This window comes from Diadema antillarum, unplaced genomic scaffold (genome assembly GCF_040938485.1).
Source record: "Diadema antillarum isolate AM-2024a unplaced genomic scaffold, OU_Dant_1.0 scf00000090, whole genome shotgun sequence".
Classification (NCBI taxonomy): Eukaryota; Metazoa; Echinodermata; class Echinoidea; order Diadematoida; family Diadematidae; genus Diadema; species Diadema antillarum.
This window is the reverse complement of record NW_027270979.1, coordinates 1,133,646-1,422,003: the sequence shown is the minus strand read 5'-3', so window position 1 is coordinate 1,422,003 and position 288,358 is coordinate 1,133,646. Positions and strand designations below refer to the sequence as shown.

Here is a 288,358-nt window from a genome sequence, read left to right as displayed (position 1 = left end):
ATCGTTTCTGACTAACGGGATCTCTGGCAGAGATTAACTTTTATTCAATAAAGCGATAGACAGAAAAAAAAACAACATCAACAACCAACAACGCGGTGACCGAGAGAGGGATAGCAACTAGCAAAAGTGCAAGGAATTCATGAGATACGGGGACAGAGAGAAGATCCCGACGATGAGAATTACATCTAGTCTACTTCAAATTACGTAATGACGCATGACCGACATGTACCTCCTTTTGCTTAGCATTCGCGTTCTGTCTCTCTTTTGCTTCTTCTTTTTCTTTCCAGACTTCACCCATCTTTTTTATTTTTCAAGAGGGATAGTTAGCGTGTTGACGGGTGGTGTTTTTAGAAGGATGCAGGTTTGGGGAATCCATAACGACAAAACAAGTTTGCGAAACGGCTTACGGCCCAAGGGCCAATGGCCGGAGCAACGGGCGCAGAGAAGGTGCTCAAGTACCCCCTTTAACGGACACACTCAAGAGCTCAAGTGGCGAATAACAGTTTTATTTTTTCGCTACACGTGTTGAGATGGTATCAGCCGATCTGCAAGGGAAGTGGGACGAAGCAGGGAAGTTTGAGGAGGTGGTGGTGATGGGGGCGGGAAGGGGGGGGGGGGGGTGGGGGCAAAGAACACCAAACATCAAATGGCGCAACAGAAGCTTAAACATCTACCTTGGATCACAAGCATGGGATATACACAGTGCAATATGAGTAATGAAGATACATCGGATACATCTGACTCGCCGATATAATGGTTGTTACAGTTGGGCGTGTCGAAGAATTGTCAAGTTTACGCCTTGTATGGCCTGTCGACCACAGAGGAAAGGAATTTTGTGGACACTCAACTTACAAAGGCGATAGGAATGTAGATAAGTGTGTGTCTATAATGTAAGAAAGGTAACGAGGTGGCTACATCTACTATACGTGGTCAAGATATGGCGTGTGGAGAGGTGTAGTGGGTAGGAAGGTGGGACATGCCAGCTGGGGTACTTTGATGCTTGATAAAGTGACAATAAAACATTTGGTTGGAATTGTCATTATTGCTAGAATTAATGTTGTACTCGTAATGAGGCATTTTGCGTTGTAGCAGAGTCGTTTGCGTTCTCAGGGTAACGTTATTGTTCCTCTTTCATACTGGGGCAAGGCATTTGAGTTTAACATTTGCTGGAGCACGGGTTATATTTGTCTATAATCGTTTTGTCGCGGTTTCTAAGACAGTGATGAATCTATGGCAAATACGTTCCAAGTATAGCTATTCTATTCTTCTTCTAGCTGATATGACTATACCATGTCCCTACGACTCGTTTTAGAGCAATCGCAGAAATATATCCTTTTCAAAGATCATAAGTGTTTTCCGCTGAACCCGGCTTTCTGTCTATTTTACACCAGTATCCAGGCAACGTGAGATGAGAGAGAAGTAAGAATGCAAATACACACAGACAACCAAACAAGGGATACAGACTACAGTCCCCTCCTGTCTGCATGCTCTTCAACGAGTGAAAAGGAAACTGATCCCTACAGATTCTCAGGTCTAGCAATGGCGGGATATGCGCAAAACAAAAGGAAACACAATTAGTACGAATTCCACTAGGAGATAACTTATAGCTGCACTGTATACGCCCATACATGTGTTTCTTGAGTGTGTGTGTGTGTGTGTGTGTGTGGGGTGTGTGTGTGTGTGTGTGTTATGTGTGTGTGTGTGTTATGTGTGTGTGTTTTCGGGTTCTTAAATCAGGTAATAAGGATATAAGGAGGAGAAAGAGGAGGACTACAAAGAGAGAGAGAAAGGAAGAATTTGTCGCACAAGAAGAAATCTTGGGTGTTGGAGCATGGCGCCCCATGGCGTGAAGACGCTGCAATGCTTCCGCACACGCCACAGCTCCGACTTCGCCGCCACCCGCTTGCCCCGCAATGCGTCTTACTGGCGCGAAACGGCATTGGCGAACCCTGTATCGTCCGCCACTATCCCTACTTCAGAAAAGCTTTGCTCTCTCTTGAAGTTCCCGGATGATTATATACATTAAACCCGGAGAAGGCGCGTGTAATACTGTAGTTTGTAGTTGACAACATTCTGTGCATTTCATGAGTATGTATCACTTCGCACTTTTTGCCGTTTTTACATTCTTACTTTTAGTTCTGGAAAGTTCAGAATTCAGATCGTTTTCCTGGAAAAGTCGGCTTCAAAATGTCCGTTAGAAAAGAAAAAAAAATATGCGGATCACTCATGTCAAATACACTAAAGATCGTCAAATTTTCTACCAAATTGAACACCTTCAGTAAAGACAACAGTGGAATTTCGCGACCAATCGTAATCGCTACATCAAAACACTTATTCTCTTCTCTATAAATTTCAAGGGATGGAAACAGATTGTCCTATTATTTATTCTGTTGTCCAAAAAGTTAACATCTCTGATAAGATAAGAAACTGGAACTTCCACGGCCATCAATGATAATTATATCATCTACACAGCGCTTAAAATATAGCCATTAATGAAAAGACACCACGATAAATGGAGATGCTATGTAATACGTCAAGAACGAGATGTTATATGTCGCATTATGTTATGTCAAGATTATGGAGACGAAGAGACGTCGGAAGTCAACAGAAAGAGAAGAGTAGGGAAGGGGAGGGGAGGGGATGGGCAAAGGAGAGATCTACTAGCCGGAGGCCAGTCTCAACAGTAATGCTAAGCCGCTCATCAGTGATTAAGCATGTGTCCCGGATGCAGCAGACACGAGGCGGCCAGGGCTAGCTCCCTTCTCAGGGACAACTGTACTCTGGGACAGGTGCGAGGAGTCCTGTGTCGCCACCGTGTCTCTTCGCCGCCATACATTTTATCCCTTCTTTCCTTTTCACTAGAAGATTCAGAGGACAAATAATTAACCAACAAAAAGGACAAGTCTAGTTATGGTTTAAGGGGCGATTTGTAACATCCATATAATGATGTTGCTGTTGTTGTTTTTTTCTGCTTAATGAACAACTACGAAAGATCATTTTGGGCACCTCAAAGGGTACATACGATTAAACTTATAATTCGAATAGTTTTCATTTACGAAAAGAGTGGGCCACTCTTCTAAAGTACACAATTAAAAGTCATCACTATCTAATCACTCTCTATAATCCTTATAGGGGCTGTAGTAAGAGAAAAATGAGGTACTTGTATCATAATTTGACGGAAAATACGACTTGTGACTGGTAAACCAATATTAGCGGGAAAGGTGAGCCCTCTTGATGAGAAAATTATAAGAGAGAACGGGTTACTTTTAGAGTGCATCTTTACTGCTCACACGGGTTTGAGCAGGGAAGCGTTCTTAAAGAGGCGTCATTTCCTGGCGCTATTGTTTTCTTTGGCGCAGCGATGTCGTCTGCTCCATATTTACACTGTCTCGTGAAAGTCAAGGTTACGGCAGCATTTTCCCCGCTACACGCAGCGGACTCAAGAGGGTTGGAGGGGTTGAAGGGGTTGTCTGGTTCTTGTTGTTTCCCTTTCTCGTCCTCCTGTTGCCCTTTTCCTAATTCAAATGTCATGACTAACACCCCCTCGCTTGTCCTTACGCCTTTTCCCGCCCCAATCTCCTCGTCCGCGCTGGTCTGGATGGCGAGCTGTCTGCCTCAGATGTAACCGCCTGGTATTTTAATCAGCTTCGACCGGGCGGGCGGCCGCCGGATTCCCCTACCTGATTTGCAGCGCTGGACATTCCTCTCCTTTCAGCTATGATTTGGGACCTCCACATCTAATGAGGACCACCCGACCATGGAGAAGAAAGTTGGAACTGGGAAAGTTTTCGCATCGAATCACCGGGAAGTGAGGGAGGGCCTGTTACGACCAGCGAGACGCTTTTATTCCCTTCCCCTTCTACAGCAGAAAAATCGTCACCATCATCATTACCATCACTATCTCTATAAACAACAACAACAACAACGAGGACGACAGCACCACACGCACTCGCATATTAGTCCCTGCATTCTGTGCTAAATAGACATTGACAGCAAGCTCTAGAAACATGTTTGTAAAAGAGCGAAAAGTAATAGGGTATGTATCATACAGGCCGTCGGTCTGTATGTGTGACGATACTGACTGTTGCCATCGCGACGCCAATATCGCTATTGCTGCGGGCACATCGCCAATGTGTAGCGAGGCCGCGAGAGGGAGTTATCATATTATTCTGACACAAACTATTTTTTCTTTTTTATTCTTTTAAATGTATCATTATTGTTTCTAGGGGTTTTCCCTTTTAATGAAAGCCTGTTCGATTTGGCCGAACTGTGGAATAAATTTGGATGGAGCCTCAGCGAATGTTGGTGCTGGCGCTGCGAATTAGTCAACAAGTACACGGGATCTTTTCTGGCATAGTTAGCAACATTTGGCCCCTCTTCGTTTTGGCTCTTTCTGGGCCAGGACTCGTGTGCGTGGTTGTCGCTGAACAGGAATTCATTGATTATTTCGGAACGGTTCGAGGACAAATTTTTTGGCAAACTTTGTTGGCCGTGTCAAAAGACAAATACAGGAGGGTTTGCACATTATCCCTGCTCTAAAAATATGTGTACTCGGGTTACCAACTTTGCTATAAAATTTCGAATACTGTCAGATCTTAACAAATGGCGGAATGCATCAGCTTTTTTCTTTTTCGAAGCAATGTAAACTCTGTCGCTTCGTTTGTCGAGCAGAAATGTGCTTCGTTCCTCAAAGATCACACACAGTATTCGGACATACGTGCAAAATGTGTTGCGTTTTTTTAATCCCCTTTACACCATGTATGCAACTCTTTATTAGATTTGTCTGAACGCTTTCCTATTACACACACACACACACACACACACACACACACACACACACACACACACACACACACACATACTTTTACATCTCCTCTTTTGCCATCCATGATTAAAATGAGAGAAAAGAAAAAAAAAGCCTTGGGCTCAAATCAGGAAACGATGAGTTGAAGTTGGTTATTAGATCAGTGGCTACATGATGAGCAAACGAGTCTACCAATTGCACTGCCTTCGATCCATACGCACTTACTAGTACACACACGCAAATACGCAAACAGAGAGAGAGAGGGGGGGGGGGAGAGAAAGAGATATAGATATTATTGGAGCAATAATTCAAGCAGGACGTAATTTGCCGTTGAACTCCTTCGAGTTTATCTAACCCCGCGTCCAATTTGTCCGCAATTATTCCCGCGCTGGGAAGGGGCGAGAGCGCGCACGCAGTCGGAGCGACAGGCAAAAAAGCATTCTACGGGTAGGAGGAGAGAGAGAGAGAGCAAGGGAGGCGTGGAGGGGGGGGGGGGGGGGGACCACAACTTTTTGTCTTTTTGTCTTTATCAAAGGAAACAATCTGACAAAATATACTAACAATACCAACAAAGATTTTGACGTTCAAATGCATCATCGGTACATCGAGTGAAATACCACACGCATAATTATGCGGAATAGGAGAATTAATGTTGTCACAAGGACGCATACATTCATGCAACGCACAAAAGACGCACGTATCATACAAGATAAAAGTCAAGATAAGGCGCCATGTTTATTGCTGAAGCTGGGCTGAAGTAATCATACGTTTTATGTTTATGAATTCTGTAAGTATGTTTGTAAATATGCATCTATGCATAGACTTAGTGACTTGCTATCTGTCAATCTAATCTACTTCTTGTATTACTCCATCTCATCACGCTATATCTTGATAAGTATTCGCGCAAGTGTGTACAGAGAGATACAGATGCAAAGATATAGATGTCACAGCGAGACATCTGAAAAAAAAAGCAACAACCTGAACTCAAGCCAGGTCCAAGTAGGATATGTCGTACAAGTATATGACAGCACGCTCGTCTCTCGACCGACCCCTACACCTCCTAAGTTTGCCATCGCTTCACATAAATCTCTCGTGCAGGCGTCGATCGCGGGCTGCCATGGTCCGCGACGCCGCTGCGCGCTGCGACTCGGCAGTAGAAGGCAGCGCTCACATCCACCACAGGGCTATAGTCAGTGTGACCCCTCTTTGCTCCCCAGACTCAGGCCCGATTTATCACCGGCCCACACAAACAAATAAAGAACGTGTATCTCTGAACCTCGCTCTTTAAACTTTATATATATCATGACAAACCACTTACCATACACGGCATACGCACACACACACACACACACACACACACACACACACACACACACACACACACACACACGCACACAATATACACACACATAGTTTAGAGAGGAGAGAGAGAGAGGGAGAGAGAGAGGGGGGTAGAAGAGCAACATTTCAAGAGGACCCTGGATAGAAAGATAAAAGGTGGGTGGGGGCTCTTAGACAACCATTCACACAGAAGACGTGTCGTAACATTACGAGACATTTGTTTCTTTGCGTCAGTTTGAATGAAAGGGATTGATCTATTCCATGAGAGATGTTGCTAAAGTTAGTCTTGTCTCAATGACCTCTCCCAGCTTTTCTCTTGAAGAAGGATGGACTTTGCATCCTGGGTTTGCTGATCTCGAAGACTGGCTCCTAGTAAAATTCACTCATTCAAATTTTGGCACTGGGTGTTGACGAAAGTACTTGAATACTTCAGCAAGGAGAAAAGCATGAAGCTGAAATATAGTTTATTTTCAGCAAGGAGTAGAGCTTTTTTTTCAGATGAAATAAGACATACATACAGACGTGTTAACTTCTTGATGGGATATCACTTTCTGCCATGGCAAATGTCTGATAACGAATATGTTTCTCTTACGAAAACGCAAATGACAAGTTTAACTTTCCTCGGTGGCAGGCGTCGATATGACAAGTTACGATCATGGCTGCGTCGTACAGCGGCGAGTAAAATGCCAATGGCGTCGGGGTTTAGTTGCTGCTGGAAATCGAAATATGTGATGTAGCGTGCTGTGTGACGCCGACCATCGGTTTCCAATAGGTTTTCTTTTTTTTTTTTTTTTGGTTTTTTTTTGGCATGTGAGAACATGACCTAAGTAGCTTATGTATAGACTGTACTAAGTAATTAGCAAGACATCGGGGTGGATCTCCAGCAATCTTGAACCCACGGCAGCATGATATGTGAATCTCAAGAGATAAGTTCATTACGACGCTCGCTCTAAGATCATGGTGTAACAGTTACTTCAAGATTAAACATGTTTTTATATGACAAGCCGTTTTGATGATACTGCAGACAGTCATATTGCTTGCTCGAAAGTTGAAAGGATCCGTTTGTTCTTGATTGCCTAATTTAATAGATTTCAAAGACAAAAATCTGATTGAAAGCGACAAATCGCCTTCGATAGAGGATGAAGAGTTTGTGAGTTGTAGGGCTCACAATAGAGGGTAACATCTTTAAAGGTGTTGTCATTTCAAATCATTACCTACAGGATGAATACACCTGTTACCTGTCAAAGACAAAACAAGTTGTGCATTCCACATTTTCTACTACACCTCGCCACAAGTTAAATGTTTTTTCTTTTCTTTTCTTTCAATCCTGAGCGCGACTGGGATACAATTCTCCAAGTAATCTGGGCTATCGTAACCGAGCATATCCTCCCTCGTTAACTGAAAACATATAATAACAACCGACAATCTGCTTCTTGCATTTGCAGTTACACAATGTTTCATCTTCAGCTGATTTGATCATTACAGAAAAAGAAGGTCTTTCCGGAAAACTTTGTTCTGCCCTTTAAAGGTCATGGAAAATGGTAAAGTGAAAGGCAAGAAATCTCGTGAAATTAATCACTGCCAGTTTCATTTCACTCGGAAGAAAGACCCTACCAGACTTTCTCACAGTGACGTCAGCAAACGACCTGGTATTCAAAACTTTCTCTTGATGACATGCAAAAGGAGACTTTACGTGTTATTGTGTATCATACGTCACACTCAACACGTCACCTAAGACGTAAGAGCGAATGTAATTTATGATTTGAATGACAGATACATTGTGTATGTAGGCCTACATGGACTGCATCCAATGACGGTAAGTCGAATACCTTGGAACCGGAATTGATGGTTCAGTTTATACGAGGCAGTACGTGTTTCTGTTTTTGTTTGATTGCGCATTCTATAGCAAAGACACAGACTCGCGTTGCATTGTGGGTTTTGACAAGCGTAGGGACCACTACTCGGTAATGTGGTGTATACATTGACAGACGTGGACAGGTTCAAGACGTTACATTGCGACGTTGTTACCTCTCATCTCGACCTCATGTCGTAACAAGTCGTGACTTAACTAGTCGCCTTATTGGCTGGGATACCATCAACCTGGAATCGATGTGTTTAAGACACGTCACATCAAACAAAGTCTGTTGGGAAAGACATCAGTTCGAACACCCACGCACACCTTGGAATAAAAACTCGTCGAAATTCCACCGACTCCAGGCCGAGCATTGAGTGGCACTACACTTGTCTTCCAGAGAGAATAAAGAGGTAACAACCTCCATGGCAACAACGATATAACGTGGGAGGAGAGGAGGACAGCTTCCTTTGTTTTCTCACCTCTCATTTCGGAAGTAATTAAAGCAGAGAACTGGCGACTTGATGTCTAGCTTATTGTTTGCTCATCGACATCTTGCCGCATTTATCGCGCGTGCGTCACAGTTTACCAAACGGCTAAGCGAACACCCCGTACTGATGATTAACCTCCCTCCATCAACTGGACTCATCTCTCCCTGGTTGTGAAGACGTTTGATACAGCACCACACCCCCAGCTCTTCATACCTAACTCCCAACTCAATTCTGTGACGTGTATCCCTGCCTTTGATTCATACCGCCATCGTAACGGTTTCGTTTGCTATTATGCATGGCGTCACAGCTCTGCGCTAAACAATCTTTACACATGAAGAAGGCGGGACTCCAACTCAGAAACGATGCCGGAGAGCCGGTCTAATCCATTACTGTCATAGGAACGGGTCCCGTTAGCTTTTCGAGTGCAAAGCAAACCAGATTGACCGCAAAAGAACACACACACAAAAACCCGTTAGATGACAAAGAGCGCGACTCGTTTAATTAATCACTCTCTAAATAGGTGGGTAATTGAACGGTATCGTTTGCTGAGGTCGATTGTATCTGACGGAATCAACGCTAAATGTGGCAACTAATTGATCTTTAAATACGACCATTACAGAATTCTTTGATATCATTTGCGGCAGACGCTATGCGGTGTAACAAAGTCCCAAACAAATGATAGATTAAACCTCTGTAGGTTTTTCGCTTTGGCGACGCAAAGCAAGATGTAAACAAATCGGCACGTATGTCCTGTGACCGTTGTTCTGAGCTACAAAGTAGAATCCTGCCAATGTTATATAGCTTCAAATAAGAATCAGTGACAATCTGTGTTAATGACTAAACAAACACTGACACGAGCACACGAACGCACGGACAAAAGCTGACACATTTGTAGGGGTGTTTATTTTTTTCATACTCCAAGAAGTACCACTGATTTTTTTCCCCCAGCTATTCTAGATGTGGTCATTTCAAAACGTTATTGTATGAACTTTCACATCATGAATCATAAAAATTCTCTACTTCAATTCCTTGTTTCGCCAAAGTGTGTACGTGTGAGGTGTTTCAATATCAACATTAGATGAATGGTGACAGAGATGTTGGAAAAGTATGTATTACGTTTCTTCAGGAGACAAAGAAAAGATTTATCCACCGCATCTTACTTAATCAATACAGTGTTTTTGGCATCACACAAAGGGATATATAAAATTTCACCCCGTCATCAACACGATCAATACCGATATTACGAAATGGCACTGCAGGTATTGCACACTCTTGCTTAACACTCATCACGTGACAAGTATTGGTGTTCCAGCAAAAACTCTCGGATGGTGGGATTCAACCCATTCTCACGTGAAGGAGACTTTCAGGAGATTTTTTTCCTTTTTTAAAAGGAGAAGTGCCAAATTTGTCAAACATGCCAGTAATTCAAAGCTCCTTAAAACGTATAAAGGAAACGCCGTTGATTTTACGATACCATCAAGCCAACAATGGTGACGTTAAGAGAAAAAGAAAGAGAGAGAGAGAGGGAGGCATTACACGGTAGATTTGTTGTTTATCCAATGTGTAAAATTGGTGTTTTGCGATGGTAAATTTGTTGTCTAAATGGTTAAATTGTTGCTTTTTTGTTTGAAAAGGGTTAATTTGATGCTTCCATATTTGGCATGATGAGATGAACAACAATTCTACCCTTTTTTGTGGTAAAATTGATGTTTTCCTCATGAATATTGATGAGCACTGGAACTCATGATATGAATATAATGGCAGCTCAACTTATGAAAGAGACCGTCAGTGACTACGTTGCAACTGGACCTGTGCAAGCCTGCTTTAATTGTACAAAAATGAGGTAACTATATCATTTATACCCAGACTTAATGTTTCTGATTGTATCAATATGAAACTAGTAACACTCTAGGTTACTGAAGTTGATTATATGACTCTAAACTAATGGTTTAGTGCACTAATACCACTACCACTACACTAGGTCATACTATACTACTCACTATAGCTATGTACAGTGCACTTCTAGATTGTTAGTAGTCCCACAAATACAAGTAATGTTCAGTAGAATGTTTAGCGGTAACATTACATGTGTGATCAATGTAAAAGAACACATGACTACTGTCAGTCAGCTGCCAGATAAAGTACATGTACCTAGTAGTGTCTATACTGTAGATAACCTTTCATTGAAATCATCTGACATTTGATACTGGTATACATATGAACAGTGTTGTCAGTGATTTTTACTGAACATTCAATTTTGGCTGGAAAACCGGTACGGTAGAATTAGAACCACTGACACTCGCTGAACATGTGAATGTACTCTTTATGTGCCACATTATTCTGTGACAGCAATGTACATCCGAGTCATACGTTTTGGGAAAAGGTTCTGTTTTTCAAATCTATGTAACTGATGATTATAAAAGTTTGTTACACTGGATGTGTAATATAATGTCTCATGAGCAATGCTGCAGAGAAAATGACAAAGGTCTTTGCTTTGACTAATTGTCAGACATTGTATATTGTATGACTTTTGTACACAAAATGGTGACAGAGACTGAAAATGAACTTGCAAATCCAGTAGGGAGAACCATTAGATAGTCAATCATCAAATGGAATGCAAGCTACATGTGACTGGAGTGGTATTGCAACCCCCCCCCCCCCCCACTCACTAGGTGAAAAGGGGTATATTTAAGGGGCTCAATTTGTGGAAAAAACCTCTACATTTTCCTTGAAATAAGGGGTCTTTCATTATTTACCCAGATATATTCATAACTCGGGGAAATTTGCAAATCCTTCTCAAACTATCATGAAATAGGATCCCCCCCTCAAAAAAAAACAAACAAACAACAACAAATGTTAGTCTAAAACCCTGGACAAATTCCGGAGTGAGGGTGTTTTTGCTGCAGTGTTCTATAGGCTGTGCTTCTTTTTGCAGGGGCATTTTACGACATACCTTGCATGGAGGCACCATTCCTCATGCTGCTTGTATGAGCCTACATACACTAGTTAGCAGACAATGCTAGGTGCTGGTTTTGACTTTGAACCCATCTTTTATTACAAATGCTTTATTTTATTTTAGATATCTTGGCTATATCAACCGTCAATTTTCATCAAATAAACTTTGAATTCCTCATGGAATTGTATGCTCTCACATTTTATATAGGGGTTTTTAAGTATCTCACAAAAAGTTAAAGCTGAGTCCTCAATTTCACCTCCATGTGGAACAAGCATAGTGTGTATGGTTGACCATTGGGGGTTGTCACGAGAAATGCTTTCATTGTACTGTGACATCTGCCGATTAATCAGTTGATTTGACAGTTTGTAAATTTGAGTAGAAAATGCAAACGAGCATGCACTCAACTGAGTTGGGCAATGAATGTGGCACATAAATGGTTAACTTGTTCCCTGGTTGGTATAGGTCTATCACTTGATCTAGATCTACTGTGTAGTATCTAGTATAGATAAGTTCTCATGGTATCAACTCATCATGCCATCATGGTCATTATAGTCTCATGAAAACTACATATTTTTTGTATTTACATTTTCAAATGTAGTTGTGTGCTTGTTTTACTTTTAGATTAGAATAAAGACATACACATACGTAGAAATCAAGGCTGAGTTCGTATATTTGACTTTTGCTGATACCATTCTGTAGCCCTTGTAGTGTATAACAAAAGAGCCCAGGGTACACTACATCAATATCTTGCATCCAACTGATATTTTGCATTGTTTGATGAGGCATGCAGTTGACCAGAAAAGGGGAGTATATGTAGGCCCTAAACTGGTTTCATACAGGTAGATTACCAACCAGTCCATTCTTATTAAAATTCAAGAATGTCAATCAGTTGCAGTCCATTCTTGTCAGTGGCAAAATTAATCTTATTTGGAAGCATTAAGGGCTCTTGGAGCATTGCCGGAGGCAGTAAGGGATTCATAAACTCACTGCTTGTTTTTGCAGTTTCAAATAATCAAAACAATTGCATACCTGCCAACTGTTCAGTTTCACTGAAAGATGACACATTAATTTCAGTGTGTTCTGATCTTTTGGAAAATCTGTTAATAGTTAAGTACCGGTACATGAAATCTAAGAAAGTTCAGATTTTTTGAAAATATTTCTTTGTTTGTTTGGATTTAATAAGTCTCAGGGTTGGCAGGTATGCATTTTTTATCAAGAACCAGATGATTCTAAAGTAGAGAGTGATCATAAAGGGCTTACTTTATGTCAACCTGTGTTAGAGGGCATATATTTGAAACATAAGAAGACTTGTGATACAAATGTTTACCTCTTACCTTTAATTATTTACTTTGAAGATTCAGTTGTTTACTTATATCCACTTCAAGTTCTTGAGTGTACTCAAAACATGGTAGTATAATCTGTTACCCAGTAGGCCTACATATAAAAGTACCCATCTTCACAATGCTTTGAATTTTACATGTCCATTCTTCTCAAACCATGAAAGAAAGATGAGCACTTTCATCAAAATATATTTTGATGAACATAAGCCATTCTTTGAAAACACATCATTCGTGTATTAGTTCTGTTCATGTCTGTCTGCTGTCTGATTTGTGTGTGTGTGTGTGTGTGTATGTGTGTGTGTGTGTGTGTGTGTGTGTGTGTGATATGATTTGGAACAACTTTATCCACTTACCTATGTAAGTCACCAGCAATGTACTAGAATGTACAATTATTATGGTATGTGAATGCAGTGAAAAATAAACATCAATACATGTGTTACATCTATTTCTCTTTACAAATGAATTCCTTTTGACTTCATGGATACATAGACTTTATGAATCCAATTGTTCATAAATCGTTCTGAATCTTTGTTTCAGTCTACAAGCTGGACATATTCATCATGTGTGTGTAGGCTGTCTCAGATATGACTATTCACTATGACTGTATTTCCTGAAGACCTGACCATCTTTGACAGATCACAGTACATTGCAGGTTAGTTTTTGTTTGTATTTTGTTTTCTGTTATTCTTTTCTGATTACTTTCACATTGCCTCTACTATTTATTTTTTTTTATTTCATTATGGGAAAGGAATATATGATTGTGCTCTCATCTGGTTTTCAACAAATGCTGTCCCTCATTGATAGAAAAATGAGGTTTACGTCTGCACATCTCCACTGAACTTCCCAGGTTATCTCTGCTGAAAATGCATTGATTGCATATTCTAGTCATGCATATTGATGTCAGAGAGTGTATACATTAATGTATAATGATACACAAAGTTGTCACTACACCCCCATTCCACTAGATGACCAGATATATCTCTTCACCTCCAGCCAGTCAATGACCCCTATCAATACTCTCCACCTCCAGTGAGTCACCGACCTTCATCATCCCTGGAGTAACATCAAGTTATCCAACTAGCCCAATCAGCCCCATCAAATTTATGACCAGTCTGAGTCAAACCCAATTATCCTGCCCTTCCCTCATTGATTACTTAGAATTGTTGTTGAATCCAGACCCAAGAATACTACCTCCCATCTAGAAGTAGTCATGCCTTTGTTTCTATAACAACCAAAGTTTTGCCCAATAAAAACATCTCTTTAACATTAAGACTCCTCCCCCATTCACCCATTCATAGTATGTCAACAAAAGCGTATCAATCAACTTATGAAGAGAATTGTAACATTCAAGAAATGACTGGCAATCTGAAGCTCAACACTATACAGAGAAAATAGCAGGTGTAGACAAATCTAAAGCATAGTGGAGATGCAGCATGCTTGAATGTATAGCAATGGTAGAACATGCATGAGGCTGTAGAGGGGTCCCTTCGGTCTAATAAATTTTCACTATCATCAACAAGCTTTATTGTGTTCATCTGATGATTGAAGAAACAAGCACTTTTCATTGTTCTGTCATGCTGCCTGGAAAGTGTTAATTAACCTGTACCACATAGCTTATTTGCAGAAGCTGTTTAGGGAGAAAGATAGGGAAGAGCTACTTGGAAAGGCTATGTGGTGGGTCAAGAAAGAAAAAAAAAGGGATATTTTACTACCAGCTTTTAACAAGTTATTTTGGGTGTTAGTCTCAAAAGGGTTAGGTAAGTTTATGTAGATTAAGATGGGCATGCAAATGCAGGGAACCTTCTTCATTATAAGTGGAGAGTGGTCAACAGTAGTTTCATTGCTTCCCTGAATGTGCTGTGTGCTGGTCTCTGAAAGGATTTCTCTCTCAAGTTGTTTTGATCATAATCACAAGTACTAAGCATTTCATGGTGTTATGGTAAGTTCATCATCATCTTACTACTTGAAATTTCATCTTTATGTTTCTCTATCTCCATATAATGTAGAAAATATCCATTACATGTTGAATTTCTAGTTGAGGATTTTTCTCTGAGACTTTTAGCAGTAAACAATATGGGAAGTATATTAATAATTTTCATGGCCCACAAAAAAAGAGATTACTAAATCATACCAGTAATTCAAAAGCTGAAGTTTAAAATTATGCTTGAGAAAATATTTAAATGTCTTTTTTATGGTTTTCTCAACAATCTGATCTTCATAATTATATCCTCAGTTAATGTAAAAGATAAAGAAAGAAAATATGAGAGAACAAGTAAAGTATTTGTTTGTTTTGAATGTGTGTGTGTGTGGTGTTTTTTCTTCTTCTTTTTTGGTCTGAAGTTTAGTGTGTTATTGTTGCCTTCTAACCATGTCAGGGAATTTGTGAACACATTTTGTAGTAATGTGCATTACAACAGATTGAATATAACTGCATACCTTATTGTAAGCACCGCCTTCTGGAGCTTTTATATGGGCATCATTTGATTTTCTTTTACAATTTCGTTTATCCACAATATTTAATGGATCACTTTTTGACATATGGTCAGCTATCGGCATTATGCTTTAAAGGGTGTGTACAGTTCTGGTCGAGGTGTGGATTTAGCTTTTAACATTTTGCGAGATATTCAGAATCCACTCTATGAGATGTCAAAGAGCATGCAGTTCTAAGGGGTATCAAAAGTTTATTCGATGAAAATCGGTTTTGAAATGGCTGAGATATCCAAAAACAAGGTGAAACAAAGAGATCCTGATAAAGTTGGGGCATGTTGCCTTTTATTATTAGCACTTTTTTGGATATCTCATCCATTTGAAAACCAATTTTCATCAAATGTTGAATCCTTCTTAAAACTACATGCTCTTTCGTATTTCATAAGAGGCTTTTCATTATCTCACTTAGGAATGTTCAAAACATGAATCCCTACCACAACCAGTACTGTACAGTCCCTTTAAATCAGAGAACAAAGGCAATTTATTTAGTGGGCTGTCCTGTAGAGCTGCAAGCTGTGAAAAATAGGTATACACGAGACTTTCAACAACATCAAAACAACATTTTGGAAGAAAGTGCATACCATCTTACAGGGACACCATATCTAAGTAGCAGCTTTTACTCTCTTTCAGATGTAAGGGATTAATATTGCCCTTAACATAATGTCAGTAGCAAGTTGAAGAAATATGTACTTTATTCAAAAGTAAAGTTTTGTGAGATTCTCTTTTTATTATCCTTATATCCTACACATCTACACACTGTAGTAGTCTTCTCATCTAGCAGTCATTGTGCAGATTCTGTAAAAATTCATACAATTGTAACTTTTGAACTTACATGTATTTTCTTCAAACTTTCACTGATGTGTTCTACTAATAATGTTGCATTCACTCAGTCCACATGTACATGAGGGTGGACTTAATATGTTTTCTTATTTTGAAAAGGCTTCCCATTCTGTTTATCATACCTCCACACTCACATCATGTGTATGGGGGTATAGGAATCACTCTGAGGTTGGGCAGCCAGGTGGTCAGGCGATTGAACTACTCTATCAGTTTTAAAGGAACTCAGTTGAAATTCACCATTATGATCAGTATAATGTGTAGTTGTGCAAGACACCTTTTTATTGTGAGAAGAAATCTGTTGCCATGGTAACAGTAGTTTCCCTACCAATCTCATACAGAAAAAAAAATATGTGGATTGACCTAACTCCCTTAGATTTTAGTATTTGACTTGAATTTTGGCACACAACTGCTACAGTATGTAAATTTGCAAAACGTATCTTCTCTCATTGTTGAGCAGTGCATTGCCATGGTAACAGCATCTTTTCACCAAAGAGCTAGGCCTACAAAAATTATTGTGGATTCAGCTAGCTCCATCAGTCTTTGAGCATTTGGCTTGAAATTTGCCATAAAAAATGAGACTGCTATGGTATGTAGAGGTGCAAACTTAATCTTTTATAAATGTTGAACAATATGTTGCCATGGTAACAGCAAGTTTTTAATAAAAATCCTACAAAACTACTCTAGGTTCAGCTTACCCCATCAGTTTTTTAGCATCTGACTCAGAATTTGGCACATGCCATCACCATACCGTAAAAGTGGATATTTTGCGTGAGCAATTATCTTGCGTTCTACCAAGTAAGGTAAATTTTGCTTGTTTTTCAATTGTTTGGAATCAAAGCATTGCATAGGTGGTCCATAATGGAGCAAAAATATTTGCATGCTGTAATTTTCAAGCCTGTTTCTGGCAGCAGGAAATGTGTAAAAATTCCACACTGCAAAAATGATTGTCCAACAATGTGGTGCTATGGTAACATCATATTTTGAAGGAAAGTCAAACAAACATACTGTGGATTCAGTCAACTCCCTCACTTTTGGAACATTTGGCTTCAACTTTGGCACATGTAATACATGAATACTGAATATAGTAACAGTCGTAAATGTATTAACCATAAACATAGTAATAACAAAACTGTAAAACAATGATGAACATAGAATGACAATTGTAATGTATCTTGTTTGGGTGATTGTGCGGTAAAGGTAGCAGAATTAAATCCTATGTCACGTGAACCTAATTAACTTTGAGTAAAAAGAGGAAAAATAAGACTTTTTGTGATTTTTACCTGGGTAAGCAGCAAAAACCAAATCTGAGCAATGGCTGCTATTCTTAAAAGATGTACACTGGATGTGCCGCATACATGAAGTCAAGGGGGGTGTAAAGAAGAAGGAAACTTAGTAGTCAGTATTACTTGTACAATGAAAAACAATATTCAACACAAGTTTAAAACAGAAATAGGGAGACATGAGTTGCTGAAAACGCTAGGGGCCAGTCACAAAGAGGCAATTTGTATATGAGTGGATCAACTAGTGATATGAGAGCCAGATGATATTTGGCAATGACATATGTAAAGACATTATCTATTGTCTGTCATTTTTTCACATGGTGAAATCCAGGAAATTCCAGAGCCACTATAGAAAGGAGAGTTGGTTTTGTGTACAAACACAACAGGTAGTTTACACGTGGCGGATAGACGGTATATAGTGAGTTTAAAGATGGTTTGAATTTGATATCAAAAAGCTTCAATGTTAAAACTTAAATGTTGATGTAGGCCAACTGTACAGTGACACAGTTGTAATTATAACTCATTTACAGTGAGTCATTTTCTTTTTTTTTCACAAAATAATACATCAGTGTAGGATCTCGAAGAAACATTACAAATAATACTTTGTTTATTTGTATGTTTGTTTTACTTTGTGAAAGTACAATTTGATCTTAACACGATATTACATTTAGGGTTAACATATTACATTTAGCAATAGAATGTATTACATAAAGGGTTGTTATTACATTTAGGGTGGATATATCATTTAGAGTCCATATTACATTTAGGGTGGATATTACATTTAGGGTCCATATTACATTTAGGGTTGACATGTAATACATATACATGTAGGGTTGTTATTACGTTTTAGGTTGACATGTATTACATTTAGGGTTGTCTTCAGTCATCACATTTAGGGTTAAAATGTATTATATTTAGCATCCATTTAGGGTTGATATTATATTTAGCATTGTCATTACATTTCGGGGTGTGATACACCATGGTTACAGCATAATTCAAATGAAATATCACATAAACATATTGTGGATTCAATTGCTCAAAACCTAAGTTTTTGAGCATTTGGCTTAAAATTTGGCATATGTGATCACTAGAGGGTTACAGCTCATTATTCTGAAGGTTTTTTATCATTCTGAAGGTTTTTTTTTTTTATTCAGAAGGTTCTTTAGTCCGAAGGTTCGTTATTCCAAAGATATTACGTCATTCCGAACATTTGTTATAATCCGATGATGAAATAAGGTTCGTTAATCAGAAAATGAAACAAAGCTCTTTGTTCCGAAGGTTTGTTTACGGACCTTATGTCACTTTGAATCAAGGAACCTTCCGAATAACGGACCTTATTTCATTTTCAGATTAACGAACCTTCGGAATAACAAACCTTCGGAAAAATACCACAACTGTTCGGATTAACAAACCCTTTTTCATTTTCAGATTAACGAACCTCTAGGTATAGGGAATTTGTGTCCCAGCATCCCACTGAGTACCTACCTATGCAAATTTCATTTTAATGAAAATCATGCAGAAATACAATGTATTGTGGATTCAGCTAACTTCCTCAGCTCTGAAGCATTTAGCTTGAAATTTGGCACATGTGACTGAGTAGTAGAGTACATGTATGTTCATGTTTCAAACAGCATATGTTAATGAAAATCGTACAAATTGTAGATTTTGCTAAGTCCCTCAGTTTTCAGCAAGTTTTACTTGAAATTTGGCGCATATTACTGCTGCTACATAGAGATGTGCAAACTTTATCTTTTGTAATTACCAGAGAGTATGTTGCCATAGTAGCATAATTTTTAAATGAAAATCATGCATAATTGCAATAGATTTAGCCATGCAACTCACTTTTTTAAAATTTTACTTGGGATTTGATACATGTGACCAATATAGATATCAGATACAACAAAGTACATCTTCTATCAATATAAGTGTTAGTATGGTAACAGCATTATTTTTTTAGTATAAAGGATGCAAAAATATAGTGGGTTGAGCCAACTGCCTCATTTTTCTTCTTTGGCATTGGAGTTTTTGTACATGTAACTGAATACAAAATTGGGCAAACCGCATCTTTTACCATTGTCAAGTGATTTGTTGCCATGGTAACAGCATTTCAATGAAAATCATGCAAATTAGGGATTTTAGCACACTCTTACTTTATTCTTCAGCTTTTGACTTGTGAGATTTGGCCATCTGACCAACATAATGTTTGAATATATAGGCAAAACACATCTTACTATCAATGTTTAACCATGCATTGCCATTATAACAGCATAATTTTCAATGAAGAGGGTGTGCAAAAATGTTGTGGCTGGAGCTAACTTCCTCAGTTATAACGGGGGTGGGGGGGGGGGTTGGGTATTAATCACATTCAATGATAATTCTAGTTATCATTATAATCTTTGTTAATATCACCTTTTTCAGTACACTTTGTGCATTTGTTATTACCCTGCCTACACAAAGTGCATAACGGGGAATATAGGAATCAGCGTGTAGGCAGTCGGACAGTTTTGGTGTTTTTTTGCAAATCTTGCATCGCAAACTCCTACAATTTGGAAGCAATTTTGATGAAACTTGGGCTACATGATGACATTGAGGTGTCTCAGAGAAAGCGTTGCCATGGAAACCACAGTTTTCCCTAAATCTTGTGAAGTGAACTACTTCCACAATATTCAAACAATTTATTTCCATTTTGGTAAGTAGGCCTAGGCCTTTAATGATTTATAGGTGTAGTTATGCAAGACACTGTTTGTGTTTGTACCTGAAAAGTGTTGCCATGGTAACTGCATATTTTCTTGAAAAATCTTGTAGAGTGAAAGTCTTCCACAATTGTGTAGCAGTCAAACTCACAATGTACTCACAATACACGACACACATACACACACATGCACATAACCTTTTTATCAAACCCAGGTTCGATTCTTTTTCATATTAGGAATCTGCACTGCGGGAGCAGGGTATATATCACCTTTAGCGATACTTCTAGTTATTATTGCTAATTTGTAGTACTTATAAATGACACTGTTTGTTCTTAAACTTGTACCTGTAGTCACCATGTTTTTAATGATGTGTGTTTCATTTTCTACAGGAAGGGCAGAGTGTTATACAGCAGCTTTTACATCAACCGCAGTCTGTTGAAGGTTAGTGTACAGATGATTATCAAAACAATATGTCTCTCATTGTGCTTTAGAGTTTTTGATGCATTGAAAGAGGAACATGTAGGCCTACACTGCAAACAGACAAAGATTGGGATTCCTTTAGTATTCTTTCTTGTTTGACTTTCATACTGTGTTCACAGTGGCCATACGACTCTGCAGTGAGTCCGCTACTTGTCTGCTACTTTTGCAGCAACAACACCGCCTTTAAGAAAACTAATCGTCCTGCCCATCAGACTTGACAGCGGGGCTGATACGAGCTTGAGGGCTGCCACTTAGAAAATTCGCTACATTAGAGGTGCACAAAAATGTCCAGAGAGATTAACTTGGGACAATTTGCCAATTAAAAAAATAGAGTTACTTTTTTATCTCCATTACTATATATACCAATTGACCTAAACATTATTCATATTAGAATATACTAATTACATAACTAGCCAGCACATGCACTTGAGTAGCGATCCTTTGAATTGTTTTGGTGTAGTAAACCACGAGTTGTGTTTCCAAAGAATTCTGCTTTTGTTTGTTGTCAATGTTGTATGAAAGGTTGGAAGCAATTTCTGAAGGCTGTGTGAGCTCTCAAATTTGCAAAATAATCATAATTTTGTGTTAAACAATATCCAACATAAAACATGCTTGCTGCTTAAAAAAAAAAACCAATGTTCATTTGTGGACTATGGATGCTACCACATTTCAAATAGCATGTTCCACATGGAGTCAGGCAATGGAGCATGCACAGAATGAAGGCAACTCTTCTTATTCCTTTTGTGATTCGCCATGATTATGAATTGTTAGTAGTGTTTACTGGATTCGATATGAACATGCAAATACACTGTTTTTTGTGTGATCGTTGAGTTCACTGTGAACACAACTTAAAGGACAAGTTCACCTTCATAAACATAAGAATTGAGAAAATGCAACAATATTAGTAGAACACATCAGTGAAAGTTTGAGCAAAATCGGACAATCGATGCAAAAGTTATGAATTTTTTAAATTTTTGTGTTGGAACCGCTGGATGAGGAGACTACTACAGCTTGTGAGTCATATGCGTACAACAGTATAAAGAAAATGTAAAAGAAAATTCAACATATTTTCACTTTTTCGCATAATAAAAGAGCACTTGACTTGCCTCTTTCTAAAGGCAAGGGGAATAATATTACCCATAACATTTGTCGGTAACGAGTCAGGGGAATGTGTACTTTTTTCAAAAGATGGAATTTTATGAAATTCTCTTTATATTTTCCTTATATTGTTGTACGCATGTGGCATCTAAGTTATTCATACACTGCAGTAGTCTTCTCATCCAGCGGGTTCTGCACAAAAACTTCAAAAATTCATAACTTTTGAATGGATTGTCTGATTTTCCTCAAACTTTCAATGGTGTGTTCTACCAATATTGCTGCATTCTCTCAATCCTTATGTTTATGAAGGTGAACTTGTCCTTTAAGCCTTGACTGATGATAGACCAGTGCAGAACACTATTTTGTGTCACTCACGGCTTAGATCCAAGGGCCAATGTGAATATGGTACAACTGTTTTAAGATACATTGTTTTGATTGCAATAACAAATGAAAACAAACATGCAGTCAGAAATGTATTAAAAATTTCAAGTGTAATTCCTCACCATGATCAAACTGGTTTTGATCAACGAGATAGATTAAGTTGAATTGTTTGGCGGAGATTGCATTGAAAGCAGACCTTAAAAACAGGAGAGTTTTTATTTCTTTAAGATTTGCATATTTTCATGACATGAATGAGTAAGTTTAGTTGCATTCACAATTAATGTCATCAACTCATAAGCCTCCGGTTGTATTGTATGAAAAATCTCTAGCTAGATTCCACTTTTTTGTCATGAAATCAAGAGCACTAATCAATACTCACAGCATCATATTGATGTAGCCATTTATTCTCAAAGGAGATGTGTTGATTGTTACTGATTAAATAATGAAGGGGGGGGGGAGGGTTGGCAGGTTAGGGAGATTGGTTGTCTGTATTCAGATTGATGTAAGAATGACATTCACATGCCAATTTCACTGACAGTTTCTTCATCTCATGCCATGAATATAGACATTTTCTTTTTTCTGAAGACATTTTTTTCTACTCTTTCAGACTGGGTGGCTAGTGTCCATGCATCTCAAACGCCAGATGATGATAATACTGTTGCAGAAGAACAGAACAACCATTCATCAGGTGAGGAGCTAGAAGATAGTGAGAGTATTGAGGAGGGTCAAGAAAATGACAGTGATGATGTTCATATGGAAGAATGTGATGCTGAGAAAGATGACAAGGACAGTGACAATGATGAAACTGAAGAGGAGAAAGATGACAAGGACAGTGACAATGATGAAACTGAAGAGGAGGAAGAGGATGATGAAGATGATGGAGAACTGCTGGATAAGGAGGGACATGGATCAAGGATCGAGGATCAAGGAAGCAAAGAGGACTATGAGGAAATGTCAAAGGTGTCATCTGCTGATGATATCAATGCAGACAAAGAAGAGAAAAAAGTGGTAAGTTACACATTTGTTAACCTGTTAAATTGTTCTTTAATTCTTGTAGTATCATTTTGCCAATAATACATGGTAATGTCACACATCACTGTGGAAATGATTCAAGATGGAAACGACTCAGCACATTTCTTATACATGAAGAGCAATTGTACCATTGGCAACAAAGTTCCAAGAAGGTACAGTGCACATAGCAGTCAGTGGTGGCTGGTCAGTCTGGCATGCAAGCTTTTGGATGAAACTGCTTCTCCAGTCTTAAACAATAAAAAAAAAAATAGACTTGAGCTCATGCTTAATTAGCTCAAAGTCAGGTTGTGCCAAAGACACTTATACTATTCAGCAGTTGCAAAAGTGGTAGCAGTACATTATAGACCACAAATAACACTTGCAGGTCATACTAAAGTTTGTTGGCAATTCAAAGTTAAAAAACAATGTGTACTTGAAAAACAAGATAAGCAATGGTGCTAGCAACAACCCTCCCCTTCTTTTTTAGCATAATGATAAGTAAAATGCCTAGGCAACAGTGAACAATTGCCCAATAGGAAAATGAAAATCTTGCAATTTGAAGTTCTTTTTCAGTTTCTACAAACTACAGAATTAGGTGAACATAACATGACTGTGGTATGAATTTGTGCACAATGTACATTTAAGTGTAGTGGAATTCCATTGGCATTGTTAAAGTGACTTAAGGGGTACCTACATTCATTTAAAGGCATTGTGAATGGAACTTCACCAGTTTTTAGGTGATGCAAAGTTGAACATAACATATTTGTATGAGTTGAAGAAAGTGTATTGCGTTGGTTTCAAGAGTTTTATTACCCACCCAATCAAGAAAATGTGTCATACATTGAAATTATTTGCCATGCAAGAGATTCAGGAGAAATTTTGCACATGTGATAGTGTAGTGATGTAAAGTTTCTCAAGACATACAATGTATCTCTCAAGTGTACCAGAAGGTAATATATGTTGCCAAGGCAATACAGCCCAAACAAGGACGGAGCTGATGAAATTTATCCAGTTTTAAAGGGATCGTATAGTTTTAGTTGAGACCTAATTTCAGGTTTCTAACATTTTTTCGTGAGATCATGAGAAACCTCTTATGAAATATGAAAGAGCATGTAATTATATGAGGAATTCAGCGTTAATTTTTTTTTGATGAAAATTGGTTTTGAAATGGCTGAGATATCCAAAACATAGCAATTCTGATAAAGTGTCAGTGTGGGACCCAGCGTATGATCGCTTTGTTTTCCTTTGTTTTGGATATTTCAGTCATTCCAGCCTGATTTTCATCAAATAAATTTTGCATTGTTCCTAAAATGGTATGCTCTGCACTATTTCGTAAGTATTTTCTTGGTATCTCTCGAAAAGTTAAAAGCCCAATTCTCAACCCGCCAATACTGTATCATGCAAGTCAAAAGAAATTTGGCACACATGTGGCTCTTTAATTCATAGTAATGTAAAGTAACATTTACATGGGTTTTTCATCACCTACACCTAGTTATCTTCAGGCTAAGTAATTGACACACAAAAGGAACTCTGAGACTGCAGTTTCTTCAGTGTCAATACATCATAGTTCAAGATGAATAAGGTAGTTTGGCGGATTAATGTAAACTTTTTCTTATGAGGTCTATACATCAGAATATTATTTAAAAAAAAAGACTTGTATTTCTCGGTTCAAATCAGGAAGTAGGTACAATGCATTCCTTTTGAAATGTTTGAGTGCTCTGAGGGATGTGAGAAAATTCCCTGAGAAACTGATCTCTTTTGGCTTCTGCAAATGACTGATACCATGCTTTACTTGCTATGTGTGTGTGTGTGTGTTTTCTTTTTGAATTGCTTTCTGTTGTGTTAATGGAGGTCGAAATGCCTGTAGGAACCCTCTACTCTGTCCAATTGATACAGTGGCTCAACTGTGCAGTGTTTCTTTCAAAAAAACGATGTACACTGAGCTAATTGTCATTTCATACAGTGTACATGCGCATGCAACATCTATACTTGTATTCATGAGTTTTTTTTTTCCTGTTTAGGGCTTCAGAGCATCAAGAATATGCCCTATGTGCGGCAAGAAGCAGAGATATTTGTCTGCACATCTGCAGAGGGTGCACCATATTCGAGACGTGAAAGAAAGACGTCATATGCTGCACCAGGCTCGCAAGGAGTAAGTTTTTCACTGTGACTTTCTCTATTTTTTTTCTATTCCTCCACCAGGAAGTGTCACTGTAGACATTATATCTTCAAGTTTTCCATTTGTGCTTCCATCAACCCTATCACCTGTCCATCAATCAGTTTAAGGGGAACCTCAAGTTGAAAAATGTTTGCTATGGAGTCAACGGTCAGTTGACAATGATGAAATGTCACATTGTCTTCTATATTCTGAAAATAGCTCAAAAATTAAGAATTGTAGACCATGGGATCAAAGATAAAAGGTCAAAGATCAATTGGAAATAATCAGAATAATTTAGTTATCCAAATGAAATGTAGTTCAAGGTAAGTAAACCTTCACACATTTGGACAAACATGTCATTTCAATTTTTCCCAATTTTCTGTTTTTTATGTTTATTATGTTTTTTCAAGATACACCACCTGTATAAAAATTTATGCAGTAACTGAAGTTATATTTGTGAACTTATACCAATATCTAGTACCCCAATTACATGGAAAAGCACCATGGGCAAAAAGAAGAGGAAGAGGCATAATTGCACTCTCTGTGGTGCAAAAAACCTTCTGCGCCTAGACACCCACTTGTTCCAAGTGCATCAACAACCTAGGGGAGAAGGCATGCGGGCAGCGACTGCAGGGATGAAAGGAAAAACATCTGCAGAAGGTAACACTAGGTGAAATTCTAAATAAGAACAAACTCAAGTGTTCATATATAGGTGATAACATCGAAGTAAACCTCTTTCATCTTAAAGAGGAACTTTCATATGCATAAGTAATCATGTAGCCCATGAGATTTCAGTTTCTTCCATATCCATTTCTGAACTATCACCTGATTTCTTATTTTTATTTCAACTTTTTCAGCATTTAATGTAAGAAATAGTTACTTAGAGAGACTTCTGTTATTCACCGAAGCAAATGCTTCCACCGCCGTAGCCAGGATGTGATCTTGCAAGGGAGCAAAGCGACTGAACCGAAGCACCAGAGCGAGTGAGGCGGGAGGGGAGGGAAGGTGTGGGAGGGGGTGACCCGGCCCCTATATTTGAGAGAAACAGGGAGGTGTCAGAAAAGGAGAGACAACTCCTGCTCTCTTTTGAAGTCATTCGTGGCACCGCCGAGAAGTTATGCGCTTAACTACAGGTGGAAATCATGTGCTTTGACAAAAGAGAGCATCAATAAACAAGACTATGCTCTCACATCTAGAAATACTTGACCCTACTGCATTTTGCTCTCTCTCAATGTGATGGCAACAATGAATTTGTGTTCCTTGAGTTGGAGCAGAGAATCAAAATGCAGTGTAAAACTGACAATTTCAACAGCAAATACTTTAAAAGCAAGCTGGAGCACACTTTAGCGGAGTGCTTTATTTGAAAGATCAGTCCAACATCCCAGATTAAAGGATAGAAAACTAACATGCGGAAATGTGCACATCATATAGAAGTAATAGGTATTTAAGAGGGCCTAATTTTCATTTCATTTTGATTTGCGCATTATGAAGAAACTTCAAATACATCTTTATAATACCGGTATTGAATTCTTTCCTAAACTACTCTCAATCAATTCGAATATTTCAATTAAAATTTTACAGGTGAATAAAGCTTGTAATTCAACGAAAGGTGAAATGCGTTCTTCGTCTCCAAACTTCACCTTGCAACTACAGCGGTGCAGCGCTTGAATGCTAGCCATCCCATTGTAACGCTTTGAACCCAAATGTGTGTTTGCATGAATTGCGAAGAGTTGTCTCTCTTATTGTAACACCTCCCTCAAAGAAGTAAGGGAGCAGTTTTTTTTTATGTACAATTGTAGATTATTATTCAACAATTTGCCTATAAAAAGGGTATTATTAAAATACATTTCTTGTATTTGTTTTTTACAATGCATATCATGGACACCGTCTGTTAAGCAATCCAATAGAAAACAACAGCAACAAAAAAAAACCAACATGAACTTGAGGGTATAGCAGGGAGGTATTCCTCCTCGGATGTAACACAAGGATGATTTTGCATATTTAGACATGAAATTCAGCAATCTGGTGTGAACTTTGGGTGAAATACTTAATAGAATGTATTTATTCTGCATGTGCATCACTACTAGATCTAATGAGGTAGAGGGGAGGGTGTAGGAGGGGAGTACCCCCTCCCACCTAACTTGTGGAAAAAATGGAAATTGTCATTCCCAAAATTGTCATTCCCAAAATGTACTAAGATTTTAGATAGGGGACCAAGCTATGGAATGTTGGAAAAATACCCCTCCCACATTTTAAAACTTAAATTCAAGGATTTGGCACACACTATGTACATGTATCTGAAAAATGCCAATCAGACAAGCTTAGCAAGTCTGATGTGGGATGGGATATAAGCTCTATTCCCCTTCCTACAAAAGGGAGATTTTGTATTCTTATGTTTGCAGCTAAATAATTTGGTGCATACATTTTGTAGCATATTTGGAAAAGTGTTTTTCCAAATTTTCAAAGTGTAGCCATAGTCTATGCATGGGGTGGGGGCATGGAGAAAATATGAGTAAGGGCTTTCCCCATCTTCCCATATGAAGGAGATTTTGCATCTTGAATGTTGAAATTAAAATGTCTTGTATGAATACACATATCTTCTGGAGTATTTGGGAAATTCTCAAGAAATTATATTAAAACTAATAGGGAGGGGAACTGAATGAGGAAAGGGTTAATTAGAAAGGAAATTCCCCTTGTACATGAGGGAGAGTTTGCATTTTGAAAGTTGAAATTTGATGTCTTGTACATGCATATTTGATGGAACATTTGGGAAATTGACAAGCATTTGTATTAAATCTGATATGGGGCTAACTGTGTAATGATAGAATTAATTAAAAATGGGATAATTCCTTTGTACAGGAAGGAACTTATGAGTTTTTGGAATTGAAGTGAGAAGCACTCATAATTACTCACAATATTAAGTCAATCTGTAATCTGTAAATCTGTAATAGATAAAGGGGCAAAGATACAGGGAGGGTGACAGGATATCCCCTTCCAAGCATTTCCAAGAATTGAAATTCAGCAATCTGGCTCACAATTTGAGTAGAATATTTAGACAATATATATCATCACTTGAGAAAAAGTTTATATGGGGTAGCTTCACATGCATAAACATCCAACTTATTCTCTATGAGAGGGAGGGAGCACCGCCGGTCCCCCACCCTTGGCTATTCCATTGCACTATTCTACCCTTGTTCTTAACACTTTTACTTCATTGTGTACTGCATCCCAAAGTTTTCAAACAATATGATCTGCATTCAATTTGCATAGAGGTCATTCCTCGTTGATCAGTTACAACATGAACTTTTTTCATTGTGATCCAGGGAGTGATTTTACTGACGGCTTGTTTGATGACTTTCACACCCATCTCCTGTGTCTGGGCAAGGAACAAAAAACAGCCCATCAATACACAATGCAAATTAAGAAGATGGCGTCTTGGACCGGTACATTGCGGGGACTGTTTCAGTCAACAAAAAATCTGAACTTGTAAGTACAGATTCATGATGTGTTTATGTAAAATTGAAAGTGACAGAGAAAATAAGTATAAAATCAAATGCAGATGGATAAGGCAGTACAATGTACTGTGATAAATGATTAGAATGCCACAGTTACTAAGAAATTGGTCATTATTATTATTTTTTCAATATATCTGCATATTACATATCAAAATTACTGTAAGAATAACCTTGACAATTGTTTTGGCATATATATCTGTATTTTAACATATGCTAAGGTTAATTGGTCAACTAGTTTCTATCTTGACTTTGAAATCATTCAGCTTCCAATTTGTTACATCAATGATATGTAGGCTAAGTACTTAACTGTCTTCACCATTTATATTTGCAATTGAAATTGTCATCACCAGATATGTTTAGGCTAATCACATGAGTTTTTGCTACCTCCTGTTTTTCTAATTTTGTCTTGCATGGCTGAACATGAGAAAACTAATAATGATCTGTCAGACACATGATGTTCCTTGTAGATGAGGTTGTATGTTTTGTACCCATACCAAATGTTCTATCATGGTTCTTCTGTTTTCCATGAATTCTATCTGATATAAACTCATACTCTAAGTTACCCCATTGGGTGTCAATTTCTGTGCAGTTTATAAGCACTCAAGGGGACTGTCTGGTAATGGGAGACTTCGTATTTGTTTTTAACCCTTTATGTGCCAGTGTAAACTCTCTGTGTGCTATATCAGTCTGAGAATGCAACATTTGCATGCTATGATACAAGCACTCCATTTTTTTAAACTCTATTTGACTGTTGATAGATTATAGGTATAAATGTACACTGGACATAAACTGAGCAAAGTTGTAGAGAAAATTCCAAGAATTGCTTTGACATGGATTTTATCACAGGTCTTCCATTATTATGCTTTCAAATTAGCGCTAGCTGCACTAACTTTGAAGCATTACTATTGCACACAAAGCATTCACAGAAACTAAGAATTTACAAAAAAGAATTAGTCCAGGACACTGCTTAGCATTCAATCACTTCATTCAGTTGAAGACAGGTCATACGTCCCACTCGTTATAAGGCCACCAAGTTTGACAATCAGGGAACCTAGTGAACAAAGCCCACAAGATTGGCATCATAAAGTGAAATAGGCCCACAAGTGTATACAGACCACAAAGTGTACATGCAAACAAGTTTAACACTCGTAGGCAAAAATAAGGGGGAAGGGTCAAAGACAGTCTTTGTCCAGTGTGTCTGTACAGCCAATAAACCTGTTTACTACACTCATGCCTGTACACCTTTCACCTTTATTCACTTTAGTGAGAACAATAGGAACCTGTCTATAGATATTCCTTAATAGAGAGCAACACTTTTGAATTAGTTTCTTTCTTAAGGACATGAATCCCAAAGGCATAACCTTTTACTTGGAGGTTACGCATATTGAGCCATATCACAAAGGCTTCTGGATTTGTAATTATCCTCACCTAATGGTGACATTTTCACATTCAGTTGGAGTGATATGTGCTATTGTAACTTTGAATACACCATATGCTTCTAAAGATGTAGATATGTCATCCAAGTAAAAAAAAGAACTTCATGATTCAATGTGAATCCTAGAGTTTGTTTGTTTGTTTGTTTGTTCATTTCCATCTAAATTTTACATTTGAAAAAAAAAAAAAGACACCAGGAACATTTTGTCTAAACGTTTGGTGCTATTTATACCTTACAGGGTTTTCATGCAAGCAAAGCGTGATCTGCAGCCAAAGACTGTGCACAAGTACTTGACCTCCATACAGCTCTTCTGCTCGTGGTCCCTCATGGAGGACTATGTTATCAAAACCCTCAACACAACACGAAAGAAAATCAAGATCATTCGACAGAAGTCACTGGATTTTGCCAAAGGACTTGGGCCTCGAATCCAGGAAAGACAGGCCGAACTTGCTGACCAGATTGATGGTGAGATATAATTTGAAGTATGTTTTCCATTTGTGATGTGATCTGCAGCTATGGATATATATATATTTTTTTAGTGAACCCCATCAATGTGGATGTTTCCAATGAACAATTCTAAACATAGATTTGTAAAATTTAGTGTTAAAGAATTATTTCATGACATAAGTCACAAACGCAGCTTTGTAGTTGTTACGCATGTTCAGTACATACATGTATATTCATAAACATAGAAGATAAATTATGTACACTGATTGTATATACATGAAAAAAAGATGGCAAACATGGATGTTAAGTTGAAGAGCAGATTTTGAATGAGCAGCATTTAAAGACGCATAGACCCCGTAGTTGGGGGGCACTGTGGGATGATAGTGCTGATCATTAAATAGTATTGATACGAAGATTGCCAAATTGAGTTGTATATCAAGCATACAGCGCATAGGTGTTGCTATAAGTAATGTTGCCACCATGTCTTCTCTGTGCATCACAGAGTCTGTAGTGATGCCAAGGTGCATGATCATGTGTTTCTCATTATGATGTCCAAAAGAAGTCTGCTAAAGCTGTCATCTCCCTCAGCCGAATCATGAGCTAAATGTTATTGAACCACTGACTATTATACATTTGTATATGTCCAGTGGATTGGACTTTTTAGGACTCCTAAAAATGGGTTATAGGGTAAGCGCTAAAGATGAGTCCATAGGATAGGTTTCAGTAGGAAACTTGCGTCGTGCCCCAGTTTACGCATTCGACTAAACCACTGGGTATATATGTCCCTTTAAGTTTTAAAATGCTGTATGTATAACTCAATTCAAATTGAGTATCCTACCCTGTCCTTATATTAGAAAGAGAACACACACTCTGGATAGTGTGATCTGTAGTGAAAAAGAGGCTCTGAAGTACTGGGTCTGTAAATATATAAACGCTTTATCTCTACCAAGGCTGTTGGATGAATGCAACATAAAACAGGATGTTAACCACTGGAGCAACAACAATGAAGGGATTTTTGTGCATGCTTTATTAACACATTCTGTAAGTAATTAGTTCCAACTTTCAAAGCAGTAGCATCATCCTTTCCAAAGTTATTAGAGTTGAAACTGAAGAGTATGAATACGGTTTTTGATAAATGAACAGAGGATTATATTTAAAAAAAACCTCCAACTTGTATATTCTAACAAAAAGCATGAGGGAAAATCAGCCAAAAACACAACTTCGTGTTCATTTTATGATCCAAAACTTGATTATAATTAATGTAGAAGCAGACTTGCTCTTTCAGACAATATGAAAAAACTGAAGATCGGACGGGCTGGCCCATTGCACTTATTGTAATTCCATACACAAATTCAGTGTGAGTGACTTTTTGTTGGTTTTGTGATGCAGGCTCACATGTATAAGGCCCACAGTCACTATTTTTTTTCAGCTCACCTGAGCCAAAGGCTCAAGTGAGCTATTGCAATCACTCTTCGTCCAGCATTGGGTGGCTGGTATCTAGCATGTGTCCTCCATAATTTTTGTAAATGTCTTACTTATTCATATTCTTCTTGAAAAACACATATTACGGATTTTTAACAAATTGTCAGGTAGCATCCATAGAGGGATAGGATCTGAATTTTGGGGGTGGGGGGGGGGGGACTCCCCAAATTAAGGAATCTTTACAAAATCCTCTTCTCTAGAACCTAAAGTGATAGAGCTAAGTTAATATTATCATTATTAATTATTATAGTGTATTGCTGACTGTTATGCGAATCTGTGAGACTGTTGTGAGAATAAGAATCAGGGGTGCCCCCCATAGGACCCAGAAGAGGGGGTTTGGATTTGTCCACTTCTCTTGAATCAGAAGTGATACAGAGCTTTAAGTGTGTGTGTTTTTTTTTTCAAAACTGCATAGTCCAACTTTCTAAGTGCAATCATGGACTATCTACTACACATATGGACTATGAACGGAGGTCTTTCTTTGATCCCATCAACACCACCACCACCTGATTATGTGCATCTTCATGAGTATATTCAGATGTTTGGACAATGACGATATTGTAATTGTGCATTGTCACTGACAAAAGAACCGTTTCCCTCATTTTGGTCCTGTTTGGCTGTGGTGCCTTTTGAGACTCAACTGCCTTTGAATAAACACCAATGATGAGGAGCAGCAAACCTCAAACAAGGACAAATTTTGCATCACAAAACTGGTAATTACTGAAGCGGACACTTGCAGCGACGCATGTGATGTCCCTGAATAGTAACACAAGCATTTCGTCTACTGTTATACTGTCCATGTTAACTCTAAAACAATATGCGACAAATGGGGAAAAAATAGATTACAAAGCATGGTCAACCTGATTATTTGCTTTTACTTGTAAAGTACTTGAATTTCACCTCACCTCAAACTCACCTGATGGCCATGCAATGCTCAAGTATTCTTCTGCAATCCTTTATCATGCGAAATCCATTATTCATGCATTGTGTGTAAACTCTTTATGAAAAATTTCAAATAAAGGTAGAAAAAAGAAGAACATGTATATTTGATATGGAAATTGAAATGTTTTTATGATAAGATTCAAGTAGTATCTGTTGCAATTAGCACACACAGGTATATATTTAGGTTGCCCTCAAGGCTACTTCAAACAGTAGAATTTTTATCTCAGTCAAACTTTTGACAAGCGTAGCAGCTCCCCTGGTTTGCGGTGTTGCTCATAGGTAGTAGACTGCAAGAATGTGCAGAAAGTAGTGAACTTGTAGTGCTCAGGTGAGTATTTGACCCACTTTCTCTTCTTTTTTTATTATTCTCTCTCATTCAAAATGAAAATTCATTCTCCTGTATCAATTTTCCTGCTTTCATATGCAATCCTCTAGATGTTCTGCTGAGCAAAGAAGAGGTGAACCATATCCACAACTACATTGAGAGGAAAGCAGTGGCATCACTTGGTATGTACTATGAAACTTCACAGAACCAAACAGTAATATGAGCTATTGCAAAGAAACTATATCTTGGTTGCAGAATATTATTGGTGCAAAACTAACTCATAATAAACCGATAATAAACTCTTGATATACAGGGGTGGTATTCTTAACCACGTTTTATCTCTGTTGTAACTTCTCTTCATCAACATACTAGATTGATAGCCAATTACAATACCTTAGAATATAAAGCATCACTGTAAAGGTAAAGACTCTATGAAAAATATGAACTTTATAAGGTGTTTGCTTTCTTTTCTTTCTTTGGCTAAGGGTTGTATGTGTAATATACACACACACATACAAACATACAAATAAACCTCACCTCTGTGTTTAAAATAGTGTCAGAGTACATGAAAGCCTACGTGTGTGTGATTTATTTTATGTTCTACATAATTCATTCATAACACATGGAAAACATGTAATAAAAAAAAATGACTTCTCTAAAAGTATTCAAATAGTTCTATCTTCAGGCAGCTGCAGTGTTTGTTAAAGCTCCCAATAAGCTGTTTAATATTGAGGTCTGTTTGAGTTGTACTCTACTTATTTTGCTGTTTTATTGTATCATTACCTCCAATTCAGGCAAACTCAAGCGTGGAGAGAAAGTCGCATCAACAAAACTTACACAAGTACGAAACTACTTGATGCTCAAGATCCTCATGGGAAATGGCCACCGCCCAGCACCCATCTACAATATGACGGTGAAAAACTTCAGAGAGGCTGTGGAAAATCCGGATGGCACACGAACAGTGAAGGTAATTATAGCATATAGCTTGTGTTTGTGGTTGAGGAACAGTTAAAACAATTAGTTTCTCATAGCGCATGCACAAACTTTGCATTTAGAGATATGAATGGAGAATGCTATGCATGTGAACATTCCAAGAAAATTACAATTTGGCTCAAATCTAAATGTTGTGTTTATGCTAGAATCTTGGAAAGGACAAAAATGTAAGACCTTTGCTCATTACATACCAGTAAATGCAACAAGAGCAAAGAGAAAATTCATACGATGTCTGTGGTAATGAAAGCACTTCAGATGAATTGGGAAAAATTTGACTAAGGTTTTACAGATGTTATAAAATGGATCCTTAACCAAGAAGAACATCCATAGATTTCAAATATGTCAAAATAAATATTCTCGTTTGGTATTAACTGCAGATTATCGGACATCAACAGTTAGCTTACGAGATACACTTAAATTGCAATCAAATGAAAAGAGACTAGAATATCAGTATTGTATATTGGCCTATGAAATAGTTCATGATGCAGCCCCATTTTATCTTTGTGAGACTTCTATCCCAACATAACGTTATATATCCGACGAGACATGGCCTAACAAATCAGTTATATTTACCTAAGCCAGAAACAGACAATAACAAACGTTCCTTCTCATGCTCCGCTTGTAAAATGTTCAACTCACTACCAATTTCCGTTCAATCATTTCCTTCATTACCAATTTTTAAGAAAGCGTCCGGCTTCACCAGTCTATCTGTTGATTAAGTTATTACTGTATTTCGTATGACCACCACTTGTATTAATGTTGTATTATGTTTCCATATGTTTTCGTTGTGTTTTCTATTTGTATATAATATATGTTACTCGATATTATACGTAATCCGTATTTGATTTTGTAACCTTTGTATTTGATGCAGGGCTCCCTTGCAAAGCAGGCCATTGGGGCTCTGAACGGGACAACCCTGCTTTTATAGAAAACATGAATAAATGAATAAATAAATCTAAGGGTAGCAGAAGACATTCCACAGCTAAAACACACATTAAAAAATGCATTATAGCTACTGAAGAAGAGGATGAATTACTTTGAAGTGTGCAAATTGTGATACTTTTTTGAAGAAAACTTGGCATAGAATGCTACTTTACCATTGCTAAGCTTAGAAACCATCACTGGAAAGGATTTTAGAATTCAAAGGCCATCACATTTTAAAGTTTAAAAAGTGGTCTTTCAATGGTGAATATGAATGAACAGCAAACTACTTGGCATGGCAGTGTGGCTGAATGCATAACTCAAACAGTAGCAAGGCCAAGCAAATGATGACCATTACTTTTGCCAAAGTGTTTGGGGTGGACACGTGTCTGAAAGGCATGGAATTTTACCTTCTCTTTGAAAGATTGTCATCATTGTTGATGTTTTTAAAGCAGATCATTACAGTGACACAGAAAAGTATTAGATTCACTTTGCATTGGTATGGCATTTATCCTGATTAAATGCTGATAAAATGTTCACCAAGGAAAACAGTTACACCTTTGAATCTGTGATATTACAAATATCAGGTTGTTTGCCAAGTTTTGATAGGTTTTCGAGATGGAAAGGAGAATGATATTCTCCTCACTTTATGTTGCACTACTATTTTCCACGAGGTCAGGAATTGTAATGACTATAGGGCTGGCTTAAAGTCTGATTGAAATTTTATGAAATATTGTTGATGTTTAATACCTGGAATTACATGTAGCAATTTCAGCATTGTATGATTACTTTTTTTTTCATATATTTTCTTACGTAAATACTTAAAGTGAATACCCTCTAGGTCACTTGTAATATTTGACATTGGCACCCCCTACTCCCCCATTTCAAGCCTTGACTTCTTTTGGCAACTCTTCCATGTGTACAACATTTATTTTATTTATTAATATATCTGTTCCATACTTACAGGTTCTCAAGCACAAGACAAAGAGAACCTTCGGATGTGCCTCCATAGTTATGGAGAAACGGCAATGGAACATGATGAAGACGTACAAATTAATGGGACGACCTCAGACTGTTGGTTATGTGGCGATTAGCCATGAACAGCCCGACAGCCCCTTTTTCCTGGCCAGGGGGGGCAAAAGTGTGCAGAAGGTCGGGCAAGAGGTCCTGAGGAGTGCCCAAGGCCTAGATTTAGGCAAGAAAGTCCTCCCGACCAATGTTCGCAAGACAGTCATCTCCAAGGTTAGAAACTTGTATGTTGTACTATAGTCAGTGTTAGTATGTGTGGACAGCATAATCCTGCCAGCATTATTACATTTATGTGTATCAGGTTTACAAAAATGAAAAAGGTGTTCTTGAATGATTAAATAGATAGGCGGGATTTTTTTCTTTGTCATCTGTTTTTTGGGATAGTCATGTCTGAAATTTTCTGTGCATGTTGCATTTCTTTTTTTCTTGTATTTCTAAACCACTATTACTGTAATAATTTAAACATCTGTGTGCGGTCATTATTTGTGTTCATGCCTGCCGTACATGCACATACTATGTGGGCCATCATTACAATTTTTTGATGTCACTCGTTTTCAGAGAATCTAATGATCCTTCCTTAGACGTGATAGTTTTCTAAGTCTGTGTACATCTACATCAAGATTGTTGTGTAGACCCTTTAATTGGGATTATTGTGAATTAGAGCTAGGTCCGGTGGAGACATTGGGTTTGTGTACCACATTTGTGCTCATGTGGTATTGAAATTGAAGGAACATCAATATGATATCAATTGTGTGAAAGTCTCCCTGGTGATGTAGATATGAGGGGTTTTTTTCTTCTTTTTTCCTTTCCAATGGCACTGTGTGTATGCATTCCTTGAAGGGATCGTTGCTTAGCGGAAGAAAAGGATAGACAGAGGATTGCAGACGAGGGAAGTGACATATAGGAGTCCTTAGTTTGTCGTAATGCATACTGTCTTCTGCTGCTTTTGCTTGTATCCTTATTAATGTGTTTATGTATGTGGCATTCTGTAATGTTCCCATCATCTTGAATTGTCTGTATTTTTTTAGTTTGATTTTTGGGGGTCTTTGAATAGATTGAAGTTATTTATGTACCATGTACCTTTTTCCTGGGAAGGAAAAGAAAAGAAAAGGAAAGAGGAGTTGGAAAGTTAAATTGATGAAAACGTGCTTATGACCCTTAATCCAGTATGTTTTTCATGATATGTTGGTCTGGGAGGACACTAGATACTGTCCTTTTAGCCTGGGGATTCATGAAATCTGGTCTTGTAGATAGTGAACCAAGGGACCTATCACATCTATAAAGAGGTTATGGTTGCAGCAAATTTGTCTTGGAAGTGTACCGAGTGAGTTAATATGCAGATTATTCAACCACTATTATAGAAATTGTCGTAAAGACTCTAAATATAAAAGAAAGTTCAGAGGCATTTCCCATCTCCCCCTCTCCCACTCCCTTTTTTATCAATAATATGTGAATGTTGTGAATTAACCAAACATTGATTGATTGCTTCCAACCTCTGATATTGTACACCACTTGCAGGCATCTGAAGTTCTTGATCCCTTCGAACGGGAGAGATTGGCACGCTTTATGTGCCACTCTGTGGCCACGCAACAAAAGTATTATATGGCAAAGCAAAAGGATGTGCATAATGTTGCTGCTGCCAAAGACATATCACGGATGTTAAATCAGTTGGTAAGTTTTGGTGTTGTATGAACTCCAGATGTAATATTTCTTTGTTAAAGCATACATTGTCAGCCAATAATGATCAAGTCACTGTAAAGCTTGGGGTCATAATAATTTGCGGGTTGCAGCAAAGTGTAATATATTGTAGATACAGCATTGATTCATCGAAGTATGTTCTGTAACAGCATGTCACACACATGGCATCCATAATTTCATACATAATACACATTAATACATATTCATTGTATTCCTTCTAATAATTGGAAAATGCCCGTGTTGCAACATATGAACATTATTGACAGGAATGAATCTACATGCTTGCTCCATGGCTTCACTTGGGTCTCCATGGCTTCACTTGTTTAAAGCAAATTGGTGCTAGGTAGACAAGAAGGGTTGGTGGTATGATATACCAGAATATGTATTTTTTTACAGTTAATACAAATAATTCATTTGAAATCAGTTTCTTATTGCATCATGTTACCATTCAGAAATACCAAAAGGAAGAGTGAAGATCATACATTTAGTGGATGTATAAAGGTACAAATGGCTGAGTAACGTACTTTTGTTATATTGATGGCATTTCTACTAATGCATGTAATGTCTCATAATGCTAATTCAAGAAACGGTCAAGACTATGCAAGTTTGAGGATTTCATCCTCATATGAAATCTTGCACTTTAGTCCTTAATCACACTGCAAGGAAATATCCTTTGATTTTTTTACAAGATTTAATAAATTATGACTTGTGTGTGCATGTTTATTTGTCAGGATCCTGGTAATCCTGAAATCAACCCTGAAAGAACTGACGAGACTGAGACTGAAGACGTGAACAGCTCAATGGGATCAGTTATTCCAGTATGATTTATTTTGTTTTCACTTATTACATGGTTTAGTTCAATCTTTGTGATCAGCAGACAAGACCTAATTAGTAAGGGGGGTTTCAGGTAAATGTAATGTTATCAGCCCCTGCAGTTACGGTGCAATTAACTCACTGATAAGAGGCCAAAGCTTTTGAATTAGTAACAGACATCGAAGGACTGTGCCGAGGAAGGACAAAAAAATCTTGAAAGTTCACTTCCTTGTATCTCCCTTACTTTACCACCAAATCCCTTGAAATTTCACACATATAGATATATCATCCTTCATACGATTTTTGGTAAAAATACTGATGTACATTTTGAGATACGTTTATTTTTCTGTGTGAGTCAATGGTGGGAAAGGTTTACGATTTTTTCCCCGACATAAGTCTGTCCCTGCATGAATATATGCATTTTGATTAACATATTGCTAGTCTGCATACACCAAACTCACTACCTCCAAAGTTTTGTGTTTGTGCAATTACTAGGTAGTTGAAAATAAGAACAAAATGACAACATTTTTTAATGAGAAAATAGTGGACATGCACAACTGGATCATATCCTCTTGCGCATGCCTTCTCCACTGGTGCAGGCGTATTTTAGCCAATCAGCAGTGTCAGGTTCGGTGTAAGGTGACAGGGTTAGGTTTTTAGTCCACATGGTAATGAGTGGGCGAAAACCGATACATCGGACTGCGTACTGCTTATGCTACTTTTACGTGGGTCACAAGTGATAGTGATCTCAAGTTTTTCGCAACAGGAACCTTGCGAAAAAATGTTTGGGACACAGTATGGATGTACTACCATAAGGCATATACTGAAGTTTCATTTTTGGACAATGAAGGAAAATATGAGAAAATAACACTTGTTTTGGAATCAAATTTTCTTTTTGGGAGCTAAGTTTCTGCATTATTTTCGCAGGTTTATCCTCAATGAAACTCAAAATAACTAATATTACGAGTTAGAGAATACTTCCTCCTTCAATTTGCTGTATAGATTTAATCATTTGATGGCTTCTGAGGTTAGATATTGCGAGTAGCCTACAAGACTTCCCCAGCGATTTTGCGCATGCAAGCTGTTTACTTTATGCAACTGAGGCTTCAAGGTCCCACTTTTGGATTAATGCTTTATTGGCTTTATGCATTGATTGGACCATATCGTCGCACCTACAGTTGATATTTACCTGCGGGAACTTAATGTCATAGGCCTTCTGTGACACAGTGGTTCACATTATGTTGTGAAAAAAAAATGCTTTGGGGCGTTGAGTTGGCTCAGTCCGTAGCGCGTCTGCTTCATGATCCTAAGTAAGGAACGAGTCTTGACTGAGCAATGTTGTGTGTAAACATACCCTCCCCTCTAGCAAGAGGCAAAACACTCTGTCCATTGGATATAGGACATAAAATGGAGGTCCCGCATGCACAGATAAGATCCCACTTCATTCATCACAAAGAGAAGAGTGTTGAACCCAGTGAAGTGGTCCCACCTCACATCCAACTGGACCCCATGGAAGACCAGCTTAGCATAGCTGAATATGGGCTATCCAGCCGTCTTCTCAGATGAAAATGAACAAGCAAACGAATACACAAACAAAGAAACAAACATGTAAGCTTTCATTTGCTTACTTTTCTTTTTATATTTCTGAAATACAAAAAAAAAATGCATGTCTAAAATGCAGATTTATATACATCATTTTTCTAGGTTTGAATTAAGAAATTTAGGAATATATACAGGAAGGTTTTATTAGCAAGTGGAGTCCTTTTGAATAAAATTTGGTGTTTTAAGTGTGAAATATTTATATTAGAAGCATGAAGCTGGTTTGTGATATATGTAAGACTGCCAAGAAATGAAAAACATTCCATAATTACGTGGTAATAATGCATATATGCTGTATCATTCAATTTCAGCCATCAGACGCAGAAGAACAGTCAGAGGCCAATGATGTAAGTTTTAACAAAGTTCACTGAACAATCTAAACAGCAAACAAATAAAATAAAAATGCCCAGGAAATGGAATTGAAATGTTTTTCAATTGCAACTTGTATTTGAATTTCATATATATATATATTTTTTTTTTTCAGTACTCTTAACCTTATATGAATGTGGAATGAATGAAATTTCCTTTTACTTAATTTATATCATGGCACTAACAGATGTATATTTTTATGGCCATTGACACAACTAGAAATGTAAGATTTTCTATGTAGGACAGATGATTATTTCTTGTCTTATTTGGGCAATTTTTTGAACTTACAAACATTGAAAGGGTACAGGTCTTGCCCTCTTATTTCTGCTTAAGGTGGGTAAATAGGAATGATTGTTTCAGTCATCTTTAAGCATAGAGCCAAATTACAAGGGGTGTTTCAGGTATATGTAAAGCTGTGACTTGATATTTACTTACTGGGAAAGTTAATGTCATGGGGCTTCTTTTATCTATCTGTGCACTTGTATGTGTTGAGCTTATTGGTTTGGTGACTAAGGAAAAGGCTAATATCAAGAAGAGAACTTATCCAATCAGTCATATACTCAAAGCACACGGTTTGCTATTAGACCTTCTATAATACAGCAGTTTTGGTCCCATGACACAGTGATTCACATCACATGTTGTGAAAAAGAATTCTGCTTTCAGTATCTTACTTTTCTTCTTTTTTTTTGATTTTTACAATGGTAATCTTTTATACTCATGGATCTGTTTTTGGTGTGAAATGAGCATGGCCAGTATATATATATATATATATAAAGGCTTAATAGCAAATCTTCATGATGAGACAAGTCCTCTTATCTCATATTCTGGTGAAAATAACTTTTGTATTATTTACGTTCAGATGATCAGGTAATTGATGTCCTGTCCAATTTGGAGTCTTGTCCTATCCAAATCCTAGCTGTCTTACCCAAAAAATGAAGCCGACATGGCATGTCATATGAAATACTACCCCATTTGATATAGTGCTCAACCTGCCATGTTTTGTTTTCTTCTCCTGAACATTTGACATTTTGTTCATGCAAGGTCTTTTCGCCCCAGCGATGAAATTGTTTTGGATAAAATTTGGCCTTTTAATATTTTCATATGGATATCAGGAGCATGAACCTGATTTGTGACATATATAAGACTGCCAAGAAATGAAAAACATTCTATAATTACGTGGTAATAATGCATATATGCTGTATCATTCAATTTCAGCCATCAGAGGCAGAAGAACAGTCAGAGGCCAATGATGTAAGTTTTAACAAAGTTCACTGAACAATCTAAACAGCAAACAAATAAAATGAAAACCGTCAAGAAATGGAATTCAAATGTTTTTCAATTGCAACTTGTATTTGAATTTTCTATAATATATATTTTCCAATACTCTTAACATTATAAGAATGTGGAATGAATGAAATTTCCTTTTACTTAATTTATATCTTGGAACTAACAGATGTATGTTTTATGGGCATTGACACAACTAGAAATGTAAGATTTTCCATGTAGGACAGATAATTATTTGTTTTCATATTTGGGCAATTTTTTGAACTTACAAACATTGAAAGGGTACAGGTCTTGCCCTCTTATTTCTGCTTAAGGTGGGTATTTAAATAGGAATGATTGTTTCAGTCCTCTTTAAGCATAGAGCCAAATTACAAGGGGTGTTTCAGGTATATGTAAAGCTGTGACTTGATATTTACTTTAATACTGGGAAAGTTAATGTCATGGGGCTTCTTTTATCTATCTGTGCACTTGTATGCGTTGAGCTTATTGGTTTGGTGACTAAGGAAAAGGCTATTATCAAGAAGACAACTTATCTAATTAGTCATATACTCCACAGTACACGGTTTGCTATTAGACCTTCTATAATACAGCAATTTTGGTCCCATGACACAGTGATTCACATCACATGTTGTGAAAAAGAATTCTGCTTTCAGTATCTTACTTTTCTCTTTTTTTTTTTGCATTTTTACAATGGTAATCTTTTATACTCATAGGTCTTTTTTTCGTGTGAAATGAGCATAGCCAGTATATGTGACCGTGCACCTCAAAACGAACATAAAGTCGCACACACTGATTTTGCGTGAGGACTGAAAATATTTAAGTGAAGTGGGTCAACCTTGCCGAACTTGACTTTTTCATATTTTCTGAAAGAGAGGATCTTCTTTTACATTATGCTAAAATTTGTTATCATAAAACGGGCAGGAAAGTGTGTTTTTTTTAGCAGTTTATCTTGAACATTTTTGATAGAATAATGTGATTAGGTGTGCTTTTAGAATCCCTTTTTCATTTGTGAAAAACCTTGTCCACACTCTTCACTTTCAACTCTAAAAACTTTTGAAAGGATAGTGCTACTGCTTTGAAAGTTGGCATTAATTGTGAACAGAATGTGCTGATGAGGCATGCTTAATTTCAGTTTAATCTGATAATCCCTTCATTGTTGTTACTCTGGTGGTTTACTTCCTGTGTTTTGTCCCATTCATTGCACAGCCAGCACGGTTTGGTAAAGATTAAACGCTTGAATAGACACTGTACTTCAGAGCCTCTTTTCTCAGTTCACACTTTTCCTGAGTTTGTGCTTTCTTTTGAATATTTAGATAGGTTAGGAGAGTCCATTTGATTTGAGTTATACATCATTTTAAAGTCTGCTCTTTCAGAATATAGTCTTAACTAAAAATTCATGTCTGGCGACTTTTTGTTTGTTTTCAGGTGCAGGGTCACATTATATATATATATATATATATATATATGGGCCGTGACGCGAGAAAAGGGCCCTTAGGGCATTAAATACCGAAAATGAGGTTTTACCTCCACATTGTAGAAGAAACTCTGACGCATTTAGATATGCAAACCTTTTTCTGAAATTCCAATCTTAAGTGACCCCATTACGACATTAAAAAAAGCATATTTTGCCCAAATCCTGTCACTTTTTGATACGTGTATGCGTGTGCGCGTAGTTATAGCCAGTTGATCTTTTTTTTGCGCGTATTGCTTTGTCAAACTTCCGCGCGGTTTTCTGGCGTTTGCGCGCAGCGGTGCTAAGGGCCCTTTTCTCGCGTCAAGGCCCATATATATATATATATATATATATAGATAGAAAGGCCTGGTAGCAAATCTTCACTGATGAGACAAGTCCTTTTATCTCATATTCTGGTGAAAATAACTTTTGTATTATTTATGTTCAGAAAATCAGTTAATTGATGTCTTGTCCAATTAGGAGTCTTGTCCTATCCAAATCCTAGCATTCTTACCCAAAAAATGAAGCCGACATGGCATGTCATATGAAATACTACCCCATTTGATATAGCGCTCTACCTGCCATGTTTTTTTTTTCTTCTCCTGAACATTTGACATTTTGTTCATACGAGGTCTTTTCGCCCCAGTGATGAAATTGTTTTGGATAAAATTTGGCCGTTTGATATTTTCATATGGATATCAGGAGCATGAACCTGATTTGTGACATATATAAGACTGCCAAGAAATGAAAAACATTCCATAATTACGTGGTAATAATGCATATATGCTGTATCATTCAATTTCAGCCATCAGAGGCAGAAGAACAGTCAGAGGCCAATGATGTAAGTTATAACATAAAATGAACTGATCAATCCTCACAGCAAACAAACAATAGTAAAAACCCTCAAGAAATGTAATCAAAATGTTTTCAGTAGGTAGTTGTATTTAAATTTTATATGTTTTTTTAATACTCTTGAGGTTTTATGTGAGATTGATATCTTAGTGATATTTACTTAAATGCTTCTGTGCTTGAAAATTTAAATTTCCCATTCATTCTTCGTATTCATGTATCTTCAAATCTGATTGTTCATGTTTAAACATTGCATAACACAGGAACTAGCCAGTTATATAGCTGGGATCTGCAATTCAATTATGATGAATACATTTTCTGCATTAATTTCTAAATAGCAATCTTGAAAATCTTGAATAACTTACACAACTGGGTAAATAACTATGAAATGGATCAGAGGAATTTTGCCTGTTAGCTATCAGCTGTATGCAGCATGAAATGTAACAGTGGTAAGAATGCCAAGAAGTTAAAATGCTTTGTAGTAACAATGAATTCTGTATGTTTCTGTGATTTCAGCCATCATACAAGCCTGAAGCTGGTCCATCAGAAATTGATGTAAGTTATCAACATTAAAGTTTTTTTTTTTTTATTTTGCTTTAGATGACTCTAGGGTAGGCCTATGCCAAAATGTGACCGTGCACCACGAAATGAAAAACAAAAGTCGCACACACTGATTTTGTGTGAGGACTGAAAATAGGTGAATTGGGTCAACCTAACCGATCTTGACGTTTTCATATTTTCTGAAAGAGCAAGTCTTCTTCTTACATTATGCTAAAATTTGGGATCATAAAACGGGCAGGAAAGTGTGTTTTTTAGCAGTTTTTCTTGAACACTTTTTGGTAGAATAGTGTGATTAGGTGTGTTTTAAGAATCCCCTTTTCATTTATTAAAAACTTTGTATACATTCTTCACTTTCAACTCTAATAACTTTTGAAAGGATAATGCTTCTGCATTGAAAGTTATCATCAATTATGAACAGAATGTCTTAATAAGGCATGCTCAATTTCAGTTTAATATGATAATCTCTTCATTGTTATTACTCTGGTGGTTTACATCCCGTCTTTTGACCCATTCGTTGCACAGCCAGCGTGGCTTGGTACAGATTTAGCGTTTGAATAGACACTGCACTTCAGAGCCTCTTTTCTCAGTTCACACTGTACCTGAGTGTGTGTTTTTTTACAATATTTAGATAGGTTGGGAGAGTCCATTTGATTTGAGTTACCGGTATACATCATTTTAAAGCTTAAAGTCTGCTCTTTTAGATTATGCTCTTAACTAAAATTTCATGTCTGGTGACTCTCTGCGCATTTTGTGATGCAGGGTCACAAATTATGCTTACAAATTAAAGTAATGTATGAGTAAACGAGTAGAAAAATAAGATGCTGATGAGGGTAGGTTGGTCTTCAGGGGGAGGGAGTTGACATACAGACACACACACTTACACACACACACATGCATTCATAAAGTAGTATACAACAGAGAGATGAAAGTAGAGAGAAAGGAAAAAGAAAACAAAATAAAGTTTGACTTCAACTCTTGAGAGGTATCTACTCTTCTTGAAAACTTTTTGCCCTAGATTATCGGTAAGTTTGCATTGTTCACATTTAAAGGGTGTGTACAGTTCTGGTCGAGGTTAGGATTTAGCTTTTAACGTTTTGCGAAATATTCAGAAACCACTCTATGGGTGCGTTTATCAACTCCTTTTCTCGGCAGAAACAGGCTATCCAAACAGCTTTCAAGGAATTTTTACGAGTTGATAAACACAAAGCTGTTTTGAAAGCCCTTTAGGAAAGCCTTTTCGAAAGCCCCAAATTTGTGGCTATCCAAACAGGTTTCCCTAAACAGGTTTTCAGAAACCTGTTTGTAAAAGCCTTTGGAAGTCGATAAACGCAAAGCTGTTTTGAAACGGCTTTGTAGTCTTGTACTTCAGTACTTGTACTTCTCCTCGGGTCGAATAGCGCAATGCAGCTGTGCAGTGACAGGCCAGTTTAAAATATCGTGTTCGCGAAGAGAGTTGATAAACGCAACTATTTTGAAAGCCGTTTCTATAAAGGGCTTTGGAAAAGGCTATCAAAAGCCGTTTAAACAGGGGAAAGTTGATAAACGCAGCCAAAGTCTCATGCCGCCACTCAGAAATATTTGAAGTATGTGCTAAACTGGAGCTGCCTCACAGATAGGAAGACAAGTGATTCATGTGGCATTGTATCATGACTCGTCACTCTCAAAGGGAGATATGTCTTTATGATGGTAATTGCTTTTCGCCGTCCCTTCTTAGAAAACAAGCGGCACATTAATAGTACAGGCAGTCGGAGCTTTGGAAAGGGTTCTTGAAAGGGCTATGGAAAGGGCTTTCGAAAGGGCTATCGAAAGGGCTATTGAAAGCCGTTTAAACAGAGGAAAGTTGATAAACGCGGCCTATGAGATGTCAAAGAGCATGCAATTCTGGGGGGTATCAAAAGGTTTTCGATGAAAATCGGTTTTGAAATGGCTGAGATATCCAAAACAAGGTGAAACAAAGAGATCCTACTAAAGTTGTGGCATGTTGCCTTTTATTATTAGCACTTTTTTGGATATCTCAGCCACCATTTGAAACCAATTTTCATCGAATAAACGGTGAATCCTTCTTAGAATTACATGCTCTTTCATATTTCATAAGAGGCTTTTCATTATCTCACTTAGGAATGTTCAAAACATGAATGCCCACCTCAACCAATACTGTACAGTCCTTTTAAGTCTCATGTATTTTTTTTTGTGCATGTAACAGGCCCCATTTCAGTAATCCTACTTCGACACTTTCACGCATATGTCATGAGAACTAACCACAAAGTGCACCAAAATGGTTTACCTCACTGTCAGAACTCATTCTGAGAAAACTTGTCTTAATGTTAGACTTGGCCATTTCTTGGACATCTCTGCCCTTTGGTAATTTATTGGCTGTTCATAGTTTAGCCCTTTAGGGTTTACACTTTATTCATGAATCACAGGGGGTCCCCACTCATAAATGGCATTGTGTGGACATGAAAATCATTGAACTGGAAAGTTAGCATGATTTCATCTTCATCCTGAATCCCCTTTAGCTTCCAGTTCAAATTAAAGTGCATGTTGCACACAATTGTAACAAAGCCTAATATAGGGTTTTCTGCTAGTTACTGTATGCATGTAGGGCCTACATACATCAGGGGCCGCGGAATCGGGGGGGGGGGGGGTGGAGGCTGGGGGGCTGCAGCCCCCCCCCCCCCCCACACACACACACACTTTTGGATCGTGAAAAAAAAAAGAAAAAGAGGAAAAAAGAAAGAGGAAAAAAGGGGGGGGGGGCTGCAGCCCCCCAGCCTCCCCCCCACACACTTTTGGATCGTGAAAAAAAAGAAAAGAGGAAAAAACAAGAAAGAAATGGGAAAAATCGGGTGAAAATTCACACTACCCGAATTTCTCACAAAAAGTGTGCTTCGGATCGCTTTATCTTGATTTTAAAAACTCAAAAGCTTCACACCCTCCCCCTCTATCTCATTAGACTTTGTACACACAGATAATGCACGCGCGGAATAACAGCTTAACGCCGAGATTTTGCTATTAACACTTTCCTGAAAAAAGTCTAAATTTTCATAAATATTTTTTTTTTTGGGGGGGGGTGGGGGAGCTAAAAAAAAATATTGCACTAAAAGTTTGCACCAGATCGTTGAATTTCAGGTCTGAAAATGTAAAATCACCTTTGTGTGGGAAGAGAAATATCCCTTTAATAGCGACTATGCACACCCTCGTGAGCATGCCTTTTCTGTTTGATTGCTTAACAGACAACGTTCATGAAATTAATTGTAACAATAAATTAATACAAGAGGTTTACTTAAATGCTTCCACTTTATAGGCAAATTGTTCAATAATAATCCACATCAAAATATCCTACCACCTTAAACAAGTGGGGCCGTTTCAAGTCGATAAAAGACGGAAAAACACCCCCTCCCACACCCTCCCCCTCCCCGTTCCCTCTGCTTGCTCGGGCTCGGTCGCTTCGCACCCTCGCATAGTAACCATGCACCGCCCTCCCAATATCACAAGATCATTATCCAGGCTACGCCGGTGCGTCTAAGCGGGGGGAGTGGGGGGGGGGGATGGGCGGTGGAAGTCGATAAAAGACGCAAAAAGATGCATCAAATTGCACCATTTACAACATCAAAATGCAAAAAGTTCTCCCGGTGGGAAGGGGGAACAGGAAGGGGGGGGGGGGGGGGTTTGACCTTGATACACCTCCCCCCCCTTCCGGTTGCGCAGCCCCCCCCCAAAAAAAAAAAAAAAACACAAAAACACAAAAACAAAAACAAAAACAAAACAAAACAAAACAAAACAAAACTGAAACATGTTCCGTGGCCCCTGTACATGTATGCATTTCTTCAGGTTCTGTTAATCATCCTGTGTTACTCTATTTGCTCAAAAGTTTAATCAAGGAAAAATCAAACTCAAAGGAGATGGCTAGTAACTGATCAGTGGGAATCGTGGGAATGCTGGGGGATGATTGTTCCAATCTTTGTGGGATTCATTTAAGAGTAACTTACATATCTATTGTCGTGTGAAAATTATTTGCTTCAGAATGATCTCATATGCAAGTAATGCACAGTCAAACGTTAACAATTGCCCCGTCACTGTACAGGCATGCTAACCTGGAAACATTGAATTGCGCATTACTTGAATATGAGACCGTTCTGAAGCAAATAATTTAAACACAACAAGAGATATGTAATGCAAACTGAAATGAATCCCACAAGGATTGGAACGATCATACTCCAGCATTCCCACTGATTCCCACTGATTAGCTAGCCATTGGAAATGACATGTGAATGTATGTTGCAATTTAAAACAAGGAGCTAATCAAAGTGTGAAACTTTTGGCCAATCTTATAAATCAGAAATTTCAATTGAACCTAACTTGGTGCGGCAGGTTGCTCTTACATACCATCTGTTCATGATCAGTGAGCCTAAATGATAACAACTAGGTGAAGAGTCATGTTCCTACATGCTGTTTCCCTTTAGGGCTGGAAAAATGAGTAATGGGCAGTTTCACTGTGATAAAGTTAAAGAGTATATTCTGGTATATGAAAAGTAATAGGACCTTCAATCACTCTGGTTCTTAGGAATTGAATAACATCGCACTGCACTGCAAGGCCTTTTATGCATTACTGTTTCAGAATATGATTGTTTGCTTATATATCAAGCGAGATGCACAGCAATCTCAACCTTCAGTGATAACATTAATCAGACTCTATTGCAAATACTTTTTATTTCCCTTAAGGACAAAAAATGTGATATATATAAATATATAATGACAAGTTCACCTTCATATATATGTGAAAGGATGAATGCAGCAATGTTATTAGAACATATGGAAGTTTCGGGAAATTCAGACAATCCATTGACAAGTTAATGAATTTTTAAATGTCTGTGCAGTCACTGCTGGATGATAAGACTACTAGAGTGTATGATGATGTCACTTGCATACTTAAGATATAAGGATAATATAGAGAAAATTTCACAAACGTCTATTTTTTTTTGAAAAAAGTACACATTTCCTTGTCTTGTTGCTGACATAATAAATGTTAAGGGTAATGTTATTCCCCTGCCTTCTGAAAGAGCCAAGTCAAGCGTTATTTTATTGTGCGAGTAATGTGAAAATATGTTGAATTTTCTTTCTGTTTTCTTTATATTGTTGTACACATATGACATCACAGGCTGTAGTAGTCTTCTCATCCAGCTGTGACTGTTAAGAAACTTCAAAAATTCATAACTTTCTAATGGGATGTCCGATTTCCCTCAAATCCTCACTGATGTGTTCTGTTAATATTGCTGCATTCACTCAATCTATAAAGGTGGACTTGTCCTTGAAGAAAAATCATATATAAAAAGGTGTCAAAGCAGAAGGACGTGTCTCCTGAAAAAAAAATTATGTGACTTATTAACCCTATTTTAACTGGGCTATTTGAGACCAAGTTTTTACTAGGGGGTGGGGACAATTTGACCCCTCCCCCTTCAGATCTCGGCCGCCGATCACCGCAAAATTTTGCCTGAACACAGAGCTGGATGTCATCTACAAGATTACATGGTCGTACAATAGAAAAATGTTGATTGTATATTTTTTGATAAATCAATTATGCAAATTTACACATGAAATTGTATTTTCACCTATAACTCCATCAAAAAGAATGGAGGATTGCTAAATTTTTGTGTCAGAGTTCCTCAAGACACATCAAACAATTTTCTTGTAAAAGAATAGCGCAATCAAAATCAGTTTCTTTTGTTTTCTATTGTTTTTTTTGCCAAAATTTGTTGCAGGCACTTTTTCAAGCCTATCTACATTAGAATTGATTTATTTCAATGTTCAAAAGTTGAAATGATCTAATTTGTATTAAACAAAAAAATACAATTTGTATTATTTGGATTTGCACACAAAATCATGAATTTGGGCTGTTTTTGGGTTGACATATGCATATGCAAAACATTGCGTAACTTCAGAACGGTGTACCTGGACGTCGCAAATTTGTCTCAAAATATGCGGGAGACTTCAATGAAAAAAGTCATGAAACAAGGCGGCAAAATCTATGCGGAATCGTGGTGCGAAATGTTGGGGGGGGGGGGGTTCAATTTGACCCCCGAGTTAAAATAGGGTTAAAGATATTCGTGCCACTGAGATAGTGCAAGATAAAACTGAGCAATTGACTTCACAAATTTTCATCCCAGAACAGCTGTCTTTATCAAGCCCTGAATTATAATATAACATTTTATTTCTTAAAGTCTAAATGGAAATCCCATTGCTTACACTAAGTTGGTTATCAATATCATTGACAAAGAGGAAACAAAAAGCAAGCATAGGTCTTAGTACATTACTCCAAACAGTGAATGGCTATTCATGTATATGTAAATGCAACATTCAACAAATTAGCAGAACATCAGACTTAAAGATATAGGACATTATTGGTTGAGATGAGGTATGAACTTTTAACCTTTTTGTGAGATACTAAGAAACCACTAATGAAACGTTAAAGAGTATACAATTCTGGAGAAATTGAAAGTTTATTTGATGAAAATCCGTTTTGACATCTTGACCTCAGCATTTGTATATTCATATCAATTTTACAAGAAGTGCCATGCAGAAATTAGCAAAGTTTTACCATTTCATAACTTCCTTATTTTTATCTGATTTTATCATAAGTGGAAAAGTGAGCAAAGAAAATGGGATTCCATTGGGAGTCGAACCCGAGACCTCCGGATTGCTAGCCCGGTGCTCTTTAGACTGACTGAGCTGTAGAAACCCCTAGTTCAGTGTTCGTCCCAGAAACCCTAAATTCTCAATGCTCGAATGGTCAGAAGCTATAGCAGTGTGTTGTGTGTGACACACACGCATTCACTTAAACCTGGCATAAACCCGAAGGATAATTTAACTTGGGGATAAATGCGAGGGATCACCGAAGTGATGCAGCTTTTTGAGTTTGTAACAAATAAAGACAGAATAAACTGACCAGAAAGAATATAAATCATATTCTTTCTGGTCAGTTTATTCTGTCTTTATTTGATTTTATCATATTCTAACTGTTGTACTTGTAAGAATTTACTCCGTATTATCAGACTATCATATACAGTAGCTGGATTGGAATTACTCTTTTTATGTATACCAGTGTTTCCAAAAACTACAAACACTAATATGCCAATCTTTTTCACTTATTGGAGCAGTAAAGTTTTTATCAGTCATTCATCAAAGTATGCACTGTCTAAGGAAAATGGCTGAGCACATTACTAGTATAACATCACCTGTGTTACTATTGTTCAATACATGTACCTGTGCATATACAGCATTAGGCAATAATTTCAAAAGTATGACACATTGGAATTGCCCTAGTTAGTCCAAAAAACGTTGAAGAGATGGAATTTCATCTTTATATGATTATTCAAACAACTCATTTTTTTGTGTGTGTGCTAAAAACAATTCCAGACGTATACTTGGGTCGTGGATGAGCAGGATCTAATGCTTTCATCTTTCTGAACAATATAAAGATTCCTTTTCAATACTAATATTTATCATTGTTTTCTGATCACTTCCAAAAAAAAAGAGAAAAAAGTTAATGTGGCTGAATCTTCAAGTAGTCTTCTTTATTTATTGATTTATCATACTAATAACTTAGACATGTAAATCTGAGTAATTTCAATTTGTTCAATCTTTCAGAAATTTACATGTGTGCATCCCCATATCTGTACATATATACCATTATGTACAGGAAATTATGGTGACAAGTAAATTACTATCATAAAGACATATCTCCCTTGAAAGTGACTAGTCATGATGCAATGACACATTGATCAATTGCCTTCCTTTCTGTGCCAGAGCAGTTCTAATCTTGAGTCTCTTTGAATTCAGAAAAAAAAAATCATTTTAGTATAGATTGCATGCTGTGAATTCATGAAGCCTTTAAGCCTTTAAAGATTCATGTTTGTCAATTAATTAGATATTGTTTGAACCTGCTTGATCAGACTGCACAATATTAAACCTGCATTAAAGTAAAACAATTGACCATTATCAACCATTTCAGCAAAACCAGTCTGCTGAGATCATGTCACTGTTTCCCTGCTATAACTACAGAAGTAGTATTATTTGGATAAACAACTCTTTTCCCCAGGTGAAAACATCTCGAAGGCTTATGACCGATGAGGCACAGAGGAGAATGGTTCAACTGGTCCGAAAGTATGTCATCACAAATGCTAAGCTGCCAAAGAAGAAGCCCTTTAGGGTGGTGGTAAGTTAGTTGTTGAAGTCAACAATCATGACAGCATTGAATTATCCATATAACCTTCTGAAAAAAGGACTTACATGAACATACATGTATGTACTTTTGCAAATTCAGTTTTGAACATTTCACGTTAATGAATGCTGTAAAAAGTGATATATCCATGATATAAAATTGTTGTGAATTGACATTCAGTGCATTTAGTGTAAACAAAAACTTCCATGTGCATTTTAATTTAGTGAATCTTGGCTCTCACATAATTTATTGAATTTCATTTCAATTTCATTACATTTTTTTCATATTTCTTGCATATATCACAATAAAGTATATAAATATGAAAATTACACCTGTAAAAGAAATTAATTAGATGAAACTTCACCGGAATGTACAACAAAACACAAGATCTGCACACGTGCGAGTTGAACTATGGTCATAATGCACAAATATGGGGCCTGCCTAAAAGCAAGGAGGTTTAAGTGATGGAGTAACAACAGTCTCATTCCATTTGATCCCATGTTTCATGCCGCCTCCTAGAAATATTTGAAATATGACCTAAACTGGAGCTGCCCCACAGATGGGAAGACAATTGATTCATGTGTCATTGTACCATGACTAGTCACTCTCAAAGGAAGATATGTCTTTATGATGGTGATGACTTTTTGCAGTCATTTCTTACAAAACAAGTGGTACGTAAGCATGCAGACACATGGATGTGGAAATAAGAATTGTTCAAAAATCGATGAAATAAAAATCAAAATTACGAGACTTTACATGACTTTACATTAATCTAAAATATGAATGAATAAAGAACTATACTAGAAATTTATACCATTTCATGACAAAATAGGTTTTGTAGTGAGGGTACAATTTCAAATATTTTCACAACATAGAGTTCAGATTAACACTTTTGCACATAATCCTGGACAGGATTTACATTTGTTTCATATGTTTTATCATTAAGTGAACTTTCATTCTATTTGACAAGTAAACAAGCAATATATAGCTGATATTATGTTAACAGTTAAAAATGAATCTTTAGATTGCTCAAGCAGACGGCATGGAACCCTGTTCATTAAAGGACAAGTTCACCTTCATAAACATAAGGATTGAGAGAATGCAGCAATATTAGTAGAACACATCAGCGAAACTTGAGGAAAATTGGACAATCAATGGAAAAGTTTTTGTGTTGGAAGTGCTGGACTAGGAGACTACTAGAGCTTGTCATGTCATATGCGTACAACAGTATAAAGAAAATGTAAAGAAAATTTAACATATTTTCATTTTTTTCACATAACAAAAGAGCATTTGACTTGCCTCTTTCTAAAGGCAGGGGGAATAATATTACCCATAACATATGTCAGTAACGAGTCAAGGGAATGAGTACTTTTTTCAATAGATTAAATTTTGTGAAATTCTCTTTGTATTTTCTTTATATTGTTGTACGCATGTGACATTGTACACTGCAGTAGTCTTCTCATCCAGCGGTTACTGCACAAAAACTTCAAAAAATCATAACTTTTGAACGGGTTGTCCGATTTTCCTCAAACTTTCAATGATGTGTTCTACTAATATTGCTACATTTTCTCAATCCTTATGTTTATAAAGGTGAACTTGTCCTTTAAAGGCACAAGTGCACAAGTGCACAAGTGAATTCTTCTGTGCATCAATGGAAAAATGAGGGCTGTTTGAATAATTACAGCCAGTTGGAACTCCATCTCTCAAACCTCTATGATTAAAGCAAGCTTGTGCAGCTGTAGGTCCCATGATAGATCGGAATTAGGGGAGCTGTTAGGGGAATTAATAAATACGGTATGTTTTTACCATATTTTAACTGGGGGAACAGATTAAAACATACAAAAAATCTGCTCAAATATGTTACTAAAATACAAATACAGACAGGCCACATATTGCGACAAATATTACAACCCACTCCAAGTAAGAACATTAGGACAACAAGGACTGAGATTGTAAAGATTCAAGAGCGTGTGAAGGTATAGATGATGGCAAAACAGTGTGACATAAATGCATAAGTAAAAGGTGGGATGATAAGAAATTTATCATTAATGTAAATAATACACACTAGGGTAGTAAACCTCAGGAGTCACATTCCAGCATGAGTCCTAAAACCATGCAGGCCGCGTGACTATGGTAACTGACAGCTACCACGAGCAAGAATTTTGGTAATCGAGTGTAACAATAAGTGCTTGAAGAGCGCAGCAGGCAGACTGATCAAAAATAGTGTTCATGGTTGGGATCTCTCTGGACTACATAATAAAGGATAGACAAGGGGGAAATCAAGAGCAACAAGTACTATACACTATGCATGCCGTAGCTACTCAGAAGATATTGCTTTGTGCAATTTTCGTCTGAATGAGGTTAAAGTGGTGCAATTCATAAGTTCTGTAGGGAGTCCAGTCCAATACGTAGGCCCACTGAACATTCTGGTTTATTTTGCAAAAAATGTTTAGACACATGGAAGATGATATGCATAATGTTGACAGGTCAGATAATCATGAACTATATGATTTCTTTTCAACAATTGGGAAAATACATCTGGTAATTTGTCAGTTGGGAATTGAAACATAAATAGGCCAACATTGTAATGAAATAACTCAAGAATTTTCACAATTTTGTTACTCACAAAAAATTAATTCATGTGGGATAAGTATCCAGTGTGATTTGCAATTCTAATAGTGCATTTTTTTTGCACAATAAACAACAAATTGATAAGATTTTTATACGCATTTCCCCACGCCAGAATCCTGTAATCAAGATTGGGAGACATCAAAGTGCTATACTCTGTAGAATATTGTAAAAATGCAGAAGATCCATCGGGTTGGAGGGACAACCCCCTCCCATACCCTCCCCTCTACCTCATTAGACCTAGTATACAGTGATGATGCTTACACAATAATTGCTGAGATCTAGTGATTTAGCTATTAACACTTTGCTGAAAAGGCCCTTCCAATTTTCCTTACTTTGATGCTGGATAGAACATTATAAGTATTTCACCCAAAGATTACTCCAGATCGCTGAATTTCAGTTCTGAAAATGTAAAATCACCCTCGCATGGGAGGAGGAATACCCGCTCATGTTCATGCTTGTATTTTTTTCAATGTGATTGCTTAACTGACAGCGTTCATCATATTTATCGTAAGAATAAATACAAGACTTTTATTCAAATGATTGCCTCTTTATAGGCAATTGTGGAAGTATGATTTACATCAAATCACTGCTGCCTTAAACAAGTTGGACTGTTTCAACACACATTGAAGGACAAGTTCACCTTCATAGACCTGTGGGTTGAGTGAATGCAGCAATGTTAGTAGAACACATCAATGAAAGTTTGAGGAGAATCGGACAATTCGGTCAAAAGTTATGAATTTTTGGAGTTTCTGCTCAGTCACGGCTGGATGAGAAGACTAATATAGCTTGTGATGACATAAGTATAAAGAAAATTCAAGATATTCTCACTTTTCTCACGTAATAAAAGAACACTGGATTTCTCTCTTTCAGAAGTCGGGCGGAATAATATTACCCCTAACATAAGTCAGTAACAAGTATAAAGAAATGTGCACTTTATTAAAAGAGTCAAGTTTTGTGAAATTCTCTTTTTATTTTCCTTATATATTGTTGTACGCATGTGACATCATACACTGTAGTAGTCTTCTCCTCCAGCAGTGATTGCACAGACATTTTAAAAATTCATAACTTTTGAACGGATTGTCGGATTTTCCCCGAACTTTCACTGATGTGTTCTACTAATATTGTTACCTTAACTCAATCCACATGTAAATGAAGGTGAACTTGTCCTTTAAATTGCACCACTTGGAAAATCAAAATGCAAAAAAAGTCCTTACTGTGGGACATCCCTCTAAAACCTCCCCACTCAGTCACTCCACCCACTTGGTGTTGGTTGCTTCACTCCCTCCAATATTAGGAGGCTCCCCCCCCCCCCCCCCCAAAAAAAAAAGAGACAATCAAATCTTGACTACCGCAGTGCAGACAAAATGGTTGATATGCTAGATTATGTGACCAATACAGCAACTCTTTCTATTTACCCCTATCACTGCTTGTATCTTATTTCATGAGTATCATCAATTTTTGTCCTTTGTTATCTTCTTGCCATTTCATTTGATTCAAATACAATGTAATACTGCATTTCATAATTCTTAGTCATACAAGTATTTATGGGAAAGGGTGAATATAAGCACAATGTGCATAACTGTAGTGGCTTGTTGTCAATTTTTGTGTACTGCTTCTATTCTGGCATCCATCAAATGTTGTCTGCTTCACAATGTATTATACTCTTCTACATTAGCTTCTTCTATTTTCATTTTACCCCATTCAATGTAAAACTGAGTTTACTATGATTGATCGAAGTTTAACATAATTCATTCAGGTTTTGATGTACTCATTATTAACTTTTGTTTTCATTATTTTGTTTTTATTTCAGACTGATAAAGCATACCAACAGATGAGGAAAGAAAAATGGGCGCTACAGTTGGATTCAAAGCAGTTCTACGATAAAGCTAGGCACTTAAAACTAAATACAGTCCAGTAATCAAGGAGGCGCACGCAGATAATCAGTTGGAACCAGTAATTGCATTTTTGCACAAATGTCAGTTATGTTTAGACCATAGCCCATGATTTCTATGCATATTATGCTTGATAGAGAAAAAAGATGACGACTTACCCTTTGCTTAATCAATGTAATGAGATACTGTGTAGTACATTCTTTTTTGTTTACACGTCACAAGTACTTGAAATCTATTGATCAATCATGTGCCCATGTGCAACTTATCACAACCTTTGATAATTTTTGGCATGTCAACTGTCAGTACCAAAGTATTTTGCTCTGTGTTTCAGACCTGCATGTGGAAGGAAGAATTTTCAGCACAAAAAGGAAGACTTTATACAAGTCTGTGATACTTGAAACACTTTTGAAATCATCACTCATTGATGTACAATACACATATCCAGGGGAGGGAAACAGATTGGATAAAGTGATTTTTAAATTGTAACAAGATCTAATGGTAGCAAGAAAAGCTGCGGAAAAAACTGCTTCTCAAATAGTGGCGATGAGCGGTGATGAGGGGATTTTACAACAGGAGGGTGGACAGACAAAAAGCTGAGGAGGGTCAGTGATCCCAAGGACCCTTTACCTCTTGGGCTCCTTGCCCATAACTATGACCTCCTAATCTCTCCTTTTGTTTTCTTTGTTCTTTGTACCCAGCCTGTCATTGACTTTTCCTCTTGTGTGAAGTCCTTATAGATTATGTGATTGCTTTCCCTGCCTCATTTGTCATTTTGCCTCAAGCTGACAAAGATTCTGCTAGGATCGAAAGCAGAGGCCCCTTTTGACTCCAAGATCTAATGGTAACTACAGGTAAAAAAGTTGTCATTGAAGCAAGGTGGTCTGTATTGGAAGGAAAATGTGGTAAATGCTTGTGCTCATTGAGTGGCAAATCTTGAATGGTTTTCAAATCTATCTCATCATTGTTCTAAAAGATATAAAGAACATGCATTTTTAATGTTTTCACCATAATTGTATTTGTTTGAATGGAAGGCAAAACCTTCAGCACAGTGTTTTGAAAATGTACTTATGCATTTTTTAACACAAAGTTTTAACTTGTCCTCTTGGTACGTATTCAACAAGGTACCAGTATAGTATAAATATCCATACAGTGTAGGTCTGCATACATAATACCCTCACACATAGTGTGTATGGGGGTATTTAATATAGGAATCACTCTGAGGTTCAAAGGGGACGGCTAGTAACTAATCAGTGGGAATCAGTGGGAATGCTGGACGATGATTGTTCCAATCCTTATGGGATTCATTTAAGAGTACATTCTATTCTTGTGTGAAAATTATTTGCTTCAGAATGGTCTCATATTCAAGTAATGTGCAGTTTAATGTTTTCAGGTTAGCGTGCCTGGTCAGTGATGGGGCATTAATCTGCACATTACGTGAATATGAGATCATTCTAAAGCAAATAATTTTCACACAACAGTAGATATATAATGTACTTTTGAATACATCTCGCAAGGACTGGAACAATCATCCCTCAGCATTCCCACTGATTCCCACTGATCGGTTACTGGTCATCCCCTTTAAAGTAGTCGGGCAGTCTGTTCGGCGGTTGCAGAACTTGTTGCTCAAAAACTTTTCTCATCTATTTTAGTAATTCATATACAATTTGGTATGTGTGACTGCTATCATAGACCAGATGTGCAGGACACCTTTTTTTTTTCAGTATTCAGTAATGCGTTGCCATGGCAATGGCAAATTTTCATTTCAAATCACACAAAACTTGGATCCAACAACTCTCAGTTTTAAAGCAATTCAACTGAAATTTGGCACCTGACATCTCATCAATGTAATATGTACTTGTGCTGGACATTTATAGTGAGTGTTCAGTTGCCATGGCAACAGTAGTTCTTTTTTGCAAATACAAAAATGTGTGAATTGACTCACTCAGCTTCTGAGCTTTTGGTTTCAATTTTTTTTTTTTGCTTGTAACTGGAAAAGTACATACCATTGTAGATGTGTTAATGTTATCTTTCATCATTGCTGAACAATTTGTTGTCATGGTAATACTATGTTTTGTATTAAATCATACACATATGTGGTGGATTTAGCTATGTGTAGGTATCTTAGTTTTTAACATTTAATTTAAAATTCAGCAGATATGACCACTATGACATGAAGTTGTGCAAACTTCATCTGTATTCATCACCATGCATGTGTTACCATGGTAAGAATATTCCAAATAAAAACCACAAAAGATACATGTATTGTGGAATGACAAGATCTAGAGCGTATGACCACTGTAGTTTTAAGGTGAGCAAAACACATTTTCTGTGTTGAACAACACATTTCTATGGCAACCAGTTTCTGTGCAGTTAAGATATGTACACAAATCCCATGGAATGAGCTAGCTAACTCTCAGTTTTAGATTGGGGGTATGAAGCACATCCATATACAATGTAGTTCTATTTAAAAGTTGTGCATTGAAAGGTTGTCATTTTATTTCATTTCTTCTTTGAGCAACATATTAAACAGATAAGTATGCTGTATGAAATGGGTTCCTATTTTCTCATATCATGTGTGGTGATGTGACTTCTCTTACTGAAATGATACAAGTTCATTGGGAATGTATGTTGTTCTTAGCATTATTTAGACAATGTAACAGCCATTATTAGCTTTTTACATCCTTGTAGTTAAGTGACAGATTTAGTGTATGAGTATCATTATTGATACTCTTTTGCATGACTCGTACATGATCTTCAGGTTTTCTACTCATCTTAAACATAAAATTGAATGTACACGATTGTATGTGTTCAGGGCATATTACAATAATGATGAATACAATTGTTGAATACAATAGATTGTAATACTGATTATGTAGACATGCGATGAATATGAATTATAACAACCAGCTCTCATTTTTATTAGATTCTGTATAATTGCAAGATTTGCTGCTGAAGACTGTATTGTGCTTTGTCGTTAAAAGCATTTGTATAAAGCATGTTTACAATGTGCTCCGAATGTCTAGGTTGACTGATAATTGTTCATATTTGGGGCATTTCTTTCCATTAATGTAAAAAATTACTCCTTTCATGTACCATGAAATGCACATATTTTTGGTTGATTAAGATATTATTCAAATTAAATTCAAATAAAAACCATTAAATTATGCTCATTACATATCCTAAACTCAGTACTGCCTGTAATTCAGATACCAGTATGTAAAGTCTTTGGACATCAGGACTGGCAGTAACATATTGTAGTCTGATAGCAGCCATGAAGCTAAAGTGTTCGTTTCCTAGTTAATATTTTTCTTGTTGTTTTGTTGTTGTTTTGTTGATATTTATCAACGTGCCTTTAACTAGATCTGTTAACAGATTCTGTGCTCAGTAGAATTAAGAAATAAATGACTGCTCTGAATTGTGCATTCTGGCAACTCGATCCATCACCTGTATTTGACTTTTGGTTCTTGGCTCTGCCCATCCCCACCTCTTCGTGCCATAAAAAGATTGATTATAATGTATCGCTCAAATTAGTTTCTTGCTGATTGTAGCATAAATGTGAGCTACACTAATGTACTCTTTCTCCTCTATGTTTTCTACCTTACAGTGTAGTTTCTTGTGGCTTTCTTTTTCATAATCACCTTTACTGAACTGTGAATTGTAGCGGTTTCTGATTATGAGTGATACATGCTTGTGTTGACAAATGAGTGAATGTGTATGCTGGGTGCTTGCAATTGGACTGTGTATTCATGCCTGCATGTGTTCATATCCAGGATTTTGTGATAGTTCTTGCATAAAAAAGTAAAGATACAATATTTTTGATAAATCATTGAGTAATAACTTGAGGTACTATTGTATAGAATACTGTATATAATTACTGAATAGTCCTTACATTTTAATGAAAGAATTTGCACAATATCGACCAGCAACTACAAGTCACATCACATCTTATGTTGATAGATTTCATACCCTTGCATTTATGAAACAGAATATTTCTTTCTATGCATGCTGCACAGTTAGGCCCCAATGTTTTTTTAAAGAAGAGGAGTGAGAAAAAACAACAATCCAAAACAAACTGATAATCAACTCTTTTTGTGTAGCATTGGTTGGCAAAAGTGGGCCTACCCCTAAAATAAACCGCCTTCCTTTAATATGATGTAATTCATTTACAGATGACTACCATGGGCATTTTTAACTAAAATTCAACAATATATATTTTCCATCAGCCAATTCAGCTTCATGAAGACATTTTTGCGATGTGTGCACAGTCTGGAACAGCTTAAATTTCACATAAAACCAACATAATTATGTAAAGCCCGCTACTCCAATGTCATAGCCTGTAGGCTCCAAAGTGAGTTTCTGTCAGTGAAAATGAGAGAGTAAAAAAATTCACTAAAGTGTAAAGTTGATGTTCTTTAACCTCCTCGTTTCCACAAATACTCTTAAACATTTATTCTTGGTATTCAGAGGGTTAAATAGATGACTGCTGATTATCTGACATAGAGGGCGGCACATTTTGTAAAACATGAGCATTTGAAAGTTCAATTTTTCAAACCACACTTTGGACCATGATTTCTTCATAGATTCACCTGCATTTTGGAAATGTTTGATTATTTTCAGTGAAGAATTACATTTTTAATCAAATTTCATAGATGGGAATCTGAAAAGTGGTCTAAAATCAGTTATAATTGAACAACAAATTAACCAAAATAGGGATCTTGATAAAGAAAAACAAAGGAGAAATTTGATCAAGTACACAAGGTTTTCCCCGACCATCGAGGCATTATCACATTCCCTTTTTTATAGTTGTGTTTCCAATACTCATGTATGTGTTTTGATATACATTGCCAACATATCCAAAGTATGAATGCAAGGATTATTGCAGAAATTCAGAACAACAATTTTACCATAAGTATTTCAACAAATTTATGGAACTCACCCAGAAAATCAAAATTAAAAAAAAACAAGCTCTACAGCAAGTAGGAAACAAGATGCAATAGCAAGCTAAAATGTTCATGCAAGTTTTCCAAAAGAATTGAGGTCAATACAATTGATCTAAATAAAATGGAGTAATATTTTGTTCCTTGTTGCAGAACGTGACTTTGAAAGTACCATGGACCTTACCTGGGCGACTGTACTTCTATATCTTCAAGTGGGGTCTTTTTTTAAATTTAACCAGTGAATTAAAGTGAATAGGAAAAGTGTTTTTATCATTGAAAAGGAATGAGAAATTCCCTTCTGAAAAGTTAAATTCTCTCTGGAAATGTCATATTATTCATAGCACAATCGGGGTGTATCAATTTTACCAAAGCCCGATTTCACTCAAAAGGGTAAATTCGTTGCTTTTCTCTTGTACAAAGTCTATGGAGTCAGGGCACCAATGACCGTTTTAGAGAGCCCAAAAGGGGCGGAGCTTAGCCAAAAATCAAACACCAAATTTACCGTGTAAGAGAGGGAGAGAGAGAGAGAGAGAGGGGGGGGGAAAGCTGTTTAATCATTTGCAAAGTGAAATTCGGTATTCAAAGGACTACTTTGAAAACATTTTCTGTCAACACATGTCACGCCTTCCCACTTCTAACACGGAGTCAAGAGCGACCCTTGATCGAAGATTTGGCCCTAAGACCCAGGCTGGAACCATATAGAGCAAAGTGAACCTAGATGAGCGAGAGTGATTTGAGTGTGTCGAGTTACTTTCCACATATCCGTCGGCGACCAATTTCTCCTTTATTACACATTTTGTGCGGCTGACATACTCTCGCCCAGCGCTGGATATGCACTCTCCCATTATGACATGTTTTGATAATCCGTGTTCACTCTCAAGTCGAATATTGCCGTGGCCAACACCTGCGGGCGCGCGACAAAAATGGCCTCTGGAACCGCTTCCACATTTTTTTTTCTTTCTCTGATCCCCTCTCTCTCCCTGTTGCGCTTATTTTACCGAAACATGTAACGCTTACTTTCAGAAATAACACAAATCTGACCTAAAACACACATTCAGGGTTGAATCAAGTTTAATTCCACCAGCACTGGAAAGGGGCGCAGAGAGAAAATGAATTGAGAGTTTATACAAAGAGCCGACTCGAAATAACATTCCTTTTCTGATTCATTGTCTCACAAAGCCCGGCCTGTAGGGGAAAAGAAATTGCCGGTAATAAAGTGTATGTATTAAAGAACACTGGCGAATAAAAGAAGGGGGAAGAATGAATGACAGCTTTTCATATTAGCGCGAAGAACAAATGGCAGCGAGTGAATGAAAGAACTTTTTTTCTTTTCTTAGAGTGACGAGTGGACTACAATAGAGCTAGCAAGAGTTGAAGAGAAAAGGGAAATATGCAAATATCTGGAAGCCTGAACCAATATGAGAAGATTGCGGCACGCAGGTGAGTCGCTTGCTCAATAAATCCAAATTAGTCGAAACATGTCTAATCAAGACAGGGTGGATCACGCGTCAATTTGTCGGTCATTGCTGACAAAGGCACGTCTGACGATTACATAAATAGCCGAAAAATATTTTCATACTTTTTTTTTCTGATGTGATCCATGTCAGCGACTGTTCCGACCTCCCATGAACTCACGCGATATTGAAAGAGAAATTTCTCGAGCGGTTTGCATTGATTTTTTACTTTACTTTGACTCTTTCTTAAGTGATTGTAGATAACTTCCCATGCTTACACCCCAACCCCGAGAAACAGACCCAACTGTATCAATTTGCGGAAAATGCAGAGAATTACACGTGGAGTTGATTAAAATCTGACAGATAGCACTACCATTTTAAGAAATGTATACATTTCACTTCACATCACGTGATCGATTAGTACGCCATACACGTGGAGTATCGATATCACTGTAGCGCCATCATCAACTAGATCACGTGAGCAATCCCCAAAACGGTTTTCAGGACCATCAAATTACTCCACGAAATCATTTTGTCTCATGTCACACGAAGTGAATGATCACCACAAGATAAAGATATCTGAAGGTGGGGATATCAATGTAATAGCTATTATACTGGCAAAACACGAAACCCTTTTGATTCTTGAAAATGACAATATGTATAGTAGAATTCATTCAACAGTTGAGTTACATTACGCGACTGATAGACGCCTAAAGTTATCAGAAGATGATGAAGGGAAATTCATGTTTTTAACATACCCATCAAGGGCTAAGCACAATTCAAATTGAAATGTTATACTTGAAATTCTAACGCTAAAATCATGCCTCCATAATAATCACGTCATTTGCTAGAATCTTGGAGGGCTTGCTCAATAATGATTTTCCCCAGTGACTCATCTATTCATGTGTAAAGGGTCGTAGAAACAAGAACAACAAACGCATACAAAACATTCACAAGTTTAACGAGTATATTTTTGTTGTCTTGCTTGCATATAACATTATGTCTTCTTGGTGCTGAAGTCAATATTGTACATGTTACATATCGTCACTGATGAAAAGCTCGCGGGATGAGCAATACACTTCCTATACGCTCAACAGATGCTGTAAACACACTTGCATGAGAAGTGATACATACCAGTGAAGAAATGGGCTGAGGGAAGAGCGGGGGGGGGGGGGGAGGGAGGGGAGGGAGGGGGGGGGGGGAGGGGGGGGGAAGAACGATGTGTGACACCTCCTCGAACATACCCAAACCGGACGTCCAACAACGAGTGACCACATAAATGTCACATGGTGCTGTTTTTTCGATGACCTCACGTTCACGTAGATTACGTCTCAAACAACTGTTAATAATCACCTATGCAGTCATCCTATTAGTCTCGTCTATGGCAGGCGAACGCGACCCTGGGTAAACTCATCCCCTCCCCTCCCACCCCCCCCCCCCCCCCCTTCGCTTCCCGGAGGATGAGGGATTATTGTGACATACAGAATGTCTTTTCGAGTTTGCTAGCGGCGCTTCTTACAACATTAACTTCACGTTGTAGCGGAGGGTAGAAGAAGAAGCAGATTGTATGTTGTTGTTTGATATTGTATGATGATATTGCAATGTTGAGTATAGTTGATTTTGTTGTTAGAAATGAATGTTCACTTTTGACGTACAGAATAGTATAATGTATAAGTGAATGAAGAGTTTAGTGTAGATAATTGTTTTTGATTTGGTAAATTGATAGAAAAAAATTTAATGGTTGTATAATTTTTTCTTCTCAGACATGTATATTTTGATATATATGATATATTTATATTCATTTAGGGGGTGCATTTTTCTTTATAAACTCAGACAGTAAGTTGTATTTTTTCCCATCCCGGTTGCAAACTGCTACATTTAGTCTCATTCTTCATTTTCCCAATGTTATGATCAGTTCTATTCTGTTTGAGGTACTATTCGGAGTTATGTAAATGTTATTTGTTGTGATTGTCACCTTGTATGTATGTGTTTACAGGGCCCCCTGGAAAACAGTACTTGATTACTGACGGGGCCACCCTGTATAAATAAAACGAAATAATAATAATAATAATAATAATAGTTGGGAGGAGGTGGTTCAATCCCCTACGTGTTATACCGTATCCGCAAGCGTAGGCCCTATACTAGCAATGTTTTTTTGTGAGTTTGAGTAAGCTTGGGCATCGGAGCTAAATGTTGACATGCGAAGATGCATCAAATATTTTAAGACTTCACCTTCGACACTTCACAACATTTGTCATGGGTGTTATTATTACCATCTGTATTGGCATGATAAGTTGATGACGTGATGATAACGATGATGATAGTATCAGAAGTAGAAGTGGTACTAGTGCAGTAATACTACAACTACTACTGCTGCTACTGCTACCACTACTACTACTACTACTACTACTACTACTACTACTACTACTACTACTACCACTACTACTACTACTACTACTACTATTAACAAAATGAATGCTATATCATTAAAGACAATAATTATCATCGTCACCACCATTATATTTAACATTACTTCAAACTTGTCTTTGAATCATTGTCATTTAATGGCATTGAAATTGACGACAGAATTATGGAAAAAAGTATGTAGATTATCAGGTTCAACCTATGTGAACCTCACTAATCAGGGTACCTCGGTAAGTGAAAATCTTCACATCATAATATTCGAGTGCGTGGAAGAAAATACGATGCCTCTGCACATGCACTTGGACGTGAACGAAGTATAAACGTAGGGGGTTTTCCTGACCTATCTCTTTCCAGGGATATTGTACTCTGGTAAGCCCACCGTACTCTCACTATTCGCTTCCTCCTAAACCAGGTATAATGATGAGAAAGAGACAGACAGAGAGAGAGAGAGAGGGAGAGAGAGGGAGAGTGAGGAAGAGAGTGGGAGAGAGTGTGGGAGAGGAGGGAAGGGTTACAGCGCAGAGGGGGGACGTGTTGATCAATTGTACCGGGCAAGGGCCGAATGATTACCCCTACTTCCTAATTAATTTTCCCCCTCCCGAATGAATTGCTGACGAATGCTGCGGGCGGTCCCCAATGGCCTAACCTGCAGCAGCTACTACTCCACGAAAATGAAATGACGGGAGTTGAAAATTCAAACAAGAAAGAAAGGAAGTACGAACGAAAGAAAAACGGGACTATGTACACATACTCCGAATTCCCGGCTTATACACAGGTTTCCCGAGCCACTTAGATACACGTTCCGAAATGCAATTATTACTCGGCTCGTATGGTGGTGGTGGAAAGGGAGGAGAGGTTGACCCATTCCAGAAGTTCATGCACCATCTTCCCCACATGTGCTCAACACATTTCAGACATCGAATGCCACATTGTGTGCAAGCACCGAAATGCGCCTTGAATCTGAGCTGCCTTTAACTACACGAACTGGCAAGACAGCGTATTTTGTGACTCATAGATCCCGAATGGAAGTTCCTTTTGCTTAGATGCCCATTTGTGACTGTAATTTTGTAAATTTCATGTGACTTTTGTTGGACAAGACTGAACTCCTTCACTCGTCTTTATGAGATAATCAATGTCTATGTAAAATGATGTAAGGGGGAATGTTTCATATTTCATTCACCATCACGCAAATTGTAGAACATTAGAGTTGCTTAACATAACAAGATCATGAAAATGAGAGATGATGATGTAATCAAAAGATATCTTCGAGATGTCATGCAGCGTTGAAGACAGCAGTGCTGAAGACAACGAACACAAATTCAAGCATCTGCCCCTCCATTCCCCGCATCCCAAATACACACACACACACACACACACTCACTCACACACGCACACACACACACACACACACACACACACAAACACACACACAAACACACACATACTCACACACACACACACACACACACACACACACACACACAGAGAGAAGAGTGATCATAGCTTCAGTGATGACACTTTCTTTGATGGCGTCTCTAGTTGTGAATGAGTTTCCGATGAATCAGATGATTCTCATCGTCACTTTCTGGTTTAATCCAACCTCGAACGGCGCGCCATCGGAACTGTTCCAACGGGATTACTGGCACCTTAACACTGTCAATCGAAGAAATACACGATTATCAACGTTTCCCTTTCTGTAAAATACTCTTCAGGCCAAACGAAGGCAGGGAGGATGAGAAATCATTATTTCAACGTGGCTGAAAATAGACAATAACCTCCGCATTTCCTCCTCATTTTATTATCTTCGTAAAGCAAAATAAATGGCTTGCCATTTTGCCCTAAGTGAGCGCAGAATTCAATGATCTCTTACTGTATCTAACGCATTCTGAGGGGGACCTGATCGACTCGTGTCAAAACGCGGCGGTGAATGGGTTAAGTAGAAAAAGGGGCGATCTGTCAGTTAGGGCAGTAGGTAAACACGTCACGGGCGACAATTACAAGGGTACGTCGAGAGGACGGGTGGCAACGATACTGAAAGCAATGGCAAAAATTTTTCCTTGATTAATTGAGTCGGGTGGTTGTATTATGCGTGTGTGTTTTATTTCTGCCAGCCAGATTAGCTGCCACGTGATTGATTCCGACTAATGCGACAAAAGACAAATTAAACGCACACACAGACACACAAGAATTGGTTCTTACTGACAGACAGCGCTCCAAAAAGCGATTTTCAACGACCTGGCAAACGGTCTGTTGGTTGCATTATCGGTTTGCGTCTTTTTACAAGAATGGGAATAAACGATCCAAAATCTGAGGACAAGGGAAGGGGTAGGGGGAGACAGAGAGACAGAAAGACAGAGACATGAAGAAAAGTAAGAAAAGCTAGGGGAACAACGGAGTGTTGAAATTTGTAATATATTGGCATTCTGCTCCGCCTACTCCACAAATGCCAATCAATACAACAGATGTCGAAATGACCCCGCTATGACAGCTATGTCCATCGCGCAGTTGTCAGTGAAAACACGAATTTCTGTGTTGTGTGTATGTGTTCGTGTGTGTGTGTGTGTGTGCGTGTGTGTGGTTGCATTTATACCATGCTTATACAGAATGTACCTAAATTGAGCCGGTATCGTTGAACATTTGTGTTATATGGTAAAACAATCGCCTACATGCCTTGAACAACACGGAACATTTTAGCCTGGAATAATGAGCGTGACATGCACATGTTACACTGTATGTTGTCTTTAGCTTATTATTATTATTATTATTATTATTATTATTATTATTATTATTATTATTATTATTATTATCATTATTATTATTATTATTATTATTATTATTATTATTATTATTATTATTATTATCATTATTATTATTATTATTCATTTATCTATTTATTTGTTTATTTATTTCATAGGAGATGGTGAGCCAGCCATTCGAAAATGCTTGCGAAGCAATGAGTGATAAATTAGACAGATTATGATAATATTATGCCGGATAAAAAAATGCAGGGACACTTGTCTTGGGAACCGTGTCTTTAAAAAAATTGTCATGCATACACTGCCCCATGATTACAGCCTTCTTCAGCAGGTACTCTCAAAGTGCTTTGTAAGAGCGACCAGCGCCTGAATTGACTCTCATTTTGATCATGTTTTGCTCACTTATTTCATATGCAGATTATCTACCAGCATCCTGCATTTTTTAGATCGTATTAGAGTCTCATATCCTCAGTGTGTGGAAAAGAAAACACAGCTCAATTTGCGCTGTGATGGCAACTCTCGGTGACTCATACGCTTGCTCCATTAGCAGCTGATTTTTGACAACAAATCAAATTAGCAACAGTCAAACCCGTGACAATGATTAGGGTGGCGTCACCGTTCATTACAAAGGTCAATGCAACGGGGTCAAAGGTTACACACTCTTCTTTTTTTGTGCGTGTTTGTGTGTGTGTATGTTAGTGTGTGTGTTGTGTGTGTGTGTGTGTGTGTGTGTGTGTGTGTGTCTGACCGAGACGTAACGCTAATACAAAGGGTATGCCTGTTATGAAAATGACAGGTGATTTTTAAGCTAAAGTTTTGTGGTATCTCTATGAATACACCCCACTCCTCAGAGTGGAAATTGGTGCAATGGCGTAGCAAAGACACGTTTGGATACAATTTTTTCATACATTTTTTTTTAATCGTAAGCTAGCTATTGCTGTACAGCAATATCAATAACAAAATTCCCAAGATGTACCATCTTTTCTCTCAAAACAAAGAGTAGTGACTGAGATAAGAGGAGAAGAAGAGATTGTTGAGCTTTGAGAGAGATAAGCCTCGATCCGAAATCATGTTAGTATTCTAAAATGATGAACATGAACTATCCAGACGCGTATTCTTTTGTTTGATAATTGTTCAGTAAGCCAATATCTACGTTAGATAGCAAATATTGGTCATAGTTGTATATTGGTAATGCGTTAGCGTAAATCAGCTACAATTTTTTTTTTTTCGGTGCCAAATAATGAAAGCCATCCGATGAGGCCCAATGTGTGATTAAAAAAAAAATGGTACTACAGATACACTTTTGAAATTGAAATGCTCCTGTGGGTTTCATCGCGCGAGGCCGAAGTAATCAGTTAGTGGGATTTATTAAAAACAGAGCAAAAATGATATCGCAGTGAGTTCGCGTGGAGTTATTGAACTGCTCGACCCAAATGTAGTATGAAAGAGCTTCTCATCCCCCCCCCCCCACACACACACACATTGATCCTGTTACAGACGCATGGCCAAAGTCAATGACTGATGTTTACTGGTTATAATCACAGCACACTCAGACACACACATTATCATTATTATACATGCAAAACCGCAAATAGCTACTGACGCGGCATCGAACTAAAACCAGCTTCAATGTTTACCGCCAGCAAACAGTATAATTTCATACCCTGCCTCAATGCCCGACGCGGGAGCTATACGTCGGTATAGTCTGTCTAACTCGCTGCTCCAAGATTTTTTTTTCTCCCAATGTTAGGGGGAGTGTAGTTCACTTCAAGGGCATAATATCATGAGAGTGCTGAAATTAAGGTGATACATGCCCTCAAACTATACAGCAGCTGCAGGGGTTCCACCTTATTGACGGGACATGGAATCTCGTATCCCCCCCCCCCCCAAAAAAAAAAAAAAAAAAAAAAACCAACAACAACAACAATAAAACAAACCACCCCCCTGAATTGACATGTTCGCTTCACAAGAGGCATGAAACAATAACGGTGTCATAAACACAAGAACAATAAAACCCATATCTATCATCTTCTGTATTGATTATTTATATATGTATGTATATATATATATATATATATATATATATATATATATATATATATTTGTTTTTACTTTTTTTTTACATTCCTCCAGAAAAAAAAAAGAAAGAGAATCTCGATTAAGTGTAGTTACATGGGTTTCCTTTGATCGATAGAGATCGAGAAAGTATGTTGGATCTGGGTCAACTTTTTTTTTCTCCTTTTCGTTCGTTCATAAGTAACTTGAAATGACATCACTTAGACAATAACATCGAATTTGAGACATTTCTCTCATTACTGGTACAGACCCGTAAGATACTGCAACGTTTGCAAAAAGAAAAAAAATAAGAAGAGAGAAAGAAACATCAATAAAAGAAAGAAGAATTAATCATGGTCGTCACAGCGCCGTTCTGACATGATAATCCAGCTCCCCCAACCCTCCCCCATTCTTCTACCGTCTTACTTCTTGGAGCTTCGCGGGCGTATTAATGAGCTGCTAGAGGCGGGGAGAGGACGGACGGAGATTGAAAGAAACCCTATTTCAACAAATCTTGGGATGCCCACTTAATGTGGAAAAAGCCGCTGACCACTTAACCTCTATGGGGTACGTATCTCAATCAGCAAGGGCAGGCCCAGTCACTCCCCGGGCAAACGCTAAGAACGTAAGTCGATTTGGCCGTACATTGTAGTAGATGATGACTTTTGTACATTATCGTCGTTTAGCAGCAGGCACTGATTCTCTGTCGTTCGTGCGCATGCATTGAAAATACTAATCGACGGCAGAGCATTACCCGTAACATTTACAGAAGCACCTTTTTATCCCACAAAAAAAGAAAGAAAGAAAGAAAGAACAAAAAAAGTAAAATACGAAAAGAAGCTTGCGTAAAGATTATGTTTTGAAGCGGTATTAAGTAACTCACCCGTCGTAGACACATTATCAGCGTCTCGGGGTTTACCCCGATAACAGTTTGTATGTTAGTGAAAAGAGGATTCCAGGAATATTGAACGACAGATGAGGATAATATAGTTTGTCCTGGATATTGTATAGTTTACCGTTTGACCGAACACATTAGTTAGTCATAGCAGCAAAGCATTTTAAATTGATTAAAAAGATATCAAAATGGTTTAAAGTGCTGTCATTTTTGTGATGTCATAACGTCACGAAGCTCAGCATTATGACACAGTCTTCACATTCATTACACTACACATGCACGGTCAAGAGTGTGGCATCGTTATGTTGATAGTACGTAAACCTTGTCTCCAGCGAAATACAAACAAACGCACGCGAGGGGGAGCTAGGAGCAGACGACCGACCGCACCAACCAGCAGACGGTCGGGCGATGAAATTTTTGAAGGGTTATGATGGACGATGGGATATTCGGTGAGGCTGGGGAGAGAGACCTCGACAATCCCGAGGTTCAGACAGGGAGAACCACACGCATAATATAACATCATCAGTACTTCGTGTATAAATATCATTGCCGTTGCGTGTCGACAAATGTTTATGCATTTGAGAAGACATGTAGCTCCCGCCATTATTCCCCTAATTGGCTCCATTGAACCCCACACTGAGAGCTTAGGGGTCAGAAAAGAACACGCGGGTGTATTGGGGTAGGAACGTGCGCTGGGCTGATGGAGGATTGGATTTGGTTATAGGTATAGAGAGAGAGAGAGAGAGAGAGAGGGATGAGGGAAGAACAGAATATTATGGAGGAGAGAGAAAAGGACAGAATAAAGCGTGACATGAAGGGATCAAGAGGGGGGATAAAAGGAGGACGGTAAGAGCAGTGATCGTAATACTTCATTCACGAGCTGAATTGAATCATTGGTGCAAAACTCAGATGAATGGATGAAACTAGACTCTTGTCATTTCATATAAATCGAAATGAAATATCATCATAATCACAGTTGTTTTATAATGATTACGTATTAGTTAGTTAACCTGAGATGAGTTGGAAATTTAACACGGCCAGTGAGGGAATCAATCAAAGGCATAGTTATACTGTTATCATGCAAGCACTCAGAGACCGACATCTTTGACTCAAACCCCCTGCGAAGAGTGAGGATAAGAATGAAATGCATTGCCTGCGCAGCGTTGCTGCTGGCGGATTCGAACCAGACACATTTATTGTGCATGAGAGCGACTGAAGAAAGTCGATGGCAAGGCGTGTGGCTAATTGTTAAATTGTCAAATTACCTATAAAACGTACAAGCTGTTCTTTGATATTCCAGAGGTAATAATGAAACGTGCAAATATTTTATTAGAAAGAGAAAGGCAATTATGAGAATGGAATGGATTTCACCAACACCTGCAATGACGAGACAACTTGACCACTCTCCTCACAGCCAACCACTCTTGATATTCGATGAGACATGATGATGTAAAATGTTCTCATGCTGATAAACAACTTCAAGCACTGGTAGAAAATGAAAATAGGGAAAGTAGTTATTTCAGTTTTACCGTTACGCAAAATCATAAAGCCGTGCTACGTAAAATCACGCCATAGCAACTGTGTAAAGGCGTTGCTACTCCGATATTGCTTTGCAGTATTCACATATGTTGTTTTAATTGGGCCTCCTTATCCTGTCACTTTTTTTCATCCAAATTGTCATATAATACTTCCCCTTACCACAAAAATCATCCTCTAAATGAATAAGTGACAGAATTGTCCTAAAGGCTCACGATATGACTGTTCTCGCTTATGCAATTTCGAATGGTATCGTTCTCAGGGCCTACTTCTACTTTTGCTCATCGTGGTGAAGAATATACAGTACGTTTGGCGGATCGTAAAAGAAGGAAGACGATATTCCAGGCCCGTGGTGACTGGTCAAAGGTTAATGTCAGATCGGAGGCACCCCTTTGCCCTCTCTCCATCGGAGATGGAGTGGCTGAGACAAGGGGGAGAAAAGAAGAGCTCTGGTATGGTTTCATACCACCGAGTCATCCTCACTAAACAATTCATGTGATAAGATTCAGCAGGCCGTGACACAACTCACACTATACAGACAGACAAAGTGTCTTGTCGACTTTCTTTCTCAGTGCTCTTGCCTAAAATTTGGACTCTGCGCAGAGCATGCGTCTATCGTATTCATCAGGATCGAGATGGCAGCTGAAAGGTCTCTAAAAGTGGCCGTTCTACCAGGATACCAACTCAATTATGTAAAATTCTGACGAAAAATAATGTAGGCTTTCTTTCATTAAATTCATGAATGTTGGCCTATATTGCAAAGATTGTGCTCGTAGTTGGCATTTTGAATAACGCCAAAATTTCGCCAAACGTGCAATGCCAAGAGAATTTTCATTGCTGCCTACTCGTAATGTCGAACTCTTCTTCTTTTCAAATAAAAAAAATGAAATGTTAAGTTATGACCATACGCTGAATCTCCTATACGTGAATATCTATGAAGTCATATCATATCAAGTAGTCTCTAAACTGTTACTTTTCGTCAAATGTACCAGGAGAATGTATGGGATGCAGTTAACGACAATGTTTACAAACTTTCCAGATGCTTAGATACTTTCAATGCTGAACTTTTCGTCTTTTCATCTCAAAGATAAAATATGAAGTTCTGGCCACACATTGTAACATGAATATCTACCAAGTCATTATCTTAAGGAGTCTCCAAATTATTACTCTCGAGATCTTGACGATAATGGGTAAATGAAGTCATTTGCCTTCTCATCACGTATCTACAAACGATCAAACAAACAAGAAAGATTATGCAATGCAAATAAACTTCTGCAAAACTAATGGTGCATGTAGCAGCATGTTAACCAAGGAATTTCTGTGGTAAAGATGGAAATTGACGCAAAGAGCTGAATAGTAATGGCGAGGAAAGATGAGTACAAAATGGATTAACTCTGTCATTATCACCGGCGATTTGTGTGTACACGATGCCAATGACATTCAGGAGATAGTGGTTAGAGAGTTAAGAGGGAGACTCATCGGTATCTCCTCACCTGCCGCATACCGATACATTGCTTACACGACACGGGTCTGGGGATTACAGATTTACATCGACAATTGAGTAACCTGCGGAACTTTTGAAGTCTCCCAGACGCTAAAGCGCCAGCGTCTTATAGGTTTCACTTCTCTTTATCCTCTAAGCGAGTAAAGAAAAGGAATGGGAGGACCCTTAAAGAAAGAAGGGAAAATATAGACAGTGGCAGCGTTCCTCCATATTTTCTCAGGCTACACCCGCCTCAAGACTTATCTCTGGAGTCTAAACTCATGCTTCGTACCAAGGAAGCGAATTCTTGTTTATTTACCAATTGAGAGAGCCTATTTTCGAGCACGCGTAAGCTGGTAGTTCTTTCACAAAAACACGAAAAAAACCCCTACGATTGGAAAGACAATTAGAACTGAGTTTTACGCCTCTCACAATGCCCGCACGTCCTTTTCCTAAGCTAAGGATCCCCCTTTAGCCTTCCCCTCCAACCCCCTCCCCCTTTAACATCCTATAGTCTTCTTTAAGCATATTTCCCTCCCTCGAGATAGTTTTTATTCTTCTCTCCGGCCTATTATCCGGTAAGGTTTGTCGGGTTTGACTTGTCCCCTCTAGACCGGAACGGATATATCCTGTTACCTATATATTCGTCAGTGCGCCTCGACACAGTCATAAGCCCCGTAATAACGTGAAAGTGAACTACCTGTCGCATTACAATGCACGAAGAGGAGGGCTCTAAAAACCCAGTTTCGTTATGTTTATGACATGCACCTTTTTTTCCCCTTTCCTCGCACTTGCTGAGGCTGCTAACACCTCTAACCACGTGTCTGCCCCATGCACTCTTCTCAAAATGACATTGATCTTTGTGACACTGATTTAACAACATGTATATTTGTTCTCATTCATTTTAATTTTTGGGAAACGTAACAATTGGTAATGGTGCACACTTATAAAGCCGAAACGAATGAGCTTTCTGTGTCCCTATATGCAAACAGCAACGCGTGCAGGATGATTTCAATATTTTGACAAGTTATCAGCTAGGCAACTTTAATTAGGCAATAGTATCTCTCTACGGCCAGATAATACAGCAACGGCAACACAAGCTTTGATGAGGTCGCCATAATCATGATAGTTCTTCATTCTTCGCAGCAGCGTTTCTTTCAGACGGCCAGAAAAATCATAATAAGATGACAATTTCAGATTTTTCGCCAAACTAGGACTGGGACGTAAACCTGGATGGGTTTGAGGTGACTTTGCGGCAGCAGCTGTCACCTTTTGTAACGATTATCTTTTGTAAATTGATATCGCCACAAAAAAGTACACCGTGACTGAATCCTGGCGCTGGAGAGATCGAGAAGGAGAGAGTAGGGAGAGAGAGATGGGGGGGGGGGGGGGGGGGGAGGGGAAAGGACTTTGCACGGGAGAGACATCACAGTACGACACCTGTTGGGATATCTGTGACTCACTTTCCCTCGCTCAAGTATACAGGGGTTATCAGTCAGCTAGTAATCAGTAGTGTAGCAAATGGGCTGATAGGGAGGGGAGAGAGGGTGATACATGGAGGGAGAGAGAGGGGGAGATGGGCGGGGTGGGGTGCTGCGCACATATTGCCTTATACGCGCCAGAGATTCGATCAAACCCGTCATAATTATTTTAGAGTTGATATCTCAAGGGTTATTACACTCGTCTGTCCGGTATCCGATCGTTTTCAGATGGCTCGCCGAGAAATTGCCCGAATGAAAATAAAACCATCTCTCATCTTCTATCATACTGTCCGTCATTTTTCTCCCCCCTTTTGCGGTGAGAGTGACGTGAGAGGAGGAATGCCCTTATTTATATAAATCCATTCATTCATTTTATGCTTGGCGTAATTACTAGCCACGTGCCAAACAATGTGTGGCTGACTAAGTTTCAATCATGTGTTCTTAGCAGGTCTGGAAATTGGTTGGATTTTCGCACTTTACATTCATGATTGCCTGCTAAGAACGGTATTGTGTAACTGAAACTCTCGGAAATTAGTGGAGAGCCATCTTCCTAACTGTTCATTCTGAGCAGATATATATATATATATATATATATATATATATATATATATATATATATGGGTGAAAACGTTGAACGATGTACAATTGGGCAAATCAGGGTTCAAAATTAAAAAACGTCACTCACTGATATAAATATATCTCAGTCAAATGTCATTGATATCAGCTTTCTTGGAAACCCGATTATACTGGGATATCTCCAAGGGTGTTGTTTTTATTCAAGATTAGATAGAACTGTGACATATTGGCGAACGTCTCTGACTAAAATAAACACTGTTTTAGTGAAAATTCAAATGAAGGGTAGAAAAACATTCAAATGAATATATTTTCATCTTGTTCATGCTTTTGAAGACTGTGTTAATTTGTTCCTAAAATATTGTTTACCTCCTGTGAAGTTTACAAAAGCTAATACACACGGAAGTTAAAGTAAAAGTGGAGTTTTTGTCATTTAAGCAGAGATTTTTATATTCTTATCTTCACTTTCATCTCATTAGAACAAAACATATAGCAGGGGTCTCATTTGTTTAAATGTTAATGTTCACTAGATACTAATAATGAATTTAGTGCATTTCGTTTGGTCAAATCCCCATAAAAGCCCCGTACAGATGCTGAAAGTAAGCCATGTTTTGATCAGAGACGTTCAGGTTTCACTCATAGACGTTCCTCAGACATAGACAATAAAAACGATGTCCTTTGATCCATAATTACGAGGTTTGTGAACAAACAACATTGTTCTTTTATTAAACACATGTTTATCTTTTGTTAACAATTCAGAATGGGAATTTAAACTTGAATTATTTTTCATGATGAACGATTGTAACTACAAACCTCCAAATTGTAAAAGGAATTTCGATTTCTACACCAAAAATCAACAAACCTGTCCTTGTTATATTATTCATATCTTACAACACTGTTAAATGACAGACAAATAAAAATTACATGAAATACTTGCAATTTTGACTACCTTACCTAAATTATTTGTTTATATCAGAGACATTTGCTTTTCCATCAGGGACGTTTCGGCTGTAAGTTATCACTAGAATTAAACACCAAACTCCCTATTTTAAAAGATGCTCGTAACTCAACATTGCACATTCATTTAGAAATCATTTACCGAGGCATATGTTAAGAATTGTTTTTGTTTATGATGACCACTACTTTGTATTTCACCTTCCGGTGTATGCGAAGGTGTGCCCACATGCTATCAATATCGTATATGTTTTCTTTCAAATGTAGTTCAAATCTATAACAAAGGTAAACACGAATTTACTAATACTATTCTAATTTGACCACTATACCTCAAATATGATTGTATGTGTATGTCCGGCCAGTTCGGATTTTTATTAGGGACCGTACCTGGGCCACTGCTTTGATGTCGTCTCAGAAAGCTGTAATTAACCTATACTCATCCTAGAAGCATCAAATTCCGCTGTGCTTTTTTGTATACTATGGCAGATATAAATTGTAAACGCCAAACTCAAAAGAATATCAACGGTGTGGTACAGCAAACGTTTGACCAAAATGAACTGAAAACCTCTTTCAAGAGGTTGACAATGATAACATTACGATATCATATTTTACCTGTCAAATCGGTAGGGGATTATCAATCCTTCTTTCTACTCGAAGGCGATACATAAGTGTAGTGTTGTAGAGGAAACTAAGTAAAGGGACATTCTTAATAGGCATTTTCTTGTTTCAGATGTTAGTATTTTTCCTTTTCTCATGTATTTGGCTTACAAACCTCAAAAATAATACCACTAGAACATCTCACCTTACTTCTAAGAGAAAAGGAGTCATTACAGGGGATATTCAGCCCAAATATGAGCTAGCCGCTGATAAGAAAGAATAAAATCTTACGGGCTCAAGAAAAAAAATAATGAAGTTATGACGTTTTGAAGTTTCGCTAATTTTTCAGGAAACAGTTTTTGAACGGTCATTATGAATATGCTAATGGCAAATTGAGCTTGTCATTCCCTCACAGCTTGCCATAATGTTTGCACATAAACTTTTGAAATTTTCAGTTTTTCATTCAAACATAATTATGTCCGAGGCTTTAATCCGGGTATATCTAACTGATTACTATTCTGAAGGTAATCAACCAGGAATAGCATCATGTTTCAGATTTCAAAGACAGAAAAATTGAATTTTCGTTATTTTTTGTACACGATCAATGGAAAATTGTGAGGTTATGACATGGTTAGCTCACTCATTTGCATATTCTTATCAACTGTACGAGAACTTGTTTGCAGGAATTAGCAAAACATAAAAAAGGCAGTTAATTAAGGGTGCAATTAAGCACAATTAAGGGTGCAAGTATGCGCCGCAGGTGTGCTGCTATTATTACAAATTAGGTGCAAATTTGAACATTTATTTCTTAGCGTGTAAGCCTCAGATTTTACAGCCTCAAAAGCAAACGTAGTGATGTGCATAAAAACAGAGTCCGCATTATAACATTGAATTGTATTTCCCCTCCACTTGGTATTCCATGTCCTCAATCAGTGCATGGTACCGACTGCGTCGCTTGCTACCTGAAACAGGGGTTGGGATAGTCATTATTTTGTAAACAGATGGCACCTCCAAGATGTTCGTCCGGTCTTGCCAGTACCACGGCCGTTGTCTGGAACTTGTAGGCTCCATGAACATGACTGAGCCTAAAGATCCTGAGCAGGACGAAATTCTAATATTCGGAGCATTTAAAATCCATCCGGTCTTCCCGTTTTGCTGTAAGAAAAAAAAAGATAGAGTTAAAATGATATTGAAATAAATTTATCATGCACTGGAAGAACAATGTATGCACAAATGAACGTCTCTGATCAAAATTATAAAATCAACATTGTTTTTAGATTGCGTAAATTACCTAGAACGATGTATGTATACGAGGGCCATATACTGTGGAATAATGAAAGATCTACTCCTTATTGTAGTAGTTGAAAATGTGTAAAACGTTCAATGTAACGTCTCTGACGTAAACATCTTTGCTTATCAGTACTTAATGGGTTTGATTTTTACAAGATATTGGCATTATGTTTGGATTGAGGAGCCAATGTGCTACAAACATAGGCACCAATTCGCCATGGTGGGTCATTGATATTGGTTTGAGAGCAGATCCTATTTGTTCAGAGAACGTCTCTGACCTAAACCTGTTTTTCTTACATTTCTGCCTCTCTCACAAAAAATACGTAAACTAAAGTGACTACTACATAATAATCATAGACTATTGACCTATTACTAGTCATAAAACATATTTCCTGTCCTGGCAATGTGTTTACTCTTGCTCAATCAACAGAAAATCTTAAATTTGAAACTCTTTTACAAATTTTCAACATCTTTCAGGAAGCTTCATTTTTCTTAATATTACAACACGACCGTGTTAACTTGGTTCTACTTGTTCCTATTATACTAACTGAGCCCATCCAGACATAAATTTACTTTAACGTTCTCATAATTTGTATAGTGGATGTCTTTATTTCATGAAACAGTAATTTTCAGAGACGTTTTTCATTTTGCTCAGAGACGTGCGGTCTTTGATTTTCGTGCAGATTCTTACATATTTACTGTCTATCCTTTTTAATTTACCTCTAATCCAAAGATTAAAATACATAATTTCACAAATGATACTGATTGGCAAATCTACGGAATAATAATTCTAATAAATCGGCACAAACACCAGGAAAGTTTTTGTTATTACTCACATTTTCAAGATTTGTGGGCATGTCTGTCGTTGAACTGTGCTGACTCGATTCCAGGATGGCTCGTCAGTGCGTAAAATAAGCACGCAAATAAAGTATCATGCAGTGCGAAAGTGTCAGATGAGGGAATATCCCTTCAGAGACTTTCAATCAGGGACATTCGTTTTGATCAGAGACATTCGCCAATTCGGGTTTTCAACCAGAACTCATTTTTGTGGACAGTATGCTACTAAAGTTGCCAATCATCATAGTCGCCTGGCTCACACTGACATACTGATATCCACTTTTTATCTCAAGCATAATCCACTTTCATTAATGACACCATTAAACAACTGAACATCTCTGATGGTTATTCAGTATAATTTTCTTTAATGAGCCACCACATGATTATTTCACACAGCTCACTCACAAATTTTGATGGAATGGTAGTATGGATAAGACGCTAAATAAATATGGCCTTACATGTTTTCATAGTCATCCTGAATTTTTCGCGTCAAGGAAAAGATAATTCATTCAGAGACGTTCTTTTTCAGACATAAGTGAATTCAATGTTTCCTGATAAGATAAATAATACACACGTTCATGGCAGAAGTACTTGATTAAATATTTGAAGTGTGTGGGCTTACTCACAAGGAAAAACAAAGCTGTAGAATTGCATTAGAACAAAAATTAAGACGTGTGATTCTGGGATTTTTTCCCAAAATATGCATTTTTGTCAATTTTTTCAGCTTCAAGGCATTATTTTTTAAAGAAAATGCAGTAAGAACACTAAAAAGTATATATTTCCTGAAAGGTACAACCCTCCCCTACCAAATGATATCTAAAACCATGAAAAACACCCCCAGGTGACAATTTTACAAGGGTTTGAATATAAAAAAGCCCGAAAATGGCCAATTGTACATCATTCAACGTTTTCACCCATATATATATATATACATTATATATATATATATATACTGTGGTTTCAAAATCCGATCACCCAATCTTTCCAAATACGGCTTCTCAAAGTTTAAGATATATAAATGCTGCAATCTGTAAAATTAAAGCTATATGCCTATGTTTTTTTGTTTGTTTTTTTGATATTTTGAAAATGACTGAGGCGATGTGAATACTTTGGTATTGGCTTTTCTGTGGATTCTATTTCAAATTCACTTTCTGCCAGCATTTCACCTGTGGCAATGAAATGACTTTTTTTTTTGCTTTGAAAATTAGAAAAAACACACACACGAATGAAATCCAGCAATATGTGCTTAATCCAAGAGGGAAGCGGAGCGCGTCCAAAGATAAATGGGGACTATATTCGCAAATGAATTAATTCCTACTCCGGGAGTATAGGCCCGTGCCTGCGGTAGTGAGGCAGGCAGGTCGTAATTATCGATGAAAGTAGCATAGTACTATCCACGCTTTGTACAAAAAAAAAAAAAAAACCACGGCGCAAGGTCACTGCTAAGAGTCAGAACGCTCGAAACAGCATGCAGCGCAGATATAACCGTTTGAAAAGTGCACGATATTCATTTGGGTCTAACTTTAGTCCATATCACTGCAAATTGTTATGAAATTGGACGGCGGAAGCATTAACTTCATCACACGACACGGCATTTAAACACACACATACAAGCACACGCACACACACACACACACACACTACACATTCGACAATTCATTTGTGAGTATAGCGTCAAGGTCAGATCGTGAAGTCGAAAGGTAAAGAGACGACGGATATCTCGTCTCAAGTGCAATGACACTGCGGTTCAGAAAACTGTCAGCTATCATTGCCCTGTCCAATCCAGTTGAAAAATGGCAAACATAGAAAATACTCCATGCATAAAATGTGATCTCCAAAACACCGCTGTATAAAATGAATCATCACTTTAGAGAAAAGTATGACATTCATGAAATCGAAACGACGGCAATGTCACGTGCGACTCCGCCTTCATCGATACCAGCACGAAATAAACTGAGCATGTATTGTTATTCTTTGATGCGATGATTACACAGAAATTTAAATTTTGTTCATGCCGTTTGAATGGAAACACGTATAGAAACAATACACAATTGATGACGAGGGGCTTTAGCATGGTTTGTTATGAGAAGGCTGTTAGTTTTAAGTAATGATAATCAATATTTGCTTTGATCGAGTGAAATCACTTTATCTGCATCATAAATCCAACGTTTTATGCCATGCATCCACGTGTTCGACGTAGAACTCCACAGCCTTCTACGGCATCAACGGATCCATTGAACCTAAACGATAATAAGGTTTCGTGTATCTCAACTCATTATCTTCGACGTATAAGTATGTTTTCTGGAAGAGGGAAAACGAAGGACGGCTTGTACTTACAGAAAATGTCCGCCGTGTTTTTTGTTCCATTTATCGTGCCGTCCTCGTGTATGGCGAGCCGGTAGCCGGTCCGACAGAAAAGCTGCTTGGGGCTCTTCGGCTCAAACACGAACGGGTTGCCCCGGTTGGAGGCCTTTCTCCTCACTCTCCGGCTGGAGGTGGCGTCGGCCTGGCTAGCGACCCGTAGGTGGTGGCCTGGCGCGGCAGCCCGCCTCATGTGGCCCCCGTGGAGTAACCTCTCGCCACGATGCGATCTGTACGAGGTCGGGGAGGAGCGTCGGAGGAGGGTAGGCGAAGAGGCTGCTCCTGACGCGTGAGATGAAAAGTTTAATCGCGACAAAGATGTCGATGATAATGATAATGATAACGACTTCGCACTGTTTGTTGTTGCTGCCGCAGCTTTTACTTTGTTATTCTCACTAATATAATTATTGCTATGTCTACTCATGCTGCTAATTTCTCCTTGGGAGTCTGTTGAATATGAATTGTGTTTTAATGCAGAAAGGATTGAGGACAGGCTGCTCTCAGCGTCTCTAAGAAGTGAGAATGTCGGGGACTCGTGGCGTCCCTCTCTTGTTTCGGTGTGCTCTGTTCTCGAGCCGTACTCGCCTCCATTTGATAATCCCGCCGCAAGGGATACACATAAGAACCCGATGATGATCATGTGTGAGGCTCGCTTGCTCGCCGGAATCGACGACCACCACCAACAACAATCATCCATGATCGCCGACGACGGTCCACCACGTCCCGTGAAAGTAACAAAGAGGCGAAACGCAAAGAAATCGACGCGATACCGAAATCGCGCCTCGTCAATGGAATCAAATAAATTTCTTTAAATCCGTCCAGATTGAAGGATGAGATATCGGAACAGAGATGAAGATGAAAAATCCATTAAAACTTCCCGAATTTCGCGGCGCTATTTCCAAAGGTAGATGTGTCGATACGAGTGCAATCCATGGCCACATTTGCACTCCATTTAGAACAATTTAGGGTAATCCAATTCAAATGGTGGGGGCTGAGCCGAAGAAAAACCCAGCAAACGTGAAATTAATTGGAGCGGAGCGCTGTAAGAATCCCTTGAGAACTACCCTTAGAGGCAAGGCATCCCTCTTACTGTTCCGTAGGTGACAGAGGGACCGCGGATAAGCACTGTCATCCACGCGTAACGGACCTTTAGCCGAATGTGAGTTCAGCATGCAGTCAGTGATGCGACATGAGTAGCGGCGATCTCACTCACGGAGGCATGGTAGAGAGAGACGGATAGAGAGAGGGAGAGAGAAGGGGACAAAATAATCGTCTACGTTACTTAGTATACGGCGCACTCGCGCATGAGTAGTACTGAGTTCACAAAAAGTAGGCGTGGTTACGCTGTGCCAATGGGGAGAACACTGTTCTGTGATTGCGGAATGAGAGCGACACGAAATTAACAGGAAGAGGTTTTTGTTTTTGTTTTTGTTTATCTAAGTTGACCGCGAACACAAAAACTTAGTTCCAATCTCATGACCACTTCTTTCCTCTAATTGGCGAGTTTGCCAACATAGTTGATTGCCGTCCTCAAACCTACATGCATGACACAAAGTCAGTCTCGCTGTAGTCGCGCCAGCACGGGGACAGCTTTTACAGAAGTCTATTTGCTGCACGTTGAATGACGACAGAACCGCTCATTTTTTGATGGTGCAATTTCATATTTAGGACGCACGAGCCCGTCCGTCGTGCATAGGTCGATGGTGTGATCTTCATCGGTAGGGAGCATGTTCCTCTCCCTCTACGTTTCGGAGGTTATGCCTTTGAATCATCGCTTTTCAGTTTTTCTTGGCTGGTATACAAGACTTGTTCATCTAGCACCTGTCGAAATCGGGACACGGTGTAGCAAACCTGCAGACAAAGAAAAGTAGAAACACAAGAGACAAAGTAGCCTCGAAGTCTTTTTTTTTTTTGTCTTCAAATAATGACAGGGCGAGGGACAGTGAGCAAATACGTCAAGATTTGGAAGGGGGTAGGGAAGGACTTAAAGAAGTAACCCTCGGAATTGGATGGTGCTTGGAAAGTCGCAATTATGTTTTAAACGTCGGTTTCCTGTGATAAAAAGAACATTCAACCCTACCATAATGAGTTTAGTCAACGCCACTCACAAATGCACAATTCGAATGTAGGTACTGGGAATTTCGTTTTTAGCCAAGATATTGCATGACCTATGCTCACCATTTGTGAACAAAATACGGATGGGGCCAACGTTCGGCATTTCTGGTAATGCGAATTGTGATTAGGAAACAACTGACAAAGATAATACTAAAGTTTCTTAACTTTTCTCAACAAAAACAGAGAATAAATAAAGTGACGGAATTGTTTCCCGATTGTGTCTTTCATCGATATTCTTTTTTTTTTTTTTTTTTTTTGGGGGGGGGGGGGTCTTGCTTTTTATTAGTCATGCAACGGCATCAGACCCTTACGTCTTTTTCACACTGAACGCATCACAGTTTTCTTAATCACCTCACTCTTACAGACACAGGTTAAACACCAACACTGCATTCAATGCAAGCGTTACTGTTTAAAAAGACCAAGTAAGACAAAAGAGGACATTAATCTTCCTGATCACAGTGTCTTGCACCTGATGGTCATCTTTGCATTACATTAGTATAAGTACTTGTGATGATGATATAGTAGTAGTAGTAGTAGTAGTAGTAGTAGTAGTAGTAGTAGTAGTAGTAGTAGTAGTAGTAGGAGGAGGAGGAGGAGGAGGAGGAGGAGGAGTATGAAAAGTGCAAGCATTTTAGGAGGTAGTAGTAGGCCTGTATAATATAATAATTATTATGATAGTTATTATCATTATTACCATTATTATTATTATTATTACATTGTTATTATTATTATTATCATTATTATTATCATTATTATCATTATTATTATTATTATTATCATCATCATCATCATCATCATCATTATCATTGTTATCATTAGTAGTAGCAGTAAGGCGTAGTAGAAATGCGGTAGTAGTACAAGCAGTTGTAGCTGTAGTGGTAGAAACAGAGATTGCTAATGTTGTTGTAGTAAAGTATTGAAAAGCTTACTATTTCGTTGGTATAACCTGCTTTTCCTATCAATACTCCTCTTTCAGTATCAACTGTCAATGTGCTGCAATGCAACTACTTTTGTTATAAATCAGAGTAAAGTTCCATTCATTTTCATTGTCTGTTTTCATTCCGTTCTTTGAATACAAAATACTTCTATAGTTGATCATAGTATGATTAAGATAGTATTAATACCAACGAACGACAGATAAATGATGTTACAACATGTTGTTGTTGTTGTTGATGATGATGATGATGATGATGATGATAATGACGATGATAGTGATGATGATGATGATGATGATGAACAGCATTTATATAGCGCCATTTATTCGTAGAACATTCAAAGACGCCCCCACAATGTGTCACACATCATTCACAAAGTTGCTGCTGCTTTTGTATGATTAAGAATGAAGTGATTATTGCTGTTTTGTATGTTGTGCCCGACAATGAGGAAATCGTAATAATCCACGGTAACTGATGAAGCCACATCTTCTTTGAAATACATAGTTCTTTAAAAACTAAAGTGTAAGTTTGAGATGACATACGCGCATAACATTGAAAAAAATATTTCTATCAACGGACAGGTTAAATACATACATGTATAATACACTGGGAGGAGAGAAAGAAGGACAGACAGACAGACAGACAGACGGATAGACAGATGGACAGAGAAAAAAAGGGGGGTGATGCATGATCCAAGAATTCGCCATCACATACTCTGTCCAAGAATATTCTACTCTTTTCTATCACAGCGCACTGCGTAATTTCCCCCACTTTTTATGCTTGTCAGGGCAGGTAAGTAGGTTGCCTAACGCTTTACCTTGTAATGCTCTTGGTAAATTTAATATTCTGTAAATCTTCAATTCGATTCTGGTACATCGTCATGAAACAAAGGTCATTGTTCACAGCATGGAGCCAGCTCTGACATGACAGAATGATAATCCTGCTTTCTCATACGAGGAAATAGGAAAGGATTGTTGATCACAAATAAATTCATACCAAACTCCTTGCCCTTGGTGTTCTCCTTGTTCCCATGAGGATCATGGCATCACGCCTCATTGCCAGAGATGAAACCTCTCCCCCCTTGGGGTCAGCTCATACAGGGTGGGTGCTCACCTCCCTGGTGGAAGGGTACCTTATCATAGGTCCATCCACGACATGATCGGAGGAACACACGAGACACAGTTCCCCTGACATGGTTCGAAAGCGAAGGGCTAAGCCCGTTCGGGGAGAAAAAGGTTTGCCCTGGGAGCAGACAGAATCCCAGCTTCGCCATCATAACGAAGCCGACGCCCGCAGAGGTCTGTTTATCCATATTCAAAACATATTTTGCTCTGTTTGTTTTATTTAGCTGCCCCCTGGCGAGACAAGGGCAGTGTTCAATGTTATATTACGGGGGCCCCGGTTTTTCTCATATCATAGCCGTGCCCGCACTTTTGATTTGGGGTAGATCTCTCCCCGAAGTTCCCCTCCTCCCTTTCTTCCAGTTTCTTCATTCCCTTATAGTGCTACTCGGTCTCGGCTCTAAAACTGACGCCGCCCGCTAAAGAACTGACCGCTATATAGACTTTGCTATCATGTCCGTATAGACACGTTGTATAAAGAATGCTCACGAGCGCTTTCACCATCACATGCAATCACACAATCTGTGCAAAGGAAATTATGTCGGAAATGGAACTGGGTTCTTAGTTCATCTTCAAGCAATCTCAGTCTGCCTTTTCATTCTTCCCATAGCACATGTATTTTAATTGATTTCCATAAAACATTGTATTTTGACTTTTGATCAATTAAGAACCTTCCATACTGGATTTTACGGAAAAGTATATCATCTTCTTCTTCTTCTTCTTGGGCGGGGGGGGGGGGGGGGGGGGTCTGCAGGGGTGCGAATTTGCACCCTCAGTTTTGTGCTAATCAAGGGTGCAAACGTGCACCAAAAACATTAATACATTGTAAATTGAAAATTTGGACCTCGAGTACCAAGGTTTTACTCGTAAGATCAAACTTACACTCTGATGGATATGTCTGCATCTTTGTAGGTACGAATATAAATATTAAGAGATTTAATTTTCTACTTGCATGATAAAAGGTGCAATTGTGCACCCCAGGATGCTGCTATAGGGACAAATAGGGTGCATATTTGAACCCTTATTTTTTAGTGGGTATATTTCTTCACCGATTTCTTGTTCGACACGCCATGTTGAACATGCATGCAAAAGTGATAACCAGGTTGAGTGTAAGTGTCTTTTTTTTCTCTCTTTTTTCCCCAAAGTGGACTAACAGTCAGGATGCATTAGATGCAGTTTTTATCTGAAGCCTTTAAAACAGTATATAACCGCTCTTCGTCCCGCTCTTCGTCTGAACAATAAAAAAAAAATGAAAATAACAATAAAAATACAAATAAACACAAATGTAAATATCTCAGTCTATTATCATGTACAACGTCAACTATAAAACTCCTCTGTGATGTTCTTATCCTTCTGCTAGAGGATTTTCATCTGTCCTTCAAATTTCATCAGGGCCGGCGTAGCCGTGGAAGCCGTGGGGGCTCGGGCCCCCACACTTTTTGTGCACCATACAAAGGAATACATGGGGTGACATCACTTTGGGCCCCCACACTTTTTTCAACCCGGAAGTATGTAAGTGGCACTAAAATCGAAATAGATAGAGATCTTGACGAATGGCGGCGGTAAGGTTATGTGTTTTCTCTGAAGACCTTTTTTTTTTATAACACCCGGAAACGGGAGGGGAGAGAATGAGCTGAGGACCTTTTTTTTTTTTTTTTTTCGCTTGTTAGCTCATGAAACCCGGAAGTGGGCCCCCACACTTTTGAAAACACTGCGCCGACCCTGTTCATAACTGCCAATATTTAGCTGTATGAAACCTTCGATCTTGCAATAAACTCCAATGTGTCTACTATCTGCCCCTTCCTATCTCTCTCTCTCTCTCTCCCGTACATACACACACACATACACATAATACACACATTGATTATACACACATCCTTGTTTTGAAATGATATGAACAAGAAAAACTCCAAATCAAGCTTATCATTGTCTTGTGATATTATAGATAGCAATGGGTGACGTTTAGTGGTGAAGGGGTATATAGTACATAGGTGGGAATCATCAACAAAAACATTCTTTTTAGACACCGAGGATATGATTTGTCTTTGGGAGGGTTGTGAGATAATGGCATCATCACCAAATCGATTCTAATTGACATAATCCTTTTGAACAATTTCTTGAAAACATGTGAAACCTTGAATTGCTATTTTTTTTTGATAAATCTATCATGGCAGAGCCCTATTAAAGAACAGTGCTATACCTAGAAGAGACACGGGCAATATTTTTCTTCTTCTTCTTCTCCTCTTCCTCCTTCTTCTGTTGTTTTGATTACTATCATTAATTTTATTTTCATTATCATTATCTATATATCCAACTTTGATGAAATTTCTACAATTCTTTTGATTGGTTTCACTTAATTCATTGAATTCACCCGAAACAATAACTGACATTAAAGAGGATGGATAGTAACTGATCAGTGGAAATCAGTGAGAATGCTGGGGGATGATTGTTCCAATTCTTGTGGGATTCATTTAAGAGTACATTATGTATCTATTGTTGTGTAAAAATTATTTGCTTCAGAATGGTCTCATATTCAAGTAATGTGCAGTTTAATGGTTCCAGGCTAGCATGCCTGTACAGCGACGGAGCATTAAACTGAAAATTACTTTAATACGAGACCGTTATGAAGCAAATAATTTTCACACAACAATAGATATATAATGTACTCTTAAATGAATCCCACAAGAATTGGAACAATCATCCTCCAGCATTCTCCACTGATTGCCGATCAGTTACTAGCCATCCCCTTTAACATTGTACAGTTTGTATCTACTTCAAATAGATAAATAAATAAAGAAGATATGTTATAACATACCCCAAGCACCATGATAAAGCGCGAGTCAACAAAATAGTGTTCATACACGTGCGATGTTATCTTTCGTTTAGCAGTGATAGCTGTCAGTATATAGCAAAACTATAGTGAGTTGCATTGGTTATCCAGAGAACTCATGTGTAGATTTACCTACCTCGAGTATTATAACATATCACAAATCCAGACAATCCTCGCAGTTCAACTTAATACATACATTCTTCACTATAGCCAATAATGATACTAATACAAAAAATATGCATGGTATACATCTCATGGGGAGATCATAAGGAATCGAATAGATGAATCCAGCATTAACGTAGTACCCATTCCCGCTGTCACCTACTAAGGAATCATGGAATTATTTGCAGTATGTTTGAAAGTAGAGCAGTGAATCATGAAAGAAGTATGCGCAGGTCTGCATAAATTATGTCCAAAAGTATAAAAGATGGACTGACAGACTTATAATACACAGATAGATAGATAGATAAATAGATAGATAGATAGATAGATAGATAGATAGATAGATAGATAGATAGATAGATAGATAGACAGACAGACAGACAGACAGATAGATAGATAGATAGATAGATAGATAGAATCCATACATACATAGTGGGTAGATAGATATATAGCTAAATGAACATATAATTCTATTTCTAGACAGACAGGCAAACAGATAGATAAAAGAATAGATATTCAGACAATATAGTTTGAGGTGGGGAGCTAGTCTGATCCACAGAGATATCAGATCAACAGAAGTGTACTTTTACGTGGTATAGGCATTCATTGCAGTATCCTGCGTTGTACTATATATAGGAAGCAAAATACATAATGTTGGAGACATTAGTATTATACCTCTGTAAACATTAAGCTTATGATAACCAAGCAGCAATCTAATCCTCTTGCCTCGCGATCAACATTAATTAGTCTTAATTTACTGGTAATATATATAGATGAGCTGACCTGCCTCGAATTATCTCTTAATTCCACTTAAGGACAAGAAAAAGACTTTAAAAGGGGCCCTCATATCCAAATGCATGTTGATTTGTGTTGGTTTATGATACCCTCAACATCACTTTTGTGGTGAAACGAATATCTAGAAACATTCCGTATATTTTTAAAGATTTTTTCTTTGATTTTTCTTCAGATTTCTTGGGAACGCCCACAAAAAACCCTTCCAAGCTAATCAACATTAATATTCTTGAGATGACACCATCTGTCAATCATTGGTAAAGTACTGAAATGTTTAACAAAAGACATTGGAATGCACCTTCCCCTCGACTCAGCATAACTTGCATGTTCCCTCGCCATGTTTTTTGTTAGTCACATTAATATGACAGAATCATGCAAGTTATGCTGAGTCGAGAGGATGGTGCATTCCAATGTCTTTTGTTAAACATTTCAATACTTCAGCAATGATTGACAGATGATGTCATCTCAAGAATATTAATATTGATTAGTTTGGAAGGATTTTTTTGTGGGTGTTCCCAAGTAATCTCAAGAAAAATAAAAGAAAACATCGTTAAAAATATATGGAATGTTTCTAGATATTTGTTTTACCGCAAAAGTGATGTTGAGGGTTTATTAAATCAACACAAATCAACATGCATTTGGATTTCAGGACCCCTTTAACATGTTTGCCAAATTGTATCCTTGATGAGTTGATTGGATAAATCACAAGTTTCGCTGCGCTATAGGGGAAAGGCCGCACGAAAGTAATTATGGACAATATTACAATAATCATTACTGGCAATGAACAATTTTGTTTGATCTTCTGAAGGTCCATTTTGAAACAGATGAGAATATTGCACTTTGCAAGCAAGTGTCATTACGATAAGAAACTGTGACGTATTAACATACTAGTACTGCGGCACAACAGTCGGAGAGCGCAAGCGCGGGGAAACGAAAAGTAGGGAAATCACCTAAATCGATACTACACTGCGATCGAGTTCGTGAATGCTATGTCGTCTGGTTGGAACAGCTGATTTGGTCGGCCGCATTGCTCCACTGCGCATGTCTACTGAACCCCAACAAACAAAATGGCGACTCCCTCTGCCTTGTTGACAAGACAAACACGACGAGCATATTTTTATGTTCAGCGCTGTTTCAGCGGTAGATCAACTTCAACTGTAGGTAGCAGGAGAGCTGTGCATGTCCTTACTGCTGGTGCTTGTGGAATAAGTGTGGCAACGGCTGGATACTGGCTTCTTAAGGACAAGAAATGGCTGGTTCAAACTCCGATTGTACAGCTGCAGGCACGAGAAATCCCTAGCAAGGTGAGTGGGCGTGCCAGACCCGCGCGATCGCGAGCCAGCAGCTCGGCTGCCAGGCGCCGGACCGGGCGGGCGGGGGACGGAACTGCGCGTTGCCCAGTGCAGTGCAAAGTTTGCGTCAACACAAATATCATACAAGTTTAATATGATCTGTGAACTTTGCTTCTTCAGCTCAGACATGTTTAAGATAGGCTAGTTACAGATTGTAGTAGAGAATCGCTCTAACACTTGTCTTGATCTGAAATAGGTTCTACTTCTAGATTCTAGAACTGTAACGTTAGGGCAACTTAGGCCTAAAAATAACAACATGCTGACGTTAGATCAGGAGTAGGATATAGGTGAGGGCTTGTAAATTTAGTTTTCTGGAGTCTAGCATTTCTTGATATTGTAGCTCAAAATGTAATTGTAAGAGATATATTTTCCTTTTGCAAGGTAGAAGTCTGTTGGTAGAAAAATTACAGGCACAGCAATTGGTAATACATTGTACTGCAGATTACTGATACTAGAGATCCTGTTGTTCATTGCCTACAAAATGATAGAAAAGAAGAGTTTCTATAGACTAGATCTAGTATTTAGATCTCAAGTCACTGCTTGAAATGATATTTCCAACTGTGTATCTATGCTAAGAATCTAATGTAGTCTAGACTATACCGAGAGAGATCTGTTGCATATTATTAGAAGGGTTAAAGGGGGGGGGGGGGGGGGGGGGTCTTTGCTAGATTCAGGAGTCCTACAGTAGCAGGGTTAGGGTTTGGGTAGCAGTACATGTTAATTTAGGGCTTGGGTATGATTAATGGTTTTCATAATGTTCCCTGTAACTGTAGGTTGAACTACTAAAATACCACTCCCTACTTTTACTCAACCCCCAACAAAGTGTCAACCTCTTATAAAATGTTGGAGTAGAGCCAATTTCCACCCCTTGCGATTTTAATATGGAAGGAGAGGGGGTAATAAAAGGATTTCTTTTCTAGCATTCTCAGAATTGCTCTGTTTGGTGTGCATCTCTGCTTTAGCCTTGGCTTTAATCTTTCATCGCAGAATTGATGCTTTTAATGAATGCCGCATTGAGATACAACCAACAGTCACTTATTTTTGTTGTTGCATTTCTTACTGTGATTTTTTTTTTCTGCAGATTATTTTCATCTAGAGAGGGTCCAAAACAGTGTATGAAATCATATTAAATGATATTGTGATGGTTTACGTCAGCATTTAGTTCACTGCTATTTATTTGATCAGTGCATGCAAAATGCATGGTGGCATCATCAGCTCCATAAAGTAGTGTAGACTTTAAATGATAGATTTGCCTGGAAAGACTTCTATGGAAAGAGAAGTGACACTCTTCATAATTAGGTATAGAAATTCAAGATTTTCCTTAATAAAAAACTGGGGTATGTTTATGTTATAGTTTTGTGGAATGTATAGCAAAGTTTTAACTGTCTTTATCCTTTTGTTACAATTGTCAAGATGCAGCTTATCTGTAGCTGAATGTATAGAAACAAGAACTCTGTCTTTTTAACCAACTTTGCTGAAAGTATCATAAAAGAAATGATATCAGTAAGGACAAAAAAAAAATCAACAATGCACATATATCCACCCCCCCCCCTCCAAAAAAAAGGAGACAAAATATTAAGGACAAAAGTGACTTCCTTTGGTAATGTTGAGATTATAGCTGTTCTGCTTTATATCTGTAGCCATGTTGGCAAAACAGGAATAAATCTCAAACTGTATTTCAAGGGATATCTTAGAGTGGCATGTCTGCAGCAGTGTTCAAAGGTTGTGTGCTCTTGCTAATCTCTTGGTCCCTTGGTAATCATGAATGCAATATGAAAGCAAACTTCCTCTCTTCTGTGTGTTGAGCAGAATCATAAGCCTCATTTGGCACCCAGGGTACATAGCAGAAATGATTCCTGTTCTCTCAGCTCTTAATTTCATTATAATCCAGGGTAATAAAGGCCAAACCCCTTACTATTGTTTAGTGTAAAGTCTTGGATGAATGCCTTGGCTGATATATGTGTGCAAAAGAAAACTTAGTGCAGTGAGAAAATTGAGGATTAACCTTTATACTTTTAAAAGACAGACAATGTACTATTTACATTGATACAATGTGTATTTATGAGCTTGTTTGCATAATATAGATGAGGCAGTCAATAGATTGAGCAATGCTAAAGTATGTATTCTCTGTCCCTCGCCTACCCCCCCCCCCCCCCCAACACACAGACATGAAATCTTGGCTTAACCAACAACTGATTCAAGTATAAACTTAGGAATAATGTGCCAGCAGTTATTATCTTAGGTATGCCACAGTACAGTTGAACCTCTCTTATCCGGCCTCCCTTTATCCGGATCTCTCTATTATACGGACGCAATCTCGCCGTGATTTTTTTTTATAATTACGGGAGGAAAGGGGGATTCTCAACTCCTTGAGAACTCCTACACAAACACAATGAATTAAATATACTTGATACATTTCTTAATAATTATTTAGGTAAATCATCCCAAGAATTTATAAAAGAAAATGATTTCATTCTTGCAAACACGAACCTCTATTTTGGGGTCTGTTACTGAGTGTAACAATGAAAAGGTTGCAGTATACACATTACTACATGTGGTACTACAATGGGCTACATCAGTACATGTGTATGTATATGTACATGTATAAAGCATTGAGTCTCCCGTATCCGGCCAAATCCCTTATCCGGATGAGCCCCGGTCCCGACTTGTCCGGATACGAGAGGTTCAACTGTATTCTGACAACATTACATTGTAGGTACATGTGTGTAGATTCATGTCTGTGCTGCTCTACTGTCATTATCTAAATGTGCTTGATTATTTTCTGAATTATGATTATTTTTCTTACCTGTATGGTGACAGACTTTACTGCCACACATTTTTTCTTTCTTTATGCAAGCGTACATTGCGTATGTAATTGTTTTTTTCCTGTGAAGCTCTCCTGAAGTATACCATCATTAAAACATATCACTGTTGATCTTATTGTCTTGTTTGACAGAGACATCTTTGCAGTTTGGATGACTATTGATTGTCCCTCAACAACAAAATTTTGGAAAAAGAAACGCATAACTGCCACTCATAAGTAGGTGTTCTATGTTCCCTGGTGCATTGCTGTGTTTGTGGGAAAACTCAGTCATCACAGTCATCCAGAAATTTTAGGGGATTTGTGTTTACTTTTAAATATTCAGGGATTTTAATCATAATCCACCAAAGTCCCTAATGTGAATACTATTATGCCCTTTGTAAGTCATCGCTGTGTGGATATACATTGTACACATTCAGTGGAATTAGAGAAATGCCAATCTTTCTAAATATTGATTTTAATAACCACAGCTCTGATGAAGCCCGATCATGGTGATAAGTAGAAACATTAATGTTAATGATTTACAGGAAAATAGAAAATGATATGGAATTCAGTAGACATTTTATACTCATGTGCACTTGTAAGATAAACGAGATGACATACAGCCACGTAAAGCAGCTCATTCAACAATCTCAGTCCATAACATGTACTCAGAGCTGCTGCAAAATCTTTGATACTAGGATACATGATGATTGCATGCTTTATTGGATAATACTGTATAGAATATCCCACATCTCTGTAGACAGATGTTGTGAAAAACCTTTAATGGTTTACTTATGTTTCATGCTACACAACTGTAGTTGGTCTTAACTATCCTCAATTTGTTTTGATGACAGTTAAGATATTTTTTCAGAAAAATGTCTAATTCTAACACGTATGCATGCAAATACACAGCACTTAAAAGTAGTAATGTGTGTGCTCAACTCTGCATTATGAATGTAGCATTTGGCCACGTGCAGTCCTTTCTCTTCATAGATACCTATTTTGGCATTTGTGCATTGATATACTGTATACGCCGAATGTTTCGCGAGATTTTTATTTTTGTGAATTTCGCGAGTCAGCTGGTATTCGCGAAATTAAAAACATGCGAAAATATTCACTCTAATGCCAATATGAATGTGACGTACGCGTATACATTTCTCCGTTCAGCACAGGACTCCACGATCACGAATTTAACCACTCGCGAAATTGTTGGGAAGTCCCGATTCGCGAAAATTTAGACTAGCGAAATATATGGCATGTACAGTACATCCATCAGGAACAGTACTTGCTTACCAAATATAACTAAACCTTAAGTGGATATGTCTGACTGGTTTGGAGACCAGGTAGCGACCTGGTGGCGATTCGAGTCGTGCTGGTTATGGAGAAGTCTCCATGACACTAGACATGGTCTCCAGGGAGATGCTTTAAAATCAAAGATATTCAATATTTTTTTGAAGACTTTTTTCAAGTCTTCAGCTGGTCTTGGAGACGTCTCCATGATGTCTCCTCAGTTGCAGCCATGCTACAGAGACTAATTGTCCCCGCCGAACGAGTTCGAGCAGGGGACTATGAAACGGGCTCCATACGTGTGTGTGTCCGTGTGTGTGTGATCAAAATGTTCAATTTGCTACTTCTCTGTCATTTATGAGCCAATTTTGATTCTGTTTGCTTTATATGATAGCACTACATGGGAGCTTGAAACTTCTACACAGAATTTCAGTTGTGACCTTTGACCTTGACCTTTGACCTATATTGTACATTTTGCTACAAAATGCTACTTCGCCATTTCTAACCCGATTTCGATTCAGTTTGCTTTATGTGATGGCACTAGGTGAGGGCTTCAAAACTTCTACACAGAATTTTGATCTTTGATTTCTTAGACCTTTGACCTTGATTTTTGACCTATGACCTTGATTTTTTACCTATATTGTACATTTTGCTACAAAATGCTACTCCTTCGCCATTTCTAACCCGATTTCGATTCCGTTTGCTTTATGTGATGGCACTAGGTGAGGGCTTCAAAACTTCTACACAGAATTTTGACCTTTGACTTCTTTGACCTTTGACCTTGATTTTTGACCTACATTGTACATTTTGCTACAAAATGCTACTTTCGGCGGGGACATATATTGTTTTGTCTGTAACATCTCTGAGATGCTCTGCAACTTTGCGGAGACCCACAACAACCTATCAGTGATGATGTGGAGACGTCTCTGCAACTTAGAAGATGTCTTGGAGAAGTCCCTGCAAATGCTGGAAACATTGCGGTGACATCTCCGTGACTTCCGGGGGGAGTAAGTTGCCACCTTGTTTGGAGACGTCTCGGATGTTGCCGTGGAGTCACCATCTTCGTTAGAGTGCAAATTATTTTTTTGTTTTTTTATTTTTTAGTCTTGAGTCGCACAAGTCGCGGCAGTTACGGCAGTCGTCTCCTCCAGTGAGATATGCCCTTTACTAATCACTGCAAGCCACGCAAGTTCTCATGCATTAGATAGGAACAGGTATTTTCTCAACATAAATGAACTGGAACTGCAGGTGTATGAAGAATCTTCTTGCAGTGCTACACATCTTACTACTGAGATTGCCTCCCCCCCCCCCCCCTATACCAGTTAGTGGCTTTCACATTGAAAGAATGAATTTTGTGTATAGACATGCATAAAGTACTCTACAGCAAATTCATCTTTTGAAATACATGTGCCAACATTTTTTTGAGAGAGAGAGAGAGAGAGAGGGAGGGGGAGAGAGAAGGGGGAGGGATAGGGGAGTGATTAGTTGCACTAAACAAACAACACATTGATATCATGTGTAGCTTAAATGCTTGACACTTTTGTCATTGCCTCTGGAGTTGATATTATGTTTTTATCCTTGAGTTAAGGGTACGACAATCTATCGCACAGCAAGGACCAGTGTGTATTTACATTAGAAGGAGGTGCATGAAAGCCATGGCTATACTAAATTCTAGCTCTTTTTATTGTATCTCACTAGGAGGCTAGATGTACACTGTGCAGAGTGTATGCACCTACAAAAAATGAATACTCACATATGCTAGTAGCTGAAGTCCTTGCATGCTGAGGGGAAAATAAATTGTTATCCTTTCTGGTGACAATTTCATCTAGTTACAAGGTTTGCTTGCAGAGTGCAGGGCACACATGTCCTTACTCTTATGCAGTCTGAAGGGAGCTCAGCCAGACATTATATTAAATTTTGTTCTTGTGTGTGCTCATGTTATATACATGTTCAATTTAGTAAATTGCTATTGCAATTCGATAGGCAAATTGCCCATTCTTCTACTACAGAATAAGTAAGGCGATGGACAAGCTTGGTCTTGTCGAAAAAAATGCCCTTTGAGCCTTGTGCCGACAATTTTTTCCCTCTCTCCGTTCCATATCTCCATGTCTCACTGTTTTGCCGATGATTGTAACTACCATTCATAAGGTCGGTCGCCCGACTCAATATACAGCCGGCAAAGCGTCGCCGCACGGATGTCACAAAAAGATATTGTTTACATGTACATTGCCTTTTGTACTTGGTGAGAATTGATACCATTCAGTTCTCATACCTATGCATTGTGCAGAGTGCAGAGCATGTCTGTAGTAATTGTTGCAATTGTGCTGAGGTGACTTGCGGCTTGGAAAGCCCCCATTCTCAAATTTGCCCTGGTATGCATTACACATTCTCCGGTGGTTTCCAGGATTTTGTCAATGCTCGAGTGTTTGTGTAATTTAACTCTTGAAAAAAAGAAGATGAAAAAAAAAGGTATTCCCCATCATGTTTCTCTCCCCCTCTTTCCTTCTCTCTATCCATATACTTTCTTTTCCATCATTTTTCCTTATCTTCCATGTTCTCATCATCTTTCTATCCTCTTTGCAACAAAACATTTTTTCCCTTTAATAGTATCATATAGCTTCATTCTTGCACAACAAACTTCACCAGTAACTGACTCATCACAGCTAAATGAAACAGAATGCCTAGATTTATGTATAGTAGGTTCTACTCTTCAAGTGTAAAATGGCAAAACGATAAAATTTGTGCTAAATAAGAAAATTGCATATTATTCAATCTATGCTGTTTCTCACTAACATGATGAAACCTATGTAAGCATAATGTACCAAACACTATAATAATTACATATTTTTGTGTTCTTTAATTGAGTACTGGCATGCATAATTTTAATCCTCGTGTTACATGCTCATAGTTGCCCTCCCTCTCTACAAAGTTCTGCACCTTCCATCTCACCAACAGAAACAAGTTACGAGTAAATATTGACAAGTTGAAGATTATGAATGAAAAATGAGCAAAGAAAATGGGATTCCATCAGGATTTGGTCGCATTTGAGTTTAAGATAAGTTAGGTTCTCAGTTACCCTGCACAAGATCTATTACAATACATTTTCTTTTCTTTTCTTTTTTTCATTGCAAGATTCCATACATGGAAAGATGTGAGAAAGTCTAGAAATACAAATTGTAGGTACACATCCGTGACCTTCAAGCTCACTCCATCTTTAACAGTGATTTATTTGATTTGGTCTTCAGGTGATTTCCACCCCAGTCTACCTAGATGTAAAAAATTCCCATATCTATTCAAGTCAGACAGTATGAAGTGGTGACTTTATATCCATATTGAAAGAATTCTTAAGCCAGTACCTCAGGGATGATACTTTGTACCTAGGACCAAAGTTTAAGAAAGCAATATCAATCAAAATTATTTCATACATGTAGCAGTTTAGTTTGACCTTCTGAAACAAACTGTTATTTCTCAATTTCCAAGTTTGGTTTACATTTCTTGTCTCTGCTTTGCCTGCTTCATATGTTTCACCTCATCTGTATTATTGGATGTCATTGAATAGGATACCAGAAAATATTGCACATGTTCAGGCCAAGTATTGCAGAAGTTGAAGATGAATGCATTTAGAAAGCACTAATAAGGCTAAGACTTTGTCGTATCCAATACAGCAAGACCATTCAATGTAATTATTATTGATTTGAATAATCGTTCACATTGGTTAGTTTCTGTATTTGATTTACATTTGATAATATTCTTTTCCTCACTTCCACTGTGAATTGATTTCTAATGAGACATCACTGCTGCATGCAGTAGAATGCATATTATGAAAGCACAAAAGGCCAATACCAAAGCCATGCAATGGCAGGTCTACAGCCATGAACAAGGCCAAAGGCCAAAAGCTTGGAAATAAATAGTGTTGTTCGCAAGTTATGTCTATGCATGCAATCTACTACAGTGGACTCCAGTTATAATGAAGTCCTCGGGACCGGCAGTTTTCTTTCATTATATTGAAATTTCGTAATATCCGAACAAATAAACAATAAAAAACATAGAGCAGATAATGTCACGGCCCAAATTTTTACTTCGTTGTATCCGGAATTTCATTGTAACCGTGTTCATTACAACGGGAGTGCACTGTACTTACGCTTTTATGACATCCAAGCCTTTTGAATATGAAAGATGTTGTGTGTTGATAAAGATAATTATATAAATATATATTTGAAGGGTTGAATTGTTTTTTCCCCAAGGGATAATGAGGGCATATACGATTTAGATATAAAATAAATGGCCATTTCCAATTTATGGTCATGACATTAATCCATTCCTTCCCATATTCTCCAAGAACCGTCAAGACCCCATACAAGATTCTTTTTGCTTGTCGACAAAGAATGGACAGGTTTGTAATCTGCCTGTGCGAAAGCAGTCAAGCAGTACTCATATCCCCTATTTACAGTCAACTGCATGTGCCATCGAACAATGAGAAGTATCGATCGACGTGAGATTTATGAATAGAGTGTATGCTGATGGGCTCGCAAACTTGTTTTACACACTATAAGGGCTCGTGAATGGGGTCAGCCAAAATCAAAATCCAGTGAACTCGGCCTTGATTGCTTCATACGTCTTCTTAAGAGTTTTATAGCAAATCAAGTACACTTTTATGTTGGAAAAGGTGAATTAGACAAAAATACACACAGTTTTGATACAGAAAAAAAAAACATATTGGAAGAAGAAACTCTAATCTTTCTATCAAAGTTGTTTTTCTGGTCAGCATTATGACACAAATAAAATGTGAATTTATGCCACGAATACAGATTCTTCTGTCTACTTTTTGAGAATCTGGTACACCAGGTTCCCACATATGAGTTGATGCCACTGAAATCTTGTGTACTGTAAAACAAGAAATGTTCATGTGCATTTTAATTTTGTGAATTTTGCGAGAGAGCCAAAATTCGTGAAATTGAAATGCATGCGAAAGTTCTTGTCTTCACGATATGCATTGATTGTCAGTGGCAATTTGCAAAAATTTCATACCTCAAAAAAGGCTGTTGGCTCCAATTTGGGAAAATGTCATGCCACAAAAATATCTTGCTTTACAGTACCAGGTTCATGAAAGAAAGGGGTTTTATATGACCAAATGTGTACAATATGTAAGTGAAAGTAGGCCTACATAATATGCATATGACATCTGATTTTGAAAGTTTGTGAGAAGATTTTCTAGTAAAGCTCTTATCATTTGTTTTGTGTAATAATGTATAGGATCATACATTTTCATATTAGATTTAAGATAAGATGATTATGATCTTTCTAAATAATAAAACGATTGGGCCTAATAATAGGGAAGAAATTTTTTTTAGAATTCTTGTTATGATATAGAACAACTTTTAACAATCTCTGTCCCTGCATTATCAAAGGTTCAGCTTGTATTTATGTGAGAAACAGGATCTACAGGGAAAATATGTTTGGAATTAGTACAAATTGCCCCCAAAATAGGAAGCCCCCTGCCTTCCTTTGCACACCAAACTGTGGGGAAGTACCAAATATAGCACCATTGTGTGTTTTGAATTACATCCATTGTTGTAAGAAAAAAGAGGTAATGCATTGATGATTTTTTCTTTTTTCATGGAAAATTAGTGAGGGTCCTTCAGATGCCCCACTGTTACTCAACTTTTGCTCCCTTTTTCTCTTTTATTAAAAGGGCCTTAGTCTGTAACACAGAGCAGCCCTCTTCTTGAACTTTGGTGTACCTCAGTCCTTCGAAACAAGTCACATGCTGACAAGCTGTTTGCTGGCTTTATATTGTGTGTTCCCTTGCATCCATTTGTCGGACAGTTTTCCACGTTTGTGTCCATGGGGAAGGCCACCCAGTGGGTTTGAACGCGAAATCCCACCAGTAGAGTCAGAAGCAGTAATGTGTGCTGTTATTTTTTCGTCTGCCAGCCTTGTTTTACTTTAATACACATTTCTATTATCCCCCACACACAAACTCATACACATGTACTATATATGTGTTTGTGTGTCTGTGTGTGTGTGTTTGTGTTTTGTATATTGAACAACAAAAAATTATAATGTGTGTAGGAGAGAGGCAGGGGGAGTTGTAGTGAGGTGAGATCATCTTGGAGGGATAATCCATAGATATTCACTAATTTCTAGAATGAGGTTTGTGATTCATTTTATTGTCTGGGGATAGTTTTTTGGTGAGCCTTTCAATATAAAGTAGTGCCATTGCCACGAGCTTGACAATCTATGATTGTTCTAACCCATAGCTATATATATGTGGTAAGTCACTATTGGCTTTGTTGCTTGGAAGACCTTGTACTTGTAGATTGCATGAAGCAGTCCAACAACCACTCACCTTTTTTTTTTAATTCTAAAATTTGTCATATGTACAATGTATATCAATTTATATATGCATGCTGAAATAGAGTTATTACAATTGGAAAGTATCTTGTACCACTGGGCCGTGATACACTTATCTATTAAAGATAATTTGGCACCATTTCTTAAAACTAATATTTGGCAAATGATTTGACCCAGTTTTGAAAGTTACATGTAAAAAGGCATGTATTTTCTAGCAGGGGCCATGGAACACATTTTAGTGTGTGTGTGTGTATGTGTATGTGTGTGTGTGTGTGTGTGTGGGGGGGGGGGGGAGGGATCAAGGGGGAAGGTCAAGTTTCAATGGTACTTTCCAACCCCCAACCCCCCTTTTCCGGAGGAATGATCTCCAGAAGGAACCCTTCAAAAGCTGTGTTCTTTTATGTACACTGTAAAAATTTATTCATTTATGTGTATTTATTTATCTAAATTTTGTTTGTTTATCTAAAGTTTATTCTATTTTTGTACTTATTTCAATTTTTATTTATTCATTTATTACAAATTCATCTATCTATATATTCATCTAGTTATCTATTTATTTATTTTTACAAGCCAAAATTGTGTGCGTGTGTGGGGGGGGGGGGGGGGGGGGAGGAGGGGGGCACTGCAGCCCCCTGGTTCTGTGACCATTTATGAGTCCTGGGCCCCATTTTATCAAAAGATATAATCGACTATAAATTTCCTTACCACACAGGCTGCCATAGACTTAGCGTAGAAATCAACTATGTGATCAATTATAACTCTTCATAAACAGGGCCCAGATGCTTTACAACAATGACATTTTGTTTAAAATTATAAGTCCTATTGATATATATTTTTTGTGTTATTTAGAGAAAATGTGAAAAGAAATGAATGGTGATATCCATACCCAAATATAATACCATATCTACATTTTATGATAAAAAGAGTTTGTATTGTTGTTGTTGTTCCCCCCCCCCCTTTTTTTTGGGGGGGGGGGAGAAGGAGGGATCAGTTTGAATGGAAACATGATGATCTTCTTGGCTTGTCCGTCCTCTTGTGAAAATAAAAGTCAAGAGATGGCTATTTATTTTCATTCCAGATTTACGTGAAGTTTTCAAATGGTTCCCTTTATGTAGTTGTTTCATTAAATTTAAGTTTTTCTTGAATCTTGGAATGCTTTCAGTTTGAATAAATCTAGACTGGACACAATGATGTTGTTTTCTGTTTCATTTCAAGTGAGATGGCTTCATCTTTCTATAAAGATACATTTTATTTTTGTTAGCAGACTAAATATAGTGTTTTACCTTCATACATGTCACCTTCATGTTTATGCTAGTTTTAATTAAGACCAAGTAAATAATTGTTAAAAAATGACAACTTTTAATGCTCCATTGGAGCATCATAGAATAAGTGGTATTGGCAGTATCTGTCTGTCCATGGCAATATACTGAAATGCTGAAGGATTTAGCACTTTGTATAATTTGAATGAATGAATGTTTACATACAGGGTACAATAATATGAAGGATTAAAAAAACAAACAAACAGAGATGCAAACCTAGAAGCAAAGTACTTGGCAGTTGGATTAAACCAAGAAGAAGAAAGAGTAATGAACAACAACAAAATTCCAGAAATTGGATGAATTTATGAATGGATGAATAATTGAATGAAAGATGAATGATTGAGTGAATGAATGACTGAATGAATGAAAGAATCAATTGATTTAGTGTCTTTAAAGTGGCCTGGGCACACAGCTATTGTGAGAAATTACGCTGGACTTTGCTGAATTACATCCTGTGCATCGGTCATTGTCAAAGGAGGCACATTAAGTGGGCGTACAGAGAGTTTTTGTTGTACTTCAGACAAAGTGGCTTTTAACCAGCGTCAAATGTCTCTTTGTGTACCCACACTTTATTGCTCATTTTGTGAAGGAATTACGTGGTATAGGATATCCATGTCACAAATAATTGTACGCTGGCTGGAGAAATGTATGAGTTTTTTGGGGGGGAATTAATTTTCTCTCCTGACTGTTGGCACGTCAGGCTTAGTCATTGATTTATGCCTGATAGTCATGTGCAGCAATGACCTACTTTCACCTGGAGGGTGGATTAAAAGAGAACCGAAGTTTGTTTTCATTTGTTTGTTTTCCAGACTTGTAACAAAAATCCCTTTGCCTCTAAAAGTCATGGCAGAAGCATTTTCATAGGCAACTTGATCTGGTGACTCTTGTGTGGCAAAATGGCAGCTATTTTGTAGCTATTTTTGTGTGTATTAGTATATGCACATATAAAAAAACAATGCCTGCAGGATAATGCTTGATGAATTTGGATAACCTGTTTACGTTTGTAAATAAAAAAAAACAAAAGCATGTGTTTAGCAAAGCACTTTTAATTTATATCTGAATATGACAGTGAAATATGAATTACAAACATTTCATTTTCAAACTATCTATCCATTTTATCCTGAAATTTAATATTGTCAAAACTTCATAAATGTTCCGTTAATATTTGATATTTATAAAAGTATTGATTAAAAAATCAATTTGTTAACCTTTTAGAAGGTAGCAATTTTGATTCAATTTTAAGATACATTTCAAGTCACAAAGTTCTTTCTCATTCTGAGCTATCTGGCAAGCTTGCTAAAAATGTATGTAAAACTTTGAAAAGATGAGATCAACTTAATCCCTGGTTATATATGGTATGCAGAATGGTGTTTTTTAGCTTCATAAAAGTAAAGGAAATAACTTGATATAATGAATTGAGAGTGAGTCCATTCAACTGAAGAATGAAAGAACTTAGAAATGAAAGATATTGATATTACATCGATTTAAATAGAAATTTGTAGATTTCTTGTCTTTTTTCCTTTTGTCTGTGGTTTCATTGCTCTCTGATTTCTCTGATAGTGGTGATTACATTTAGCATGTAAATGCTATACAGAATGTTATCTAGTCTTTAGAATAAACTTGACTTTTATGGAATTGCAATGAGATGAGTGTTGTTGTTGTTTTGCTGGACAAATAAAGTTTTGTGGATATTGCCCACAGACAAAAAGAAAAGATTAGATACATAAATACTGAAGTTTTGGTAATCCTGCTGCTATGCAGATTACTAGCTCTGCAATGCTAAAGAGTGATGTAACATGCTGTAGTACAGTTGCACCCTGTGGTTTGTGTGCAGTGATAAGCACTGCTCCAGAAACCTTTCACTACCTGTACCTGAAGTTAAATATAACACTTTGATGACAGTTGTCTGTGGTACTGTGGTTCAGGTTGTCAATGTCAATATCGTCATGTATTAGAACATATGCTTCTTCTTTTTTTTAACCTCTCTCTCTCTCACTCTCTCTGCCTTTTTCTCTGATTCTTTCTCCCTTGCTTTCTAGGTCATGTTTTCTTTATATCTTTTATGATATGACTTTGCTGAGTATGCCATATCTCCAAATTTGATAGAAGCATCATGTTTGCTCTATTCATTAAAAGTACTGAAGTTTTCATCAATAACTTTTTAATTTTTACTTGTGAATGTTATTGATGCATTACAAACAAGTGGTGATTGACTAGTTTACCAACATGTATAACCTAGCACAATTTTATTTTAGAGCAAATGTGCACTTTACTGCCTCATAAAGCAATTAGGTTCAGTATGAAACATTTTATCTGTCATCCTGCTTTGAGTTTTCATGTAGAACCACAACATAGCAAATTGGGGCAGAACCATAGGGTTATGCATCCAAAGCACCGCTTGAGGTAATCAAAGACCTTGCAGGCCAGGGGTGCATGATTTCAGTTCTGCTTCAAAGTATCCATCTTTCTTCTGTTCCTACCACAGAGTTGCTTTGTAATCTGCTTTAGTTTGCCTGATATGAAAGGACTTTTCATCCCACTCTATCAGAAAGGGTAGAATATCACCTCTGTGTGATATAAATTTTCAGTCTTTCAGCATTTATATTTCTCTTAAAGAGAACAGATTTCTGCCAACAGGTAATAGTAGCAGAAAGGTTTAAGATTCTTTTGTAGTGACATTCTATTGATCAATTTTGTGATTGCAAAAGTAGGGACTAACATGATATAGTTCCTTTGCTTTCATCTATCTGATATTTATTTGTTTTTTCTTGTTGTTGTTGTTGCTGCTTCTTTTTCTTGTTTTTTTTTTCCCAAAATGTATTATTTTCTGAATTTACAAGGGTTGATTCTAATAGTAACTGTGTTTAGCTGATATTACTCCTCACTAGTTTTTTGTTGTGTATGTTGAAAACAAACCTCACCATTTTATCTTGAGTTGTACTAGAATGTTAGAGGTCAGTTTAAAAGTGAATTTTGAAATTCTTTTAGCACTCATACAGCAGGGCGCGACTCTAACTCTTTTCTCTGATGGCCCGTTTGGGTCACCAAAATCATTAAATCTGAAATTTTGATGGCCTGAAACAAGAGTAAATGTAACAATCCATATTGAATATTCCTAGTAGTTTCCCAATTGGATCACCAAAAGATAACCGTTTTCAAAATTTTGTGGCCCGACGTCAATTTCTAGTGGCCTCGAGCCACTGGGCCACAGTTAATGTCGAACCATGCATATAGTGTACGTGCCATTTTGGGAAACTATTGCTCCTTCACTGCAGATTAGTTTGCACTTGTGAGTTGTAGTACTTTGACATGCCTTAGCTGAACACAGTTAATTGCATTTCTTTGTGTACACTACCGGATTATATGACAATGCTCCACAAAATGTTGAGAAAGCAGGTCTATGCTCTGCAAATTTGTCGTGACATTGGGGATTGTGTTCTCACTGGGCTATGTATACAGTCCAATTAGCCGCTCTTGGCTCCCACTTGTGTGCAGGCATGTGTTAGAGAGTGTAAAGGGATAATAGCAACAAAGGGGATTTGTAAAAGCAAGATGTATACCAAATTGTGCAAAGGGACAGTGACAAGAAAAAACAAATAAGGCAATTGACCCCTGTGGCTCACATGATCCCTTAATGAGCTTCACAATTAAGTGCATTGTATTCCTTGCCATTGGCCTTTTAGCCATGAGTTAGTGAGCCATAAAGGATGGGCAAGGGAGAAGTCATTTAGTCACCCTGGCTTGATTACAATAAGACTGAATTAGGCCAACAAGATTGTGGAAGGAGGTTGATCAGTATTGATCTATGTTAAGTCATAAATCACTCAACCAATTTTTATGCTTGAGTAACCAAGATGTCCAGGGAACTCTTCTTTTTTTTTAAAATACTTTTTCTCTCTCACAAGCTTGTGTAGGTGTAAATGAGTACATTGCCATGTAGTTTTTCATCGCCCAACTTATTTGGGCCTATATAAGATTGAATTTTGTTATGTCCAACTTCCACATTTAGTCTTCACTATGACGGTATGAAAAGGCGCATGTTTGTTGTTACACACATAGGACCTACTCAACTTCACATAAAAGTCTTTTGTATGATCTTTTGAAATGTTTTTATAGGATATAAGAAGAAAAGGAGAAAAGAAGCAGAATGTGATGATGAAGAAATAAAGGAGAAAGAGTGGGAGAGACATGCATACATTGAAAGCAAGAGGAGAGAGAAACATACAACATTTGTGCTTACAGGTTAATAATCGAGAGGTTAATGCCCCATGTATATGTTGAGAACAAAATACTGACAGCAGCAAAAGCTAAGACTGCTTTGCATGCAGCCCATCCCTTGCAATTCTTTGAACTCATGCCACATGAAGGGATCATGCTTGGCTACACCTGAAGCCAACATGCAATGGAGAATGGAGAAGAAGAAGAAGAAAATCACTGAAAGTCTGATTGATGACACCAGAGCATCTTCAAGTGACAATCAGGTGCGATGTCAGCTGACTTGCCTTGAATGTAGCACCACTTGATATCCATCAAATGAAGCGTTCTGTGGAATAAGAGTGTGGGCAGGGCCATTGCATTGGTGGATAATTCGGATGATGCAGCAGGTGTAACCACTTCTGCATTTATTAATATAGAAAGAAGTCACTGAAGCTTTGAAATGCACACTCTGACTTCTTAGAGGAGAGACTGGTGATAAGAAATAGAGAAAGGGAGAGACAAATATAAATAGAGAGAATAATGATGATATCATAAAGATGTGGAGGAAATCATATTTTGATCAGCAGAAAGAAATGTACAATGCATGATTCTGCAGTGGCTTTCAGGCTTTTTTTTTGTCTCCTTGACAAATGGCAAGAGATCAAGTCTACAACTGATACATTTGACTGTTTCTTGTCAAAGTGTACATTCCAAAGCAGCACAGCCACTAGTAACGTACATACAATGAAACAAAGTCAAGTCACACTTAGTTATGATGAGGTAATCCAATGAAATTATCAATATAAAGAAAAAAAATGCCTAAAAATGAGAGGAGAAGATCTGACTGTTGTGGAGCAAGACATTAGTTTTGTCCCTACAAATTTATGAGATATTATGACAGTGCTGGATTGAAGATTGTCAACTTGCCAGGAGATCTGGAACTCAGCAGGATACGCTGTTCAGGAAATTTTTATCCATATGGGGGTACCCTAGGACTTGGATACTCGCACAAAGATCATTGCTACCCATGTGATCACTGTGGAAAGTTGTCCAGGGTTCAGCTGAAAAGGAGCTGTACACAGTCTACAGTCTCTCCTGTGGCCCAAAGCTTCTAGTATGTTTACCAGTGACCTAAAGATTTTGTGTTTCGGAAGGAATGGCATTCCATGAGTCAACACCTAAATTCCATCTCCGTAAAACCGTCAGCTGTTGCTTCACAGTCATTGCAACATGACATGATATCACACTCATGTGTCCATGATATGTACTGAAATATTGTGCCCTTAGTTGGCTCCTAAAAAAACAAACAAACAAACAAAACAAACCAAGAATAAAATGACAACAAAAAGATTACTCTTTGAATGAAGGGCATTCAGCAAGAAAAACGAAACTGGTAAGACACAACTTGGCTCTCTGTGATGAAATGTTCTAAAGCACAGGAAGGTTATTAATGCCTTACAATGACTTCACTGAATAAATCCCTGATATGACTAGTGAGGACAAGTCAGGAATGCTTGAAAACCAAAGAATACATCAATGAAAACCAGTTGAGCCTCTCATGGGCCTATAACAAGATACCATTATCCAGAGGGGCCAGACCTAAAGTTTGCTATGCTATGAAAAGTAGGAGGCATATCGTTAAAACTTCAGTGGACCAATGAGTGGACTATTCAGAAGACAACCCATGTCCACCGGAGGCACTGGGGATACACATACAGCCTTACAGGTGTAAAGGCTCTTCTAGGTCTGTTTAACCACTCATGAACTGTAGCTTGTACCAAAATACATAAAAGTATGTTTTAAAAAATTAGGCTTGAATAGTTGCTGTTGTATGCTATCTTATTTACCTGAGCCTGGAGGAAGGTAACATTTTGTAAGGAATTTCAGGGGGATTGAAGAGAATGGGAAAGGAGAGCGGAGGAGTGGGACAAAACCTTGATGTGTACACTCAAACTTCTGTCAAAGAATGCAGCGGCTGTAAATAGGCTGTATGCTAACCAACTGTAACCTCTTGTATAATCTTCTTTTAGCCACCAGATTGACCCATTGTCTGTGGGCATTGTGCCTTGGTGTCAACAGAGATTTGTGCAACAGTTTTCGCTCCCACCCTGGGAGGATGCATTGAAGGTGGCTGAGCTGGAGTCATTCAACCAAGTCCTCTCACCTTCTCCTCGTCCTCTTCCCCCTGCTCCTCCTTCTCCTTCTCCAACATCACCATGTCTCTCTGTCCACCTCCAGCTTGTAGTGTGTGTGTGTGTGTGTGTGTGTGTGTGTGCGTGTGTGCTATCACCATTCCAGTTTGTCTGTCTGTCTGTCTGTCTTTCTTTCTCTTTCATCTCAGCAGAATGTCTGTGTTACAGATTGCTCTTTTATCATGAATAAGATGGGGGGGGGGGGATGGGGAGAGAGACAGAGAGAGTGAACTCCAGGACAGACCAAATAGCCGTTGGCATTGTGACGTGCCCTTTGAGATGGCCTGTCAGGTTGGACACCTTTCTATGGCTTCATCAGGTTTTGTGGGCTGGTAACAGACACTAAGGCGTCCCCTAGTACCTTTTCAGAGATTAGGGGGGTTGGGGTGAAGATCCATTTAACACCACCACAACATCTCCACCTTGCCGTCCTCTGCTGGTGTTCGCTCTCATCCTCTCTCTTCATCTTTTATTTGATAAATGAGGATTTTGATCAGTGTGCAGGTATCAAGATGCACTCATTCCCATAAGCAGGCTGGTTGTAAAGATGCGATCCACATCGGCAATTCATGGCATCTGATCTGTAGAAAATAACCCCTATGTCAGCCCTGAGTCAGTTTAGATTGGACAAAGCGTGAAATCCCTTTTTAGGGGTTATCGCCAATCAGAAATCCATTTATCTAGTAAGTCTGCTTTATTACCTCAATTTCATCCTTTATTTTCCTTGTGGAGCTCTTGTCCAGTATTCTTTAATTTGTCATCTGATCCCCTTTATGTGTCCACTGGCCATTGTGTCTGTTTATCTGCTCATGCTATCCTTGCAGCAGCCTATGTACAACACTTTTCCAGATTCTTTATTCCTTCAATTATTTTCATCCATAATATTTTTTCTCTCTTTTTGAGCTTCTAGCCATGCTGAATTCATTCATGTCTGGTATTTTTTTTTATAGATCTTCTCTTTTTCAGTAACAAATTCTCTCTTTCTTTCTTTCTTATTCTACAAATCATTGTTCGGCATATCATCCTAGGTTGTTGTTCTTCACCCAGTAAACCCAATGTTGAATTTTGAATGTTTCTGCCACTTTATGCATCTAATTACAAAATCAGACTATATGGCTGATATCAATAGTATTGTTGCGAGAGAGTTAATAATGTAAGTTTGATTTTCTTGTGTTAAAAGGAGAAGAATAAAAACTAATAAAGTTATTGCAGTCATCTTCTGCATCAGTGTTTTTTCACTTGTCTATGGTAACAGGACTGGAGAAGGTTTTGTTCTCCTCCTTGGTGGATCCCTGTGTGTCTTGATACAGGAATAACTACAGAATCACAAAGGGGTTTGTGAGCTCTAACCAAACTTCTAGTGGAAGAATGCTAATCGGTCTTAGTGTAGTATGGTCAGAGGGACCGCCAATGTGTTTGCCAAACTTAGGCCAACATTCAGTAGCTTCCACCTTCTTTTCTATATCCCCCCCCCCCCCCCACTGTCTCTTTGTCCATTGCTGTTAAGTGCTGGTCATCACTAGTGTATGTACCACCCACTATGTCAATTGTCGGGCCCTTTTATGAAAGTGCCTTTGTACATGGATACGTTACTAAAGAAATCAATAAATGACACATGGGGGGTGGGGGAGTATGATCAAAGGCTATACTTTTAAGCTCTGTCCGCTTTGTACTAGTGTTAGACTCGAGTGCTAATTACATCATTTTGTTTCTCTGTAAACTAGAGTGATTTAGGGGCAAGGCTGAAAGAAGAAAAAAGTGAAAAAGAGAATTAGGAATAGGTAAAGATGAGATGATAAGGAGAAAGAGAGGCCCAAGATGGGTCATGGAGGCTATCTTTTTGTTTTGTTTTGTTTTTTCTTTACATCCCTGGTTTGTTGGGCAAGTGTTGACTCCTGAAACACAGGAGTGAGGTGTAAGAAAGTTGAGAAAGTTTAGAAATGGATGGATGGTACTCTATGACACAGACCTGAACATGTGAAAATGATAACAAAGCTATGAAGGAGTCGTCAAACAAGTGAAACAATGAGCAGCAAACATTTGCCAGACAAAATACTCATTACCCTATACAGTTATCTGTTAATAAAGAGCTTAAGCATTCTCTCTTTCAATTGGCAAGGTCCAGGTCCCTTCCTAATTTGACTGCTCCGTCTCAATTTCAAAATTTAAAATGTATACAGTATATTTATTTATAAAAAGAAAAAGCATTGAAGAAACATGGTGATGATTTTGTTTCAAATGCAGTAACAGGGTTGTGGCATTTATATGGTGGAATGCTACAAGATGACTGTCATGGTGTGAGGTGGAGAGCATCTCTTTTTAACTTTACTTGCACCTCCTCTCTCTTTTTTTTTTCTCACACCTAATATGTGATTCGTTTTCGATAGCGTCCAGTGTGTGCCGTGTAGAGTACATGTGCGTGCTAAAAACTGAACAATTATTTACCAAAGTCTCAAGGACGGGATGAGCTCACATTCCTTTGTCCAGTGACAAGATACATTTTAGATGTGTCATCGAACCCACTGAGGGGGGGGGGGGGGGGGAGGGTTTGCATACATGCAGTTTCCTTCTCCAGCTTGGATCACCTTTGGTAACAGGGTGGATGCACATGGGACCCATGCCTTGGCACGGAAGTGGTGCCTTGTGGTGGTAGGTGGCAAGGTTGCTGAGCCGTGAAGGGAGATTGTCGGGTTGAAAATGTTGATTTCTAAGCACTGTTTGCTCCTTAAACCCAGGAAGATGTTGAGGAAATTGTGTCATCATAATTGTGCAGTCCATGTCTAAGTTATGTTTGTATTTGACATTGGCAGACAAGTAAATATTGTACAATTTATGTGTAGGAAAACAATATGAAGACTGGAAATATATCAGGCTTCAAAGACCCCTAAATTTGTTTAAATGCACACATCTGTACATTTTTTGTTATCAAGTATGTCTGTGTAGTAAAAAAAAAGTATCACAATTCAATCATTAGAGCAAAGAGAGCAAATCCATTCAAATATTGTGCAATCACAGCTTTTGACAATGTCCTGGGACCCGTTTCATAAAACTTGTCATCAGTGACAACTGCCACATTTCTATGACAAATTTGCTCTCAGCCAATCAGATGCCAGGATTTCAGTAGCTTGTCACATCTATGACAACTTGTCACTGATGACAAGTTTTATGAAACGGGCCCCAGATCTTCAGTCGAATCCTCTTTTAATTCATGCACTATTGAGTGTAACAGTTGGAATTGGATCTTTCGTGTATTAATTGTGCCTCCACCTTCAAACTGTACTTCAGTGTGTTTCTTTTTTTTTTCTTTTCTTCCTAGAAGAGGTTGACATCATTCATGTATCTAAGTTGTGTAGATGTATTCCTAGCCTCTGAGTATCAGGGAGAAGATTAAACCAGGCATTAAATTGGATGACGATAGCGTAAGACAAAGGCAATTTTAGAAGTGAATGGAGAACTACAACACGGGCAAAACTTTTTTTTGGAGGGGGGATGGAGGGGGGAATTTTCATTTGGCGAACGTTAGGTGTGTGAAAGCCTGGGGCTTGATCAGCTGCGACAGGGGGGACGCAACATTTGTTGTCCTGCGAGCACGCACAGCATCTGTTGTGGCCCGGGCAGAGTCATTACACTTTTGTTTCCTGCCAGTATCTTCGCCTACTTCCTGCTATCCGTCATCCCCCCTCCAAGTGTCTGACCGATGATTCCCTGGCATGCCGCTTCATGCAAATTGCATTTCTTTTTCTTTTTGTTTTATCTTGCTATTGTATTCTTTTACTATTTTTTTTTTTTTTTGTACACCATGTCAGCTTAGGGCAAGTGAGAGCAACCAGGTATCGTTCCCATGGTAATTCGTTCATCACTTGTCTCGCTCCAAGCCATCTCTTTGACAAAAGGTTATTAGACATCGAAGCTGCAGAATCAAAATGGAAAGCATGAGAGATTACATCATGTTGCACTGAGTGTATTTGGACAAGAATTCCCCTTAAACAGACATATTACGTTACTTGAGGAAATGAGAAAGGAAGGGTTTCAAGGCAAGACCTTGTCTTTACAAGTCAGTGTGACACTCCTTCTTTCAGGGCATCGGCCCACCTATGTGCTCACTCTGTTGTCGGATGTAAGATACGTGGGATCTTCATTTCCTGGCTTCCTCCCCGCTATCCCAATTTGTCAGTCCCGTTTCAAATGCAATGAAATGTTTCCGATGGGTTAACATACTCCGGAATGTTGTTACTGGAGTGAAAATTATAGGGTAAGAAAGCAAGTCAAACCTGCAGCAGCTTTTTGGAGTGGATTATTTAGATTGACTTCCCCTGAAACATAGTGGTGTGCCAAAGTATTTGCCCTCTGCCATCAAATAAAGGCCTCTTTTTGCCAGATTTACATTCTGCTGCCACATTCTTGTAAGAAGACTGCTTCTGGCTTTTAAAAATTTATATGTTATTGATATATTATTTATCTTTTATATTCTGAACCATCCAAAACAAATATTATCAAATACTGTAGAAGCTGTTATTTTTACATACAGATAATTTCACGAATGAGGAGGTCACAGCCTTTTTTTTTTTTTTGCAATATGACACTGGTGCTATTGTTCACTCTGCCACTTACTGTACATAGCTATTTTCGCATTTTGGTAAGTTCACGCCCCAACTGTGATTTGTGAAATTTGCGAACATTAAACCCTAGCGAAAATATCAGCTTTTGTAGTATCTTACTCTACATGATTTACCAGATGAGTGATTATGTTATCAAATACTGTAGAAGCTGTTATTTTTACATACAGATAATTTCACGAATGAGGAGGTCACAGCCTTTTTTTTTACAATATGACACTGGTGCTATTGTTCACTCTGCCACTTACTGTACATAGCTATTTTCGCATTTTGGTAAGTTCACACCCCAACTGTGATTTGTGAAATTTGCGAACATTAAACCCTAGCGAAAATATCAGCTTTTGTAGTATCTTACTCTACATGATTTACCAGATGAGTGATTATGCGTCACAGAAAGTTTTGACACCTGGATACATGATCACACATTGCATATGTCAAAATGTTTACCGTGTACAATGAAACCTGTTTTTAAATACTTTGCAAAAAAAAGAAGAAATAGAATTTAGCCCTAGTATGAAGGTTTACAGACTCCAGAATCCACTCTCTTTGTTAGTCTGTGTGCTTCCAATCTACAAAGGCTCAGATCTTTTAGACATGTGTTGCTTTGTAAAGCTGCTTATCTTCTAACTGTATTGTCATCAGGGGGAGGTTAATGTCTCTGTGCTTGTCAATAAAAGTTTGGTAAAGAGAAATAGTCCATAATCGGTGTATGAAAATTACATACTCGCCAAGAGAAACAAGGGAGCCTAGAGAAGGAAAGAGGAGGGGGGTTAGATCATACTTTTTCAATGAGAACACATTATATAGTCAAGGGATCCTGTTGCCAATGGAAACCTGTTCTGACTGGTGTCAGAGTCCTTGGAAAATTTAGAATTTTGAAGGGAATGGGTTAAGACTTGGTAGGGATGAGGGAGAGGCAGAGGAAGGGGATGAGTATCATACTACATTTTCAGTGCAAGAAGGACATGATAAGAGATGAATTAGTTATTGAAATGTAACCTGTAAGGCGAGTCTATGGAGCCCTATGTGGCTAAATGAGAATAATATGAGTAGAGAGACGTAAGTTAGTTTAGTGTCCAAATAATAGACTTGGTAGGTAATGAGTGGGGAATATGTGCATGTGTGTGTGTGTGTGTGTGTGAGTGTTTTGAGGATTGACTAGACAAACTATGCTACACTGCAGTATAAGACTTGAACCCTGGGTAAATCTGCATTGTTCTGAGTTGACAAAACAGAAATCCCTTCCCCACCCCTTCCCCTTCCCTTTTCCCTCTCTCCCCAACGCTCCCCCCCCCCCCGATCCTTACCCCCGAGTCCTAGGTAAGATGCTTCAGGAGTCGCTCCCTAGAACAGATGTACAGGCGCCGTGTGTAATAGGAAATGACACAAGAGTAGACGCCTCACCTCCCCCAATCCCCGTCTGCTATCCTTAGCTTGGCCAAATTAACGCCTTCCTCCGCAGCCTGAATTCGAGCATGGGGGCAGCTGGCTAGGGGATTCCCGAACTGCGAAGCTACGGGAGATCAATATCGCATCCCATACTAACAATATCGGAAACTGAGGAATGGAAATTAATTTGTTATCACCACAAATACTGAACCTTTAGTTACTTTTATATCTTGTTCTTCTTAAAAAAAAAAAAAAATCCATGTTATGATGTTTATCTTTGGAGGTATGTTTGTATTTGTATGTTTGATCGAGGCTTTCAACATTTTCAGTGACTAGGCAACTTGAAAAGCAGGCATTATTATTATTACTTCTCCTTCTATTGGTAATTGTTCATACTTTGTTGTGGCAGCTTGCTGTCTTCTTTGTGTAAAGGTTGGAAATGCATTATTACTTCCAAATGCTGAGTTGGTAGTTTAAGTCTCTCTGTTAAAAAAAGGAAAAAAAGGAAGAAAGATCCCATATTGATTTTTGATCATTAAATTGTCAAGAGAATAAATGTGGCAGAGCATTGATTAATGATTTACGATAGCTGAAAAAGACTTCAGACTTTACAAAGCAGCTTTAAAGGTTCCATACTTCTAGCTGCTTTTGGCTTCATTGTATAAAATACCTGTAAAGGCAGCAGACAGGAAAGCTTTTGAACGTCTTTCAAATTTTTTATTATGACCAAATACTTTACACTGTTAGATGTCGCACATCCCATTTACTGTGAAACCAGAAACATTCACAGCATGAAACTTTTGTGACTTGGAGCCGATGGTCTTTTTTGCAGCGTGAAACTTTCGCGATCTTGGCTCCTCGCAAAATTCATGAAAGTTTCATGCACAGGAAAATTTCCGGGTGTACAGTAAATCGCAATGAGTGAACAAACAGAAAATGAAGTGAAAAAGAGTGGCATTAGAAATGAAACTATTTCAATTAATGTCTGTTAATGCTAACTTCATTTATAGAAATTCAGTTGTAGGGAAGCATGAGAACTGAAGAACTTACCCTAAACATGAAGCAGTATGTAGATAAAATTGTACCTAAACACAATGTCCACTGTATCACATTTCTAAATCAAGAAACCATTTCTTCTTTGAAGCTAAATAGACGTGTAATACAATATCACAAATACTTTATATTTAGCATAATTTTGAAAGAAATATTTCTTTGAGTGAAATGTGCATATGTTAACAAATTGTAAACAAATCAAACAATAGCCTAATAAATGTCATTAAAGTCAGAAGCTATGATGCTGTAGCAACTCTTTCAAAGCATTCGTTAGACTTGGAATGGTAAAAGTAGTTGAAGAATTGAACAAAAACATAATTTTTGTATTTTTTATGCAAAATGAATGTGAGAATTGTGAGACAATGGTGTCACCCCTGCAACGTATTTGCTTTAGTGGTTAAATTGACAACACTGTTTCATGAAAATATTTAAGATTTAATTATAAACATCCTTTCTGTTCGTATGATTTAAACTAATTGATTAAAGTCAGCATGGGCATGTAGAGACATTTGCTTAAGATTTTGAAGTTCGGCTCTAAAATCGGAGTAGAAGACAAATGCTGCACTTGTCAGCTAGTGAAGATGAGTGAAGGGGAAGATCGAATGGAAGTGATGTTGAAGCTGACTGAGATGGACCTCTCTCTAGTTACGTTCACATGCTGTTCCTAAACTTTAAGTTTAAGTTAGGTTGAAAACTTAACTCTCGATGATTAGCTTGTAGTTAGCGCCGTGTGGACTAACTCAAAAGTTAACAATCTTAAAGTTTAGTCGATGATTAGAACCGCAAAGACATCTTAGGGTTTACGTTGAATTCATGAGCCATGGGGGGTCCCTACTCATAGTTTTGCTCCATGTGGACACAATAATCAGCGAGCTTGTGAGGAGCGTGTGGTTCTCGTTCGCTTCCGGGTCAACCTCCAGCTGCACTATTTTGTATGGGCATAAGGTCATAAGGAAGACTCTGAGCTTCTGGCATAACCAGCGAGCGGGATCCACTCGTAAGTTGTATTTAAAGTTTAGGTGCACGTGTGAACCCGCGTCGTGAATTCACGAGTGGAGCTATTCATCGACAGTTAAGTTTTTGACCTAAACTTCAAGTTTGGTAACTGCATGTGAACGTAACTTCTGTGAATGTGATGTGAAGGAAAATGTGAAAACATTTTCAGCTCTTGTTCAGGAGGTTAAACATGGAACACTGTGACTCACATTGTAATCACTGTGACTGTGATACCCCTTTGCTTACAGGAAGTGCAAGAAATGATGCAAAAGGTAAAAAAGAAGAATCTTGCTCGGATTAGCAGGGTTTGTGGATGGACCCCTGGAGCAGGATTCAGCACAATGGGGGAGAAAGGTGTCATGTAGTCATCGAACCGCAAAGCAGTAGGATGCTACAAATAGACAAGAGTGTAAGATTAAAGACACATTAACGCGCACTGCATTAGAAATTGATGATAGTGTTTCAAAGCTATGAAAGATATGTCTCCGCCAGCTGGGAAGTGTGAAATTATCTTAGTTGTTGTGTATGTCTACCTTCTAGTCTGTGGGAAATTTCAGAATCTTCTAGAGAAATTTGTAATATGTCTAAATAGTTTTGATTATGTTTCTGCCCAACATTTCCTCCCAAGATAAGAGAGCTGTACAGGGTTACCCAGCTGATCAGCATTAACCCATTGAAGACGAGTCCCAAGTATACTTGGGCATATATGTCTATGGGAAATGTGTGTTGTAGCAAAATCAGCCCGTCTTCAATGAGTTAATGAAGTGTGATTTTTCTTTGTTGTAGCTGTTATAATGCTACATACGTACTTGTATGGAATTTCTATTTTAGTTGGGGGGAAAATAAGTACAAATAAAGTTAAATGAACATTTTCTTATGGCATGTAGAGCATGATGTTAGTGTGGAGATAATAATTTCAAAAGACAATCTAATCATGAAAAAAGGCATTCATGTAGATTCCACCTGCAGTACAAGGAGGAACTTTCCTTGCCACTATCTCAAGTTTTCCTCTTAACATTAGTATAGTAACATCACAGGATTTAATCATTTAATCATATATACCAATGAGTAAGTTTGTATCCTTCATGAATTCACTGTACGGTGCAGTTTTAACGAATATTCAGCCCTGCTCTGCAGAGGTAGACAGCTTTTGCAAATTATTCTTTTATGTGTCAACAGTTAGTTAGATATCTGGGTTTTGGTAACATATTATCATAGATTCAATTATAAATCATTGATGGCCATAGACTTTAATTTTTGATGATATATTACAAGAGATATTGGAAGAGTAACTGCTTTTAATCTCTTACGTACCATTTTGTGGACTTTCAAAAGTCTGCATACCACAGCTAAACACTTACTTTTTTTTAAATAGAAGCTTAGAGCTAATCCACGGAGACCTTTCTGTGTCGACATCCTGCAAGGATATTTTGTATCATCACGTTGTTGGAGGTATGACATTTCTTAGAACTAAGAAGGGACAAAACTTATGCTTACAAACCAGAAATAGACCAAGCAGAGATGCTGTCCTCAAATGTTGCAAGCGTGTAACCCAGGTTGAGATTTTTGATGTCTAGGTTAACATCCACTGACAGTTTGTATAGACAGGGGAGCCTCTGCGCTGCACACACATGTCCTAGTGCTGCCTCTGTCTCTTTCCCTGGGGTCTGAATCCCGTTCTAGGCAACATCACTAAATATAGCACTCCCAAGCATATGTCTGGTCCATCATCTGGGGAACATTGTGCGTTTGATTTACCGAGAGAGTTTCGGGAGTGCAAACCTGCAGTCACTCATAGTTGTCAAAAAGTGTGCCGAAGTGACGTCAGACGCGATGGCTGCACGGGGACCCAAGATCAAGGTGAAATTTAATCCCTTATGCCAAGAGTTGTTGCGGCATATCAGTGCGCTCTTCAGAGGTCGGTCGTTTTGGCCATGAATGAGAAAGTACAAGGGATGGAGACATTGTAGGATCTATTTACCAATACACAATCAGTGTGAAAACATTGGATTGTTGCATTATGCCTTTGTTCGTAGCCTCTCCTCTCAAGTGACTGCATTTGACATAATAGTCAGGATTGTTATTAGAAACATGAAAAGAATGTTTATTACTACCTTGTCTGTCTTGAATACCATTAATCGAACTGTTTGAAAAACATGTCTGCCTCTCTTTACTGTTACCATTTATCAAATGTGGGAAAAGGTAGGAGCACTATAGCGCAGTGGATAAGACTCTTGACGTTCATGTGGGAGGTCCTGAGTTCAATACTCGTCAAGTGTTTATATTCCTGGACAAGATGTTCTTTACCCACCTTGTCCATCCCGACCCAGGGGTATAGATTGGTACTTGGGCATGCAAGGGTGATAATAATGGCAGGGTCCTCTGGTAGAGCAGTGGCAACACTGAAGAGGCTACCCTGGATAAAGAAGACCATAATAATTATCATTATTATCATTACAATTGTCTGTACATTGTGTTCATTGAGGAGTGTTACATTGTTTGGCATTGTTTCAGACTGACTTGTGTCTAAAGATGTTGGACTGTATCAAAGTGAATGTCTTGCAAGAGATGATTTATCAAGGTGCATCATTGTGACTGCCCTCCATGACTCTTCTTGTATGTCACTGATTCTTCTATGGGATGCTAGAAGTCAGGGAGAAAGAGATAGGTGGAATGAATAGATTAAGATAGAAAGGGAAGAGAAAAGATTGACAAAGATAGCAACTGAATAGATAGCCAGATAGATAGCCAGATAGATAGATAGGTAGATATATGCTAAGGGCCTGTTGCATAGGAGATATGCCAGAATAGTAACTTACAGTAATAGCATTTGCCATGGCAACCAGAAGAAATCCTGCATTGACAGTCGCTATGGTGGTTGCTGTGTAGTGCTGAGTTGCTTGTGTAGTAAGTTGTCAATGCAACAGGGGCCACCAAGTATCATCACATATGCTGAAGAATGCTTTGAGATCCTATTGGCAAAATTGAGTTAGGGAATATTCCACAGGTTTACCAACAAAACAAACTGATACAGAATGACTCAAACAAACTATACATATTGTGTATATCTATAGGTGTGTCATTAAAGTGTATGTATATGTATGTTTGTTGGTTGGTATTTGATGCCAAACATGAATATCACAAAAATGAAATTCATTGTGGGAACGGAAGAGAGGGCTATGGCAGTTTCAGGGAATTATTTGTATTGAAAATATGATTCGCCTATAAGAAGAGCCTACACCCTTGTCATCGTAGGATATCACCCGACACTACGTGATCATTAGTAGGAAAAAAGGGGGGCTGACGCCATCACCTTCTGCTTGATAATGTGTCATGGGGAGCAGTAAGTGGACCCTCGTAACGGTTGGCGATTCTGTCCAAATCCATCGATAACCCCAAGAATATCCCCGATGAGCAGTTACACACCACTCCGAATGTGTCCATGCACGAGCTGCTGATTTGTGCCTGTGTAAATTTCAGCTATTTGCCCTAACCAATTCCATGAACATGAGTGTACATCTCACCAGCGTATTGCCCAAGGCCAATCTCAAGAAATAGAGGAGTTGATATGATAAGGATCAGTTATTTGTTCTTGTTGATTAGGATCTTGTAATGCATAGGGCTCAGATTACTCCCTTTGTGTGCTTTAGGGGCCTCAGGTCTTCCCTCTAACTTGTTTGAGGCCCAGACTGAGTAATCAAGGTGCATGGACTTATGACGATGGAGCAGTTGTCTTGCATTTCTCCACGTAGGTAAAATATAAACAATGCGCTCTGTATCAAATTTGATACAAGGTCATTTTGCTATTATGATCAAGTGTATATATATATCACAAAAAGGAAATAAGGATAATAAACAAAACAACAACAAGATAAACAAATGTGGCAGATGAAGTTTTTGCCATAGTATGGCTATCTTAAAAATATTTGGTGTGGATTTGAATGTACTATTACATGTATACTTAAGATGAATGAAATGTTCTAAATTTCCAGGTATACTTAAAAAGAAGAAATGAAATCTCTCTCAGCAGTAGTGAATAACATATTTGCATACATCACAGATGATTTTGAGCTATAATGCAATGCAAGCAACACTTTCTTTTTTCTTTTGATTTACCTGTGCAAAATGCAGTCAAGTATTAAATTTGATTTGCCAGACTGCTGAAATCTCAGAAAAATTTGCCCATGTTTGATATAGTTTATATGAACATAATTATATTTTTTTTTATTTTTTTATTTTTTTATTTAGATAAGCTAGATATGAGAGGGAAATTTCATAGGATGTTACTCTGGAGTATTTTTTTTTTAACCCTCAGCCTCTGAGCAATAAAAATGATGATCTGCCCGGGCTTCTCAGCATGTTAAAAGTATGGATTCATAAAAGTTTTAAAAGGGCAAAGCTTCATGGGTGGCCTTAAAACACAAATGGGTCATGATGGCCTATCATAAATGAGTCATGAGATAAACAAATCAAATGTTACACTCATGGCTGCACTGGTACATTCCCACACCAAGTCCCCCCCCCCCCCTGTTTTGTTTTGTTTTGTTTTGTTTTTCATAACAGGACAATGCACGAAGAACTTACAGAAAAGTGATGCATTTTTGTCAACATCACAAGGCTGCTAGGAGGCTGTGGATCTCTTGATGATACCGTATGATTTGATAGTGATGCGAGTATGGCTCTTGGGTTTATTTGCATGTGTTATGAAAATTTGGAGGGCCAGCATCCATGGAGCCTGGCCATGTTGTGTACCAAGGTTGGGGTACACCTTTGGTGTCCTGCTCATCACTATGTACGTCAGCAGGAAATTCCAGGGCACATTGTCATCAGTCTTTTCAGGGGTGTGTGTTGACTTTGTCCATCTCAGGATGAGTCACTGGGGTTGCTGAAAATCGCCCCCCCCCCCCCCCCCCCCCCGAAAAACAAAACAAAACAAAATGGGGGGGGGGGGGGGGGGGAGGGGAGTGTTACTGAGGAGGAAATGCATAGTTGCATGATATACCTGTGTTATGGTGCACTGTCCAAGTATGGACTAGGGTGAAGGTAAAATAGACAAATTTAGAATATAATGAGTTGTATCTACCTTACACAAAGCATTCCATGATCATTGTCAAAGTGGATGCAGTGGTCAGTTGCTAGGACAGGTAATTTACACAATTTCAGTTTAAGCGAAAGATCAAAAAGGGACAAGATACTGTGGGGTGTGCTTGTGTGTGTTGCATCGTAAGTATTAAGATACACTCACAACAGATAAGAGTGATTTAGTATTTTGAAAATAACACCATCATCATTTTTCTGTACTTGATCTTTTATCCTAATTTGGGGGTCACCTGTGCCATCTCCAACTTCAACTAAGTAATAGTTTCGGCCCAGCTCACACAGTAATTTCAAATGCAGGAATGCCTACTCAGTTCATACATTAGTCCATTCCGAGTTGCTTTTTATCTTCACATTTACATCATCATCATCATCATCATCATCATCATCATCATCATCATCATCATCATTGGTCATCACCAGCATTTGATATTTTTACAAATATCCAAAGAACATGCTTTATGACATTTTTTCGGGTTCTGCTTTACTTTTATTGAACAAAAATCAGATGATGACATTTCATTAAGTTGAAGTTAGGCACCTGAAAGAAAGTGTTTGATGCTAAACATGTTTACCATCAAAATCATGACAGAAAAGTCATGACTTGTCATTACCAGCTTGCTATACCTTGACCATGAATAGTCATTCACCAGTTAGTGACATTCTATATATCAACAGCAATTGGTTGGGGAAAATGTTGCATTCCCACCTTGAAGAGTGTTTGAAATGAAAACCTGGGGTAATAGCAATGTAGTTTAAAAAAAATAAAAACACCCAAAGTGATGGTTTATCGATGGGGGATTCTTGATGTAGGTGCTTCTCCTTTGCAAGTCGGCATACACCTAGTCAACCTGCCTGCCATCTCATGTATTGAAGAAAAAATTGTCATGGTAATGAAGAAACAAAACCCAGACAGTTTGACAAACTAAAGAAATACCATGTCTGAGCTATCTCCATCAATTGCCCAGTAAGCAGGTGTCTATCAGTTGGTGATATGTTGTAATGGATGGTTTAATGCATCTGTACATGCAGATGCTAGACATTTGATGAGGGTGATATTTCCTCATTCGTGTGTGGGTGAGACTCCATTGAAGTGCCAGAGATAAGGAACCTATTTGTCGAATTAAGCAACATAGGTGACAGAGTCTGGGACGAGAGGCTATCATTGTGTCTGGTAGACTACATTTAAGAGTCAAAAAAGTTCGAACTTAAGAGAAGGCTTGATTGACATAAATTATATAGTAGTTGTCCGCATTCCTGTAGCGTGATATAAGTCATAGCATTGCAAGGTAATTTATTGTCACAGTTCTCATCGGCGAAATACCACAGTAATAGGGTCCGTGATGCCGGTATTTCATTCCATACCATCTGCATTCACGAAATACTGTGGTGTTTCTGGCACAAATGTGCACCTCTCTGAGGTCACTACATAAAATATGCATTTTCCTATAGGGAAAAGACATGAAGTGTGTCAGGTCATGTGAGAATGACATGGCAGTACATGTTTCACACTCAATCTCGCATGCATATTTTATGCGAAGTTTGAATTTCCACTTTAGATACCACAGTATTTTATGATTCATTTTGTGGTATATTTGCATTCACATTATGAAATATTGTGTGAAATACTGCAGTTTTTCAAATACCATGGTAGTTTGAATGGGTCTGCAGTAGTGTCTAGCTTGAGTTCTTATAGCACCAAGTGATGTATCTCAAACAGAAATGTCCACTGAAATTGAAAGGACTATTTGTGGAAAAGACAGGTAGATGAGAGGAGGCAGAAAAGGATGGTGAAAGAAGGCATTGAAGGAGGAAGGTGGATGAATGATGGAGGTGGGAAGGGAAAGGGTTAGGGGGAAGATAATAGAAGAAAAAGAGTAGGGAAACTAAGAAGAGGAAGAAAAGGTGGAGATGACCTGGAAGTACAGACTCTGCAAGGCTCATGTTTGGATCAGTGTCACCAACCTTTACCGGAAGTAATGTAAGACATTCGAGTGAGGCTGTTGAGAGATAAAGTATAATTCTCTTCACATCAGGCTCTTGAAACAAAGCACACCAAGTAGTTAGTACATCCTCGCTCGTTAATGCACACGAGCACATGCACCCCAACCCTGCCCAGGTCACAAACGCATGAGCATTGTGGCCCATGCATCTGATTAAAAGCAGCCCTTGTAAAACTTCGTCATCGACCACTTTTACTGCTGCTGCTCCCAGCTTGGTTTCCCCTTATGAATGTTATCATGTTCACTTTTCTCTGTTCCGCAGGGTAAGCATTCATTGGTTCTCCTGCTTCCTTTCCATCTATTCATCTCACACCCCTTCTTTGACTTGTAAGTCATTCCTCTTCCCCTTCTTACAATACCGGATGCTCATTCTCCTCACGGCAAACTTATAGTGCTGCTCCTGCTGTCCTGTACAAAACCAGGCCTACTCTACAATCGAATGAGAATCGAAATGAGTCCTGCTAATACACGTACAGTGTACCTTCACCAGGTTCCACTGCACAGTCCTTTTCAGTATCATAATGACTGCAAAGGCATCTAGCTTTCAAGCTAAACCAGGACCTTTTTTTTTTGGGGGGGGGGGGGATCTGTTTCTTCTGTCAGTTGTGTCCATCTTTTATCTACAGAGTACTTCTCTGTTCTTCTAGATCACAGATGCCAATATATCTCCCCCTGCCCCTCTGCTGTAGCATGCATTCTAGACTATAGTACATACATTGTAATGTCCCCCTATGAGCCAGATCCAGAGTCTAACAGTGTTCTTTTCAAGGTGTGTCAAGATGATTGAATCCAAGCTTTGTGATAAAAGCTAGAAAGGAAACAGGGAACGGTCAGAAAACTTGTGTCCTCATCTTGAAGGCTCTTTATCAGACTGCATGCCATACTTTACGTTGTGTGTCTCTGTGACTATGTTGCTAGCCACTCATCCCCCTGCTGAGCCAACACTTGAGTCAAATTTGTCCCTTTCTCACCCCACTCTTCAATCTCAGTCGGTGCTTGTCTTCTTCATATGGCACAATGTGCCTGGTTGATACCTTTTGCTGACTATCACTAGTCACCTGAGGCGAACCACGAGGGGTCGGCATCATTCGCCCATGTTCTTGTGTGGGTAGGTACATTAGGTGGACCACTTCACCGGGATAGCAACCTGCTCTTTGAGCTGAATGAATGAAGTGGGATCTTTTATGTGCATGAGTTTTGCCTATCTCTTACATGAGATCTCCATTTAATGTCCTATCCGAGGAACAATATCATTGCTTGTGAAGGAGGTTTTAAGAAGGTGTAGAAGGGTAGGAGGAGGGGATATGTACTGTTTTGAGAATTTCCACCATTCATTTTCTGTGTGTCTTCTCACCCTTTCTTACCCATATGGTGCTTTGTTCTTACACAAGCTCAAGCTAGTGTGATGAAACAGGTGGAAGATCTGTACTAATTTTCTGTGGTTTGTATCAATCCCATTTGCCCAATCTCAAAAGTATATGTCTTATTGTGAATAAGGCTCCATCATTTCTACTTGGAAGCGATGGGGACCCTATCAAAACTGCAACTTTCCTTGAATCATTTGCATTTTTTATTTGTAAATGTTATGTGATGACATGGCATTATAGACTATGTTACATGTGTTGGATGTTCAAGGAACAGATATGTAGAAAGCGGGAGATAGAGAGAGAAAAAAATCGAGAGAAGATCAGAGGGTGGCAGGGTAGGCAGCAAAAGTTTGTAGGTTTCTGTCTTCAATCATGTGAACGGATGATGCATCATTCAGGGGCTGTCCTGAGTCTGAGCTGCTAGGAGGGGGAAAGTGTCACGTGGTGGGCAGGAGTGGACTGGGGCATACACTGTATCTATTCAAGATTGCAGACGGCGTGCTGTTGCAGGGCATGCTCTATTAGGCAGGTATCGAGAAAGAAGCCCCCGCCATGCTCTGGGAAACAGCGCAAATGCTGCGCTGTGAGGTCGACATTCTGACTGTAATGAAGTCTGTTTGTTTTCCATACAATAAACGACATTAAAGCGGGATTAAACACATTGCTGGCCCTTCAATTAAGCACCCTAGTCGGTCGAAAGGAACATCTAATCTCATATCAGCCTTGAGGATCCAACTTTCCTATGTTATGACCCACTTTGTATGGAGCGACCATTGGAGGAGACTTAATTTCATCCTTGTTTGTGTGTGTTGTATTTGAAATATCACAATGATTTCTTGGAATACCAGAAGAGAATTCTGAGATAACAAGATTTGAAAGAGAGAAGACACTGGACTCAGTGATGTATAATGAGAACCTATATCTGCCATTATCTTTCAAAAGTCCAAATGATATAACCTACATTTCCATACCATGTCCTGCTCAACTTTGATAGAAAAAAAAGAAGCAAGAAACAAAATAGTTGATATTTTATTGAAATTGGTCATAAGATAAGAACATTTTGGAATATTGGAATTTTATTTGTTTTTACCAAGTAATGAGATTAGTCACAACCAAATGGAAATCAGCTTAGCTGATGACCAATGTCATCAACCTAGAATTCTGAATAGTGCTTCAAATGTATTTCTAAAGAGAAGTCATTGTCAATATCAGTATGCCTAGCAATGGTTGATTTATGCATGGTTATTGCATAATCCATTGAATCATCTTTCCTTTTTATTTTGGAAGCCCCACTCCCCAGTTTTTGCTGAAATAGGTCACAGTATTTTAAAACTGAAAAGGGTCTATATTTTGCTATAGAGGGAGCTTGCTTGTCATTTAGGCATCTCGCAATGTAAAGAATGGCACAAAGGGAGAATTGGTTGGAGAACATAGCTACACGATGACATGTTTGCAGAAGCCTTCAGTCACAAATGACTGTGATTAGCCTTTGTTCGTTAGGTACTAGCTGCCTGATGGGTGGTATCTGCCCTCGTATTTTTCCATCTTGGGATTTATCGTTGGGACTCTTAGCAACCTGTCATAACAGCGTGGCTTGTGGACTCCTGACTTCCATCTTTAAAAAAAAAAAGATCTCGTTTAATAAATTCAAGTCTTTCCTCAAGTTTTAATCAAGTCTTGGTGAGTAGATGGAAAGTATTTCCAGGATAATATGAGCATCATAGATGATTTGTTTGTTTGTTCATTCTTTATCTGATGGTCTCTTCCTTGGGTATGAGAATTGAATGTATCCTAAGATTTTCCTCATATGTCATACACTGCCTACCTATTGTGAAGCTGGTTACCTTGAGAGAGAAATGTCTGTTATCTCATGTCTCATAAATGTTGAATTGTGACTCTGAATTTGTGTATTTCATAGATTTATACTGGGCCTTTCCTTATACCTAGGGTTATTTATTTCAAGGCCAGTTTTAGACCATGACCACCAAAATGTGTGACAAGTAAAGGCTTCAGCTTGAAAGTAGTATGGAATTGGATATAATACAGTGTATAAGTTCTTGGCCAAATCAACATTTGCCCCTCTGCTGGTATTACCCTCCATCTCAAGGGGAAAAAAGCCCATTCATTTCCTCTTAACCTTGTCAGCACGACTATCTCAAAATGCAGTAGATAATGTGTTCAAACAGGATTTCCATGGCTGTGACAGAGGTAACTTGCTGCCTCTTACGGTACTGAGACTCCCCCATGGGCAGTGTGCTGAGGGCTAGCAGATTAAAAGATGAGATGCCCATCTTCAGCTCTGGAGAGAGTTTGTGGTTTATGAAAATCTTTCACTTTCTAAGGATCTGATGCAGAAGATGGATGCAGGGACCACCTTCATTGTTAGTCTGTGGACTTGCCCCTTAGAACCTCTCAACCATCTCTCTCCTCTTGCTCTAAGCCCCCGAAGAGCAACCTCTACTCATCCCCCTTTTGAGCTATCCCTTGTGTTTTCATGATATACCCTGTGTTTGCTTGTTGTCTGTGCTGCCAGCTTACTCCTTCACATGATGAGTTATTTTACTTTCCCCTTTTGTGGGGAAATGCCTACGCCAGACCTGTCAACCGGTACCAAAGTATGTACCCTTTGTTTTTCTCCACACATCGCCTGTTGTGACAGTTAGAGAAATTATCCCTCCCAACAGCTTCCAGCAACTTCCAGCATTTCCAAGGAGGTGGACCCTGGGCCACCCTAGGTGAAATCCCCTTAGCACCCACAACTATGTAACCATTTACGTCACAACACGGAGCTCTACAGAATAGGGTCCCCGATGGGTGAGAAACCACAGAGTGGATTCCTCTGTCCTTACAATGCACCCGTGTAAGTCACTTATACTAATGCAGCCACTCCATGGGTGAAGCACTCTCTCACAAAAACTCTTTGACAGTGATTTCATCTTCAAGAATCAATACATGACACCTCTGCTAGTTTGAAGAACACTAGATCATAGCCAATGCATTTGCTTTTTTTTTTACTACTTACAGTGTATAAAAGTAGAAACTTATTCTGATTATTGAAGCATATTGAGACTTTTTTTTCACAGTGATTCATCTTTTAAAAGGGGTATCAAAGTGTTTTTATCTCATGTTATTGGTCAATTCCTTGATAATCAGCCATATCTTGACATCAAATAACTTAAGATATCTGCAAAGGGGCACAAACTGCAAGAAAATGTCAAGAATCAATTCCAGTGAGTTACAGTTGCTGAATGCACACATTAAGGCTTTGTTCTAATTTTCTATATTAGTGGCATTACAGAATTTTCTGTAAGGCCGCCTTTCATGTTTGACGACACAATCTGTGTTGATCTTCCATTCAAAGCAATTCTAGAAGCAGAGACGTAACCATTGTCATTGAGCTATCAATGTTTCTCTGTGTGAATTGAAAGAATATTGTGAGTGCATTCTCATCTTTCAATTACAATTAGCTTTTTCTAACTCGCATTTGTTTCAGGGAATAAGATTTTAAGAATTTAAGATTGTGTATTTTCAAGGAAAGAGTGAATTTGTACCCATTGACACACACATCCAGGTCATACTGCCTTGGTTGATCCCCAGTCATGGCTGATAATTAATCAGACCAAAAAGGACTTCATCAGGAACTTATCGGTCTCGAGAAGTGTTGCTGGGGAATTGAGCTTATGAAGCCCTTCCTAACTTGCAGTACCACCTTGTAGCTGTGAAATTTATAGCATCAGAAAAAAAAAGATGAAATTCACACCTTTTCAGGTGCTGTTGTTGTTGGGATTATGACACAGGATAAACAGAACTTCATTACATTTTTTTTTCTCTCTCTCTCATGACCATCACCCATTCTATCACGATTCAGAGCCTTGTGACTTGAAGCTCGTAAGAGTCACAATTATCTCGCTATCATACTTGATCCTATCACCTGTTTGAGATCAATAAAACTTGTTACTGTAACACCAGAGAATCACAAGAGGCAGTGTAGCGGCATGCATACATGTTTTTCCAAAGAATGCCTATCACCTACAAGGTCCGCAAGAAGCCAGCAAATTATCTGTAACCACATCCACTCCTAATGCTGTAATTACCCTTTCTCTACAATTGTAGCTCAGTGAAGTTCCAAGTAGGTAGTACCAGCAGTGAGCTAATCCACTCTTTAAAGGCAAGAAGAGATGAGAAGAGGGGTAAAGCAGAATGTCCTCGCAGTTTGCTTTAACTCATCTATTTTGTTCTCCTTTCGCAGAAGGAATTTTGCTCCGACAATATCAAGAGGATATGTGCCTTCAGCTAACTCTTCTGGCATTCTACCTCCTCATTGTCCTGGTTTTAGTTCTTCTCCATCTCCTTGATATTTGCTGTGTTTGGGTTGGTAGGATATGTATGTTTTGGTGGTTGTATGGAATGGGAGTTGTTTCATTTCAAGACAGAGCCTCGTAAACCTTCCTCCCCCCACCCACCTTCCCACAACAAAAAGTAGAAAATTGGATACCAAAACAAAGGGATGAGCCATGTGACACGCAGACATGACATGGAGAAAAATGAAAGTGGAGAAGACTGACTATTTGACATGTCAGTTTAACTTGACTGACAGTCAGAGAAGGGGATGATGGACAGGTATATTGCTAACTTTCCAAATCTGGTTTAGCCTTACCTCAAGGCCACAAGAAAGAAAGATTTCTTTTTTTTTCTCTATCTCTTACTGTCTCCCCTCTATCTTTTGTCTCTCTTTGTCTGTCTGTTTCTCAAGGAACTGTATTTTACATTTATGGTCAGTATCTTGAAATCAGTATGAATTATTTGTTGATGTGCTACTTCAGTCTTGTAATATTTACTTTCATGTTTGTGGGCATACTCACGTTGTGTAAGTTTTAAACCTGGACAAGCCTTAACTAACTGTTATATCATTTGGTTATCTAATCCTCAATGCATGCTGTCAATGTCATATAATGATACTTTGTACATAACTAAAAGGATATTTATAAGATTAAATGCTACTAAATTACTAAATTGCACTACTACTACTACAAAGGTACTTCAAAACTACCACTAAAGACAGTTTTTAAAATCAAATTTCACCAATGGAAATTATCATACCTATACACCGTGGCTAGTTGAAAGTCAATTCATGTCAAGTACATAAGAGGATATAAACATGACTTACGTGGTAGATATATATCAATACATACGGTAGCTTGATAAAGAGATAAAGTTGGAATATGTTTCTTTTCCCAAGTTTCTAAATGCGTTGTCTGTCATTAGGGACGCACCTTGCCTAGGAGGCAACATAGGTTCGACTGTATTAAAGGCACAGTTGCCACCTTTAATAGCAGTGAAGTATTTAAACTGGTATCACATCATACAAAAGAATAATGATACCTGTTGATGACCATTTAATTTGAATACTCATAATCTAGACTTTTTCACTTTTTTTTTTGGTCATTGCAGCTTGATGTCATTTATATCTCCTTATTGACCTCTTTTTTCTCTCCTTCCTACCACATTAAATATTAAATAAAGATAGATATTGACTAGATCTACGTATAATCTGTGTTTTTCCAAAGATGTGTATACTTAATGGATGTTTAACATTCAGCAGTAGAAAGCCTTCAATCTCTTTCCCTCCTATATGAGCATTTAGGTTAGATTCATATATTTTCAATTGTGTTTTCTTTTCTTAAGCAAAGATTGCATTGAGATCAAAAGCCATTAGGGAATGGTCCTAAATTAAGTGGGTTGAAATCCTCCAAGTACAGTGGCCCCACTCCCCTTGTTTGACCTAATCCATTGGTTTTGCAACAAGTGCCATTTTAGAAAGCATTGGAAATGGTGTTAAACATCTTCATTTATATGTGAGAAAAGATTTGCTGGGCGGGGACTGGCTCTTGTAGTGTGTCCATTAAACCAGGAATATTTTGCTCGACTGTCTGAGGGAGGGATCATCTCTAATCTCTAACATTTAAAAGATTTCAGCATAGAAAAAGAAGGGGAAAAAAGTAGGAATCGGCATACCTCACACATATTAGACTTATTTATTGATACCATGTTTGTTGATACCGTACTTGCTTGGCAATTTTGACCTGAATATTAACCCCATCCAGCCTGGACCCCAGGATACTTGGGGTCAAACCTATGGCAGATGTGTGTTATGACAAGACCAGCTTGTAGTCAGTAGGTTAAAGGGGGTGGGGGGTCTAATGACAAAATGAAACAGGCTCTGAGTAAATGGCTGAACTGGTATGAAAGGTTTTTAATCCCCCAAGAGGGATGGGCTCGAACACAGGTTACTATAGGCCTTGCATGGAGGGAGGGACTGAGATCCGAGATAGAGCTGGAGTCGGCGAGGAGAGAACACAAGCCAGCAGCTTTTCCAACCCTCCCTCTACCCCCCATTCCTAGGGCTTCCACTGGGACCTTGCGTTCCGGCCTTGTGTCTTCTCTCGCGCCGCGGTCCCCGCTCTCATAGGTTCAGACAGTTTTGCCACGTTTGAGGCGTCCGCAGGAATCCCTCTAAATGGTGGCGTTTCTTACAACTCACAAAGTGATCTCCTTCTCATCATCTTTATCCCATTCCATTCCTCCTTCATGGCACATTAATACTGTATCCATTTAGTAATCCCGTGTTTACATTCCTTTCCCCACATAGTATGATTGGGGGTGAAGGGGGAGGGGTACTGTTTGAGAGCTTACAGCAGAACTACATTTTGTGATATTGTTTTGTTAAATATCAACTATATAATCATATAAAATGTTACAACAGCATTCTAAACTTTTGTTTTGTCAGTATGTGGTGTGTGTCTGTGTGTGTTTTTAATGACTGGTTTTTTTCTGTTATATTTTTGCCCTTATTAGTTTTTATCTTTGCATTTTCCCCCATGTCATGTCATTTTCTTTTGTAACTCAACTTAGACAAGTTGCCAGTCATCCCCTGCTCCTGTAGTGGATGGAAACACAGGGCAATAAGTTGTAGATACTGAAAGCCAAATCCAAAAGTACTTTATATCTGGTTTCTCTAACATGTTCATATCTTGAGATATATCACGCCTTTCTTCCTAAGGGAGATGGCTTAAATGCCACTTCTGCAAAAGAAGCAAAGGAAAATGTAATGAATGGATACTGAGCATTTATGGATCTTTATGAGATATGAACAGAAGATAAAATCCCATAGTGCAGCCAGATTGATATCCACTTGTCTGGCACTAAGAGTATCAGTTTGATTATGCCACTAAACGTTTTAAGTTATGTTGGACATTGCTAGAGACTACCTTATTTAATGCGTCAGACAACAAAAAGACTGGGTCTTTGTGCTTGTCTGAGAAATCTGAATGCGACCTTTAAAGAACAGGCAGTAGATATGATTTCATCACATCATATCACAATCTCCAAGTCATCCTTCTTGCCACGGAGACTATATAATATTCTTCTGCGTAAAAGACTCCCAGTATACCAGCTTGTCCCTTCTGATAATTGCATGTACTGGTCGCGGCTGCTGAGACATGACAACCTAAAGATCCCACGATTACGGCAGCGCATGCAGGAATGCTCCAGCAACGCAACCTCCCCCTCCTCCTTCTACTCTCTGTGTCTCTCTTCCTTTTTATTCCCCTCAGAGTCAGTTAGATGCTAATTTCTGTCCCTCCTGAGTCTAGTTCTTGCATACCATGTCATTAGTGGGAAAGGGGTTCCCCCCTGTTCCACTTTATCGATGAAGGATCCGATGGCATCTCTTTAAATGAGATTCACTGAAACTTAAATCCTCCATGGAAATTCAGGAGGTGTTGGAACTACCCGTAATTGTATGAATCAGCAACTTAATGTAAAAGACAGGAAATCATATTCAGTTTTTACTTTTCCAAGAATAAAAATAAAGCTTTGCAGTGGATGAAAGTAAACGTGTAGATAAATGAATTCAAGTAGTTTTGTTTCTTTCTGAAAAAAAGAAGAAGGTTCATTCTGTTTTCTAAGAGATTCTGCACCCCTTAAAGCTGAATTGTATGTTGTCACTTGGAGTCCAGTTGAGATTTCTACTGCACATGGTACTGGCACTGTATAGAACATAAGCAGCAAATTATGGTAGTTTTAGATTTGATATATAAATGGTGCTATTATAAAATGGTGAGATTGTGAGAAAAAGCTTACCACATAACAGTTTATCGACAGAACTGCCTAGAATTTGTCAGGAATAGTAGTTAATAGTCACATATGCACAATACAATTAGTAAATCACATTTCCTTCTGCAACCATGCTTTTTTTAGCATATCCTGCAAAAGTATCCAAATGAAATTTGTAAGACAGTATGACTTTAAAATTACTTTAAGAGGGTTAAAATTCATTGAGTATATTAATATTTCTATGGAATGTCTATATATTCTAAAGCATTGTAGGTAGTATAAAGACTGGTCATGGAGAAAAGAATGTATCATTGTCTATCATTCCCATGAAGCAGTGCAGGAAGAAGAGAGATACCAGTGAGGATGGTGGGGGGAGGCGAGGGGTAGATATTGTTCTGCTTGTTTGTTTGTTGTTAATTATGCGAGTGAATATGTATGTATGTGTGTGTGTGTGTGTGTGTGTGTGTGTGTGTGTGTGTGTGTGTGTGTGTGTGTTGTTTGTTTGTTTTAGGAATGAGCTGGCCAAGAACTGTATGGATAATGAGGAACAGAAATAGATGCAGACAGATAGGGGTCAAGTGATGTAGAACAGAAGAGTCGGAACACAGAAAGCAACTGAGAGACGAGGGGTGAGGAGTCTACGGGTGAGATGGGACACAGATGGGGTGCTGACACTGGGGAGGCTGCGGGAGATAGGCCCTTCATGTTGGTACCCACTCCTCCGCAGAAGACTGCTGACAGCTGTCCCTGATAACCCATCTTGGGGGTTTGAGCCGCAGAACGAGCTCGATTTCCAGGTTCAGTCATCTTTCGTGTCTGTCTGCCGATTGTGTGCATTTTGCAGACTGTGATGTCGAGGGTTTATCGGTTTCTGATTTATAGTGCATTCTCCGGCTGACACGCAGGTACTTACACGTGGTCTTCTCAAAAACGTGCACGAACGAATGTCAGCAAATGAACAGGCTTTTAGGGACATTACAAACAATAGTCCCTGATGCCTTTTGTTTTTATCATGCATTGATTTTATGTTTGCTATGAGGTATTTGGTCTCAAACTTTTCATAATGTTCCCTGACCTCTAATAACCATTAGAATGGTGCCAATATCTTTTCATGAAATCACAATTCAAAACTCTTCTTGATTTTGAAGAAGATGTGGGTGTGAACCTTTTCATAATTCAAGCAAAAGATCTGAGATATTGGTATGTCATGCCAGAAGTTTGTGTTACACTTATCGGGAGAGCTGACATTGATTTAAATTTTTTCTGTATAGTCATGTGTAGCAAAATATAATAGAATCACCCACCCCTCCCCCATCAATCAAAAAACAAAAACAAAACAACTAAAACAATGCATTTCTTTCAGGAAATTTCATAATGATTTTGCATTTCTGTTCTCGGGTATGAAACAGACAACAATATGTGCAAATCCAAAGTTGCATTTGTTAAGAAAAGACACCACAAAAAACAAAAAACAAACAAACAAACAACCAAAAAGCAATCTGAATTGAAGAGAGTTGCTTTCATGACTTCAGACAAAGAAAGCATGACAAGCAGTTTTTCAAATTAGCTTGGCAATTCTTTAGAGGGACGTCATTTAAGCAAGCTTGTTTGCATCTTGGCGTTATTGGAGGAAACATGCTTACATGTCATTCCCAGAGCAACTCCCGGTCGTCGGAATTTCCTCTCTGTCCCCGTACGCCCAACTTGGAAAATTTGAATATCCCCTGCTTGGATTATATTCCTACCATTCTTTGTCTTTTTGCGGTCATTAGGGCAGAGTTTACCACTGACCGGTGCTGAGTCTGGCCGCAGCCCCCACCACCAACCTCTGCATGTTAATTGGCCATGACTTGTGCATGATGTTGACCATGAATCATTGTTGTAAGTGACTTAGCCTCCAGGGAAACAATGTGGAGATTCTCTGTCTTTGTTGCAGCAATGGTAATGATGGTGTACGCTTAAACTGAATGAAATTTAAGAATGCAGCAATTACAAATCACGTTCCTGTCATGGCTTCGTAATCAATCCTGAAGGTGTTACTCTATAATTGCCAAAGTGGGAGCACTGCCTTCAAAAATTTAGAATTAGATCAAGTATGCAAAATGTTTATTCTTTGCTGTTATCTTTGCGTATTCTAAGTAGATCACTTGAGGTTGGATGTGGGGCTCCATATTTATGAATTGTTTATAGGCAGTACACATTACCTGCAAATGGATGTAGATATCAAGTAACATAAAGTACACCCTGACTACATGGGGGTACTATATTTTTGTAACAAGGAACCCTCCAACAGGTAGATTGGTGTAGAATCAGACAGATGCTCGTACTAAAATATTTCCAAAGATTTAAAGTTTTGTTTGTTTGTCTTATAATATGCATTTGTTCTTGTGGATTTATCATGCTCCATGAAGATTTTTGCAGACCCTAATTTCATATAATCTCTGTGGCAGCCATGAGTCCTTCTCTCCCCTTCTCCCTCTCCCTATCTCTCTCTCCCTGTCTCTCCTCTCACTTCTCCCTGTATTCCATCACCCTGTCTTGGTGAAGGTGTCAGCATCTTTAATATATGTTTGAATTTTCATTCTCGAGATAAAAGAATATTCATATGATTCCTTTTTTTGTCACATTAGTAAAGGATAAAAATAATGTAGCCAGCATGATATGCATTTCTGTTTGTCACACAGTTGCAGAGTAGACAAGAATTTGATATTTGCTATTTTTACATCATCATGATACTTACTCTATTCTTTGTGGCAAGGACTTCGTAGTATTCTTACATCAGACCTTTTTCATCAAGGCATCTCTAATCTACAGACTGTTATTAAAGTGGTACTCAAAATTGGAGAGGAAAAAAAGATGGGGGGGGGGGGAGGGAGGAGGGGGAGGGAGAGAGGGAAGGGAGGTAGAAAGGATGTGGGCGAGAAATGTTTAACCCTATGAGGTCATGGGAGGTGACCTTAGTTGAACCATATCAAAGTGGCGGAAGGAGGAGGGATGTAAATTATGTGTGTAGTTTACTTAATTTTATTACCTGTACCCCATTACCACGATCTGAAGAGAGGGAGGTGTACACTACACAGGAGAAGTGGGGGAAAATATGAGGGGGAGTAGAGGGGAATGGCGAGGATCGTTGATTTTCGAAGCCCCGGGCATTTCCAGTGCCAGTGTAGAGAGAAGGTATTACACCTTACGTGGCCTTGGATCTGTTCACATCTATGTGGAGTGAAAGCGTTTTCCTATAACGTGCATAGCCTAGAGTCTGGCTGATTCGTAGCCAAAATGGGAACAACAGAGACATTTTCTGTTTGCAAATTAATGCACAGGGTAACATCCACTTCGATCAGTGGTTTGCACAACTTGTGCTTATACATATCAATTGCCTTTGATTCTGTGCTCTCTCACATATATTTTTTCTTTCTTTTTCAAACACAAGTCTGATCAAAGTAGAAGGCAGTTATCTGCAAGAGCATGGACTGACTTGTGATGTTGCATTTTTTCTTCTTTTTTGCCCTTCTCTAGAGGAAATGCTACATCCATAAGTTAAAGCACTTGTGAGATGGTACGAAGAAGGAAAAAAAGAAGGAAGAAGAGATGGAAAAGGAAGAGGAAGAACGATTGAGAGGAGGAGAGAGAAAAGAGAGACTTATGGGAGCTTCTCACAGGAGAAAGTTTGAGACCGATGTGAACAGGGCTCTCTCCTGCACTGGGCCTGTAGCCCTGAGGAGGCGGTGAGAGGGAGGATGTTTACATGAGAGGAGGAAGCTACAATCACACGGCCTGGCCATCAGGGATAATTGAACTAGTGATGATGCCATCCTTGGCAGAGCAGCTTCCCACTTCACCGTCTCTAGGCCAGGACACGTACACTTTCTCTCTGTCAACTACGCCTTCAAAAGTGACATAAAATGATGATTTTATTCATCCACTTTTGAGAAGAAATTATATACGTGCAGGCCCTGATTAAAATCTGTGGAGCCTTTTAGAAAAAAAAAAATGGACCAGCCTCCAGTTAATTAGGTACTAAGTGACTCCATCCCTCAGAATGAATTTGGTACTCAAACATTAACTAGCAAAGGAGATGACTGTTTGAATGTAAATGCAAGTAACCTTTCCTTTGACATAGCATTAGGAGATAATGTGGCAGTGATGGAATTAAAATGCTACAAAAAAGGCATATAAATCAATAATGAGATATCAAATGTGTAGTTCCCTGTATACTCTTCCAAACCTTTTTGTTACTGGTTACATATTTATCACATTTTATATCTTGAATACATATGAAATATTTATCAAATGATTATATTCCAAATAAGATTTTTTTTTTTGGTAAAAATGGGTACTTATTCATTATTTCATATCTTGAATACACATGAAATGTTTTCATAAGATGATAAATAGGGTTCTGCATCCTTTTTGTAAATGGAAACATGTTCATTGTTTCATATCTTGAAATTGAATACACAATGAATGTTTGTAAATTGATAATGCTTCAAATATGGTCCTTATTATAAATAATACTGTGGCTCTGCTTTCATATGACTTACAGGGTGTGCCAATTTGCGTTTCTGCACCTTCATGCCTTCTTATTACAACCTGTGTAAGACAGATGGCAATTTCATTGTAAGAGGGTTGGGGAGTGGAGCTAGATGAGAAGGGCCAATATGGACCCACAAATGAAGCACCAAGTGTTATGTATGATCCATAAAGATGGATGATTGCTGTTGCTGTAAAGATGAGATTCACGGCACCAGCCACCAGCTCTCCCTGATAAAGGAGTCTTGTCAGAAGTTGACCTCAATCCCACAGATTCTGATACCCCCTGTGAGGAGTGGAGGGATAACTGCATGTATTGGAGGTAGACCTTCCCCAAACTAGTTTTAGGAATGAAATAAAACTCTGCTGCATCCTCTCCCTTTTTTAAAAATCCCCTCTTCAATCTTGTCTAACATTGGTTTGTGCAAGGAGCTTGAAGCTCCTTGGTTTGCGCCTGTTTTTTGAGGAAGCTGTAAAACTTCACATTGTATAAACTCATAAACTTGACTTGGATCTTATTTCTGTTTTTGTAAAGCCTGTGTGGCACAGACCTGGTCAGACATAAATCCACAAGAGTTCAGATGATGACGTAGCTTCTTGCTGTTTCAGGGAGGAAATGGGATGTTGGTTGCGATATTTGTACACCCATAACAGGTCACCTGACAGAAATGTAAGCAAACACTAAACAGACTCGAATTCAATTTATGTGTCACCTGAGTTATACACACCCTCTCTTTGGATCAGCATCTACATGTATGAAAAACAGTTCAAGGTGTTCTTGCATTCAGTTTCAAAGCACTAGCTAGCATGATGAAACGTATTATGTGTGTTGGAAGAGTCTGTGTAAAATGTATTATGTTTCTTCCATAGCACTCTGTTGAATCAGTGGAATACTTTCAAAATTTCAAGAACTGACTGGTGTCCATGCATATTTCAAATTGCCAGAGTGATATGAATAGTTAAGTCAAGATGTGATCAACTTATTGTGTAATTTGTAAAATATCTATTTTCCATTGTTAACCAAAATTATCACACTTACACATTTTATTACTTCTTTAGACCAATGCCTATGCTGTTACATGACATCTTTTTCAAAAAGGTTATGAGATGAAAATTGAAGCTAGAGGATGACTAATTACACTTTGTTCTGTATCCTTTTTTTTGTTGCTGTATTCTTTCTTAGTAATCTGATTTCTTTGAGAACCTATAGGACTAAAATATTATATCATTGTCAAAGTAAAGAAGACACTTTGCTCTTATTTTCACTATTGTCAACCAAATTTTATAGGAAGTATCTTGTTGGTCACACCATAGGAAGGCATACTTCAGCTTGTTCCCCCACAATATATTGGTCCTCTTTGATGAAGTTATGAAATATCGGCATGACAACAGAAGGGAGGAGGGAAGATTGGCGTCTGCGGAGAGGGAAAATAATGATGAGATTTGTAGCGGACTTGGAAGAGCCGCCGGAGAGATTAGGCGGAGCTGTGTGGTATGAGGCATGATGGATGCTTCATGGAATGAGAAGGAGAGATGCACTGATGCGGTCTGCATGGCAACAGGAGCACAGATGAATCTTCAAAGTCTGCGCTCCTGCGTTACGACTTTGGCCGAAATTTGTCGCGACTGTGTGGTTGCGCTTGTCGCATTAGTTCATGTTGATGCGACTGAATTTGCTTCTATTGTAGAGTTACCACAAGATGTTGCAAGATGTTCCACAAGAGATTGAATTCTGTGCAGGATGCGCATCCACCCGCCATCAGCATGAATGATAAATGCGGGCCTATTTAGTTTCCCCGAGCACGCTGGGCTGAGAATACCTAGATGATGGGCCGAGTGAGGAATGTGCCCGCATCAGACGTTATTAACGCAGGTTGATCAGCCGCAGTAGCCGCCCACGATCCCTCCCTAACTCTGCCGAGATCTAACTCTCATCAGAGCTGTCACAGCACCGAAAAAACGATTTCACATCCATCACTCGTGGCCTTCCAGAAGCGCCAATGGCCTTGGCACGACCCCATTTTCTCCCCCTCCCTCTCTCTCCTCCTTCTCGTGCATTTTCAAGCACATCGCGGGCTGGAGATGCATTCCTCCTCCTGATTGCGAACCCTGCCAAAAATCCCTTGTCTAAACTGTCGCCGAAAAACCAAACAGAGTCATCACTTTTCGCACGCGGCCATCTGGTGAGCATTTTTCTTGATCTCTTCTCTTCTTTGCTCTTTCTTTTCTGTTCTTTTTTCCTGTTCTTTTTCCCCCATTTCTTGTCAGTACTTCGGAGCTTACAGATTTCCTGGGGTACAGATGGCACATGTGTGTTTGGAGGTGGTTGAGCTGATGTACAAAGTGAGTGAAGCCCAACTTGGGCAGTCAGATAGTTAGGTTAATAGATTGATAGACAGCTATCTATCTCAGCAGGGTCACAAGACAGCACACATAAATACACTTGTAGAAGAGATGAGAGAGAGGGAGAGATAGATAATGAGGACACACATTCTCATAGCCAGATTGATTGTTAGATAGACTCATGTGAGTTTATGTGTACAATCTTTCTGTCTATCTATCAATCTATCTGTCTATCTATCAGTCTATCTATACAAAATATTAATGTTTAGATGCATATTATATTATATATACATGTATGTGTATAAGGCTGACTTACACAAAGAAAGGTTGAAGATAAGGGTTGGAAAATTATGTATTTCTATTATAATAATTTGCATATATAGATCTATGCATCTTAGCCTTATATTCTCATTACTGTTATTTTCATATACTCTGTATTTGGGAGTTTAAGAACAGTTCTTGAAATGGATCCCTGTGCTCATATCTTTCTAAGCAATCTTGGCACAATGGAAAGAAACAAAAATAGAAGGATAGAAAGTAATGGCAGTTGAGAGATCAAATGGTGTCTTCATAATAGTAAGTTTTCTGCCACTTAATTTCAGGGAGATGGAGTTAAAAGCCAAAATGGGACATTTGATCAAAAGTTGAGAGTGAGAGATCTTTGAAATGTAGTAATTGATATTTTTCTCTATGATCACTGAATCATTGTGTGTGTGTGTGTGTGTGTGTGTGTGTGTGTGTGTGTGTGTGTGTGTGTGTGTGTTTGTATGTGTATGTATGCAGGAGACGTTTGGGGTGCATGACGTGAGGAAAAAGGAAAGTAAATGGGATAACATGTTGGCAAGAAATAATTCTCATTCAGTTTAAAAAAGGAGATAATGGAAAGGAAAGCGGAAGAGAAAGTGGAGTAGGTTGCATTAGAGTGAAGGGGAGGGGAAAAGAGAGAGGAACAAGATGAACAGACATGACCGAGATCTGCAGGGTTTCCCACCTATCTTGGTTTGTATACATGTGAAGTGACCCAGACTGCACCTCGCTGACACGCAAAGTCCCATTCCCAAATCCCTTGCAAACCCTACCGAGTCTTCTACGCCACGGAAGGCTGGGAGGAGGTATGATGAGAGGGCTTGGGCCCATGCCAGATAGAGCAAAAAGAGAAGCCATTCCCACATACATAAATACCTATATTCAAACATACGTACAGATATTCATATGTACATACCTATATACGAACATACAATATCTATGAACATAGGGCCTGTACATACATACACATAGATACATAAACATACATGCATACATATGAATGCACATACATATACTGTATACGCCATATATATTTAGCGAGTCTAAATTTTCGTGAATTGGGACTTACCAACGATTTCGCGAGTGGTTAAATTCGCGATCGTGTAGTCCAGTACTGAATGGAGAAATGTATATGCATATGTCACATTCATATCGGGGTCAGAGTCAATATATTCGTGTCTTTAATTTCGCGAATAGCACCTGACTCGCGAAAATAAAAACCTCGCGAAATATTTGGCATAACACTCTATGGTACTGTATACTTACATACATACACACCTAAGCACATACATACAAACAGATGCTGACAAATTAATGCATATGCAGACATATCAAATTGTTTTCATTCATTTTAACCCTCTTACTACTGTACATTTAGTCATTTATGAGACTTTCGTCATGAACTTTCTGTTTATATGCTGAGTTTTTATTCTTGCCTGTTCTGCTTGCCCATAAAATGATGCAGTTTGCGCTTCACATAAGAGATCATTAAAGACATAATTTACCATTTACAGATGAAACAAAAACCCAGCATTAGTGCTTCAAAATAGTTCTAAAATGGGAGTTAGGGATAGAAATAACCAATGTAAAAATTTGAACCTGTTATAATTGATGTTAAGTATTGTTAAATATACAAAATGTTACAGTAAAAATGTTTCCAGACTAAACCATCTACAGTTATGGTTTAATGAGAATGATAGTGATATCTCCTTACATTTTAGGCTTTGTTGCAAAAAAAATATATATATATAAATATATGCAGTCACAGTATGTTCGGATCTTTTGTGATACAACTGACCTACACATATGCATCAAATGTGATATCTTGAACATTTTTTAAATCACTGCTCCCAAAGGTAAACAGGGCCTTTAAAAGTTTACCACAGAAACTGATATCCTTTCAAAATGTGCCTTAACAAACTTCAATCATCTATGTGAGCAAGTGTGCATTTACCAGAAGAGGTAAATTTTTTTTGGGCACAATTTTTATAAGATTTTATGTGAAATTTATCATATCAACAAAAATAATTATCCTTGTCAGCAGTTCACATTGTAACATTGTTCACCTTGTAACATTTATTATACTGAAACCTAATTATAAGCTCTTCTCATTAAAAAAAATGCAGAAATGTTGGAACAAATCAGATTTTGATGAGGTAGAATTCATGATGTCAATATTCACAAGAGAAAGGACTGAAGTGATGTGGAGAAGGAATGCTGCCTTCTGAAATGCATAGTGAAGTTTTCTATGACATTTTGAAGCAACATATGAACAAAGAATTAAGTTTTATATGATATTTTTACAGGCTATCTATAAACAGTTATGATGCAGCAATATAGAGAACGAGAGAGAGAGAGAGAGAGGGAGGGGCAGAGGGAGAAAGAGTTCTAGGTAGAAATGGAGCGGATAACATTCATCATGAGATTATAGTTTTTGTATTGTCATCCCTGTCCCCTGAACCTGAACTTGGCTTGACCCCCTTTGACCACGCCTCAGTCCACTGTCGGGATTACTCGCCAACGGATCCCCCCTGTTCCCCTTTCTCCCTAGCAACCGTTCCTCGGCACCGAAATGACCGACAAAATGAGAGGACTATTATAGAGCTGGAGATAAATGAAGACATAGGAAGCAAGGAAAGTGGACAAGACGGGGCAGATGCAGACAGGAGGAGTACGATTCTCTTTATACCTCATACTTGGAAGGGGAGAAAGAGCGGAAGGAGTTTTAGGTGGAGGATGAAGAATAAATGTAACGTGCGTTCAGGGGAAGTATGAGGAATATCATGGGTGTGGTTATTGTTCCACTATTATCCCCCAATTTGGCTGCACTAATATGAAGCAGGCGGCGTGGAAAGAGGATGTGAATCTGGCCATTGTCTTGGGCAATCACAGTTTCCTTTGGGGTTTGATATTGACTCTTTTTTCAAGGACTCTTTTCCTCCTTATTTGTGTCCCCATCTTAATCCCCAGAAAAGTCGGATATCTTGTTTGCCCCTCTCCTGTTTTTTTTTCTTTAGTTCTTTCTTTCTCTTCTGACCTTGTTCTCTCATCAGCTGATGATCATAATTCTATCTTACAGTGCAGTTATTTTTGTTTTCCCTTTGGTACCACATGTCATATGAAAAGAAATGAGAAAGTCATCCAAGCACTCTGGAATCACTGTGGTAATAGATACCATGGTAATTCATTGTCACAGTTCTCATTGGCAAAATACAAGTGTATTGTAGATAATGCAGTATTTCAGTTGGTACTTTCTCATTTACGAAATAATGTGATAATTCTGGCCAGACAGTACATTTCTTCAAGGGACGCACTGCACATATGTGTATCTGCTATATTGAGAAGACAGTGAAGCGTGTTAGATCATGTGAGAAATGCACTGCTGTCTGAAGGGTAGTATTTTGTGGCAGGATTCACATGCAAATGTTGCATGCGTAATTTGCACGAACTTTGAATAACCATCCTAAATACCACAGAATTTCATGATTTATTTTGTGTGGTATTTGCATTCACATTTTAGATAATACTGCGCCAAATACTGTGGTATTTGAAATACCGCGATATTTTGCCACAAGTGTGAATGGCCCTCGTGAAGTTTTTTTAAACACAAATTAGGACTCCTCAGTGCCTCTAGTGGCCGGCGTCTCGGTTCTGTATGGGAAGAAATTTGTGCAAATTGCACCCCTGTCTTGTCTAATGCTGGGCTATTACAGAGTTCAAGCTCATTTTAGCTAGGTGTGTGTGCATTACTTACTTTATTATTATATTACTTTATAATCAACTAATCAGGCACTTGTTTCTTCACCTGGAAGGATGTTAAATTCATGCTTACTGCAAAGGCAGCTAAACATTATGCCTTGATTTGTTGTTGTTGTTGTTGTTGTTGTTGTTGTTGTCATTAGCTTGTGTGGTCTACTTAATTTTTATTCCTTCTGCTTGTGTCAGAAATATCCATGCTAAAGGGTAAATTACTGTCACATTCAAACAATACAAGATAAACAACATTTTTATCTTTATGATGAAATTGATTGAAAAATAAGTAATTAGAAGTGTATTTGAGGGTTCTTTTATAATCGATTTGATATCAGTATGAACATAAACTGAGACGTTTGTATTAGATCCAGTACTTGGTTCTTGTCATCACTTCACAGACTTTCAAACCTTCAGGTTTTGTGGAAAGAAGGAGGCAAATTATGTCTGATTTATGGTCTGTTTTCGTATCTGTGGGTGTAGAATTGTTTTCTTCTTCTTTTTCTTTGACTAAGGTTTAATAGCCCAGATGGTAAATCTAAAATGTGTCACTGTCATGTATTTACTGACTTCATACACATCAAAATAGCATGGCAACATTGTGACTGCTGTCAAATTATGTGTTTTTATATGAAATGATGTTGAGGAAAATACATGCCAAGTACAAGTAATTTATACAAAGAATGAAGTGGTTTCCATGTGATATTTTCCACTATTCTATTTCTCTCTCTTTGTTTACCACTGTGATGATAGAGAACAGCTTAATGGCAGCACCTCAAGTGAAAGATAATCATGACTTTTCAGTCTGCATGATGGGTTTTTGTTGATTACATCATTATAAGGGGGAAATTCCCCTCGTTAATGAATACTAATGCAAGTGCGAAGTGCAACATGGCAGCAGTGGTGACAATGTCTGTCAGATGTAGAATGGGGCGACCAGACCCTTTTCCCAGCTGATTTGCAGTAATGAGATCTATTTGAAATCATCCATGCCAGATAGGCCAGAGCAACATTAGGTGATGACAAACTATGGTATATCATCAGCTCAGAACCAGAAGGGCGCTATTGCATTCTAAGATTTGAGCAGAAATAGAAATGAAACAATCAATCTTCATGAAATAAAAAGCTCACTTAATTAAAGGTGGGTAAATTTATTTAAGCATTGTGCAAAGTATTGGGTAAAATAGTGCCCTTGTGGTCTTTATTTCTAACATTTCACTGAAAATGAAACTGATTTAAAATGGACACCGTGATGTAGAGAAGATCAAGTTCTACAATGTGATACCAATAACTCAACCCCCCCCCCCCCCCCCAAAAAAAAAAAAAAAAAAAAAAAAAAAAATGTTGTAATGCCCTTCTGGTTACTTAAATATTGTTTTCATGAGTGGCAGGGAAAACATATAATATGTTGCTGCAAGTGTTATATCACTGGGGCATTGTAGAGAAGTGCTGTATAAGAAGCAGATGTTATCATTATCCTCATTATTACAAGTTACACATACAATGATTTTGACATGATGAGTATTACACATTTACCAATGCCCATTGCATTGGTTTAGCTCCAAGGAAGAATAACATGCGCTGGGGCTCTTGCATCGCTTGTTTTCTAATCAAGATGATAAAACAATCTGAGCAGTCACTGTATGGTATTCAAGTGAAATGCTACTCCTTTATCAAGTTGACTGTAATAATGAGACTAAAACCAAACAGAATAAAGGAGATTTCAATGAAATCAGACATAAAACAGTGTTATTGTTTGTAATTATATATGCAGGTTAGATGAGATGATGTCCTCACCTCACAACTGTCCCATTGGTTATGACAAAGATGCATCATTGAAATCTGCATGGTTGATAAAGTGACACTAGTGTGAGGCTTCATTAGGCAGCATTACTTCTGTATTGCCTATTCTTTGCAAAAGGTAACCATAGCTCTGTATCTGAATGGTACTATTTGAGAGCGACTCAGAGATGAGATTTTCTTTTTTTTTTTTTCTTTTTATACATCTCTGTATTTCTCTGTTTTTGCTTTATTTCTTTCCATCATTGTTTTTAAGTCTTTTGTGTGCCATGATATAAATAGTCTATGCCACATTATTCTGGCATAGCAATGCATGAACACTCTCCGAAAACACTCTGTTTTTAAAAGCCATGTGACTTATTTTATTTAAATGTTTGTGCTAGAAATGCAGCACAACAAGGATATAGAAAAAATTGCAATCTTCCCTGTGATGTAAATTTCATAACAAAGCTATAGCTATAATGCTTTCATGCACTGTGGCATATTGCAATTCATGGATTGGTTTGTGCATGCTTGTGCGCTTGAACAAAATATGTGAAGTTGGCAAGCCGTCAACTGAGTCGGACGTGCTAACGTGGCTCATAGAGAGTTAAATTATCTTGTCTCTTTTTATATGATTCTTTCAACCCTATGTGTTCCCACTCGTTCTCCCCCTTGCTCTGGAAGGGAGCTTGGCAGGGTGAGGAAATTTGGTTTTGGCTGGGGCGTCTGATGGGCGCAGGACAAGTGCACACTGCAGTGACACACGCTTTGGTAATGCCACGAAATGAGTCAGGGCACGCACTGGACGCAAACTTATTGACCAATGGCTGGTCTCTAAACAGCTGCTGAGGGCGTTCCTTCCCGAAAGCTATTTTTCTCTCCCCATCTTTCTCTGCCTGTCTTCTCTCTCCCTCTCTTTTCCCTAGGCAAATTAGCAAAAATGGGGAAGACCATGCGATGATGGATGAATTTGCACTTTTGACTCATCTATAAGGCTTATTGTACTAAGAAGTTTAGAAAGACGATCATGTGTATTTCTGGTAGTGTTCAATGCCTGCTAGATTGCAGGATATTCCTTTTCATTTTTTTTTTTTGTTTTCAAGTTAGTGTGGAGTAGGAGCATTGGTTAACAGCTGACATGATGAAAAGTGAGTTTGACAAAATTTGAATGATGTCAGTGCCAGCTATTTCTGTAATTGTGTGTGTGTGTGTGTGTGTGTGTGTGTGTGTGTATGTGCTACTCAGCATGATTTATTGTATATGATTCTAATAAACAAATAATTGTGATGTCACTTTGATTAGTGATGTATTTCTGGTAGTTCGCACAGTGTCATATTGTGATTTCTTCTTTGCATAGTTGTTGAGCATAGTTACTGAAATGTAGGGCTTCCATTTTTCCTTGAAAAATAGGATAAGAAGAACCTGAATGAATATTGCTCAAAATATCCTAGCAAATCAGTTCAAAAGCCATCCATTGCAACAGGCTAATTCCAAAAAGTGATTTTACAGTAATCACTTATCATGCAGCTCTCAGCAAAACTCATCGTCAGCACATCTTTTTTATTTTTTATTTTTGGTGATTTCAACATTAACTTTTCCCCCACATCCGATAACAATAATTCCCTTAATTTTATGCATTTAATGTATTCATATGGTTTTATGTCGATTATCAATAAACCCACCAGGATAAATCCACACTCGTCAACTCAGATTGATAATATATTTTCGAATGTGTATAATAATACAATTATGGGGGGTATATTATGTTCTGAAGTTTCTGATCACTTACCAATATTTTCAATTTGTGAATGTAAAGTGGGTCGCAATAAATTACATGATAAAATATGGTATTATAAAGAGTCAAAACGTAATGTGGAATTATTGAAACAGAATTTATTTTTAGAGGAATGGACAGATATTTATAGTATTAACAATGTTAATTTGGTATATAAATGTTTTAATGATAAATTGTTGTATTATTATGAAAATAATATTCCTTTATGCAGAATAAAAAGTAACCGAAATAAACCAAGAAATCCTTGGATTACAAAAGGTATTTTGAAATCCATAAACACTCGTAATTTTTTGTATAAGTTACATATTCGTAACCCAACTGAATCTAATTTGAATATGTATAAAGTTTATCGAAATAAATTGACAAAATTGATTCGTTTATCCCGCAGATTATATTTTTCTGATAGAATGAAAAAGGTTTCTTCGAATATTAATGCAACATGGAAAATTATTAAAGAGGTCCTAGGTAAAAAGCCTGATTCTCCGCCAACGGATGATATCACATTAAACGGTATTAAAATAAATGATCCTAATATGTATGCTAATTCATTTAACTCATTTTTCGTTAATATCGGTCCGGAACTTGCTACTAAAATTAGCAATACTTCTGCTCATTTTACAGATTATCTTTTTGACCAAAATCAAGAGTCTATTTATTTTAACCCAACAAGTCCCAGTGAAATCATTAGTATCACTAAATCTTTAAATAGCTCTAAATCTTGTGGTTCTGATAAAATAAGTATGATGTTATTGAAAGAAATAGTTTATCCACTCGCAGAACCGTTAAGTTATATATTTAATCTTTCTTTATCACAAGGTATTTTCCCTGACCTGCTGAAAATAGCGAAAGTTAATCCTGTACATAAAAAAGATGATCCTCATGAAATTAGCAATTATCGTCCTATTTCTTTATTGCCTAGTATATCCAAAATCTTAGAAAAAATTGTTTATAATAGACTTCTTAAATTTATTAATAAGTATGATTTACTTATTCCCAATCAATATGGTTTCAGAAAAAATTATTCAACTGATTTAGCACTAATACAAATTTATGACAAAATCACGAGTGCTTTTGCAAACAAAGAACATGTTGCAGGTATATTTTGCGATTTGAGTAAAGCATTCGATACTCTTGATCATTCTATTTTACTCACCAAACTTAGTCATTACGGTATTCGAGGACAAGCACTTTTATGGCTTAAAGATTATCTAACTAATAGAAGACAATATGTTATTTTTAATGGTTGTGAATCTGACCCCCTTTTAATTAAATGTGGTGTTCCTCAAGGCTCAATTTTAGGCCCATTATTATTCCTTCTTTATGTTAATGATATCATAAATACATCCTCTCTTCTCTCTTTTGTTCTATTTGCTGATGATACGAATATATTTTATTCTCATAAAGATCTTAAGATTTTAAATGACACTTTAAATATTGAAATTAGTAAAGTATCAAATTGGTTTAAGTCTAATAAACTTTCTTTGAATATAAAAAAGACTCATTTTATTCATTTCAAACTTCATTCTCATAATGAAGATACGTTGATACATATTAACATTGATGATATCCCATTAGAAAAGAAAATGAATTCAAAATTTCTAGGAGTATATATAGATGAAAGTTTGACTTGGAATGAGCATTTACATTATGTTACAACGTGTATTTCTAGAAATATAGGGATAATTTCCAAGCTGAAGTTCTTTCTTCCTCGTTCAACTTTATTTCTATTATATAATTCCTTAATTCTCCCATATATAAGTTATTGCAATGTTGTATGGGGCACTTGCGGCTCTACCAAAATAAATTCTATATTTAAATTACAAAAGAAAGTTATACGTATTTGTACAGGATCGCATTTTCTGGCTCATACTGATTCTTTATTTCATGAGCTTAAAACATTGAAGGTTTTTGATTTGAATATTATTCAAGTAGCAGTAATTATGTTCAAATATATACATCATCAACTTCCATCATCGTTTGATAACATGTTTAGGTTCAATACTTCTGTCCATTCGTACCCTACTCGTATATGTAGAAATTTCCACCTTTTGAATCCCAAATTATTAGTGACACACAAATCTATAAGACATTCGGGTCCGGATATTTGGAATAATCTCCCGGATAATATAAAGTCTTGTTCAAGTATTTATTCTTTGAAAGCTTCACTTAAACGATATTTGATACAATTATATTCTCCAAACCAATTGAGCTAACAAATATTTATAGTATAGATTGTCATCTTATTGTCAATCTCAATTTTCTTCCTACAACTGCATCTTGCACTCTCACCTGCAACTGCACTGCACTCACCTGATCACCTTCCTCCAAGAGAGTTATGTCGTTGGATAGTCATTTTATGAGGCCTCCATCCATTTCAAGCTTAATCGCTTATGATGGTGGTCTCCTGCATTCAATTATCTCTGCTGTTTACTGAAAAATACTGTATATTTTATTTTATGTTTCTGTGTATCTACATTGCTCAATGCAATCACCTATGTGAATCTATTTATGTACTGTTATCGATTTATTTCACTGCACTTGTTATTCTTTGTCTTTGTACTTTTTGAAGTTTGCATTCAAATTGCATCTGATTGAATGCAGAAATAAAAGCAAACAAACAAACAAACAAACAAACATCTACTTACTGTACATGCACATGGAAAAGGTAAAGCATATCAAATGTGACTTCCAGGAACTATAGATTATGAATGTGCAAGAGTAGATTTTTTTTTCTCCTCACATCTACCTTGTGAAGTTAGGAAAAATCTGTTAACAGTTTTTGTCGTTGTCAAAGTGAAATGGTCTTCATTTGCTGTAAAAGCTGTACTTTTGCAATTCCATGTTTTCATCCCCGGTCTAGTAATACAATGTGTCAGTTCATAATATTACTGACTGTACACAATTAGGATGATAATAAATGTGTAAATCTGGGTTGATGGGTCATAGTAAAACAAGTATTTACATGTCTTCATTTTTGTGCATGGGTCAAAGATTGCAAAAATTCCACAACAAAATTCCAAAACACAAAATATTCTACATTTACAGTCACAGTTTTTGAATAAGGATTCATTGCATGATGCCTCAGTGCTAAAAATATGTGTGTGTTGTTGTTGTTGTTGCTTTTTTTAACTTTAATTTCAGTTCCATCAATTAATAGTCAGTCATTTCAATACAGGTGTGGAATAAACCGAGGTCTCATATCTTCACATCTTCCCAATATGGAATCTGAATTTCTGTGGCAAAATGCATCTTTTCAATTTCATTTTGACCTGAATTTTTAAGACTCTAGGTTGCTGACCATTTGACCTGTGTAGCTGTTCATCGTTCATACACAGTAGCCTTAACGTCATTACCTTAACATTGCAAGTCAGTGTGATACAAGACTAATAATGAGAGGGATAAAAACATTTATGAAAGCACAAGGGCATGAATACTGATTGAAATGCATGGTGCAGTTTGCACAATGGCATTCGTCTAAATACATTATATTATATGTATGACCTGTTTTTATGTTAGAACTTTATCAAAACTGTGTTTGAGAAATGTTATTCAAAGACAGGAATCTGAACATAGTTAACTGCATCATTTCATATTCATGACCAATATTCCTATTTCAAAAACATATCCCTCAAAAATTGTCTTTGAAAAGTTACACACCAAGTAGAAAATCAGATATATTTATAACATTTTTCCATTGTTTTTCTCAGTTATGGAATGTGTTAGGGTCTCAAGAGGGGGATGTAAAGCATTTTGCGAATTATTTTGATGAATCCGATATGATGCGCAGCAGTGCGTCTTGTTAAAGCCAGGGTGTCATGACGGTGCAGTTGTTGGCCAGAGGTTAAAAAAGGTCCCCCCTTCTTGCCTGGGATTTGACACATGTTCCTCCCTCTAATCCCTTCCCCAACTTTACTGGCACAGGAAACCTGGCTCTTGTACCAATTGATATTGTCACATCATGCCCAGCTTAATAGTCTGTGCCCCTCTGCAGGTTCAGTTATACACATGGCTTCATCTCTTCACCAATAGTACTCAATTTCTTTTTGAAATGGGTAGTATTCAATTATTGATATATCATTTGTTTCCTGTTTTTAATGAGTGAGCTCCATTCCTTCAATCTCTGATAATTCACAGTACAGAACAAGAATATCATGATATGGAAATGTTAAGAATATGAAGAACAATAAGTATAAGTGGATCTCAAACTGATTCATTAGATAGATAATGTTGTATTTTGTTAAGAGCTTGGCACTGATTATGTGATGTGTGTATACAGTGTTGTATGTGAGTTATCCAACACATGCTATGTATCGAATTTAGTTATAGCCATGGTGAATTCCAAGTAGTCTTGTTGTTAGTATAGTCAGTCATGTGAAGTTGATGTGAGGTAAAGTTCAGGTGTGTGAATTCACAGTCTAAAAATGCTAAATCTTTGAGTGTAACATTCCAGCTTAGCAATCAAATAAAAGTGGCTTCGGCTTGAGGGTATAATTTTAGTGTTTGTTTCTAAACACCATGCTATTTATGCACCATAATGTGCTAAACTTTGTTCCTGCCATATTCATGTTTTGGCCCAGTGTATCCCAGTGTATCTGACATTCAGGCAAGCTGCTCTGTTGGCCCACCCCTTCTCCCCCATTAAATTGTCAAACATATCCTGAAGTAGTGCAAGATATGTGGAAGTTATCCCCCCTGGAGGCCAGTAGTTCTCTCTTTGCATGACTTGTGTTCAGGCTTTATGTTTCCGTGCAAAGAAATAAAAAAAAGTTGGCCAGAACTAGTGCAGTGCTTTGAGTTCTCTTAATGCAACCTCATGAAGTACTTCCTGTCTACAGCTATTGTGTCATTGGACAGAAGAAGCTTTCTGTGCCCAAAATCATGCATGCACACACAAACACACGCGCACACACACACACACACACACACACATATACAAGCTCTGCATCCAGCCCACTTTATTTCATCAGGGCTGAATTTGATATGACAAATAGTTGTGTAGCATATAAAAACATTTTATAAAGTAGACGTTATGGCCAGTGAAGAGCATTGGACCACAGTTTTCATTCATTTTATTTCATTTCATTTCCTTTCATTTCATTTCATGATAATAGAAAGACCTTTGTCAGGGTTTAAAACACCTGATATGAAAATACAGTTTTGGGGTAGAGAAAAGATCCTGTGGCTATCACTTGTTTATTTATTTATTTATTTTCATTTGTTTGTTTATTTTTGTTTTGCTGTAGCACTGACAAGGAACTTAATTCAAGGCAGACATGAATTCATGAATTAGAATATTTATGACATATCGATTTGCATCGTTGTTGGGGGGGGGGGGGGGGCATTCAGTAAGCCCGCAGTTGATAATTTGTTGCTTTTGAGTAATTTTCCTTTGATAACATCCATGGTATGATCAGTTCTTATATGCAGTGCATTAATCTGAAAATAGTTGACATGAATGTATACCAACTTAAAGTTTGTGATAAGAATACACTTCTCAACAGATGAAATAGGCTATCTCTTCATGAGGCAAATGGAAATTGTCTATGGAATCAAATGCTCACATGCATAAATAGAATACCATCTTTATTTGCAACACAGTCCATTCATAGAATGGGCTAGAGGCTATCATATACCATTCTGATGTCACATACATTATTGCTTTGTTGATGTCATCAAATGATACCATAAATTTCTTTGTAAACTCCAGATAATGCTTTAATTGAAGCAATCTTCCAGTGTTCAAAAGAATATACCAAAATAAGATAATTCTTTTAACAAAAATGAAATTGAAAAGAATTGAAAAGTGTGAAGAACAGCAAAACTTAGAAATTACCAGTGATTGTTTCATTCTTAAATTCATTTCAATTTTATGGAAATGGGGCAAGTGGAAAGGTGATTCAGTGTGAGGTGATTGAAGTAAAATTTTGCAGATATTCCATTCAATTCAGTTCAATCCAATTCATTTTAATTCAGACCTGTCTTTACTGCCTTCATCAAACAAAACAGGAGATCAGAGTACTACGTATACAAGCAAAAGTAAAGTATATACACTAAAAAGGATAGCACTTAAGGTGCATGCAAACAAATATATGAAACAGTATAAAACAATGTATACATTGCATAAATGATATTATGATTCGAAAAGAAGTGAATAAAGTGATGGAAAAGAGTGATCTTCTTGAAAGACATTGGACTGCTCACATGAATTGCTTCTACTCTCTAAAAAAGAAAGAGTGAATTTTCACTCGATTTTCACTCCCCTTGGTAGTGACGTCAAGGATCACTAGAAGTGGAGTGAATTTCGAGTGAACAGAAATTTCACTCCAAAAGAGAGTGAAAAAAGACGGAAATTTTTTTGGTGGGATGTTCACTCCTTTCTCACTCTAAATTCACTCCTGTCGTATTTCACTCTTTTGTCAGTCGTTTTTCACTCCGGAGTGAAAAAAGACGGAAATATTTCTGGTTGGATATTCACTCCTTTTTCACTCCAGGAGTGAAAAAAGACGGAAATATTTCTGCTTGGATATTCACTCCTTTCTCACTCTCAATTCACTCCTATTGTATTTCCCTCTTTTTTTGTTACTCCGGAGGTTTTTCACTCCTTTTTCATTCTTTTTTCAATCCCAAACGGAATTACACTCTACATGAGCACACATCTCTATCACAGCACTCAGTGCACTAGTTATTCAACCCTGGAAGAAAAAGTGACAATATGGTGATGGATTTGGGAATAATGTAGGTGGTCTGGAGCCATTTCTGGATAATGAATACCAATCAAACTAATACAAACAAAAACAAAAAGTAACGTTCATAATATAGATATTTGTTAATATTAATGCATGTATTTTGAAGCAAACCATCCACCACTGGTAGCCCAGTGCATTGCCAACTTTGTGTTCCAGTTTTGAAAGTCATTCCTACCCGAGCTGGATCAATACATGAAACTGAATAAATATAAGCTAGTAATCCAAATGGCTGTAGTTTCATTCTTTCTTATTAATTTATTCTTTCTTTAAGTAGCATTGAGGGGGATATAAGAAGATAATGTACTAAATGCTACGCATGTTATGCTTTTTTTATGAGCTGATTCTCTATATTTCATAAATGTGTGATGTCCACTGGATCACCTGAAAAAAAGAAAGGAATATACCTCTTGAAATATCTACACTTCAACGACAGAGCAGTACACCATTACAAACAGTCTTCATGTGCTGAGTATCTGGTTTTCCATGAATTATGTGGCCAATAATAATTTTACATATTTTTATCATTTAAGAACAACTGTCACCATAATCATCACAAAGTCCCTGTAAATATGCTATTCTAGCTGTCATTCCCAAAGCTCTACAAATGAAGAGTTTGTTTGCAAAAACTGATAAGTCCATATGTGCCAAATGGAGATATTTGTGATTTAAGGTCAAGAAAAATGTAGAGAATAATAAGAAAATGTTTGCTTCTTTTGATCATAACTTCAAAAATGTACCTTTATATGTAGTGACCAATATATCATTTAAAATGTATTATTTTGTACTTTATGACAGAGACTGTACTTCAAAATCTCAAAAATGGACTTATCAGTTTTTGTGAACAAACTCTTGAAATATTAACATCACACATTTCCCTGAAAATATGCCAAATTCATAAAGTTTGTGCAAAAGTGACAAATTTTACAAGTACCGTATACCCTTCCTGAACATGTTTAATTTTCGACTACAAGTGAATATGGCATGTTCAATGATAAGCTACAAAAGACTTGCAAAGTATAGTCACCATTATCTATATTATAATACAAAAACAATTACACATGTAGTAGGAATTGTGATTGCTTTGAAAAATTGACACAAATACAGAAATTTTCAATACTGCATGGTTAATCAAGTTTGGATCCTCTGTCATGTAACACAGTGATGCTCTACAAGTACATTGTACAAACACCTAAACATACTCGATCAGAGAAGCATGGTCTTGACTTTAAGTCTTTAGGTGGGGTATTTACGTAGATGATAGAGCCAGAGGGGGGCCTCCCTGGAACCCCCCCCCCCTCCCAGACCTCGGCCATCAACTGTGCGATCATTACAAAATCCACACACAAATTGCCTGTGACACAATTTATAAAACGGTAATATTGATTTTCAAAAAAAAAAGTCACTTGGCTAAATTATGCTAATTTGAGCATGAATCAGACCATTTGCTGTAAAGTTCCAAAAAGGCACATTTTTTTTGGTGTAAATATTCTTTTTAGTGTCCATAGCAAATGTAAGAGAGAAAAAAATGTGCCATCAAAAAATTCTGAAGTATCTATTTTTTCTATTTACTCATGTATTTCTCTGTTTTTTACTTTTTGATTTTCACTGCCTTTTCAATGAGATTTGTCAGCGACACGTCCAGCATGAAAATATTTATGTTATTGATTACAATCAATAACCCCCCAAAATAATCATGCCTTCATGAAATTTGGCATGGAATGTCAAAGGGGGAGGAGGGCTCGTAGCCCCCCCCCCCCCCCCCCCCCCCAACCGGGCCTACTATTTATGGAAAAAGAATTGCAATCAATACAGTTGACACAACATGCATCATATCATTGATCTTCTTCACTTACATAAGGCATCATTGTACAATATTGAACACTTGTAATCCTTCTGAGTTTTGCCAGATGTAGCAACAACTAATGCATGCAAACTGAATTTCTTATAGAGTGATTTCATGTGACGTCATGTTGGCCACCATAATGGTGGCTTCCATAGCAAAGGCGATCAATATTCACTCATGCATGCCTCTCTAACAAAGGTGTTCTTTTGCCTTAGGTTTCCCTGAAGTAAACATTGCTGCAGCTTTTGTATGCAGGCTTGATTTCTAGTCAGTTTAGGCAATTGACTTCATTATGGTGGGCAATTGTGACATCACTGCAAACACTCTATAGAGTAATTCCGTGAAGTTGGGGCACAAAGTGTTACATTTTAGCATAACTCAATACTGATTATGCTATACATATATTGTTTATAGGCTTTACATTTGTATTGAGACTATACATTTTCCTGGAAATTTTGTGCCATTCAGACTCAATTTTGATGAAGTTATTAAAACGATATGTAACGGTGTCCTGTAGCATCGTGACGCGTCCATGTAGCATCGTGATAGTTAAAATCTGATCCTAAAAGACAAATTAATGCAATTAGCTTGACCAAAATTTGATATATGCATAATTACTAGATTAGTCAGACAGCTAAATATCTTAACCCTCCTTTCCACCGTTTTACTTTTACAAGAAAATTACACAATGTGTCACTATGCTAAGCGGTGGCCACCAAATGTTGCAAAAAAAGGACACCGCATAGCATCATGATACATTTTGTGATTTTCTTTTAAAATTCAAACTGTGTACAGCAAATTTGAGATATTTAGCTATCTCATTCATATCTTGTAAATGCATCAAATTTTGGTCAAGCTAATTGCCATGATTTGTCTCTTAGGACCAAATTTTAAAATATCAAGATGCTACAGGACACTGTTTCATATTGTTTAATAACTTCATCAAAATCGAGTCTGAATGGCACAAAATTTCCAGGAAAATGTGTGGCCTCAATGCAAATGCAAAGCCTACAAACAAAAAATGTATAGCATTATTAATATTGAGTTATGCTGAAATGTATTTTTTAAATATCATGATGCTACATGGACACTGCCCCAACTTCATGGAATTACCCACATCAAAATATGATTGTCAGTTGCAGGTTATCTTAATAATTTGTTACGAGGTCAAAGGAAGAATTATCCATAAGTTTGACTTGGCACATTAGTGAACTAATCTATTTGGCTCCATCTACTCTAACGCCATATATTTATCAATGATGGGCTGCAGATGTTTTGTGGAAAAAGAAGTTGAACCAGTTGAGCTTCTACCCTCAAGTTTTTCAAAGTACAGTACATCAATTACATAGAGGTGAAAATGTACAAAATAACTCTGGGTCCCGTAACCCTAGGGATCAATGATTCCCATCAATTTTGTTTATTTTTTCCCCCTACTCCAAAGAAGATGGATGCAATAAATTTGAGCACATGCATATTGTGCTGCATCAATGTTAATCAAAGGGGTGACAAATGTATGTGGTAACTTAATCACAACATGGAGACATGATCTTCATCCCAAGAGCATGGATGACCATTGGAAGATTCTACTATTTAGCTGCTATTTGTAGCATCCCCCCCCCCAAAAAAAAAAAAAAAATTAATAAGATCGAAAAAATTACATGCAAGTGTCTGTCAACAGTTAACTTCTCTCTTGAATATGAGACCATAAAAAGATTTTATTCAAGCAAGTCAGAATTGCCTGGAGAGAAGGGGGTGCTTAATCATGAGCTCAGCCAGGTTCGTATCATGCGGAATGCCAAGCCAAACATTCTTTGATATGCTTGGAACACCTCACAGATGAATGTATTGATTAACATGTGGCCATGGAGAGGAGATTTTTTCTTGACAATATAAGTCAAAACTATTTTCAGTTACTAGTACAACAATCAACAATTTAAAGCATTAAGAAACTCTTTTCATCGGCGAGTCCTGTTCTACTTTTTATGTTGAAGTGCTGCAGTACATCCTGGTAACAGCTTCATGCTAAACTACCGCTGAGCCTGATGAGGCTGACTCTTGTACAAGAATGTAAGTTCCAACGTCAGAGGAGCATATACTGTATCTCAAAAGAGGAAAAAGTGCAAGGGTATTTAGACCTATACACCGATGGTAGCTGTCTCTTCTCATTGGGCTTCTAATCTTACGTTGGAATGGTGCTCGGTCAGGGGCTTGGTGGGAGCTGCAACTACTCTCTCTCTCTCTCTCTCTCTGATGAGTGGTGTCATAGCTCCTCAAGGTCTTCAAACGATACTCAATGAATCCATGATCCTTGCCATACAGGTATACTCCTGAAATATAAGAATGCATTGTAAGTCAAAGTTTTTTCTTGAGTCTCAACAAATTTGACTTTGGCACAGAGTTGACTATAACTGATGAAGATCTGGTAGCAGTAGAAATACATGTAGTGGCACTCTTATGGAAGAAAACGAGAACAGGTTTATCATAAATGAACGGCACAACTGGCATGTTGGAGGTTATCAAGTTACATTACGTTACGTTAAAGTTATCGTTCATTGAACCCAAGTCATGGAATCAGGCCAATCTGCACACAAACTTTTTAGACATCTATGAGAAGGTACATCAAAGATTATAAAAAGTCCCCACATTGCCTGTATATTTTCTTTGCACAATGATTTAATTAAGAAATAGATGCAATTTCCCTGTAAAGGCCATTTTTTTTTTTTTTTTTGGGGGGGGGGGGTGTCATGCCCATGACCTGAAAAACTTTGGGTCCTTGCCCCCTAACTAAACAAGGATGATCAACTCCTAGTTTGGCTGCTTAATTCTGTCCACTAGCTCTGGAGAAAAGGTTGAAAATATTGAAGTTTTTGCAAGCTAGATGAATAAGATACCATGTATGTCACTTAGGCTTTCTGCTATAAAGGGCTAAAAAAAAGTTGTAGATCACATAAACTTATGAGTATAAACTTACATGTCCTTTTGCACCTTGTGTGGCGTCTCACAAAGTGGGGTACTGCATTGCAACTGCCTTGGTTACAACGTCTTTTGCTCACTACTTGGGTATCTGAATTTAAAAAGAAAGCAAGAAGAATGTTAATCATATTATACGACGCAAATATATAACATCAAAAATTTGGCCCTCATCTTAATCTTTTAAGGGACTGAACTATTTTTATGTTTTTTTCTTGGCATTAATTTCTATTGCTATTCAGTACCACTGTTTCAAGTACATTTATTGCTACTTGAGCCAGATATCAGTTAATACATATGAAAATTTCATGCAGATAGGTTAAGTGTGAATGTGCACAGTTAGTAGAAAAATTGATACAAGATGTGATTATCCATTGAACTTCATGGCACATCAACTCCAACTTTTTTATTCATCATTGCGATGATCATATCATAAGTATTAGGACTATTACCAAATCAATATACATGTGGCCTGATGGGGCTACCAAGAAAATAAGTCAGCGTGGAGTCTTGTTCGTTAACTCTGTTTACATGTTTCATACAAGTATATCAGTCTTTATTTTTAAATCTATAACCATCACTTCATTAACAATGTTATACTTACCGGTCCCTTCTACTTTCTTTCTTTCTTTCTTTCTTTCTTTCTTTCTTTCTTTTTTTTTTTTTGGGGGGGGGGGCAAATTTTAGTCTGTTGTTCTCTATACTTGAGAAGACAATAAAAAAAAATGAACAGGCAAATTACATTGTTATATATTGGATGGAAATGTAGTACAAGACTTGACAATGGGAAACTGGTATTCCAGACCAATTTTCAATAATTATAATAATAATATCTTAAATAATTGAACTTACGCTGTACAGTTTTCTGCTTCCATTTTCAACAATAAATATGCTACAATGATCTGGACGTGCAGATGTCTCCTCGGAACAGTCAGAACTCCTTCCCTCAGCTTTTGAAGTATCTCCTCCCCCTTGAAGTGATGTGTGTGTGTTGAATTCCTGGGCAAATAAGTAAAATTTAATGGTTTTATGAATCATACAAATGGCATGAGGATAGTAGGTCCCTCTAGTTTACATTATAAACTTGAAGTGCAAAATCATTCAACATACATATTTGACATAAGCAACAGCTCTACTTACACAACTCAAGACTGACCATAACATGGTTTTCACTTCTGTCGATACGGCAAGTACCCAGTACACATTTTTTCTTAAATACAAGTACTAACCTGTCAAGAAATCCATTTTCAGAGGGAAGGACAGCTCCAAAACTGCTCCATGAAGTATCTTGAAAATTATTTCTTCAAACAAAATAAAACCAACCAAGCATTCAGTCTCTTAATGTAGCCTCTTATGTACTTACTGAGACTCTAGAATGTAAAATAAATGTCAATCAATTTCAAACTAGTCTCCCTTCATTAATCATCGTGAAAAACAACAGAATAGCTTACAGCAGGGTTAGTGCAATGGAAGTCCATATCTCAGAGGCTCCTTCGCTGATGTTGGCCCGGTGTTTCCAGCATTTGTCAACCCTGAATTCAATGGCTAGTCGTTGACCACATCTGGTACTTTGCAATCTGGTGATCTGCACCCTCTTCGTGTGACAGAGACTGTACAGCTATCAATATCCGTCTTTGTGCTCCAAATGATGACCCCTACACCGAGTTCCTTTAAATCACCATCACTCCCAAAGAGCTGTCATGTATCTAAAGCTGGAGGAAAGTATGAAAACACAAGGTTCAGAAATGGATTTAGAACTCGATCATTTCCACAAGACAATATGCAGTTGTTTTGTCCACACAAATACTAAGTGAGCACCAATACAAAAGCTAGTAGGCCTAATTACTTTTTTAGCTACATCAGCATATTTAACGTTAGAAAGACCCAAAGATGATCTCTGCCAAATTTCAATGCCTAATAAGGTCACCTGTAACTTTCATAAAAAACAATGTTGAAACATAGTACCCGTCATCGTCTGCTACAAGGGGGATCGATCTCCATGGCGTGTGATGAGCACGCTGATCTTCAGCTAGAAGTGTGATGTCACAGTGGACCAACACTTAACACGAACAGTACACGCATCGTACTTCTTACCTAGTAGTACAGTAGTAGATGATCACCACACATGACGTGGGAGTGTACTTGGTACTAGTATATTCTCCCAGCTGTTTGGATACTCGAATGTAGTGGCAAATAAAAGTCCTTTTTACTACATACAGTGTATATAATGAACAATAATCATAAATCACCAAATTTCACCATTTTTCATTACCGTACTGATCGAGATCACCATCTCATCTGGCAACACAGTGTCAGTGATTCGGCTGTCAACTCAACAATAGCAATGTAGAGTATGTGTCTAGCGCTAGGCGCTTGCGCAAATTGCTTTAGCACAGCTTAGTAACAGTTATAGTATTTATAAGTTCTATCTTTATTTACACTCGACTACATTAATCTCTGTGTGATGAGTATGCTTGTACAATGTCAATTCAATGACTAACGACCAACGTTTCACTCATCACTCATTTTTTTTTTTAAAATCAGAACTCAAATTAACTGGTCTATTTTGTTTGAAAATTAGTTTCTAAAAAAGTTAAAGACTTTACATAGTCCGAGAATAGTTCAAGCCCTAGATACCAACGTGTACAATTAAAGACTCAACGTATTATTACATCCCAACACCCACCAGTTGAGTTTCGGCCTCGGATTCTACAACTAGCTGTTCGTATTAAAAGGTGTTCTTCGACCAGCCCCATAGCTAACTGTGTATAAGGAAAGCCCCGGGCCCGGGGTTATTCGTAAGGTAACTTACATGTTCGTTTACGGAGAGGTATAACGTTAGACTAGCCCGTAATACTGGAAAAACTCAACAAGTTATAATTAGATCGATCTTTTATGGTTTGCTTACCTTCAAAAATGTGAATGATATCTCCGCCCCACTCAATTTGAAGACAGAAATTTTCTCACGTCCATCACGACATCCAGCTAGGCTCTGATTCTCACGAATACCACACGCACGTAATTCTGTGATCCTATGCATAATACACGCACAGCTAGCACACACACAGCACACAGTCCATGCACAGGCGACGCGTCGCTCTTCAGGTAAACCATGCCCGCGCCCAAGCCAGGGGAAATTGCGGCTGGTGATTGGCTTAGAGTAAACACATGACAAGGGAATTCTCAATTCCTATTGGCCTAGCCAAATGCGTTTAATTATGTATTCACTCGGAATTCACTCGGCTTAATTTTCACTCGGAATTCACTCGGCGATTAGGTTTCACACAAATTTCACTCGTTACAAGAGTGAAATTCACTCGACAACGAGTGAAAGTCACTCTTAATCGAGTGAAATTTTATTCACTCCTTGCGAGGAGTGAATTATTCACTCGAAATTTTTTAGAGAGTACCTGTAGTGATGGAAATAAAATTTCTCTTTTATTTATTTACTTAACATTGAAACTTTATGAATTGATATATAGATCTGAACTTGTAGCAAGAGATTGGTGTGCACACCAAATGGTGATACTCTCTCTCTCTCTCTTCCAGTTAAAAGAAAAAGAAAGAGAGATAGAGAGAGAAATGTGGGAGGCTTGATGGAGATTAATTAAACTAATTAACTACCTTCCATATTCTAAATTTGTCCAGTTTGTGACACCTGGACATCGGTCACGGGTGAGGGAGGTGCAAGCCAAAATTAACGCCCAAACGACACTGCCCACTGCACTCTGACCCATATCATAGTCACTGATTGGCATATATATATATATAGACACCTTAAAGGAAGCCTATTCTCTATGTTCAACTTTACTCTAATTACCACTGTCAAATAAACAACAATCAAAGTTTCATTACAATCGTACAAACCAGCAATTTTTAGAATCTCAATGTCACAGTATATGTTGTCATAAAACATGGATATCTGTCATTCATACTCATGGATCTATTTTAATAGCTTGGGAGTCGGTGTCATTGTTTCACAAATTTCCCATTGATTTTTACATATTGTGTAGGGTCTTCAAGTACACAAATTCTGTTAATGATTTTTCATATATTAAAGTTATCCCAATTTGGAATTGCTAAATCATTAAGATTTTATGGTAGATTATCATTTAAGGATGTAATTCCTTACCAAGTCCATTTCGACTAAGATTCTATTTTGCCAAGTCAGTGGAGACCTCTGGTGAGCTTATCATTTCATCTGACTGATATATGCAATTGTGACTAATTAAACTTTTTAAGAAAACTTTCAATATTTGAATATCCAGTAACTTTCTTTCAATACATTCTGCCTGATTTCAGTAACTCTTTCCACTCTTTTTGTTACATTTTGCTCTTTCTTTGTCAACTTTAACAAGAAGCGGGGCCTCACTTTAGTAATCACAGCAGGCATTTCAGCCAGGGAACACGTGTACACAGACCCTTACAAGCGCATGTGTATACCTTTGACTGCAGCACATGTTTCTGGCCTGTTAAAGAAAGAAAGAAAGAAAAAAGCGATTGTGTTACATCTGGTGTGGTCACCTGATCCGACAAGAGGAGGGAGCCCCCAACAGAAATCCGACAACAGGGGGCAAACACTGGCCGTAGCCTGAAATACGATCTTGTCGTACGCCCCTGCGACAACTAGCACTTAATTTAGACCAATTAAACATATCCTGGGGTAAGTTGGTCCACCCTTCCCTCGTCAGACGGTGTCATTCTCTTTCTTAGACACCTCCCTCTCTTGTTCTTCTCTCCTTCCATTTCTGACCAACTTCAAGATTAGCCCGCACAGCACTTGTTCACGTGGTACACCCTTTCTTATGATATAATGACTACAAGTAAGTACTGCATGGTCTCATGCACCTTCTTGAATTTTTTTTTTCTCTCTCAAAGAAGGTAGAACAGCTCAAAAAGTAACGTAGGAAGAAATGATGTACAGAACTTCTTATAAGCTTATCTCAGTAATTTAGTTTTCTTTCTCTATTGGATTCATGGGTACTGTATAAGCTGTTATTTTGGCACACAGATATTTTCGGCACACAGATATTTTCGTGAATGAGCAGGTCATGGACACTTTCATGAGATATTGTTTTCGCACATTGACACCGAGGTTATTATACGTTGAATGGTAGCCTATTGCATGCTGACATTTTTGTGTGTTGTTAAATTTGCGTTCCACGAGTGATTCATGAAATTTGCGAAAATAACAGCTTATACTGTATTTGAATAGCCGCTTGTGATTTTTTTTTTCCAGTCATTCTTATGAAACACAAAATTAAAAGGTGGCAATCCTTAATTTTATTGTTCCAAGCAATTGTAGTTCTAAAATGTACTTTTGTCATGATCCTTATTTCATGTTAGTAACTCCAGTAACATGACTCCATAGAAGTTACTACAGTGATCACATAACAGAGCACATTTCTAAACATAAATTTCATTGTCATACTTTCATAAACTGTAATGACACATTTTTCACTTTCTAGAAAGCAGTACATCAAAGCTGTTGTTTGCATTATTGTATATGTTTAAGGACTTTTTATTAATAAGACTTCTTCCTTCCATTTTTTTTTTGTAGGGAAACTTTTTTTTTAATGGCCTCAAGACTGTTCATAATTGGATAAGTGTGTTTTGTTGCTGATATGCAAACACTTCCAGTACCTAGGGAGCACAAGAGATAGGCCAGGCTAGCTGCTAGCATGGCATTCACCACAATACCCCCTATGTACATGTACCACACCCAATGCAGCCGAGGCCAGCCCGATCCGAGGGTGGAAGCCAAGCACCGGCTACTGTGGCAGGTAGAAAGGAAGCAATCAAGCATCGATACTCCACAGCAAAGGAAACTCGCCATGAAGTAACCCCCCTCCCCTTTCCCTTAGGTTATTGTTACTTCATTCATTCTGTTGTTGTTTCTGTTGCTTTCTTTCATTTTCTCCTGTTCTATCTATCTCCCTCCTCCTTTCCATGCATGATTTTTATTTCTCCCTAGATGCAAACTGATATTTCATTTGAATATTTCACTTCTGTTTATATCTTTCTACTTCTATTGCTCTTTCTATTAAACATTCATCCTTTCCTTTTCTTTCTCTACCTCTCTGTCCGTCTCTTTTGCTTTTCCAATATGCTGATGAGGTTTCTTTTTGCACCCTTAGTTACAAAGATATTTTTCCCTTGAATACTTCCATACCTCCTTTCCTCTCTTTTCTGTCCGTGAGAATAATCTAATATCTAATTTCTTTGTTTGGTACATAATTGTCTTATGATTGTGTTTATTCTTTTTGGGTATTTTTACATCTTCCAATTTATTCATCAGCAAAATTCCTATTTCTGCAATCTCCATCAACAGTACAATGTTACCCTTTTTTATTTGATTACTCTTAATATGTTACTTCTTTACTTTCATGTACATTGTACGTATATTTTATCAATTATTTTGAGATGGAGAAAAGTGAAATAAACTTGAACTAGATTTTTTTTGAATGAATGCATACAGGAAATGTATTCCCAATAGATGGTTCAAGAAATTGTAGACTCACTGTGAGTAAGTCCTCAAGCTCTTGCAGTTGTAAGCACTATGCGTATGGTATAAAGGAGGTGGAGGAGGGAAGAATATGGACTAAAGACAAAATAAATCATTTGTAGAATTTGTACTGAAGAATTATAAACTGTGGGAAAATAACTGGAACAGCTAATGTGGAGACCCAATCGTAAAAAAGAAAAAAAAAAAGATACGAACATTGTGTTCCACCAACAAAAGAAGAAAATTCTTGCTTCACGGCAAATGGCAACCACTTGGTAATGAGTGACCAGTGCTGGCAAAGTCATCTTTGAAAATTAAGTCAGTCTAATTTGATTTGCAAAGCAAAACATGACCAGGCTGGTGCTTAATTTCCCATCGTACCTGTACTGATACTAAACTTCAAAATTCTTCCCAAAAGTTTGTATTCATTAGCAAAGAGAGGGTGCCTCTAAACCACTCATAACTTTGAAAAATATTTGTCAAAAAGGAGAATAGGTGAGGACATTTCTTAATTTTCAATATGTATGATGCTATTATGCTCAGCTTGCTTTTTTTTTTCTTTTTTAGTGTTGCAACTATCTTCCACATTGTAAATTGTGTCTGCTATATTTTGTTTCAGTGATAAGGGTTAATTCAGAATTACTTCATGTAGAGGCTGTTTATGTGCATGACCAATGGATACAGAGATTACTCTGTATCTTCTGTTCTGACAGTGAAAAATCATGACTTTTGGAAAAAAAATTGAGGAAATTATATGAAAAATGCTAAGCAACTGTGCTAAAGGTAACTGAAACCCTGAGGTTTACTGTGGTAATTTGCAAGAAGAATGCTTTTTTTAATTTCTTTTCTTTTTTATTGTTTCTTGCAACAAAAATAAAAAGGAAGGAGAATGCTTCCTTTAAGATGACTGGAGGGTCTACAACTCAGTTTGAGAAGTATGCATGATGCACACAGGACAGGGGACCTGGCATCACTCTGGTCTATCTCTCACAACAATTTGCCTCTTAGCTCTGTTTGTATGGTGGGTCACTAATTGAGATCACCTTGATAGGATAATGACTTGTTAGCGTAGTGAGTCATGAGAGAGACACAGAGAGGGTGGGATAAGGAGAGATGGACAGACATAGAGAGAAAGACAGAGCGGAGAGGACATATGGATGTATACAAATGTTCACTTGTCTCCATACAACTTCTTACTGGGACTTGGAACAGTTTTATGGAGGGAAATGACCTTGTGAGAGAGATACCTTTTGGAAGATGGGGATGGAAGACAACCAGTGAGGACAGAATGTTTAGGAGGCAATACTCCATAGAGGAATGACTTCACTGCCTTTCGCCTCCAGAGGAATGACCCCATGTCACTCCCATTATTGGGGGGTAGCCCTAGAACCCTGGATGGCAAACAGACCGATCAAACTCTATATACACTGAGTGATTAAACTGTTTAATAAGTGAGAAACCTCACGTTCAAATCTGGAGTGGTATTCCTTTATCGATTTACAGTGTATCGTCTCTTCTTTTGCCATCTTAGGGCAGCAAGTGGTCCCCACCCACAACTAGGCACTAAGCAAAAAACTTCATAAACATTCAAAAGGAAACTGCCCATGTTTCCAAACTGTTTTGTCTAATCATTATTTTTAACAAATGCAAACAGAAGGAAACAGACCAGAAATGAATGTAATTTATTAGTGGAAAAATGAGCGAAGACAATGGGATTTCATTGGGATCCCCATGGAATCCCATTTTCTTTTCTCATTTTTCCACTAATAAATCATGATTTTTAGTAAGAGTTGGATGTACACATGAGAAAGATTTTGTTATTATTTTCTCTTTTGTGATATTGGGGGTAACTCATACCAGTGAACTTGAACAGATACTACATTCATCCTCAGGGAAAGTGGTATTTTGACCAACAAATGATTAGGAGTTGAGTGCAGCATTGAAGAAAGGCGACCAGTAGAGCTAGCAAGGTTTAAGATCCTGACAAAAACCAAAACAAAGCAGACCAAAATTCAACAGATTTTATCACAACCCAGTATGAGACATGACTGTATCATGAGCGGCATTATTGAGGTTGATTCTCCAGAGAGATATATCCTTACATGAATGAGGAAGTGTTTTGGACCTTGTTTGTGGTATCTGATATTGAGAGTTAGGGAGCTAATGAATGTGACCCTATGCAATGAAGGGGATAGGCCTTTCAGCCTCTTAGATATGACCTTGGAAGGGAGCCTGGGTAGTATCAACCTGAGGTCATATGATTGGGTATGATGAGGAACAGCAGAATGCAGCACAATCACCATGAGGTGGAGCTTTGCCCTTGTTAGGTTGAGGGACTGACAAGTCCATACTCTCTGTCAAATATGTTATGAAATGGGTGGTGGTTCGTGGAAAACACCCTTATTAAAAATTGACTTTTAAAAATAGTATTACATAACAGCTCACAATCTTCTATGTGAAGGCATACCTGTTTGACTAAGCGAAATGTGTGATGGGGCTTCAATAAGCCTGCTTCTCAATGTGTGTTGTGATCTCGCAAACTTATGTCCACCAAAATAAATGCTTTACCTGTTGATAGTGAGTACACATCTGTAAACCTACACACATTACTTTAGGTCTAAGAGAGCGTATCAAGACACCCCCCCCCCCCCCCCTTCCCGAGGACAATTACTCCAATAGGGTTAGAGAAAAAGTAGAGTTAGGGTTAGGTTTAGGGTTAGAGTTTGCATTAGGTTTAGGATTAGGTTTAGGGTTAGGGGAAGGGGAAGGGTCTGGGGTGATTGTCCAGGGGCTAATTGTCCTAGAACCCGGAAAGAGAAATATGTACTCCGTGAAAATGGTTATTGTGCCTTGAACACAAGTATTCATACATCAGTATTCTCATGCACTGAATCTCTTGACTAAAAGTGTAGAAAAAAAAAATCTGTTTTAATAATAGTTGCAAAAAATTGCATTGAGTTGGCATGCTGAAAAATTTGCTCCAGGCTGCCAAGATTTAATCCCACACGGTTTTGCGTGATGATACGGAAGGACGCTTCCGCTGTTGCACGTACATCGCTGCTGTTTACCTAAAACTTTAGAGTTGTGGCTGGTGCACCAACAGGTGTAATGTGAAGAGTTTCATTTTGTCAAGGAGGGCTGGGTATAAGAGTTGGGAGGGGATAAGGAAGGTGCCTGTTGCATCAGTATGGTACAGCCTCGCTTGGAAGAAGTCCAATTATGATGTGGCTGCCACGCTTTAAATGCTATTGTCAAAAGTATGTATATACACAGAAAGAACATACAGTTGGGGTGTTAAATGTATCTTTCATAGAGAGAGAGAAAAACATAGGAGATATATATATGTTAGTGCTCTTCATGTAGCTTTTGAATACATCGATACACAGTGGCAGATAAATAGTCTGAGCTGATTGATAAATGGGTAGCTGGATTGATTGTTTGATTGACTGAGTGAGTAAGTGAGTAAGTGTCAAAAAAGGACCCATTTACAGACACCAGAAACTAACAGTTTTTTAAAATATGTTTTTGCAACTTTATACATAACTCCTATTAAATTCTTGTGTGTGGACACACACACACACACACACACACACACACACACACACACACACACACACACACACACACACACACACACACAAATTAACTCTCGCAGTACGCATTGCAACTTAAAATCAGTTCAGTTCGGATCGATTCAGGCAGTAATTTGTGCTGTGTGGCTTGTCTGAATTTACACACGGAGAGCATTGATATTTTTATTCCCATAATGCAACTCACGGCACTAGGTCTACACACTCGTGTGTCTTCTGTCACAGTCTGGTTATTGTTTAGGCATGCACAGTTTAGAGATTCAAAGCACTTTATTAGTAGCAGAGTGTTGTCTTTTTTATTTGGGCTGTGTATGAAAAGTGAAAAAAAATTGCATTGGATGCAAAAACTGACAACTCTTGTGTGTGAATACGGCTACTGAGTTAGAAAGACGCCAAGACTTAACCAAGTTTTTTCACGGACTTGCAAAGTTATCACATCCAAGAAAAAAAAACAACAAATCAGAGACTTGCTTATCATTCATAACAGTTCTTGTCCCGCACCAGTCTTTATTATCTCTCATGATCGTCATATGTATGTTGGTAGAACCGCTTTCAGTTTTTTTAGATCTTGTTAGTGTTGCCAGTATCAAAGCTATTAGATGACAATGTGCTTGTGATGAACATTATCTGGAATTTAGCCAAAATGTCAATGAGTGGGTATGATTAATGTTAACCCGTTGAGGACGGTTTGATTTTGCTCCAACACGCATTTCCAATAGACACCTGCCCGAGTATACTCGGGACTCGTCCTCAATGGGTTAACAATGGACTTTTAACATCTATTCTGCAAATTGCTTAATCCAACAATTGTCAGTAAATTTCATGGTCACTGTCTCTTTGGGAAAAAAGTGGCCTTATCAGTATCATGACTGATGTCATAATCGCTTCATCACACACTTACAACCTCTTCCAAGTCCTATGCATGTTAATCCAGTTAGTGGAAGTTATTCACTTTCATAGCAGTCCAAGGAGGATAGGGTGTTGGCAAGAACAGCTCGTCAACGCCAAGAAAGAAAGTCAGAGCATGCGTGCGAGGCTCATTTTGCCTCATTCTGATTGGCAGGGATCCACATGAATCGCTATCGCACCCATTTAGTTTTTAAATAGAACGAGTAAACCTAAAGATGACATAGAACATCCTAGCAGGTTGTCAGGGAGAGATGACAATATTTTGCTAAGGTGGCGCCTGCTATGAAACAGTTGCTCACCCTCAGTCACTGTCTAGAACTCATTTGCTCATTGTAGAAGCCTCTTCTGCTTCTATGTTTTGGTCGAGGGGGGGGGGGGGGGGGGGAGGGGGCTTCCGCCCGTCTCGTCCCCCTGTTTTTTCTCTTTTCTTTTCGCCTTGCCTCCCACACCCCCACTCCAACTTGTCTGCATTCACTATCAAAAAAGGTTAGGAAAAGGGGATTCTTCTTCATGTTTGGGTATTCTCTGAGTAACAGTCATAATGTTGTAACTGTTGATTGATGAATTGGAATCACCTGCAATGAACATATCACAGCCAATCGTAACCCCGCCCCTTTATTGCGAACCATGTCTTCGTTGCAGCTTTCCATCAACCGCAAGAAATGAGTGTCATAACAGAATGACTAACATATTTTGCACAATGGATGTCAAATGTGCAAAGTGTAATATCCGTATCTATGGGAAGTGAATTCTGGAATTATTCTTGATCAAAATGTCTAAAAGTTACAGAAAATCATCATGCATTTGAATTCAATATTAAATATTGATATGGAAACAGATGTTGTGTTCTTGTAGTGAATTTGAATGATTGTAACTTCACAGAAGTTTCTTTGTACCATTACCTTGGCAATTTACATTCAGAATGTATATGATATCAATAATTAATAATGTATCAAGAAATACAGGAAACCATACATATGTGATATTTGCATCTCAAATCTCCCCCCCCCCCCCGCCAAGAAAAAAAAGGAAAAAGAAAAAAAAATGTACTGAAAAAAAGTTGTTGCAGTAATGTTACATTAATCAGACTGTATTCAAACTGATATATACATTTTTAGTGACATCATTTTCCTTTGTCATATACAACATGCCAAACATATTGTTCAGATGATTAAAACCGTGGTTGCCTAACCTTGTTAGTTCTTCAGACATTGACACTTAGTTTGAAGTGTGATGTCAATCATGATTATCAATTGGGTTGAAAGTGTAGTAAGTATTATTTACAATGTACAGATGAAGATACAATTGTGTTCTGTACAAACATACATTGTATTTTTAACTTGCCTATAAGGTATGAATTTGTAAACAAAAAATTGAAAGACTCTTTATTGCATGTTTTGTAAATCAAATTCCTGCTGTTCACCTTTCTTTATGAGGGACTGATCATTTGAAAATCATTAAAGTCATTTCACAACTTTGCAGCTTATGAGGTCTGTGATGATTTCATGATGATATAATAGATGAACAATTGTGATCTCTCATCACACAATAGATGTCCAGTAAGGTGTGCAATAAATGGTCAATGGTCGAGACAGTCTCCCCTGAAGCCTGCGATGATTAAGCATTGATTCACACTGCCGTAGCCTCTTTCAGGATGGGTACAGAAAATTGTGCAAAGTTTCTCTTGGTTCACGCACTTCTAGGAATCCAAAATTGGACACTGTCAGCCATCCAAATTCTACTAGCCGTCACAGTTGGCGCAACAACTGGATAAAAGGATATAGGGAATAACCAGGCTGGCAATGAAGGGTAATGCAAAGGGGAAGGGTTTTATACAGAAATGGTGTATGCAATATGGACTAAGAGTGAATACTCTCAAAAAATGCATGATTTGAGAAGTTGTATTAAATCATACAAATATTTGGCCTATGTCTTGTAAAATGTCCATCAAAAACTGTTGTCTTCCAGCATATTAAACTTTGTTATTCTCAAGAATGTGATATGATTTTATTTGGTTTGTACGGAAATGCTTTCATTGAAGTTTCAGCATATACCAACCAGAAAATGTCACATCATTGAAAATGTTCCTTATCATCGAGATCTGGATTACCACAGTAGATGTGTGACAAATACTTCTTGTTCTTAAAAAAAAACCCCACAAACGCCAGTATCATAGACAACAATAGTACTGCTGAATTTGATGATAGCAGCAATGGTTTAACTGTGATATAAAATGTCTCTGATAGCATAATTGATAATGGTTAAAAGGTGACACAAATCATTGTACCACAAAGCATTGTACCACAATGCCTTTCAATTACCATGCATCAATTCAAAATCAGTGAATGACCCCCATTAGTAGGAATGTATGAAGTTGCTACAATTTTATCATTACAGTACAATTTCTGTGTTTTCCCCATCAAGTCTGACTTTATCCTACGGTCACCATAGCAGCTCCTAGAAAGTTCCGGCTCTTGTGATCAATCACACATCTTTTGGTATGCTACTGAGGTTGAGGTGTTGCGCCACAAGACCGATGCATAATTCAGTCTAATTAAGTCCAAACCACTACCCCTTTTGATTAGCATCATTGCATATCTTACTTGTTTTAAATACTAGGTCCGAATTCTTCCTAGACAACAATGTTTTACAAGCTACGTGTATTTCAAATATGATGCCTGACTCTGTGATGAAAGGATCATTCTTTACCCCTCCAGCATTTTCCAAACAGATTCATTTATTATGAAGATATTAACTCTGAATCAGATGCAGTCGAGCACTTTCCTTAAAGATATCTTATCAATTTTTTTTTTTTTCAGGTGATACAATTTTTGTGTAAAAAAAATCTTAATATGTATGCTCCTGGATAGAAGTATGATATCTTTTTAGAAAGTGCTATAATGGTTTTAGCTATCAAAGCATGATTTTTACAATCTAATCTCAAATAATATTTGGAATATGATTGCCATAGTGCCATTGACCAACATTGCGCTCGCAAAGTTGTGTCAAATTTCTTTGTATATCACAGTATCACTTCATATCATTATTCACTAATTACCTGTTATAAAGGAAACCAAAATCCAAATATAAATGTGGATTGAGTAAAAGCAGCAATATTAGTAGAACACATCAGTGAAAGTTTGAAGAAAATTGGACAATCAATTCAAAGGTTATGAATTTTTAAAGTTTCAGTGTTGTCATTGCTAGATAAGACTACTACAGTTCATGCCATTATCATGGACAACAATATAAGAAAATGTAAGGAGAATTCCACAAAGTTTAACTTTTCATGAAAAGTACGCATTCCATTGACTTGTTACTGACATATGTTTAGGGTAATATTATTCCCCCCTAGTTTCTGATCGAGTAAAGTCAAGTGCTCTTTCATATGCCTATGCTAGTAAACTAAAGATATGTTGAATTTTGGTTTCCTTTAAAGCAGGATTTTCCTCTGGATTTTATGATAATCTCTACACGTTGGACAGATTGACTCAGCCACAACGTCATTACTGCCCCGACAATGCTAACCCGATTTCTTGCGAGCAAACCTTGATGTATTAAGCCCAAGTCTGCTTTGCATGCCGAGAGAGACGCTGTATGCCAACAGATTTCATTCTCTGATGCTGTCAATCAATTTTGTTCCTTTTAACCACTAATTAGCCAGTGAATGATGGGCGCATTGATTGTTTCCTAATTCCATCTTGGCATGTTTTGCTATGATGGCAAAACCATCCCCCCTATACGCCACCTTGAATCACAGTCAACCCGCAGCCAATGACAATGCCAGGTCTGTATGATTAACTACTTACCACCGAACCAACGTAATCTATGCCTGCCTACAACCACACAATTAACACCAAGATTGTGTTCTGTGTGTCCGTGAGAAAATATCACAAAATAACAGGGGAGAGATATCTAGAATAATGAAATGACTATCACATGAATTGTCTCAGTAAACACGCCACAAAATCTTTCCACAGATATAAGGCCAAAAAAAAAAAAAATTGTTGCATTGGCGTAACATGAGATTTTCAAATAGGGTCGGTCGGGCGGATTTTGTATTTTTTTTTTATTTTTTTTGCTACCTGCATTTTACGTGTAAAACTCGTGCTCAGCTCAGTAAACAGTTACAACTGCTGCACCGAATGTGCTGTGTTCATCTATTCTACAAATCATTTATGAGGCCGATATTACTGGAATTATATTCCTTCACAGAATTTAAAGATGTTGAAATCCCTATCCTGAATGTTTTCACTTCATATTTTACTATTTTGACTTAGATAAGATAGATGCAAATTGACCCATATGTACAATCTTTTCATCGCACACGGCGATCTCTATTACAGTCCCACATATACAGATTCGTGTAAGTTCTCCACACAAGAAACCTATGGCAAAACTGTGCACAATACATCGCAGTCTGAATGCTACGTATACACTGAATAAATCTTGTTAGAGTACATGTCCGTGTTGGAAACAGATGACGTACTGATCAAGGAAGGCTTATGCGAGGCGCTAGATCTCTCCCTCGTACATCCGATATCCCCAGAGCCGTTTCCACTTCCGGGTTTGTGCGATCGCGATCGCAATCAACAAGATATTTGATATCGATAGCAACAAAAAATAATAAAAAAACATGGGGTCGGCGGAATTTTTAGGGTCGGGCGGGTTACGCCAATGCAACAATTTTTTTTTTTGGCCTAATTATAGCATCTGATATTGTTTTATGGAAGCACTATTCTACCTATAGATCATTTGTAAGTGTCTTCACCTGTCTTATTAATTGTTATTATTATTATTATCATTAGTGTTATTATTATTATTATTATTATTATTATTATTATTATTATTATTATTATCATTATTATTATTATTATCATTATTATCATCATCATCATCATCATTATTATCAGTATTATTATTCTCATTCTCATTATTACTCTCATTATCATTGTTGATATTATTATTATTATTATTAATTAATTAGTTCACTATTTATTCATTTATTTTACTCTAAACCAGAAATTGCAAAAATGACCTCAAATCAAAATATATTTAAGGGTTTTACACATAGTGATATTTGTGATCCACCCCTCTTCCCCACCCCCCCCCCCCCCAAAAAAAAAAAAACCGGACACCAAGACAAGAAAAAACAGCACTACATGTGATAGCCTCCTCATTTAAGCAATGATAATTGGTATATATATGCACATCCTGAATCTAATTACTGTGCATGTGAAGGAATCTCCAGACTAATGCATCATTCAGCTGTATTTCCTTTATATTCACTTGATGCATTTCTCCAGCTCTGTTTACAGGGAAAATAATTTGAAAGTCTAAATTGAATATCTAAAGACATACAAATTACCTCCATGAACATACATAAAAAATGATACATCAATAGATTTTTTTTTTTTTTTAATGCAAGTGCCTCTTACTGTCAAATACTGCATAAATCCAAATTGTCAAGTAACAACTGAAAGGGCATTAACTGTGTGGACTTTATACAGTACAAATGACCCTTGAGCCCTTACTGACAATATCAAAGTGGCTGTTCAGTATTCAAATTTACATTTGTACAGATTTTACTCCAGGCATCACAAATGTATGATCCCCTCCAATTTTTGCATCAGTTTTTTTTTATTTTCTTAGCTTCACAATAGAAGGAGAAGAAATGGCAGTATTATCACATTTAATGCTCTTTGATTAATGATGTAAAAACCAGTCCACTAAACCTGTTCTATTTTATTTATCTATTTATTTATTATTATTATTTTTTATTTTTTTTTTGGGGGGGGGTGGTTGTTTGTTTATTTGTTTGTTTTTTACTCATTGATATGATCAAATATACAGAGCATTTAGTGTAGTGCCCTGTTAACCCATACTTGGTTTTGTTTGCCAAATTGGCACCCATCCTTGAGTGTTTTCTGTACTCATCAGCAAAGATATATGGATACTTACCATCATTGAATGGAGATTACCTGATCCCCTTAATCCTTATTGTATCACCATGGTTTCCCTGTGGGACTGAGGACTGAGGCACATTGCTACATTTGACTAGGCTTGCTATAGCTTTACAACTAGGTCAAGTTTGGATGGATTACTGAAAGCTGATGAATAAATTTGGCAAATTGAGCATTAAAAAGTGCCAGGGCACCTTAAAGGCATAATTTACCATTTGCAGATGAAACAAAAACCCAGCATTAGTGCTTTAAAATAATTCTAAAATGTGAGTTAGGTATAGAAACAACCACTGTAAAAATTTGAATCCGTATAATCGATGTTAAATATTGTTAAATACTGTAAAACGAGGAATATTCGCTTGCATTTTAATTTCGCGAATTTCGCGAGCGCCAAAATTCGCGAAATTAAAATGCACACGAAAGTTGTTGTCTACACTACATGCATTGAACGCCAGTGGCAATTCGCGAAAATTTCATGCCACAAAAAAGGCTGTCGGCTCCAATTCGCGAAAATTTCATGCCACGAATATATCATGTTTTACAGTACATAAAATGTGAACAATAGGACTAGACCGTATACAGTTACGGTTTATTGAGAAAAATACTGATATCTCCTTTTATTTTAGGCTTTATTGCGAAAATCTTATATGGTAGGATGTTTTGTGATACAACAGACCTACACATATGCATCAAATGTGATATCTTGAACATTTTTTACAATCACTGCTCCCAAAGGTAAACTGGACCTTTAAGGTAGGTAGAACAACTTGCTAAAGCACCTAAGATTTTGGGCATATGCAATTCAAAGATGAAACGTGCTTCACAGGGAGCAGCATAAATATATATTTTTTGGTCATGTGTGAAAATTAAATGAAAATCACATTTTGCAATGCGATCTAAAAACTGATAACTCTTGTTGTGTTTGAATGGGCTTATAGCCTTAAGAATTCCTGCAAGACGGTAAAATGGAAGGAGGAGGATGAATCAGTGAAGCAGTTGTCATGGTGGGAGGTATCATCTGTCTAAAGATAGAATGGAAGGAGGAGAAGAAGATTGGTGGGGCATCAGGTGCATTGGGGGGGGGGGGGGATATTGAGAAGAGAAGTAGATGAAGAGAAATAAGACATAAGAGTGACTTTGGTTCTGTTTGACAATGACAGTGTTTATCGAGTCACTTCATATGTCATGAGCTGTAGTTGAGTGCTGTTTTAAGGCATCCATAACACACCTGTTTATACATCACTGGCAATTGATCCATAGGCACAGTTCAAGTAAAATGTAATGTTTCTCAGTCAAGGGTTATGTCAGGGTATTCTTTTTCTTCCTGGAATACTTTTTTTTTTTATTTGTTACACAAAGCTCAGAATCAATATCAAGGGTTATCGAAAGAAAGCATCCCTTCCCTCCCCCACCCCCTTAAAACAGATCTTGAAGAATATGCTATCAGTTTGAATGATGATTGACAAACTTTATGGGGAGAATGTCTTTGTAGTCATAGACTCATGTGCAGCTGTTTTGTCAAAAAGGTAGTTTACCGCTACGTAGGTGTGAGTGTGTGTTTGTTTTCACATTTTTTGTTAAGTGTGCCAACTCTGAAAGGTCGACTCGCCTGATTTAAAGTCACAATGGTCCGTAAAGTCACCAATAGGAGATGATGGATGCTTGGGTAGTCATTGATGGGACCCACAATATGAAAACCAAAATTTGGATTTTCAGACTGAGCATGAAGATGTTTCTCATGAATGTCACATGGGGTAGAAATGTGGTACACAGGGATATGGCTCAGATCGGTGAGCAAATTTGATGTATCGGAATGGTGTGTGCAAAATCCATGATCGTGCCTAAACACCTACGCAATGTTGTAAAGTTCAAGCAAAGGCAAATATGCACCCTACTCCTTTCCTGTTAGCATTCTTGGTAAGCTTCACTGTTCAACTCCATCATGTGACAAAACTTTCATGTGTACACTACTTGTTTTAATAGAGTGGTAAGGGTTTTGGAGAGGTGAAATTTGCCACTTCAATATCTATAAGTCTCAATGTCTATAAGATTTATTTGAATATTGCATGTGATATCAGGATGATATCTGTCAATATTTTCTGCTCAAATTGAAGTGTTTTATAAAGTGGTATGAAAACTCACTCTATGAATAATCAGATCATGGTATTCTGGAGTTGCTGAAGGACAAATCACTGAATTTCTATACTTATTTCAACACTATAATCTTGAATGGCGACTTGATTTTGTATAAGAAAGCGTTCAAGTGCCTCAAAGTTTTTGTTTCTTTCTTGTAAGGAATTTGCTGAAATTGAAAAGAGAAATTTCCCAGTAAGCAAGTCAATCTGCTAGCACGCGAGATACCCAGTCGCAGGTGAAGAAGTGTGATGCATCAAGTAAATGTTAACTTGTTCGTTCTGTCATTCTCAAATTCTACAGGTTCTGTACATAACCTGTTAGATTCCTGTGGACAGTGTGGTGACCTCATGAACATGACTAGAACGATGTGACGTGTTGATCTTATCTCATCCTTTATTCAAACTCTGATAAGCCCACATCCTTTTAGAAACCTTGAATGATTTGTGAATGAGTGCCTCCGACATGAGAGTAGAGATGAAACATAGATATAATTGTTTTGTCACATTTATAGAGCATGAAATACACATGTGGTTTGTACAGTGTATTCCAGACTTCGTTGTAGATCATGTAATTGTCCTTGGCCATTTATTATCGTGATGTTCCCAGTACCATTGCGCACTTTTTTTCTCTTCTTTTTTTTTTTGGACACAATTGTAACTTCACATTTGGATCGTGCTTTGACCTCTAGTTGAGAACAAGTTAGTTTTTAGAATGTAACATTCAAACAGTCATTTTCTGAGTATAACAAGAAGATGAATTTAGGTGGTATAGCTAGCAAAGAGATCACACACACACACACACACACACACACACACAAACAAAAAAACAAAAAATAGGTCCTGGCAACAGAATCACAAGGATGCATCATCATTATCTGCAGTTCAACTGACCTTAACCCTTCCAAGACCAGAATGTGAACATTTCCTTTACTTTACATGCAAAAATTTTTTGGATGGTAATGACCGAGTTAAGCAATTATCAATTGCCCATAACTGTCACTAGCACTGAGACAAAATGTCTCTCGCTCTGTTTATCTTTGCCATTGATCCACACAGGCAAATATATCTCGTGCATATTTTTGTCTCGTACCCCGACATTCAACAGACATCTTTTCCATGAACAAAAAAGTGCACATCATCTCAGAAGATACAAACTCTTGAAGCAATGAACTCTGTGAAAGATGTGGCCCTTGGATGGCAAGAAGATTGTGTCTTAAAGGTAAAACATAGTTTCCATACACATGCAGGAACTTTTATCTAAAGTCGATACATTTGCATAATGTGAAATTACGTGATAATACAATTTTGGTCGGGTAATGATGGAAATGTGAAATATCAGCCATGAAGGTATGCCGACAGTAGTGCAATCCGAGAACATATCTGATCTGGATTTGCTACATACAGTAGTGTTTCATAATTGATTATCTGTAATCAACAAATCAGGCCATGGCATTATTCATGGATCTTCCGCATGACAATGAATTGCATGCAGCTTGTTGGGAAATATGATTGCTAGAGCACGATCTGTCATCATGTAACGTTCTATCTACTCACTACTGAACGATGAGGGCTCTTCAGGAGTAAAATTTGTCTACTACGATCAAAATTATTTTACACTTTTGATCTCAAATTATTCCGAAACAAATTATTATCCTACCAAATCATGTCAGCCAGACAAGATTCTTGGTAGACCCTTTCGATATATTGAAAGTAAATTCCAAATGGTTGATGTTCATCTTGAGCCCTTTTGAGAACTATGTTTTACCTTTAAAAGCAGTTTGTGTACTCAGTGCACTGGAGTGTATTGACGCCTAAGGGATGTGACATTTGGGATCTAGTTTGAACATCCCATTGAACCAATAATCAGTGTATTGCTAATGTTGTGGTTAGTTTGGAAGATGGACGGAGATGAGATCCGAGCGGGAATCTGCCTTACTCTATCTTTTGAGAGAAGACATTGTACTTGAATCATACCTACTTGAAATAAAGTGATCTCTGTGCTTCGTTTGTTGTCTTCTGTCCTTGAGCAGTCACAACGAGACATCTCTCAAAGTAAATATATGACCATAACAAGACTAATCACTTTATTTCAAGTAGGTATCATTCAAGTACAATGTTTTCTTTCAAGAGACAGAGTAAGGCAGTTTCCCCACGCCGATCTCTCTGTCCATCTCCCAATTGATTGCCTGATAAAGATTCTCTTCAGGGAAGTTTTGGATAATTGGGTCTTAGATCAAGGGTCAAAGGTCAGGCAGAAATGTAAAACTTATACTGTTTAATGCTGAAATTATATTGTTTTCTCCGTTATTTCGAAATTACTCAATGTACTACTAAATTAAAGTCTATATACTTTCATTACCACACAATGATTTTGTCTATGGTTAAAGATTTGGTGTATGGGGATCAAAGGTCAAGTGAAATTGCTAATGTTACTTATTTTTTGTGTATTTTGAAAATGGCTCGAAGAATTTCCATGGAAATTGGTATATATGAGCATTACTGGATAGTGATTATATAGAGAAAGTTGTGGACAATGCAGGAAGGTGCAGGGTCAATGGTTTATCCAATCATATAAAACTGTTGTCTCATGTTGGAAAAGATGTACTGTAGACCTGTTGGGAAAAGTAATAGATGCGAGCCATACCAGTCGCCATAGCGACATTTCTATTTGTGTGTGTGTGTGTGTGTGTGTGTGTGTGTGCATGTGTGTGTGTGTATCATTGATAAAGCTGGGAACACAGAGACACAAGAGCCAACCATCATCTCCCTGAACCATCTTTATCAATTTTGTATTGCACTATCTGATGCTGAGATGGTACTATTGTATTGAAATTGCTACAAGGTTATTCAAAGAAAGGATGTATGAAGTTCTTTCCCTTTTCTTGCTTCAAATGTAAAGACCAAATACTGTAAATTATACAGTAACAATTACAAAAATAAACACACAGAGAATTATGACACCTCTGCTGGAATGCATCTAACTGAGTAGAGCAGTGCATGTAGGAGGGAAGTACCAATGGCATACATTCTTTTCTATTCAATTTATTTCTTTTACTTCATTCATATCGACTAAATACCAGTGGTTTTTCTCTACCAAAGAATATTATTATCAGGTGGAGGAAGTAATGAGATTATCACAGAAAGTACAAATGCATAAATAGCATTTATGTAAGGCATCATGTGATATGTAAGGGTGAATGTTGTTTGATTTGTAGGTAGCAATGAACTCATAAATTATATTGTTTGCCATTTTGTGGAAACACAGTCACAGGCAAATGAGCGAAAAAATTTGTTTTGATTCCATGACTCATTCATTTGATAGGTAGAGCATGCCAATTGTCGCTAAGTCATGAAATTGCAGGATCACACTGTACAAAGAATTATGATTTGCAAACATGATTGTTCTTGAAGCCATATCTTTATCTTTAATTTCTCAGTCATTTAGTAGACTGTGGGGCTCTGTAACACATAACACAACAATCATGAGCCCACCAAAAACAGCAACTCAGTTTGTCAAATTAAAAAACAAAAATGTGATTTGTGTGCCACTAGTAGTGAATTTTTATTGATTGCTATGATCAGTTATTGATCACAAAGTTTCATAGCATGGGGCTCGGGTTACGCTCACATTTTAATATGTCGAAAGAAAACATGTCTAGAAAGATATGGAATGAAGACATGTATAGCGTTATGGCGGGCTTCCATTACACAATGTTTTCATAGCATGGTACACTTTGTGATCCTGCCTGAAACAATGCATACAGTAAGCACAATGCCATTATACAATGAGAAGTATTTTCAAAATATCTGATTTCAGGGACAAAATAAATTTTTGAACAGGTAATTACATCTTGTGGGCATCTGAATACAGCAAGAGTGTAATAGAACTATCATGTGTATGTCTACTTATACACACACACACACACACACACATATGAACATTTATTATTTTGTGACATTTGTTTGTAGTTTCTGGAATGTGTGCACTGTCCATTAGCACTGCAGAGGGAGAGGAATGGCATACAAGCAACATGAACACACTTTTTTTTTTGGTGTCTTAAGAATGTTATCAGCTGTTCATGTGACTTCATAGCCAAGATGTGAGCTGGTATATTCACAGACATTTGAGGGAAAGGTTATATGAATTAAGATATCTTTTCTGTGCTATCAAACAGGAAGGCAGTAAAGATGAAGAAAACATTTTAAAGAATAGTTGTGGAAGGAAAACATATTCTCGACATCACCTTCCTATATGCAAGCTCTTCCCAACTTGGGGAGATATGCCATTCTGATGAATGATGACGGTAGCATTCTAAAAGTATAAAGAAAAAAAGAGAGAATATTCTCTACTGGAATGGTGTAGCCTCATCTTAAGCAAGATGAGGCTTTGGGGTTTTAAGTGAAATTATAACTCATGTATGCATATGAAACACTCTGTAACAAGTTTTGCAATTTTAGTGAAACTTCCGAGTCAACATGTTACCATGACAAAGTGTGCATTGTTTCTTTTTTTTTGTTACATTATTCGTGCATATATTTTATTCTGTGTTCAATGAACTGTACTTGTCAGTTGAATGAAAGTCAAATTGACACATGTACTGCTTTGAATCATTTCTTTTTTTAGTGGAAATGAATAAAATATTGAATAGAATAGAATAGAATAGAAAACATTACTAAGAATAGATTATGAGAATATGCACAGTCAAGACTTTTTTCTCTCTTTCTATCTCTCTCTCTTTCTCTCTCTATCAATTTATTTATCAGTATATTCTCCTATCTAGTCTATCAATCCATCTATTTTTTTTTTTTTGCCATAAATCTTTAAAAGCAGGATGAGAAATATGTCAGTTTCACAGATGTGGGCTTGACAGGTACATTATCTCTCTGCATTGTGAAAGTAGGAGAAAGATTGTCATTTGCTGTCTACTGAGGGAATTCTTAAAAATGCAATGTTCTATTGAGAATGAGATGGCTTGCAACCAGTCCAATGGCTGATTGCATTTATTTGTGTGAGACGTATGATTGAAACTAACTATAGTGAAGATTGGGATTCAGTAATTACAAGTGATTCAGAGGGAAACGTGTTCACTGTCATTGATACCTTGTGGAGACGGCGGAGTGGTGAGATTATGCATGTAATCGGTTGATATTTCCATTTTTTTTTTCTACTAGTTTAATGATAATTGTTTCGTGTGGTCCATACATACATTTGAAATTTGCATGGTGATAGAATATGTGCAGTTGAAAACAGTTTGGGCAAGTGTATCAGAATGACTGCTTGTGCACCCTGTTGAATAGGAGCTATCATGGTCATTAGTGTGATTTTCACACCAGGGCAACTCTCATTGGGCTTGAAAACTTGCGAAGTTAGGAAACTTGCAAAGTTAGGGTGGAAGTTACCTAGCAGCTGTACCGAAATTCTACTGGAAACTTTGCACAAAAACTCACAAGTCAGAGTGCGAAGTTTCTATCTTCATGTAAAACTTTGCAAGGTGTTTAATGAGGACGCACACTACAGAATAATGGTGAATTTGCGCACATGTCTTCTGCATCTGCTCTTCCTTTAGCGCGTGTTGAACAAGTTAACTGGGCATGCGCAGTCCTTCCAGAAACAGTATGATTTTTTTTTTCTGTCGGAGCTGACGTCACGAGTTATTGGACTAATGAGGACAAGCAGTGTAAAATATTGCAAGTATTCATGTCGCGATTTATTTTGTAACGAGACTGGCCCTGTAGTGAAACATTGTTTGCTAGGATATTTTGACTGCCGATTCCAACATTTCCTAAACAGGCAGAGTCTCGTATTGATATATCAAGATTGTTTGCATCACAAGAGTCTGTGGAAGCACTATCCACTCATTCTTGTATCATCTTACTTTACCTTTGTGTAACATTAATACAGTTTTTCCTGTTTCTTGTCATTTCTTTTTCTTTAATGTTCTTGCAACCAAAGGCTGAATCTGAGGAGGTGAGTTACCTGGTTACATAACATCATATCTCTCCTGATAGAATCTTTCTGTGGTTCTGTCTGTATCCTGATTTTTTCCTTCATAATTTGACATATTTTATTTCTTTTTTCACTCTCTCTCTCTCTCTCTCTCTCTGTCCTCTCTATATTTCAGTCTCTCTTTACACTTACGCCATCTTTTAATACTTGTATGATTCCCTTGTGCAGTCAGATCCCCTTTCTAAGTGTTATGTTTTACAGTACCTACATGGGTACATATTACTGTCATATTTGTAGCTCTCAATTATGATGCATTCAATGTTTTATATTTTGAGCATGGCATTTCACCACCCATTTACATGCAGCTTTTACATATATGCAAATCAAAGATATGTTGAAGTAGGTAGATTTTCTTACCTTTAGTATACTGTCATGTCTTCACATTTAGTCTCCTGTTTCATTTTGTTTAGTTTGGTTTTAGGGAACATTGAACTTTGTGGTACTTGTGATTGCGTCAAGTGTTATTACCCTCTTGTGCATGACTGTGAATGACTATCTAGCACAAGGAGTCTATGTATTCATGTGGATTTGATAACAATGACATGGAAATCCTGTCTTTGGTATAAGAAGACATGCCTGTTTGAATAGATATGACATTGAGAAATGATGATTAAATATAAATGTTCCAATGATACAGGTGCAGTGCAATATATGATACAGTGGGCACTCACCTTTTCAACATGGAATCTCTGCATCAGTGGTGGCAATGTTTCTGTTTACTTTCACATGGTCTGTCTCCTGCAGTGAAAGTCATCACTGTCCCAGGGTGACAAACCCAGCTTGTCAAAAGCTCGCTTCCAGTTGATGTGGAGGAATGTTGATACACTTCTCATCACTGAGTCCACATCGCAACACGAACATCCTCTGTCTATATCCCCTTCAGAGAATCTTCCCCATCATTAGCAGGCACGAGGTGACAGAGAGATGGTATTCAATCATGCAAATGAGTCTTGATGGATCCCTGTGACGTCCAGATATGGCTGGGTTTGCACGTTTCCCAAACGCTAGCCGCCTAGATGTTAAAGAGACCCCACTTTCAAGAAAGTGGAAGAAAGTGCACTCAGTGGCACACTTTAGCAAGGTTTATTTGATCTGTTTGCATGCCACCTCGTCTTACAGTAAGTGGGGCTCGCATTTCTTGGCCCTGCGATCATCCAACCAGCTAGAGCGCCGACAGAAAGGGGATCCCTGTTGTGGAGTCAAGAAGACATTACTGACTTTGACATCTTTTTTTCATTGGCAGACCCAACCTGGAAGAAGAAAAAGAAGAAGAAGAGAAAACAAACAAACAACAGTAACCCCTCGTGTTCATCGTTGGCTTTAATGCATCATTACAGTCCCCATCACGCACCCATCCTCTACCCCACCCTTTCTCTCTGGAGTCAGTTCATGGTTAACCTGCCTGATCCTCTCCCTCCTCATTTTCCTCTGAGCTGGTGCGCTCTTAGAGAGGTTATGCCCAAGAGTCCCCTGGGTCACATTTTCCGAAACCCCAGCGCAGAATCCCCCGCTGGCTTAAGATCGTCAGTTTGTATCAAAACTGCACCTTGCCTCCCCACATCAAGAGAGTGACAAGAAAACCCCAAACTATTCTGTACATCCCAATTGGCGTTCATCTCTGAGCTCCCCTTCCCTTGTGATCTTGTCTGCTTCTTTCTCGCTCGTGCTATCCTTCCCTCTCCCTTCTTCTCCCTATCAACCTATCAATCTATTTGTCTGTATATCTATCTATCTACAAGGCTTGTATCTATCTGTTTTATCTACATGCTTTCCCAGGTCCTATTTTCAGTCCATCAGTCTGCATGTTGCATTCTCTGTATTTTCTTCATTATTCTTCTCTCCTCTGCATTCCATGTTTGCATCTAAGTGATAGTTTTGTGAGTATGTCTGGATGTAATCGTCTTCCTCTTTCTACAAAATTTTCTCTCTGCAATTTCCCAATTCCTAATCCTTAGTTCTTTTTTTTTTCAGAATTATCCCATCTCTATCTATCTTTACAATCTTAGTGCCATTTTAATGTGATATGTGCAGTTCTTGGGTATCTGCTAAAACCACAATCAGTGCTTCTTTTCAGTGGGTTTGCTGTATTATAATATGTTGCAGCAACTCACTGCAATATATATCTACATTTGCTTCTCCGTTCTAATATGTAGTGTCAAATGCCACATTTTTCTTACACAGGTTAGGCAGTTCAATTTGTTTGGAATCAGTATTTATGTATGCATCATAATGTGTCGACATGTCTTCAAGTCAGTCCATTGCATCAGGTGCTACACACTTCCTTGTATGCTTTGTCTGTAACTTTCATTTCATTCTTGTACTTCCTTTTGAAGTTGTGTAACAAACGATTATACATGATTCAGTATCTAACACTCCATCACAACCACATGCTCAGAATCAATCCTTAAAAAGAGGAAATCCACCCCCAAAATAAACAAAGTCTAAAAGAAAGAGAAAACAATTCCCTACAGAACATTACAAAAATTACAAAAGTCTGAGAAGAAATACGGACGGTATGTCATTGTGAAATTTCACATTTTTTCAGAAAACATTTCTTGACCAATCTATGAATATTCAAATGTGCAAGTTGATGATGTCATGCCCTCACAATATTTTCAAATATGTTATACATGAAGTTTGGAAAATCCTATTGTTAACTAGTACAGGTAAAAGCATATTCCCATACCAAAATATATCAGAGTTAACATTTGTTCCTTTCTATTTTGGTGATTTTAAGGCAAGTTTTCATATTTATACAGCAGAAATATAAGAGTTTTATCATTTCTGTATATAAAATGAATAAGAAATTGTGAGAGCATGACATCTCAACTTGCTGATTTGAATATTCATAACAACTGGTCAAGAAGTGTTTTCTGAAAAATTTGAAATTTCAGAATATCATCACTTCGTTATTTCTTATCCGATTTGATAATTAATGAAATGAATAAATAAAATGTAACTGATGAAATTCTTGAGTGGATTTATTCTTTAATGTTTGTACAGAAATGCAAGCCAACACTTTCAGTTTAGTTTCAGGCATCTCGAAAAAAAAAAACAAAATGAAACATTCAAACAGAGAAACAAATTTCACTGAATCTTGCAATTTGTTCCCTGCCCTGTGCCGTTTCATGTGTGTACCCATCAGTAGGTTTAGGTTGTCTTGGTAAATCAGGCATAGGGGTTTGTTTATAACATCTTGAGAGATAGGAAGCCCTGATTCCATCATAGATTATACAGATATTTAACAAACTTGTCACTGAACAGTAATTGAAATTGAATGGGCAATTGTCAGGATGATGTGCGATACGAAACCATCACCAAAACCAGTCACCAAACGGTTAGTCAAATTGATTACGCAATCGTCGGGGACGATGTGCGACATTTGAACAATCATCGGAACGCCTCGCCAATCAACAAAAGATCTGCTCAATTGATTAGTCGCGACGAAGAAAGACATCTTCGTCGTGACTCGTAGGAGCCATCTATTGTTGATTTTTTTAACAAGCAAAAAAAAAAGCGAAACAATGAGCACATTAGGCCAAAACTTTGGATCGTCGGGGACGATTAGCGCTGATCTTTTGTCACATATCGTCGCGACGAAAATATCTCCCAGACGCATAATCTCCATCATGCCTTAGAGTTTGTGTCTCCATGACAACACTTACACAGATTGTTTATGGTCACTTTTGAGAGTCATTCGTGTCCAGCCATACAAGATACATGAGTGTCATGTAATATATATGTGATATTTGATATATGAACAAACATCCCCCACGCAGCCACAACCATGTGCCACCTCACCGTGGTATCTTGCAGCATAATTATACTGCTACTGCTTCTTCATCTCTCTGAGGTAACCGTAGCTTACTGTATGTTTCTTGATGCCTTGGTGGATATGAATATGAACATTGAATACTGATCGAGGTCATATGACCGTGAGGTCCACAGGGCCACAAAAACAAGTAAACCTACACATATATGCAAATAATCACAAGAGGAGGTATTTCTGATTTAATCTTTCAAAGTTAGATTAGGGTTAGTGGTGTAGAAGCCTGGGTTATGTGGAGGTCACTACAGGTCATTGGGAAATTCATTGCAGCCTTTTGAAATCAGAGTACACAGACGTCATGATGTGGCACCTCATCCGAGCATACAGTAGCTTGTTATACCTCAGCTGGCCTCCAAAGGGTTAAGAGCTGGTCCCCCCAGGGCACTGCTTTGACATGTCTCATTAAGGTGTTACTACTTCATCCTCACCCACAAGTGTGCCCTTCTGCGTTACCACCACAGTCCTGCTCCTTTGTTTTTGGTGGACGCGGAGTTTCTCCTTGATAAATACCCATCCTCCTGAGTTGCGACTCTTTTCACCTACTCTCACTACCCTCATCCATATGAAGTGGCAATTGAGAGGTTAAATCGATGTCATTCAGTTCTGGCCGTCCCTTTGCTCACAGGCAGAGAGAGTTTTGCCAGTAGATGTAGTGTGAGGGATCAAAAGATGGGAGAATGAATCGGCGAAATGTCAAAAATGTACCAAACAGCATTTGTAGACTAATGCGGTCATCATGCACTGTCACTTGATAAATGTGAGAAGGATGAGAATTCCATTTAAACCCCCCCCCCCCCCCCCCCATCTCATCCTACAGAAGAATCTCGGGGTGGACCTTCTGTTGATTCAGAAGGCCACCAAGAGAAGCATAGAAAAAGAAGTTTGAAATGATGGAAATTATTTATTCTTACATGAACCCTTGCAGAAGTCATTGTTTAGAGAGAGTGATACATGTATACAAAAGTAATGTAAAAAACTCTCAGAATCTATTGTGATGTATGTTTGACCATTATCATGTAGCCATTGACTAGACATAAAGTTCCATCCTAATCATGGAGTAGCATTTCAATTGTTTTTTCCCCCTCATAAATATGAGCATGTCAATTTCAGAGGACATGCAGGTCATCTAATTTGATGTATTTTCCCTGCAACCACTGCCGTACCCCACCCTACCTGCCTACCTCATATATTGCTTGTGGCATTATCAAATTGATAATCCCATCAATATTGGTTTTCCATGGCAATAGCCTGTGATGAAAGCGCGTCCCGCAAGTTATCCATTGCCGTCGTCCTGAAGCAGCCCAGACAGATATTGCCAATAAAATGTCAGACGAAATTAGTACGATTCCATCTGATACGAGGGTTTTACAGAGCTGCCGAACAGTTATTGTCTTACCTTGGAAGTGATATTGACTGAGCTGGGTCCTTGAAGTCTAATTTAGACGATTTCATCCAGGAGACAACATACCACTATTTCTTGGATTAATATATATGTGGGTTTGTCCCCCCCCCCCCCCCTCCCCCACCTTCTGTTCTTTGATGGAATGGGCTTTTGATAACAACTAAAAGGAAACACTGTCACATCCATGTTTCCGGTCAGAAGAGCGATGGGCAATTTGGGAAGAGATTGGGGGCCAGCTTTGATTGTGTTGGATCCAAAAATGTATTGGAGCTTCATGGGGATCAGCATGATTGATTGTACGGTGACCAGTGGAGAATGGATGAAGATTTAGGTGGCTGGACGATGGACAATCGTATCATAAGAGGGATAAGACGCCAGGCGATTTATGTCCCATGTCAAAAGACATTGGGCTCTGCTAAGTCTCACACAGCTTTTCTTGTATTCTTTTGTTTTTGTCATTCCTTTTCCTTCCTTGAATTGCATCGTGCCCAAATCTGTATGCTATGAAATGCTGCATTGCGTATTTAAAGAGGAAATCCACTCCAAAAATAAATTAACTTCAGAAGAAAGAAAAAAAAAGCTCCCTACAGAACTATACAAAAATGACAAAAATCGGATAAGAAATAAGGAAGATATGACATTTTGAAATTTCACATTTTTTTGGAAAACATGTCTTGACCAGTCCTTATGAATATTCAAATGAGCAAGTTGATGATATAATACCCTCACAATTTTTCATGTATGTTATATATGAAATTAGGAAAAATTGATATTTTTACTTAAAGCAAGTAAAAGCATGCTCTCATACCAAGATATATCAGAGTTAACATTTGTTCTTTTTCATTTTGGATGGTTTTAAGGTAAGTTTTATATTTAAACAGCTGAAATATGAGATTTTGTCATTTCTGTATATGAAATGAATAGGAAATTGTGAAAGCATGACATTGTCAATTTGCTTATTTGAATATTCATAAGGACTGGTCAAGAAATGTTTTCCAAAAAGTGAAATTTCGAAATGCCTTATCTTCCTTACTTCTAATCCATCTTTTGTCATTTTTGTATCATTCTGTAGCGAATATCTTTCTCTTTCTTTTGAAATATATTTATTTTTGTGGTGGATTTCCTCTTTGAAGAGATAATCCTATTTTTGCATTGATAGTACACCCCCCCCCCCATTTCCCCCCCTTTTTTGGCATTGGTGGCTATAATACCATTTGTGGAAAAAAGAATTGTCCTGTCATTTTCCACTTTAAATTTCTGTGGAATGACGAAGACGACTAGACATTTTCATACTCAGGCAGCAACAGTCAAGTGTAAATGTATGTTAGCATTAAATGTAAGTTTGGAAAATTCTGTTGACAAACATAATATGGCAAACTCTACTCCTATGTAGCACGAGTCCTCCAGTAGGCAGCAATGAAGTGCTATGACAAAGGTATGATTATTTTCAGGATGCACATGTCAGGAGACTGTTACATCTCCATCATTTTTCATCAAAGGTGATTGTCCTGACTGCATTTGGCACATCGATCTCATGATGACATGGGTGGCTTTACAGAAGGCATTATGGTATGGTGCCTTTCAATACCACAATTGAATTACAAAAAGGAGCAGACCACTGGACATAAGGTAGAACAGGCTCATTCAAGTGACTCAGATTAGCGTATCCATAATCTTCCTTAATTTTTCTCGGTAACATCACTGGCCCAAACAGTATGGCATGACATGTGTGCACACAAACCATTTTCTTTTTCTTTTCTTTTTATATGAGGGGATTTGGTGGAGGAAATAGTCGCACCAAAGATCAACCAGTTGGAGACTGAATAGGGATTCAAAGCTGTCGGTGCTTATGTTGTGTCTTTGCGAGATGGCCATGATCAAACCTGTCTCCGTGGTTTGCAGGCAAAGATTAGTGTCTTCTTGCTAATTTGCCCCGGATTGAGTTTACCCCCCAAACCAACTCACAATCCTTTTTCAACCCTTGAAAGTTTACCGCACTCCTCCTGTGTGATGTGCTGTGGTCCGAATGCACCTGTGCTGGCCGTCGCCAGGGAAACGGTGTTTGAGTCGTCTGTCTGCCTAATTAGGTCAGACATAAAGTGCAAGTGTGGGAGAGAGTCATTCCGAAGGAGTATAAACCTCGGTGGCTCTATCCTGTCTTCTATTGTTCATACACATGAAGTTTTGCTTTTCTTGTCTGATAACCATGCTATAATTCAACATTCATATTTTTAGCTTCTTTCTCTTGCTTTTTATGTTATGAGGTATTTAATGCATAACCACAACGTGTCTTTGAATTGCTGTTGGCATTATTCGTATCAGGATTTCTTGTGTGTGCATTACCAACTCTCCGAGATCAGACATGGAATAAGACATGGAATGGAAGATTAATTGCTAACTCCCACTTTCAGAGCAATATGTGGTTGGCACCTGTCATTGAAACTCAAACATCAGCTGTGTTTGGTATTAACATCCTCAAACGTCTTCACAACCTTACCTGCATTGCAGTGCAAACTGTCTAAACATTAAACTTACATGTCATATGGATCAGTTTCAAGGCATCCATCTGCAGAGAATTTTGCTTATGATCCAAAAATGTGTTTTCCCTCTATGATAAATATGACATCATGGAGTTAATATTAACACATGTTTGCTCATTTAGCTTTGTATCATATTCAAAGAGAAACAGGGTGTTATGGATATTTTCCACATCTATTCCTTTTTTCTCAAATCCTATCAGCATTTGTAAACTTGTGACTTTTGTAGGCAATGCCATTATATCCACTTCAGTACTGCTGCAAGATGCATTCAAATGTGGCAGGATTATGGTAATTTGGATAGGTACTTAATGAGTCAGATATGGTGAAGTAGCCCCTGCAAATTATGAAAATTAACTGAGCAAGTTTTCAAGTTCAGATTAAAGGTGAAAAACGTAATGCACGTGTTGTGGTCAGCTGGGGATGTCTCTCCAAATTGCCGACATCCACTGACGTAATGAATGTGATAGTTGTTGTACAGATTGATCATTAGATGGTTTATGATATCTTCAGAGACTCCAACTCTCCCGCTTTCGACGGGAGTCCTCCCGCCGAAAGTCCATTTTTGCAGAATCTCCCTTTCTCCCGCTTGAAATGATTTCTTACTTAATTTCATTGTATGTTGAATAATAAGCCTTAGATAGCACAAGAGAGCATCTAGAACCCTAGACCGCAAGGGACTTCACGCTCATGATGTGTTCTTCGCGCACCTCAATTTGGAGTCTCCCGTTTGCTAGGGGTTTCAGGCGGGAGAATCTCCAGATCAGAAGGTGCTTGGGGTTGGAGTCTCTGTATCTTCCGCCTGGCAGGTATAAAGGCAGTTAACGGGGACAATCTTTGCTTTCCCTGTCTTGGCACCTTGAACATCAGTGTGACTGTGAGTAAAGGACACTCATATGCATGCAAATGAGAATGCCGCATCACCACACAGTGCTGTAGGTGCTGATTTGCATGTGACGACGGAGGCTGGCCGAAAATAAAAACAGATGTAGTCAAATGAGCCTAACAAAGTCTCTCATTTCCTCCTGACGTTGGAGTTTGCTGTCCATTGTTGGCCAATCAGGGGATAAATGGGGGTAATTGATGGTAGCACATTGAACCTGTGACTCTCTCGGTCACGATAATTGGCTGAAATCCCCCTGCAGTCCGTCGTCTTTGGGAGAAGCCAACACCTGCCCCAGGCCTAAAGCCCCCCTTGGCATCACCGCCGTCCCATCTCACCCTGCCACTCAGTCCCATGTGCCGCTTGATTTCGTGTCATACTTTGATGACTACATGGAGTTTTATGAAAGGGACTGTTTGAAAGTCTTTACCTGCTACTTATCACACTTTTTCACACAGGTTTCAGTAATTCTACATCTCCTTTCCATCCTGAAATCCGACTCTGAATTCATTAACTGGAGTGAGTCCTCTCAGGCATAGTCTTGGAGCTCTGAAATGCATGACATGAAGGTTTCAGCTTACATAAATTTAGGATTCTTCACACTTTCTCTTGGATTAATTGCAGTATTTTAAAAAAAAATACTTTCTTCTTATTTCTAAATTTTGAATGTATTTCAATTTGTTTTGAAAGTCCATACCTAAATAAGGGTTGGAGTGGTGCAACAGTACATCTCTAAGGTGTCCTTAGAACAACAGAGAAAAGAAGAAGCTACTGTAATAGAAAACTTTGTGGTGTGGAAATTTTTTGCGCAACCAGAAACTGGTGCGATAATAAAAGCGCACAAATATTTTTGCTTGTCATATGTATACTAATTAAATGTTTTGATTCAGTAGAATAAAACGTAAAATTTATCTGATGCAGCCCAAAAAATTATGAATGCAAAAATATCCACTTTTACAGTACTCACTTTTTTTGCTTATCTATATATATGAATAGTAATATATAACCTAAGGATTGTAACGGTAGAATTGTAACAGCATATAATGAATGTACAGAGTTTAGGCGTGAAGTGTCACACTATCGTGTCCCAGTTGTGATAACACTTGATGCAAGACCTCTCATTTTTAGCCCAACTACTACAAGTGTTTATTGAATTACAAAAATACAGAAATTACAGAAATAATAGCATGAACTCAACGAGTGTTTAAGTGCTGTGATAGCTTGCTTATTCTGCAAAGATGACTTTGAAAAGTCTTGAAGATGGGGGCAGGTGAAGGTCACTCCGTAGAGCCGGTGATTGGATAGAACTCGTTAGAATCTGGCGTCTGCTTTGTGTCACCCAGTAATCCCTGTGTATTCCAAGGAAATGAGAACTATCCATCCATGTCTGTTAGCAGTCTTCCTCGCCTACTTTCCCTTCCCTAACTTTTCTCTTCACACCCCAGCCCCACCCTGCATTCCTTTAACTACTCCTTTCCTGTTCGTTCCTCCTGCATTGTGCTAGAATGTTTCGTGGGAGACCTGAGTCCCTTGCACATGGCAATCGTTGAGATTAGGAGTTTGCAAAAAACAAAAAAACAAAAACAAAAAAAAAGGAAAAAAGCCCCTGTCCTTGAACATCATCAGCAGAGTTCTGCTCATATTGGTCCTTGGGGGATGCATGCATGAATCGGAGGAGTATATGGTATTAGAGGTTCCGTTAAAAATTGTGTATGCAAATTACAATAATGATGTGTAAATGGCCTATTTTTGGTGACCCCATCAGAAGTTCATGAATTGAGTAGGACAGTTTATTGAGCTTATCTTCTCATCTCCAGCAAGTAGCAAGTGAGGTTATTACTCTGCTTTTTGACTAATTTGACTCAGAGGTTCAAGATTTGTTTGTTCATTTGTTTTTTTAAAGTTTTCAAATGATCTATTTGTGGTTATTTGTTAGTGGAAACACCAAGATATACATTTATAATAGTATAAAAATGATGCTTTCACAGGTTTTGCATTGTTTCACACACTCATACACACGTGCATATACACACACACCACAACACATTCTAAAAATGTCCCAAAGTTACCCTTAACCCAAGAACCTTGATGAATTTTAGAGGGTGAATGACTTTGAAAGAATACTCATATACAGCATAAAATAAGATCTGTTGCAGATATGATACAGATTTGTCAATCATACTGTAAACATCTCCATATGAGCACCACTCCTAATCGCTCGTGCAATTGAAGGAAACAAGTCATGTCTGTAGTTCCTGGCATGTATCACCATCCTCATTTGTATGATGACAGACAAGTTATCAGTATCAAGTGCTGAACCCCTTCATCAGTGGGCAGCCAGAACCCCCCCCCCCCCCCCATCCCTCTCAGAGCTCATTGGTCATAATTAGCAGAAGTAATTAACTAATACGCATACCTCTGATAGGGCTATTTCCAGGTGTATGCCTCTTTTTGAACTGCTGTGTCACGTTGTCACAGATACTTCCGTGACAAGCAAAAATGATGGACATAGAATTTCTCTTTCTTTATTCTGAAGATGTATATTGTGGTTTGCAATTGAAAGGAGGTCGTGAAAAATTGTAAACTGGAAGCTCATCAGATCAAGTAGGAGATAATCATCTCATGGTCATCGAGACTGGTATAGGTTGTACTTTGAGTGAATTTGAATTACTTGTGAATGCATATATGTAGATATTTCATTCCAATGACACAGCAACGTTTATAGCACCCGTTCACCAAATGTGCCATGCATTCATAGAAACGAAGATGTCATTTTCTGTACATTTCTCAAGTATGACACATTCAGCTCCTTTTCCTCAGTCAGTAGTGATTAAGTCATTTGTAATGAGTAATAAGTGATGACATTTTTATTTTTTATGTGACCCTCAAAACAGCAAGCATGTTTATCCTTTGCTGGAGAATGAAAACTTAGTTTGATGTCTGATTCCCGATGGAATCCAGTTTTGCATGGTCATTGCAATGGTGGAGAAGGTCTGTGTTTATGATGATGCGACTCCTTTGCAAATGAACGTTTTGTCTTGCATCAACTATATTTGGGACAAGTCCAAGTGCTAAATGCATATCATCCCCTTGCAAGTTAACAGTAATTAGGGGAGGAAGTCTTTGAGGCTCCATTTCCAGAATTAAGCAGCAAACTGGTCCCATAGGTCGTGAGAAGGATATTTTTTTTTCTTTAATAAAAAGAGATTGTTATGACTGCTAGTTCAATTTGTATCACATTGCTTCAATCAAACTTATCACATTTTCCTGAAGTACATTTCCTTTTTAACAGGAAAGCAAATACACTATCCTTGAAGCTTATTCTCCTTCTGGATTCTTATTGCCCGCAGGAAAACATAACAAACATTTGAAAAAAAAAATGGTGTGATGTTTGATGTGTTACATTAGTTGCTAGTTTAAAAGAAAAAAAAAAAACAAACAACAACTTTCCCTGAAATTCAGACTTCATTTTGCATGAGTGTGTGTATGTGTGTGTGTGTGTGTGTGTGGAATATAGGCACCTTTTGAACCTGCGGGTGCCTTTAAATGGGGGATCTCCCGTAGGGTTGTTCTTGTAGGAGGACAAGTCTCATTTCCTCTGTCAAGCGGGGGAGCCCTGCAGGCTATACCAGCTCTGTTTGAAATGTAAACCTAGGACTGGGTGTCAGTGGTTGGACACCTTGGCAAGCCATTTCCACAGCAGTGGAAGTGATCTTCAAAGGGAGCTTTCCCCTGTAGGGATGGAAGTAATCTTAAAGGGCACCAATTTTTCAAGTGCGAGTGAGGCTTTTTCTCTCTCTCTCTCTCTCTCTCTTTTTTTAAAGAAAAGTATAACTAAAATATGAGAAAGCTGTGAATTTTAATGGAAAGTTTCACATATGATGACAAAGTCATGGCTATGTGAATACCAAGTTATGTGCAATCAGTAGCCTATCAAATGAATGTCAACCTATTACTCATGGCAACCTGGTAGGTCTTTTTACCAAGTATTATTTTGTGGGTTTCAGAATCTTACTGGAAAAGGATTAAATATAACATTGCTTCAGTCACATTCTTCATTTCTTGTTGTCACAGGACTCTGTACATGATTTGTGTGTTACATATCAGTCATTTCAGTGTGTATGTGCTGAGGTAATTTCATTTTTTATATAGACTTAGGTCTTTAAATAGTGTGTTCACACTGATATCACATGTTGAGTTTCTTTTTGCAATACAAATTTAAAGACCTTCAAAGCAGAAGTCTTTTGTTTTTAACCTTTAGAATGATCTTGTTTCATCTACTTCTGCTTTTGTTTTCCTTTTGGGAAACATAACTCTGAAGAGTTCTTTGACAAGATAAAGAGCCTTTCATTCTTAGACTTGGGGAGGGGGAGAAAGAGATTAGTGCTATTGCATTCCATATAGCTTACTGAATTAGATTATACATTAGGATATTTACTGAATTGAAACACATATCATGTAAGATTTTCAGGTATGGCACATAAAGATGATAATCATTGTGGAACTCTTATTAAGCAGCAAAAATTACATTGTAGCATGAAAACGGAAACAAAACCTGAACATGAATCAATTGTTCCTTGTGTATGTGAACTGGTCGCTGAACATTGCAATGTGTGATATTTCACAATCATTGTTTTCTGCTTTACAATAACCTATTGTTCCACTGCTTTATCAATAAATGAAAATTCAATTACAATGTGTGATTAATCATTCAGAACCAATTCTTAGACAAGTTCTCCCAAAGAGTAATAGTGATACTAAGGCTGTACAGGGCTTTGAAGCTGAACTGAAACTGTGTTTTTTTGTCTTTAGTTTTTATTTATTCATTATTATTTTTTTTTTTTGCTTGAAGACTTGTTCTCCTTTGTTGCTCCGGATGAATTAATTCTGTTGTAGATACCATCTGATACCTCTCAAAATAGTGATGCTGATGCCAATAGTTGACTGCTGAGTGTGAATTAGCTAGCCTCTGTGATATTCTGTGAAAAAAAAACCAAACACTTTAATTTCATGTAAAATGGTATTTCCAGGTGAAAGCTTTCAGCCGGAAGGAGCAATTTGTATTCTCATGGCAGTTTTCAATGAACACAGCAGGGCTTGTGTACACTGTTCAACGGGTGGCACAGCTCACTATTACCATCATCATTTTGTCCTCTTTCTATCCTAGAAATGCATGTCACCTACGAATGATGCAAAAAGGTATTACAACAACTGATTTCTGTAGATTGTATGAAGGCCCACTTTGCTGTGTTCTGTGTCTTAATTCTTTTGTTATCAACTTTCTTTTTGTCTATTTCCCCAGTATAATATATGAAAGAAGACATGTTCATGGTTGTAGGTTCCTTCTGACCATTCTGAAATAAAACAATCCATGCTTGCTTCACATTGCCCTACAAACGTATTGCTGTTGTAGTGCATTAGACTTGGAACAACAAATAGCTGCAGAATGCTTGATAAATTTTCTTTGTTTCTTTCTTGCTGGGGACAGTGGTGAACATTTGCTTCAAAATACCACTTGTGTTTCAACCATTCTCTGTTATTACAGGTTATCCTGTTTTTGAATTTGTTGTTTTTGCTGTTGTTGATCAAATTTTATAGCAATTCACTTTGCAGAGAACCTTTTCTACCAAAAGGTTCATTTTGGTCTCCACCTGTTTGCCATATGGGGAGCTAAGCCAGTGTACACCAGGATATTGCTGATTTCCTATTGCACAGAATGATTTGCTGAGAAACGTACCATTGCAGAGCTGATGTTCATTGGTGATATTGTGAGGTTTGGTGTGATCACTCAAAATCCTCTTATTCTACTACAATTCATGAATGTTTAAACGTTTGGAATTTTTTTAAATGTGACTTTTGTGTATGTATGTATGTGTGTATAGCAATGATAAACGTACGTGTGTACTGAGAATCAGTAAAATAAACATTAGCCACACAGCCATGAATGACAAATTGAAAATAACGAAAAATCCCATTAATACCTCTACATTTAGATACCATTGGCATCTTCAAATACAGTATATTTTCCTATGTTAAATGACAGAGTGTTTCTGTAAGGCGCTCTTCCAGCTTCTTTTTTTTAATCGCTGGGCAATATTACCACAATATATATGAATATTCTTTTAATGACTTCTGACAAAAGTTGTGTCTTTTCTGACAGTGGTCTTTAAGTCTTGTGTGTTTCTGTGTGTTTGTTGTTGGTTTTTTGTGTGTCTGTGTGCATTGGTATTGGGGGGGGGGGGGGGACAGACTCTAGATCTTATTATACTATGAACATAATGCCAATAAAAATAAACAACATCGTACCATGCCTATTCAAACATGATTATATTTATAACTAGAGAAGCAATCTGAGAATGCAGACCTCCTCCAAGCAGCACATTTCTACCACTGATGTTATTCTTCCATAGAGCTCATTGATTTCCACCCACAAGTACGTAATGTGTGCTGAAAGATGCCCAATTTCCCAATATAGAAGCCTTTTGTTACGTCATCAACTTTCAGCTGCGTGGTGCACCAGAAACTAGAGCACGCACTTTAGTGCACGTATGAAAACCTAAAAAATGCGCAGCTTGAACTCCCAAGTTCATTGACCATACCTGCCAAAATATCAGATATCCTTCATAAAATCCACAAAAACTGGCGGATCACTACCAAAATTTAATCATCTGTTACTCATGTCATTCCAGTTCTCAACCTTTCCTGTAAGTTTCATCCAAATCCGTTCACAACTTTTTGAGTTATTTTGCGCACAGACAAACAAACAAACCAACAAACCAATGCCGAAGAAAACATAACCTCCTCCCTTGCGGAGGTAACAAGTAGAGATGCACAAGATGTGATGGCTTTAGCAGAGTATGCCTTACGATTGCCTATCTATGGGATTGTCTCAAATTTTTCTTGTGTAGAAAAGTCAGGTGAAACTATAACATGCTCTTATGGTTGTCACACTCAACTCAAATAAAGTAAGTATGCACCAGATTGAAGTGAGTAGTAGTAACCTTTTTCATTGCAGTCATACCTTTCTTTGGATGAAATACTGATTTGGCATTAAAAGGAGAGAAAAAGAAGCAGTTGCAGACCAGAAAATGCCATACTAGCCTCAGGGTTCTGTAGCACTAGGTCACTTACTACTGCTTTGTCAATAATCAGCAAAACATATCGTCTGGAATGATGGAATATGCTAGAATTACATGACTCCAAAAAAGAGTGTGGCAGTGTGGCTCATTCCAGGTGAAAGATCAAACATATATTTTGGGTCTCTCTCTCTCTCCCTCTTTCCCTCCTTTTCTCTTTCTCTCCCGCTCTGATTGTTATATTTGAGCTGACAGTATGTCATCTATGCATTTGATAACCATTGAGACAAAGCATTGTCTGCCAACCGGTTATAATGCCTAGATGGTTTGTTATCATGTGTTATGGCAGTGCCAAAGGCTTTCCTGTACAACAGGTGTCAGAAAACTTAATCAACTAACAATGAATGTAATACGAAACTACTTTAGTTGGTGCAGTCTGATTCCAGTTGTCAGTGGTAGATGTCAAATTGTGTTGGAGCATGCAAACATTGGATAATGTGTGAATAGAGATTGTTTTGAATCAAATAGACGGATTCACCTAGTTTGTAGAATAACATGTGTTTGATAAGGACTGGGCTTCAGCTGATATCATTTCATGAGACCCAAGGTGCTTGATCCACAACAGCCTTTGCTCTTATCTGGATGAATGATAATGTTCTTAGACGAGGCCAAGTCGAAAAAGAGAGTAGTTTCTTGTCCTCGAGCGCATCCAATTCTGTCACCACATTTTTTAAAATTTTTACCTGTTTCTATATGTCGAAATGCTGATGAAAATATTTTTAGAAATGTATTTCTCGTTCCCATCTACATATCTTTTGAGTTGCCACATTTATTTATTTATTTTTTGTTGTTGATATTTACTACTTCGAGGTAGCTGAAAAGTACATCGGAATTTCACTTATCGACTGATGTCATGCACGCATTATAGTGTGTTTTTACTGTCGTTCCCCTAGGCCAGTGATCTAATAGTCAGCTGCTGTACTGTTGGTCTAGACGAGTTTGTATATGTTTAAAAGTCATTTTACAAGGTGGTGCAAATAGCGCCTCAAACTAGCTTGCAATTACCTATGTATGCAGCATCTTCAGATCAGAAATATAGTAAGATGTCAAGTACATTCAATAAGGACTTCTGACATTACCTTTCTAAAAAAAATCCGGACAAGAAACTACTTTATCTTTTATCTTGGCCTGACATGTGGTAGCTACACTTTGACAAATGTATTTCCTCAAAAAGTAATGTGTGCATATTTTGCATTCTTTGGTGCCTTTGACACAACTAGCTCAGATGTACCTTGGAACTAGCAATCAAATATAGCCCTGTTTAAGAGTTTAGATCAATTTCTTGGTATCGTTTAGTATTATATGGAAGAAGAGAATAACGTGATTGACATAAAGTGATGGGGGGAAATATCCAGTCTTAACTCTCAAGATTTGTTTAAAGAAAATGTAGCATTCACACATTTTTCAAAGTCTTGCTCTGATACTGTGTCATAAAGCTTTTCCATCCCTTACCTCCATCCCCATCTTTCTGAAAAAAAATAAAGAAATGGAAAAAGAGGAAACAGGAAAGAAAAGGAATAAAAATAAAAATGAGAAGAAAGAATTATGTAATAAGAAATTTCATCATCTGTCACTGCTTGTCCTTGCGGCCGCGCTGACGAAGACTTTGCAAGGCTTGAGAGCCACTTTGGCCCATTGGAAAACTTCATTGCAAGTGATGTGGTAATTATTGCCAACCTGATCAGTGACACAATGAGTTGAACAAACTTTGGACCCCAGACTTCTGGAAAGGGGTCTGACAGTTCTGCCGTCTCAACAAAAGTTGTTCTGTTTATATTTGTTTTTATCTTTTAAGAAGACACACAGTGAAATGTCTGATAGGATTTTATTCATTTTTTTTTTTTTTGGGGGGGGGGAGAAGTTAGACACATATCATCATCAGATATCATTTCTTCTTGCACACGGTACTTTGGATTGTTTTCTGCATCTTCATAGCACCATCAATGGACTACCATGTCTGCTTAGTTAGACATAAGATGTGAAGAACGAGGTAGAAAGTGTTCTATTTGCTGAGCAAATGCCTCTTTTCACCTAAGCGTACCCTGAGATCAAGTCCATGATTGTGACATCATGATAGTTCACTGTGTTTGATGATCTTAAAATGGCACATAGAATGGTAATAATAACAATTATATAGCACATTTCTAAGTGTGCTGATACACAACAGAAAAGTTGAATTAGAATACAGAATATAATTATGAACATTTTGATGTGTATATAGCAAAAGAAAAAATATTACAATTGAAGTAAGTTTTGAGCATTGATTTAAAATTGTCTACACTTCAAACATTTTGAATGTGAAGGGGAGTTTGCTCCTAATGATTGAGCAATAACAGAAAATGCCCTATCACCATAACGGGTACAAGTATGAGGACCATACAATATGATAATTGCAGAGTAGAGGTCTGGCTTTGAAGTTTAAAAAATCAGTCTTTTACATGGGTCCCTCTTTTCCATTAAAACAATTATTTTAAACAATTAGTTCCATAATATATGCACGTTTTTTTGTTGTAATACTCTGAATGTTTCATTTCCTTTGAATCTGTATTGATAACAAACATGTTATTTGGAATAAAATCTGGTTTGAATTGAATTGAATTGAAGAACAGAGAGATTGGATTGAAGGGAAAGCTCTTTGATCACAGATATATTTTTCTGAAATAACGTTTTCTGCATACCTTCATGCTACAAATCAGCTGTGGATTTCTTTTTATTCTTCATATATATTACATATATTACCAGAAAGACATTTATCTCACCTGTTTGGAGAAAGAAGGAAGATAGAGAGATAGAGATACTCTCTAAAAAAAATCGAGTGAAAGTATTCACTCTTAAAGTAGTGAATTCAAAAAAGAGTGAATTTAGAGTGAAATTGGAGTGAATTTTGAGTGAAAATGTTCATTTTCACTCGTTTTAGAGTGACCTCTGGGATCACTCCAAAATCTTCGAGTGATCCTTGAGGTCACTCCAAAATGAGTGAAAATAAAAATTTTCACTCAAAATTCACTCCAATTTCACTCTAAATTTACTCTCTTTTCAATTCACTCCTCTAAGAGTGAATATTTTCACTCGATTTTTTTTAGAGAGTTATAGATAGAGAGAGAAAGGGAATGAGACTGGCAGAGGGAGATAGTAGCGTATGTGTACTTGTGTGATTCACAACTAAGGAGTACTGATAGCAATTTGTAATCGGGACAATTGTCAAGATAACCTGGTTTTTATGAGACAGAACCTTCTCTTGGACAGGAAATGACGGGAGGAAGTGTTTGCTTAGAACGTATTGTATCGTGGAAGAAGATAGAGACAACATTTGAAAAAAACAAAACAAAACAAAAACAGAAAGGGAGAAAAAAAAAAGGCTTTCAAAGTCTTCCAAATGCTGTGTGTAACTCTTTGCCATTCTAGGTCGCAAGAGAATAAATCACTTCCTTTCAGTGATGTAAAATGGTTAGAAGCAAAGATTTACATGTACACATGATATAAAACTCATGCTGAAGGTATACAGTTTGGCTTTGAAATTTTAAAGAATCATCAAAAGTGAGATAATCCCTCCCCCCCCCCCCCCCCAACAAGAAGGAAAAATAGGTCAGACATGAATGTTTTGAGAATATTGGAGATCATGGTCTTAATATGCTTGACTTATTTTTACCCGCAAGGGGATCTACTTGAGCCCCAAACAATCACTGTATAAGGGGGAAGAGGATTTCAGCATCCCGTGTATCCTTCAGAATTAGTCAAGCATAATTACTCTAACCCTCTATTCCTGATAATTTTCCCCCTACCCTCCTCTATCATCCCACACAAAATGAAAAAAATAAGTAGTTCACGGCTTTGGCCCAATTACCACAAGCCAGTCAGTTGTTCCAGCAATCTTCACCGGAATTATATGGAGTGCACTGCTTGCATCCGGAACTTTTGGCAAGCGGGCGTGACAGTGGAGTTGCTCCTAGTCTGTAAAACTGGCAACCACACTAGGTAGGATGTTACGTGTACAGTGCATTGGTAGTCCTGTGTGGGTTAAGCTTTGGCATGGGGTGAAGACAGGGGAAGAGACTTGTATGTGGGAAGAAAACAACTCTCAGCAAGCCCATTCACACACACACCCGAAAAATACGGTTTCAAGAAATCAGCCTTTGCAACATAACAAAATATGATAATTCTTCTGTGTGAACATGTGCGTGAAAACACACACACACACACACACACACACACACAAACACACACAAAATTGCAAATTATCACAATCTTCGTTAAGATGTAAAAATTAGTCTGTTATGATTTCTTTTCTTGACCATCATGATGATTTCCCTTGTGCAGTGTGTGTGAACTGCACATGAAAATAAAGTCATTTTCTTTTCTATTTTTTCCCCCACCCCATGGTTCAACTCACAGGGTGAAGACGCCCGAGGTCATGCTCTGGTCATTATTTTAAAGTGTGTTCAGTTTTGAAATTTAAAGTGCTTTGCATGCAGCAGAGTGATTTTATTTTGTTATATTATTTATAGTAAAGAAGATTAGTTTTTGCATTACAATCCAAAAGCCAATAATTTTACTGTGTGAATGGGCCCTACCGACCATGTATACAGGAAGGCCATTCTTGAAACAGATTGCCAATGCAAAGACAAAAAGTTACTATTGAAAACAGCCAGGCGATTGTTAAAGCGTGTTACATCTCAGTGATCTGGTTCAAAATCAGCCCTATGATAAAATTGACTGACTGGGTAAAATAGTGTAGATTTTTGAATGACAAGGGTGCAAGTACTGATGGTGCATTAATTGTTATGATTGCCTCTCAATTCACAGAGAACATCTCACAAAATCTTCCTTGCTCTGATATGCTTCAAGGTGGTGTATGAGGAAATGGGGCTGTGCCTAAAAGGAGGCTGTGCCTCACCCCTGGTAATGAATAAGATGTTGCTTGTTTTGTAAAGCTGTGTCAGCTTCTAGCTGTGGATAAATGGTAAAGGGACACTCCTGCGAAGTCATCAATGTGATTAACAATAACAGTAACACGATTTGCTCCTCCACCATTCTGACTGTGGCTAGGCCAGCGGTAGGGAGTTTGTAGATGTTGACTTTAACAATATTATCTTCAGAGGAAATTGTTGCTGTTTACCAAAGTCTCACAAGTGTAAACTGCTCATGCCAGCCAAGCCCATTTCCAGATTTAAAAATAAGCTCAGCTCGCCTTATCTCTCGCCCCCGATTAGTCATGTGTGTGGGATAACTCATGGCAATTCCAGCATATTTCGCCAAATTATCTTTGCTTTGTGGCGTCATCCGTGCATCCCTCAACCCTATTGGCTCATGTTCTTCCTGTTTGTTCCCACCCCATTCCTTCTTCCTGGTATCTCAATTTTTTTTTCCCTTTCCATTCATGAATTCAGGCTGAAGTGTCAATGACCTCTAGAAAGGTTAGGAGCCAATCACCAAAAAAAGAGAGAGATATAGACACACACAGACACACACAAACACACACAGACATACACACATACACACACACAAAGAGAAGAGGATAATGCGGTGATGTCATCTTTTTGCATGTATCAAGTCCATGATTACCCATGTCTGGGATGTCAATTTCAAGCCGTAAGTTGATTTTATGGACTGGGCGGGAAACTGGTATTCAGGATACAGGAGTCATTGAGGGGGGAGAGGGAAAAAACAATGGAGGAAAGGTCTGATGTTGTGTATTTCCTATCCTGATCTGAACTGTTGATAGACTTGTCTCTCAGATGATGAAACAACCCAAGAGTCCTGTTAACACAAACCCAAAATTAATGGTGTTTGAAAATGTCCTTTTGCAGTGTGATGTGAAAACTGTTCATTCTTGTGTGTGGACACACACACAAAAAAAGCATGAACTCTCACATTATGCATTGCAATGCAAAAATCTGTTTAGCGTAATTTCATTCTTTGAAACTTTTGTGATAATTGGCGCGCAGAGCGCTTGTGAATTGTATATTAACCCGTTGAGGATGGGCTGATTTTTGCCACAACATGCATTTCCCATAGACACTTGCCCGAATATATACTAGGGACTTTTTTTCAATGAGTTAAGAAATCATCAATTCTTTTAATCCCGTAATGCAACTCATCACAATAGGTCCACACGTTTGGGTGCCCATTGTGTTGGGTGCCCAGTTATTGTTTAGGCATATATGCAGTCATGGGATTCAAAATGTTTCATTTTGCAGCCAAGTAATTTGTCATTGCTGTGTGTGAATGGTGGAAAATGGAATTGATTTTAGTGTCACAATGCAAAAAACGACATCTCCAGTGTGTGATTGTGGCTGTTTTGAATTCTTCACGATACTGCTCTTATCTCCTCTCTTGAAAGATCTCTTGATTCTCGTTCCAACCCTAATGCTTATCTTTTTCAAAATCTTGCGAAAAACTTCCTGCTGTTGGAGGTAATTATTAGCCTTTAATTTTTGATAGTGTGTTTACAATAAACAAGCATTCTAGTGATCTAATTGTAGTACAATGTTTTAGATTGATCCTTGTAAATAGAAATTTCAAGACTGGGTAATCATTGTACTTGATAAATCTAACATTTGATTCTTGGCAATGCAGTAATGATTTTAGATGGATAGTTCCTGCTATCACTGGAAATTTTACAACCATGTTGGATGGACATGCTAGCCAAAGGAAAATGACTATATCAAAGTTATCTCTGGGATAAAATGTTGTTAAGTATATTTTGTAGTGAAAAAATTGAGCAAAGACAAATGGTGTTGCTCTATGTTTTCACTAATACATATTAAATTCTATTCATTTCTGGTCAGTTTTCCTTTGTTTGCATTTATTAAGTATATTTTGTGGAAGTATTGTTACCATAGCCTACAGGATTGGGGTGGAAATGCCAAGATTAGTCTCCAATGGATACAGGATTATCCTTCTTCCAGTCTTCCATTTGATTTGCACCCCTGAATGAATGTCGGAAAGACCCATTTAGACTGATAATCGGTGCATTTCTCAACTCACTTCTGGCACAAAATTAAGGTCACCAAAAAAACTTTCAGGGAGTGTTGGGCAGTTGATAAGCAAAGCTGTTTTGATTATGGGGTTAGAAACAAGTTTCTGGAACACCGTAAAAAAGTGTGATCGCAAACGCGTATGAGTCAGAAACACGTTCCTGTGGAGTTGATAGAGGCAAAGTCGTTTTGAAATGCATTTGTAGCTCAGGCTTGCCTAAGCCAACCATTGCCAACTACACATCTCTGCTCCTGGGGTCAAACTGTGCAGTGGAGCTGTGCAGTGACAAGGCCTCCCAATCGACTACGCAAGAGTTGATAAATGCATCAACTCGAGAAACGTTTTGATAGTGGGTATTAAAAAAGGCATTTCAAACGTTGGGAAGCTGATAAATGCAGGATTGGGATGTGGAAGCAAACCTTGTGATGTGGATAGCGGTTTACTGCGGGGAATGCCGTGTCCGACAACCTTGGAATGATATTCACCCATGTTAGGCAAATCAAGGATGCGTGGCCCAGATGTGCGCTTCCAGAACACAATGGGTACCTGGGCGGACAGATAATGAATAAAGTTCTCTGATCCTAGCAAAAACTTTTTAGGTTCATAAATGGAGGCCCTAGCTGATCTCCCTCCATCCCTGCTCGTGTTGTGTTTTTTCTTCCTTTTATTGCAGTGTAAGTGCTCTCTTAATTTTGTGTTGTGTTCATTCAATTTCTTCCAAATTTTTAGTAGATGGAAGGAATAGAACTGTCTTTAAATCAAGAAATAGAAGCCCGCCCTCCCTCCCCCCCCCCAAAAAAAAAGAATAAAAATAAATGGGTAAGATAATGTGTTCAAACATCAAATATTTTCTAATTGAAGGGGAAGTTTTTCCAAACATTTGTATGTGGACTAGTAATTGCAGAAAGATTGGTGGAATATTTACTGAATAAATTGTATGGTCCCTACAATAGAACCAGATGTTATCACAGGAATATCACTAACTTGGTAAAAATAAGCATGACAATAAACAAACAATGTTTTGTTTCTTTTTTCACAAGACTTCAACCCCGCCAAAAAAAAAAATCAACATAAATGACTTAACTCACATTCTGAAATTCAAGAAATGTCATTGACATTTCCATGATATGAACAACATATCAAATATGCATTGGTAATGCCCTCTGTTAACAAATTAGCTTTTGTCTTCTAGTTTACCACTCATCAAATTTGCATTGAACCAGCTCTTTTGCAGTTATTAATATCTCCGTCACACAATCTGTCATCATCACACACACCTGTGGACAGTGGTAAAATTCGGATGATTTGATGGAAACATCCTCGACCAAAAAGAGAGAAAGTATTGACACAAAGATACAAATGACAGTGAAAGAGAGAGCATCCATCTTGGTGGCACAGTCAATAGGCGTTTTCACATCAGCGCGATAAAAATCCAAGCTCGAGATATTTTTCGCGATCGCAAATTAGCGCGCTATTTCATTTCCTGTTCACATCAGCCCGAAGAGAATTAGCCCGAAATTTTTTCGAGCTAATTCGACAGCTGAGCACGCGCAAACAGTGTGGGGTATAGCAGTAGAGCGTGCACTTTCAAGAAAATTACCCGCGTGATCGCCATCACATATGCTAGGCATGATGGGATGCATCAACTTCACATTATCAAATAGCGCGCTAGTTCGCAAATTATCCCGCTATTTCGGAAATTTCCCGAGTTGGACTCAAGAAATTGTTCTCGATCAGAGCGATAAGATTAGCGCGTTAATTTGTATTCACATAATCAAATAGCGCGCTATTTCGTGATCTGGTTAATTTCCCAAGTCAGAAAAAAAGCGCGCTATTTCCAAAGATCGGGCTGATGTGAAAACGCCTATTATGTCACAATTGTACCCCCAACAGACTGTGAAAAAATGTGGTTAGTATCCTTATTTAAAACATTCTTATCAAGAAGTACAGTCGGTACAGACCTACAAATGACAAAATAAACAAGTAGAAAGATGAAAAGCTCTGTACTATTATGCACAATGATATACGTATGTCAATGACAATGAGTCGGTTGGTCGCCACCCACACAAAACGTGTTGACTCTAGAAACCACAGTGCCTCTTCCACCGGTGAGTGGGGAAACCAGGCTGGTGGAGAGAGCCACACGATGGGTGACGAACTGATGCGTGCAACACCTCGGCTGCTGCTCTTCCCGGGGGCTGGGGGCTTTGTGTTCGCGCACTGATAAACAGGAGATGATGAAGGACACTCGGGAACATTTTCCTTTATAGTTCAAATTAATATCAACAGTGTCATGTCAGCATGGCAGACATTTTTTGAAACACAGTTGCACTTTGTGAACCATCATAAAATGATGTTGATGCAAACTTTGGATCAAAAAGTGCAATTTTGGATCACACAAACATTTTCCCCCATTTTCTCACTTTCCTTAATGTTGACAGATAGAAATGCATAAATGATGTACCCTTTTGAATAACAATAACCCGTATCAGTACATAGTTTTGAAATTCAAATGTTTTGATTTTCCTGAAGCATATATCTGGAATTTCGATTTGCCTATTGTTTGACCTCTAGATCTCCTGCTCAAGTGGTTGCATCTTAACAACCAGGCTGATATTCTTAAAGGCTGTGCTTGTGTGGTTGTTAGCCACTCTTACCATTGTGTTGTTGTTTTTTATCATGTAAGAAAGCTTTGATTCCAGAGATTAAGAAAAAAAAAAGGCATCGATATTAGAAAAATCAGTGATTGGGAAATCTATAATGCATTCTGATAGGTCACATTTACATGTACTATGTAGATACATGTGTGGTATTCTTTTTCCGGTATTGATGAACTAGGAGCAATTGTGATATTTCAGTACTAGGTTTTTCTACCATTTTTCAGGGGTTTTTGTTAGTATTGTTCTGTCATCAGCAAAGAGATTGAATTGATGACTAAATGGAATTCTACCAATTGCACGAACAAACAGGAAAAACAGGAAGAATTATTGCCTTTATTTGGGGGCTGAATTTCCTCCATTGTTTAATTGGCACTGTTGACATCATGTGATTTCAACCAAAGGGTACAGTGATAAGGGCAGTGAAAGAAAAAAAAACAACCAGACAGAGATAAATAAATGCAAACAAATAAACAATTGTTTTGCCATGAATCAGAAGGCCTTGCCTATCTTATCTAGCATTTTGATTGAATCTCTCAGGAAAATCACGTATGTTGCAAGAGGATGTTTGCCTTATGTAGTAAAACTCACTCCCACTGATATACATGTATAGGTGTGATGTGAGGGCAGTGATGCTTTGTTTTGATATGACGTGGGACTTGTAACCTCTGCAGTGACATTGGATGAAACCTCTGATGTAGTCATCAGGGCCATACAAAATACAGCCCCCCCCCCCCCCCCACATGCTACACATATGTAACTCAATAGAGACAATTGGTCATCATGTAAACTTTTAGCATGTTTAAAGGAGACCTGCAGATGATTTTTAGACCTAAGAATTTGAACATCTGTATTATCAGTTATACTGGGTACAGAGTTTCAGAATTTATGGCGATTGGGATGAGGAATAAGAATGCTTTCAAAATTCATAACAAATCATAATGAACAAGGATAATGACATTGCAGCTTCACATCAGAATGAGCAGTTTTCATGACAATGTACAATGTTATTACAAGCTTCCACAATTATTGTATACTCTTTTCACTTCACATAGTTTTGCTTATCTTATTCTCTCTCTCTCACCAAAGAAAATGATATGTATATGTATTTGTCGAAAAATGAAATGAATTTGAATTGAATTGAATTGAATTGAATAAATGATTGGGTGCTCAAGGAAGCAGAACAAAAGAAGAAAGCATTCATCAATTCTACACAGGTGACAAGTGGTATTGTAATGGAATTACACTTCTACGGAGCTGTACATAACTGGAATATGTTAGCCTCCTATGTCATCATCCTTGTTCAGTGTATTATATTTTGGATTTTTTAGAGTATTGCTTTATCTCCGAAAGGACCACAATAGATTCCACAAATCTGTACATGGCACTCTCGATTTATGTACTACATGATGTGAAATTATATAAATTGTCTGGAATGCCCCTTTAATTGGATTCCAAAAATTAGTTCTGTAGGGTTTCTGCACAGAAATGTTTTTCCTGTCATGTGAGTGGGTAACATTCCCTCTCTCATGTAATTGGTAGGGAGAGGCTTGCTTCATGTGAAATCATTGAAATAGACACAGAATGGCAGCATATAATGTATTCGGCAAATATTTCATGACGTTTTTATTTTTTGTGAATTTCACGAGTCAGGTGCTATTCGCGTAATTAAAGACACACAAAAATAATGACTCTGATCCTGATATGAATGTGACGCACACGTATACATTTCTCCGTTCAATACCGTACTCCACGATCACAAATTAAACCATTTGCAAAATCGTCAGGAAGTCCTAATTCACAAAAAAATTTAGACTTGCTAAATATATGGCATATATACAGTAGATGCACACATACGAACCGAGAAGATTGTGCACTCCTTCTATTCCAAACAAGACATTCTAAGATCACTCTGTGTCTCTAAAGATACTTAACTTGGGAACAATTGGCATAAATATACTTCAAAGAAGAAAACCCCTCTTAATATATTAGTGCAAGAGAGGATTGTCTTATGCCAGGGCACTGGGTTTATAAGACCATTTCTGAATTATATTCTAGACCAAACATGATGAAATGTGGAAGAAAGTGCAGTATTAAGACCACATGAGATGTGGACATGTTGTTAATGAGTATCAATATGGCCTTCTTGTTCTCTGAGTAAGCTTTGCTATTTGCAGTGCTCAGCAATTGTATTATTAAAGACATTTGTCTCTGATCAACATTTTCATTGTCATATATCTTCAGAGGAAATAGAAAACAAAACAATACAAGAATTGTAATGGGAAATTACTGCCTAATGATGGGATTACTTTGTATTCCACAAGCCACAGTACTAAAGGCTGCTTATACTTGCTAATTGAACTTTGTCCAACTATACTGAAATGAATGTTACAATTTCAGTGAGAGAATGATATGCATGCTGCATTGGCTTTAAAGGTGATTGCACTTTTGTACAGAAGGAAAAAGTCAGAAGTAACAATGCCTTATTGTTCATTTTGCATAGAGCACTATGTGATGTAATATCCCATTCTTGCTATGTCAGAGAGGTGCTTCCCACTTGTCTGATAATAGCAGAACCCTGGTATGTAAAAATTACAGTTCATAATTCCGAAGGTTCATTATTCCAAAGGTTCGTTAATCCTAAAGTGAAATAAGGTTCATAATTGTGAAGGTTCGTTCATACGCTCCGTCTGTCAGTTTTCCGATTAACAAATCTTAGTTCATTTTTTTGACTATTGAATGAACCTTCGGATTAACAATCTTATATCTTTTGGTAATTGATGAACCTTCAGAATAATGAACCTTATTTCATGTTTGGATTAACGAACCTTCGGAATAACAAACTTTTGGAATAATGCCACAAATGTTCAGATTATCAAACCCTTTTTAATTTTCAGATAAACGAACATTGAGGTATAAGGGAATTGCGTGCTTTGGTATAACAAACATTTGGAATAATAAAGCTTATTTCATTTTCGGATTAATGAACCTTTGGATTAACGACCATCACATGTGTGTGTAACCTAGTGTCATGCCACTAGAAGTAGAAATACTGTCGATTGCCCTTCCTTGGCCTTCCTTGGTCCATTAACTCATGTGTACGTCATCTCTGATGCTTGGAAATTTGAAATGTCCTGGGTGTTGCGCAGTGTCCAGCAGGTGTTTGTGGTTTCTGGGGAATCTACTTAGTGGTATTTCCTGCCTTGTGTCAGTTTCGAGTTGGTGACATTCATGTTGTAATCGTGAACGGACTCTCCAACACACCATTTTGTATATATGTGCATATTCCCTTTTTGTGTGTTTTTTTTTTCGTGCAGGTGTATGTATGTCTGTTTATATTATGTTCCATGCATGTATATATGTCCTATAAATACATAGCATCACATCTTTCATTCTTGAAATAGGAGTACAAATAAATGTATGCAGAGTACTCATTTGTGTACTTTTGTTGCTTGGTGTTACATTAAATCCCCATGAAGGACTGAATTTTACCAATGAAAGAAAAAAAAAAAACTAATTTTTTGTGTGCAGTAATAATCTTGACATATTAGTACTGACAGGGAAAAGAGGAAACTCTTTCCGGAACAAGTTTTGTTCAAATCATGTCATCTTCTTCCTCATAGTGTAGAGGATAGAAGTTTGGGTCAAAAGTTGATTACAATCCATTACTCTGAAAATGAAATAAGGTTTTCACAAAGGTTTCTTAATCCAAAAATGAAATAAAGTTCATTAATCTGAAAATAAGATACGGTTCATTCATCCAGAAATGAAAAAAAAAAAGGTTTGTTATTCTGAAGTTGACTCCGAGAACAAAATGAGGTTCATATTTCCAAAAGTTTATTAGTGCACACCTTCTTTTTGTTTTAAGATTTAGAAAACTTTATTTCATTTTCAGATTAACAAACCTTCAGAATAGTGAAACTTACTTCATTTTATGATAAACAAACCTTCAGAATAATGCCACAAATGTTCAGATAAACAAACCGTATTTCATATTTGGATTAACAAGCACCTAGCCGTAGGAATTTGTGTGTTTTGTGTGATCTAGAGTATTCTATATCAGTTACTGATAATATATGATAGAATATAATCTAATGGTAAAGCAGGTGATGCTGTATTGTAGCATAGTTCTTTATCCCTTCAGGTGCAGCCTTTAAGTCAGACATCTCCCATCAAATACCTTCTTTCAAATTTGTTTAGGATCTGTGTTTTGATATATGATATCCGCACTCAGATATTGCAGTTACGTCAGCAAATGGAATGGTAATCAATGACATTTGAGCCTGATTGTCTTATCATAGTTAGATGTGGCCCTTACTTGATTGGTGTCCCTTGAAGATGAAGGCAGTCATAGTAGAGGGAGGAGGCAATTTATGCAAATAATGTCTGTTTTAAGATGAAAAGTTGGAAGTGCCTCGTGTGAATGATGAGACAGATAGAGCTTAATTGGGCAGCCTTTCGTGGAGTGCAGGGTATGGTAAGGGTGCAGTGAAAGGCAGGGAAAGTGGTGACCCCCCCCACCCCCCTTGGTCATGCTGGTAACCCCACCCAGTGCTGGCTGCACTAGTCGTGTTTCCACGAGTATCAATCAGCGCACTTGTCACAGCTGTCCATCAGGGTGTTTCTTTCCCCGTTCTGTCTCTCACACCTCCGCCCCATGAGCTGTAAGAGGAGTGGTCATCACTCGTACTCATTGAATGGTTCCGCTCTATCCCCTTCACACTCTCTCTCTTCCCATCTCCACCCCTCTTTCCTCTCCCTCTCTTTCTATGTCTTTCTCGTTCTCTCCCTCTCTGTCTTCTCAGACTTCTTACACTCTACCCCAACCCCCCCCCCCCCCCCCCCCCCCCCCCCGCTTTCCATGAAGCAGGTTTTGATCCCAAAACGAGTTAACTCCATTCTTGTTACGTTGAGATATTTGCAATTAAAGCTGCTTTTAAAAAAAAAAAAATACAGAAATTGGGGGATGTTTCTAATCACAACTTCAAGAATATTCCTTGTTGTGTTCTACAAGTGAGGTATCACGGGAAAGGTTTTATTTAGCTCTATCTGATGACTGACTTACTTTAAAATGTTTAAAAATGGCGCTTAGCCCAATTTGCAAACAAACTCATCATATACCTTGTCTTGTTCTATTTTCTTTTCTTGTCTACCACACAAAGGCAAGAGCAGTACCCTCTACCTTTCCTACCTGCTACAAATCCCAGTAATCATCAAAGATGTCTTTACTTTAATAAATAGAAAGATCAAATTTTGATTACTTAGTAAAAGAGTTGATAACTGTACCCATCATGAGATTTTATTGTAAGAAATCACTTTCTTTACTAAATGTGGCAATGCAAATATTTTTTCTTATTTATTGCATGACAAAAATGTCTTGGAAAATGTGTGTTTTTTTTTTCCATAGCTGCTGCTGCTGCTGTTCTAGTTCTTTACACATGTACCTGCTCAAAACATGAAGTTCTTGTACGGGAATTCTCCACTTGGATTGAATATAAAAGGTATAAATGAAGCACTTTTTTACATTGAACTCAACTTAAAGTGGAGTTTGAAGTAATGCTGATATAAGAATAACAACAATTTAGTCAGAATCTGATGTGCCCAGTCACTAAGAGGTGTGAAAAGCATACCTTTTAATTATTTTTCATTTGGCTTGATTGTTACTTTTGAAGCAGTAAATTTGAGCTTTTACATGCATCATAGCAAGTCATAAATGCCTCCAGTAGACTAAATATAGCCAATAGATATGTTAAAGTCATTTAGGGGAACATAATTTTCTATAGAAATTTGTGATGAAATATGATGAGTAGACAATATCTACCAAATATCTGCCAAGTTCAAATGGGGATGTGCTTTTAATGCAGATGATAATTGTGGCCTTTAAATGCATTTAAATGGAGGGGGAGGGAGAGGGATATAATATATAATTGGGGGAACATAATTTTCTATAGAAATATGTGATGAAATATGATGAGTAGACAATATCTACCAAATATCTGCCAAGTTCAAATGGGGATGTGCTTTTAATGCAGATGATAATTGTGGCATTTAAATGCATCCTTCCTGCCATTAAGTCAGAAGAATGTAAATTGTTTGTGTGTCTTTTTTCATGCCTGTGTCACTGAGCAAGTTTTAAAATTTATGCCAAAAATGAGTCATCTAACTAAGATGTTAAATTGATCAAAATTCATTAACTCTCAACTAAGAACATCAGTTTTACCCATCCAAACAATGCAAGCTCCATTCAAGACTGTTGAAATTCAGTTTTGAATGCAGCAAGATGTCAAGAGCCTTTGTGAATTGGGTTTACGAGAGACACCGACATCAAGTGAGGATGTCTGAAAATCCACTCAAGCAGTTTTTTCTACCTAAGGCAGGCATCATTTGTCACAACTCTGCTCTCATGTTACAATAGCAGCAACAGTACAAAATGACTGCACTAGGTTGGAGAACTTAGCAACGTGAGTCAGTTTCATGAGATAATACAGATAGGAAATGAGATTTGAATTCTGGAATTGTCAATCCTTCTCTGTGTGCTTAGCAAAAGTCCTCTGTTCCTCTCTCGGCCGTCGTCACCGGCGCTCACAGAAGGTGCAAGAAGCCAACTCCCAAATAGGATTACAGGAATTCTGGGTCCCCGTGATTCATTGTCTACACCCCAGAGGTTTCACATTTAGTTATCAGGTGCTTCGTTGGTAATGTCTTCACATTACTCACTGTACAGATTCTGGTAGTAAGGTTGTTTTTGTTTTTGAGGGGGAGGGATATAATGTATAGAGACCGCACTAACAGACAATGGTTCATTAGCAGGTAGTATCATAAAACCTGTCTACAGTGGCCATCCTATGTTTAAAAAAGAAAAGATTTTGTTCTTTGAACTTTCGCGATTTGGAGCTGACAGCATCTGATTAACTGATCACCATTTTATGTGTAGGTTTGATATCATTGTCCCTATCTCATTGAATGCATATCAAAAAAGCATGGTATTGCTTTGATATCCTTTTATTTATTCTCATATGTATTGTATGTGGTTTTAAACGTTGGCAAAGATGAGTTGTGTGGGCCAATGTTGTCTAGACCATTATGCAACAGCAGTGTCATCATCATAAAAAAAAATTATAAATTATCTCCAACATTTGTTTTCAATGCCAGACAATATCATAATCATACTTTGTGCATACATTCATCCTTCTGGTTTCAGCATGTCAAAGAGTATGTTTGTGTGTTGTTTTATGTTGTCATGCAAGAGTACAGTCACAATGGCTTAAGATGTGACAGCTGTTGTTACGCCATTAGTGCTTTCAACACACAATGGAATCTCAAATGTGGAGTAAGGATGGTGACGTCGCATGCTTACTTGAGGGAGGGAGGAACACCAAATTGAATAGTTTGAGGAAAATATGAATCGAAGTGATGAGGCCCAATTGTGCCCGGCACAAATCAGCCAATAAAATGCGAGGAATCAATCCATTAGCCCCATGCCGAGCTGTCCCGATGATCTTGTGATGGTTTAAAGACTCCCAGAGCTCGCGGTACTGCCTCCCCACACCCCAGTGATGTCCGTGACCATAAAGGGAAAGAAAAAAAAGAGCGAGTCCCCAGCACCCCGTCGGACCACTTGCCAAATCTATCAGAATCTTGTCTACGGCAATTAATTAAAAAATAACATCAAATTTAGCTGCGCAGGGGACAGTAGTCACTCACGAAAAGGTTTGTATAGACACAATCGCAGCAAACCCATATTTACTTACAGGCATATTTGGTTTCAGCCCATTTTCCACAAGCTGCCATACTGGCTTCCCATTGTTTTATGTATCTTTGGACACCTACGTCTTTTGTCTTTCATATTAAGAGGGGTAGTTCGATGCAAGGTAGCATAGAGCGTGGGAATGACTGCCAAGTTCAAGGAAGGCTGCTGCACTGTCATCTTTTCTTGTCTTTCCCCCAATCACACGCTCTCTCTCTCTTTCTGTCCCTTTTTCTCCCCTGTCTGCCTCGCGCCTATTTCTCCTTAGCTGTTCTGCTTCTTCTTCTTTTTTTTTTCGGCCGCGCCAGAGTCGACGCGTGTGTATATGTATGTTTTTCTTGGGGTACATCCCTACCCCTGGTCCTAATCGGAGTGGAGACAAGGACTCAGTCAGGGGTGCCTGGCCCGCCTGATTGGACTCGACAGGTCTGGGACTGCCATTCTCTCCACCTTTATCTATCTTTTCTTTGCACTGTTCTTCCCTTCTTCCCCCAACCACCATCAAAATTTCTACCTTCTTCCTCTTCTTCCATTGATTCTCTTCTCATTTTACTTTCATATCCTCTGCATATTGTATATTGATAAATACATTAATATATTTATTTATTCATTTGTTTCTTTCCTTATTTCTATTTATTTATCTATTTTCATTTATATATGAATGAATGAATAAATAGATATTTTCATTTATTCATTCATTCATTCATGAAAATGTAAATAAGTATATATCGTTATGTGCTTGGAAGAATGACACGAATGCATGTTAGGCCTGTCAGTATAACACACACCTCCCGTGTGTTCGCATTGTTCTTCCGTGCACACCTTCCTTGAGTCACATGCGTTCACTGTGTTTTTCCAAGCACACAGTGATATATAGATGGATGGATAGATATCATGTAGGCATAAGGAATGATATTCCACCTCACAACCAAGTTGCCACGATAAATACAGGCCTACCATATATAAATCTAAAAAATATTCCTGTTTCTTTGACCATGGCCCATCTTGCCTGCTAGTGCTTTCTTATTCTTGCAATCATTTCGTTCTTGAGTTTTATTCTTTCCTGCATTGTATTCATTCTGACTGCCAATCTATTTTTTCTTTTTTTCTTTTTGTCACCTCCATGCCCAAAATACTGTAATACTCATATTTTATGTTTGTTTATATCAAGTGAAATTCCATTTATCAAAGATAAATTCACTGAGGATTCACAGAATTTTGGTTTGAATTATTGCAACAGATATAAGAAGAAAATCTAACACCATTTCCGTCATACACCAATTCCTTTTGACCAAAGCTATGGCAAGAATGCCACCGCAGACCTTTGAAGAAAGTGCAAATCAACCAGTGGTCAATCATGACTCGGTTGAGGTAGATGACTTAATTCTGTTTGCCCTCTTCCCCTTCTCCACCCCCCCCCCCCCCCATTTATAATGCTATTTATCATCCCATATCTCATGCTGGCTTTTCTCTGCACTGGTAATATTGCTATGTTTATGTTATTTAAAGTGGTAATTGAATGTCAAGTTTGGCAGTGCACAAGGCCAGTAGATTGGTGCCCATCACCAGGCAGTGAATGCAAGGCTGCCTGCCCGGGTGCCTGCATGAGCAGATGCTCAGACAGATGTATGCATAACCCCACCCCACCCCACCTTACTCCTGTTAGCCCCCACCCAACCTCCTGGAAACATGGAATTCATATTAGTGGGAAGAAAAAAAAAACAAGAACAAAAAAAAACAACCCCCCCCCCCCAATAAAAAAAGAAGAAGATAATAACAGGGCCCTGTTTTATCAAAAGATATAATCGATTATAAATTTCCTTACTACACAGGCTGCCATAGAGTTATGATAGAAATTAGCTATCTTATCAATTACAACCCTTCATAAAAACAGGGCCCAGGAATACTTGGCATAGTTGACACATATATTATATCCTGCTATTCATGCCTTTCAGGATTCTTTTAAGTTTTATGAAGTTTTAAATTTCCTTGCTAAAAACACATAGTGACAGTATAAGTCCAGTGAGTTTGAGTATATAGAAAGCCAGGAAATCGGTGAAATAAACAGAGGTTTCATGAATATCACGTATCATCTGTAATGAAAAAGGTACTAGTACCTGAGCAACGTTTACATTATGTAGACGGACAGTCCCCTAGCATATATTCAGTAATGAGTTTGAATATATGCACTGAGACAATAATATGATGAAAGCATGCAGGAGAAAGAGAGAGAGAGAGAGAGAAGAAGGCAGGAGAGGCCTACAGATAGATAGATAGACATAGCAGAGGAAGATGTGAAGGAGGATAAGAGAGGGAAGGTATGATTTCAAAGAAAATGACATTGAGTGCATTTAAGTTCTAATCAATCATACAATGTGATCCCCAAATCCCTGCATTTCATTCCTGTGGTGTGGGAGACAGGGAATGATTATAAGAAAAAAAATGGGGGAAAAATCCTGTGCAAATGATTTAAGCATAAAACTTGGCTCATTCTCCTCTTCTTCTCTTACTAAATCTTCCTCTACAAATCACCCCAAATCCAAACAAATCCAGGCATAACCACTGTGTGTTGGTGCCAGCAATACATATCTGTAGCCAAGATTTATTTTTTCTTACAGGCAAAAATTAGGCTTCTCACCTTTGACCTTCATAAACTTAAAGGAAAAATGCATATATATCAATATACACCTTTTGATATATATAACCAGATGTAAACTGCCCCCTCACCCCACAGAAAGAGAAGATTAAGTAGCTATTTCATGATTAACCATCCCATGAGCTTTTGATATACCCAATGACCAGACAACAATGGGAAATATGTCATGAACAGTCTTGCGATAACTTCACATTACACTGAAGGTATACATTCAAGAAAGATTAATACCTTTCAGCAGGGGAAATCAGCAGGTTTTACAATGCGACTTTACCAATTTCTCTTGTGATTATATGAAATTGCTCACATACTCTCTGAAGAATGTGTAAATTGCATGTCATTTTAGGTGAGAGGTAAAATGGAATCGGAACAGGAGGAAGTACTTTTTGAGGGTAGAAATAGTTGCTTCATTTCTCTATTTTTTTTTTGACATTCAAGTGATATCACAATTGACAAGTCTTTTGCCCCCATTTTTTAGTAGACTTTATTTGCTGTATATCTGTATGATTAAAGCTAGGGTAGGAAAGATGTATATGATCATCTCGTGGGTGATATGCTTTATGACTCTTTGTTTTTGACATGCTTTTCTTGTAGATGTGAAGCTATGAAAAAGAGATAGGGCAAAAAATCAATGCTACATGCTCTAAAACATTTTGTGTGACAGGATTTACTACACTACTATTTCCCGAAGTTTTATAGAGTAAACCATGCAATAATGGATATAGTCAACATTGAGATACTTAATCATAGATTTCTTGATACTGACATTGTAATTATGAATCTCAAAAGTTTTGTATGTTGGAATACTCTTTTTGAAATCATCATTTTATGAATTTAAGCAGCATCATACAGCTTTGTCAGCAAAGTTTGACAACTCCTGAAATTGAGCCACTACATGGTGGCTTCAACAATGTCTTTGACATTCATGGCAACAAGCCTTTTACTAGAGTGTAGATAACTTCACAGGACAGTGACCATGCAGAGAAGCAATCAGAAAGCAGCTTCAGCCGCAAAGGTAGGGGGGGCAGAATTGCTCATTCTTGTTCAGGATGATTTCAATTCTGTACCATCAACTATCCAAACAAGCAGGCCCATATCAACACCAATCTGCGGGTTCCTTTCTGCCCCCTTTAGAACTTACCGATCTAGTCCAAACACGAGCCTCTCCCTCTTTTTTTTCTTCTAAAGCCTATTCCTTCCTCTCTGGGGCCAAAAGAGAGGACGTAAAACCGAAAATGAGCTAAGCAATTGCACCACGTCATAATTCATCGTTGATTTTCCATGACAATTTCAGAGCCATAGCCCACAAAAATAATCAACAGTGACACCGTGTAAGCCTGTATTTACTTTTGGTAAGCATGATATGAAGAGGGATCGGGTGATTGCTTTCCATTCTTTGCCGCAGGCCCACAAATTATTCGGGGCGGGGGGGGGGGGGGGGGGGAGGGGGTGGATGGAGGGAGACGGGAAAGGGAACAAGCAAATGAAAGTGCTTGTAGGAATAGTGAGGCCACAATGTCAGTTCATCAAATTCTAGCCAGATTTTGAAAATTAGAAATTAAATGCCGAGCAGCGGGAGATCGGGAAAAATGTGGCCAAGGAAAGAAATTCAAACGCACAATGTACGATTATTTCCTGCCGTGTGCCACTGAACATCTGCAAAACATCACAAATACTTGGGATTCATTCCACATATTAGACAAATTCCTGATCTTGGATGTCATGATTTTTCATCTTAACCCTTTCCCTACAAAATGTTTAAATTTCCATAGACCTTGAAGGAAAGTCACCAGGTTCCTGTAGTTAGACGGCTAATGTTTATATGACAGAACAGTTTTGGATGTAAGCCATCATTTTGTAATGTCTCCCGAATATTGGTGCTAAGAGCAAATTCAGTGCAAATTCTATTCAGAATTTAATGCTAATATCTAATGCCGTGATTGTTTCCTTTCCCTAAGTTTTTATCTAATGTGATATCAGAACTCAGTTGTAAGGCATCTTTGGAGGTCTTTTTAGACACAAAATGGAATCACAGTAACTTGAAAGGGTGGCTGATATTGATGGAGATGTACTATTCAGAACATCATGGTAATGCACCAGGGCCCTGTTGCATGAACAGGTGCAATCAAACCTAAGTCAGAAAACAGAGGTCAAGTATCAGGAACCGAGAATTGAGTATTCAAAGACTTGTGTTTGATTTTTTTCTTTTGCCTCTTGTTTGATCTCAGTTTTTAAGCAACAGCTCCAGAATTGTAGAAAATTTGTTTTTGTGTTTGTTTGTTTGGAATATACTGTATATGTGCAATAGAATGTCATCCAATCAACAAACTTCAAAATTATGTGATTACTTGAATCAGTGGTATTAAAGTCATGATCACAATTTCTCCTCATTATCTCCATGTCAACAACAGGCAGAGGATCTGTCCCTGTACCCACTGTCGGACAAGGAGTATCGCTTCCAGTCCTTTGCCTCCTGCGAGTTCAATGGCCAGATCTACATGACACCCCAGGACTTCCTGGAATCGGTCACGGAGGAGAACCCCAGACGTAAGTCTCTCTGCCCAAAGCTGATCCTTCCCGGGACACAAACACTCCTCGATCTCTCTTGCTCTAAAAACTGGTTCTTGAGCTGTGATCAAGACCTACAACATGTAGATCAGATATCAGGACCTGGGTCCAAAAGCACACAGTCATCTAATTTCTGTAACACAATGAAACATGACCTTTTGTGGTCATCATTAGAAACAGGTCAATGGATAGTAATTTGGGCCTTTAAAAAACAAACAAACAAACAAATACAATGCCACTGAGAACTGTGCTTGCATTGAATACACATCTTTGTGTGTTTGCTCCTATTTATACCCCCGCCAAACGAAGTTTGAAGGGAGTATATAGGAATCAGCGGACGGTCGGTTGGGCGGTCGGTCGGGCGGTCGGGCGGTCGGGCGGTCGGTCCGTTGCAAATCTTGCGCCGCGAACTACTTCCTCAGTTTTCAACCGATTCCCATAAAACTTGGCACAGATGTGTGCCTTGGGTTGTAGATGTGCAAGACGTATTTTTTGACAGTACCCAAAAGTATGTTGCCATGGTAACGGCATATTATGGGCAAAAATGGGTACAAATCTTGCGTCGCGAACTACTTCCTCAGTTTTCAACCGATTCCCATAAAACTTGGCAAAGATGTGTGCCTTGGGTTGTAGATGTGCAAGACATATTTTTTGACAGTACCCAAAAGTACGTTGCCATGGTAACGGCATATTATGGGCAAAAATGGGTACAAATCTTGCGTCGCGAACTCCTCCCACAGTTTTTGATCAATTTTTATGAAATTAGGTACAGATGTTCATCTGAATATGTTAATGTGCAAGACACATATTTCCGCAGTGGCAAAAAGTGTGTTGCCATGGTAACGGCATGTTATTGGTAAAATATAGGGCAAAATGCTTCATGGCAAAACTGCTTCATCAGTGTTCTTCCAATTCTCATGGAATTCATATTGAATGTTTGTCTTAGGATATAGGTCAGCATGACACATTTCTTGCCAGTGACAAAAAGTATGTTGCCATGGTAACAGCTCACATATTATGAGCCAAAATGATGGAAAATTTTGTGTTGCAAACTACTTCCTCAGTTTTTGCCCAATTTCCATGAAACTTGGTACAGATGTGTGCCTTTGGTTGTAGATGTGCAAGACGCATTTTTCGACAGTACCCGAAAGTACGTTGCCATGGTAACGGCATATTAATGGCAGAAGATCAAGGAAAGATCTTGCGGATTTAACTACTTCCTCAGTTTTTTGACCAAAGCTTATCAAATGTTGTTTTGACCAAAGCTTATGAAATGTTGTTTGGCGGGGGTATAACCAGTCGCTGTAGCGACATTTCTAGTTTTACTTTGAAAATGCCACAGCATATGTTGTAGCATATGGCATACCACAAGCACTCATGGAGTACCTTTTCAAAGCCAATTACATGTATGTAGCACTGCATCATAACAGTCATACATATATGCAACATAACATATTTAAAACATTGATTTAAAGATGGTATGTGTGTAGAGTTGGAATGAGTAAAAACAGAACAAAAGTATAGCCTGAATGAAGTATAAGAAGAAATGTCCAATCAGATGAGTTGTCACTCTTTCATTTCCATACACTGTCAATATTACCAAGATGCTGATTGGTTGAAATGCAACTGGAACAAGACTAGATAGCAAACATGAAAATCACCGCTTCTTCAACAGTGCAAATGCCTACTCTTTTGTGATACATGCTATTCCCAAGTGGTTATGGGTAGATTGTGTTACAACATTACTGCATTACAGTATTAAACTTAGTTTCATTTCCCGTGATCTGTTGCTGGAATATTGAAGTCACCGGATTCGTTTTCTTTTCTACCAAAGAATGACACATGAATAAAATGAATGTGATAGCATATTGGCAAGGCTGTAGGAGGCTTCTGGTGGATTGGCATTTATCATCTTGAAACAGGGTATTGGGCATAGTTATAACTAAAAAATGGACAAATTCCTATTCTATTAGTAAAGAGATGGAAAAAAAGCAATAGAATTATACATGACTTTGATATATTTCTGTACTAGCTATTTCATGCCCTGGAATTTGTCAGAAAGGCTAAAAAAAGAAAAGAAAAAGACCGCGTTAATATTACCTGAAAATGAAAGGTCAAGTGAAATCTGGGAGATGATGTTTTGATATGATATTAATATAAATATTTTCAAACCAACTCCAAATTCTTTTGGGGGAGGTCTTTCATTCTCTTTCACAGCAGTAATTTGTTGTGCCAAATGCAAGCCAAATCCAATTTTCTGCCTGTTAGGATGTTACCCATTTCTCTTTCTCCAGATTTCGGAAGTATGATAGGTATCCCATCCGTCCCCTTATGGCATTCTTTCACGAGATCATGTGAGGGGGATGTTGGAGGGGCGAAGGTTTTCACCTGAATACCCCTCACCAATAAGAGAAAAAGTCAATGAGAAGACCAAAGGGGATGTGAGAACTCAATGAATAGAGGCTACTAGCATGGTAACACTTGTAGCATGGTTGCGAGCCCCATGTAGATACTCTTCGTATCCCTCTCCCATGACATCGCCTGACTCCATATTTATCAAACCAAAATAAATAGTAAAGGACGTGGAGGAAAAATCATTGTGCCATCAGGGAGGATCTAAATTTAGATCGCAGCTGTCTAGACCCCATGTTTGAGTGTGTCTTCTAGTTGATTTATAAGAGGTCTACGTTCTGTCATGCATGTGCTCCAGGTCGCTTTATACTGTAAATGCAAAAGCTTTAGCACCAGATATAGACAGGTATTGCAACAACATCACACCGTGACCCTATCAAGTGGATCCTGATTTAGCATCTGTCAAGTCACAGACATTCAATTCTTAGCGGGTTGTCATGGTGATGAGGCATTAATTCATGAAGTTCCGGACTGAACATTGCACTCTGTTTCTCTGAACATGCTATGAATTGTAGTTTTAAAAGGGAAAAAAAAAAGAGAAGGAAAGATGACTCACAGTTTCCACGATTGATCTGCATCAGTCATTATATTGTAAGGAATTGAGCCTTCTTAAATGATGTTACAGCTTCCTAAAATGAAGTGTCACATATTTCATCAAAGTACAAACTTTTGCTGATACCTTGGACATAACATGAAAATAGGTTAACTTAAAGTATGTCTCTCCTATTTGTATTGCCATCTACATTCTGTCATCAATTGTATTTGCTGAAAAATTCATAGAAAAGAGTCACCACTGTGCCAACAGTAGAGGGAGTGGTATGATACAAATGATGAAATAGATGAAGCGTGATGTGGTATTCTAGATATATTTGAAAAGACACATCAAAAGAATCCTTTTATCTGAATGGCAGAAAGTTCGTATGTGAACAAAGTTTATGCCAATGTCTATAGCATAGTTTTGCTGCTACCCTTGACTATGTCATCAGTGGTCCTGTTCTCCAGCTTGAGTAGTTTTTACATACCTAGCCATCTAATTTGACAAATAGATAAGCAGCATGGCAATTAGGGCATATAAATTAAATAGAACTTGTTTTGTGTGCCCCCTCCCCACCCCTGCCATTCTCAGTGGATTCAAATCCTCCCTCCTTCTTGTCTCAGCGGGATGAATGTCATCTCGTTTGCTACTGTCCTATCTCATTCTACCGGACTGAGAAGGAGCGCGGTGTCACAGCGCATGCTACGTTTGCGCGTGCCGGGCGATGACGTGTAAATGGTACCCGTGATGAGGAGTCCGTCTAATCGAGTGTGGCAGGATCATTAGACGTCTCAGCAAGTACAAGACAATATTCATATGTAATCTGCCTAATCTCTTTCTCCCCCTTTCTTCTTTGTCTCATATTTTCTCTCTCTTTCATCCTCTTCCTCTGTCTACTTCTATGTGACTACCAAGATGTGACATTCTACGCTATCTGAAATGTCGTCTAAGATGCTGGAGCCATCAAGTGTTTCTATTGGGATGCTCTTTCTTTTCTTTTATTTCTTTTTTCCATCGGTATGTGTGGTAGATAATGAGAAAGAGGGAGATGGAGCTTCAAATAGGTCACTCAGTCATCAGTCATAAATTGATGGGACTAATTGCCTCGTAGGAGCAGCATCTTGGTGTGTGGACGTGCAGTACCTGCAGGGAAGCTGGACAGCAGCGGACCATCTCTGTGGACGCTCTTCATCCTCTGCTACGAGTGTGTGAAATCTGATATTATAAGACTTTGACAGCTGATATGATAGTCTAAGCAATGGACCGATTAATTTTTATATCACATCATTTCTTTTTGTCTCATAGGACTCTGTGTATTGCTTAATTAGAAATCCTCTGATTAATGATTGAGCTGAAGTTTCATTGTTGCATTTAGTGTTCGAAATATTTGATTAATCTTTGTCGAATCTTGGTACTGAATTGCAGATTGACAGTGCAATTCATTCATTAGATACTTTATTGCATTGCAGTAAGGTCAGTGAGGAATTAAAGACCCAGGTCATATTCTACTGATTTACCATTCGGGAAGCCAAGGGAATAACATTTGTATAAGAACAGTCCAATTTAGTGATTGATTCGGAGGTATGACACAATGAATGTCAACAGTCAAACTAGTCAAAACATGAAATGACAAACAACACTTTTTTTCAACAATTTACTGAAATTGATGTAAATAAGACACCTGTGCAATGGTTAGGTGGTCATAAGTTCAAATTCTACGCGAGTACATAGGTCCATATTTTTTTTTCCTTGTTGGTCATGGCTACTACTAAAATATTGATCAATTCAGTGCTTATTTACATCGATGTGGGGCAATTTGTCAATCGGTTGCCATAAAAACAACTCAAGGCAAGAATTCCATCAATTTTAAACGGTTACTTAAACTTTCCATGTGAATACAGAAAAGGAGGGCACTTCACTGATCTTTCATTTTTTATTCTCTGCATCAAAGATGATTTGTGATACTGGCCTTGAATAATTGCTTAGATTAACCTGTTGAGGACGAGTCCCGAGTATACTTGGGCAGATGTCTATGGGAAATGCGTGTTGTATATATAGCAAAATCAAACCATTCTCAATGGGTTAATGTGGCATGCAGACATATTCATCAGTTGGCAATTCAGTAAAAAAATATTTTGGAATGTTACATTTTGCATAGAATTCCTGTAAGTTAGTCAGCATGAGCAAAATAAAGAAAATGTACCACTGATACCTGCCACTGACTTGCTTCTGCCAAAGATGAGAGATGAAAACCTACAATGATCTTTGAATATGTTACTGTCTTGAGTAGATGTAAAGTTACAGTAGTTACAAAAAAATGTTGTATTCTCGACATAACTTTTTAATCAGTTGGATTAGAATATTAAAATACATCTTGCTTTCATTGCAGAGCTCAGTGGTGCAATGTAAACATAAATTTGTTCAATGTGGGAATTAATGTTATCACTACACCTCATACTGCAACAAAAATGGTTCTTTCTCCATTCTTGACTACATGCACTCCAAACGCACATCAATTCAGCACTCATACAATTCTTAGCCATGTCTACCCCTTGCATTTGTGAAATCAATTTATATTCTAATTGATTAAATGCATTAATGGGACTTTTAATCTGGTATAGTGCATTTTATATCATGTAATATTTTGTATATTGTTCCCTGTTTGATAAGCGCTAATTTTGCCCAGTGGGAGTAGTGCATACCAGGCCTTGAAGATGGATAAAAGAGACAGCAACTAGTATTTCCTGGTCAATTGATTGTTGCAGTGGTCTTCTTTCATGTTAATTAACAGACAGTTGCTGTTTTCAAACTCAATCCAACATGGTGTCAAATAGATGCAAGGTATGCCGGTATCACTTTACCTTCACAACACTCTGATGCTATTTTGCTGCTTGTGAAGTGTAGAGTTTGTAGGAAAGCATTCCATGAATGATATTGGTTGTTCCCAGCTACTGTTTATCAACGGGCAAAGGCTGTACATGTGAACTGAAAGATTTTTTACTTACCTGCCCCTCCAGTGTTGCTAAGGCTATATGCAAAAGCCATAACATGGAGCAAATTGCTACCTTGCTGCAGGGTCTAAATGTTACAAAATATTCCAGATTTTTTAAAGATTTTTTTTAGGTTTGTGATTTTACCATAAAGGCATAAAGGTAGGAAAGGGATGTCAAAGTTTTGAGGAAGAGTTTACTCCTAATTTAAATGCCACACACGCAAACAAAAAAAAACCCCACACACACTCAGTTGTCAGGGAACTAGTAATGTCAAACACCTTAAAATACAACGTTCACTCTACATGTACAAATATAAAATCTTTCAGGAATGGAGTTAGAAGCACAGGTGAAAGTGTCTTACAGGATATGTTCAGGTGATATACGTTTGTCAGTACTAGCTTATTTACCTTGCAGTCCTGGTTGGTGACAGAAACTGTTTCTTTCTCACCCCATCTCTATCTGAGGGCTGCCTAATGGCAGTCATATGTCTTCAATTTTTTCCCCTTTTTTGTCTTTCCTCCGAGATAGATACCAGCACATCAATTCACGTTTTGTTACATCTTGTCACTGTCAACTCTTTCTTCACGTCAAGCAATCTTTTTTTTGGTCTGTGTATATTTCTTCAGCAAGAGTGTTTGGGCAACATTAGCAAAGCTCTTTCTATTTTGACACTGAAGGTAAAACAAGGAATGATGGCTACTTTCACTTCAGCGCACAGTGTGTTTCCTCTTTTCTACTCCCCTCCCTATCCCTCCCCTCTCCATCAATCTCTGATGACGGTTTCATGCGAAACTCTTCAAAATGAGAAGTCTGAACTTTATTTATCAATCAAAACTCCTCTTTCTTCTTCCCTAGTAGTGTTCATGTGTATTTACTTTCCTCATGTCTTTTTTTTTTTAACTTTGGGATTAGATTATGGTCTTTTATGGATCTAGATATTTCCTGTTCACTGTTTTTGCAACTTTTCCATGGGTATGTTCTATGGCTCGTCTGTCAACAAGGAAAAAGTTTTTGGAATTGTCATCAGTGGACCGGAGCACAAATTGTTGTTGTTGGTTGCCGTATTAAGTGGTGCATCCATAAATGTTATGAAATGGCTAATTGGTTGAGATGAGCAGGTTGGAATCATTCTGGACAACAAGCAATTAAGATTGGAGTAGCTACAAGGATGCAACGCAGAATTGATTACCTAGGCCAATCGTTTCGAGATGCTGACTTCCGAAAGCTGTAATGAAGTTGGAAAGGCATTTACAAATCCCTGTCAGGTGGAATACTGCAGTAAACTAGACAATGTCCAGAGGAATATCTCTCTCCGCATCTCAGATCAGCATCGTCTGGGCCGTGTCTCGCTTTGTTCAGCAACAAATGTTTGTTAGGCAGGAGTTTGGACACTAAACAGTCGTGACAAATAGCTCCCGTAATAGGCTTTGTATTCGATCAAACCCAGATTTAGACTGAAATAGCATCTGTGCCATGTGTGATTCAGTGTGGGATTTACTGTCTCAAAATGTGAAAGCATCTTTGTAGATAAGACCACAGAGCAAAATAAAACAAAAACTCTACTAGATTTTCTCTTCCTCTGTAGAGGAAAAGTTATACAAGAGGATGTATGTAGAAAAGACAGAAAGCCAGAGTTGAGGCAGAGGGAAAAATCTTTTCCTGACTTGTACCACCAAGTTTGTAGTTTGGTGACAAGTTTCTTATCATTGTGGATTCAGAAGGAGAGGGTATAAGGTTAAAACAATGACTCCAGCGACTGCATGAAGGAAAGGATGTTTGCAGATTAATCAACTCTGCTTTACACAAGGACTAGGGATTGCATCTTTGTCCTTGTTATTTTTAGCTCCATCTCTGAACAGCCATATCATCATTTCCTTTTCGATGAGGGAAAGTGTAAACATGAGCCACCTTTATGGAGGGCAAAATGTATCTAAAAGAGATTTACTCTGGATTGATTCAATACGTAATCATTGAGGAGGTCTAATTTAGACTTCTGCTAACGAAAGCCCCTTGATGTGCTTTGTATTGTGCAACAACAAAGGCCACTGAGGCATGTTTGAGAGTGGTGATGATGTTAAGATATCATTGTCGCCCACTCAAGGAGCGGCATCTCTAAGAGGTCGGCCAGCTAATGGAAGATTTAGAGAGGCGAAGTTGATAAGTGTTCAAGGCACTTTTTTTTTGGGGGGGGGGGGGGGGTCTTGGGTGGTGGTGGTGGTTAACCAATTAGCACAGTCAACAGAGTGACTAGAGAAAGAGTGTCCTCTTGGTGATCATCATAACGGGATTTGTTGGAATGATGAGAGGGGATGAATTCAGTAAGCAGAGATGGAGATGACAGTGTGTGGCACTGATTTGAGGGGAACAGGATTGGGGTTAGAGTAAATCGACCAAAACTTTCAATCAGAGGGGACGACAACGGTCAATATTGAAGGGGGGTTCTCCTTGTTTACCGATGACTCAAGACAACAAAGTGATCAGTGCAAACAAAAAACTCTTCATCCCGTATGCAGAGTGCTTGATTTTCTCTTTTTTCTTCTCTCAGTGGTCGGTCAACCTTTTGATCTTCTTGCTGTTGAAGGTACGCCCCATCTATGAATATCTTTAATATGAGCCATCTATCATGGTGTTAGAAGGATATTAAGCAATATTTCAAATGACTTTCTTTTGTTGTCAAGTCATTTACAGGAGTTATTTCTCTGCATTACATATGTGTTGAGCAGAGTGTCATATTTGATCGAGTGTGTTGAAAAATGAAATTGTAAATCATCTTCCAACCATACTTGAAGTAAGATTTTTTTTTCAATTTCTTCTGTTGCACAGATGTGAAATAAGTAGTAAAATCACTGACAGAGTCTATGCTTACTGTTGATAATGCAGTGAGATATGTTCTGTAATTCAGTCAATCCTCTTAGTCATTTGAATCTATGAATGCATTTTTTCTTCAAGAAGGCATTTTTCAAGCATGCATGTTGCTTAGCAACCAGTTATAGTATGCAGTCCTCACAGCATGCAGGGTAGCCCAATATAATGTGTGTTTGAAGGTAATCAGCCGTTTCAAGTAGTTCATTATAGTATGAGGACAGAAAATGAGTGGAACAATGTGCTCAGCTAATTATTTCTCTAGAGAGTGGTTATTCAGAATTACGTAAAAACTTGCACCTTCTCTGATCTGTATGTAGGTCTACTGTGCTGGTGTTGCATTTAAATGTAGCAAATGAAATATCAACATCTGCCATAACTCGCTCCATCTATTCCTTTCTATCCCTGTCTTTTGTCTTTCTTTCTCTTGACCCCCTTCCACCTTCATTTCTCCATCTACGGTATCTCGCTCTCGCTCTGCCGACTTCAACCTGGTTGTCGGGAGGGAAGCTGGTCTAAGAGTGTTTAGCAAGTAGGTGTGATGCTCCTTTGTGGCGCCTCCTCCAGTCTCACACCACACTATCAGGCAGACAATGGACTTAATTGACTTTAGGGTCTGGGCAAAGATACACTCCAAGCCTGCCGGCCAGGGGAGAAAGGGTTCAGAGTTTCCCTCCTGTGAGCAGCTCTCTCTCTCCTGCCATATTTCTTTAGTGTTTGTAGTGCTTGTTGTTAAATCCTTTGGAACTATACATACGCTGGTCCTCTTTAGTGACTGTGCGTCATTGCGTGGGTTTTGTGGAATGCTTTAATATCATCGTTGCTTGGTGATGACGAATCAACTGTTTCAAAACACTGGGGGAGTTCCCAAACTGATGTGTATGTTGCTGGTGAGGGAGTGATTGGGAAATATAATGGTGGAAGGAGGGGGGTGGGTTATATAGGGATAGCTTGATGAAATATGTATCCAAGATTTACAGTGTAGGATGTGTATTATTTAATGTTCTATTGTATGACTGCTGTATCATGATTTCTAGGGTAACCAACCATGATTTGGTAGTAATTGTTGGATATCTCAACCTCAGACTGCTATATTTATATCCAGATATTTTATGTTCCAGTGTTTTATTGGTATCAGGCAATTGGTATCAGGCAAGAAATCAGGCTATAAACAAAACAAATAATACAGTGTACATAGATATACTCAATACAAATCCTTTTCTGGTAAGATAAATACAGTTTGATTAATGCAGAGAGTGGGACTATCATGAGCAAGTTAATTGTGGCAATAGTGGCCCCAAAATGCATACATAATATGGGTGTGGAGGATGCAGTAAATGAATGTCATCGTAATCCTTTTTATATATGATTGTTTCAGTAACTATCCTACCATTCTTATTTGATTCTTCTTCTGATGGTAATGATAACGATAATTGCTATTAAGAAGAGTTTAACTCCAGCTTAAGATTTTTTTAAGGAATGAGCTCGAATTGTATACTCTTCTTGGTATTGTCATTTAACATTGAGGCTTAGCTCTATTTTTTTGAAAGCAAACATTAAACACTTACTGTAAAAGTGGAAATTTTCACAGAGTTGAAATTCTTGCGCATTTCACGCAACGAGAAACTAGCACGAAAATAAAAGCACATAGATATTTTTGCTTGCCATCTGTTCCAGTAGTTGAAGTCGTGATTTTTGAGGAATTGAAAATATGCGAAACTCTTCTTACCCGGCTGAACACGAAAAATTAGTCGCGTGAAAATATCCACTTTTACAGTAGGATGCTAAAACTCTTGGCATGCTAAAAGAAGACACTGCAATACTGTAAAAGTGGAAATTTTCACGCATTTTGAGCAACCAGAAACTAGTGCAAAAATAAAAGGACGCAAGTATTTTTCCATGACATATGTTTCCAGTACTTAAGGTCCTGATGCCGCAGAAGTAAAAACATTCGAACTTCATCTTACCCAGCCGAGCGCAAGAAATTACTCACAAGAAAATACCCACTTTCACAGTAGCCCCGAGTTGATGTTGTCGCTGTGCTTCACAATGAGTTGCTAACTACTCATCAATTTATCTTCACCGTCCCAAACTGGCACAGTGTCTGACCTTTGACCGACATGCCATATCTCAATCCGTCTTGCCACTAATGGCCATGGTTGACATGCAAAATAATCTTCTCTGCCCCCTCAATCGCAGGCTGCCATTGTTTTATGTTGCGATGGCGCAAGTTCCAATCTATCACGTTGTAATGGCCACAGTCATATTTCACCACTTTTTTGGAAAATGTTTTTAGTAGAAGACAAACAATTGTCTGATATTATTGTCATTATTGGAGGGATGAAGACTAGGGCAGCTCAACTGGAAGACACTGAACCTGATCCTACATAATGGATTTGATTTCAGGCAACTCTAAAATTAAGAAGACTTAATGAAAAATCAGTGATTAGCTGATTTTATCTGTAACTAAGACCAAATACAGGGATGTCTTACTTTTTATACATAAAGACATGTAACCAGGGAAAATTTAAGAGAGGGTATCATGATTCAACCATTTTTAAACTTATTAATATTATTGGTAATCTGAGTTTGGGCTTTGAGGCCAAGCAATATCCATGGATGACCTTTACTGTACAACAAAGTGATGATGCATTCCTATATTATCAGCAACATGCTTTTAAAATTGTTAAGTTGCTCATATGATACTAACTGTACTAACATTAATCTACAGAGAGAAAAAAACAAACAAACATAAAACAGGTTGCCTATGTGATGTTTTCAGTTATATTGTAGAAATGCGTGATACGACTACACAGTCTTCTTTTTGTTTGTTTACAGTTAGGAATATGCATTAACTGCCCAATCATACACCAATTCAATTTTCAAAGTGTACAGTAGATACCAAATATCTTGCAGGCATAATATTTTGTGAATCGGGAGTTGTAAGACAATTTAGTGTGCAGCTGAATTCGTGATTGGGAATGCGAATATCGTACTGCTTGCTTGCACTCAACATACTGTATAAGCATGCATGTGCACATATACAAATGTAGTAGGGCTAGCCATTGTGAGCACTGCTCGCCCATGTTGCATGTACATGCAATGGTCACATATTTCATACTCACGTAACTAAAGGGCAATATTGGGGCGGGGTGTTAAATTCTTGAATTTTGTGACTAAGGAAATTCACAAAAAATCTACCCATGCGAAATGCTCAGCATCTACAGTAACTTCATACATACATGTGACAAAATGAGGCTGTATTGCACACAAGCTTTACCTTTGAAATCAAACTTACACTGTATGATATAAAAACTAATCCCCCTCAACCTGATCTGAGCAGTTACGACAAAAAAAAAAAAAAAAAATCATGTGATTAAACAATAAATTGAATTAACTGCAAATGAATTTGTATTGGATGATCTTGTATTAGTGCCTTTCCCCCTGTCCCTCCCCCCCCCCCCACCCACCCACAAAAAAAAAAGAAAAATGAAAGAAAGATATATTACCAAATTTTCTGCTCTGATGCATAAACTTTCAAATACCATTTCAAATATGACCTGTTCTTATGGTGCAATTTCTCAAACCCCTTTTACCCTCCCGCCTCAATATTTCTTCAATCACTTTTCCAAAGTGTACCCCTAAAAACAATAATTACAAGTTTAAGGAAGAGAAGGTTAAACTGTAAGTAATGATAACAAACCCAAGTACAGATTCAGGGTTAAACTATTCCCAGGCCGTGTTCCTTGCCAATAGACTAATAAAAAATTGATATGATTTTGGCTCTGTTTTTACGAGTTTCAGGTGGAAACAAATTTATGGGGTCACCCAAGGGGCGCAAGAGTTCACCTCCCCATGTTGTCGCTTGCTTAAAGGGATTTTTTTTTTTTGTAAAGAAGAGGGCGTTTGAGGTATCATGTAGTATGAAAGTTTGGTTCAGAAACATCACTTATAGGAACAAGTGACTGAACTCTTTACAAAACAGCATGGGATTAATGTTTCATCGCCTTGATCTCATTGATTGCATCATTTTTCTTTGATGTTGAAGAAAGTATCAGCAGGTTGCAGTTACTCAAACTTTGATCAGTCGATCAAAATAGATGTTCTGTATGCATTATGAAGGAAAAACACATTTTATTGCAGCAGTGAGATGTATCTGGAAGTATGGAATTTTAAGTTAAAAAAAAAAATCACTCCAAAAACAGTCAGTCATATACTTCTTTTACACATTTGTATACACTTCATACTAATGAGAAACAAATTCTGAAGATACAACATTGTTTTACTAAAGCTGCTTGAATGATGTTTCATCCAGGAGAAGGGCTGTTGACTCAGTTGTTGCAGGTATATAACTGAACACCTCTGCAATCTGTTCCACCAAATGACTGATAACTCCTAGTCATATGAGATTATATAAGGTATGGCATGTTTTTTGGGACACAGTCACCCACCTGTTAATAGGCGTTTTCACATCAGCCCGATGTTTTGAAATAGCGCGCTATTTTCTGACTTGGGAAATTAACCCGATCACGAAATAGCGCGCTATTTGATAATGTGAACACAAATTAGCGCGCTAATTGTATCGCTCTGCTCGAGAAAATTTTTCGAGTCCAACTTGGGAATTTTCTGAAATAGCGTGATAGTAGCGCGCTATTTGATAATATGAAAACGACTCGAGAAATTAGCGTGATGCATCCCATCATGCCTAGCGTGTGTGACCCGATCGATGGAGGCAAACTGCACACAAATCATGAGGAATTTTTGAGAGGGCACACACATTACTGATGCTGTTTGCACATACTCAGCTGTGGAATTAACTCGACAAAAATTCGGGCTAATTCTCTTCGGGCTGATGTGAACAAGAAATGAAATAGCGTGCTAATTCGCAATCGCAAAAAATATCTCGAGCTTGGATTTTTATCGGGCTGATGTGAAAATGCCCAATGTTGGTATTGATAGGTATTCATTCATTCATTCATTCATTCATTCATTCATTCATTCATTCATTCATTCATTCATTCATTCATTCATTCACTCACTCACTCATGCATTTAGTCATTCATATATTCACTCATTTATTTTATCCAGTTAATAAACCATTCATTTATGTAGCAATCAAGGTGAATTAGAATCTAGATAAGGACTTTATGACCAAACTAACTGACATAGAAAATATATGCTTTCAGCATATGTAAAATGAAATATTCAATCAAGATTCATCTAAGAGATTATATGACAGAGCTGATGTGATCATGTGTTGCATTTTGATGTAAATCAAAGCAATTAAGATTGCTAAAAAGTCACGCTATAGGCCATGATCCTAAATATGCCTTAAAGGCATAATCTTCAAGAAAAACTTTTGTTGGTAGCGATAGTTTGTTGTGTATTTTGTTTGTTACTTCATTATTTTATCTTTTTGTGGGGGTGGGCATGGGGAGAGAGATGAAACTGGCCCTGTAACAAAAAGAATACAACAGGAAGTACAACTGACCTGGAAAACAAAAACAAAAGCGAAACTACAACAACCCTCAATTTTCCCAGATATAACCTTGTATCATCCAGGGTGTAATTAGTCTGTATAATTTTTGTTTTTGTTTTTTAGTTTTCAGTCTCTTCTGAATTTAAGCTCTTAGTTCACAGTTGAGTCAGATCCTTACATCATGTGATGGATGATGTGGCAATCAGTGCAATTTCAATCTTTTTTTTTTTGTCTTGTGCAGTGAATTTTAAGCACAATATCAAGGTACATTTTTTGCACTTGCACATCCTAAAAGCATTGTAGTAGTATTGTACGGTCCTCTTTCACCAAAAAGTCCTGTCAAGGACTACATATACATGGTGGTAACGCAAACTTCTCTTCCTCATTTTTGTCAGATATATCTTCAGCAGTCTATAGTGTGTACATGAATGATCCTGCTCAAGGCTTGATACAAATGCAGACGTGACTTGGCACGTGCTGTTACAGACATGCAGAGCCTTGTTTGGTAGGAAAAGTTGAGTCAGAGATACACAACAGTTGGACGTGAAACAGATCTAAAAACTCCCCCATATGATCTAATAATTGCAATTATGAGAATATGTGGGGAAAAATAATATGAATGATGGAGAAATCCAAGTTCCCTGTTGAAAGAAAGAGGCGTAAAAGTGGGCTACAGGTGGGAACCTCTGTCACCCTAGAATTAGGAGGATGGGAACCACCTGGGATGTCATGGGGGGGGGGGGGGGGAGGAGAGGGGTCATGTGAGGTTACTATTCTCCGCCTTCTTGTTTTAAAAGGCCAATTCACACACATGCAGTATTGATCATGGATTGCAATTAAAAAGCTATTTTATTCACGGCTGTTCACACATGGCAAAAAAAAAAAAAAGGCCTATTCGACTACAAGTGATATAAGTGATGCATGGTCAAAAGGGAGTTCCAGATCAGTTAAAAGTTTGTCTGTAAAGGAAAAAAATGTAAGCACAACAGTGAAAATTGAAGTAGAATTGGATAAAACTTATGGAATATATGAAATTGTACAGTTTAGCTAATTTTGGTGTTCAGTTCTGGAGTAGTTGGTATATGCAAATGAGTGAGCTGATGATGTCATCACCTCATAATTTTCCATTGATCGTATACAAAAAAAAGTGACAGAAATTTGATTTTTTTTTTTCTGCTGTAAAAGTCTGGAACATGAAGTTATTCCAGGCCAAATAGCTTCAAAAAAATCATCAGTCATATATTTTAGGATTTGAGACTAGGACATTATAGTTGCATCTGAAAAAAAAAAATTGACATTTCAAGATTTTATGTCCAAATTATCTGGCAAGTTGTGAGATGATGACATCTTCTAATCACTCATTTTATTGGCTCTTGATGAAGTGTTTTGAGAAATTTAAAAAGAAATCACAAATTTTATGACTTCTTTGTTTTTTAGTGTGAATGAAGATCAATTCAGTGAAAGAACCATAATATCTGCTGATCGGTTCCCTTTAATGATGTAGCTGATATTGATGATAGTGAGAAAAAGAAAAGAAAAAGAAACTCAGAGAGAAGATGAAGATTAAGATGAAGAAGTAGTAGGAAGAGGGGAAGTAGAAGAGCAGAAAGAGAAGATAAAGAAGAAACAGAATGAAAACAACAGTGACATAGAAACAATTGTAATTAACAATGTACTTGAGACAAACTACTGTAAAACATGATATATTCGCGGCATGAATTTTTCGCGAATTGGAGCCGACGGCCCTTTTTGCGGCATGAAATTTTCACGAACTGCCACTGGCATTCAATGCATATAGTGTAGACAAGAACTTTCGCGTGCATTTTAATTTTGCGAATCTTGGCGCTCGTGAAAATCGCGAAATTAAAATGCACGCGAAAATTACTCGTTTTACAGTATTTTCTCCTCATGCTTCTTTCAAGCGTCTTTAGAGCCAGACTACATCTTTGCACCATTCTGAAATATGACCAACATTTGTGTGTGTTTTTTTTAGGAAGTTATCATCCTCATACAACAACAGCAACTTGGAATCCTCACTCTCTCAAGTAGAAACTAAGCCTGAGGACATCAGAGCAGAATTGGTAGAAATGTGCAGGATTACACATTCCAAGTCCCAGAACAATATATCATTTCCAAAATGATATTTTCTTGCTTGCCAAGAGGGTGCAGGCATGTGGATGATGATCTGACAAAATGATCTGAGGTGTAGAATTTCTCTTAGGGGTTCATAAAATGTGGGCCATGTTAAAGGTACATACCTTACCATTTCAGTGTCCCCTCCCCCCCCCCCCCAATTGTCAGCAAAGTGCAAATGGTTACTTTGATGCCAACTTGATTGTCAATCTTGTGGTACAGCTAATTGTTATCTTCTCTTCTTTTTTTTTTCTTCAATTTTGACATCCTTTAATAATGGCCTCATGGCCTCAATTCTAAGCAAATTCTGTCTCAATAATTTATTTATCTGTTTTAATAATTTCAAAATATTGTTCCCCCTGCCTTCTGGAGGAGCAAATATAAAAAGTTCAGTACACTGCAGTTACATTGTATGCTTCAAAAATGAAAATTTGTGGAGTTTTCTATACATTATCTCTATATCACTCCACCACTGAGGCATTACAAATTAGAGTAGCTTTCTTGTCTGTAGATAATGGCACATAAATTTATCCTGAACTATAAAATTTCATAACTTCTGACTGGCATGTCTGATTTTCCTTAAAGGGGAAGGCTAGTAACTGATCAGTGGGAATCAGTGGAAATGCTGGGAGATGATTGTTCCAATCCTTATGGGATTCATTCAAGAGTTCATTGTATATCTATTGTTGTGTGAAAATGATTTGCTTCAGAATGGTCTCATATTCAAGTAATGTGCAGATTAATGCTCCGTCACTGACCAGGGACGCTAACCTGGAAGCATTAAACTGCACATTACTTGAATATGAGACCATTCTGAAGCAAATCATTTTCACACAACAATAGATATACAATGAACTCTTGAATGAATCCCATAAGGATTGGAACAATCATCTCCCAGCATTTCCACTGATTCCCACTGATCAGTTACTAGCCTTCCCCTTTAAACTTCACTGCAATATTTCTGCATTCAATAAATCCACAGACATATCTGGAACAAAATCCCCTAAAATACAAGAGAAGTGTAGCCAGGATCCTTACTGAACAGACACCTACTTATCATTGGCTTGGAGAATGTTAGAACAAAAAAGTATGTCAAACATTGTGCAATCTAGCAGGTTATGATCAAATTTAACTCATTGAGGACGGACTAATTTTGCTCTAACACGCATTTCCCATAGACACATGCCCAAGTATTTTCAGGCTTCGTGCTCAATGGGTTAAAGGGATGGAGTAGCTTTGGTTGAGATGGGGGATTCAGATTTTACCTTTTTGCGGGATAATAAGAAACCTCTTATGAAATATTAAAGAGCATATAATTCTAAGAGGAACTCAAAGCTTATTTGATGAAAATTGGTTTTGTAATGGCTGAGATATCCAAAAATGAAGGAAAACAAAGTGGTCCTATTAAAAGGTGGGTCCCACCTTTTATCAGGATTTATAAGATTTATAAGGATTATTTATTAGGATTATTATTACCTCTTTGTTTCTGGATATCTCAGCCATTTCACAACCAATTTTGAGCAAAGTGTAGACTTTGAATGCCTCTTAGATTTGTATGCTCTTTCATAGTATCATTAGAGGTTTCTTATTATCTTTCAAAAAGTTAAAATCTGAATTCCCATCTCAACCAAAACTCTACCATCTCCTTAAGTATGACCCCCTTTCTAATGGACTTGAACATACACTTGAGGATGTCTATGTCCAGCCACATCAGTCTCACTGTTTGTCCTAAGGTTTTGCGAAATGAAAGTAGCTGAGAGTGAAGTATGAGCAGTTAGTTTGTGTTTGAATGTGTTTTAGTGTACTTTTGTGTCTTGATAGGCATTCTAGATTATTAATTACAGATTTCTCACCATTTTAACTGTATAGTAAGTATCCAAAAACAAAACATTTCAGGGCAGGTTGATCATCAGACAATATGTTAAAGTTTTCTTTTGTCTGCAAGTTAACGATCTACATGCTTTATATGAGGGTGTAATGATCTGTTTACAGACCATGCACTCAAAAGGATGGCATGGGTTGATTCCTGCTTGCAAGAATACCAAATGCATCTAACCCCACCCTCCGTACAGTGTGTTCAACTCATGCAACGTGGGAAGATTGAAGTCTGGATATGAGATTTAAAGTCCTGCATCCATCAAACACAGGCTTGGGTTATCAAAACTTACTTTATTCCATTTTTTTTATACCATACACATCAACATTTGGCTAGACCCCTTGGGTCCATAGCTAACTGCGCTGTGGTCATCTTTTATGACAGTAAGTGATGTCTTTATGGTCCAGTGAAATTGTCATCTCCTGCTTTGAAAATATTGTTTGTTTTGATTTGCCCTTTTTCTCCAGTAAAGCCATTCGTGAAAGAGCGAGAGAGATGCCTATACTCTCATCAACTAAAGGGAAAAGAGGAGATGGATTTCTCTGAAACGAGTCATTGCTCTTCTCGATTTTCTCCTGCTTTTTGCTTGAAGGCTGTGCTGTGGTGTTGATGTTTATTTGGATGCTCCCCTATCTTTGTTTTGAGTATTACCCAGGTCTGGAACTTCCAGTCATTATCGGTCGGCCACAAAGGAGCTGCCAACTGGACGGGCGCAGTAAAACAGGAGGAGTCAAGAGAGGCTTGCCGCCTAAAATCGACAGACAAACGTTGATTCGTCATTGACCACTTTCTCTTTGTAAGTTGACTTTTGCCGTAAAGCAGGATGTACAACTTGCCCAATCAGATAAACTGGGCAGATCTTTTTCCACAGAAGATTCCAGGAAATGAGGTGCAGTAAACTTCCTGTCTCTGTCTCCTAAAGACAAGTTGTGTAACCTTCACGATCCCTTACCCAATGTATCACCCTTTCTGCCATGCTCCGTCGTAAATATCAATGGAGGAAGATGATGACAATGTATCCTGTGTCTATTTATTTATTGGTGCTTCACTCGCAACATGAAAAATGACCTTTCCAAATAGTATTCTATGATCGTTCCATTCAAACACAGGAGTTATGCCTGTTTGGTAGACAAAGACACACAAACAAAGAGACACAGGCATGATTCAAGCGAACACAGAACTGACACTGTCAAATAATGTCTACTTCAAGGAAAGTAGGAGTTGAGAGGGTTTGGTTCAGTGCAATCTTGGCTCTCATTTAACTCGGGTTTTCTTTTAAAACAAAAAGAAATTCGCAGATATATTGTAAGAAAGTGAGCAAGAAATGTCAGTTATACATCGGTAGATAACAAATAAATCCACATATTTCTTCACTTAGTGTTAAATTGATTACTTTGCAAAATAGCCTGTTGTGTGCATATTCAATTATGTATATCTATGTTGTTATTTTGTACTGAAGGTAATTGATCATATCAGCTATTGAAGGTGAATGATGATTCTAAAACAGTTGAAATTCACCAAAGCATTTAAAAGTGCCAAACTAACAGGATTGCCATACTGCCATAACGTTTACATGACAGTAGTCATATTTTTTCTTTAAATACTATATGCCTATATGCTTTGGAATTGAAAAGCAGAAATGACATTTGCTAAAGATTTCTTTTATCTACTCAAAAAATATTAAGCAGTCAAGGATTAGGCACATGTTAGAGTGTTACCAGAGGCCTGCATGTAGATAAACTCTCATAGAAATTTTGTTGTGCCCAGAGAAACTTGGGCTTTTTCAGGTCATACTGTGTTTTTTGTTTGTTTGTTTGTTTGTTTGTTTGTTTGTTTGTATGTTTGTTTGTTTGCTTGTTTCATTTATGAATTATCTATTTTATTATTATTATTATTATTATTATTATTATTATTATTATTATTATTATTATCATTATTATCATCATCATCATCATCATCATCATCATCATCATCATCATCATCATCATCATCATCATCATTATTATTATTGTATATTATTGGTATTGTGCTTCACTACGCTCCCAGCCCCACCTATTCTAAGTTGGGGTTTTGCAATTCACTCGTGCACTGTGGCTTACATATCAGGGATGGTTACATCCGGCTGACCAGGTAGACCACTATCATATTGCATCACAGGGAGGGTCTTTAATTAAGAGACATCAATTGTGGACAAACGACCATATCAGTCTTGACCGCTTGTTAATCCCACTTAATTATAGTAGACTGACCACTCCCAAGCTTGCATTGTGATGTCCACATGGAAAGGGGAAGGGAGATTATGGGAGGGGGTAAGAAGAAATGAGCTTGTTTATATGATGCAGATTTTTTTTCCTTATTTAGGTTATCAAATTCGTGTATTTTTAGATTTTTGCATTTCTAATATCTCAAGATGATATATGCAGTTTCTTATGAGGGAAGCTGATTGCAGAATTAGCACAAATTGTAGCTTTAAGATAATGTGACATTATACACACAAAAAAAATGACATGACAGTCTATTCTTAATCATTAGAAGATATTCACTGAACAAGTATATGGTATAAAAATATGTCACCTGAAGATGACATGAATGTTCATGCCAGAAAATGAGAGAAGTTTTCGAAATCTCTTATTTTAACTTCAGTAAACGTTAAGCTGACGTAAGACACAATATAGATTGCCATGTGCTGTCTTTCATAATAAGTAATGGCCACTCACCACCGTATAAAGCACTCGTACTGAGAGTGTATCACCAAACTAGTTGAGATAGTGGTGAAAAAAAGGAAAATCTTAATTGCTATAACTAGGTTATGATTTCCTATGATAATAGGTCATCATCTATTTCCAAGAAAGATTCCTGTTGATTGTTAGATTTGTGTGATGAAGCAAAAGTGATGGCATCCTATTTATCCTTGATAAATTCCATGAAATCATCTGTGTAATAACCAAAATGAAAATTAGCTTTGAGAAAGTGAAACAACACCATTTCCAATGTACACATACATTTAGATTTTGAGTGCATGATGAATGGGGGGGGGGGGGGGGATGTGTGTGCCAATGTCATTCAGTGTCTGTGGAATAAGTCAAGGTGAATTGATGGGGAAATTTTGTTCATGGAGGAGACCACATCCTCATGATGAAGGCTGAAATAATCTGCAGTTCAGTCTCTGGAAAGTCATTGCCCTTGCTCATAGATGTTGCCTGCTGCCAACATCCATGCTTGTTTCTTTTTCTTTTTTCTTTCTTTTTTCTTTTTTTTTTGCCATGCTGAGATTCCCCTGTCCACCTGGTCTGTTACCCCAGCTGGTTCATCCCCAGTTGGAATTGACATTAGAATGTCACTGAGGTGGGTTGGAAAAGCTTTCTGGGAAAGGGAGAGCTCCGAGGTAACGCGGCAAAAACGATTGTGGCAGTTCCACACCCACAGCCAAATCCAAATAGAATAACAGCAACTACAACAATAATATGATACGAGCGATGTTGAGACCAAGAAGGTTGGGTGCTCTGGTTATCTTTTTTTCTTCCTTCTTTTCTTTTTTTTAAAATTTGTTTTTATTTCTTCTTTTTTTGAGGGGGGGGGGGGGCTAATTGTTTGGCCAATCCCAAAGATGAGATTTGTTTGGTTTTTATTGTTCATTGTTTTGTTGTCTTTTCTTTGTGCACCTTTGACCATCCCTTCCAAAACATTTGCCAACACTCATTAAAGATTTCAAGATTTCACATACTTTTAATATCATTTAGTGAGCATATATCTCATATGATGTCATGAATCTTTTCATCATGTTAATGTTTAATTGATCCGTAGTAACATCATTGTGGCTTCAATATTTTACCCTTTATGTCTTAGCATCTCCCCCTCCCCCCCCCCCCCCCCCCCCCAAAAAAAAAAAAAGAGAAGAAAATGATGATGAGTAAGTTGAGAGCATCTGCATTTCCAAACCCTTTGACTCTGTGATTATGAATCTCAGCACATCTGATAAAAATGTTAAACATTTAGCATCTCTGTGGTAGTAGCGAAAGAAATGTCTCCATGCATTTCATCACTCCATCTAAAGTGACAGCATCACTTTCTGTATCACTTGTATCACCATGGTAATGCTTGCTCTCTGTCTCCAAAGTTTCAAAGTCAAGGCACTCGAGAGATTGTGACTTCTAAGATCAGGACTTTTGCCTTAAAGGCGTTATTTACGATTTGCAAATGAAACCCAAACCCAGCTTTAGTACTTCAAAATAGTTCTAAAATGTGAGTTAGTGATAAAACAACCAACGTGAAAATGTAAATCAGTATAAAAAATGTTAACTATTGTTAAATATACAAAATATGAACTGCCAACAATAGTTATGAAAAAAAATGTTTTTAGAATAAATCGTCTACAGTTATGGTTTATTGAGAAAAATAGTGATATCTCCCAATATATTTTAGGCTTTGTTGCAAAATTTTTATATGGTAGGATGTTGTTTTATACAACTGACCTACTCATATTCATCAAGTGTGATAACTTTAAATTTCTTTAAATCAATGCAACCAATGGTAAACAATACCTTTAATGCATGTAAACTCATGCTTGGCAGCATGTTGCTGTAAACCAAAAAAAAAAAAAAAAAGGATAGCAGAATATGGCTGTATTGAAAGTAATTGCTACAGCCACAAGTCTGAGGGAGAGACTGGCAAACAAGAAACTAATGAAAGTTGGAAGTGAATTACAATGGATGAAATGCCATGGTTCCGATGACCAGAGGAAGCTGCCCATCCTGTTCAATAAGCATTTTCTCCCTTTCATCCCAATGATAAAGAAGCAAAAGAAGGAAAGGGCAGACTATACTCTTTGCAGAGTTCTTGCAATTCATTTATTTATTAACTTTTCATCCCTCTTTTTGTTCCAGAAGCTATTTCAGTCTCGGAACAGACCCTGCATGCTGTACTTCCTGCAATATTGCAGTGATTCACTGTCATTGTCCTACAGGGAACGTTGGGGAATGTGGATGCAGCGCGCCTGAGTCTAAGCACTTTTGTTTCTTTTGTAATGGTAGCGTTTGGGCAGTTTCCTCTTTGACGCAAAGTTTCTATTTATGCTGCAGCGCCAGACATTATTTACGTCCGGTTTACAAACTTCTGTCTTCTTCTTGTTGACACGATGGCCAACAAATAATCTGCGTCACCCCTTGAGATAATTAGTGAATGTCATCCCTAAGACTTGGGCCTAGTGGTTCTAGGATCTTCACAAGATGGTGTGAGGAGTGCCCAGTCCCACTAATGCCATTTTCTCTCTGTCTATGTCATAGACCACAGCTCAACTATTATTATTGGTCACCCATTTTGTAACCATCTAATCAAGAAAGTTGTCGGATTAACGTCTGTCACAAGAGACAGGGCGTGCTGTCAGTATTTTACACCAGAGGGATGTGAGTGGATCTCAAATATTGTTTTAGGCTCTCAGCCCTTCTTTTTTTTTTCTTTTTTTTTAAGGAAAGTCCATGCTGTTAGGGCAAAGTAGTTTTAACCACAGGAAGTCAGATGTTTCATTGAAAGGAAAGTCTTTAATATTGCAAGGGAATGAGAGAGGGAATTATCTCCTACACGTGAAATGATGGGTATCAGTGTTTAGAAGTCAGAGGGATGTAATCAGGAAGATAATCCAAGCATTCCCTCTTCTCTTTCCTAGCCATATCTGACAACATGTCTTTGCTCCTATCAAAGAAGAAAATAATCTCCAGTTCCTAAGTACTCATTATCATCATGGCCTCATGGTAATATCAATCATTTGAGAAAAAACAAACAAACAAAGAATTTGTGATGATGAATACCATCTTCAATGCAAATTCAAAATGGCAGTGTTCAAACTTGTTTAAGGAAAAATGTGGTTTGTGATTATGTATATTTACATTTTTTTTAATGGAATGTCATCTGTTTAGGGACATTCACATTTGCAGCTAGAAACCCAGGTTTTCATCATATTTTCTTGACTGTCATTAGAATCTGCCAGGCCTACTAGTCTAAGACTCTGAAAAAAAAAAACCTGATGTGAAAAGTCATCTCTGAAATGTAGTATTTTTAACTCTTTAAGTGGTCCATTGATGTTTGGCCATTGTGAATGTGTGTTCACATCTCATTCTAATTGTAAATTCAAGTTTTTGGTCACTCAACACTTGATCCCCTAGTATGTCGCACAAGCATGAGGGCTACATAACTGGTTGTTGTTCAATTGGGAAATCGCATGCTCCACTTCCAAAGAGCGGAGCATGTGAGCTACTTTAAAAAAAAAATCAAACATTTCCCATTTATACTATTTTTTTAAAATCTGCCCATACTAACATTGAAGCCAAAAGTAAAAATATGGACTTTCTATACATTTGGTGTTTATCAGTGAAAACAGGCCTTAACTGGCATTTTTCATCAGTACAGTAGTGACTGCACCCTCCAGGTATTGTTAAAGTAATACAAGTAACATCACTTTTCAGATTTCCTGCAGAAGCTATTCCTACCCAGTCCTCCAAGCATTGGTGAAATGGAGATTGCAGTGTTAATCATTTGAGTGTAGTATTCAGATATAACTTAGTGACTGTACCTATTCTTTTCTGGAGGTATGTCATTTATTGTTTAAAGCTAAACCTTGAATTGGTATTTTCCAAGGCCATATTCAAGTTCCCTGCCCCATGTTTTGGAGAGAAGAAAACACTGGCACACCCCTCGAGGGCCTTGGTAATAATATCGGTGACGCTGTTGATACTTTGCTCTAATCCCCCTCAGCTGTTCATTCTCGTGGTACAAATTCAATTGATTTCCATCTCATCATGTTGTGGTCATGTTACTGCGATCAGCTAAGTGACTGGTGAGATTGGATTTTGATTACTGCTTGTTACCGATTTGGCCTTCTGAACTTCAAGCGAGTCGCCTCTGTGTGGTCATAGCCATTTTTGCTACAGACTGGTCCCACCCATTGGAGTAGGTGTGGCATACATGTGTCACTAATTATCCTCCCCCCCCCCCCCCCCCTCCATGTGATAGTCTAAGGGGCAGAGGTGGTTTAGTGCCAAATGTTCACACCCATGAGATTAATCACTGAACCACAATGTCATTCCAGGTGTAAAATTGTCACCACAAACTTAGATGTCATGTCATCGTGTTTACATAATTGAATCTGTTCCTTTCTCTTTGCCTCACACATATCTGTTGCATGTTTGTTCTCTTTGTTTCTCTCTTTCTTCCATTAATGAAATTCAGCCATCTTTCAGTTTTGTGTCTTGTTTTTTTAATGATAATTCATTTTTCTAATCTTTCTGTCAAGTCATCTTTCCTGCACTTGCTACTTTTTTCCTTTTCATTGAAACATATTTATGCTTATTGTGCTTATTTGGAGATTAACCCATGAAAGGCTATGCTTCCCATAATGGAGCTTTTGCAGCATCATTGCATTCCATTCATGTGATCTGCTAGTTTTTCTGTCACTTACAGAGTTAATACTAACACGAGCTCACTCAAGGGACTACCATCTGACTCCTTTCACTACAAAAATGTTGTCCATTTGGCACAGGTGCTTGCAAAAGGTTTGATGAGTAAAAATCTTGATTTGAGATATAGACTTGAAAAATGCTTGAAATGAAAACTTGATCCGTTCAACCTGGAATTTTCCTTCTGAACACTTAGGAGTATAAAATGTATGAAAATAAACAATTTGAAAACTTGCTTTAACCTTTTTTTTAAAGTTCTAACTGTAATAAACCTAGTTTGGGAATCTGCTATAACATAAACAAAACATTTGTGCTTATAAAATCACAATGAGGCATAAGGCATGAAAACAATAATAATTAGGTGATTATATGTGCTTTAGTAAGGTCTAGAGAAAAAAAGGTGATATGGTTGATTCTTTTTTTAATCCATTTGAAATGATTGATGGCTGTTAGTGGTCAAGGGATTAGCATACTTATTTCAAATTCTGCCTATTGCTTAAAATTGGCAGTCTACTCCATCACTAGCAGGGAGCAATGTCTATAACTTTTAAGCCCCTTTGTAGTAATTTCTCTAGCAATTGTCTACCCTGAGAGCAAATGTTTCATTTATTAGGGGGTTTCCTCCTTTGTTACTTGTATATGACTGCAAAATTGTCATGACTGCTATATTGATCCAGCAGAACAGTGTTCAATAGATGCATTGCATACTCAATAGGGGGGGGGGGGGGAACTGTGATGTGTAGATTAGGCAAACAGTCGAAGGTCTGCATTTAAGACTAGGCTCTGCCACGCCTTGACTGCTTTGAAGTTCATGTCCCCTCCCTGTCTGTGTCTAGGAAAGGGACCATGACCTTATTAATTGCCACTCATCGCCCCTCACCCCAGTCCAAAATCAGGACGGCATGCAGCCCAGTGGGGTCACCCAAACGTCCAGCAAGGTGCTGGGATGACCGATGTCACAAGAAATTGTGGCTTTGGATATGGAAAAAGTGTCCTGCCTATTGATGAGTTTTGTGGTAAATGAAAGAAATTTCTATTACATGTACATAAGAAACAACCAGATTTTCTTATAGTTCATCATTTTCATAGGAGTTTTTGTTTTGGGAAAAGATGATGATACATGTATTCAGTTGCTCATTACTATGCATTGAGTCCAGGGACTGTTACTTGTGTCATTGTTTCAAGTATTAAAAGTATGGAATTTTTTGCAATACATGATAGATCAATCTCTATGAAGTGGGGTTGAAATTGTGGTTTAAACATATTAAATTCTGTAGCTCAAATATGTCAACTGTAAATCAACTTTGAAAAGCACAATATAAGCAACAACAGTGATTAGTCGACAGTATGTCACTCAGTTCATCAACCAGTCCAGACAGAACATGCCAATTAAACTACTTCTTTACAATAGTTGAATCACAGAGTGATTGAGTAGTCAGCTGAGTGTGAAGTTAAGTATTCGTAAGAATAAATAAGTTAGTTAACTATACCTGGCAGAATTATTTCATATTTAATGTTACTGGCTCTACATTTCCTAAATCAAGAATCTCCAACCATGCTTGGGGAACCCATGCTCTTGAAGTGGTCAAAGGCAGTCAATATGCAACAATATAATAATATGCCATCAGTCATAATGTTGGCCGATAAAAAGTTGTGTACTTGTTCATAGATACACCACCCCTCCAAACTATTCAAATTCAAAATTCAAACTCAAACTTTATTTTCACTTTTTATCAACAGAATGAACAAAGAAATATGATAAATATGACACATCTTACTTGAATAAGATACACTGTTTGCAAAGCAATTGTTCTTGCAAATAGTTCAAGATGATACTTTTAAGTTGGGAAATGGAAAAAAAAAGATGTTGCATTAATTTTGGTTATATTATGTAATTTGTTTTGAATTGCTTCTTTAAGTTAACAAAAGATTTTTTTCAGCATTTCATGTATGAAACACCACAAATCATAAAAAAGCAATGTACAGCATGTAAGTGTTTAGGTCCATCAGTAGGGCCGGACCATTTGCCCGAAGACTTCCTGGGAGGCTGGGAGGAGATTAGCCGACGATTAGCGGCCATCGCGCTGTTGTATGGCGCCATAGCCCCTTGGCGTGGGGCTCAGTGGGGGCGGTGTGAATCGCCACACCAACCGTGTAAACTCTCCGGCCCAGGTGCCCGTCGTACACGCCCCCTTGCGGAGCTTGCTTGCTCCTCATTACAAGGCTTGTCACTGCTCATTCAGGGGAGCAGCAAAGGGTAAGAATAGAGAAGAAGGAGAGGGTATACAGTGGGGTGAAGACATACCACCGGCTGGTATCTCTACCCCCTCCCTGCGCCTGCGTTTCAGTTTGTGGTTAAGATTGACGTGTTAATCAAAGATCGTACTGACTCGCATGTATGACCAACTGAGTTTTACCTTGCCTTTTTGATTGATTGGAAGTTACATCAACTTCAGAAGCACTAGCAGTTAAATGTCCAGAGATGTTCAAGATTAAAGCCGCCATTCCTCTGAAATAAGGTCAGCAATGTGTGCATCATACAATTTGAGGTTGAAATATTTTTCCAGAAATGCTGAATGCTCCACAACCATGATAAAGTTTTGATGTCCTACAGAGATAAATTTGAAGTCAAATTCCCTGTTTTTGTTGCAAAGTTCCCGTCTAGAGAGGGCAGTATATGAAATAACTTTAAAGGGACTGTACAGTACTGGTTGAGGTAGGGATTCATGTTTTGAACATTCCTAAGTGAGATAATGAGAAATCTCTTATGAAATATGAAAGAGCATGTAATTTTAAGAAGGATTCAACGTTTATTTGATGAAAATTGGTTTTCAAATGGCTGAGATATCCAAAAAAAGTGATAATGATAAAAGGCGACAGGCCACGCCTTTTATTAGGGTCTCTTTGTTTCACCTTGTTTTTGGATATCTCGGCCATTTCAAAACCAATTTTCATCAAATAAACTTTTGATACCCCTTGGAATTGCTCTTTGACATCTCATAGAGTGGTTTCTGACTATCTCGCAAAATGTTAAAAGCTAAATCCCTACCTCAACCAGAACTGTACATACCCTTTAAACTTGTAACTTTTTGAGTACATTGTCTGAAATTCCTCAAACTTCTTCTCCGAGTTTTTCCTGATCTGTTCCTATCAACTGGGTCCACAAATATGTTTGAGGAAGCTTTCCCTACAACTGCTTTGAAAGGAGTTACCATGTATTACAGAGAGGAATATAGACAGGGTTTGTAGCCCTGATAGAATCATAGTTTTCCCTATTTCCTCTAAATCCGGCATTTTCCCTGCTTTCTTTTGACACAACCTGGCCTGTAGTCAGATGGCTATACATTGATATCATCAATGCATATTTTGCACAATCTTTAAAAAAAATACTTTAAAACTACTTCTATGTCCATCTGTCCCCCCCCCCCCCCCTCTCTCTCTCTGTCTCCCTCTTTCTCTCCGTGCCCTTCTTTCCTGTTATTGATACAATTACTGTATACGCTGAATATTTCGTGAGGTTTTTATTTTCACAAATTTCGCGAGTCAGGTGCCATTCGCGAATTTTAAGATAGGCGAAAATATTGACTCTGATCCAGATGTGAATGTAACGTATGTGTGTACACTTCTCCGTTCCAGTACAGGACTCCACGATCGCGAATTTAACCACTCGCGAAATTGTCGGGAATTCCCGATTCGCGAAATTTTAGACTCGCGAAATATATGGCGTACACAGTAACTTATTTGTAACTCGAAAGTGACTCCAAATGCAATTGATATGTAGAGGAATATGTATCCTGCATGCAGTTGAATGAGTCCCACATTTTGTTTTTCTTTTTGGTGACAGACTCTTTTCTCCAAGCAGTAGAATATGCAAAGACTGAAATTGATAAGTGATGAAGTCGTGCATTCATTGATTGCTGTTCTCTTTTGTGAGTAGCAACTAAAAGTCATGGCACAATTATCGAGGGAGATTTTTCAGATTTTCCACCACTGAATCTCAGCCAGTCATGAATTTACAAACTGCAATCTTCAGTCAGCATGATGAGTGATCACTTAAATGGAGGAAATGGAGTTATCAAAACTGAGTTGATTCAGGTAGAGAGCATGGCGATAGGTATAGCGTCGCATGAAAATGAACTTACCACAATCAGATGAAATCTTGATCACTGCCAAAAAACTGAATTATGAGAGACTTGGTCAAGCCACCTTCCTCTGTAGTAAATTTCCAGTCAATCTGTGGTACAACTCCATAAAATACAGTACAGTGAGGTCAGGGGTAATTGTTCACACAGCGAGTAGAGAGAACGATATTCCACATACTGAAATTCATAAACTCTCGGGCATTCCAGAAAATCACTTCAAAAGCAAGTTCGGTAAAAGTTGGGCAGACACTGGAACTACTTTCCCTAAATCTCACCACAGTTCCACTTCTTCCTTGCCCAAAACTCATGGATTTTATTAACAGGAAAGGATTGTTGAAAACGGAGAGTGGGGGGAAAAATCCAGGAGATGGGGAAAGAGAAACACATCTACAATTAACTGTTGGCGGGATGCTCATGGCATCATGGTATCCATGGCAACAGGAAGCAGCCAATTTTTTTCTTTTCCCCCGCCAGAGCCAGTGACTTTTCCCCTTCCTCTCGGGAATTTGGGATTGGAAGTGCATTCCCTCATGTCATCAATGAACTTGAAAAAAAAAATGGGATGGATGCCGACAGTCAGTGAATTCCCAACCAATAGCAATTATACGTTTTCCATCTTAATCCTGCTACAGTACTTCTTGCAACCTGTCTATACAATGTACATGACATTTGTGGCATTTTTTTTTGTTGGTCAGCCTTAGAGGGTTGAATCAGCCAAAAGCAATGAGGTTGAGTGTGAATGTTCACGCACTGGAGTGGCTGTATCAATTCATTTGTGGATAGACATTCCTCCAGACAGAAGCTTGAAACGCTTGAATATGATATTGACACCACAAAGTTTAAGATATATAACACTGGAACTTTCAATTCAGGTTGAATGTGTCAAGTGTGAACGTGCGTTACTTCAAATATTGCACAGCCAAAAGGGCTTTGCATTATGATACAAGTATTAGTATACATGTAATAGATTTCAGTTTTCTTTATGTATTGTTTTCAGACTTTTTTTGTCAATCACTTTATGAAACAGTCACTTTCAGGGAAAAAGATACAGTAGGGTGAATTGAAGTTCAACTTACTCTGCATATCAACCTAGGTCACTTTGAAACTTATCTACAAATCAATATGATTATTCTCTGACAAGAAATTAATCATGATAAGCTTTCACTGTTGAGTTAATTTCCCAGCATCTTCCTTTAGGCATGCTACTTGAATTTTCAGATACTTCCCTTGTATTTCCTAGGTGCAAAGTAGTCCATCTAATGGTGGGAGACACTGCTAATTTGTGTCTCATATCTTTCAAATTAAAGCCTCTATGATAGACATATGTGAGAGATTTATGCGTTCTGATTAATTGTCTGATTTCTCAATTCTCTCTGACTTACTTGTCGCATGATAAGGGCAAACGTTTGTCAAAGTATCAGTTCCCAGTGGAAATTAGTCATTGCTCAGGTTTAAGGGGGTCTGGACAGGGTAATACGATTACGCTGGGTTCATAGTCTCTTCGTGTTTGGAAGATACTGGGGAAAGGCTTTTATTGCTGCACTGTGGAAAAGCTGGTTGAATCATAAAATGCATAACATGCTGTAAACTTGTGTATAAAGCTGACATTCCTATCAATAAACTTGATCATTAGAAACATGTGATCCCATTGGTAAAAAGCATCTATTTCATTGTATGTTGCTTTCATGGCAATATGTTTAAGTTTTGGGAGATCAATTCAATTTAAATTTGTTTTCATTTCTTTTCTTTTTATGAATGGGGGGGGGGGGACAAAACATATATTTCACTTTCTTCGGCAAAAGAATAAGGTAAACAAGGCAATGTGAAGTGAACCGAGGATACAACAATAGTGAAACCTGATAGTAATTATACATTGTATTGAATACTGAAGTGATCAAAATTATCATGAATTGGAGCCGACAGCCTTTTTTTTTGCTGCATGAAATTTTTGTGAATTGCCACTGACATCCAATGTATTGTAATGTAGACAGGAACTTTTATGTGCACTTTAATTTTGCAAATCTTGGCTCTCATGAGATCAAAATGCATGTAAACATTTCTGGTTTTACAGTACACCCTCAGTCATTCTGGTGTGTCAGAAGTGGTAATAGCTTTAATGATCCAAGCGGGCATACTTCAAATTAGCATAATCAGTGATGGATGCACAACTCAAAAGAAAGTTTATTGGGATTGCACCAAGTGTGATGCCTAGGTCAAGGATCATACTTTTAATGCAAATCTTCAAATTGCACTGTGGATGATGCATTCAACCATTGCATGATGCAATACGATTAAGCACAATGAATTTATGGTGTTATGTCTCCAATGTCAGAGGTCAAGGTTTAGACACAAATGACTGAGGTCACACCGGTCAAAATGAGATCATTAGAGAGAAGACGGTTAGATGTAAGCTTGAGGATCAAAATGATGTTTGAAATTGCATTGAGGTGTTGTTGAGGGAGGCAGACAGACACACACACAGACAGACAGAGATGTAGAAAAAGATGAGATGAATAGTTTTCTTAAGGCAGCGCTTCCTGATTTTACCTGAGATAGAGGTTGTCGTGAGAGTTGTGGGGTAATGTTGATACTACTTTGGGTTCAGCTGTGTCATTCTGACTTCATTATTACTGGGAGAGCAGATTTATGGAGAGGACATAAACTACATCGCCAGTAGGGGTAAACTGGCCGACTTAGGTGTTTATTTTAAATGCACTTAAGCTCAGCCAGCCTGGGAGAAGATAGGAAGGTCGTCCTATCAACAACTCAAAGCAGGAAGGTTTGGTGATAGGGGCAGCTGATTAATGAATGTAGGAAGGGGGGGGGAAGAACATAGGATTCAGTCATTGAAAGAAGGCACTCCATTAGAGCCATGTTATGAATCATAATTTGGCCTTATTTGTTCATTGACACCTGCATTAAACAGTGGTGCAAACATGTCGCCATCTCCCTACCCCCTAGATGTCCATCTGTCCATATCATTGCCGCCTCCGTTTTGATCTTTTGGTTTTTGTTTTAAACTCCACCTTCTCTGTGCTTTTCTGTGCTTGGAAGATTAAACTGCGCAAGTTTCGTCTGAGGTACCACGGACCCATGGTACAAGTGTTGGCCAGAATTTGTAAACAGTAGTGCCAAGATTATTAAGGTGAACTTTGCATTGTGTGAAGTCCTGAGGTGGGATGTTGGGGTTGTTTATGTAGCATCTTATGGTGACATATCCTTTTCATTAAGGAAAGAGTGGATCCTTCCCCAGCTCGTAATCCCAAGCGTTCAGCTCACTATCTGTGCAGTGTTGTGTCATGATATGACTTTTACATCTTATGCTGATAGAAGTGGAACACCGTGGAGATGTGTGTGCAAGTCTGTTTGTTGTTTGTTTGTATGGGGTTTATTATTTGATTTTATAAGTATACCAGTTAGGGGCAGCTGGTGAGAAATGGAACCATGCACAACTATTATTAGTTTCTGGTATTTATAGAGTGGCCTTGTAAGCATGGATAGGTTCACAAGATTAGATTGTCACAGTGTCCATAGTGTGTAAACGAAAGTGATTAATTTAGCTTTGTCCTTAAACAAGATCCAGGTGGTTAATTCTCGCATAAATTGATATTTAGTTAATAACCTCTCCTGTTGTGTTATGTAAGTGATTGAGTGGCAGAAGATATGTAAGGGGTTGAAACTATGATGAAAGATCATTGTTATGGTGTTATGGGTAAAATGAAGTGTTCAAAATGTGATTTCACACTCTTGGACTGATTATGTAATTATGTTACTGTCACTGCAGTGTAGGGTCAATTCATATCCTTTGAAGTTTGTAGAAGTCTGACATTTATTCTTCTTTCTTTTCTTTTCTTTTTTTTTGGGGGGGGGTCATTTGTCTTTTTGGACAGTACATAGAGGAAAAGATTTTTTTTCCCAAAAATATGATGTACAAAGTACACCATATTCACACAAATTAAACAGATTGCTTTATCAAAGAATCAGTGGGCAGATATATGGAAGAGTTAAACCACAGACATAAATAGTGATTTCCAGTTAGTCCACATGAAGTTTAAGAACATCTACATGAAATTGGGTGATACATGGCAGTTCGGTCAGAGTTGCTCTAGTTAGATGTTCCAGACTTCCAGATATATGGGGTGAGTCCCAATCACTGCACTTAGAAACGTAAGTTCTGGTTTGAATAATGGAGGGGGGTTGGGGAAAACCCTCAGACAAAAGCCAAGATTTGAAAAGTGAGGGGATGATGAGCAAAGGTGGTTGTCTACGTCAGAATTGGATCGTATCTGGATCACTTTTATAAGTTTGCTGGAAGTGAGTTTGTACACAATTCGCAGAAGACAGGAAAGTAGACAGCTGATGTTGTCGTAACTAAGGTCAAATGACATCTGCCAGAACAAAACAAAACAAAACAAAACAAAACAAAAAAGGAAAGAAAAGTTGAACGCACTCTCACTGTTTATCATTCTGGTTGGCTCCTTGAGATTCAGCCGTTGTAGAGTACTGACAGCAATGAAAACTTTTCACCTTCGTTTATTTACTCGTATCTTTATTGCCCCACAATCATTGAGTCTGATGTCACGCCACTGCCGAGGACATCTTGGGGGGAAGTTTGTTGATACTGCATGCCAGCTACTCCAGGTACAGGAAACGACAAAAACTTTTTGCTCTTGACTCTCAGGTCCTAGTGATGAGGATACTTCCCAGTATTTTGGGTCAAGTACGAAGAGAGCACGTTAGAAGGAGATGTATCATCCTGAGGTGTTTTAAGTGAAAAGTTTGGTGGATGAAGTACAGTGAAGTCCTCCTGAGACTTTTTCTGCTATAGATATATTTGTCTGATTAGTCTGTCTCTGAATATTGAAATGAGACTAATGCACACACTCATATTTGCACAAACATAATGTAGACACACACAAACAAACACAAAGAACTTGAATGTGTATGGATTTACACATGTTGGTTTGTGTGGCTTTACTTGAGAGGACAACTACTGCACATAGTTATGATGCTTTCCTTGTTTTATTTGAGATATCTGATGAGAGTAGCGATGGATTACAGGTTTGATCATTTTGGGACTTCAGCTATGCCTTGTTGAAGACAAGTGTTATTGAGTGCATTCTTTGTAACCTATATTATTGTATTGTAAAAAAAGCGCAGAAAACACACTAGCACACACAAACACAATATCTGTGCTGCTAATACAGATGTGTCAGTTGGGCAATAGAATCCATCTTTGATCCATATGTTTCACACTGCAAAGACGATTCACCTTTGCGGGACCTGGCTGAAAATATAACAGTGAACTTTCGGTCTCTCTCTTTTCTTCAAAATCTTGACTACGTACTATCCCCATGTAATACCCTGCATTTATAGTCTTATCCTAAGATATCAAAGTTTACTGTAACCTTTTGTGGTGTGGTGGTGAATGAGATGGTGGAAAGCTGTAGCTAATCTCAGAGGGGTCAAGTGACATCCAGACCAAAACCTCAAGGTGTGCAGAGTAGGTGTATGAGAATGCAATGTGTAGTCCCAGGTGCATTGAGTTCATGCTGCGTGCCACATTTATACCCTGGTGTGGGCATGGGTCATTGATAATGCTTGGATAGAATGATATCGTTGATTTAAAGCAACTTTGATGAATCCGTGTGTCGATTCTGGAATCAAACAAGTCAAAGTACTTCTTTTATTGTTCATTAATTGTTGTACATGCATAATATATATATATATATATATATATATACAGAGATGCCAACTATTACGGATTTCCCGTAATTGTTACGGGAAATGATCACGATTACGGGAGTACGGAATGTCGCCTCAAAATTACGGTTTTTGGAAATTCCGATAATGCCCTATCGCCTATGCAGCAATTGCAATATACAATGTGTTGTACTAGCAGACTACACACTGTACATGTTTCATTCTCCAGCCGGCCCGCGTTGCCTGGTTGCCCGCATTTGTGTGTGTCGGTGTCTGTGTACTCGACGTGTGTGTTCGTAGCTTCCATTATAGAAAAGTGTGCGCACACGCAATTCGCTGCTTGCGTACTTTGTACACCGAACGGAAATTCGCGCGCGTGAATCCCTGTCGCCTACGGACCCTGGATGTTTCCATCGATCGCCATGGGATCCCCATGTGTGGCCGGCCGGCTGGGGACCGGAGCGTGAGTACATGTAATAGCTTAGCTACACACTGTAGCCAGCTGCCACTATAGACAGTACCCTATTTCGTTTTGAGTCGGGGTAGAAGCGCTCCGTTGTGTAATGTCTGCTTCTTTTTCTCTACTTCTTCCATTTTTCCCTTGCCTCCCAAGTACGAAATGATTTTTAGAGTGTTGTGTGTGTTTTTTGTAACGTTATTGCATCATTTTTCTGCAAGGAAGAGGTGAGTTTCTGTTCGTGTACTGATGACGTGCACTGTCCCCAGTATGTGCAGGTGAAAAGCGTTCGAACTTTCTTTCCCGAGTATCGTGGAAACTCGATGTATTTCTAGGCCTATAAAAGGAGATCTCATGTAACAGAATACTTACAACAAACTATTTTCAGGTCAAAGTGAATTAATTTCCCTTGTTTTGTATCGTTTATTGACGATCTCAAGGATCTCGTCGTAATTTCCAATGTGTAGATCTATTTGATTTTCGCGTAGCTTTCGGTGCTGCAAACTTTTGCTAGGGCCTAATCTTACTACAAAAACGTATCGTTCTATTTCTGTTGTTTCTCACACCTCGTTTGGTACGATTTCTTCCATTTTATGTCACTTTATCCGTTCTCTTTATGCTTTGAAATATTTAAACGTAATTCTTTCAAGTGTCTCGCAATGTTATTTTCGTAACGGCGATTTCTCCGCTTTCGTGCAATACTTTTTCGAATCGAAGCGACGTGTGTTGTCTTTTCTAAATATTTGTGTTGTTGGGAGGTGTTGATACTTTGTATTTGTTATACTTATTTATTTTCCTCGGTGTTTATCTCGAGGGACTATGCGTGTTTCTTAATGTTAATAGGAAAAGGCTAAAATGATATGAGTGATGTCTGATGGTGATGATGAAAACCGTATGCTGGTACAAAAAGACGTCTTACTGTGAATGCTGAGCGTACGTGCCGTTCGTTTTATTTCACTTTCCCTCTTATTCTTTTTTCCCCCTTACTCTTCTTTCCCCTCCAAAGAATGATAAAAAAAGAAATTACATACACCTCACAACAAAAAGATCCACGCTCTACCAACCTTCGTAAAGTTAAATCTAAATGTTCAATATCAGCAAAGAATAAGGGGAAAGCACGAATGACAATAAATTAGAGCGAAGAGATTGTGAAATACTGAATACACGCAGTCTCTTCGGCTCGAAGAAACTGGACACCCACCCGGCCTCTCCCCTTGTGGAAATTTCCACAAAAACAGGTGCCACACCCAGGTGCGTGCCAGACGAAAGAATGCGCGCACTGGAATAAACAGCGTGTTAGTATCCTGGAAATATCGATCGAAGAACCAGCTCATTAGTTGAATTAAAGGAATCATTGCAAAGATATCGTGATTCTATATCCTTTCTTTTGGCGCATAGTAGGAAACATCAAACAGTCGAATATATTGTACTTAATCGAATATCTTATGTTCCCTGAACAATAAAAAAGGATCGATTAATCAGTCAATTAAAAATGCAATCACGGAAATACTTAGGTCTCGTATGCCCAGACAAATTCAAGATTAGGTCCAATGAGATGCAGTCATCACCTGGTTAGACAGCAAAATCATGACAATTAATTTCAGTTCACGCTCATCATAGCTGCTTATTACTTTTCAAAGTTTTGGCTATCAACATTCGTTCGTAGGTGTTTTTTTTTTTTGTTTGTTTGTTTTGTATGTTTTTCCTCGTGAAAGACGTAATGACTTTTTCGTATCGAATTTAAACTCCATGTTTACCGTAAACAAGCCATTCAGCTCAGCTATGGCGCATTCGATCCATCGAACTTGCAGTAACCTCTTAGGCAGGAGCACATGGGTCTTTCCTTTAAACTTGAAAGTGAAACCACGTGTTTGCACATTGGCGCAACCACACACAGCGCGGCATTTTTGCGATCATCTACAGCAGAGTTTCCGATTCCAGTCAGGGTAAAAGAAATTGGAATACTTCGGAAAATACTGATGTTTAAAATCCAGTAAAATGAAAAAGCCTGAAAACAACGCATGATTATGTTTTATAGTAAACAATAGTTGGAAACACCGAAGAGAGTTTTGCATTCGCTCACACAAAAGCTTTCTTGAGAAGATGAAAGGTTCCCCCTCCCCTGCTAGATAGTGGAAGCTTCCATAACCAGCCCAGCAAGTTTCTGGAGGTACATACATGCACTTGTACACATGCATTGCGCGAGAAAGCAATCAATCAACGCTGAACATTGCGTAGTTTGGATTCTTTATCGTGCTGGTGTCCAGCTCGATACTTCGGCATGTGTCGTAATGTTTTGTTTAGAGCCTGTAGGCCTCAAAAGTCGACGAGTTTTATTCAAAATAGCAAAAAGAGGGAGATGGAGAAATTACGGATTCTGGTGGAAAAATACGGATTTTGGAGCTGCTGAGTCCGGATTTGTGCTTCCAAAGGTTGGCATCTCTGTATATATATATATATATATATATATATATATATATATATATATATATATCATTATTTTACATGCATATACTTCACCTGGGACTCACACATGCAAAGGTGGTTTAATATATCATCATCGTTACTTTTTTATTCTTTTAATCAAAGAAAGAATTGCTGTGATGCAATGTACAGTGTTAGCAAGATTTGTTCTTTTTTTTAAAGGAAATGTCAAATATCTGCCCTGCTTAAAATTACTCCTGGTTGTTCGATAAGATTCTCAAACTCGATTGATTCATCTTCTGAAAATGCCAATCAGTTCAGTCTTAGCAAAGGGGATTTTGAGTTGGTTCTATGGCATTCGCTCCTGCTTCAATTGCTCCCATGACATATCTGCATGCAAAGCCAAACATTAATTCTACCCACAAACATAACCCTAACCCTAATCCTAATCCTAATCCTCACATCAAACTAAACCTGCATGTAAAACCTTATCACAAACCTAACTCTAACCCTAAGTCCTGCTGGCAGAAAATCAGACCGGAGCAATTGTCGCAGGAGCGAATGTTTTGTCACCTTTTGAGTTAACCAAGATACATAAAGGCTTTAATGTGAGTGTTAAACAATGTAGAATATTCTACAAATGAGATACATCTCTCATGGATAAATACAGTATGTCAGATTATAAAGTGAACTACAATGCTTTTCCCTGTGCACAAGGGAAGGAACATGAAGACGATCTAACTTATGAGTAGGCCTACTAGGATATCAAGTTCAGTGTACCCAAATTCCTTTTACAGTAGAAGAACAATTCTTGACTGGTGCTGGGGTTCATTATAGTCACTTTAGGTGGGTCTTTATAAAGACAGCAGTGATAATTGAAAACATCTGATAAAGATCATATTAATTTCAGAGAACAGCAGGGGGCGCTCTAATTTTTTAGACCACAAACAAAGGTGCCAGAGGTTGTTTCCTTAGTGGGTTTGTGAGTATGTATGTGTGTGTGTGTGTGTGTGTGTGTGTGTGTGTGTGTGTGTGTGTGTGTGTGTATAATGTATGTTCGTCTGTGAGTGTGTATGTATTTGTGTGGATCAGTTCCCTTGTAAGCCACCGTAAAGTGAATGGATTTTCCAAATCTACTCCCAAGTGTTATAATGGCTTTATGATGTCCCCCTGTTTTCTTTTACTTAACTTCACTTTCTTCTCTCTCTCTCTTTCTTTGATGTGGTGTGAGAGTGGACGAACAGCTATTTTTGTAATGTCTACAAGATGTCTGCAGGTCAAGAAAAGTGGGATGTGAAGTGAAAATGGTGCATTTGTCCCACACTTGACCTCTGACTCTAATAGCTCCACCATACCTGCCTTTCTGCTGAAATCTAATGCAGAAAAGATAAAGTAGCCATATTTGCAGATGTATGCAATATACACCTTCTTTTGTTTGCTGTCTTTAATTTGGTTTTTCTGCTCACAATTTTAGGAGAAATGAATGTAAGTAATCTATTCACTGACTCTAGAAGTTGCCAGAGGGATTGCAAAATGCATTATTCAACATGATGGTAAAAGAGTCAAATTGGTACATGCGATCTACTGTGAAGACTTTGTAGCTTAGTTGCAAGATCTTTTTCTCAACTCAATCATTGAGTTAATAGATTTAGTGCTGTAAAATTTGCAAAAGCCTGGCTTGCACTGATACCCACCTCCTGTCACCCATCCTTTTCCATCCACCCTTCTTCCTCTTTCATCTCCTCTTCTCTGTTTTCTTCCCACATCACCAACCCCCAACTCCTCGTCTCCTTTCAAATTTTCATCACCACGCTCACCCTCTGCCCACCCAGCCAGGCACTCTGGGATAGATCAACTTGTTTAGCATCTCGCACTAAGATGTTGTAAACACAGATGACAACACCATGGGATGCGGTCCCACATCCTCCTCCTGAAGTCATCTCCCCCCCCCCCTTCTCTCATTCTATCTGTAGCTGACCTACTTTGAATGACAGATGGACGATAGGCAAGGGAAAAAAGATAACGCTTGTAGTAATGGCGTTCTGATGTTATGACTACAAAGAATGATAATGACAGTGATGATGATGATGATGATGATGATGAGAATGGTGATGATGTTGATGGCAGTGCTGATAATGATGATGACATAATGATGCTAGGTCGTTGTGGACTACTTTGTATATAGGCTACATTAGCAAGTGCTATTGCAATGTCTGGACAAAAATCCCAGTATAAACTCAGTGCCTTATTGCTAAGAACTTCAACATTGAAATCTAATGAAGTCTAATGAGTTCAGAGTGGCTCATCCTTGTATTCCAAGTTTTACGATGTCATGACATATCGATAAACATGACCTGAAACTCTTTGAGGTATCGCTTCTACCACCAAGAGCATACATGCATCCTAGGACTAGTGCTGCTATGTTCTCCCATGTCAAGGTTTTTCAATGCCATGCTCAGTGGAGTTTCCGCCTGGTTTTCAACCGCGTAGTAATGTGGAAAAAGCAGATGCCGTTAGTGAGGAGCATTTGCCAATGATGTTCTGTGCCTATGTGAGAGCATTGACCATGACAGATTTCAAGAGTGGATGATTGTGCGATACAACGTTCCTTTTGGTTGACAATGGTATGTTTGCATTATCCTGTTACAAAAGTCTACAAGGTACACAAAATGATACCAGTGTTCAGACGATTAGTTTTTAAAAGATGTACAAACCATGTTCATTCGCTATGTTATCGACTTGTGTGGCATGATGTATTCTTTTTTGAAGACAAATCTGGAGGACTCAAATTTATTTACCATCTATAACTGCTGGTATTTTCTTTTTCATTAGCTATCACAATTTATAACAATCATGACTGTAGCTACAGCAGTTTCGGAAATTGGGGAGAGAAGTTCAAGTGCAAGAAACTGAAAGTATGACATTGACTGTGGCCTGTATTTCAGAGAAGACGAGAATTCTGAGGATGATCTCTTGTGCAACATGCATCACATCTCATTCTCACCGAATCCTCAACGGCAACAAACAAATGTTAGCGGTGTGTACTTTCGCCAGCCATCCTTAGAAAAGAACCACCCACCGGCAGAAGAACTACAATGGTCCGCTTCTGTCACTCCGCCGCACCAGTCAGACATTTTGTCCCCCCTTGTCGCTTCGTTCCGCCGCGGAGTTGATGAGACTTAAATTGGTGCCGCCGGAGGGCCGCCGAGTGGTGATGATGTAGTAGGACTTTTGTTCGCAGTAATCTACACAAACAAAGCAACACGGCCTGGTATGAGCAGCTAAGCCGCAGCACAGTGAGAGAGTCGGCCGATATATCGTGGTGCTCCTCCATGCCTCCATGTCCTCCTACCTAGCCATCCAGATCAGGAAGGCAGGAGGAGCCACAAAAATCTGAAAGAGAGAGAAGAGGACTGAGAAAGATAGAAAGAAGGGGGAGAGGAAGATCAAGAAAGATAGAAAGAGAGGAAGAAATAGAGAAAAAAAGGAAAAACATAGAAAATTGAGAAAGAGAAAAGGAAAGGGAAATGGAGAGATTTAGTGAGAGATAGAGAAAAGGAAAAACAAAGAAAGAAACAGCGAAAGAGAACGAAAGAGAAATGAGAGCTCCTACCACCAGCACCAAGCTTTAGAAATCTGGGACAGAGAGAGCCATATAGCCCGTCTGTGATGACATATCGGGAAATAAATAAATGGTGACCCCTCCGGCGGCTCACGTAATCCTGAGTGACATGGTTTCTCGTCTCGAAACAACTCCATGACACAAAGTTTCAACACAAATTAGATCGTGATTTGGCAACCCCTCTCTTCATGAGATTTGGGATAAAAACAAAATGATAAATGTGACGTGCATCGCTGTATTTTTGGAGAACTTCACAGGAATTTTGTGCTGCAGCAGCAAAACGGCTTCCAAGTAAAGTGGAACGCTCCCTTGCTTATCCCATTACAGGAATAGAAGACAAATGATATGATGTTATTTCATCTGTGCATCGTGATCGCATTCTCTCACTCTTTTCAACTTTCTGTCACTGTCGTTTGCGCATTTGCGCTTTCATTGTTTTACGTGGAAGAGGAATCAGTCGAAGAGGAGAAAGATCGGAAAATCTGTATGATTTGATTGTTGACATTCTCTCTGGGTGTGAGCTTGTGTTTATGTTTCATGTGTGGCAGGGGAGGAGGAAGTTGTGTCCAGAAATACAGTCTTCTAGGCATTGGTTGCAGTGTCTGTAGACCCACTCTAAACACTCTCCGATGTAAGAAGTCAAGTTCTCCACCATTTCAATGTGGTACAGTTTTTCTTTGCTGCATCTTCTATAAAGAATAACTGGCATGATACTACTGTCTGTGCCATACAATAGATTCTCAGGGGTTTTCATTTTTGCAAATATTGCGACCTCGCTGACTGATATCCGCAACTCTCCAAAACATTTCCACCTGCATTAGAAATGCTATGTATACGGCCTTGAGTGGAGATATTGCTAATGTCTAAACTCTGTCACTGTCACTCTTGATTGTGAATTCAACCATTGTCTTGTCATACAAGTCCAAATTTGTATAACACCATGCTTGTAAAATATCTACCGTTGTAGCTTACACAGTTAAGTATTATAAGGTGAGAGTCATCCCATGGGGGCGCTCTGTCACCTTAATATCCCCTTTGCTATAGACGGGGTTGATATTGGTATCATATTCAGGAGTTGGCATTCATGCATCAGTACATATTAACCCCCAGGACCGACACCCTAAAGTCCTATGGACTTTGTATATAAACATGTTGATGAGACTGAATGAATTAGGTGTTTTGTCTACATAGTGAGCAATGTATAATCTATAGAGGGCACACTGCCTCAAATCGCTGTACCATAATGGTAATACCAGATGTCACTGGTTAGATAGGCAATGGAACCCTGATATCAAGAAGATTTTGTACAGGAGCTGATGTGAAATGAGACAAAACCTTTCATATTTCATTAAAAACACACACACACACACTCACAGAAAATAGCCAACTATTTTAGAACTCTACATGATGGTCTATCATAATTTTTCATTCTATGTAAGAAAGCTGATATCATCAAAGGGAATATCTCAATATTTGCTGGTGTTTGAGCTTTCCTAATGAGGACAGACTGTGCTCCATGGGCACATGTTACTCTTGCTCTCATAAAAAGATCAATGTGTGTTAACTTCGCAAGACAAGCCATAATGAAATGATTACCCACATTCTAAAATGTAAACTGAAGTTACAAGCGCTGAGTTATGGCTTGTTGTAGCGTGAATAAAGAAACAGAATATTTTGAAGGTCTCCATAGCACAGTGGTGATGTGAGACTATGCACGACATTCCCTCGGTGTCAAAGTTTTGTTCTCGTCCACTGATTGGACAGCCTTTGATGCATTATTGTCAATAAAATGATCTTTTGTAATGCCTCTCTCTTAAACAGATTGAGCTGTACAATCTTTCCTCACCTAGTTTCTGAGCCAAGTTCTAGCAAATAGTGAACCATCAGGCATATTTTCCTACAGAGATTTTGCCTGATACCATACAGATTTTTTGACTTAACTAGCTTTAAGAAATGACATTCTGGAACATTCAGTTTCAAGATTTATGCAACTCCCAATCTGCTCATTTAATGCGTCACATAAAGTAATAGTTCCCTATGCAGAAAATTATGTATGTGTCATGCTCCAATGAAAATAAGCTGTGCACTATATGAGCTACTGATATGTGTAGTGCTCAAAGATGTTCGACCATATAACCACAGATTCTGTTCCTTCGCAAACGGAAACTAGCATCGCTGTTAATTGGACCAAATCTCCGTAGTTTTTGTCCCAAAGTGTGTGGTGTAGGTTACACAGGCAAACTAATGGGGGTTGATCCCTAGTAATAGGTTGGGCTTAATGATGAAGCGGAAATATGATTTCTATGTCGCAGGGAAATGAGATTTTTGAGGATTAGAAGCTGATATGAGACCTCTTCCCCCCACTAAAAGAAAAGATAAACATTTACAGGAAAAAAGGGGGTTTTTCAGTCAGTTTTGATAACTTCATAAAAAGTGTCTTAAGCAATTGATATTGGATAGGGGTTCCTCTGACTAGTCCTGTTTGTAATACAGAGCTGAAGTGGGAAAAAATGATAGTGGAACTGTGTTTATGAGAAATCTACTAAAAATGTGTTTTCAGTGTGTGCTTGTGTAGTAAATGAACATTCTGTGCTCTGAATATAGCACCCTGACAAGATAGTTTACTTGTGTTTGAATTGTAAGTCTGAACATGATGCAAAAGATGTTATGAACAAGGATGACTGTGGCTACAGAAAAGAAGAAGAAGAAAAAAGAAGGGTTTTAACAGAAAGAAGTAAAAGTAGAGTAAAGAATAGCCCTCACATTGATTACCATTGTGCTTGTAATCTTTAGGTCAAACGTTATAGTACAATTGCAATTAGATGTCATGTTGCATTAGAGTAAAAACAAAAACAAAACAAAACAAAAAAGCAAAACTTAAAAGGTTAAAGTAAATTCCCTACAATGTGCCATGATCCTTGAATGAGTGAAGCCAATGAGGTAAATTGAGTGAGCGCATTTTCATTTTCGTTGATATGAATGAGGAAGCCATGTCTTGCATAGGTGTCACTGTTGTAAGGAGTCAGGTAAAACAGGTAAAATGTGCGCATGGCAAATTGTTGTAGTGGAACCGTTCAGTTATGGTTTGCCATTGTTCATCTGGAGAGTGTGTGGTGATTGTTTTGCAATCTAAGATAACTCATGAGACTGTATTCAACTTCTATCTGGAATTGAAAAAATAATTAACAAATGAATTAAAAAATTGGCAGCACTGATTTTCAGTCATTGACAAAAACTTTGATATTCTGGATGTGAACAACAGCCATCTAACTTTGTTTTCTAACTTTGGAGATTTGTTAAACACCCTCAATGTGAGCAGAATATGTTCCCTTATAAGTGCTTCAGCAAATATGAACAAATCAAATTCTTCATCTAATTAGCAAGTCAAGAGTTTTTGCTTCCATTTTTGGGTGCTCATGTAACAATCTGTCTTTATCCATGTCTTTAAGTATCACTTTCGCAAACTCTTCATAATTTGAAATATTGACTTACATGTACTTTGATCGTGCATCACATAATGATGGTGTACATTGAGCATGCCCTGTTGTCAGAAGAGGATAATCCCTTTAACATGCCATACACTCTCCAAAATCTCATTATGAACGGGCCTTGTGCCTGATCCAGTAATAATTACCGGCATTTATGGAAGCAGAGCAGGTTTACTCATAAGCGGGGGGAAAAAATGCCCTTGACAGCCTTGTGATGGCAAAGAAATGTTTGTATACAAGACTGTCACAGAATCCAGTCTCTTTCTTTTCTTTTTTTGGCGAGCAGTGTCAAGCAAGGCTGAGTAGAAATGCAGTGAGGTCTCGGTAGCTGCTGAAGCCATCATGGCCGAGGCGGAGGCGGTCTCTGACGGAGATGTGGAAGGACAGTGGGTGTTCCAACCAGCAGAGAAGCAACAGGTGCCGGCCCCGGAGAGCGGCTGGCTGGCTGGCACAGGTTCAGTCTGTGGCTGGAAACCTTCATTCTCAAACCTGTGATGACTTCTGGGAAATAAAAAAAAAATAACAAAACAGCAAGAATAGAAAAGTATTCCTCCTGTCTTACTATCATCTACAAGAAAACAAGCAAAACCATCCAACCTTGGCCAAACCACACACATACAAAACTAGCGGCACTGAAAGTGATTGAAAATGATGTTTATATCAACAGAAAAAGACAATCCCCAGCTATCTGAATTATTTGGAGAAATATGAGTCAATGATACATAAAGTCTGATTGTAGAAGACCTCACATTCATTATAATCATTGCTACCAATTGTCACAGAATGAGCGAACACATGCAAGAGCAGGCTAGTGATTCTTATAACCCGTCTAGAGTTCCCTGAAACATGGCACAGTCTCTGGAGATTGTGCCATGTTAACCTCATATGCCTATAGGTGCTTTCAGACACACCGAGTTATCGTATATCTATACGACGTATGGATATATGACGTTTTGATATGAGAGCATTCAGATTCAGCAGCCCGTTATACGAAATCGTATGGGAGCATTCAGACCTAGCGCACAAGCGATATTTCTTGAGTAGATGTGAATCTTTTCCATGCGCAGTACGTAATTTACACAGACTTTGCGCATAGTGTTTATACTCTGCCTTGGATTCATCCGGTAGTTCGCTAGTTCACGCCAGATCATTAACGAGGAGTTGTTTATGCTGTCAAGTTCGATTACGTCACAATCAATCTGTCAGCCGCCCGTTATAAGTCGGCACCGCGGATACGTGAGCTCGGCGCATGCTGCGAATAAGCCCCGCCTACTCATACAACGTATGGATATGAGAGCATTCAGACACAAATATATGTTGTATGGATATAGGATAATGATTTGAAACGACGTTCAAACCATTGTTTCGATATACGATGTATATTGATACGATGTTTCAGTATAAGAGCATTCAGACACATAAAAACGTCCTATATCCATACGTCGTATATCCATACGAGAACTCTCTAGTCTGAAAGGGGGGTCAGACTCTTAAATGGGCGTGGCGCAAAGCACAAAGCACGAGTCTGGAGTGAGTTTGAAGTAAAATGTTATTCTAGACAGCAGAACACAAGTGTGGGGTAACCTCTGGAGGGCGTGGCAGTATACATTAACAGTCGCAAGGTAAACACAGCACACACTTCCGGTGACCTGCGCTGTCCAGTGTAATCTCTGCATGAGTATGAACATGAGCACACTAAAACTTTGTGTCACTCTTCAGGAGAAATATAAGGCCACTGATTCCCATAGAAACATATGTCAACCTCACACCAGATGACTAGGAATTATAAATGGGGGGGGGGGGGGGGGTCTCTCTCATCCCCAGCTTTGTTACCTGAGTTCTGCGACTTATTTGCAATTAGGATGTCCTCTGGAGGTTCTGTAGGTAAGAGGGGACTTTAAACAGGGTGTAAGGGGCTTTCTTCCTTCTTCAGTATTGATGCCAGAGCAGAAAGTTTTTTTTCCTCAATACCTAAACAATTTACATGTATTTGTCATGATAAGGTTGCAGTAAAGACAATTAAAGATCAGTAGCAAATTCTTTTTGCCAGCTTTTAAGCTGTTGAGTACTAGTCTTGGTTGTTCATATGTATGTAGTTTATGCAGCAAGAGTCCAGATGACATTCCATAGAAATGAAAATATACAGGCATTTTCTTTCTCCCTCGTGTTTACATTAGGACACATTTTGTTATAACTGCTTCTGTAGCTAATGTGCACAAGAGTAGCACATGCTGTGTCATTTCACCCTTGATACTTCATACATGCCATTAGTTCACACTTCCACATTGGTGTCTGACCAAGAGCACTTGCACTTGCAACCTGCAATGACCTCACTCACTTCTAAACTTGACAAAGAATGAGGACTCCTGTTTCCCCCTGACAGTTGCACAGGTCATCATACATATCCCTCTCATGGAGCGGTGGGGGAAGTACCTGTTGCAGAGTGTTTCCGTGAGAAAAGGTTTGCAGTGTTTGGGCGTGTGACACACTTTCACCCCACAGGTCAACCCTCCTTGTCAGCAGGTGGAAGTCTGACATGGAAACTGCTTCTCGGAGGTGCGCATGAAGCTAATTACTCTCTTGGGAGTTTGAAGGAAGCATTTTCTTTGGGTCAAAATCAAGACACTTATGGAAAAAAAGCTAAAAAAAGATGGGAGTGAGATAATAACCTGTAAAGGAAGGAAGAAGAAGATCCTCGATGAGGACTTCATGAAAAGTGGAGATGTTTCGTATTATAGACCTTAACCCGTTGAAGACGAGTCCCAAGCAGACTTGGACTGGGATCTACTGGAAATGCGTGTTGTAGCAAAATCGGCTCATCTTCAACGGGTTAATACAAGAAGAAGATTATCTAAAAGAACCTACAGCAGGAAAGTTGGTTGAGACCTCACAACAGAAGTGATAAAAAGTGATTGGGGGGGGGGGGTTGAATGTTAAAGACCTCTTTGAATTCTCCAATCAGTTTACTAATATATTGCAGTGTAGCTTGATAGTTTCATTTGAAACCTTGGTGCGTGCACCTTTTCATTTTGGCACAGAGAATTTGTTGATCTATTGTCAGTAATGACACATCAGTAATGACAAGCCATGAAAACTTGAAGCTGTGAATGTAATAAACAATTTATTAGTGTTGTTTTAGACAAGGATGCTGGGTCTGACTTATCAATCACAAAAATTTATATTTTCATTTGCTGAATTGATATATAAAACAACTGATGTTCATTCCAGCCACCCTACAATGTTTCTGAGCTGTACCTGCAGTGTTCTTTGCATGTTTTCTATTTTGCTCTAAGAATCATTCAGCTGTGCAGTATGTGTTAGGGGATGCTGTCGTCTTCAATAAAAATTGTTCTTGTGCATTGCTCTGCCAACATGCTGACTGGTTTATTTTTTCATAAAAATGCCACAAAAGCAATGGCAGTAAAAGCAAAATAACATGGGTATTGATTACAAAACTCTTAGCCTCACAATGACCTAGCAGGAGATCTGTGCAATTGTGCTCAACATTTCAATTCAATTGATAATCATATCACCAGGATAGTGGGCTATTACCTGCCCACCACTGTTTCTGAAACTCTTGTACATTGTGAGTCATGCTTTAAACGCTCTTTGTAATAGAGGACCACGGGTTGATGAATAGTATTGCTTTGTCCACTCCAGGAGATGGTGTTAACAGCTTGGCATTGCTCCATCAATCAACGAAATAATCAGCAAGATTTCAAGAGATGGCATTTCCAGAGAGTTATTCCTTCCCGTTTCCTCACTGTTAGCCATGAACGATTTCAATCACTTGTGATGAAATTATGGAGACGAGGATTCTATTTTTGCAAGCATTGGAGTAGATATTGATCTTTTATAAGAGGTAATCAGGGTTGAATGTGAAAGATATACTTTTGATGATGTGCTGTTCATAACATTGAAGTGATTACCGATGTGGTGACTAAAATTCTAGCAGCTGTCATCACCCAGCTTGTGCAACAAGACTCTGCTTTTTGAGAGATTTTGTATGGGGGAAAAAATATATGTATCACCATAGGCAGGTCAGTCAGTCCCCACAGCAATCTGTCACAAAATGTTCTCTTAGCAAAGTTTGTAGATCTTCAAAAAATGCCAGGAGTATTGTGAGGGTATCAGTCACTTCAAGACAAGTTTACACGAAAAGTAAAGAGTGTGTGTATGTATACATGTATATGTGAGTGTATGATAAAGTTAGGTTGTACAGCTTTACCTCGATGGACAGTGGATATAATGAAAATGTTAGAGTCATTGTTCATTACAGGCTGTAGAAATCATAAGTTTTACAAAAAAAAAGAAAGTTCATAAACATTGAAGGCAACTAATCATTGATTGTCAATCAAGATGGGTCTATTTTTGGAATCTACATCTACTGATGATGGGCTGTGAGGCATGATGTGGCATGATGTTGCGCAATGTTGAATGCATCCTCTGGTATCATCATGTGTTTGTATATGTGGTGTGTGGGTGTGTGTGGGTGTAAGTGTGTGTTTGTGTATTGTGTGTATGTGTGTGCTCAAACTGTACATCTCGACTACCAAAATGATGAAACAATAAATAATTATGTAGTGGATGTTTATTTTGTAATGTCTAGACTTTGAGTGGGCATGGATTTGAGTTGTCTTTGCTGTGCAGTGTTGACTGGATCAAACTCTGGTTTTCTTTCACCAACTTTTCTCCCTTGAAAGTGGTATACCACTGTCAGTTCCATGAATTGATGCTTCCCAACTCAATGCCGAGAAAAAATTTCTTCATTTTCCAGTGCTTGTTCTGGCAGAAGCTGTTCCAGTAAATTTGTTCACTGTTTTAATACTCACTCAAGCTGCATCACTTGTGAGATGTAAGGGTGGGTGCATCATAGGGTAAGAGGCAGAAGGTATCAACTCCATTGCCAACTGATATTGCAACCTTGCGGATGGATGGTGTTTAGAACTCTGATGACTTGCTGAAGGGTTAAAAGGTTATTAAGGGCATTAGTGTGTGTGCATCATTGTTAGTTCTAGCCATTGCTATAGATGTTGAATCTAGTAAGGTATGGGTAGAGTCGTTTTGTACCAGTGGTGTTGGTGGGGGGGGGGGGGGGGCGGGGGTTGTATCTTTTTATTTTTGATAAAAGAGTTGGTCATGCTATACAAATATTGATAGCCTCTGCTTACGTAGGAAGTAACTGAGAATACTTTAATTTCTGTTCGAAGTGTCAAAAGAAATGTGTAATTACCATCTTGATAGACTTTCATTTTCATTAATTAAGAATACATTTTATAGAATACTCTTATATTGTTACTATGTCCATAAAAATTCAAGTAGGATATGGGAGATGATGTGATGGATTTTATCTGGTTCACAGAGCATATAGGCCCAGACAAACTTTTGATGTTAGATCGTGAGTTGTTGTTGTTTTTTTTTGTCAGAATCAAAGGGCACAAACTTGCTGACCAGAGTTGGGGCTAGCACAGTTAGGAGGGGGGAAGTATGCTTACCTGCTTCCAGGGATGTCAATCCCGCCAAGGATTCCTCCCCCCCCCCCCTTGCTCGCTGTGCTCCCTTGCATTTGCCTTCCAAGTTTTGTGCCCCCCCCCCCCCCATACTGATAATGGATCGACGCCCCTGCCTGCTTCCATTTCTAGGTGTATGCACTTTGGTTGGTAGGTAATTCAGTACAATGGCTTTGGATGTGGCGAATGAGTGGGAGGGGGTAACTTAGTCAACAATGAACTGTTGTGCCAAACACAGACCAAAATTAGTAATGCACCATCAGTTACTTTGTTTTGATAAGCCGCAATGGCACGCGACATCTAGGGCCTACGCTTATCTGTTTCTCGCAAATTTTCCGGTGCGTTCCTGGATTGTAATGCTTGTTTTGCATATGTGATATGAAATTCGTCATTGTTGTTGTTGTTTTTTTAGCCCACTGGCAGTAGCATAAAATGCATAATAGAAATGAAATAGACTTTGTAGCCCTTACTGCTTAGTTGAGATGCAGTGACTGGCCTGACATGTAGGGTATCCCTGAGCACCGTAACCCATAGAAGACTAGTCTTGAGTATACTCGGGCAGGTGTCAGTGGGAAATGTGTGTTGTAGCAAAATTAACTCATCCTCAATGGGTTAAGGATGGTATTTGAAAGAAAGAATATTCTCTGTTCCTCCTATAGAGGGAACTAATGGAGGGATTTGACAAGTTTGAAATTATGGCGAGATGTTGGATCATCACTGTCTTAGTGTAGGTAAGGATGATGTGCTGTTTCCATCCAGCTGAATGAAAAATGCGCATTGTATCCACTTCTGACTGGCCAGCTCAAATCCCGCAAAAAGCTGCAGTTCAGAATTCTCTGAAATGGACCAAAATACATAACTTGGGTTGACCCTACTCAGCTTTTTTTAAAGTTCATCTTACTTGGGAGAGTAATATTTTCTCTACTCACTGTCAAAATTTGGTGGCATATTAAATACAAAACTGATATCTCTAGATATTAGCAGTTTTTCTGGACCATAGTTTTTTGTTTTTTTTTGGACACACACTGCTTTCACTGGGAAATAGAATACATTTTCGTTGATACTTCTGCACAGCACAGCATGGCTGGGTGACCCTAATCTTTAAATCCCCTTTTCTCCCTTCCTACAAAACTGCTCATCCTTACTCTCTCATATTTCAATCACTGTTTGAGTGGATTAGGATGGTCCAATTTTAACCCATTGAGGATGGGCTGATTTTGCTACAACACGCATTTCCCTTAGACACTTGCCCAAGTATACTCGGGACTAGTCCTCAATGGGTTAACAAGTTCTATATCATTTCAAAGCTTGGAGCTTACTCTTTTAAATTTTGTGGTAAAGTGAAAATTCATTTTGACCTACTTTTGTGGGTCTTGAGCCAGGCAGTCAAATTTGAAAAAGATAAATATGCATACCTTTATTGAGGAATCACTACATATTGCTTTCGTGCAGAAAGACAAAACAATAAGAGATGATAGAAGAAATAAAGACGAAATCTTATACCTGCTAATGGACTTTTGAAGTGAGTATTTCATCTTGCAGCCTCTTTGTTCATGGAAGAGAGCACCATGTATTCTTGTCACAGTTTGAATGAAAGATACACCTTGTACCAATATGTAATAGTTGGCAGATAGGGTGTGGGGGGGGGGGGGGAGGGGAAGGGTACGGCATCTTAACTTCCTTGAATAGTGGGTAGAGACTGAAAACTTTAGTCTCTATTCCTGAGAAAGTAGCTTGTAACAAGAGGTAAACCTTGGTGACATGGGAGGGCACCTGGTTGTACACGTTCCTCTTACTGCATGATGCTTTATGACGAGGAGGTGTTGAGGGGGGAAGGGAGAGGTTTGGTGGGAAGGGATTAGCAGCGGAAGCAAAAGGCAGTCTGCGGGATGTGTCAGGTAGTCCCCTTTCCCTGCTACCTGTCTACCTGTGCATCTTAACTCATCATTTTTTCCCTTTCTTTCTTTTTTTTTTCTGGAAGGAAAAACCAAAATTGTTTATATTGCTCATGCCTTAGTGTGTCTGAACCCTAGTGAAAATCTTCCTTGGCTCAAATACTGCCTGTGCGTAATGAAAGGCATCCGCTATGAATATGCATGCATCATCCCGCTGTCGGAACTGTGGTATTGCGTGACGCGCTGACACTTTTAAAGAAGTTAATCGTCGACAGTGGTTTGCTGTTGTAGTCACAAGCCCCATTTGAGGGATGCTTGTGGGTGTTTTTTTTTCCCTGTCAGCTGGGCTGATACCGTTAAGTGTCATGATGGCTCATGAGACGTGGCTGACATTGACTAGTGTTTTGTGGCAAAATGGATAAAGCTCTATGGCCTTATGGGTAGTTTTCCCATGACCCTGCAGCCATGTGATGTGTGACTGTGCAAGTATCCCCAAGCAAACAAGATTTATCATAGCTTACAGGGGGCAGCCCTCAGACAAGAGAGCAAATACCAAATGAAATTCTTACATATAATAGTGTATTCTTCTACAGAAAACAGAAGGAAGGTAGATTTCTAGCAATAAGGCCAGAAGTTCCATATAAGTCACTTATATCCCCTTCATACAGTGGCCAAAACTTGGAGCCTCAGGGAACAATATTTCTAAATTGTTTTCAAAAGACTATCTGCTTGTTACTTTATGCTGCTCGGTCCGCTCGTTCTGTTAATGTCCAAGCAGACCCTGGCTGGCTCTATTTTCATGGTAACTGAGTTCCCCATCGATAAATGGCATGTGCTTTGAATACCACATTCGGAAGGCAATGCTACCTTTGTTAGTAGTACTGTAAAGCAGCTTTTTTTGCTACACTTAGTACTGTAAAACACAATATTTTCGTGGCAGTAAATTTTCTCGAACTGGAGCCGACGGCCATTTTCGCGGCATGAAATTTTTGCGAGTTGCCTCTACCATTCAATGCGTATAGTGTAGACAAGAACTTTCAAGTGCAGTTTAATTTCGTGAATCTTGGCTCTTGTGAAATTCATGAAATTCAAATGCACGCGAACATTCCTAATTTTACAGTATCTCATGATTGTCTTGTAGTTGGTCACATGTTTATATTAATTGGCGATGACCTGAAGTGACCGACTTCAGGGGCAAAAAGCTGCTTCTCAAAAGCCAGAGCATTTATGCTGCAGCCAAGCCTTTTTGAGGCTGCTGTTCTCATGGTTGGAAATCCGAGTAGGCCTATTTAGCAGTGGCTTGAGTAAAAATGAACTAACGATCAGATCACGATCGGCTTATTTTTTTCATATAAATTTTTATACTTTTCTTCCATAATTGGCTTTGAAATAATATGAAACTGACAGGTATGGTCTATCTTAATATTTCTGAAATGTTATTGATAAATTACATAAAAGAATGATAGATCGAGGATTCTGAATGCCGACGCTGTGTCATCTACATCACCATGCAGATTCGTACACTATGTGCATGTGCATTCACACCGATTCACACTCCAGCTCCGCACATTTACTGTACAAGCGAGCAGTTTGTTTTCACTCCAGTGATAAGGAAAGTGGCGTATATCCGACCATAGGAATAAGAGGTTGTGATACCCCATTTATACCGAGCAAAAATCAGGTTCTGAACCATCCTTGAGCAGCCTAGAGCAGGCTGTAAGCTCAGTTCAAACAGACGGAATATGGAAAGGGAGATCAGATTTGATCAGGTTCTGACACCACCTACAGGGGGTGGTTTCAGAGCCTCCTACAACAGCCTCAAAGAGCCTTGGCTGCAATATAAATGTTACGGTTTCAAGAAGCGAAGCGACTTTTTGCCAAGCCAAAAATTGTTTATTGAAGGTCACTGTCCTATTGTGTCAACAAACCAGCCACCTTGACCGACTGCCGCCAATAGACACTGTGCAACTGGCACATTTTCACGCTTGATAACATTTGTGCTTATGTAACACATAATATGCAAAAGTGCACACCATTTATCAGAGGGGAACTTGGTTGCTATGACAACGGAGCCAGTTGTAGGGCGTGCTTTGGGCGGACGGCCTAAGCAGTATGAATGGAAAATATATTTGGATAGATTTTGATAGAAATTGGTTTTTGAAAGGGTTCTTGAAACGGTTTGAGGAAGTACCAAATTTTTCGCCACTCTATAAATGGTGTATGAAACCTGCCCTTCTAAGTGGTTTCAGAAACTGATTGGATCGCCTTTGCTGTATTCTGTCTGTTTATACTCAGACATGGGGGTTAGGCTGCCCAAGGAGACTTCAGAAGCCTGCTTTTGCTTAGTTTAAATGTGGTGTGATACCGGCTGCACATGACGAGCAAATTCTACCACGCCTAAGTGGTAAAATAAGTGGTTTACCATCCATTTTCTCAAATGCTCTCCACAAATCGGGGCAAGGATTTCCAAATCGGCTACAGGTTCATGGTTGGGGTGAAGGCCCAGTGTTGAGGAGAAGGAGTATCTTAAATTAGTCTGAGATATGAATCTGCGGTAGAGCTGGGGTAGTGTCACAGAGCATGTGGCTGTATAGAAACTTGTGACAGTGCTTTTATTTTCTACATCTAGGCATGGAAAGCTGACAGGGATCCGTAGAGAAAAAGACAGAAATGTCGTGTGACAGTTGGCTGGTAGCCTGGCAACGGGATAGTCCACCCTAGACTTGGGGGGGGGGGGGGTGTATAAGCTGCTCATCCCCCTTTTCCTTGCCCTTTTAGTCATGTCACATGCTGTCATTTTTCTCCTCCTCACTCCTTCCTTCTCCTTTTTCTCTTTATATTTTTCTTTGTATTCTCTCACTTCATGCATGTCCACATATGTCAATGAATCAGTTGCCATAGTCACCAGAAGTATCCACAAAAAATACCTTTTCATTACTGCCGTTTGAAACCATCGGGCCTATTACGGTGGCAGAAAAAAAAAAAGAGAACCTACATACGCCCATCTGGATCATGATCAGTGCTAATCAAAAGTGAAGTCTCACTTATCAATTTTGGTGGCGTCAACATGAATGTTCCAGCTTCTGCACTTCCGATTTTCCTCCACTGCACCTGGTGCCCCCTTTTACTCACGAGGCGGGATTAAGCTGCAGACGAAAATAAGGGGTGCGTGGTTGTGCGCCATTGTGAGCGGAGTTTGGATGTGGGGGTTTTCTGGTAGCTTTAGTGGAGCCTTTTGGGGGATTAGCTTTGTTAGTCAAAAATACCTGTGGCACGGGATTGATACCAATAAGCCAATAATAGAACAATGACTTGCTGTATGAATCCCTTAATTGATCAAATGTGAGCGGTGGACGAGCAGGTTCATGATCAAACTTCCAGATTTCCACCAGAAGGCGGCGGCGACAACGGGAAGTCGGGAGCCACCAGGCCCCCGTGTGGCGGGGCGGTTCATAGCGTGTGACTGTGAATGCAAAGGTCATAGGTTTACTGTCTAGACGCTGTGCTTTGTAAAATCTACATGATAAGGTGTGAAGAAATCAATAATTGTCGTGGGCGGGCTTCTGATGTCAGACTCTATCACAACTTTTTGACAAAAATAGGAAGCTTCAGTTATAAAAGATGCATACTCAAAATGACAGGGATGAGTTTTGAAATAGGAATTCTCCTTATCGCAGATATAACTATGAATATTCAAGTAGTGGCAACTTTATTTAATTTCCATGACAATGTGTCAACATCGCTGTGCTGGTGTGTAGTACGAGCTCTTTATGAAAGTACACAAAAAACATGGAGCTCTATCTCTATCTCCAAACTATCTTAGTTTTGCAGATTTTCTCAGCAATTGTTACGTGTTGGAAAAAGAAATATCAAGTTATAAGCTTAGAAAAGGCATTTCTATTGTGAAGTGACAATGTTTTAGTCATAATAAAAAGGAAAAAATTAGATGTGATTACGATGTATACAATACACTCTACCCATGCCTGCAACACAGTAACTCTTCATTACCGGAAGTGCACAAGTAAACACCAAAAGTGTGACCCCGCTTGACCTCTGCGTTTTGCACCCGGGTGCATAAGATCATATCATTCATTTGCACAAAGCCTATGGCCAGCATATTATGGATCTGACTACTAGTGATGAAATGTTTACATCTATATACAATAGGGAGAATTTGAAATAACTTTTGAAGAAACAGGAATTTTCCAACATCTGATCGAAGTGCCATTTACATGTACATTAATAAATACAATGATGATTATGTGAATTGGTCATGTCATATCTTATGAAGATATGGATGCAGAGGGGATTAAAAGAAATTATTTAGTATGGGAAATGTATATCTGGTATTCCTGGGATAGAAATTTCTTTGCTGCTGTACAGAGTTTATGCCTACAAAATCTTGATTCTGAAGTTACAGAAGAGAATTTTCTTGAATGAAGCATTTCATGTGAAGCAGCCGATCAAGGAACTCATTTGCAAAGTTTTAAGAAATGAGAAATGTCATGACTGGTGAAAAGTCCGTAATTCATTAACATACTATATCACAATGGCAGTCAATATAAAGAGCCTTCTCTATTATCTTTATTGATGAAATATGAAGCCTCTTGCATGGAATATTCCTCTCTAATATATTTCTATATGGACCAAAGTCATTGTTATTCTGTAGTTTGCATGACATATAAACTTCATGTGTCATAGAAAAAAAAAACAGTGTGAAGAACAAATATTACATGTACATGACTCTTGAGCTCAGCCTTAAAAAGATATAAAGATATTGGCTGTTTTTGTACAGTATGCATGTATAATTTTTGTCATTTGGTCTGTACTGCTGTAGGTACTCTTTGCCTATAAACCTGCCAGTGTGTGTGCGTGCGCACATGTGAGTGCACAACCATTGCCTTGCTTTTGGGCAAAAGAGGGAGCTATTACAAAATATCAACCGAGCTATAGCCAGAAATTTGACTGAAAAGCCTGGAGTGAGGGCAGTGATGTGCATTTTACATGTCATATACTCAATAATAACTGTGTTCAAGTTTTAGCAGAAGAAAAGTAATGATCTATAAAGAGAACATAGAGGTATTGCTTAGGTTTTGGTATGCTATGAAAGAGCTTTGCTTTGCTTTTTAGTGGGTTCCTCATATTACACGTTAATTATATGTCCTTATACATTTGTGCATTATTGGTTGAAACTGATCAATGTGTGAAAAAACATTTCTGCTTCAAATCAAATGGAATTATAAAACTTGTACGAAATGTGGAATATGGAACATGAATTAAAAAAAAAGAGTGGCTGATTATCATTTATCATCATTATCATTGTTGTTATCAGTATCATTATCATGATCATTATTATCACAATCATTATCATTATCACCATCATTATCATCATAGTTATCAGTATTGTCATTCAATAAACATTGATGTTTCTATTTCATATTTCCTTTTTACTTCTGAAAATATTAGGTCATCTTCAGTCACCTGCTTTCATTATGATGTACATTCTACCACATAATGGCGATACGTCCAATGTTTTGTGGGTTTTTTTTAAATGGCAATAAAGTTTTTATTGGCTTTGTCGTCCTGTATTTGTGAAGGTAACATATTCATATCTGTTTAGTGATACCTCCAGTGATTACTTGTCCAAGATATTTCCCCCCTGAACCCTTTCCCAACTCTTTCCTTTCCATTTCTTTTTCCTCCTGCTCCTTATACCCCCCCCCCCCCAATTCTTGATTCCCCCACCCCCAGCTCATGGTCCTCTGACTGAAGTCTTGCCAGAGACCAAGTCTGGCTGCTGATTCAACGTCGAGGCTGGGGGGTTTTGGTCGAGATTTATGGTCGTTCATGAGATGAGGAAATGACCAATCATAGGATACTGATTTGATTTTCAGTTTTCTTTAATTGTTCCCAAAATGTGCTTGGTCAGAGGCCCCCTCTACCTAGTCGTATTAAGGGATTAAATTCACAGAAATAGCAAAGAGGTGTTCCATCTCTGATTGGCGGAAATGGGATTCAACCAAATACAATAGAAGGACAAGTTCTCTAGAACAATACGACTCCTCCTCATCCTTTTCTATTCATAACTCCTGCTATTCATAAGTCCTTGTGTACTGGACTTGCAACTTTCTTTTCCTAGTAGAATGTTATTCATCTTTTACATTATTCTCCTCAGAAATCAGTGTGTAATTTTAATATACTGCTACTATTGATACTTATTACAATTGATGTGGTGAATAAATTTGTCACTCTGAGTGTAGTATGCACGTGCGCACACACACATACACACACACACACACACACACACACACACACACACATATATATATATATATATATATATATATATATATATATATATACAGAGATGCCAACTATTACGGATTTCCCGTAATTGTTACGGGAAATGATCACGATTACGGGAGTACGGAATGTCGCCTCAAAATTACGGTTTTTGGAAATTCCGATAATGCCCTATCGCCTATGCAGCAATTGCAATATACAATGTGTTGTACTAGCAGACTACACACTGTACATGTTTCATTCTCCAGCCGGCCCGCGTTGCCTGGTTGCCCGCATTTGTGTGTGTCGGTGTCTGTGTACTCGACGTGTGTGTTCGTAGCTTCCATTATAGAAAAGTGTGCGCACACGCAATTCGCTGCTTGCGTACTTTGTACACCGAACGGAAATTCGCGCGCGTGAATCCCTGTCGCCTACGGACCCTGGATGTTTCCATCGATCGCCATGGGATCCCCATTGTGTGGCCGGCCGGCTGGGGACCGGAGCGTGAGTACATGTAGCTTAGCTACACACTGTAGCCAGCTGCCACTATAGACAGTACTTGTACCCTATTTCGTTTTGAGTCGGGGTAGAAGCGCTCCGTTGTGCAATGTCTGCTTCTTTTTCTCTACTTCTTCCATTTTTCCCTTGCCTCCCAAGTACGAAATGATTTTTAGAGTGTTGTGTGTGTTTTTTGTAACGTTATTGCATCATTTTTCTGCAAGGAAGAGGTGAGTTTCTGTTCGTGTACTGATGACGTGCACTGCAGTATGTGCAGGTGAAAAGCGTTCGAACTTTCTTTCCCCGAGTATCGTGGAAACTCGATGTATTTCTAGGCCTATAAAAGGAGATCTCATGTAACAGAATACTTACAACAAACTATTTTCAGGTCAAAGTGAATTAATTTCCCTTGTTTTGTATCGTTTATTGACGATCTCAAGGATCTCGTCGTAATTTCCAATGTGTAGATCTATTTGATTTTCGCGTAGCTTTCGGTGCTGCAAACTTTTGCTAGGGCCTAATCTTACTACAAAAACGTATCGTTCTATTTCTGTTGTTTCTCACACCTCGTTTGGTACGATTTCTTCCATTTTATGTCACTTCATCCGTTCTCTTTATGCTTTGAAATATTTAAACGTAATTCTTTCAAGTGTCTCGCAATGTTATTTTCGTAACGGCGATTTCTCCGCTTTCGTGCAATACTTTTTCGAATCGAAGCGACGTGTGTTGTCTTTTCTAAATATTTGTGTTGTTGGGAGGTGTTGATACTTTTTGTATTTGTTATACTTATTTATTTTCCTCGGTGTTTATCTCGAGGGACTATGCGTGTTTCTTAATGTTAATAGGAAAAGGCTAAAATGATATGAGTTATGTCTGATGGTGATGATGAAAACCGTATGCTGGTACAAAAAGACGTCTTACTGTGAATGCTGAGCGTACGTGCCGTTCGTTTTATTTCACTTTCCCTCTTATTCTTCTTTCCCCCTTACTCTTCTTTCCCCTCCAAAGAATGATAAAAAAAGAAATTACATACACCTCACAACAAAAAGATCCACGCTCTACCAACCTTCGTAAAGTTAAATCTAAATGTTCAATATCAGCAAAGAATAAGGGGAAAGCACGAATGACAATAAATTAGAGCGAAGAGATTGTGAAATACTGAATACACGCAGTCTCTTCGGCTCGAAGAAACTTGACACCCACCCGGCCTCTCCCCTTGTGGAAATTTCCACAAAAACAGGTGCCACACCCAGGTGCGTGCCAGACGAAAGAATGCGCGCACTGGAATAAACAGCGTGTTAGTATCCTGGAAATATCGATCGAAGAACCAGCTCATTAGTTGAATTAAAGGAATCATTGCAAAGATATCGTGATTCTATATCCTTTCTTTTGGCGCATAGTAGGAAACATCAAACAGTCGAATATATTGTACTTAATCGAATATCTTATGTTCCCTGAACAATAAAAAAGGATCGATTAATCAGTCAATTAAAAATGCAATCACGGAAATACGTAGGTCTCGTATGCCCAGACAAATTCAAGATTAGGTCCAATGAGATGCAGTCATCACCTGGTTAGACAGCAAAATCATGACAATTAATTTCAGTTCACGCTCATCATAGCTGCTTATTACTTTTCAAAGTTTTGGCTATCAACATTCGTTCGTAGGTGTTTTTTTTTTTGTTTGTTTGTTTTGTATGTTTTTCCTCGTGAAAGACGTAATGACTTTTTCGTATCGAATTTAAACTCCATGTTTACCGTAAACAAGCCATTCAGCTCAGCTATGGCGCATTCGATCCATCGAACTTGCAGTAACCTCTTAGGCAGGAGCACATGGGTCTTTCCTTTAAACTTGAAAGTGAAACCACGTGTTTGCACATTGGCGCAACCACACACAGCGCGGCATTTTTGCGATCATCTACAGCAGAGTTTCCGATTCCAGTCAGGGTAAAAGAAATTGGAATACTTCGGAAAATACTGATGTTTAAAATCCAGTAAAATGAAAAAGCCTGAAAACAACGCATGATTATGTTTTATAGTAAACAATAGTTGGAAACACCGAAGAGAGTTTTGCATTCGCTCACACAAAAGCTTTCTTGAGAAGATGAAAGGTTCCCCCTCCCCTGCTAGATAGTGGAAGCTTCCATAACCAGCCCAGCAAGTTTCTGGAGGTACATACATGCACTTGTACACATGCATTGCGCGAGAAAGCAATCAATCAACGCTGAACATTGCGTAGTTTGGATTCTTTATCGTGCTGGTGTCCAGCTCGATACTTCGGCATGTGTCGTAATGTTTTGTTTAGAGCCTGTAGGCCTCAAAAGTCGACGAGTTTTATTCAAAATAGCAAAAAGAGGGAGATGGAGAAATTACGGATTCTGGTGGAAAAATACGGATTTTGGAGCTGCTGAGTCCGGATTTGTGCTTCCAAAGGTTGGCATCTCTGTATATATATTCATATCTAATTTCTGTATACTTACAGTAAGGGTGAGAAATTTGTCACCACATCTACCACAGGAAACTGACCACTAACGAGTAGCCCTGGGGTATCCTTCTCCACCCCCGCAAAGCTAATTAATAGCTTCATGTCCACTCAACATGGCACACCCCTCCCCCCATCTGATCCAGCCAGCAGTTCAAAGAAACAAATGGAGAAGAGAAAAGCAAGATAACAACAACTGCAACACAGCAATGGACATTCAGACACACAATCACACATACAGTTATAATGGCCATGCTGTCCAGTCGGTATTATAGTGAGAATGAATTTACATATTTAGGTATTTGATCTTTATGACCTTAAAGCTAAAGAGATCAAAAGTGCACAGTTGAAATTAATGATTCATCAGAAAAAAAAGAAAACATTTGCCTGATGCAATCAATGACAGTCTAGTGAAATAAAAGAGGAAGCTGAATTCACTACATTGCAGCGTATGTAAATTCATCATATAGAAATTGGAAGTTGCAATACATTTTAAGTGCCTGTCAGCAAGTCTGTTGTGATAAAATGTGGTGTACCACCCATCATGCATTTGATTTCATTTGTGATTGTGAAATATTTTTAACTTGCATTGTTTGGTGGATTAAGTTTTTCAAAACAGCAATTGTGTATTGGGCTAAAATTACCAAGAATATCCACAGCTATGTTTCCCCCTAACCACAGAAACTTTAAAGTGAGAATCATCAACCATTTATGAGATTCTGTAAACTGAGATGGCTCTTGATTACAGAGTAATAAGATGTTCTTTAAACTGAGATGGCTCTTGATTACAGAGTAATAAGATGACATCTTGAGGTAAAAACTATTTCATATTCCAATTCATGGCATGGAATAACGCAAAATCAGATATCTAATAAGAGCACACCCCCCTCCTGTCTAAACAATGAGTCTGTTTGAGGGGGGAAAAGTTCCACACACTACCTTATGATCAAATACCAACTGCAGAGTATTCTCGTTCCAAATTTCACACGCTTGCGATTTAAAGAAAAAAGAGAGTGTCGTTTCTTCCTTTAAGCGATCTGTGTTGTATTCTTGGCGGCTGTTGAGAGCTGATGACTGATGGCAATCAACAGTTGACGATACGTCACTTACCCGCGAATCCATTCAAATCGGTTTTTGTCTTTCCTTTCCCCTTG

The 288,358-nt window shown here is 38.1% G+C and overlaps 2 protein-coding genes across 3 annotated transcripts in view; one reads left to right on the top strand and one right to left on the bottom strand.

Moving 5' to 3' along the window:
- Window positions 1-84,454, bottom strand: part of LOC139718148 (uncharacterized) — an 88,570-nt gene extending 4,116 nt beyond the window's left edge. Inside the window, exon 1 of the mRNA XM_071629632.1 lies at window positions 83,278-84,454. Within this exon, the coding sequence (XP_071485733.1) occupies window positions 83,278-83,998 (721 nt within the window). The 5' untranslated portion in view covers window positions 83,999-84,454. The remainder of the gene's footprint in view (window positions 1-83,277) is intronic.
- Window positions 84,455-92,284: 7,830 nt separating this feature from the next.
- LOC139718157 (uncharacterized) lies at window positions 92,285-225,208 on the top strand. Of its 2 annotated transcripts, XM_071629641.1 has the most exons (3): window positions 92,285-92,560; window positions 186,520-186,534; window positions 224,807-225,208. In XM_071629641.1, the coding sequence occupies exons 1-3, from the start codon at window positions 92,324-92,326 to the stop codon at window positions 225,203-225,205; spliced, it is 651 nt and encodes a 216-aa protein (XP_071485742.1). In that variant the 5' UTR covers window positions 92,285-92,323; the 3' UTR covers window positions 225,206-225,208. The 2 variants fall into 2 exon arrangements, 1 of the variants encoding a protein (XP_071485742.1); XR_011710025.1 differs by lacking the exon at window positions 186,520-186,534.
- Window positions 225,209-288,358: the final 63,150 nt, after the last annotated feature.

Bases quoted from the DNA above. Each gene is read 5' to 3' on its own strand.
- LOC139718157 (XM_071629641.1), top strand. From the start codon at position 92,324: ATGGCGACTCCCTCTGCCTTGTTGACAAGACAAACACGACGAGCATAT.